Genomic DNA, 288,358 nt, shown 5'->3' on the forward strand with positions numbered 1-288,358 from the left:
ATCACGTACAATGTGGCCAAGCACCTCAAGTGGATTTTGGCTCCTCTAGTGGGTAACTCAGAACACCATGTGGAGAACACACAAGATTTTGTTAACAAGATCAAGGACCTGCAGCTGGAGGCAGATGAAACAATTGTGTCTTTTGATGTGACTTCGCTGTTCACCTGCATCCCCACCGCTGAGGCCGTCTCAGCTGTGAGGCAGAGACTGCTGGAGGCTGTGTCTCTACTTGAAAGGACCAAACTCACACCAGACCACATCTGCCAGCTCTTTGAGATCTGTCTTAACACCATGTATTTCCTGTTTAGGGGGAATTACTACAGGCAGATTCATGGCTGTGCAATGGGGTCTCCGGTATCCCCCATTGTGGCAAATCTGTACATGGAGCGAGTGGAGAAGACAGCCTGGACGTCTTTCACGGGCATCTCTCCCAGTCACTGGTTCAGATATGTTGATGACACATGGGTTAAAATCAAGCAACAGGAAGTTGAGGACTTTACAGAACACATCAACTCGGTGGACGCCAATAACAAGTTCACACGTGAGGATGCCAGAAACAACCATTTAGCCTTCTTGGACTGTGATGTTACGATTGGAGAGAACAGGCAGCTCCAGACAGGGGTTTACAGAAAACCAACTCACACTGACCAATATCTGCTCTTTGGCTCAAACCACCCCCTTGAACACAAGCTCTGGGTGATCAGGACGCTTCAACACAGAGCCCTACAGGTGCCCACAACTGCAGAGGGAAGGGCTAAAGAACAACAACTTGTCCGGAAAGCCCTCACAGTATGTGGGTACCCACGATGGTCCCTGGACAAAGTGCAGAAGTCCCAGAGAACAAAGAGACCAGATAGACAGGAGACGGAGACAAGAAGAAGAGGACTGTCTCTCCCTTATTTAGCAGGAGTAGGGGAAAAACTACAGAGGATCTTCAGACAGCACAAAATCCCAGTTTACTTTAAACCGGTTAACACCTTGAGACAGAAATTAGTTCACCCTAAGGACAGGATCCCTAGTTACAAACAGAGCAATGTAGTGTATTCTATCAGATGTCAGAAAAACTGTAACGAACACTACATAGGTGAGACTAAGCAACCTTTACACAAAAGGCTATACCAGCACCGCAGAGAGGGCGCCAGTGGACCTCAGTCTGCAGTTCATCTCCACCTTAAAGACACTAACCACACATTTGAGGACAAGGAAGTTAAAATATTAGCCAGAGAGAAGAAATGGTTTGAGAGAGGGGTCAAGGAGGCATTCTTTGTGAAACGTTTAAAACCTAGCCTTAACCAGGGAGGGGGTCTGAGACACGCTTTATCCCCTGTTTACAATGGGGTACTCAGGTCAAAGCAGTTTCAGTCTTTTGTTCATGGTAATGAGTCATTCATGTCATCAGCAGAGTCGTCAAGGGAGCCATCAGGAGAGGGACAGCTGCCCTGTCATTAAGAGGGTGTTAACTAGAGCACAATAGGTGCTAATTAGAGCTATTGTTTAGTCACCAGCCTATAGCAGTCTGCCTCTCAGTAGGAGGGGTCTGGTTAGGTTTAAAACACAAGCTTTTGTGACTTCTTGATTATTCTTCTCTACAAGAGTCAAGACAGAAGTCAGACCACCAGAGCAAGAATTTTAGCTGAGGAAGCTTCTGCGATTTGAAGCGAAACGTCCTCGCGTCAAGCAACCCAGTCCAGTCGAAGATTCAAGCTTCTCTACAATAATAATAATACATTTTATTTGTAATGCACTTTACATTCCATGGAATCTCAAAGTGCTACAGAGCAGAGACTAAAAACAAACAATGTACAGGGTCATAAACAATAAAATATAGTAATAAAACATAACTACACAATAAAATCAAACATTTTAAACATTTTAACATTTTTAACATTTTAAAAGGCCCTTTTAAATAAAAATGTCTTGAGGCCTTTTTTAAATGCCCCCACACTCTGTGGGGCCCTCAGGGTCTCTGGAAGGGCATTCCAGAGCTGTGGGGTGACTACCTGGAAGGCCCTGTTTCCCATGGTGGAGAGCTTGGATCTGGGCTGGTGCAAGCGGTAGGTGGACGTGGTGGAGCGGAGGGTTCTTGGGGCGGTGTGTGGTGTGAGGAGTTCACTAAGGTAGGCAGGGGCAGTTCCATGTATGCATTGGTGTGTAAGGAGACAGAGTTTGTACTGAATTCTTTGTTGAATGAGCAGCCAATGAAGGGATCTGAGGACTGGAGTGATGTGGTCATATTTGCGCCTCCTCGTCAGGACCTGGGCAGCACAGTTCTGAATGTGCTGCAGCTTTTGTAGACTTTTGCCGGGGATCCCGATGAGGAGGGCGTTGCAGTAGTCCAATCTGGAGGAGACAAAGGCATGGATCAACTTCTCTGGGTGGGTGTCTCCAGGTTGCTTTGAATCTCTCTTTCTGTTGGAACAGGCTGTTGGTGATCGTCAAGTCATGTGCAGAGCAGAACTCCAGCAGCAGGCGGCCATTGTCGTTACAGTTGCCTATGCCATGTTTCCCTAGCATGTCCTTCCATACATCAGAGTCGCGGCCCACTCTGGCGTTGAAATCTCCCATGATGAGGAGCTTGCCCTGGGTGTCGACGCGCTGTAGAAGGTTGTGCAGATCGCTATAGAAAGCCTCCTTAACTCCAATGTCGGCCTGCATGGTTGGGGTATACACACTAACAATAGTGGCAAAATCCTTGTTGTTGATGGGGAGCCGGAGTGACATGAGTCGGTCAGAATGTCCAACTGGCAAACTGTGTAACCTATGTGCTATGGCGCTCTTAATCATGAACCCAACCCCTGAGAGTCGACGATCTTCTTTAGCCTTCCCTGACCAGAACAGTGTGTAGCCTGTGCCTTCCTCGGTGAGTGACCCTTGGTCTGCAAAGCGCACCTCGCTGAGTGCAGCAGTGTCTATGTCAAGCCTTGCTAGCTCTTTGGCGACTAAGGCTGAGCGTCTTCGAGGACGATCGCTATTGTCTGAGTCCATCATTGTGCGTACATTCCAGCACAAAATTTTCAGGTTCTTTGTTTTTCTTTTTGCACCGCGTGTAGTGATGCCTGTTGGCAGCGGTGAGCTAACCGGGTCTAGTGAGACAAGCCATGTTTAGACCACCTTTTCTAGGTCTGTCTCCATGTGGAGCAAGCAGGGCTATCCCTAAACAGGGCTGCTTGGTCACCCAGGGCCCTGCCGGATGATGCTGTTGTCTCCGGTCAGCAATCAAACGACCATAGCTCCTGAGCGGCCTGCATGCAGGATCGAGACTGCAGCTCCCAGTGCCATCATGCACCTGCTGTTTTCACCTCTTCCCATCGCTGCAGGGCTTTCCTTCCCGCCTGCGCTCGTTGCTTAAAGTGGGGATCAGCTCACGCACACCAATTCCACTCTTTAGGCAAGGTGGCACTCCACAGTGGCACAGACAAGCTGAGATGGCTGTGGCAACCACCAGGCTGTAGGTTTTACATCAGAGTGACCTTCTCCTAGCCTCTGGCTAAAGAACCTTCCTCGGAGGCACGGGGGCAGTAACCCAGGGTGGGGGTTTAACATCAGGGTTTTCCTTCCCCTAGGTGGACCGCCTTAACAGGGCTAATGAATCCCATCTACCCACTGCTATAACCCAGTCAGCTGGGAGGCTCGTGATGGCGGGAGCACCTAGATCCCATATAGGTCATGGACCTACCACTGCCATAAAGTATGACAAGTAATGTACAACTAAATGTACTCAAGTATTGAAAGTAAAAGTACAAGTAAATGTTAATCAAAAACAGACTGTTTTTTTTTATATTGAAGTTTATCTAGGCTTGTAAATGACTGGTAGTATTAGTCAAAATACTTAAACTTGTGCACATCACACAAAAACACTTCAGAAACAAGGTTTCAAAACCTAAACGAGAGTAGGCTACTCACTAGGTGTTCAGAGGAAACAGTTATTTATTTCTATATGTATTTATTTATTTTCATTGTTACATGGTTTTATCTTTTCTTTTGTGTTTTGTTTCATTAGGTTCTTTTTGTCTCTTTCTCTAAAATTGTATTGTAACATTATTAGTCTATTATTATTGACTATTATTGTCTATTATGTAGACTATTATTGTTGTTCTGTAATATATGAATAAAAATAAATTAAAAAAATTACAATTTGACTCTTTTACGACCACGAACGCTGAGCCATTAATTATACAGAAAATAAATCAACACAAACGTGCTGATGTGAACAGCTTAATGCTAACTTTAACATTGAAAACGCCATAGACATGCTAACGCTTTAGCATCGTCATTTTTGTTATAAAATACATCTATCAACTGTTTCAGAAGACTATAACAGGTTGGTTTAACATAAAAATATTAACTATAACTCAGACATATGCTCTTCAGGGTTTTAGTGGGGAAAAATTAGGATAAAGTGAAACAAAACAATCCACGAATCATAGATTGAAGCACTGCTTCAACCTGCGAACCACTGCTTCGATTGGTTCAAGGTTCAAAACAAAGCCGCGCTGCAGAAAAGTTGATTACAGACCCGCTGCAGGTCTGTAATCAATGTAGAGAAATTATCATTTTCCTGACAAACACCCCCTAAGTGCGCAACTGCAAAAAAGCCTACCGGACATGCCTCATGACAAATCGGCCTGACTTCGTTGCAGTCACTAGTAATCAGTGGTGTCTCTGGGTGAAAACATGACTTTTTTTCGTGTGTGTGTGTTTTTTTTTGTTTGTTTGTTTTTTTTTGTAACGAGTAACGGCATGGCGAATAGAAAATGTATCGGAGTAGAAGTATCAATCAATCAATCAATTTTTTTTATATAGCGCCAAATCACAACAAACAGTTGCCCCAAGGCGCTTTATATTGTAAGGCAAGGCCATACAATAATTATGTAAAACCCCAACGGTCAAAACGACCCCCTGTGAGCAAGCACTTGGCTACAGTGGGAAGGAAAAACTCCCTTTTAACAGGAAGAAACCTCCAGCAGAACCAGGCTCAGGGAGGGGCAGTCTTCTGCTGGGACTGGTTGGGGCTGAGGGAGAGAACCAGGAAAAAGACATGCTGTGGAGGGGAGCAGAGATCGATCACTAATGATTAAATGCAGAGTGGTGCATACAGAGCAAAAGAGAAAGAAACAGTGCATCCTGGGAACCCCCCAGCAGTCTACGTCTATAGCAGCATAACTAAGGGATGGTTCAGGGTCACCTGATCCAGCCCTAACTATAAGCTTTAGCAAAAAGGAAAGTTTTAAGCCTAATCTTAAAAGTAGAGAGGGTGTCTGTCTCCCTGATCTGAATTGGGAGCTGGTTCCACAGGAGAGGAGCCTGAAAGCTGAAGGCTCTGCCTCCCATTCTACTCTTACAAACCCTAGGAACTACAAGTAAGCCTGCAGTCTGAGAGCGAAGCGCTCTATTGGGGTGATATGGTACTACGAGGTCCCTAAGATAAGATGGGACCTGATTATTCAAAACCTTATAAGTAAGAAGAAGAATTTTAAATTCTATTCTAGAATTAACAGGAAGCCAATGAAGAGAGGCCAATATGGGTGAGATATGCTCTCTCCTTCTAGTCCCCGTTAGTACTCTAGCTGCAGCATTTTGAATTAACTGAAGGCTTTTTAGGGAACTTTTAGGACAACCTGATAATAATGAATTACAATAGTCCAGCCTAGAGGAAATAAATGCATGAATTAGTTTTTCAGCATCACTCTGAGACAAGACCTTTCTGATTTTAGAGATATTGCGTAAATGCAAAAAAGCAGTCCTACATATTTGTTTAATATACGCTTTGAATGACATATCCTGATCAAAAATGACTCCAAGATTTCTCACAGTATTACAAGAGGTCAGGGTAATGCCATCCAGAGTAAGGATCTGGTTAGACACCATGTTTCTAAGATTTGTGGGGCCAAGTACAATAACTTCAGTTTTATCTGAGTTTAAAAGCAGGAAATTAGAGGTCATCCATGTCTTTATGTCTGTAAGACAATCCTGCAGTTTAGCTAAGTATGCAATTAAGGTCGGAAATGTAGTGAAGTAAAAGTGAAAGTAAGCTGAATTTAAAAAACTTAAGTAAAGTACAAAGTCTCCCAAAACGTACTTAAGTACAGTAGTGAATTATTTTTACTTTGTTACTATACAACACTGAACTTTACCAACTTTTAGAGCATGGCAACAGTGGTAAGGAAAACCTGATGATATTGAGGAAGAAACTTTAAAGCAGAGCAGACTCAAAGGGGTGACCCACTGCTTAGGACATTCTAACGGTTACAAGGTTTTGCATAGTTTTACAAAGCTGAAGAAACAGAAAATAGAAAAACAAACGGCATAATAATAAAAAGATGAGAAGTCCACACAGGCATCAGCACCACAGGCAAGGTTTGTCCATGCTGTCAGAGGGCTTGTCCCCGCAACACAGTCATGTTCAAATGCAGACTGTAGCATGCAGCACTCACCTCAGGTCTTCCACCTCACAGTCCGTCCCTTCAGTTTAGATCCATCTGTCGTTGGTACCCCGGACAGAGAGAAAAAGAGCAGAATCAGTCAGACGGAAAAAACTACACCAAAGGTATAATTCATCAGCAGTAAATTTACAGGAAAACAGAGAAATTACTAAGGTGATCGCTGGACTCTAGCCCTAAGATTTACTCACAGACCCAAAATTTAGATAAAGTTGAGGCCAAGACCTGTTCTGTTGCTAATAAAATGACTTTAAAATGATAGGACGCATAGTACCATATTATGCCAGTGTGCTGGCCATACGAGATGGAGAATAGATGTGTCTTAAGTCTAGACTTGAAAGTCTCCACAGAATCTGACTGTTTTATTGACGCAGGGAGATCATTCCACAAAACAGGTGTACGATAAGAGAAAGCTCTGTGGCCCACAGACTTTTTATTCACCCTAGGGACAGAAAGTAGTCCTGTGCCCTGAGAACGCCTAGCCCGGGCCGGTACATAGGGTTTAATTAGGTCAGCTAAGTAAGGAGGTGCTTGACCATGAATAATTTTATAGGTTAACAGCAGCAGAACCTTAAAATCTGACCTCACAGAGACAGCAAGCCAGTGAAGAGATGCCAAAATGGGTGTAATGTGGTCGAACTTTCTACTTCCTGTCAAGAGTCTGGCAGCTGCATTTTAAACCAGTTGGAGACCCCTAATGCTGAACTCACAGTCACTTTTTTAAATTATTATTATCAGTGGTGGGTACAGCTAACCAGAAAGTTAGCTTCTATAACCATTAATCCGATAACCGAAAAGTTATCTCTTATGACACTAAACCGATAAACTGCTAAAAAAAATGATCTTTATTACAGATAACCGATAACTTTTATTCGGACGCGGCCACATCGGATTACACTGTCGGCTTCTGATAAACCAGTTTCACTTTAAGCGCCACAGGAGCTTCTGGGTAAATTCAAGGATCACAAACACAAAAAGAATGCATGAAAAATGAATGAATAAAAAATAAAACCCCAAACACTGTCATCATCTTTCAAAAGCAGTTAAACAAATGATTAGAACTCACAGTTTCTCGGTATTATATACACCGTCATTCACAAACTAAAAGCTGCTGCTTTTTCACATGCTTTGAACCCTGCAGCTTAAACAACCGAAATACGTCCATTAATGCATTGATTGGCAGAGTAAAAGACACGTAGTAAATATAAATTATTACCTGTTATTTCAGTGGAATTCATTAAATTCTGAAGAAAATATTCCACATAAAGCCTCCTGATTATCCAAAACGGTGTGTAAACAGAGAAGTCCTTGCAGCTGCGCGGTGAGATCTCCTCTCTCCCATATATATATATATACACACACACACGAGGGCTGTCCATAAAGTATAGGTCCTTTTTATTTTTTTCAAAAACTATATGGATTTCATTCATATGTTTTTACGTCAGACATGCTTGAACCCTCGTGCGCATGTGTGAGTTTTTCCACGCCTGTGACGTCATTCGCCTGTGAGCACTCCTTGTGGGAGGAGTCGTCCAGCCCCTCGTCGGAATTCCTTTGTCTGAGAAGTTGCTGAGAGACTGGCGCTTTGTTTGATCAAAATTTTTTCTAAACCTGTGAGACACATCGAAGTGGACACGGTTCGAAAAATTAAGCTGGTTTTCGGTAAAAATTTTAACGGCTGATGAGAGATTTTGAGGTGATACTGTCGTTTTAAGGACTTCCCACGGAGCGAGACGTCGTGCAGCGCTCTCAGGCGCCGTCGTCAGCCTGTTTCAAGCTGAAAACCTCCACATTTCAGGCTCTATTGATCCAGGACGTCGTGAGAGAACAGAGAAATTTAAGAAGAAGTCGGTTTCAGCATTTTATCCGGATATTCCACTGTTAAAGGAGATTTTTTAATGAAAGACGTGCAGACGGGTCCGCGCGTCAGGATGCAGCCGGCGCGGTGCGGCGGCACAGGAAAAACACCTCCGTGTTGATAACCATTTGTAAAATCCAGGCGGCTTTTGATGGCTTTCAGTGGAGTGAGTATATGAGAAATTGTTTAACAGCTGGACATGTTCCAACTTGTCCTTAAGGCTTTCAACAGAGGTGTTTTTCCTGTGGCGGAGCATCGCGCGAGCCGACGCTGCAATCCGCCCGCACGTCTTTCATTAAAAAAATCTCCTTTAACAGTGGAATATCCGGATAAAATGCTGAAACCGACTTCTTCTGAAACTTCTCTGTTCTCTCACGACGTCCTGGATCAATAGAACCTGAAATGTGGAGGTTTTCAGCTTGAAACAGGCTGACGACAGCGCCTGAGAGCGCTGCGCGACGTCTCGCTCCATGGGAAGTCCTTAAAGCGACAGTATCACCTCAAAATCTCTCATCAGCCGTTAAAATTTTCACTGAAAACCAGCTTAATTTTTCGAACCGTGTCCACTTCGATGTGTCTCACAGGTTTAGAAAACATTTTGATCAAACAAAGCGCCAGTCTCTCAGCAACTTCTCAGACAAAGGAATTCCGACGAGGGGCTGGACGACTCCTCCCACAAGGAGTGCTCATGGGCGAATGACATCACCGACAGGCGTGGAAAAACTCACGCATGCGCACGAGGGTTCAAGCATGTCTCACGTAAAAACATATGAATGAAATCCATATAGTTTTTGAAAAAAATAAAAAGGACCTATACTTTATTGACAGACCTCATATATATATATATATATATATATATATATATATATATATATATTGTGTGTAGTGAGCGCCTTGTATGGCAGCACACTGACATCGGGGTGAATGTGAGGCATAATTGTAAAGTGCTTTGAGTATGTGATGCAGATGGAAAAGCGCAATATAAATGCAGTCCATTTACCATTTGACAAACTTCTCTCTTCCTCTCGATTTAATTTATTGGCTACAATATTTTTGCCCCTGGAGACTTGTAAACACAAACTGCAAGCCAGTTTAAAAGTGAGAACTCAGACATTTGGTTACCCAAGAAAAAGAGAGATTGTTTTGAAATGTAAGTGCATGGGGAGTGTGGCTTGGGTTCACCAGATAAGCGCCATGAGATGTGCGATATGACAGGGAGGCTGCAGCTGTACCCGTCTCGCGTGAACGGCGTCAGCAGCGAGTTTCTATCACTGATCGCTCATTGGCCAATATCTTTGAAGCAAATCGGCCACCATATTACCACTCGCATGTTCCGCTCCGGAAAGGTCTTTTCTGTTGACCTTTGACCAGGCGTCCGGAACTTTATTCTTTTGTGATTTAAAAAAAAAAATAAATCCCTTCATGTGCAGTTAAAAAACTACACAATTCACCAGTTCAAATCTGTGGACGAACATTTCTGTGAGTCTGATTGAAATGGAAAGTAATGAGCAATAATTTGAAGAGTTCTATCCCTTATTCCAGCATATAGGCAACAATAATAATGAAGCAGCAGGACCTTCGTGGCCGGGCCGATGGTGGGGGATCGAACCCACGCGGCTCGCACCAAAAGACCGTTCCTCTACCAGGTCAGCCAAAGGGGAACTCCCCGTTAGCCAAGCTAGCGGGAACGTCTTTTCAATTGGGACCCGGGACTTTCATCCTGCTACAATAATAATAAGTGGCTTGTGTGTAGCCACATGTTGAGTTTTGTGTTGGACAAACTATTTTAAGACATTTCTTAGGTCTACTTGTGCGTAGTTTTGGAGCTTTAGGCGTTGCTGTAATGTGTTTTATTACTAATATTAGGCTGAAGCTCACAGAGCTGTGTGTAATAAATATTAACATTGCAAAGGAAAACCAACTCTCTTCCAGGTCTGACATGCGAGGTCAAAGACCAAGAGGTGTAAACTGCAGTCTCAAGGCATCATGACTGACTGTGTGCAGCGAGAATGGTAAATGGACTGCATTTATATCACGCTTTTCCATCTGCATTAGACGCTCAATGGGCTTTACAATAATGCCTCACATTCACCCCAATGTCAGGGTGCTGCCATATACTTGAAATAACAAGTGTGGGGAAAAAAAGTCCACCTTGTAAAATGACTTGAAATTAATGACTCAAGTTGAATATTACACAAATGAAATGAAGAGGGTGTGGCTATAATAATTTGGTGGGAAAAGCCAGGTGCAGGTTGCATGTCTGCAGAGTCTGAAGTCTGGTTTGACTTTGTCTTTCAGTGTTTCCAGGGTTTCTGCCATCCAATAGATTAAAGGAAAAACGAAAGTGTGATGAATTAATTTGCATTTTACATATAGAAGATGGCAAAACTGTTGATTTTACCATCATTACAAATACAACAGACCTGGATGAATGTTTCAAGCACACGAGATCAAAAGACTCACAACCTTCAGTCTCGCCGTATGGAATGGGCGGAGTCTGTGGACAGATTGACTCAGACCGTCATGGTTGCTGTCATAGTTGCTGTGTACGTGTCACATTAAGTCTACAAACACTGTACGTGATTGCTGGAGTAAAGGAATACAACTTGTGTAATAATTGTGTGTGCAGTGTAGTCTGTCCACATTCTTAGGAGCTCTGAAAAAAGAGGGACTATGTCTGAAAATGGTCAATAAAAATGAAAAGCTAACAAACCAAACAACAAGCACAATGCTCCTTTTTTGATGTTTCTTCCATCTGCCTCTCATTATTTTTCTGATCTTCACAGCTCTGTGTATAACAAAGACAATAATAACATGAAGTATGACTACAATGTTCAATTGCATGATTAAATGAGGGAGCAGGTCCAAAAATAAAAACCCACCTCCCAGTGTTTTGCTAAAATGTACAATAAAATCTTGTTTTTGATGTTTAGCATCACAACATGCAAAGTAATTTGCTCCCAAATGGACAATCAGACTCATCGTCCTCGGATGCTGGTCCACCATGTCATCAGGATGGAGTTTGTCTTCAGTCGCTGCCACAGAGTAGTCATGGAGTGTGAAGGGTGACCTCTGTTTTGATGATGACCCATCACTGTACAGATTCTTGTTCTTTTTCTTCTTCTTTTGCAAAGGTTTAACTTTGAGGATGAAGGGCTGGTCACAAAACATATGAATGAAATCCATATAGTTTTTGAAAAAAATAAAAAGGACCGTTACTTTATTGACAGACCTCGTAATTCATGACAAACTCTTATCCAAATGTCTTTTTAAGTTCATAATATAAACTTGAAGGTTATGAAAAATGTATTAAGGCTAAGTAGGGATGCTTCGAATGTACTTCAGTGTGCTTACACTCTTAGAAAAAGCGTTAATCTAGGGAAAGTGACTAAATATTGTATAACTCATTGTGAATATCAATATACCTATGCAATATAGCTGTTTGCGAGCATAGGGCAAAGGAAACATGCTACTCATGCACTCATATTTACACTCTAAAATAACAACAGTGTTTGAACAGAAAGAAATGCTTTTTTATTAATTACAAGAAATCAATTTTGTTTTTATGGCCATATCTAGTATTATTGTTGTTGTTGTTGTTGTTGTTATCATTATTATTTTATGTTATTGGTATTAAGACGATTATCACCATATTTTTTTAACTGAAAACATTGAAAATACCTGGTTGGCAAACTTCCTAGATATGCACAAATATTTCATGAATATTTTTAATGAACTACTCTCTACAGCTTTCATGCTTGGAAGATCACAGTGACCTAATTTTATGTCTCAGAGGTAGAGGCCTGTTAAAGATCCCTACAGGCCTGAAATGAGTCCTGTACCTCTTTCCATTTTGAAACATACCACCCTGCTAATGTATAAGGATGTACAATGACGTATGACGCCGCATGACGGACGATACATGATCACATAAGCTCAGTATAGCTTTGCACTAGTTGCAGTAGCCATTCTCTACAGCTTAACAATGTCCAATCTTGATCACTGGCCCCCTACATAATAACCATATGATTGTACTGTCATATGAATAGCAAAATATACACTGTATTATAACCATGCAAACACCCTTTTAAAAAAAGCAGGATACAGGGCTAAAATCAAATGTCTCCCGCTTTGACATGACTTAATATAACCTAAAGAGTCCCTGGACAAAGTTTGGCGCTTTTGTAAAAAAGTGCACGATTCTATCCCTTAACTGCTGGACTACTGAACCCATACTAATTACAGTTAAACACAATCTAACCACTAGGGGCAGTGGAGAGCTACAGTCCAGTGCCCGGGGACCAACTCCAGATGGAGGCAACGAGATGTATAATTTAACTTCTAGTTCATTTGTAAGATTTCTCTAAAAATGGACACTTGAAAGAAAATACAGGGAGAAGGACCAACAGATTCAAACACTGAAGAAGTCTCTGGATCATCGGCAGAATGAACTGCACAATCTTGTAGATGAACTCTTTGACAAAGAAGAAATAATTGGCAAACAAAAGCTGGAACTGTCACATCAACACCAGCAAATCGAGGAGTTAAATAACAGCAGGGAGGCTCTGAAACAGGAGATACAGAGTCTCCGAGATCAGCTTGAGAGCAGACAGGAGGAGGAGATCTTCAGGAGAGTCCAAAATATTTAAAATGAATTCAAGAATTTGAGTGAATATGAAGAGCTCCCAGAGACTTCAGAGGATGAGGAATATGACACGAATACGGACTCTGTGGTGGCTGAACAACCATCCCAAAGCTGTTGGCACCGCTCTCCTCGTGGCCCGCAAACACCAAGCCAACACCAAGCCCGGGCTGCAGGACTCTTCACCATGGGCTTATTTGTCGGCCTGGTGATCGCCCGACTCTCCATAAGATCTTCATTTACTCTGTAATGTGCACAAATTAAACAAAAGTCCAATTATCGCTTGTTGAAGACGTCCAACCAGTATAATTGGCCTCATGCACGTCTTCATATGTTGTGCAACTGTATGAACGTTCACTAAAACTCACTGAATGGTTGAGTTGTGCTTATGAGGTCAATATGTGACATATCAATTAAAAACAAAATTACAATGTAATTATTTTCTGACATTGTCAAGGAGAAATAACTGGACTTTCATTTTGTTATTGTTTGAAAGACATCATTGTCAATCTTATGTCCAGAGGTTGACTAACTTACTATTTTGTCTATTTTGTTTTATGACCACTAAGGAGCAGCCAGGGTGTGTCACAGTGAGCATGTTCACACATCTCTAGTTGACATAAATTTACATTATAGATTATACTTGTGTGTTTTATTTTATACTCGAGCACATATCTTTAGTTTTGCTTTTGATCTGTTGACAGATTGTCATAATTGTGAAATAAAGGACAAAAGAGACATAAGTCCTGCTCACAGGCTGCTACCAGAGACAGGACACGTTCACATCTTCAGTCAAACTCCAGACATCTCCATGTCACTACATATTCAGTCCCTGACTGGTCATCGTGGCGCGACAAGACTAAAAAGTTCAGATTTTTCAATTTGGGGAGGAGGGCAACATGACGTGACGCGACGCAATATCGCGCCACAAACGTGCCAATCACTCAAAATAGCTTCACTCACGTCCATTGCGTCACGCTGCGCGGTTTGGTGCCAAAACGTGTGCTTACATAGGGATTACATGGCAACCTGTCGCTGCAGTCGCTTGTGTTGCGCCCGGTGTGAACGCGGCGTAAGACCAGAGTGACCTGCTACTCAAGTCGCTTCCTGTAGGTGTCGCAGTTTGACAAGCAAGACAGGAAACAAGCAGGACAGATGTCACATGTAATTCAATGGTGTCCAAAGACATTCCAGGAAGGGCCAAGAGGGTGCAGGTTTCTAATTCCAGCAGGCGATTTCACTGATGAATTCATCCCATCTGCTCAAAGTGATATTAATCAGTGAAATCATGTGGTGGAGTCAGTGGCTGCAGAGAAGGCTCCTTTTTTTGCTGAAATGTACAAAAATTATGTTTTTCAGACCTTGACTTTTGACCAAACTACTGCATAATCTAAATATATAGTGCAGATCACCAATTTAGGCTTCTTGGTTGTTGAAATATTTACATAATAATAACAACAACAACAACAACAATAATAGTAATTATTTTTTGACCATATTTTCCATGTTGTTGACCTCTGACCAAGCTTGTCCGAAATCTAATCACCTCTAGAAATCTTGGGAGATGACGACCATGAAGGATTTCAAGTTTTTAGAGGTGTAGGGGAAACCGGGGCACAGTGGATCAGAAATGTTGTTTTGAGGCAGCATAAACACATTATGCATAGGTTTAGGTCATTCTATTCTGGATTTAATACAGCAAGTTATTGTTCATAAGGCTGTTATTTATTTCTCCCCAAGTGTAGTTCACAGGTGTTTAAAATCGATTTTAAAATTTTTGCTTCACTGTGCCCTGAACACTAATTCACAGGTCACAGTGAATCAACTTAGAATATAATAAAGAAAAAACACATGATCACAAAGATTTCTTCAAAATTATTAAATATATTCTGATGCATATACAAACTATAATCCACCAAACAAGCTATGTAATGTGTGAGTGTCTTATATAGTGCTATAAGTCCTTTAGAAATAATTAAAAATACAACTGTCATCATTTCTGTCAAACTTGAAAGCAGTTGTTTAGATACCCAAATTATAGGAATAATTCTTGGAAAAATAAATGTATAAGCTTCAACAAGTAATATTTGTCATCCACTTGGTACTGGGCCTTAGTAAATCACTTTCTAGACTAATTCACTGTGCCCCGGATGCATGTGACACACATGAGTCATGTTATCAAATAGCTGATAGACTGGAGAAGACATGACACATGCTCATCAGTTGGACAAGGTAGTCTTCTAACTAATAACAATTTTTTTTGGGCCACCTTTCCTCTGTTGTGAGAAATAAATACAAAGACACTAACATCCACAAAATGTACTTTTGATAGGAAAAAACTGACTTCAATTGCCACTTAGTTTTACCCTTAATGTATCCAAAAACAAAGCACTAATTTATAAGTGGGATGTCTTTATGCATAAAAATATGGCATAACTCCTGCTAATATATATGTAGTTGTGCAGATATAGCTACTGACTCACTGTTCCCCGTGATTCACCGTGCACCGGTTTTCCCTACAATTATTTTATCAACGGTCATGTGAGGAAATGCCGTAATCCCGTTGTCTGAGCTCTTTCTGCTGACTGCTTGGTCCCGTTTCTGTGGGCTGATCTTGCACCATCAGGACGTGCTTTGAAGCTGAGGGACTTTTTAAACGTGGCCCATTAAATGCAGCAGTTCTGCGTGTGCGTGCAAGGTTGAAAAAAATGCCAAAGGTTTCTCTTTGACACCCCCCCCGCCCCCCCAAAAAATACCAGAAGGAGGTGGCTGCTTTAATTATATACACCCACACATTGATTATATACACCTGTGTGGACCACATGACTTCTAGAGATAAAAATAGGTTTACTATCTGTGACATCAGAAAAAAGTGACGGTGTGGATATTTTATTTATGATATTTTTTTCTGAAAAACAGGTACATTCAAATCTGAAAAATGTCATGGACTGAAAATATCAACTATTTTTTAAATACATATTGTTTCCTTCTTGAATGGTTAGTGTACTGTACGTACATTAGTAGTGTAGCACATTATTATTAAGCATTAAAGCAATTCCCACAGGGAGAAAATAATATAGTCTTACCTGTCCGTTTCTGTAAGATCATCTGAAAACGTATCCACCTTTACAAAATGACATCTGAAAATAATTGAATTTGTTGTCCTAGCTGAAAAACAGTCCATAATGGTTCGAGTCTCTGCTGTACCGATCCGGGACCGGCACAGTCATCTTACAGCTGTAATTTGTTCATTGCGTCTGTGGCTGATGGTTCGAGTTTCTGCTGTCAATGGATCCTCTTGTTCCACCGCAAGTCTCTTTGCACTGCAAGTTAAAAGACCCACAGCGCCTCATCTGCTCCTAACGTCTCCGCCTGCATGTGACGAAATTCCTATGATCTACAAAACAATAAAATAATGTGAAAATAGTCAGTTTTTCCTCTGTGTCAAATGGAGAAGCTGCAGACACCATGCGTACGTGCTCATCAATATAAGTGTTCCACCTGCCAATCAAAAGGATTCTGCCTGCAAGAATAACCACTCTGACACCGAAAACACGGTGCAGCTCCAACCGGAACCACTTGGTGGAAACGGGGCTGTCAGTAGACTGTAAAAATCCATAAATTAATCCATAAATTAATGGGGCTATTAAGATAATGGTTGCAGCACTGTTATCACTTCCTCCTTCTTCTCCGATGTTGGGATCAGCCAGGAAGTTTCCTAGTTTTTAATGGCACGCAGTTCAAAATCCGAATATTTCTCTCTCTCAAACTGTTGTTTAATTTTAGTCTTAAATACTCAAACAAAAAATTACATATTGTGTCACCTACACTTTAAATTGAGTTTTAGCATATCCGACAAGAAAACAAAAGACAACAAAAGGTTGAGTTGTTTAAATACTTGGGCCTGTGGTTTGATGGGACTTTATCGTGGACTGTACATATACAAACATGGTTGATAAATGTAAGAAGGTACCGAATGTGATGAGGTGTTTGTGTGGTGTGGACTTGGGGGCCGGCAGATCAGCACTGACAATATTTACTATACTGGTCTGATAAGGTCAGTGTTTGACTATGGCTGCATAGTGTATGGGTCAGCTTCTATGTCAGCTAGATGTGGTTCAAAATCAAGCCCTTCATATAACAAGGAAAACTACTCCAGTTTCAGCCATTCAGTTTCAAATGGGAGAGATGCCGTTACACCTTAGGAGAGACCAACTAGCTCGAGTGTATTGTGCAAACTTACGGGGACATGGTGCTAGCGATATGACCCAGTCAGTGTTATCAGCATGTCAAGAGAGAGAGACTGCTGCTATCAGAACCTTTGTTGGATAATCAAATGGAAGGTAGAGGAGATGAACCTAAACACGGTTATGATCTCCCCTACTGTAGTTTCCCAATTTCCATGGTTGTTTACAGATCCGCACATTGACTTAGGGCTACTGGAAGAATGGTGTGAGTGTATTGTGGACAACAGTAGAGTCATGAGTTTTCTGTGCGAGAAATACAGTGAGACTACTGTAGTCTATGTTGATGCATCTAAAACCACAGATAGGAGGGTCAGAGTAGCCTATGTCATTCCTAGGCTAAACATTGCGGTAGCAAAAAGAATTACTGATGACCTTGCTGTATACACAGCAGACTTATTGGCAATGTGGCTGGTACTGCACTGGGTGATTGATACTAAAATAATGAATGCAGTAATAGCATCAGACTCAAGTGTGTCATTATTCAGCCTTAAAAACATACAGTCTGAAACTAGACAAGATCTTGTATATGAGATAGTATACTTGACAAATAATCTCACAAACTCAGGAGCTTTCATGTCATTTATATGGGCCCCGGCTCATAATGGGGTCAGAGGAAATGAACTGGCTGATAAGTTTGCCAAGCAAGCAGCAGGAAAGTCCACCACTGACATCAGACACAATAAAGGAGAACTGAAAAGTATAGTCAAAGCTAAAGGCATTAGCAAGTGTCAACACCTATGGGATGCTGGACACACAGGGCGCTATTTCCATAGTATTCAGCATAATGTTGGCAGGGGGAGGTGCACACACAGACACAAAAGAGAGGAGGATGTGTTCTCGAGACTGAGGTTTGGTCACACCGCTCTAAATAGCTCACTGTTTAAGATCAATAAACATGTTGGGAGAACCTGCGATTGCAGTGACAGTCTAGAGATCATAGAGCATGTTCTTCTACAGTGTCCAAAGTACCAACATAATAGGCAATTTCTGTCCAGTCAGCTGCAGGGGAGACAGGTAGACCTCAGCTTACAGAACATACTTCAGCTAGGGTCTGGTGGGATCTGCTTCAAATGAGTATCTGAAGAATACAGGATTACTACACATGGTATGAGTCGAGTGCTGTGTGTGTGTGTGTGTGTGTGTTTTTTTGTAATTTGGTTTTGGGGACGTTAGCCTCCTGACCAAAACTGCAGTCCAGTTGGTGGTGGTAACGCCACCAACTGGTGGGATCAGCTTCAATTAGTTTTACAACTATCTGAAGAATGCAGGATTACTGCACAGGGTATAAGTCTGCTACCTATTTTATTCTCTCTCTCTTATTTTATTTTGGGAATGTTAGCCTCCTGATGGGCAGCACAGTGGCTTAGTGGTTAGCACTGTTGCCTCACGGCGAGAAGGTCATGGGTTCAATTCTCACTTGTGGCCTTTCTGTGTGAAGTTTGCATGTTCTCCCTGTATTTGCGTGGGTTTCCTCCGGGTGCTCCGGTTTCCTCCCACATCCAAAGACGTGGGTTAGGTGGGTTGGAATCTTAAAATTGTCCGTAGGTGTGCGTGTGGGTGTGACTGTGTTTGTCTGTTTGTGGTCCTGTGACAGACTGGCGCCCTGTCCTGGGAGTACCCCGCCTTGCACTCTATGACTACTGGGATAGGCTCCAGCCCCCCGCGACCCTTAATTGGACTAAGCGGTTGAAGATGAGTGTGTGAGTGTAGCCTCCTGACTTACACTCCAGTCCAGCTGGTGGCAGTAATGCTCCGTATAAGCTTGTTGCCAACCGCCATTAAACACAACGGCGGCGAGGAAGAAGACGAAGACGAAGGTGGTGGTGGTGGTTAGCTTTTGTTAAAAAGAGAGAGAACAGAAGAGATGCAACATCAAGGTGAGACGTCGTGTTACTGAAACATCACTTGTATAATAACATTAACAGCAACATGTATGTTGAAGTTCAATATTTTAAAGGTCGTTTGTTACAGCAGAAGTTGGCTAGCTGTTAGCCTGCTTTGACTTGGACGCAGACTTAGGACTCCATCGTTTCTTTTTGTTGATACTCCCATCGGTGTTTACAGCAGCCCTGTTGATTGCAGCCAGCCTTTTCTCACGCCTGCATTTCTCAGATGGTATAATATAGAGCTGCCGTTCGGATCTGAATATTTAACGTCTCATATACACTTGTGGATCTGATGGCTTAATCCTTTAATATTACGTTCAGTGATAAACTATTAAGGTCTGTTAACCTTAACAATCTGCGCATGCACACTGTGCTGTTTCTGGAGATTTAAAAAGATTTGGAGAGGAAAAAAGAAGCTACGCATCGATTCCTCGCAAGGAGGCGCAGCTGAGTGGAACGTGCACCAACGGTGTAAAAATACCAATTTGAGTAGGTATATTTTTGTACGTATCTTTAATTTATATGAGCGAAGCGGTGCAAAGCTCGCTCTATGGTAGATGGAGGCACAAACCGGAAATGGCACAAAAAAATCGGACAACATTGTCATAAAAAGCCACAAACCAGAAATGATGTGAGATGCTGAAGAGCTTCGCTCGTTCATGTGCATGAGATATCCACATTACGAGCAGAGTGCCTTGATTGGAGACACTCTCACGAGCGCCACTAGCTTAGCTTACGACAAGCTAAAAAATATACGCTCTCGTTTTGGCCGAACAACTTTCCACAGTTTCTGGAGTTTCTGTGTCAGTACGCGCCCGCGGCCGACATGTTTGATGAATTCCTGCGCAAAAAGTAGTTCCCAGGTAATTGTGATATATTCCTGTGAAATGAGTATATCAATTCGAAAATTTACTAGTTACTATTTACTAATAAAATTATAACGATAAGTTTTAAGAGTGGCTGTAATAAATATTTAAGAAATTTAAAATTTATGAGCACCTTCACCTTATAGGTACGGTCGGGCCTACGTCACTTCCGCGTAGTTACGGTCGCCATTTTGGGTCGCAGCTGAAAACGAACTGTACGCGCACTCAGTGGCGGTCCTAGCCTGTTTGGCGCCCTGGGCGAGCAACCCCACCAGCGCCCTCTGCCTGCTGTGTGGTGCATATATCTTTCTGCCATTGTCTGACTGACAGGTTTTAACCAGAGGATCCCCCACCATCACAGGCACAGTCAGAATTTCTTTTCAGTTTTTATTTGAAAAAATGTCGAAGAAACTTAAATATTACTATAAACATAACCAAAAAACAAACTGTAATACTGGGTAAGTTAAAAGTATAACACACAAATAAGAAAATAAATAATGTAGAAATAAATACAAAAAATAAATAAAATAAAAATATTACTGTAAACAAACATAACAAGACAAAAATAAACTGTAGTACTGTGTAAGTTAAAAGTATAAAATACAAATAAAAATAAATACTGTAGAAATAAAATAAAAATAAGGCATTTCTAAATAGCGCCAATATAAAACCATTTGAGAAATTATGTGTACAATGGCACTTTGATAAAGACATAAATCTCACTGCACAACTGGAGGAAGGTCTGAACTTTTTTATAGGACAATTTACAGTATTTCACATTTTGGGGAACAAAATGAATTGCACAACTGTTGTGTAAAGTCCTATCCTTCATTAATAATAATTCAATAAGAGATAATGATTCAATAAGAGACTACTAGCTACACTATTACTTTTCAAACAAGAAATACAAATTAAAATGTACAAATGAACATTGTAGAAAACCTATTTGCTGGTACTGTACTTTGAACAACAAGATATAGTTTAATGTGCACATCAACTGTCACCTAAATGTTGACCCTCCTTGCCTTCCTTGATGCAAAATCATCAATAATATCATATGAAATCTGATCAGCAACTGCATGGTTGATACTGATGACTGCCAGGCCACTGAGGCGTTCCTGAGACGTAGCTGACCTCAGATATGTTTTTATCAGTTTCAACTTTGAAAAGCTTGTCTCTTGACAGGAAGGGTAACTGCAATTCTAAGAGCAGTCCACAAATTTGGATAGATTTCTGAGAGGTCACTCTCATGGACAAAGTTTAGCAGCTGAAGAGCAGTCATAGACTTTCATGGCAAATCAGGCAAGTTCCTGAGTTCCCGTACAAGTTCTCTGCCATCCAAGTCTGAGTTCCCATTAAAATGCAGCGTTGTACTGAGGGCATTGCATTGTTCTTTGAGGTCTTGAAAGTTTTGGAAAATTTGTGAGCACGTCAAAATTCTCTCCCACATTTTGCAATGTGGCAAATCTTTCCTGAATGGCAGACACTGCATATGCAATGCAATAGAGTAATTACAGCAGGCTAACATAGCTTTTCTCAACTAATGTGATTAAGGGACTGTCATACTGACATGGAAAATGGCTAACAACTAAGACAAAAACAAACGAGTGTATACATATATTTCCAATTCATGAAATTCAGAGTAGGAGAAATTCTTGAGGCGTCTAAATATACATGGTCCAAACTACATCACAAAATGCTGTTTGTTTAGTTAAAGAAGGATTTCGATCTTCTAATATTTTCTGCTCTGCTGCTAACAAATATGTCGTCCTAAGCAGCTAAACGTAACCAGTTAGCATCTTATGTAAAAAGTCTATCTTGCAGCAGGTTACAGCCTACGTAACACATTTCACACAACAAGAAATAATACAGCTTCTGCTTACCTTTTATCTTTTACTCATTTCTGCTCTTCTTTTCTGTTTTTCCTAAACTACGCACCTGATAGCTTTGCCCTTTTCTTTTCCATCTTCCATAATACGCACTGAAGCGGAATAGGTTATCACCCCCGCCCATCCCCAGGGTTGCCAGATTGACAGTTGCCAGCACTAACACAACAAAACCTCCTCCAAACCTCCAGAACCTGTTACCTGTCTGTCAGACCATGGCAGAAATCTACATGCACCACACAGCAGGCAGAGGGCGCTCATTACCCACAAATGGAGTATAGCGGTAGGCACTGCTGCAGCGATTGCAATGCTTTTTGGGGGATCGGGGGTCAGTCATGCCGCCCCAGATAAGAAGCCGCCCTGGGCGGCTGCCCATATCGCCCATATCAGAAACCGCTTCTGCGCGCACTCACAACCATTGTTGACATAGTCGTTTTTACTGCTGTTTATTCGCAAAGGCCTGCCAATGTGGTCATGCCAAATGGCATAGGTACGGTTGGATATCCGGGTCCCTGATGTGCGCGCACATAGCAACACGCATAGTAACCAGCGAGCCGCTGAAAAAAACCCGCTGTCGCGCTCATTTCCTACTTGACGTCCATTGCGCTCGCATCATTCTGCCACATTTTTTTCTACTTAATATACCCCAGTTTTCACAGAGAATGCCACGATCGTGTGCTGCAGTAATAGTGCTTCAAAGGCTGTGGAATGCCACGGCCTCAGCCAAAGCAAAAATGTAAAGTGTCTCGACCAGCCACGCCCCAGGCCAATGAGGGCAAAGTCAAAAGCTTCATTTCGGCTCGCCTCCTGCAGCTGCCTTTCTTGGTGAACTTGCTACAGCAGTAACCTCACCCAGAGAGTTCCTGCCTCCAGCTGACCTGAGTGACCATGAGATCGCCTTGTCCAACGTCACATGATTACGTTAACATGGAACGTGGAATAGAATGAGGAGAGAAGCGGAATGTGGCACTTTGGGAGCTCGAAAAAAACACACTTTTTGATCTTTTAACTTTTCGGGGTTGGTACAGCCAACTGCAACACACAATTGTGGCATTCTCTGTGACAACTGGTGTATATTAAGTAGAAAAAGCTGCGGCAGAACGCTGTGAGCGCGATAGACGTCAAGTAGGAAATGAGCGTGACAGCGGTTTGTTTTCAGCGGGTCGCTGGTTACTATGTGCATTGCTATGTGCGCGTGCATCAGGGACCCGGATGTTCGACCGTACCTATTGCTCAAGCACATTGTAAACATTGACACGATGGAGTTTGATGCGGAAGAGTTCAGAACGATACAATCTGAATTGTTTGACCATTTACGTTTGGCGATGAAAGACTTGGGTGTTAACTTAGTGTTGAAGTCAGAACAAGAAGCTGCGCTGAAAGAGATCTATCTGGGAAGAGACACATTCTGTGTGTTGTTGCTCCAACGAGAGCGGCACACTGAGCAGGGTGGAGAAAGTAGTCCGTCGAGCTCAGTCTGTGGGTGCGAGCTATCCCACAATTCCATAATAGCAGAGATGTCGGTCCAATGAGAGCGGCACTCTGAGCAGGGTGGATTGAAGAGTGGCATCAACTCAAACATGGCGCCATTTTGGGTCTAACTGCGCAGAACTACTGAATGGACCATTTATGTTTTCATCATTTTTTAAAATAATTTAACCACATACAGCAACACATCCAGGTACAGGTGCCATCAAAATAAATATAAAACTAGTTAAGCTATTAAATTGACATAAACTTACAATTTATGATGAATTAATTTAAGGCCCAATTTATGCAGCTGCTGCTCTTTAATTCTGTGTCATGCAGTGACGTGCGTGACAGTTTTAAAGTTCTCCATCTCTAGATTATGCTTTTGCTTTTGCTACGTGGGTGTGTGTGAAGGAATAAAGCAGTCAACACAGGTTTAGGGTCTTTCTCACAACTTTTTTTTTTTGAGCGCTCTCACACACAGCCTTAACCACCTTGTCTCCCCCCCCTTTTTTTTCCTCTCGTCACTCCCTCTGCTTTGCCGCCTCAACGGCGCCCACTAAGTAGAATACCCAATAAAAGTGTCAATTTAGCATTACTGCAAACTTTTATGCCCACACAACACAAATATTTGTTTTATCATTGGCATATCCAATTTTCACTCTTACACATTGTTCCCCCTTACCAAAAGAAGCGTCTTCGCTTCAAAGTAGGTGACCTCAACCTAAGGCCTAATCTCAAATACAACAAGCACATACAAATGAGGGCAGTATAACAAGAACCGTAAAACCTTCAAGAACAACAGCTTTTTTTTTTTTTTTTTGCATAACCATGCTTGCACAGCCCGTGGTCCAGTTTATTCATCAGGTCTGTAACACTTTGGGGGACACACACAACGTCCAGACCTGGTTCTCACATCTGCCAAAGGCTGGCCAACAGGACACAGCTCACTGGCGGCTCCTACTGCAACATCTCCCTCTTGTGGGAAGGCAGAGCAGCAACAGTCAGGGTCTTAACTGGATTCATAGCGCAGTCTTGAGCGGATGGGCCCCAGTAAACATAGGGCCTGCTCACAGAGAGTGCAGTGAGTGGTGGGGGGGCCAGGACCGTCTACTGGCAGTGTCAGTCCTGAAGGTGAAGAGGACCTCATGCCAGCTGACCAGGCAGAGCAGTAAGGTTTCATGCAGTTGTAGTGAATGAATGACCTTAGGCTTAGCCCTTGGATCTCACTGGTCTAAAAGTTCATAGTCAAATCACGTCACTCATGCCTGAGCTGAAGCGTCGCAGCACTTTAAAAGGGTCGATACCACTTAGGTGAAAGCTTTTGTCTAGCAAAGGGCTGGCAGATCAACTCAAACTAAGTCACCTGGCTCATAGGCTGTGTGTTTCATGTGACGATCATAGTAGTGTTTTTGTTCTGCACCTGCTGCTTCAGTGTGATGAGCAACAGAGTGAAAAGCACTGCAAAGTCTCCTTAGAACCGAACTGGCGTATTTACCTGGTGTACCTGGGGTGGCTTTTGCTACTCCAGGGGTGTTTCTCAGGAGGAGATTAGCAGACAAACTGGCCTCCCTGCCATGGGGGAGGAAGAAAGGAGTGTGTTTGGTGGAGGAGTGAACCCTTGTGTTGTATGCAAATTGAACCTGCCGCAGGTGGTTATCCCATTCACCCCCTCTGGTGTAGAGATATTTTGCCAACTGGTCTTTTATGGTTCTATTTGCTCTTTCAACCATGCCATCTGACATATCAAGATCAGGACAAGCCCTTGTTTTGTGTATTCCCAGCTGGGAACACAGTTGTTAGATAAGATCTGAGTCGAACTGCCGACCTTGGTCACTGTGCAAGCTGTGAAGCACACCATGGTGGCTAATCAAATCAATTTTATTTATATAGCACCAAATCACAACAAACAGTTGCCCCAAGGCGCCTTATATTGTAAGGCAAGACCATACAATAATTACGGAAAAACCCCAATGGTCAAAACGACCCCCTGTGAGCAAGCACTTGGCAACAGTGGGAAGGAAAAACTCCCTTTTAACAGGAAGAAACCTCCAGCAGAACCAGGCTCAGGGAGGGGCAGTCTTCTGCTGGGACTGGTTGGGGCTGAGGGAGAGAACCAGGAAAAAGACATGCTGTGGAGGGGAGCAGAGATCAATCACTAATTATTAAATGCAGAGTGGTGCATACAGAGCAAAAAGAGAAAGAAACACTCAGTGTGATGTCATCTTCAAACAAACATTTAGCCACAGTAGTTGCTCATTGGTCAGGGAGTGCATACAGGTTAATATACTTTGTGAAATAGTCCATTATAACAAGTATGTACCGATTACCTCGGCATGTGAGTTTAGTCAGATCTGCTGCAATTTTTCAAAAGGTTTGGATGTGATTATGTTTTGCATAGGAGCTTGCTGTTTTGGTACCTGTGCTCGCCTAGCTTCACAGGCAGTGCATTCAAGACACCACTGGCTTATGTCACGTGACATATGGCCTGCAATGTCGTTTGTGCACTGAAATGGCCAGAGTGTGAATGGCCATGTAACGTTTGAAAAACTTCTCTCTGCAAGATAGTGGGGACTACAGTCTGCAAAACAGTGTCACCTGGTGGTGGTGTGATACTGCGACACAGGAGACCATCAACAAAAGTGAGTTTTGGAAACTCCCTCCAGTACTGTCTCATTTCAGGTGAGCCTGCCTTAATGTGTGAAAATGGTGGTCTACTGTCAGTTAACACCCAGTTCATTATTATTTGCAGATCCGGATCAGCTTTCTTAGCTTGAATGAGATGTTGCCTGTCCATGTTTAAAAGTGAAATGTCCACGTTGGCTGCTTGCTCTATAGCTGGTGTGCATATGCATGACTCTAGGTCTGTTTGAGTGTGAGTGGAAACACCTTTCACTTGAGCAGCTGCAACAATAGGGGTGGCATCCTCAGCTGGGAGAGGATGGCGAGACATGGAGTCAGCATTAGCATGTTTTTGCCTTGTCTCTATTCAAAAGTCCAGTCATCGAGATCCATCTCCAGAGTAGTGATGAGATGATGATACCTCAAGGAGTGTATTGACACACTACACAAACTGTGTCGGCACTGTATTGACACTGTGTTGGTCGCTCAGTAGTGACCCCTGCAGTAGTTATAAAATCATTGCAGGTAAATAAGATGGAAAAGCTAACGTGCTGCAAACGCAACATCAGCCTATGAAAAAACTAACCACCAGTCCTCTTGAAAATATGATCTCATCATTGCATAATTTCATGTGCTCAATTTGTGTGTTAGTGTAGCAGCTAAGAGAATATTTAGAGCAAAATTGTGCAAATGGTGATACAAGCACCAAAGTTGGCACAAATACTCCTTAGACATTACTCTTTTGAAAAAACTGATTGGCCACTTGAATTTTCAATAGGTGGCCAGGTAGGGGTCAATTGAAGTATTACACAGGGGTCAAAATTAAAAATGCTCAAATCATTTTGAAAACTACACCACATTATTTTTCTGATCGTAAAGATTCCAAAAAGGTATAGTTATCTATGACTGAATGATCAGGAGTTAAGGGGTAAAAACAGCAAAAATTTTGACAAAGGTCAGTTTTAGTTTGTACAGGGGTCAAAAGTTGCTCCAATTTTGGTAAAAAGTGATGCATACTATTAGTTGAGTTAACAGGGTTTTAAAAAGGAATAGTTTGGACCATGTGTCATGCATAGTTATTATGTTATGGGGTAACATATGTCACATTTCATAGAATCCAATGGATGTTGACCTTGTTTGACCTTTACTTTGGAGACCAAATATTCAACACAATCAAAACTATTCCATTTATTAATCCTATTAGCTCAACCAATAATTTGCATCACTTTTTACCAAAATTGAAGAAACTTTAAAGCCCCGTTTACACATAGACGGTAAACTCTCCCGGAAGTGTCCCGGCAGAGATTTTGCCCCCTCTGGGCCGTTTTAAGGATCAAACGGCGTTGTTAACGCCGGCACGCGGGGGTGTGGTTTGGTTCCGGCTTCATCGGGAATCGTCGAAAAAATTATTCAACATGTCGAATAATTCTGGGAGCGCTCCCGGAGAAGTGGCTTGACGATGGAGGCAACGCGAACAATGGCGTTTGATACTTTTTAATTGCTGTTTCATCCCGCCCCTTCCTGTAGTGCCGCAGTTTCAACTGCCGTTATCGGCGGCCGGCGGTGTATCCCTAACCAACGGCGTATAAAACGGCGATAGAGCCCACATCGGCGTACACAACGGCGTTTTAGCTGGCGACACAGCCAGACCAAACGGCGGCGCTAGTGTCGGATGTGTCCACCCCAAAGAGGACCAGCAAGGGAGGGCACCTCAAATCAAGGAAGAGGGTGTCAGACGCAGAGGAGCTACTGGGCAAAGTAAGTATCAAACATTCCTTCATTTCCTTCCTCCACTTGCCACCTGGGTTTCCGCTTGTTGCATTTTCAGTTCGATAATGCATTTTCCACTTTCCCTTTGTGGACACACACAAAAATAAACACCAACACACTCTCTCTCTCTCACAAACACACACAAATCTCTATATTATACTAATATTACTTTCTCGTTGTGTTATTACAGCTGTCTGACCACATGATGGGCGGAATGGAGTCCCTGGAGGCTGCCCATGCAAGAGTTGGGCCCCAGAACCCAGTGGACCAAAGGTCGCGGATGAGGTGGGCCGTCTTCAAGTCCTGGTACGAGCAGTCCTTAACCATGGACGACATACAGTTCCTGCATTTGGAGGCGGTGGTGAATGCTGAGCTGCAGAAGTTCCGCAGGTGGCAGGCGATGCAGCAGCTTCCACAGCCAACACCACCGGCGTCACCCATGGCACCCCACCCCCCACCCCCACTCACTGCACCACACCTGTACCTGCAGTACTACGCGAATCAAGGGGCCCCAACATACAGGTACTCCAGCCCTTCCAAGGGCTATTGGAACGCCGGACCACCACCCACCCACGGCCAGCAGCACCACTCCCAGTACCATACCCTCCACAATGTGGCGTCCACACACCGGCCCACACTGTCCCAACCCCAGCCCGGCACATCGAACCAGTCGGCTCTATCCACCAGCGCAGCGAATGACAGTATTAACATTCCCGTGTTTTCCACCTCCAGAGTGGAAAACATGTTGAGGGATATCGGCAAGGGGCTGAATCTCAGTTCCACTTCAGTGACATTTGTACACTTTTATTATTTGTTTATTGTTATTGTTTGTAAATTGTGATTGCTGTTTTTTGGGGGAGGGTTTTATGGGCTATTTGTAATGTTATTTGTAATTGCTTGTTTCTTGATTGTTTATTAAAATACTTTTGAAAACTTATTAAAGTATATGTAGTAATCATTGGTAAGAGATTGTGAAAAAATTGTTGGTGAAAAAGTATCATCCCAAGTGAAAAAGTAGAGGGGAAAAACATTCTGAAATGGTGTCATGCCCAGTGAAATACTGCAAAAAGTGTCATCCCAATCTCTCACACACACACACACACACACACACACACACACACACACACACACACACACACACACACACACACACACAACTCTCTCTCACACACACACACACACAACTGTGTGAAAGGTACATTGAACATACTGTATTTATATACTTTATTTACACATTATTAACATCACCATATAATGTGTAAACTAAATTGCAAAAATTACACAACATTCTCAAGGAAAAACAAACACTTGATGGGGCATTACTTGCGTTTCTTGTACGCCCACTTTCAAAGGACATGGTAAAGTAAAAAGGTTCAAAGGTAAAAGCTTGTGACAAAAATTGTTTGTGAAAAAGTGTCATCCCAAGTGAAAAAGCAGAGGGAAAAACATTCTGAAACGTCATGCCCAGTGAAATACTGTGAAAAGTGTCATCCCCATCCCATACACACACACAACTGTATGAAAGGTACATTGAACATACTATACTTTATTTACACATTATCAACAATCACCAGATAACGTGTGTAAACTAAATTGCAAAAATTACACAACATTCTCAAGGGAAAACAAAAAAAACACTTGCTGGGGCATTACTTGCGTTTCTTGTGCGCCCACTTTCAAAGGACATGGTAAAGGTAAAAGGTTCAAAGGTAAAAGATTGTGACAAAAATTGTTTGTGGAAAAAGTGTCATTCCAAGTGGAAAAAGTAGAGGGAAAAACATTCTGAAACGTTGTCATCCCCAGCGATATACTGCGAAAAGTGTCATCCCCATCTCACACACACACACACAGCTGTATGAAAAGTACATTGAACTTACTGTATTTACATGCTTTATTTAGACATTTTTAACATCACCAGATAACGTCTAAACTAAACTGCAATAACTAAACAACATTCACAAGAAAAACGAACCACTTGCTGGGGCAATATTTGCGTTTGTTGTGCGCCTACTTTAAAAGGACGTAATTATAAAGATGTGTTTTGCGACTACAACATCTGTACTGGACAACTTTATTAAATTCAACAGGAAGAAGGTACAGTTGCATTGGCATGCAGACATATATATACAATTTTTACTGGCATGCTGAAATTTAATGAGCAATACTTTAGATATGCAGTCCTGTACATATTTAAATCTTGTCCTGTTGCCATGGGACGCTGCCTACAGTGTTGCAGTACTGTACGAGGTACGCTCTAAGTTGTCTTGCCCTTGAAGCATTGTGACTGCCCATCCAAGACTAGGTACAACAGTGCTGCTGTGGATTCTCGCCAAGGCCCGTTGACTACATTGTGGGTCTCTGGATCCTCCCTGTCCAGCATGTCATTCTGCAGGGCAGGATACTGTGTGCGCATGAGGTTGTGAAGAATACAACAGGCAAGCACGATGGACTCCAGCTTATCGGGCTCTTGTGGCAGTGTGGTTAGGAGACATCGGAATCTGAAAACACAGAATTACAAATGATCTTCTGGCCCCAACCATGTGTACATTGCATTTAGCTTCTCTATATGTGAACTTACCGGCTAGTCAGGAAGCCGAAGGCATTCTCGACCACCCGCCGGGCCCTGGACAGCCTGTAGTTGTAGATCCTGTCTTCAATGGTGAGGATTCTGCTAGGCACCGGCTTCATTAGCCATGTCCTCAGTGGCAGTGCTTTATCACCCACAGTGTAGTAACCCACACGTCTGTCACCACCAGGCAGCGGAGAAGGAGGCGGAAGGCCAGTGGATCCATCTTCCATGCGCCGTTTCAGGTCTGTACCCTCGAAGATACCACCATCCGACCCGGATCCTGAAGCACCAACGTCCAGGGCCAGGAATTTGTAGTCAGCATCGACCAATGCCATCAGGACTATGGAGTGGAACCCCTTGTAGTTGTAGAAGAGGGAGCCGGCATTCTTAGGGCACTTCATGGCAGTGTGTTTTCCATCAATAGCTCCTATGCAGTGAGGTAGATCCCACTTGGATTCAAACCCCTGAGCTACCTGCAACCACGCTTCTGGAGTTTTAGGACAAGACACCAGTTCGCTGCTATACTCAGCTATGATGGCCTCACAGACTGACTGGATGAATTTGCAGATGGTGGAGGCGTGCATTTGAAAGTTATACATCAAGGACTTGTACGAATCGCCTGTTGCCAGGAAGCGGATGGTGACAGCCAATTTGACTCCAGGTTCCAGTGCTTTCCTCCAGAAGGTGTCTTGCTTCTCTATCCTAGGTGTGATCCTCTGCAGAATCTCGTGGAACATTGCAGGCTCCATTCTCATAAAGTTCTTGAATGCTGCAGTATTCTCCAGCTCAAGCTCCTTCATCAAATTGTCATAATGTCCCTGGTCCACCCTTCGTGCCAGCCAAGTTTTGACCCACCATCTCCTCTGCCTTCTCCTCGTCCTCCTCCTCCTCCTCTCCTCAGCTGCTGCCTGCCTATCCAGCTGATGCTGATTTATTAGCTCTCTGTATAATTGTACAATCTGGAGTACACCTCAACCATGTTCTAACATGGTGCCTGTTGCGTCATGCAAAACCTCAGCTTCATCTATGTCCATGGGCATGTCCATGTCGAAGTTGAAGTCCATGGTGCTCCTTCTACAGCTATGCTAGCAACTCCAGAATGATGAAAATGTGTGCAGAACCAGCTCATTATACAGGATACTCTGGGGGCGGAGCCTAAAATTCCAATGATCCTGGAGTGACGCGGGACTTTCCCTGTTTGCCTCTGTTGAAACCTGGGTAACAACCAGCGGTACACAGGGCATTATCGGCGGCAGCAGAATGCCGCCGTTCTCACCCGCGTCTTAACCTGCGATTGTAAGGGATAGAACTGGGTATTAACCCCCGTTGCCTGACGTGTGCTGGATGCTACGGCGTCAAAACGCCGCATTATTCGGCGGATTTAGCGGCGTTTTATCCGCGTATTTGCGGCTGGTACGGCGGGCAAGACGCCGGTGAAATGCGCCACCCCTTTCAACCGCGATAACAGCCGGAACTACCGCGAACGTCGGCCTGCGTACGACACGCCTACAAAACCGTCTCTGTGTAACCTAGGCTTAACTTTTGACCCCTGTACAAACTGAAACTGACCTTTGCCACCATTTTTGCTGTTTTTACCCCATAACTCCTGATCATTCAGTCATAAATAGTCCAAACTATACCTTTTTGCAATCTTTATGATCAGACAAATAATGTGGTGTAGTTTTCAAAATGATTTGAGCATTTTAATTTTGACCCCTGTGTAATTCTTAAGTTGACCCCTACCTGGCCACCTATTGAAAATTCAAGTGGACAGTCGTTTTTTTTCAAAAGAGTAATATCTAATGAGTATTTGTGCCAACTTTGGTGCTTGTATCATAGCACCATAGGTATTAAAGGCACTGCGCTGCGGTGGTTTGAATCATATTTATCTAATAGATTACAATTTGTTCATGTAAATGGGGAATCTTCTTCACAGACTAAGGTTAATTATGGAGTTCCACAAGGTTCTGTGCTAGGACCAATTTTATTCACTTTATACATGCTTCCCTTAGGCAGTATTATTAGACAGCATTGCTTAAATTTTCGTTGTTACGCAGATGATACTCAGCTTTATCTATCCATGAAGCCAGAGGACACACACCAATTAGCTAAACTGCAGGATTGTCTTACAGACATAAAGACATGGATGACCTCTAATTTCCTGCTTTTAAACTCAGATAAAACTGAAGTTATTGTACTTGGCCCCACAAATCTTAGAAACATGGTGTCTAACCAGATCCTTACTCTGGATGGCATTACCCTGACCTCTAGTAATACTGTGAGAAATCTTGGAGTCATTTTTGATCAGGATATGTCATTCAGTGCGCATATTAAACAAATATGTAGGACTGCTTTTTTTGCATTTACGCAATATCTCTAAAACTAGAAAGGTCTTGTCTCAGAGTGATGCTGAAAAACTAATTAATGCATTTATTTCCTCTAGGCTGGACTATTGTAATTCATTATTATCAGGTTGTCCTAAAAGTTCCCTGAAAAGCCTTCAGTTAATTCAAAATGCTGCAGCTAGAGTACTGACAGGGACTAGAAGGAGAGAGCATATCTCACCCATATTGGCCTCTCTTCATTGGCTTCCTGTTAATTCTAGAATAGAATGTAAAATTCTTCTTCTTACTTATAAGGTTTTGAATAATCAGGTCCCATCTTATCTTAGGGACCTCATAGTACCATATCACCCCAATAGAGCGCTTCGCTCTCAGACTGCAGGCTTACTTGTAGTTCCTAGGGTTTGTAAGAGTAGAATGGGAGGCAGAGCCTTCAGCTTTCAGGCTCCTCTCCTCTGGAACCAGCTCCCAATTCAGATCAGGGAGACAGACACCCTCTCTACTTTTAAGATTAGGCTTAAAACTTTCCTTTTTGCTAAAGCTTATAGTTAGGGCTGGATCAGGTGACCCTGAACCATCCCTTAGTTATGCTGCTATAGACTTAGACTGCTGGGGGGTTCCTATGATGCACTGAGTGTTTCTTTCTCTTTTTGCTCTGTATGCACCACTCTGCATTTAATCATTAGTGATTGATCTCTGCTCCCCTCCACAGCATGTCTTTTTCCTGGTTCTCTCCCTCAGCCCCAACCAGTCCCAGCAGAAGACTGCCCCTCCCTGAGCCTGGTTCTGCTGGAGGTTTCTTCCTGTTAAAAGGGAGTTTTTCCTTCCCACTGTCGCCAAGTGCTTGCTCACAGGGGGTCATTTTGACAGTTGGGGTTTTTCTGTAATTATTGTATGGCTTTACCTTGCAATATGAAGCGCCTTGGGGCAACTGTTTGTTGTGATTTGGCGCTATATAAATGAAATTGATTTGATTTGTATCACCATTTGCACGATTGTTTCAGTTATCTGCTGCACTATGTTGAGTTAAGCTGTTCATGAGAAGAGTTTAAAATTTCCTTAAAACCCTGTTTGTGTAAATGCTAAACTGAGTTGGTTTGTAAAATATAGCAAATTTGTCTGTAATAAAATTCAGAGATAAAATTTGTAACTTATGTATGGAAATTTGTTAACTTAAGTGTTAAAGCATACGAAATAAAAGACTAAAAATAGATTCATTTATGCATTTTTATTGAGGAACAAAGGTTTCTGAAGTGTCTTTGCTTCAAGGCGTTTTCTCCTCTTACAAATCAGTTCCCCTGCCTTAGAAAAAACTCTTTCACTGGGTACAGATGAAGATGGTGAGCATAAACATTTCAGTGCGAGTTGATAAAGGTGTGGATATGTTTTCTGGTTACTCTTCCAGTATTGTAAAGGAGTACAAACATATCCAGTTGATAAAATAACAGTAAACAATGCCCAAAGGAGAAAAAAATTTACCTTATTTGACGTCAAAAGATCAAAATTATTCCAGACTGGGGAAACGTCTTTGAACGATCCATGAAGTCAGTGGAACAAGGTGAGGGCAAGCAAAAATCCAACAGCAAAACTCCATCCATCAAATCCGCAACATGTCCATACAGTTTGTTTCCTTGTAAACACAATTTGGCACAGCACAGTCGAACGACACAGTTCCTGTATCGGTCACATGATTTTTTTTCTTAAAACGATAAACGCACCAATACGGGGTTTCACTCTTGTGTGCTCGGCACAGTGTTGACGCACCAGTGTTGTTCATCCCATCATTACTCCAATGTCGTAATGGATAGTTTTTATTTTTATTTGTTTTATTCTTTTACTTCTGTTTTTATTTATGTATTTGAATTTTTTATTCATTTTTAATTATTTATTCAATTTTATGTTGACTTGTTTTATGTAAGGCACCTTGAGACAACTTTTGCTGTGATTTGGCGCATTATAAGCTAATTAAATTAAAATTACTCCCGAGCCCACTTGGCTCTGCGACCTGTTGGATCACCATCCAGAGACATCTTTCTGAGGAAGAGCAGGGGTTTGTGATCTGTGATGATGCAAAAGGCATGGCCTCCCACATACTGGCGAAAGTGGCAGATGGACCATATGATCGCCCACAGTTCCCTATCATATGTAGGCCAATGTCTCTCTGTTTTTGTCAAAACATGACTGCCATAAGCAATAACATTTTCCATGCCTTCTGCATTGACTTGTGACAGAGCACATCCAGTGGTTGTGTTGGATGCATCTGTGAAGAGCAGAAACTCACGTGAGAAATCTGGGTAGGCAAGGATGGGTGTGTCACACAGAGCTTTGCGACGTTTCTCAAATGCCGTCTATTCAACTTCAGTCCATATGAATGTCTTTCCTTTCTGAGTGGGTGCATGCAGGGACTCTGACATCTTTGCAAACTGATAAATGAAGCGTTGATAGTAAGAGCCTAGCCCCAGAAATGCTCTGACTTCAGTTGAGTTTTTAGGTGTAGGCCAGTCTCTTACTTTTTCAATGTTTTTGGGGTCAGGTTTCAGTCTGTTAGATGAGACAACATGTCCCAGGAATGACACTTCCTGTTGTGTGAAGCTGCATTTTGAGGGTTTGAGTTTGAGGTTGGTGGCTCTGAGGCAGCCAAACACCTCTCTCAGATACTGAAGGTGGAGAGAGAAACTGGGGTTGTACACAATGTCATCAAGATATACTAGACATACGTATTTTCCAAGACAGACCTTGTAAAACCAGCTGCATGAGATGTTGAAAAGTGGGAGGTGCATTTACTAGACCCATAGACATCACACGAAACTGGTAGAGTCCTCTGCCTGTGGTGAAAGCTGTCCTTGCTTTGTCCTGCTCATCGAGTTGCACTTGCCAGTAACCTGATGAAAGATCCATCGTACTGAACATGGCTGAACCTCCAAGTGCATCCAAGGTGTCGTCGGTCCTGGGTAAAGGATGTCAGTCTTTAATAGTGACAGTGTTTAGGCCTCTGTAGTCGACACAAAACCGCCATGTACCATCTTTTTTTCTGATCATCATTACCCAGGGCTCGAAATAGTACATGCATGTGCTAGTTTGTGCACGTATTATTCAAGCGGTGCACGTAATTTTATACTCCAATAGCACTGGTGCAGGTAACTTTATCCAAGTTTTATCAACTATAAGCACCAGTAGAATGAACCAGTAAAGGAATAAATAAGGAAAAAAACAATTTCCAGTGTGGTGTCTTCGTCTTCCCTGCGTTTTTTGGCTGCAGCCACACTGTGCACTTTGATTTCTCTTCTAGTTTATATTTGTTCTTGTGCTGAGCTGCAGGTCTGCACTCTGAGTTCTGTTATAGTTTATCTTTTCTCCTTTGACCGCGCGTGCACGCGTATGAACCGTCAGTGAGTAAATGTGGAGATGTCTGGCGTTATAGTTGATGTGGACATGTGCTGTATCTGGCAATCAGTCTGTGACCAGGACTTATGTCCTTTTTTGTCCTTTATTTAACACATTTTTTTCTGTGCTCTTTTTTTTTGAATGTGTAGTTTTACTGCATTGTGTACACGGTATAAAAACAATCCTGTGTGATTTATACTTCAGGAACAATGGAACACAGACCGCAGGAATCATACATTGGCATCAGGTAACGTTGTCTTGTGAGGGTGTGGCTTCCAGTTATGTCGAGTAACGTCGCTTTGCTCTGACTTGTGCTGAAACCACTTAATTTCTGCATCGAGCACAGGACGCAAACAATTTGCATCCAATTTGCTTCGTCCTTTGCGTCCCTCGTGGTGTTGTGGTGTCGAGCTGCTTGTCTTGGCACTGAGTTGCTTCCACGTGGCGTCGTCATGACGACACATGATGCAACTGGGAGCAGCCCCAGTGTGAAAGGGGCTTTACGGGCCCAGAGAGGAAGAGTGTGACACATCAGAGAAGGAGTTTTAAGGTTGATATAAGACTGACTTTTGGTTGTGCAAGTAACTTTTTTTTGGTACAATTTTTTTTTGTTACTAGCACCAGTGCAAGTAGGTTAAAAAATGTATTTCGACCCCTGTTACTGGTGCGGACCGGGGCTGTGACTGACTTCAATCAGTCCTTTTTGTAACATCTCATCCACATGTGACTGAATCAATGTTTGCATTTTTGGTGAAGTGCGGTATGCACGTTTTCTGACCAGCGGTGCATTGTTTGTGTGGATTTTGTGCTTAACAATGTCTGTATTGCCAAAGTCTGTGATATTTTTGCTAAACACGTCCTGATAACATGAAAGCAAGTTCTGTAGTTCTCACCTCTCAGAAGCTGTTAGAGCTCCACACTTTACTTCTGTGTAGGCTCTCAGTTGTCCAAGTGGTTTCCATAGTAGAGAAGCTTGAATCTTCGACTGGACTGGGTTGCTTGACGCGATTTTGTGGGGAGTTCTTTCTTCAGGCACTGTCAAAACTCCTGCTTTTGTTTCTGGGTCTTTGAGCTTTGGGGAGGGGGGGGAGGGATCCTGACAGTGATCCACCCATCAGTCATCTGCACCAGTCATTTCCTTGGTGGACAGAACATCTTTTTGATCGTGCTTTCAGAAGATGTAGTCACGCAGGTGCCAGTGCTTTGAGCGAGGGTGTTGCCAGGTGCCTTTGAACTTGTGCTTTTGCCTGAAGATGGTGTTTGTGATTAGGGCTGCAGCTATCGATTATTTTAGTAATCGAGTATTTTGGCAATTAATCGGATAAAAAGTACTTTTGCGTTTTTAAACAACATCAGTAGTCCAGGGCTCTGCCTAAGCAATGGCACAATGTCTCTGTGCCAAAAAAAGAAGAGACGCACATCCAAGATGTGTTAAAAAAAAAAAAAAAAAGGCACACTGGATCAACTCCCATGCAAAAAGCTTTATTTGGACACAAATGGCAAAATAGCTATGCCAAAATCTTGATATTTTGCTGAAATGTTGATGGGATGTGGTTTCTGTCCCCCCCCCAACATGTAAAATTTAACCTTTTTTTTTTATTATTATTATTATTATTATTTTTAAGGTTGGTGGGCTGGATCCCTGTGGTTTTTGTTTGTTTGTTTGTTTGTTTGTATCCCTCTTTCTCTGCAATTCAGCAGATGCATTTCAGCTGGAGGTTGAACATGCAAGTGTCGCAGTCAGTTTTTTATTATTTTATTGAAGTTACAGTGTTTGTGAAGCGTTGTGTGTTGCCCAAAAAAGTGAAAATTAAAAAGCAAAACACTTGGTGCGAGTCTGAGCAAAACACATAAGAAAGAGTGAAATTTTGCTGAGAGGAGCTTTCAGAAACTGTTTGTCAGTGTAGCTGGGGATGGAGCTGTGACTCGCCCGCTGTGAGGAGAGTGCTGATCCCTACACGCGGGGTTGAGAGAGAGACAGCAGCCAGCCACTGGGCCAAGGCACTCCCCACATAGAGCGGACCGTGTGTGTGTGTGTTTAATAGACAAACACACAGCTTTGCTTTAAATGCACAGTTAGTCTATTTCAGATGATCAGTGGCATAATTTTACTCTGTGTGTCACGTTGGAAAGTGGTAGCTTTAGGCGCTAATTTGATTAGCATTTACACTGTTTATGGGCACGTTCTAGTCTTCTTCTGTTTTTTCTGGTGACGTTACAGCGCCACACACAGCCTTGGCATATGTACTACAGTGTTAAACGAAGCTTTGATGCACAGAATTTGCCTCAAACATTTTTGTAATCGAATTATTCAAGTTACTCAACTAATTGTTTCAGCCCTATTTATGATGATGAGATCGTGTTCAGCGTTCTTTGTGAGAGAAGTTTTACATGACAAAATAAACAGAACACAGAAACAAATTTTGACAGAAATTCGTATGCAAACGGAGGTTTTGCAGGACAGAGATGCCACGGGGGTGCCATCTTGGAAGTACTAATGTTACAATGTCAAAATAAAGGTTTAATGTCAAAATAAATTGGTTTTAGAAATTAATCCCCAAAAATTTCACAACATAGGATGCACATCATCGTGCCTTGTGCAAGTCATATCTGAAAGCTGTGGTCGATCTGACAAACGGAAAGAAATGTGAGCCACATTCCCACACAGACATTTCTTGCTTTCTAGGGTTTTTTTTCCCCAAGATTGATCTCTAAACTGTCTCAAACTCAGAGGACAGAGTATTCAAAGTTATTAAATGTGTTCACATAAAAACCTGATCACATTGGAAACTCTCCAATTTAAAAAATAAATAAATAAATAAATTATATATAGATTTACAGATATGTGTTTCAAGGGGTTTCTTGTGGCTGTTTTCTTGTTTCTGTTTTCAGATTTTCCAGAGTCTAAAGCTGCTTTTGAAGTTTTGTTTGGAGAGAAGAAACCCGAGACAACAGCTTCTCAGTCACTCAGATCTGCTTGTGAAAGCAGTCTTCTGCACCCTGGTTAGTTGCCCCAGTAACATGTCCTGTCAGTATGAACTACACACTGTGTACTGTACAGCAATTATTCAATGTATGAGGGATGTTGGAATAACAACTGGTGTTTGATGTCATTAGGACAATGTTCTCTCTGGTACAACATGTGATCTTATTGTTAGAGTGGTCTGCTCGTTTGTCCGGTGTATTATAAGACTGAAAATGACACTCTAGAACAGGGGTGAGCAATTAGTTTTCCCAAGGGGCCACATGAGTAACAGAAAATAATGTGGTGGGCCGGACCAATATACTGAACTCAGTTCTGTTTCATATTAATTGTATCTCCATAAAAAGCAGTATATTGTATCATTTTGACAAGTTGTGACAAAGATTAACTCCCCTTCACACATAGTACGAATACGTACAACTCCAGGGCGACTCACAGCGGTAGAGCTTGTATGAGCGCACCACGAAACATTGCGCCGATGAGCAGATGTGCACAGTGTTGGTGCGTTGGTTTGTGCACACGAGAACACAGTGCCAGCAGCTGAGCATTGTGTAACCACATCACACAGCTGCTGTGAAGAAAAAAATAAATAAAAAAATGTATACATGCTGCTACGGTTCCGTGCACATGGAAACACAGCAGCTTTTCAAAGCAGCTGCGCGATGTGGTTACACACTGTGGGGGGAAAAAAATTACATGCCACTCACGGAAATTGAACCCATGTCTTCCAAAAGCTCTGATTGCCAGTCAGTAAACTTTACCACTGGCCTACCATTGCTGTCCTGTAAAAGCTGTGGGAAACTGGCTGATATCAGAAAGGACATGGGTGTATTTAAAAAAAAAAACAAAAAAACGCCACACATATAAAAACACAGCATTTATCAAGCGGGCAGTACAAATATGATCTGTCTGTTCCTCTGCAGATGACCCATGCACACATTATCCATTCATGTCATGAATGAGAAGCAGTGTGCTCTGATCATGTCCACATCTGGCAGTGTCCAGCCGGCCCTGTGCGCGTCCTCCCTGACATGCATGTCTTGTGGAGGGCGCTCCGCAGGACTGACACCGCGTCATGTGGAACAGAGGTCACGTGGGTGACGTGACAGTCAGATCGCCCGCTGCATGTTATGATCTGATGGTTCATTTCAACCTGGGGGCAGTCTGTCAATGGGCTGCAGCGTGCGTGCGCTCACTGCAGCTCGTGGCCACAGCGATATGTTTTATTTACGTCCATGTGATGACAGCAAGCAGACACACGTGCATCACAGTGGGTGGTTGTTAGTCCATGCCTGTCCAAACACAGTATGTGTTGTCCAGCTGGGATCTCCAGAACAACAGATCTCCACAGCTGCTTCTGTCAGCAGCCACACCTCCTGTCAGTTTAGGGCGCACACCAAAGCCACACCCGTGGGGAACTTAGACAAATTTCACATCCACCTTGACAGTGATTGTCTGCAGACTATTTTCGTGATGATAGTATGAATGGCCACACATTTTTGTAAGTGCCATGTGAGCAGTGTTAGATGTTCGTGCGTGTCACCTGGAATTTGGCCAACACTTGCCACAAGAGGGTTCGATGGGCTCACACAGCGCACACTGTCTTTCGGCAGTGGTGGTGAGCGCAATAGATGTTGTAGCAACAGATGTTGTAGCAACAGATGTACAAGGCATTGGAAGCAGCTATGAATTTACACATTTGGCACACGATTCCTGCTTCATGCTTTATGTGCAAATTGACCAAATTCGCACTATGTGTGAAGGGGCCCTAAGCAATGAAAAAGTGTAGTCAGCTTGGTAAACACACCATCATTATATCATTTATTCTATTCAAATTTCCCAAAACAATAATGAACAAACCATTTTTTCCCAAAAAAGCAGCATTCAGTCAACTTCATACAAAATGTTACCATTCTGCTTTTAGTGTAACCACCTCATTTGCCATTTTTCAGTTCCTTTTTCACAGCCAAATCATAAGCTGTTCACCATCTACCTTTTTATAGAAACCCTTTTGCAATCACGTCCTAAGATTTACAGTGCATCCGAAAAGTATTCACAGCACTTCACTTTCCCCACATTTTATGTTACAGCCTTATTCCAAAATGGATTAAATAATTTTTTCCTCAAAAGTCTACTCACAACACCCCATAATGGCAGTGTGGGGAAAAAAGATTTTTAGATTTTTGCTAATTTATTAAAAATAAAAACCTAAGATATCACATATACATAAGTATTCACAGCCTTTGCCATGAAGCTCTAAATTGATTTCAGGTGCACCCTTTTTCCATGGATCATCCTTGACAAAATTAAATATTTGGGGTCAACTGTTCAAAGTCAGTCAATCAATCAATCAATTTTATTTATATAGCGCCAAATCACAACATATATTGTAAGGCAAGGCCATACAGTAATTACGTAAAACCCCAACGATCAAAACGACCCCCTGTGAGCAAGCACTTGGCAACAGTGGGAAGGAAAAACTCCCTTTTAACAGGAAGAAACCTCCAGCAGAACCAGGCTCAAGGAGGGGCAGTCTTCTGCTGGGACTGGTTGGGACTGAGGGAGAGAACCAGGAAAAAGACATGCTGTGGAGGGGAGCAGAGATCAATCACTAATGATTAAATGCAGAGTGGTGCATACAGAGCAAAAAGAGAAACACTCAGTGCATCATGGGAACCCCCCAGCAGTCTAAGTCTATAGCAGCATAACTAAGGGATGGTTCAGGGTCATCTGATCCAGCCCTAACTATAAGCTTTAGCAAAAAGGAAAGTTTTAAGCCTAATCTTAAAAGTAGAGAGGGTGTCTGTCTCCCTGATCTGAATTGGGAGCTGGTTCCACAGGAGAGGAGCCTGAAAGCTGAAGGCTCTGCCTCCCATTCTACTCTTACAAACCCTAGGAACTACAAGTAAGCCTGCAGTCTGAGAACGAAGCGCTCTATTGGGGTGATATGGTACTATGAGGTCCCTAAGATAAGATGGGACCTGATTATTCAAAACCTTATAAGTAAGAAGAAGAATTTTAAATTCTATTCTAGAATTAACAGGAAGCCAATGAAGAGAGGCCAATATGGGTGAGATATGCTCTCTCCTTCTAGTCCCTGTCAGTACTCTAGCTGCAGCATTTTGAATTAACTGAAGGCTTTTCAGGGAACTTTTAGGACAACCTGATAATAATGAATTACAGTAGTCCAGCCTAGAGGAAATAAATGCATGAATTAGTTTTTCAGCATTACTCTGAGACAAGACCTTTCTAATTTTAGAGATATTGCGTAAATGCAAAAAAGCAGTCCTACATATTTGTTTGATATGCGCATTGAAGAACATATCCTGATCAAAAATGACTCCAAGATTTCTCACAGTATTACTAGAGGTCAGGGTAATGCCATCCAGAGTAAGGATCTGGTTAGACACCATGTTTCTAAGATTTGTGGGGCCAAGTACAATAACTTCAGTTTTATCTGAGTTTAAAAGCAGGAAATTAGAGGTCATCCATGTCTTTATGTCTGTAAGACAATCCTGCAGTTTAGCTAATTGGTGTGTGTCCTCTGGCTTCATGGATAGATAAAGCTGGGTATCATCTGCGTAACAATGAAAATTTAAGCAATGCCGTCTAATAATACTGCCTAAGGGAAGCATGTATAAAGTGAATAAAATTGGTCCTAGCACAGAACCTTGTGGAACTCCATAATTAACCTGAGTCTGTGAAGAAGATTCCCCATTTACATGAACAAATTGTAATCTATTAGATAAATATGATTCAAACCACCGCAGCGCAGTGCCTTTAATACCTATGGCATGCTCTAATCTCTGTAATAAAATGTTATGGTCAACAGTATCAAAAGCAGCACTGAGGTCTAACAGAACAAGCACAGAGATGAGTCCACTGTCTGAGGCCATAAGAAGATCATTTGTAACCTTCACTAATGCTGTTTCTGTACTATGATGAATTCTAAAACCTGACTGAAACTCTTCAAATAGACCATTCCTCTGCAGATGATCAGTTAGCTGTTATGCAACTACCCTTTCAAGAATTTGTGAGAGAAAAGGAAGGTTGGAGATTGGCCTATAATTAGCTAAGATAGCTGGGTCAAGTGATGGCTTTTTAAGCAATCTCCATTCAAAGTAATGGAGAGTGTGGTAAAAAGGTGAAGAAGAGAGTGCAGGCAGGGTGGAGTGGGTGGAGAAAGGTGGCAGGAATGATGACCAAAGAATATCAGCAAGAGTGAAGGGGAAAGTTTACAAGACAGTAGTGAGACCAGCTATGTTGTACAGCTTAGAGACGGTGGCACTAACAAAAAGACAGGAAGCAAAGCTGGAGGTGGCAGAGCTGAAGATGTTGAGATTCTCTTTGGGAGTAACAAGAATGGACAAGATTAGGAATGAACATATCAGAGGGACAGCTCAGGTGGGACGATTTGGAGACAGTCAGAGAGGCATGATTGAGATTGTTTGGACATGTGCAGAGGAGAGACCCTGGTTAGAAGTCACTTCATATCATTCATAACCCCCACTCAAGATCCATACCAATTCACTTACAAAGCCAACAGGTCAACAGAGGAGGCTGTCACCACTTGCCCTCTGCACCACGCTGACCCACCTGGATCAAGAGGGTTACTACGCCCGTCTTTTCTTTGTCAATTATAGTTCAGCATTCAACACCTCCCCCATGACCTTGCGAGGAAACTGCTGAACCTCGGTCTACTTCATTCCACATGTCTTGGGATTAAGGTCTTTCTGTGGGATCGCTCACAGAGAGACAGGATACGCCCCCACATATCCATTTTTCTCAAACTCAGCACCGGTTCCCCTTAAGGCTGCATGCTGAGCCCACTGCTCTTCACTCTTTACACCTCTCACTGCACCCCTATCCACACCAGCAACACCTTCATTAAGTATGCGGATGACATCACATTAGCAGGCTGTATCACTGGAGGAGATGAGTCCACCTACTGTGTTGAGGTGGAACAGCTGATGGTGTGGTGTAGAGAAGAGTCCACCTAGATGACGAGGGACACTTGGTAAAGAAGGCACAGCAAAGACTCCACAGATTCCTCAGGAAAAATAACTCAAACCAGAGACTGCTCGTGTCTTTTTACCGCTCTATCATGGAGAACATCCTCACATACTACCCCTGACGTAACATGTGAACTTCTCCTCTGTGAGATCAATAAAGTTTATCTTTATATATGCAAGAAGTCATTACAGTGAAATGTCAGAAAGAGAGACAGAAAATAAAGTTTGCAGTCAGTGAATTAAATGTATTTTTATTCTAAATAAAAGTTGTAAAATAAATAGAAGTTCTAATCATGAGTGTCGTCAGTTCCCAAACACTTATTGAGTGTTGTTAGAAGGAAAGGAGATGTAACACAGTGGTAAACATACCACTATCCCAGCTTTTTTGAAATGTGTTACAGGCATCCATTTCAAAATGAGCAAATATTTATACAAAAGTTTATCAGTTTGAACATTAAATATCTTGTCTTTGTGGTCTATTCAATTGAATATAGGTTGAAGAGGATTTGCAAATCATTTCTAATCATCAATTCTAATTCTCGCCTGGAACCAGAAAATCACAGTAAAAAAGTACTCGTTTACATTCATTTTGTAGCACCAAGGGGGACATGCAATTTTGTCTGATCTCTGAAGAGGATGGGGCAAAAGGGACTTCTTGGAGGGGGGGGGGGGTGTTAGAAAAAAAGAGGGGAAAAATGGGAAGAGAGAAAATAAGAGGAGAAAAAAATGGATAATTCAGCTTAAATTCGAAGTATTTATTTCTCTATTATTGTTCTATAAAGTATTTATTGTGCTACTATTCCATTATTGTTACTATACTATAATTTTTGAATTAAATGACAACAAGTTGCACACTTGCCAGGATTTGCACCTGGAATCTTCCACCCAAAGGATGGCTGTGTTGCTGTTACACCACAAGAGTTTTTATTGTTTATTCTGCCTCAATTTACGTAAAAACAAACAAAAAAAGCAAAGTGTAACCTCTCCTTGATTCATACTTTTTCGCAAAGTTGGCTGCAGTCTTGTCATGCTCCTGAAGAGAACTGGCAGCAGTAACAATCTTCTGCCTGAGAAACATTTGCTAATATTCCATCACAAATGGACAATATTCGTACAACATGTAAAGCTTTGTCTTAGATATGGCAGATGGTATTTTCACACAGGAGTACAGGAAGCGGACATTTTTCCTAGAAACAGTTAACTCATCAAAAACTGCTCTTCCATAACCTAATGCACAATTAAAGTGGCTCCAAAATGAGCTATGGGTGAAGAAATTAGGACTTACCTGAGCAAAATTATGGCAGAAAAAGTGCTCCGCTCACTTCCACACTGGCGGCAGCCATTTGCAAAACACTGTACGCGAAATCTGACCTCTGGCGGAGGGCAACCTGATTGGTCTGTTGAGCAAGCTGAGCTGCTCAACAATGCTCAGTGATTGGTCTGTTGAGCACTCAGCTTGCTAATGTCGCTCAACCATTGGTCGACATAGGTACAGGGCTGCTCGACCACTTCAGAACACCAGGGGCTGTATGTGTTTCTCCAGGTAAAACTGGAGTTGCGTCAGGAAGGGCATCCTGTGTAAAACTTGTGAAAATACCAATTCGGATCTTGCTGTATCTGCTGTGGTGACCCTGCACAAAATGGAAGCAGCCGCAAGGACAACAACGTGGCCATCAGATGTGTATTTGTATTTGGTCAAAGTGTTAAATTTGGAGAGACATTCACTTATCTTGGCAGTGACATTGATATCTCTGGCTTCTCGCTGTTTGATAAGAGCCCGGGAAGAGATGCCGTTATGAGGTTGCCAGACAGAGGTGTTTGGCAATGCTGATGTCTTTACAGGAGAAAGACGCTTAAAGTGTTTAATATTCTGGTGCTTCCTGCCTTAGTGTATGGTTGGGAGACTTGGATGCTAACCTGTGACCTAAGGCGATGACTGAAATCTTTGGTACTAGGTCTCTTTGGAGGATCCTTGGGTACCACTGGATTGACTGTGTATCAAGTGAGCAGTTAATGGAGACTAAGTAGAGGAGTATCAAATGCATTGTGACCAACATCAACATTTGGTGTGTTTCTCTTTCCATGATCCAATGCATAGGTGCCTGACATTTGAAGACCCCAGTGGCTGGAGAAGTCCAGTGATACACACATGCATTTCTTAGCTGTGGCAGATGGATGGTTACTTTTGAGAGTTGGGAAATGGACCGGATGTCTGCTTAAATGGTTGCCATTCAAGTCCCAAGGTGGCTCTGTGGTGTTGTGGATGTGGTGAAGCATTGCATGTGCATGGTCTCATACTTGACTTGACTTAGTTATTCTTAAGCCTGTGAAAAATCAAGATCCATAATCGCCCATGATGGACATAGGAGAAATGCTCATTTTTCTCTTTCAAGTTACCACCACTTTGGTTTTATTTACCTTGCATACGTTAAGTGTGTAAACATTGAGTTACAAAAATTTACATATTAATTTGAATCACAATAACCTACATGACAAGGATAACATTTTAAACGGCACCACCATGTATGGTTTTCATCTGTCGTGGTGTGGCACATTGTGTTTGATATCGGTGACCTGACTAGATAATAGTGTGTTTGAAATTGTTTTTGTGGTTGCAAGTTAACTTTATATTGATTAGTTGTTGGTACTCTAGTTATGCTTCTGTAATTCCATGGATTTCATCAGTTCAGAGTTTTAAAAATTACTCTAGCCCTTCCATTGTTCAATACTTGCATAGACTTGGTGTTGGGTAGGGTTGTAGAGACCATCGGCTTAGGTACTTTTTATTGACAAGAAAGGTTTCCTGACCTAAATTCAGAGATGATACTATGGTCTCTGTAGTCAATGGATACTGCGATTGCAGCACTGGACAGGCTGAGTGAGGAATTTGAGTGTCTGGATCTGCAATTTTCTAGGATCCAGATTACAAATCCAGGCTTTTGGTGACTTCTTGGCCTAGTTAGTCATCAGAAATGTCTCTGTATGAGGTGAAAATGTAAAACATTTGGAGAGATTCACTTCTCACCAGTGACATTCATGTCTCTGGACCCTTGGTCATGGAGATTAAGATATGCAGTGGGATAAGAATCAAGCAGCTTGGTGATACCTGATGCTACTTCTACAACCCCAATTCCAATGAAGTTGGGACATTGTGTAAAATGTAAATAAAAACAGAATACAATGATTTGCAAATCCTCTTCAACCTATATTCAGCTGAATACACCACAAAGAAAAGATATTTAATGTTCAAACTGATAAAGTTTATTATTTTTGTGCAAATATTTGCTCATCTTGAAAAGGATGCCTGCAACACATTTCAAAAAAGCTGGGACAGTGGCAGCAAAAGACTGGGGAAGTTGATGATTGCTCAAAGAACACCTGTTTGGTACATTCCACAGGTGAACAGGTTAATTGAAAACAGGATAAAAGGAGCATGACCAAAAGGCTCAGCTGTTCACAAGCAAAGATGGGATGAGGATCACCATTTTGTGAACAACTGTGGAAAAAAAAAAGTCCAAAAGTTTAAGAACAATATTTCTCAATGTTCAATTGCAAGGAATTTAGGGTTTCCATCATCTACAGTTCATAATATAATCAGAAGATTCAGTGAATGTGGAGAAATTCTACACAAAAGCGGCAAGGCGGAAAACCAACATTGAATGCCCCTGACCTTCAATCCCTCAGGTGGCATTGCATTAAAAACCGACATCATTGTGTAAAGGATCTTACCGCGTGGGCTCAGGAACACTTCAGAAAATCATTGTCGGTTAGCACAGTTCGTCGCTGCATCTACAAGCGCAAGTTAAAACTCTGCCATGCAAAGTGAAAGCCATACATCAACAACATCCAGAAATGCTGGCGCCTTCTCTAGGCCCGAGCTCATTTGAAATGGACAGATGCAAAGTGGAAGAGTGTGCTGTGGTCTGATGAATCCACATTTCAAATTGTTTTTGGAAATCATGGACGTCATGTCCTCCGGACAAAAGAGAAAAAAGACCATCCAGATTGTTACTAGCGCAAAGTTCAAAAGCCAGCATCTGTGATGGTATGGGCAACTTACACATCTGTGATGGCACCATCAATACTAAAAGGTACATCCAGGCTTTGGAGCTACACATACTGACATCCAAGCAACATTTTCTTCAGGGACGTCCCTGCTTATTTCAACAAGACAATGCCAAGCCACATTCTGCACGTGGTACAACAGCGTGGCTTCGAAGTAAAATGGTACAGGTACTAGACTGGCCTGCCTGCCTGCAGTCCAGACCTGTTGTTGTGAAAGTGTAGTGACATGGACCCACAACAGGGGGCGCAAATGAACGGTCAATAGATGAGCCAAAAATTAACAATTAATGTTGTGAAGGAGCACAACGAACATACAGACAATCTCAGAATATGATTACAGTCAATCCACAAAGGTGATGTGTGGGCAGGCTCGAGGATAGAAGACGTCTGTCCTGAGAAGAGCCGGAACCACACGATTTCCGCCGCCACCGAACCTGGTGAATACTGGAGCCGCCAAGTCCCGAATTCCCAGGTGATCACCGTCCCTGACTGTCGGATCTGGTACTGCTGGCGAGAACAAAGACAGTCAAGTGTGGGTGTGTGTACCCCCCAGTAACAACAACGGTGGGAATGCCACCTCCACCTCTCACTCAATATGTTACAGAGTACCGCAGTGATTCCTCAGGGGAAAAGAGTGCTGTCCAGCACTCTCTCAACTTACACCGACAGAGGTACCGGTACTCCTGCAAACACTCACAATATACAGATATGTTGCAACACAAATGGCTGAGGATATTACCTCCAATGAAGTACGATATCTCGGCAACGAGGTGGAGATGACGTCTGGTCTTTATGGAGTGAGATGATGAGTAGATGGGTGACAGCTGTCAAGAGATAATGAGTGACAGCTGTCACCCCCGGCTGTGTCCGTGGCGGCAGCGCCCTCTCGTGCCTGAAGCCCGCACTTCAGGCAGGGCGCCCACTTGTGGTGGGCCAGCAGTACCTCCTCTTCTGGCGGCCCACACACAACACCTGTTGCCCATTGAACATGTGTGATGCATTATGAAGCGCAAAATACGACAATGGAGATCCCGAACTGTTGATCAAACAAGAATGGGAAAGAATTCCACCTACAAAGCTTCAACAATTAGTGTCCTCAGTTCCTAAATGCTTGAGTGTTGTTAGAAGGAAAGGTGATGTAACAAAGTGGTAAACATACCACTGTCCCAGCTTTTTTGAAACGTGATGCAGGCATCCATTTCAAAATGAGCAAATATTTGCACAAAAACAATAAAGTTTATCAGTTTGAACATTAAATATCTTGTCTTTGTGGTTTATTCAATTAAATATAGGTTGAAGAGGATTTGCAAATCATTGTATTCTGTTTTTATTTACATTTTACACAACGTCCCAACTTCATTGGAATTTGGGTTGTATCTGGTCATATATGACCGAAGTGGAAGTTGGCAAACTTTGACAGATATCAAACTTTTCTTCAGTCTGACAAAACATTAGTCATCAAATGTATAGTCTAGGACCAGTTAACGAATGCATGAAATTTGAACCAAGCAGTCCTGATGTACAGTTAAACCATATTGATTCAATCTACAATAACTTACTGTTATCAGGTCATTCACAGGTCTGTTCCTTCATCATTATTTTAATGACTGTTCCTGTTCAACATTCCTAATGATACTACTTTGTTCCCTTGCAGACATGCTACAACACTTGGCAAGTAAAGAAGAAATGCCCCCTGAACAACAGGAGTTGAGTGTTGACCAGAAGGATATTAAAGAGGAACAGAAAATCTGGATAAGTCAGGAAGGACAGCAGCTGGAGGAGGCTGTCATACATGTACCGATTATTGCTACTATTGTAAAGAGTGAAAATGGCCCAGAAAAATCACAGTCAACACAGATTTGTCAAAGCTCAGATTTTAACGGCTTCAAAAATGGTGAAGACAGTGAGACCTCTGTTAGTGATAGCAACTGCAACATTGTTCAGAAACCATTTATTTGCTCTAAATGTGGAAAAGTATGTATTCTTATGAAGAGAATTCAAACACACGAGAAATTACTTTGCTGTCTTGAGTGCCTTAAAAGGCAAAGACAAAAGTACATTCTGAACACACATATGAGAAACTGTACAGGAGAGAAATTGGTTGGCTCCTCTGAATGCCATCAAACATTTAAAGAAAAAACTCCCCTGAGCAAAGGCATGAAAAGTCATGCAGAAAAGAAACCATTTGGCTGTGGTCAGTGTAGTAAAAGATTTGGAGAGCAAGGCAATTTGAAAGCACACATGAGAATTCATAGAGGAGAGAAACAGTTTGTTTGTTCTGAATGTGACAAAAGATTTGGACAGAAAAGCAATCTGAAAACACACATGAAAATTCATACAGGCGAGAAACTATTTGACTGTTCTGATTGTGGTAAAAGATTTGGACAAAAAAGCAATCTGAATATACACATGAAAATTCACACAGGAGAGAAACCATTTCTCTGTTGTGCGTGTGGTAAAACATTTGCAGAAAAAGACCACATGATAACACACATGAGAATTCATACAGGAGAGAAACCATTTGTGTGTTCTGTGTGTGGTAAAAAATTTGGACAAAAAAGCAATTTGAAAACCCACATGAGCATTCATACAGGAGAGAAACAATTTGTCTGTTCTGAATGTGGTAAAAGATTTGGACAACACAGCAATTTGAACATACACATGAAAATTCATACGGGAGAGAAACCATTTGTTTGTTCAGTTTGTGGTAAACACTTTGGACGAAAACGCAGTCTTAACATACACATGAGAATTCATACAAGAGAAAAGCCATTTGTCTGTTCTGAATGTGGTAAAACATTTGGACAAAAAAGCAATCTGCAAACGCACATAAAAACTCATACAGGAGAAAAAGTATTTGACTGTTCTGAATGTGGTAAAAGATTTGGACAAAAAATCAATATGAACATACACATGAGAATTCATACGGGAGAGAAACTGTTTGTCTGTTCAGTGTGTGGCAATAGATTTGGTCAAAAACGCAATCTGTATAAACACATGGGTATTCATGCAGGAGAAAAACCATTTGGCTGCCCTGAGTGTGGTAAAAGATTTGGAGAAAGAGGCAGTTTGAAAACACACGTGAGAATTCATACAGGAGAGAAACCATTTGACTGTTGTTTGTGTGCCAAAAGATTTGGCCAGAAAAACAATCTGAAAACACACATGAGAATTCACACAGGAGAGAAATTAATTGTCTGTTCTGAGTGTGGCAAAGATTTTAGAGATAAAAGCAATTTGAACAAACATATGCGAATTCATACAGGAGAGAAGCCATTTGCCTGTTCTGTGTGTGGTAAAAGATTTAGAGAAAAGGGTAATCTGAACAGACACATGAGAATTCATGCAGGGGAGAAAGGAAATTCAAGGCAAATGAAATAAAAAAGGGAGAAACCATTTCACTGTCTTCAATAGTTTTGAGTATTGCTTGGGTTTTGTGTGATACCAGTTCCATGCTGGTGCACAGGACGGGAGCTTGCAGAAGAAGACATCACTCCCATCTCTGGATGGAGCCGCACCTCAAACAGAAAGGAAAAAAAAACAAAATCAGGCATCAGAAAGACAACAAATACAGTATAATTTGTCAGCATTAAGCAACAAGAAAAACAGAAGAAATGCTAAGGTGATTGCTGACCACTAGCACTAAGCTTCACTAAAAGACCCAGACTTGGTAAAAAGCATAGTAACATACTATGCCAGTATGCTAGCCATACAAAAGGCAAAATAAGTGCGTCTTAAGTCTGGATTTGAAAATCTCTACACAGTCTGTTTTATTGAGGCAAGGAGATCATTCCATACAGCAGGTGTACAATAAGAGAAAGCTCTGTGACCCGCAGACTTTTTGTTCACCCTAGGGACACAAAGTAGTCCTGCACCTTGAGAACACAGAGCCCGGGTCGGTACATAGGGTTTAAGTAGGTCAGCTAAGTAGGGAGGTGCTAGTCTGTGAATAATTTTATAGATTAATAACAGAACCTAATATAATCTGATCTCAGAGGGACAGGAAGCTTCAGTTTCATCATGCCTGTATAATCTGCAAAGAAGAGTGAATTTAGATACATATTCAGAGCTTTGTTTGGCAATGTGACCAAGAATGCTGTACATGCACTTCAGTTCTGAAGAATGTATTATTAAATAAAATGTATATATAATTTATATCAAAACCTTTAATAGTGTGTATACCATGATTTGTATTTATATTTAGCTGTGTGTCAGTCAACTGTGAAAAGATGATGCTGAAACCTTTGCCAGGATAAAATAATAAACATTACTTCTGTATGAAATGCACATCGATGCCATTGTCATCTGAAACATGATGGGGGAGAACTTGAAAACACACACAAAACAAAACAAAACACTGGGCCAACAGTAAAGGCTGCACCATACAGTGGGGAAAATAAGTATTTGACCCTCTGTCAGTTTTGCAGGTTTTCCCACCTACAAAGAATGGAGAGGTCTGTAATTTTTATCGTAGGTACACTTGAACTGTGAGAGACAGAATAAAAAAAAAAAAATCCAGTAAATCACATTGTATGATTTTTAAATAATTAATTTGCATTTTATTGCATAAAATAAGTATTTGACCCTCTAGAAAAACAGAGCTTAACAATTGGGACAGAAACATTTGTCTGCCATTACAGAGGTCAGACGTTTCCTGTAGTTCTTGACCAAGTTTTCACACACTGCAACAGGGATTTTGGTCCACTCCTCCATACAGATCTTTTCCAAATCTTTCAGGTTCGGAGTTTCAGCTCCGTCCAAAGATTTTCTATTGAGTTCAGGTCTGGAGAATGGCCAGGCCACTCCAGGACCTTGAAATGCTTCTTACGGAGCCCCTCCTTAGTTGCCCTGGCTGTGTGTTTGGGGTCATTGTCATGCTGGAAGACTCAGCCATGACCCATCTTCAGTGCTCTTACTGAGGGAAGGAGGTTGTTTGGCAAAATCTCGCAATACACAGGGCTGTGAAAACTCTGGGGATCCGCGGGATTCCCCGGATTCATCATCGGGAGGGGGGCGGGGGTGTTAGTGTTGTACTCTTTAATCGTGATCGTTACTGAGTTTTTAAAATGCTTATCGCAAAGCGTTTTTTTTTTTTTTTTACGACATCATGCAAGTTTTATAAGTCCGCGGACACTGATCTGTGTGTTACAGATACAGATCAGTTTCCTCGGATCCGCAGAGTTTTGAGGAGAATAAATGCCACTCAAAGCCTGGCTGTTGCGACAGCTGTCGTAAAGCGGGACTGGTTGGTTGCTGCGGTGACACTGTGTGGCTCCTCTGCGAAGCTTAGCTAAACGTAGCATGTGGACATTGCACACTTTTAGAACTTTCAAGTTTTTAAAAGAAGAATTTTGCAGCATGTCTGTGTCACGGAGCAACATCAGACAGAGCGAAGATGGCGAGAAAGACGGTTTGAAAAAGTCTGATAAGGACAAGAATCCGTGGAATGGTTGCTGGCTTCATGAACACACCTGAAAGATAAACGGGAAATTTTTTTCTCTCTGGAAAATAAACATTGTGCTGTTCAAACAGGATTTCAGAAAAGATTGTGCCTTTTTTCTTTCATTAATCTAGACTTTCTTTCATTGAAAAAAGACGTGGCTTTGAATGAATTTAGGCTACATGAATTTACACAACAATGTAAATTAGTTGTTATTAATGTGGACTTTTCATGGGAAAAAAGACATTACAGCTTTGAGTGGATTTACAGGAATTTACACAAGAATGTGTGGCTTTTTACTATAAGGTATGTTATTGATATTTTACCCTGATTTTTAAAATATTCTACAAGCTTTTGCTGTGGTTTTTGAAATACTTTAACAATTTTTTCAGTCTTCATGAATTTCATGTAGTTTAATTGTTCTGAGTTACTGCGCAATTTGTTTTACAATTAAAAGGAAAATCATACCAGGTCCTACTTCCATGTCATATTCTGTTATTTCAATATGATCATTGACAGTTCAAATGAAAGGTTGAATCTAGGATCATTTAAATATGCACTAATTTTGAGATTTCTTCCAGGAGATGTTGAAAATGTATCAGTAGATGAAAATTTAATTTGGTTTCTGGGGCCCCACAAGGCCCTAGACCCCGGCTCCTCGGGGGGCAGACCCCCTGCGAATTTTCATATGGCCCCCCAGACCCCCTGCGAATTTTCCTCGGATTTCACAATTTTCATTTCACAGCCCTGAATACATGACCCCATCCATCCTCCCTTCAATACGGTGCAGTCGTCCTGTCCCCTTTGCAGAAGAGCACCCCCAGAGTATGATGTTTCCACCCCCATGCTTCACGGTTGGGATGGTTTTCTTGGGGTTGTTCTTGTCCTATAAACATGGCAAGTGGAGTTGATTCCAAAAAGCTCTATTTTGGTCTCATCTGACCACATGACCTTCTCCCATGCCTCCTCTGGATCATCCAGATGGTCACTGGTGAACTTCAAACGGGCCTGGACATGTGCTGGCTTGAGCAGGGGGACCTTGCTGCCCTGCACGATTTTAAACTATGACAGCATTATGTGTTACTAATGTAATCTTTGTGACTGTGGTCCCAGCTCTCCTCAGGTCATTGACCAGGTCTTCCTGTGTAGTTCTGAGCTTTCTCAGAATCATCCGTATCCCACAAAGTGAGATCTTGCATGGAATCCCAGACCGAGGGAGATTGACAGCTATCTTGTGTTTCTTCCACTTTCTAATAAATAATCATAACAGTTGTTGTCTTCTATCAAGCTGCTTGCCTGTAGTCCTATAGTCCATCCCAGCCTTGTGCAGGTCTACAGTTTTGTTCCTGGTGTCCTTAAACAGCTCTGTGGTCTTGGCTATGGTGGACAGGTTGGAGTGTGATTGACTGAGTGTGTGAACAGGTGTCTTTTATACAGGTAACAAGTTCAAACAGGTGCAATTAATACAGGTAAAGAGTGCAGAATAAGAGGGCTTCTTAAAGAAAAATTAGCAGGTCTGTGAGAGCCAGAGTTCTTGCTGGTTGGTAGGGGGTCAAATACTTATTTTATGCAATAAAATGCAAATTAATTATTTAAAAATCATACAATGTGATTTTCTGTTTTTTTTTTTTTTTTTTTTTTTTAAAGATTCTGTCTCTCACAGTTGAAGTGTACCTACGATAAAAATTACAGACCTCTCCATCCTTTGTAGGTGGGAAAACCTGCAACACTGACAGGGGGTCAAATACTTATTTTCTCCACTGTAGATGAGCTCAGTGAAAGTGGCACTAATTCTCCTGTTATGATCACACGTATTAAGCCAGCTGTGTACATAACCACTTTTGTTTTCATAATTTTGCTTTTGTTGTCCTTATACAGTGTATCCAGGAAGTATTCACAGCACTTCACTTTGTCCCACATTTTATGTTACAGCCTTATTCCAAAATGGAGTAAATTCATTGTTCCCCCCAAGATTCTACTCAACACCCCATAATGACAATATGGGGACAAAAAGGTTTTTTTTTTTTTTTTTTTGCAAATTTATTAAAAATAAAAGCTAAGAAATCGTGTACATATGTATTCACACACTTTGCTCAATGATTTGTTGATGCACCTTTTGGCAGAAATTACAAGTCAAGTCTTCTTGAATATGATGCTGCAAGCTTGGCATACCTATCTTTGGGCAGTTTTGCCCATTCCTCTTTGCAGCACCTCTCAAGCTCCATCAGGTTGGATGGGGAGCGTCGGTGCACAGCCATTTTCAGAGCTCTCCAGAGATGTTCACTTGGATTCAGGTCTGGACTCTGGCTGGGCCACACAAGGTCATTCACAGGGTTGTCCTGAAGCCACTCCTTTGATTTCTTGGCTGTGTGCTTAGGGTCATTGTCCTGCTGAAAGATGAGCCATCGCCACGGCCTGAGAACAAGAGCGCTCTGGCAAAGGTTTTCATCCAGGATGTCTCTGTTCATTGCTGCAGTCATCTTTCTCTCAATCCTGACTAGTCTCCCAGTTCCTGCCTCTGAAAAATATCCCCACGGCATGATGGTGCCTGGTTTTTTCCAAACATGACCCCTGGCATTCACACCAAAGAGTTCAATATTTGTCTCATCAGACCAGAAAACTTGTTTCTCATGATCTGAGCGGCCTTCAGGTGCCTTTTGGCAAACTCCAGGCAGACTGGAGTTTGTGGTAAGAGGCAGTTTTACTAAGTAGCTTCTGTCTGGCCATGCTACCATACAGGCCTGAGTGGTGGATTGCTGCCGAGTTGCTTGTCCTTCTGTGTTTCGCTCTCCACAGAGGAATGCTGGAGCTCTGACAGAGTGACCATCGGGTTCTTGGTCACCTCCCAGACTAAAGCGTTCTGTCCCAATCACTCAGTTTAGATGGGTAGCCAGCGCTAGGAAATGTATTGGTGGATCTATACTCCTTCCACTTATGGATAATGGAGGCCACTGTGCTCACTGAGACCTTCAAAGCAGCAGATATGTTTCTGTACCCTTCCCAGATTTGTGCCTTGAGACAATCCTGTCTCAGAGGTGTATAGACGATTCCTTTGACTTCAAACTTGGTTTGTTCTCTGACATGCAGTCAACTGTGGGACCTTATATGTAGAAAAAGTATGTCCCATCAACTGAATTCACTCCAGATGGACTCCAGTTAAGGTGTAGAAAAATATCAAGGATGCTCAGTGGAAACAGGATTCACCTGAGCTTAATTTAACAGATGACTACCAAACCAAATCAGAAAAAGTTAGTGTGGTATGGAAAATGCAAAACAAATAACAAAAATTAAAAAATGATTCTTGAATTGATCTCTATTTCATTGCAAAAAGTATAAACTCAAGATATTTCATGTTTGTGTAGTCAACTTCATTTCTTAATGTTTCCATTCTACAACCCATTCAAAAAAGAGTTGTGATACTGAAGCATATTACCTCTTTGTAAAGTTGCCATTCCTTCTCACTTGAGACATTTTCGCATTGAGAATATCAAGCGAGGCTTCCGGTTTCCGCCACCACTGAGATGGCAGAGCACAGTCTCCTCCGACCTGAATACTAAAACATTTTGCTAACTAGAGAATAACCACAAAAATATACCAAAAAAATCAGATAGTGGCATAACAATGGAGATGAGGACGACAAGCTACAGAAGCAGGTGCTAATGCTAAAGATGGCGGACGGCAGAGAAGCACCGAAAGACCAAAGGTGAATATGGAACGGATTCTACAAGAAATACTAGAATTCCGAAAAGAGAACGGTCAGCAATTGGAGGATATAAAAGACGAGATTAAAAAGACAAATCAGAGGATTGAAGAAGCGGAGGAGCACATTGACAGCGCTGAAGCTAGGCTGCTAACAGTAGAGCAGGAGATAAACAGGTTAAAGATTCAACGGCAACATGAAGAGAAGCTGATCAACCAGGAGGAAAGAGCAAGAATGGAGAATATCCAACTGTACAATGTACAGAAAAATAAGGAGGGAAACTCGATGATAACTTTTATTGAGACACTTGGAGTAAAACTGGATTTCCCCCGACCATTGAACTACACATTGAAAGAGCACACAGAGCACTGGCCGCGAAACCCGCTGCTACAGACAGACCTCGATCGATTGTATTTAAATTTCATGGATATAAAGCAAAAGAAGTCCTTCACAGAGCATGGGAAAAGAAGGAAATTCTCCTAAATGATCAGAAAATATCTTTTGTTCACGACTACCCTTCAGCCGTCCTGAATAAGAGGAAGGAATACAACGAGGTGAAACGAATGTTAAAGGTGAAGAAGATTCACTTCCAGACGCCGTATCCTGCCAAACTGCGGGTCTTCTATGAGGATGGGATACAACTCTACCACATGATCAGCGAAGCCAAGAGAGACATGGAGGCCAGGGGTCTCCTGGTTAAAGCTGTCCCCCCCACCAGAGGACCCACTCAAGAAACTGAACCAGAAGCCCTGGCACACAGCGAGAGGAGGGCGAGTGGCGCACGTTGGAGGTTCAGCATGGAGCACCGACATCAGAGAAAAGCTGCAGATCTTTAGATGACAAATTTCCACTTAAATAGTGAAAATGCCCAAAAGGAAAAGAAAGAAACAGAAGAAGAGAGAAAAAAGAAAGAAAAGAAAAAAAAACATTCAGTTCAACTCAGCTCAAATTTTAAGACAAGACTGATCAGGAGTGAAATACGCTATAAATAATAGTGTATAAGTAATCCAGAGAAAGAATATACCTTCCTCAATAAGGGTAGGGAGACAAGTTTCTGACTTGTCCCTCCCCCCCTTCCCCAAATCTCCTCAAAATAAATAGATACTAAAATTAATCGGAGGTTGACAACAACCATTTAAATGCAATGGACGTTTTATGGCTTAAACTGCCAGGGAGGGCCCTCTACACCTGCAGGTGCCTAAAGAGGCCGTCCCTCCAAAGCCAGATACTCTGGCTATTTAAGGGATCACTTAACAAATTCCCTGTTTTTTTTTTGTTTTTTTTTGGTTTTTTTTGGGGGGGGGGGGTTTTGTTGTTGTTGTTTTTTTTTTTGCTAATGTGTTGTACTTGTTCAGCTTGTTTAATGTTAATAGCTGCCTTGTTTATGTATTCACTTGCTTGCTCTTAAGAGGGAAGATCTGTAGCATATACAGTAGTGTTCAGAATAATAGTAGTGCTATGTGACTAAAAAGATTAATCCAGGTTTTGAGTATATTTCTTATTGTTACATGGGAAACAAGGTACCAGTAGATTCTCACAAATCCAACAAGACCAAGCATTCATGATATGCACACTCTTAAGGCTATGAAATTGGGCTGTTAATAAAAAAAAGTAGAAAAGGGGGTGTTCACAATAATAGTAGCATCTGCTTTTGACGCTACAAACTCAAAATTATTATGTTCATACTGCTTTTTTAGCAATCCTGTGAATCACTAAACTAGCATTTAGTTGTATAACCACAGTTTTTCATGATTTCTCCACATCTGCAAGGCATTAATTTTGTTGGTTTAGAACCAAGATTTTGCTTGTTTACTAGTGTGCTTGGGGTCATTGTCTTGTTGAAACACCCATTTCAAGGGCATGTCCTCTTCAGCATAAGGCAACATAACCTTTTCAAGTATTTAGACATATCCAAACTGATCCATGATACCTGGTATGCAATATATAGGCCCAACACCATAGTAGGAGAAACATGCCCATATCATGATGCTTGCACCACCATGCTTCACTGTCTTCACTGTGAACTGTGGCTTGAATTCAGAGTTTGGGGGGTCGTCTCACAAACTGTCTGCAGCCCTTGGACCCAAAAAAAACAATTTTACTCTCATCAGTCCACAAAATATTCCTCCATTTCTCTTTAGGCCAGTTGATGTGTTCTTTGGCAAATTGTAACCTCTTCTGCACGTCTTTTATTTAACAGAGGGACTTTGCGGGGTATTCTTGCAAATAAATTAGCTTCACACAGGCGTCTTCTAACTGTCACAGCACTTACAGGTAACTCCAGACTGTCTTTGATCATCCTGGAGCTGATCAATGGGTGAGCCTTTGCCATTCTGGTTATTCTTCTATCCATTTTGATGGTCGTTTTCTGTTTTCTTCCACGCGTCTCTGGTTTTTTTGTCCATTTTAAAGCATTGGATATCATTGTAGATGAACAGCCTATAATTTTTTGCACCTGTATAAATTGTATAAGTTTTCCCCTCTCCAGTCTCCAATCAACTTTTTAATCAAACTATGCTGTTCTTCTGAACAATGTCTTGAATGTCCCATTTTCCTCAGGCTTTCAAAGAGAAAAGCATGTTCAACAGGTGCTGGCTTCATCCTTACATAGGGGACACCTGATTCACACCTGTTTGTTCCACAAAACTGACAAACTCACTGACTGAATGCCACACTACTATTATTGTGAACACCCCTTTTCTACTTTTTTTTTACTAATAGCCCAATTTCATAGCCTTAAGAGTGTGCATATCATGAATGATTGGTCTTGTTGGATTTGTGAGAATCTACTGAATCTACTGGTACCTTGTTTCCCATGTAACAATAAGAAATATACTCAAAACCTGGATTAATCTTTTTAGTCACACAGCGCTATTTTTCTGAACACTACTGTAGTTATGATATTCTGAGTTTGCCTAAAAAAGGAAATGGCTAATCAAAAACTCAAATTTGTTTCCTTCAACATGAGTGGAATATTGAGCACAGTGAAACGCAGTAAGATACTGTCGAAAATGAAAAAGAGAAGGCACAAATTGTGTATCTACAACAATCGCACTTAAATGATGCAGAACATGATAAATGAAGGAAAATGGGCTTCTCAAACCATTTCTTTTCATTATATAAAGCTAAGCACAAGAGAGGAGTTGCTATTTTACTTTCTAACAAACTGGCTTTTCAACAGACCCATGTTCAGAAAGATAAAGAAGGCAGATTTATCTTGGTTAGAGGTATACTAGCAGGAACAGATGTCACTTTACTGAATATATGCACCACACCACCACCCCACCGGAAGTAATTTTTTGTTCTACAAAAAAATCTTTGATAGGATAGTGAGTCAGTCAGATGGGGTTTTAATATGTAGGGGAGATTTAAACCTGCATTTACAACCAAAGCTAGATGTATCAAACCCCTCATATGCCTCTAAAGCAATAAGTAAGAAATTTGAAGAATTGATGAATGAAGTAGGATTAATTGACATATGGAGAGAAATGTTCCCTTCTGCTAGACAATACATTATTCCACCACCCATTCAGTATACACTAGAATTGACTACTTCATTATTTTAGCCCAAGACAAGTCAAGGATTGTGGAATCAATGGCACAATGGACCTAAGTGATCATGCCCCAATATATCTCACGCTCAATCTGGAAAGTTGCAGGAGGAATACAACATGGCGGTTTAAGTCCAGCCTCCTCAATGTCCCACTGTTCAAGAAGCAAATGGCAAATGAAATTCAAATGTACATAAAGGAAAATGCTAATGGGGAAACCTCACCACTTACGTATGTTATGGGATGCAGCAAAAGCTGTCCTACGGGGCAGAATCATGGCTATGTCCTCGCTCAAAAAAATTATGCCAAGGAAAACTGCTTGATCTACTAAAACAACTGGAAAGCTACCATGCACTAAATCAAGATTGAGATACACTGCAAAAAATAAAAAAAAGTTAGAAATGAAATTAATCTAATGTATACACAGGAAATCGAGAAGAAAATCCTCTTTACTAGACAAAAATATTATGAAAATGGTCCTAAATTCACAAAATTACTGGCTTGGAAACTGAAAAAGCAATATGCCAATAATATGATATACATAAAATATGAGATCTGGAAAAAATAGCATTGAAAGCAAACGAGCAAATTGAAGCAGCATTCGAATCATTCTACAAGCGGCTCTATTCTCAGACAGAGGCTCAAGGGGATCAAATAGACTCATTTCTGGAAACTCTAGATTTACCAGTCATGACAGAGGAACAAAACAAACCTCTAAGTACAGAAATAACCCCAAAAGAACTACTCGATGCAATGAACAGACTAAAAAGCAATAAATCACCAGGTAGTGATGGGTTTACAACCGAATGGTACAAGGCATTTAAGGTAGAACTTGTGCTTATATTGCTAACTGCATGTAACTGGGCACTGAAAAAAGCAGAGACCCCACCTTCTTGGAAAGAGGCCATTATTACCCTTATACATAAAGAGGGGAAAGACAAAACCGAGTGCGGGTCATATAGACCGATTTCGATAATGTTGATTACCGCATATACACATCGATAATGGCCAGAAGAATGGAACAAATGCTGCCCACCCTAATTCACGATGACCAGACAGGTTTTATAAGTGCACGGCTAACACAAGACAACATAAGACACACCCTACTCATTATGGACCACATTAAACAACATAAGATAAAGGCCTTAATTCTAAGTTTAGATGCAGAAAAAGCTTTTGATTCTGTCAGCTGGCAATACCTCTTTAAAGTCCTAATCAAATTTGGTTTTAATGAAATAATGGTAAATAGCATCAAAGCTATTTTTAACAACCCTACGGCAAGAATCAAAATAAATGGCTACCTATCCAAGCCACTCAAACTAGAGAGAGGAGTGAGACAGGGATGTGCCTGGTCTCCACTCCTCTTCGCCCTATTCCTAGAACCACTTGCCCAATACATTAGACAGAATGTTGAAATTAAGGGAATTCATATCAACAAAATAGAACATACAATAGCATGCTACATGGATGATGTCCTCCTTTACCTCAAAAACCCTGAAATGTCCCTGCCGGAGCTTTTGACATTTAAAAAAAAAACTCAGGTTCTATGTCAGGGTACAACCCCTGGCAAAAATTATGGAATCACCGGCCTCGGAGGATGTTCATTCAGTTGTTTAATTTTGTAGAAAAAAAGCAGATCACAGACATGACACAAAAATAAAGTCATTTCAAATGGCAACTTTCTGGCTTTAAGAAACACTATAAGAAATCAGGAAAAAAAATTGTGGCAGTCAGTAACGGTTACTTTTTTAGACCAAGCAGAGGGAAAAAAATATGGACTCACTCAATTCTGAGGAAAAAATTATGGAATCACCATGTAAATTTTCATCCCCAAAACTAACACCTGCATCAAATCAGATCTGCTCGTTAGTCTGCATCTAAAAAGGAGTGATCACACCTTGAAGAGCTGTTGCACCAAGTGGACTGACATGAATCATGGCTCCAACACGAGAGATGTCAATTGAAACAAAGGAGAGGATTATCAAACTCTTAAAAGAGGATAAATCATCACGCAATGTTGCAAAAGATGTTTGTTCACAGTCAGCTGTGACTAAACTCTGGACCAAATACAAACAGCATGGGAAGGTTGTTAAAGGCAAACATACTGGTAGACCAAGGAAGACATCAAAGCGTCGAGACAGAAAACTTAAAGCAATATGTCTCAAAAATCAAAAATGCACAACAAAACAAATGAGGAACGAATGGGAGGAAACTGGAGTCAACGTCTGTGACCAAACTGTAAGAAACCACCTAAAGGAAATGGGATTTACATACAGAAAAGCTAAACAAAAGCCATCATTAACACCTAAACAGAAAAAAACAAGGTTACAATGGGCTAAGGAAAAGCAATCATGGACTGTGGATGACTGGATGAAAGTCATATTCAGTGATGAATCTCGAATCTGCATTGGGCAAGGTGATGATGCTGGAACTTTTGTTTGGTGCCGTTCCAATGAGATTTCTAAAGATGACTGCCTGAAGAGAACATGTAAATTTCCACAGTCATTGATGATATGGGGCTGCATGTCAGGTAAAGGCACTGGGGAGATGGCTGTCATTACATCATCAATAAATGCACAAGTTTACATTGATATTTTGGACACTTTTCTTATCCCATCAATTGAAAGGATGTTTGGGGATGCTGAAATCATTTTTCAAGATGATAATGCATCTTGCCATAGAGCAAAAACTGTGAAAACATTCCTTGCAAAAAGACACATAGGGTCAATGTCATGCCCTGCAAATAGTCCGGATCTTAATCCAATTGAAAATCTTTGGTGGAAGTTGAAGAAAATGGTCCATGACAAGGCTCCAACCTGCAAAGCTGATCTGGCAACAGCAATCAGAGAAAGTTGGAGCCAGATTGATGAAGAGTACTGTTTGTCACTCATTAAGTCCATGCCTCAGAGACTGCAAGCTGTTATAAAAGCCAGAGGTGGTGCAACAAAATACTAGTGATGTGTTGGAGCGTTCTTTTGTTTTTCATGATTCCATAATTTATTCCTCAGAATTGAGTGATTCGATATTTTTTCCCTCTGCTTGGTCTAAAAAAGTAACCGTTACTGACTGCCACAACTTTTTTTTTTTCCTGATTTCTTATAGTGTTTCTTAAAGCCAGAAAGTTGCCATTTGAAATGACTTTAGTTTTGTGTCATGTCTGTGATCTGCTTTTTTTCTACAAAATTAAACAACTGAATGAACATCCTCCGAGGCCGGTGATTCCATAATTTTTGCCAGGGGTTGTATAAACTAAATGTCAATAAAACTGAAACTCTAGCATACAATTTCAGTCTATGTGAAAAATTAAAAGAAAAATATCATTTAAGATGGAAAATAGAATTCTTTAAATACCTGGGAGTAAACTTACATAAAGATTTGACAAAACTTTATGAGAAAAATTATGAACCTCTGCTTTGTAAGATCAAGGAGAACCTTAGGAGGTGGAATCTTTTACGCATCCTGAGTCTGAGTGCAAGAATTGAAACAATAAAAATTAATATATTACCGAGGTTCCTTTACCTATTTCAAATGCTACCAATCCTAATTACAAACAAAAAACAAAAACAAATTGGGGAATGGGATAAAATAATATCAAGATTCATATGGCAAGGGAAGAAACCCAGAATCCAATATAAAACATTACAGCTACCTAAACAGAAGGGGATGGGTCTACCATGCTTGGAAAAATATTGTCTCAGCACAGACGAGAGCGTTGCTCTGCTGGTGCAATCCCTCCTACGAGGCACAATGGAAAGGTATTGAGTGCTTTCTGATACCTGACTTACATATACAGGCCGTATTACCGGATAAAATCTACAACAGTACATAGACTTGAGAATCCATGGGTGAAATTCTCCCTCAAGATTTGGAGATCACTAATTAGAAAATATAAACTTGATGTGGAGGTTGGAATTTTAAGTTGGTGTGCCTATGATTCGGATTTTATACCAAATAAATTTGACGATAGAGTCAAAGCTTGGACTGAAAAAGGCATCACATCAATGTGCAGCATTATACAGAAGGATACTTTTATGAGTTTTCAAAGTCTAAAGGATAATTTCTCATTACAAAGACAAGACTTTTATAGATACCTCCAATTACGACATTATAATAATCAGAAAATAAAAAAAACAGGGATAGTAGAGAGGCCAGTAAACCATTTGTCCAATTATTTATTGATGCATACAAATCGAACATTGAGAGAGGGATTATCTCCCGACTGTATAAGAGTCTGCAGAATTTAGGAATTGATTCAACAAAATACATACAAGTGAAATGGGAAAGGGAAGGAAACATGACAATAACAGATAAAGAATGGAAAGACATCTACATATTTCAATGGAAAACTACAAAATCTCATACATGGAAGGAATTTTGCTGGAAAAATGTAGCCAGATACTTCATCACTCCACTCATGAAGGTGCATCAAAACAATGGTAACGCTCACTGCTGGTGAGGTTGTGGGTGTCAGACTGCCAATCATTATCATGTCTTTTGGGATTGTCCAAAAATACAAAATTATTGGAAAGATATACATAATGCAATACAGGAAGTTCTTAATACACAGATATAATTTGACTTCAAAACCATGTACTCATCCCACCAAAACTGATGGCTAAAGTAAGTATCTGATAGAGGTGTTGCTGGCAGCAGGGAAAAAATCTCCAACTAAGAGATGGATGTTGCAGACTGGACCTACTGTACAATTAATAATTGGATATATGTGACAATGGAAATATATATTTTGGAAAAGGTTACCTTTTCTTTGAATCTAAAGATGGACATATTTATGAAACACTGGAAAAGATGGGTGCAATTTATTAGACCCCGAAGACCAGATTTGGTCAAGATAGCAAATTAAGAGAACAGCAACCTCTTATCTCCTACACAGGATTTTTGTTTTTAAGTCTTCAACAGTATCTCAATGATTAACACAACGCAGATACTCTTTAAAAAGTTTTTCTGTGTATTCTTGACTGTTGTTTCATAACCCCTCTGGATGTAAAAAGTTCAACTGCACATGTCCTGCCCCCCCCCCCCCCTTCTTTCTCTCACCCTCTTTTATGGTGTTAAAACAAAAGGAAATGGACCAGCCATATGGCCGTTACATGGAGCTGTATATAAGAACTAAAGAGCGCACTCCCAATGCTGCACACTAAACGAAAACATCCCTTCATGGACAGCGACATGACGTCTCCTAACCGGGCAAAATATTGATGAAGTACCCGGATGTTAATGCATTTTCAATGGAGATTTGCGACTGAACACACTCAGAAAAATGCTTGGAAAATATGTGTTAAAATGCCATTTTGACCTGGCTATCGAGCCAGTAAAATTAAATTACATTAAATTATGTCAGGAATATTAAACTTACTGACACACACATTCCCAAATATTACTGTTGAAAGTTACACGGATCTGGTCTGTTCAAGCTGTTGAGCTGAGGCGTCCTGGTGCAGCTGCTGTGTCCAACACAGCGCGGCTCCTAAAGCCATTATATATATATACAGATATATCTATATATATGAGGTATCTTATAAAACTAACCGGCAGTTTTATAAAAAAAAAAAACTATATGGATTTGAATGACATGCGATTATACCAATCATGCTTGAACCCTCGTGCGCATGCGTGAGTTTTTTCACGCGTGTCGGTGACGTCATTTCCCTGTGGGCAGGCTTTGAGTGAGGACTGGTCCAGCCGTCTCGGCTGAATTCCTTTGTTTGAGACGCTGCTCGAGACGGCACGCGTTGCTTTATCAAACCTTTTTCTGGACCTGTGAGGGATATCCGAGTGGACACTATTCGAGAAATGCAGCTGGTTTTCGGTGAAAAGTTTAACGGCTGATGAGAGATTATGGGGTGTTTCTGTTGCTTTAAGGACTTCCCACGGAGCGGGACGTCGCGCAGTGCTCCCAGGCGACGTCGTGTGGCTGTTTCAAGCTGAAATCATCCTAATTTAAGGCTCTGTTGACCCAGGACGTCGTGAGAGAACAGAGAAGATTCAGAAGAGGCCGGCATGAGGAGTTTATGCGGACATTCCACTGTTAAAGGTCATTTTGTAATGAAAGAACGTGCGCGCAAATTCGCCGAGTCGTTTCCGTGATGACGCCGCAAATCTGTGTGCGTCGCGACAGGAAAAACACCTCCATGTTGAAAACCATTTGTAAAATTCAGGCGGCTTTTGATGGCTTTCAGCAAGTGAGTAACTGAGAAATTGTTTAACAGTTGGGCATGTTCCAACTTGCCAGTTAAGTTTTCCAACGGAGGTGTTTTTCCTGTAGCGACCCCCCGCGGTCGGGTGCGGCCCAACATGCGACTCTGCCCGCACGTTCTTTCATTACAAAATTACCTTTAACAGTGGAATGTCCGCATAAACTCCTCATGCCGACTTCTTCTGAAAGTTCTCTGTTCTCTGACGACTTACTGGGTGAACAGAGCCTGAAATGTGGAAGTTTTCAACTTGAAACAGCGAGACGCTGCCGCCTCGAAGCGCAGATCACCGTCAGGCACCGTGGGCTGTCCTTAAAGCGACACTACCAGACCATCAGCCGTTAAAATTTTCAACGAAAACCAGCTGAATTTATTGAATGGTGTCCACTCAGTTGTGCCTTACAGTTTTGAAAAATTTTTTATCAAACAAAGCAGCAGTCTCTGAGCCATTCCTAAACAATGAAAAAATCGACGAGAGGGTGGGCCACTCCTCACTCAAAGACTGCCCACAGGCGAATGACGTAACCGACAGGCGTGGAAAAAACTCTCGCATGCCCATGAGGGTTCAAGCATGTCTGATGTAATCACACGTGATTCAAATCCATATGGTTTTTGAAAAAAATAATAAGGTTGGATACTTTTCTAATAGACCTCGTGTATATATATATATCCACACACACACAATTATCCTTTATTGACCGAGTTTCATTCATGAAGTCAGTGGTGTGGGTACACATCTCTCTGTGTGGGTGTGACTGTGAGCGGCACAGCGCAGGTCATTATAATCTCAATATTTTAAGGTGCAAATTAAAAAAAAAAAAACAGTCTTGTCGAACAATTTTAATCACTAACGACAAGTATTTTAACTACACATTGGTCTAGCAGTGGAAAATATCAATTAGACATAAGTGAAGAGTTAATGGTCCGTGTCATCGGGTGACACAAATACGGCAGGAAACAAACAGCTGTATATCATCCAAATATCACAGACAAAGTGACAAGAATAACCAAAACCACTTACTTATGGAAGGAAATAATAATAATAATAATACATTTTATTTGTATTGCACCTTACATTTCAAAGAAATCTCAAAGTGCTACAGCAAGGATTTAAAAACAGATTTTAAAAACAGATTTTGTACAACCATTTCCAAAGATAAAATATCTAAAAGGCCTTTTGAAATAAAAATGTCTTTAGGCCTTTTTTAAAGACCTCCACACTTTGTGGGGCCCTCGGGGTCTCTGGGAGGGAGTTTCAGAACCGAGGGGCCACTGCCTGGAAGGCCCTGTCTCCCATGGTGGAGAGTCTGGTCCTGAGTTGGTGAAGGCAGTGTGAGGAGGTGGTGGAGCGGAGAGATCTTCAGGCGGTGTGTGGGGTGAGGAGTTCGCTGAGGTAGGCAGGGGAGGTTCCGTATATGCACTGATAAGTGAGGAGGCAGAGTTTGTACTCTATTCTGTATTTGATGGGCAGCCAGTGGAGGGATCTGAGGACAGGGGTGATGTGGTCAAACTTGCGCCTCCTCATCAGGACCCGGGCAGCACAGTTCTGGATGTGCTGCAGCTTTTGCAGGTTTTTACCAGGGGTCCCGACGAGGAGGGCATTGCAATAGTCCAACCTGGAGGAGACAAAAGCATGGACCAACCTCTCAGCATCCGGTTGGGAAAGGGAAGGGCGGAGTTTGGCTATGTTTTTGAGGTGATGGAAAGAGACTTTGCATAGGTGGCGGATGTGGGTGTCAAAGGTGAGATGTGGGTCAAATCTGACTCCAAGGTTGGTGACGGAGGTGGACAGGGGAATGTTGTGGCAGAGAATGGCAATACTGGTGAGGGAGGAGGACTGGGTTTGATGTGGGGTACCGATGAGGATGGCTTGAGTTTTGTCAGTGTTTAGTTTGAGAAAGTTATCAGTCATCCATGCCTCTATCTCCTCCAGGCAAGCCTGAAGGGCAGACGGCAGAGCTGAGGGGAGTGTGGAGGCCATTTTGATGTGTAACTGTGTGTCGTCTGCGTAGCAATGAAATGAAACCTTGTGTTTACGGATGATTTGACCAAGGGGGAGCATGTAGATGGTAAAAAGGGTTGGACCAAGGACGGACCCTTGTGGCACTCCACAGCTGACAGTATAGGTTTTGGATTTGGATTGTCCGAGTGTAACACATTCTGTCCTGTTCGTGAGATATGAGCGGAACCATTTGAGAGTTGTGACAGTGAGTCCTATTTCAGTGTTGAGGCTGTGGAGCAGGATGGTGTGGTCAATGGTGTCAAAAGCGGCTGATAGATCCAATAGGAGGAGGAGAGATGGTGAGCCCTGGTCCGCAGTCATGAGAAGGTCGTTCATGATGCGGACCAGGGCTGTTTCTGTGCTATGTGCTGAATGGAAACCAGACTGAAATATTTCATATAGGTTATGGGTGTGGAGGTGATCATGGAGTTGAACTGATACGACTTTTTCCAGGACTTTGGAAAGGAACGGCAGGTTTGAGATAGGGCAGTAATGAGCCAGGATTTTCGGGTCGAGTGAGGGTTTTTTGAGATGAGGACGAATGATGGCTGATTTGACAGCTGGAGGAACCTGACCGGATTTGAATGACTGGTTAATAATTTCTTTGATTAGAGGACTAATAGCTGTAATGTTTGATTTTAGTAGTGGTGTAGGGAGAGGATCCAATGAACAAGTAGATGTTTTCATGCATTTTATGATTCTCTCTACCTCTGTCAGATTTGTGTCCATGAAATTTGAAAAAGTGTGGAGTGGGTTGGAGATATTGAGTTTGAAGTGAGATGGTGTTGTAGCAGGGAGATGAGACCGAATTGTGGCTACCTTTGTTGTGAAAAAGTCCAAAAAAAGTTGATTGATGAAAATAACTGTTTTGTACCCGTGTAGTTTGAAATTTTATGAGAGAAGTATTGGGACCTGGCTGTGGTGAGTGCTCTAGAGTATTATTAAATATTGTCTCCCTTGTTCCTCCGTTTGTGGCTTTGCCAACATGCGCAGCTTTCCGGCGTATTCCACCTGTTTCTTGAATTTCTGTGCACGCAAATCACTAACTTGCCTGGAATTAAAATGGTGATCACGCCTCCTTGTCGGCACATGGCTCAGCGCTACTGTGCTCTCTAGTTCTTATATACAGCTCCATGGGCCGCTACAAACCTTTGGAACAAGAAATTCCATTGCAACTACAAGAAACTCGGATCTGTATAACATAATATGAGCGAAGTGTCGCACAGCGGCACAAAGCTCACTCATGGTACAGGGCGTCCTAAACAGGAAGTGCCAAAATTCAAGTCCAAGGTAAAACGAAATGTTCAAATTTCAAACACTTCTTGGATTGACAGACGAGATCCCAAAACGAGAACTCAGTGGCAAGCTCACACTCAAACAGGAAGTGCTGAATTCTCACTCACAATGAAACAGAAAATGTTCAAATGTCAAACACTTCCTGGCATGGGCGGAGTAGAGTGGAGGCCGGGGTTTTACTGGACTCCTCTGAAATCTGATTGGACACAGATGATTGACATGGCACACGGCACCATACGTCTTGTTGAAAGACCTGCATTTTCAAATCAGTAAGTCACATTAAGTGCTAGGTTCCTCCTGTCCAGTATTTTTGTGAAGGCTCTCAGTTATCCAGGTGGTTTCCATAGTAGAGAAGCTTGAATCTTCGACTCAACTGGGTTACTTGACGCGAGGACGTTTCGCTTCAAACTGCAGAAGCTTCTTCAGCTAAAATTCTTGCTCTGGTAGAGACACTCCGATCTTGTGTTCAAGGGGGTGGTTTGAGCCCCCTTGAACACAAGCTCGGGGTGATCAGGACTCTTTAACACAGAGCTCTACAGGTGCCCACAACTACAGAGGGAAGGACTAAAGAACAACATGTCCGGAAAGCCCTCACAGTATGTGGTTACCCACAATGGTCCCTGGACAAACAGGAGACGGAGACAACAAGAAGAGGAGTGTCTCTCCCTTATTTATCAGGAGTAGGGGAGAAACTACAAAGGATTTTCAGACAGCACAAAATCCCAGTTTACTTTAAACCTGTTAACACCTTGAGACAGAAATGAGTTCACCCTAAGGACAGGATCCCTAGTTACAAACAGAGCAATGTAGTGTATTCTATCAGATGTCAGGAAAACTGTAACGAACACTACATAGGTGAGACTAAGCAGTCGTTACAGAAGACTATACCAGCACCGCAGAGAGGGCGCCAGTGGACCTCAGTTTGCAGTTCATCTCCACCTTAAAGACACTAACCACACGTTTGAGGACAAGGAAGTTAAAATCTTAGCCAGAGAAAAGAAATGGTTTGAGAGAGGAGTGAAGAAGGCATTGTATGTGAAACAGTTGAAACCCAGCATGGGTGCAATTTGGTGTGGGATAGGGGGGACATGTCCCCCCCACCTTTTCAACCAGGGGGGACAGAATATGGTATGTCCCCCCACCTTCTGACATATATGTGTGTACTTGAAACATGCTATGCCAGTCTTATGTGCAAACCATGTCAGTCTTATGTGCAAAACCATGTCAGAATAGTATCTGTGTTTCTGCAAGTTTGTATTTTTAGCAGCATTGACTTATTTACAACACCTGTTTCTTGTTTGTCACATTTAGAATTTTCTGGGACTGCATTTGCCCAGATTTGAAACCAAAAATAGTTGCCTCTAGGGACTAGTGTCTACACATAAGTATCAATGGACCATATGCTAATTTACTGAATTCTGAAAGTTAGAAAAGGAAATCAGAAAAGCTATCTGGGACCTCAGAAAGCCCATCTGCAATTATTGCTTGATCTCCAAAATCAGTCTATGCAAGCGAAATTATGTTCAGTATGAGTGTTGTCATTAGTGCCACTTCGAAAATTAAATTCATGATAAGTAATTTACCCTAAACCTATGATCTGTTGTTTTTTCAAATTTATGCAAAAACAAATCTTGAAAAAAAAAAAACAGTATGCAATAGTTAATAATTATTAAGAGCCTGTTCTTTCATATTTATGAATACATTTTACCACATTGCAGTTGTTTTTTTTAAATGAAAACTCAACCTATCATTCTTTTTGAGTTCTACACATGTGGTGATACCTTATTTACACCAGGGTTTTAATAAAATCAATGCTGGCTATTCTCAGAATAAAGTACTTATATCAACAGTTTCAAATTGCATAAGTCAAATGGTGTCCACTTTATGGTCTTCTCAAAACATTAAAATTACTGTTCTGGATGCTCAGAATGCATCTGAGCTTATCTAGAAACCGTTGGCTTCTGAGGGCCTAAAGCAGCCCCCAGACCCCCAGCCTATGGGCTTCAGCCCTGCGGGCCTTGCACTTTGCCCCCCCCCCCCCCCCCTCCAATTTCTAGTTATAAATTGCACCCTTGAAACCCAGCCTTAACCAGGGAGGGGGTCTGAGACAGGCTTTGTCCCCTGTTTACAATGGGGTACTCAGGTCCAAGCAGTTTCAGTCTTTTGTTCATGGTAATGAGTCATTCACATCATCAGGAGAGTCGTCAGGAGATGCATCAGTCCCATTGTTAGGAGGGACAGCTGCCCTGTCATTAGGAGGGTGCTAACTAGAACATAATAGGTGCTAATTAGAGCAATTGTTTAATCACTAGCCAATAGCAGTCTGCCTCTCAGTAAGACGGGTCTGGTTAGGTTTAAAACTCCAGCTTTTGTGGCTTCTGTTATAACTCTCTACAAGAGTCAAGACAGAAGTCAGGCTACCAAAGCAAGAATTTTAGCTGAGGAAGCTTCTGCGATTTGAAGCGAAACGTCCTCGCGTCAAGCAACCCAGTCCAGTCGAAGATTCAAGCTTCTCTACTCCTGTCCAGTAGTTTGTGCTGTGTACCACAAAAATTTCTAATCCACCTTAGAAAAAAAAAATGTTTGCTTGATTTGAATTGAACACATCGTTTGAAATCACACCAAAGTTATATTGGTGAGTAAACGACTGTGTTTTATGTCAGAAATTAGGCCCAGGTTGTTAAAAGCAGCACTTCTCCTTTAATCAGGTTGCCATGTCTGTTAGCTGTTTAAGAGTGCAAACATGTTTAAACTAACAGAAAACAGCTGGTTTGTGTTGGCTTATTCGTGCAGCAGATAATCCTTTAAATGGTGATACAAGCATCAAATTCAGCACAAACACAGCTGGAACAAAGTTAATGGAACAACTTTAACTTTTGACCCGTTACAAACTGAAACTGACCTTTGTCACCATTCTCATCATTTATCATTATTATCACTTATGTTTCCATCTCCTGACTTGTCTAAAGAAAACTGGCAATAAAACTGATTATTATTTACAGGTTTTATCAAGTTTTAGAGATTTGCTTTCAGTTTGAGGAATTTTAGAAATTTTTATTCTTTATTTTTTGTTTTTCTTGAATTTAAAATGGCATAAACAAGTTAAAATGTGTGAAATTCCAAGTGTTCCAATACTTTTGGAGGGCACAGTATCCTAACCTTATGATGAGTGCAAAATGAGTGTGGTATTATTACTGTTTATTTAAGAATGTTTAATTTTCACTGTTGCTGCACTTTGTGTCAAATCATAGTCATATCGTACATCATATTGAAAATTCAAAAAAGGTATATCTTCTATTATACATTCCAAATCTAAGGTGGAACTCTACTAGTGTTTACTAAGGTACACCTAAATATCTTAAAAAAAAAAAAAAAAAAAAAAAGAGGGAGAGAGAGAGAGTAGAGCCACTTAGGTGCCTGGTCTTGAGAACCAGGGAGGGAAGGTTGAAAAGCTTTTTTATCCCATGGGAACTCTCCCTACCCACCTAAGCAAGTCAAGAATACGGACAGCATGTATATAAGTGACATTTACATGACAATTTATATGACAATGCTGAGATACGATAATTTGGCCATATTGTGCAGCCCTACTGTCAACTAGCTGAAAACATTGAATAACAATTTACATCTACATAAAAAAAAAAAATGCTTAAAGTGGCGGGGGGTAAGAGGGCTGTAATGGGGGGGGGGGGGGGTGTCAGCTGAAAAGCAAAAAAAGAAAAATGTGGGGGTATGGTCATGCTCATGCTCCCAAGAACCATTCTACTGAAAAAAGTCTGAAGGACCTAACGGACATGGTTAGATGCCGAGGAGCTTTTCCAGGCATGCGAGGGGCAAATAAAGAAAAATGCTTAAAAAGGTGAGTGGTCTGGGGAGGCGGATCTCCCCCAGAAGCTGAAAGGTTTTTTTCTATGCTAATGCTCTGCTGAAGCATTTACTCAAAATAAAGTCTGAAGGACCTAAATGACATGGTGAGATGCTGAGCTTCATTCATTCATGTCCGCGACATATGCATATTAGTTAAAAAAGTGTGGTTGTATTTGTATTTGGATATATTATAATATGTATTTCCAAATAAAAAGATAATTTCAAAGAGAATATCAAGCAGTGAAGCTTGTCAGGTGTTTTTTGTTTTTGTTTTGTTTTTTTGCAGGGGTTGGTGGTGGTGGTGGTGGTGGGGGGGTCCCATTCTGCAAATGTGTCTTAAGGAGTGCAACAGTATAGGGTATGTTGATGTTGCATTTTTCATTCCAAAATTATTCACATATTCTCCATTGGGAACAGGTCAGGATTCAAGGCAGGCCACTCCAGTATCCATATCCTGTGTGATGTGCAGAATGTAATTTTGCATTGTCTTGTTGAAAAATGCACAGACATCCCTGGAAAGATGTCATCTTGAATGTAGCATATGTTGCTCTAAAACAATGTACTTTTCTGCATTCATGCTGCTGTTACAGAAGTGTAAATTGCTTTACCAAGGACACTGACATGCCCTTGCCATGTCATGACATCCTGACCTTAGGACTTGTTGCTTATAACAGTGTAGATGAACCTTTTCGTCTTTGGTCCAGAGCACACAGTATCTATATATACGTACACACACTGACCAAAAATATAAATGCAACACTGTTGTTTCTGCTCCCATTTTTCATGAGCTGAACTCAGATGTGTAAAATATTCTCTATATACACAAAAGACCTATTTCTCTCAAATATTGTTCATTCAAAAGGCGATTCCTGTCGCCACACAAATCCAACCACACACGAGAATGTTTTTTGGCAGTTCTTGTTACTGAAAGAAACCTTGTCTCCCTAACCGGATAGAGTTGTGATGTCATCACGCGTGCGCTTAGGTGCTGTCTCGCGGGATCTTGAAAAAATTTTTTATACAAATGAAAAAAAATGACATTTTACAAAAGCACACTTATCTGTAAACACCAACACGTTACATTGATTCACTTGTGTTGGTTTTTACATAGAATGAATGAATCAACCAATCAGTATGAGCGGAGGCTTAGTTTACCCATAATCCCTTTGGTCATCTGTGCGTTAATGTTCAAATCTTCAGAATTAGTGCATTATTTTAAAATTAACAGATATGTGTTATATATCACTTTGCACATTGTAAGAGTTTACATTAATGTAGTTATTCTATCTGGAATAATTTTATTTATAAAGCAAAACAATTCAAATTTGTTTTCCATTTCAAGACCTCTGCCTCATCACTGGACCACTGTATCCTGTCAAGTTAAATGACGCTTCTCTACAGCAGAGGACAGAGTGCACAAAGACAGAAGCGCTGGCTCATTGGCTGTTTGGGTTTGTGATCGCCATTGGTTCTATTAGAAGCTTTGGAGGTGTTTAAACTCGAAATAAGCTTCTTAGTAGGTGAGAGCGTATTTGAGACAAAACTGAAAGTTTATCAGTTATCTGTAGCTTCCGATAAGTTTTTAGGCAGTTTATCGGTTTAGCGTTAAAAAAGATAACTTTTCAGTTAGCGGATTACCAGTTATACCAGCATATCACATACTTGCATCTGGTGTGATTGCCAGTCTATGAACAGGATTCAGTGTCTGTACCTGATGCACAATCAGTGGGTTACTGGAGTTTTTCTTCATCCTAACACTATAATAAATAAGTAAAATAAATTTGAAAAACCCAAGAAATGTTGGGCTTGTTTCTGTGATACCAGGACACAGCTGTTAAGTAAAGCAACTAACAGCACAGGGATAATAAAAACAAAATAGCTTTGCTTTCTCAAAAATGTGATAGTTTTATCTGGTGTGTTTTGTAGCTCAGCGAGGCGTTGTCTTCAGCATGTCACGTCTTTGAACAACATAAGAATACTTATTTAAGTAACGCAAGCCAATGCATGACTTCCCAATTGGAAAAGAGGGGTAAAGAACTACATTCACATGGTGCAATCTGAAACCTCACATCTCACAGAAAAGTCTGTCAGACCTCATTAGACATGGATTTATTAAAACCTGTGTATTTTGTGACTACTTACAATGTAAATTTCACAGTGACATTATGAAATTATTATGTGGACTATTTCATGTATGTATGAAGTTGTACTGCTTCCTGCCACTAGTAAAAGTTACCACTTTCGGCCACCTCAAAAAGGCCATGAATGGTTGAGCTGCAATTGTGGGTCTTAGAGCCACACATTTCTGTTTTTTCATTTATCTTGAATTTTCTCTCTTTTCTCTTGTTTTTTCATTTATCTTTGATGTCTTTTTAGTAGAATGCAATGGGCCCCAAACCTGGGGTCTAAAGTTGCACCCTAGGCTCTCTTTCATCTTTCTCTTTTGGTTTTTCATTTATCTTTGATGTCTTTTTAGTAGAATGCAATGGGCCCCAAACCTGGGGTCTAAAGTTGCACCCTAGGCTCTATAGTTATCCTAACCAGATCTGGCATTGTATCCGAGGGCTCTTTTCAAGATGGTGATCGTTCCCTTAATCGCAGACAACTGCACCTCATGTGCACTTGGGTGACCGGGGATTGCCTCAAGGTATTTCTTCAGGTTCTTCTTCATCACGCCTGTTGCTCCCACCACAACTGGGATGATATTGATGTCTTTCAATGACCATGTTGTTCTTAGGTCATTTTTCAGGTCTTGGTATTTCGAGATCTTTCCCCTTTCAGCTCGATTCAGGCCGTAATCATTGGGGACTGTTACATCAATGATTTTGGCTGTTTTCTCTTGCTTGTTCCAGATGACAATATCAGGTTTGATTGCACCTCCTTCAATGTGTCTTCCTGCTGGGATCTCTTTGTCGTAGAAGATCGTTACTTTTCCGTTGGATGAAACTGGTGTTGGCTCGTGCTCCCAGACATGTTCTTTGACTTCCATCTCCAGTTCCTTGCAGATCTTCCAGTGGAGATATTGACAGATCTTGTTATGACTGTTCTGTGTGTGGAAAAAAAAATTGGACAAAAAAACAATAGGGATGTACATATGAGAATTCATACAGGAGAGAAACCATTTGTGTGTGGCAAATGATTTGGACACAAAGGCAACCTGAATATACATATGAAAACATGAGGTGAGTCCAACACTCTCCACCCAGAGAGACACAGCTCAAAGGTGCACACAATCAGCAAACACTTCCTGGCTTAAATATATATCAGCTTCTCACCCTGCAGGCACGGAACAACTCAGTTCAAATCTCCACTGCAGCAGAAGCTGATTAGACAGTTAGCATAACGTGACAGCTCACTAACACAAGGTGTGAGGGACACCAAATCCACTGTCATTACTTCATAAATGTCACCAAAAACCAAATTACCTCAGGAAGTGTGCTGAAGAGCATGAGACCTCACCCAATCCTCCTTCACAGACTGTGGCGTCAAACCTGGAGCGGTCTCTGCGTCCGTGATGGTGAGATTGTTCTCCTGACGTCGATCTCACACGTCTGCTCACAAGGTCGAGTCTCTGGCAATCACACACTGTGCATTCAAGGTTTAAATGCAGCAATCTCTGATCAAGACAAAATACACCACAGCTGTGAGTCCTGATGACCTGCACGTGATAACAAGCCTCAGGTGTTCAGGGTGAGGTCCTAATGCTCAGCCACTCAGTCCTGAATGCATACCACTTGGTGGGAGAAACAGAAAACAAAAACCAAGCCAGCCAAACACCCCAGCCCACAACAGTACCCCACCCTCACGGGAAGCCTCCTGGCGACCACACGGACCTGGGCCAGAAAAAACAAAGCCCCCCTCCAGGGACCATGGCTGGAATGTTGGCTGGGAACAAAAAACACCTCCTGCAGCTTCAGTTTCAGCTCCTTGTGCTGATGATCCAGCTGGGAAAGGCCCGTCTCCAGGAGCTGTGTGTTACTGTGCTCTGACGACAGCGCCATCATCAGCTGCTCCACCTGCAATGTTAATTTCTTCATGCAGTCATTGATCATCTCAATGTTGAGCCTCTCCAGCTCTTCCCTCAGCTGGATAACGCACGCTTCCAGCCGACTCTTCTCTGTCAACAGGGAACTCCGTGCCGAGACCATCACTCTCATCCTGGAGCTCATCCTTTCCCACCCTGAGCCTGTCTGCAGCAGACTGCTGACACTCCAGTGCAGAGACATCCTTTGTTGACTTTAATGGTCTTGCCCTCTGTTTCATTCCTGTCGACTCTTGCTTTAGTTGTTCACTTTGCATAATTTTGGCCAGGAGTTCTTGAACCTGTGCACTCAGCCTTCTTCCGACTGTGTGTTAAAGTCTGCTTAGTCATAAAACAAAAAAAAGACAAACACAAACAACCATACCAACCCCCCCTCCCCAGAGGACCGTCCCATCAAACCCCGGGAAGAGGAGAAAAGAAAAAACACAACCCAAACTTAAGCTTGCAAACAAAAAAAAAACGCTAACACCCCCCCCGGACGACATGTAGGGACCAACACCCCCCAGAGGACATCCCGCCAGCTCCAGGAGTAATAACCACAGCCGAGGTCCCTCTGGGATCCAAAGTCACCCACGGGGACTCCCAGCGCCTCCCAGAGGACCATTCCATCAAACCCCAGGAGACGCCCCCCTCTCATGACTAACAGACCCAGCCCCGGCCGTCTATGGCTAGATGGACCCACCGCCCTTTCCCCCCCAGAGGACACAACAGTCACACCCTGAGGGCGGAAACTGGGGGAAAAAAAAACATACAAACAAAACAACAACCCCAACCCCACCCCCTCAGCGCAGTGGAAACTGGAAGTACGTCCAGTGTCACCAACCACGACTATACCCCAAAAGTCAACCGGGAGGAGTGGAACAGCGGTAATGGCGTACGGCACAAGACGGCGCCACCCCTCCGACTTTTAAACCAGCCACCAGCTGCGGGTATATTCCACTGCCCCAAACCTCAGCTACGCCGATGGCGTACGGCTCAAAGGTGCGCTGAAGCCGGAGGTGGAACAGGGAATCAACAAAAAAAAAACACCCCGAACCCCCCCCCCCCCCTCCCGGATGCAGAGGTTATCTGGGAAACGCCCAGCACAACCAAACTGCACCACCCCAGCAACGCCGACAACCTACGGCTCACACGGCTGGGGCCAGAGGAGAAGACAGGAAAGTTAAAAAAAAAAAAAAATACCCCAAATCCCCCCCCCCTCCCCTCCCGGGTGCAGAGGTTACCTGGGAAACGCCCAGCATAATCAAACTGCACCACTCCAGCAATGCCGACAACGTACGGCTCACACGGCTGGAGCCAGAGGAGAAGAGAGGGCACAACAAAAACAAAAAAAAAGAAAAAAGAAAAAACAACCCAATTACTCCCCCATCACCCCCCAGAGGACTGTCCCATCAAACCCTGGGAGGTGAAACCAAAAGAAATAAAAAAGAAAGACTAACAGACTAACATAAAGTCACCTGGGTCAAACTATGCTCCAGACAGCCTGCATTTTCAACTCCACCAGACCACAGACAGTGCTTTAAAACCCACAAAAACAACAAATTAACCCCTGATAAAAACACCTCATACTAAAACAAGAAACAAATAATAGACCAATAAAAAAAAAACTAACATTGGCCTACGTCATCAAGTGCAAAGAATGGAAAAACATTGTTTTCCATCCTTTGAACCTGAACGGTAATGTGACTCTGTCACCAACAGAGGGAGCCAAAGTGCCAAATAAGAAAATCCCCGTGGTAACAGAGTAAAAACCCATTCACACTGCTGTAAATAACAGCAGGTTATAACAAACAGCTTAAAGTGCAAACTAAAGACCACCGGGGCTGCTACAACAGGCGTCGGAGCCAGCTGCACGGGAGGAGACGGGGCTACAGCCATAACAGCGGGGTGCGACACGACCCAAGCTGTAAACGCGCACAACCCGGGCTGAGAGCACCCGCAACTGATCCCGGATCAACTCCAACATCTGCTGCAGCCTTCCCGGCAAAAATACCGTCTCTGCTTCCGCTGGTCCATTGTTAAATGGCCAGAGACTACTGTTATGTTTCGGACGCGGTCGGAGCACCGACCCAGCATTTGAAAGGACCCAGCATAAAATAAGCAGAGCACGGTTCAAAAGATAACAGAATTTAATAAACATAACAGTGAGCAGTGCTAAACAACCAAAAAGTCCGCGGTCTGGTGAGGTGGAAACATGGCGCGCTCTCAACAGCGCAAATGGTCCGGAGCCACAGCAGTTCGGACTCAGGGACCCCGCCGACACCCCCCAGGTGGCCGCGACAAACCAAGTCTGTGAAGAAAGAAAACATGAGGTGAGTCCAACTCCACACAGAGAGACACAACTCAAAGGTGCACGCAATCAGCAAACACTTCCTGGCTTAAATCTATACATCAGCTTCTTACCCTGCAGGCACGGAACAACTCAGTTCAAATCTCCACTGCAGCAGAAGCTGATTAGACAATTAGCATAACATGACAGCTCACTAACACAAGGTGTGAGGGACACCAAATCCACTGTCATTACTTCATAAATGTCACCAAAAACCGAATTACCTCAGGAAGTGTGCTGAAGAGCATGAGACCTCACCCAATCCTCCTTCACAGACTGTGGCGTCAAACCTGGAGCGGTCTCTGCATCCGTGATGGTGAGATTGTTCTCCTGACGTCGATCTCACACGTCTGCTCACAAGGTCGAGTCTCTGGCAATCACACACTGTGCATTGAAGGTTTAAATGCAGCAATCTCTGATCAAGACAAAATACACCACAGCTGTGAGTCCTGATGACCTGCACGTGATAACAAGCCTCAGGTGTTCAGGGTGAGGTCCTAATGCTCAGCCACTCAGTCATGAATGCATACCACCTGGTGGGAGAAACAGAAAACAAAAACCAAGCCAACCAAACACCCCAGCCCACAACAGAATGTTTTTCAACAGTCCTACATCTGTGGGTGCATTCACGCAGAGATGAGGAGGCAGTTTGGCCAATAAAGTCTCATCTTCCTGTGTCAACAACACAGATGTTGTTAAATTTCAATCGTCCAGATCTAATTCATGTATCACCGGTGTCGTCCAAGCACTTACAAACATGTATTTCCGATACAAGCCTGTGGATGGACTGAAATCCCACACCGACATTGCATCTGCTTCGTGCCAATCAGTCGCTTCAGCTATTTTAGCAATTCCTCCAAGGTCCTTCCAGGACTGAGTGTCTGCCGTTGTCAGTGAAATATGCGGCACAGCCTCAGGTTTTCCTCTGTACCATTTGTCTGCACTTTGGGTCAGCACTACACTACACACAGAGGTGGTTTTTCTGCCTATGTATAGGTGTGCTACTGTCTGTAATTCTGATGGAATTTGCAGAAATCTTGCTCCATACCTTTCATCCTTTTGTGGAGTGAATAGCATAGTTATGTGTAGATCTGTTGGTGACATCATTACTACGTGTTCTCTGTTTTCACAGGTCGTCAGACCTTCCTCCAATAATTGTTCAGTTTGTCTCAACTCCGACAGATGGAGTTATCTACAGTATTACAGTATACAGTATACAGTTATAATTCCATTTAGTTATGTACTTCAGATTTTCCGGATTGCGTTTGTGGATGTATTTTTCATCGCCCTGAAATAGGGGCTTATTTTCTGTGTATGTGTTTCCCATGTTGGTCACCTATTCCCCTTCACTCTGCAAAGTTCAGGTCAAGCTTCTACCCCGTGGGGCGGACCTTCCTTGGAATCCCCCTCTTTGTAGACTCGTTGGGAATATGTGAGTGTGGTGCATATGGACTTAAAATGCCCTACTTTGCAGATGACAGCTTCACTTTTGTCCCCTGATAAAATGGGATATCAAGCTGTCTGTGCTTCAGTCACTCACAGTCCCATTCTCTCACATTCATACCACAAACACACTTAGTTTCACTTTTGGAATATTCAATTAATTCGCGTCTCTCTAACTGCTTCTCCTGAATTTTATTTTTACTCCTCCTCTATTTCTTAGCCAGATGGGGACTCGAACCCCTCCGCCAAATGTGCCGGCAGGACCGGAGACTCTAACTCCCTCCCCCTCACTTTATTCCGGATGGGGACTCGAACCCCTCTGCCAAATGTGCCGGCAGGACCGGAGACTCTAACTCCCTCCCCCGCACTTTATTACCCACGTTAACGTATTTTATCCTCACAGGCAGGCAGGCAGTAAATACTACGGTGAGCGGAGGTGGACGTCTATGGTCACCGGCCCGATGGAGAATTCACTCCTCAGGACTTTCTTCAGTGCGCGCTGTCAGCGGTGCATCTCCCTCCGTTCGCTCGAGAAGATCTGTCGACGCCAGGAAAAACTGTTGGGTTTGCACCCTGTTTTAAAGAAATGAGAGGCACAGACACTGTAAAGAAACCAGTCAGAGAGAGACAAATATATTTTATGCTCTGCGCAGAGGAGGAGGGCGGGCAGTAGCAGCTTGTAAGTGCTCAGCTCCAAAGCTTTCCTAAAATCTCCTCCTCTGGCTCGGCTTTTTATTTAGTTCACCAACATGAGAAAAAACAAACAAGGACAGTCAGGGAGAGGTTACACATGAGTCATGTCTGCATGAGGGAGATAGCAAGGCAAGGTAGCGACTGGAACCTTCCATTCCTACAACATGAGCCTTGTGGCTTGTCAAAAACAGGATAAGGCACTTATGCAAAATGAAAAATAGTTTGCTCAATTATGAAGAATGCAGACAAGTTTTTCTTTTTAAATCATCCTCTTCTCACAAAGAGTAAAAGTACACGTAGTCATAAAAGGAAATAAATGATAATATAAGCATGAACTATAGAAAATCCTTGACACAGGCCTTTTCTAGCTCCTGATTAAGGCGTTCAGCTTGACCATTAGCTTGAGGGTGGTAACCTGAGGTGAGACTAGACGTGACCCAGAGAAGCCAGCAGAACTCCCTCCAGAAATGAGAAACAAACTGGGGACCCCGGTCAGAGACTATGTCTTGAGGCAAACCATGTAACTTAAAAACATGCACCAACAATGCTTCAGTGGTTTCCTTAGTGGATGGGAGTTTTGGCAATGGTACAAAATGGACCATTTTGGACAATCGATCTACCACAGTCATGATCACAGAGTTGCCTCTAGAGGGCGGTAAACCAGTCACAAAATCCACAGAGATATGAGTTCAAGGCTGAACCGGAATGGGTAAAGGCAAAAGAGCACCTGCGGGTGGATGCATGGAAGTTTTATGCATAGCACAGACGGGACAAGCATTCACATATTCTTTCACATCTGATAACATCTTTGGCCACCAAAACCTTTGAGCAAGTATGTACATTGTCCTTTGGGCGCTCGGGTGGCACGAAAAATGACTATTATGCCCCCATTGAATGACTTCCCCTCTAAGAGAGGTTGGAACAAATAACTTGCCATTAGGGCAATCTGGGGGGACGGGAGTATTCCCCAATACTGACCTAATTTTAGACTCGATACTCCAGGTTAAAGCTGACACGAAACATTTCTCAGGCAGAATTGGCTCAAGCGTGAGGGCGGAGTCATTTAAATGGGAGAGCGCGTTAGGCTTGCCATTCTTTGATCTCGGACGATAAGATAAAACGAAGTTAAACCGGCTGAAAAAGATGACCCACTGAGCCTGACACTCGTTTAGACGTTTACCGGTGCGGAGATACGCCAGGTTTTTAATGGTCTGTCCAGACCAAAAAAGGCAACTGTGCCCCCTCCAACCAGTGACGCCACTCCTCCAAGGCCACTTTCACCGCCAGCAGTTAGCAATCACCAATGCCACAGTTGCACTTGGCGGCAGTTGAGTTTCTAAGATAAAAAAGTCACAGGGGTGCAACTTGTTATCGCTGGACCCCATTTGAGAAAGCACTGCCCCAGTACCAATATCAGATGCATCGACTTCAACCACGAACTGCCAAGCGGGGTCAGGAAGGAGCAGCACGGGGGCTGTTGTGAAATGATTCTTTAGGTTCCGGAATGCTTCATCGCACTCAGGGGTTCACACAAACGGACGGAGCGAGGATGTGACATTATGTAATGGAGCTGCAATCGTACTGAAATTGCAGATGAATTTGCGATAAAAGTTGGCGAAACCCAGGAACCGTTGAACGTCCTTGCATTTCGGAACTGCCCATTCACGGACAGCGGCTACTTTAGCTTGATCCATTTGGATGTGTCCCTCAGAAATTACAAAACCCAAAAATGACATGGTGGAGCGATGGAATTCGCATTTTTTCTGTTTTGACAGAGATTATTTCATAACAGGGTCAGTAGAACGGAACGAACTTGTTGAATGTGCATGTCTACATCAGGGGAATAAATCAATATATTGTCAAGATAGACAAAAACGCACTTGTTGAGGAATTCACGCAGCACGTCATTCACGAGATTCTGGAAGACTGCGGGAGCATTAGTGAGACCAAACGGCATTACCAAATACTCATAATGGCTGGTGGGAGTATTAAAGGCAGTTTTCCATTCATCACTGGCGTGAATGCGAACCAGATGATAAGCGTTCCATAAATCCAACTTGGTAAAAATTTTCGCTCCCTCCAACAGTTCGAAAGCAGTGGAAATAAGTGGCAAGGGATACCAGTTTTTAACTGTGACATCAGTGAGACCTCGATAATCTATACAGGGGTGGAGTGATTTGTCTTTCTTCTCTACAAAGAAGAACCCCACCCTGGCGGGTGAGGATGAGGGACGAATCAAACCAGCTGCAAGTGATTCTTGAATATATGTGTTCATGGCCTTGTATTCTGGCACTGAAAGAGAAAACAACTTTCCCCGGGGGGGCGGCTCCTGGGAGTAGATCTATGGCACAATCATACGATGAAGAGGAAGTGATTTGGCCATTATTTTACTAAATACGTCTGCAAGATTATAGTAACATGCAGGAACCCCCTCTAGATCTAACTTATGTACACCAGATGTGCTGACAGGCTTAGTTAAACAGACATTATTACAAGCTGGTCCCCAGGACTCTATCCTCCCGAGAGACCAGTCCAGTCAGGGTTTATGGCGTTGCAATCAGGGGTGCCCCAGGATTACCGGGTGATTCATCTTGTTGAAAATATGGAAACTGATGTTTTCAGAATGATTATCGGGAATGGACATACAAACTGATTGCGTCCGGAACACTATTTGACCCAGCAGGCGACCATCCACCACATGAACCACCAGAGGGCATGATAGTTGGTACAAAGTAAGATGGAGGGACCTGGCAAGAGAAGATAGCATTAAATTACAATCGGCACCAGAATCAATAAATACTGGCCAGACCAGGTCGATGAATCAGACTTTAGTTCAGCATTTAACACATTCTGAGATGAGGGGACTAATGAGCTTTGACTCACCTGCGCTACCGCTCTTGGCCACACCGGGGCACCCCTGACCGGACAATGTAAAAGAACATGACCAGGTTGTCCACAGTAGACCCTCCACATGGCGGCGCTCCTCTTCATTGGTGAGGCGGGCCCGCCCCACTTGCATGGGCTCCTCGACGGAAGTGGAGGAGAGTAAGCCCGGATGACCGGAAGTAGATGGCCGGTCAGTCGTAGAAACGAGATGATGGCAATCACAACGAGGGTGGTCAGACAGGCAATGGTCGGTGCGGATAGCCAAAGCTATGAGATCGTCCAAGTCTGCAGGCAGGTCCACTGCAATGACCTGACTCCGGATGCTGTTGTTCAATCCCTGGAAGAACATGTTTTGGAGTGCTTTGGGGTTCCACTCTCTCTTCGTGGCCAGAATGCGGAAGTCGATCACGTAATCAGCCGCTCTGCGATTACCTTGCATCAGCTCACGTGCCGCTTCACGCCCAGGAGAGGAGTGCTGGAATACCTGCTGGAATGATTTGGTGAAGGCTGCCAGGGAGGAGCAAGATTGCGAATCTCGGCTCCATTCAGTCGTGGCCCACGCTGCCGCCCGACCGGTAAGGTGAGTGATGACGAATGCTATCTTTGACCATTCGGTCAGGAACATTGGCGCCATCAATTTAAAATGTAGTTCGTACTGAGTGATGAAGGGTTTGACAGCCCCTGACTCACCAGAAAAGTTGCTCCATCTGAGCACTCACTGACTCCATGAACGTGTCTTGTCATTTGGCCAGTGCACTGAGTATGGAGTTCAGAGCCGCAAGCTGGTCCTCCTGTTGCGCTAATTGCTGGCTGTGATGGCATACCACCCCCTGGAACGGGTCTACGTCCGCTGTGTCCATGGTTGGCCAGATCGATCTATCAGGCTCACTAGGTAGGACAGGCTGGACGCAAATGCAAAATACAGGAACACAGCTCAGTGGAGAAAAAAACGTTTACTGGGTGAACAGGCTGGGGTCGGTACACAGAAAGGCAGTCCAAGCAGAGCAACAGGATCAAAAACATCAGGCAAAAGGTGTTGTCGGAATACGAGCAGGTAGTCAAAAACCGATGAGGCAAACAAAGCAAGGCAAGAGTAGAAGAACTGAGCTGGAAAGAAGGCACTACGCGCATCGATCTGGTGAAGGACAGAGGCAAACAGTGAGACTTATAAAGCACCCAGGTGATTAACTGCAAACTCGGAACAGGTGTGTGGAGAAACTCCCAGAACCGGGGTGTGGCCAGACAAAGGAAGACACCCACCACCAAGAGCCAAGAGAAGAAAGCAAGAAACAACAGAACAGAGAAACCCCAAGCAGAAAGACAGAACAAGAGACAGAGCAAGAGACAGACAGAACACAAAAACAACCCACTAACCCAGGAACCTGACAAATCCCATGTGATAATCCAACTAGGAATCAGGATGTAGAGTTACATTGTCGGGAGGGGGGGATTAAAGTTTGCTTGAAAGGCTGCCTCTGACGAATATAGTGGGAAAGTTCACTGCAAACTTTTAAGCAAAGGTGTCCCTTGACTTTCAGCAAAGGTTCGCTGCATGTGTGCGCACATGCATGCAGGTAGGGGACAAAGGAAGACACCCACCCAGCCGGACAAAGGAAGACACCCACCAACAAGAGCCAAGAGAAGAAAGCAAGAAACAACAGGACAGGGAAAACCCAAGCAGAAAGATAGAACAAGAGACAGAGCAAGAGACAGACAGAACACAAAAACAACCCACTAACCCAGGAACCTGACAAATCCCATGTGATAATCCAACTAGGAATCAGGATGTAGAATTGCATTGTCGGGAGGTGGGGATTAAAGTTTGCTCGAAAGGCTGCCTCTGACGAATATAGTGGAAAAGCTCACTGCAAACTTTTAAGCAAAGGTGTCCCTTGACTTTCAGCAAAGGTTTGCTGCATGTGTGCGCATGTGCATGCAGGTAGCGGCTTATTATGAAAACACACACACACAGGTGGTCATTTCATGAAATCAAATTTTCAATTGACCAAAAATTGTTGTGTGTTGGGGGGGGGGGGGGGGGGGGTGGCTGGACATTTTGGTGTTCTTTTCTTTTCTTTGCTCTCCAGGTGGTATGCAAACTGATTTATTGTCTGTGGAGAAGGTGCTGGCAGAAGAGTCCTTCATCCTCATCAACATGATGTGCAGCACCTGTGTATGGTGCTCACGTGCAACCTTAAAGACTTTCAGCTGAAGCAGATAATGAGATGGCGTTCTGCATTTAAGTCATGTGTGATTCAAGCAGAATTGCCGGGAACTCGACCTTGTGATGTTCGTTTGTGAGACGCTGAGGACCGCGCCTGGGTTTGACACATCGTGCCTGTGAAGGAGGAAGGGTGAGGGACACATGCTGTCAGCACACATCAGAGGTGATTGATTATCTGAATAATTGTTAACAGTAACTTGGTATTTCGTTACGCAGTATATTTGAACTTTGATGAGAATTGTGCAGCTCGCTTCTCACTGCCGTGGCATGCGGACTGATGATCCTCCACCTGTTGTGAGAAGCTGCTCATTTACATAAAGCTTAAATTCAGACCTGAATGTGTTGCTGATAGTGTGTGCTTTTTGAAGGATATTAGTTGTAGCTGCTGACTTACCTCACTTTTTCTATCCTTCGCAGAGTCGGTTTGTCGTGTCCACCTGGGGGGTGTTTGGTGGTGAACGTGGGTCCAGAAGCGCCGGGCTTCGATCCTTTTGGGCGCTGGAGAGCGTGCCGTCCTTCACTCCGCCAGACCGACGCAGTTTTCATTTGTACACTTTTTTATGCACCAAAGGGTGGAAAAAATAAATTGTTTTGTTATTGGAACCGCTTTCTGGTTGTTTTAGCGCTGGGTTCCGTCAGACGCAGGTCCGCTCCTCAACCCACGTCGACACATAACAAAAATGAAGTAAAATTAGGTCTGATTAAGAAAATAAAAAATAAAAAAACTTTACCATGCCTTTCATTCTATTTGAAGGGTAATTTGTGAAAATTTCATCAAAATCTGAGTCGAGCTATCCAGACACCCCGCTTAATTTTCTCAAAGACAGCTTGTTAAATCAATTAAAATTTCATTTTTTTTTTTCTGGAAAAGCAAACATCATTATTTCAGAAAAGGGAATATGGTAAAATTGATAGCAAAGGCAGGCTTAAATATGATTGACTATGAAGCAATGCATGGAATGATAAAGTTAAAATAGGTTACAAATTTAAAAAAAGACTGAGAATGTCTCGTTCTTTCTCCCCTCTAAAATTTTTCAAAGGTGTGGTGGCATTAAGTTCCTATTAAGCTGTAATTTGTGTATCATTAAACAGTCAAAATTTCATCAGCAGGTTCTCTTATATTAGAAATTCGTCTACAATCATCATTTTACTCCACATAGTTCTATAATTTGGAATAATCAGTATAATTTGTTTTTACAAAAATACTTGTGTTACTGTGAATGGGTTGAGAAAGATATCTGGTCTGTATTACTTCTGTTGGATTAAAGTGGCATTTTTTAGAGTATGATGTATTTACCGAAAAATTTAATTTAGAATGTACTGAAAAGCAATACAGAGTGGTTATTAAGGCAATTCCACAAGGAATGTTAAATATGAACAAGGAATGCTTACACAGTAGTTCCACAATTACCTTTACTTGAATTGATGAACTCGACTTTTCTAGAGAAAAAAAAAATGTACAAACAAATTCTTAAGAAATACTCTCACTTTAAGGATATTTTCCCTTCCATTAAAAAGAAATAAATTATTAAAAGATTATCCTGAAGAGCAGAAGTTAAAAAGTCGATCCAGCTACGAGGGCTGTCAATAAAGTTACGGTCCTTTTTATTTTTTTCAAAAACTATATGGATTTCATTCATATGTTTTTACGTCAGACATGCTTGAACCCTCGTGCGCATGCGTGAGTTTTTCCACGCCTGTCGGTGACGTCATTCGCCTGTGAGCACTCCTTGTGGGAGGAGTCGTCCAGCCCCTCGTCGGAATTCCTTTGTCTGAGAAGTTGCTGAGAGACTGGCGCGTTGTTTGATCAGAATTTTTTCTAAACCTGTGAGACACATCGAAGTGGACACGGTTCGAAAAATTAAGCTGGTTTTCAGTGAAAATTTTAACAGCTGATGAGAGATTTTGAGGTGATTCTGTCGCTTTAAGGACTTTTCACGGTGTGAGACGTCGCGCTGCGCTCTCAGGCGGCGTCATCAGCCTGTTCAAGCTGAAAACCTCCACATTTCAGGCTCTATTGATCCAGGACGTCGTGAGAGAACAGAGAAGTTTCAGAAGAAGTCGGTTTCAGCATTTATCCGGATATTCCACTGTTAAAGGAGATTTTTTTAATGAAAGACGTGCGGACGGGTCCGCGCGTCGGGACGCAGCCGACGCGGTGCGGCGGCACAGGAAAAACACCTCCGTGTTGATAACCATTTGTAAAATCCAGGCGGCTTTTGATGGCTTTCAGTGGAGTGAGTATATGAGAAATTGTTTAACAGGCAGGACATGTTCCAACTTGTCCTTAAGGCTTTCAACAGAGGTGTTTTTCCTGTGGCGGAGCGTCGCGGCGGCTGCGTCCCGACGCGCGGACCCGTCCGCACGTCTTTCATTAAAAAAATCTCCTTTAACAGTGGAATATCCGGATAAAATGCTGAAACCGACTTCTTCTGAAACTTCTCTGTTCTCTCACGACGTCCTGGATCAACAGAGCCTGAAATGTGGATGTTTTCAGCTTGAACAGGCTGACGACGCCGCCTGAGAGCACTGAGCGACGTCTCGCACCGTGAAAAGTCCTTAAAGCGACAGAATCACCTCAAAATCTCTCATCAGCCGTTAAAATTTTCACTGAAAACCAGCTTAATTTTTCGAACCGTGTCCACTTCGATGTGTCTCACAGGTTTAGAAAAAATTTTGATCAAACAAAGCGCCAGTCTCTCAGCAACTTCTCAGACAAAGGAATTCCGACGAGGGGCTGGACGACTCCTCCCACAAGGAGTGCTCACAGGCGAATGACGTCACCGACAGGCGTGGAAAAACTCACGCACGCGCACGAGGGTTCAAGCATGTCTGACGTAAAAACATATGAATGAAATCCATATAGTTTTTGAAAAAAATAAAAAGGACCGTAACTTTATTGACAGCCCTCGTACGTCGCTCTTTACATTTCACCAAAAGCTAAAGAATGCCACTTTAAAACATTAGAGCATCTTTTTTTCTTTTCTTTTTTTTCCATCTGTACTCACACAAAACCCTTCTGGGAACATCTCCAAAACTGGTTGAATGAAAAAGAGTAAGGTCTTACCCAAAATTGAATTATATGATGTTAAATTTGGTGGTGTTATGTAAAAAATAAAATAAAAATAAAAAAAAGAAATACTATAAAGAGAAATAAAATATAATAGTATAATTTTGATGGCCAAACAATTTATTCATACAGTAGATGCAGATTTTATTTTATTTTATTTTATTTTAATTTTTTTTTTGGTCCAAGTCATTACTTAGTCTTCATGAATGAAGTTTTGACTTTTGAAAAATCATTGAAATATATAAAAGTCCAACAAGCCTTGACTGTTTTCCATTTTTTTATTTTGTATTTTTTTTGCACAATTTATTATTTGATATTTTGTGTTTTTTTTCTTTCTTTTTTTCTGTGTGCTCTTTTTTCCATGGCTACTTTGTGTGGATGGCAAATTGTTTCTTTTTTCCTAATTTGTTTGTTCCCTCAGTTTTTGTGGTATATGTATTGCAAATTGTGATTGTGATATGTGGCCCAATTTGTTGTGTTCTTAAAAAACCTTCTTTTTTCACACATGCACAGATGGAAATATACAAATTTGCTACAGGGGTTGATAGGGGGTCTGTGTTGTCTGCAAACATTTGCTTTTCAGTCACTTGGTACCCAATAATTTATATTCTTAATTTGTAGGTGGAATTTAAGCAGTTTCCTTCTTGAAGCTTCTCCAGGTGGAAATCAGCTGGTTTTTGCTGACATGATGGAATACATCCACTTACTCATAAATTTTTAACTTAAGTTGTCTGATTTTCATCAACCTGAAAACATTGAATTGAACTGAGAACATTGAGAACAACTTATAATAAATCTATAATAAATTTTGAAATTTCTGGAATGAATATGGGTTGTATTAAATAAGTAAAAGGACAGTGTAATATTTCAGGAAATGCTCATTGCTTATTATTTTCCAAATGTTTCAAGATACAGTTTCATTTCTTCATCAATCAAAACTCTCTATGTCACTAAATTGACCAACATGATGCCTTTGGGTAACGCCTAAGCCTGTGAAAACGTCAAGGTCGGCATCTTCTACCAGGATGTCAATTCTTTACTCCAAGGAACTCTCATGCATTGATAAGGTTAGGCATTGATAACTGCTCACATGATTAATGCATGACCAAAGACTGGGCTTATATCTAATGTTAATACAGCTGCTTAACTAGTAATTTAGCTGGTTTCATATTATAAACAGGACAACGTGTAGTAAACTGGTATGCAAGTAAGTCAATGAATGAATCTTAAACCGAACATTTATTTAATGACTTAATGAACTGAGTGGGCATGCAAGTAAATTAAGAAGAAACAAAATGCTCATTGTTAAGTGCAACTATTAACATAAAAAATAGCCAAATATAATGTTTCTAATTAACAATAATCAATGTGAATAAATGCTCCTGTACTTTCTGTATATTTTTCAGTGTACTATGAGAACTCATAATCAGTTCTAACAGGTTGAAACACAGACCTGGTTGATTTAAATGACCTGAAATCAAGTACTACACAACCTGTCATTATGGTTTGTTTATGGACATTTTTAACTTAAATGCACTAACAAAATGGTAGCAACTTTGATTACAGGATTTTACAGTCACTGCTGACAGCACAGGCCTTATACATCAGTATTTGCAGGTCATTTTCATGATAAAGGATACCATTTACATATGAAACAACAACAAAATCGAAGTAGAAAAAGCTTGAATCTTTGACTGGACTGGGTTGCTTGACGCGAGGACGTTTCGCTTCAAATCGCAGAAGCTTCCTCAGCTAAAATTCTTGCTCTGGTGGTCTGACTTCTGTCTTGACTCTTGTATTGAAGAATAATCAAGAAATCACAAAAGCTGGAGTTTTAAACCTAACCAGACCCCTCCTATCGAGAGGCAGACTGCTATAGGCCAGTGACTAAACAATAGCTCTAATTAGCACCTATTGTGCTCTAGTTAGCCCCCATCCTAATGACAGGGCAGCTGTCCCTCATAATGATGGGAGGGACCCTCTCCTGATGGCTCCCTTGATGACTCTGCTAATGACGTGAATGACTCATTACCATGAACAAAAGACTGAAACTGCTTTGACCTGAGTACCCCATTGTAAACAGGGGATAAAGTGTGTCTCAGACCCCCTCCCTGGTTAAGGCTGGGTTTCAGACGTTTCACAAAGAATGCCTCCTTGACCCCTCTCTCAAACCATTTCTTCTCTCTGGCTAATATTTTAACTTCCTTGTCCTCAAACATGTGGTTAGTGTCTTTAAGGTGGAGATGAAGAAAGAGGGACTCATTTGACAGGCAGACATACTACAGACTGTACCCTGGGGACGCCACTCCGTGCATCTATGGACTGCCCAAAATCCACAAACAGGACGTGTCACTCAGGCCTATTATATGTAGCACAGATTCCATCACGTACAATTTGGCCAAGCACCTCAAGTGGATTTTGGCTCCTCTAGTGGGTAACTCAGACCACCATGTGGAGAACACACAAGATTTTGTAAACAAGATCAAGGACCTGCAGCTGGAGGCAGATGAAACAATCGTGTCATTTGATGTGACTTCGTTGTTCACCTGCATCCCCACCGCTGAGGCCGTCGCAGCTGTGAGGCAGAGACTGCTGGAGGATGTGTCTCTACTTGAAAGGACCAAACTTACACCAGACCACATCTGCCAACTCTTGGAGATCTGTCTTAACACCACGTATTTCCTGTTTAGGGGGAATTACTACAGGCAGATTCATGGTTGTGCGATGTGGTCTCCGGTATCCCCCATTGTGGCCAATCTATACATGCAATCAAGCAACAGGAAGTTGAGGACTTTACAGAACACATCAACTCGGTGGACGCCAATATCAAGTTCACACGTGAGGATGCCAGAAACAACCATTTAGCCTTCTTGGACTGTGATGTTACGATTGGAGAGAACAGGCAGCTCCAGACAGGGGTTTACAGAAAACCAACTCACACTGACCAATATCTGCTCTTTGGCTCAAACCACCCCCTTGAACACAAGCTCGGGGTGATCAGGACGCTTCAACACAGAGCCCTACAGATGCCCACAACTGCAGAGGGAAGGGCTAAAGAACAACAACTTGTCCGGAAAGCCCTCACAGTATGTGGGTACCCACGATGGTCCCTGGACAAAGTGCAGAAGTCCCAGAGAACAAAAAAACCAGATAGACAGGAGACGGAGACAAGAAGAAGAGGAGTGTCTCTCCCTTATTTAGCAGGAGCAGGGTTAAAACTACAGAGGATCTTCAGACAGCACAAAATCCCAGTTTACTTTAAACCGGTTAACACCTTGAGACAGAAATTAGTTCACCCTAAGGACAGGATCCCTAGTTACAAACAGAGCAATGTAGTGTATTCTATCAGATGTCAGGAAAACTGTAACGAACACTACATAGGTGAGACTAAGCAACCTTTACACAAAAGGCTATACCAGCACCGCAGAGAGGGCAGCAGTGGACCTCAGTCTGCAGTTCATCTCCACCTTAAAGACACTAACCACACGTTTGAGGACAAGGAAGTTAAAATATTAGCCAGAGAGAAGAAATAGTTTGAGAGAGGGGTCAAGGAGGCATTCTTTGTGAAACGTCTGAAACCCAGCCTTAACCGGGGAGGGGGTCTGAGACACACTTTATCCCCTGTTTACAATGGGGTACTCAGGTCAAAGCAGTTTCAGTCTTTTGTTCATGGTAATGAGTCATTCACGTCATCAGCAGAGTCATCAAGGGAGCCATCAGGAGAGGGTCCCTCCCATCATTATGAGGGACAGCTGCCCTGTCATTAGGAGGGTGCTAACTAGAGCACAATAGGTGCTAATTAGAGCTATTGTTTAGTCACTGGCCTATAGCAGTCTGCCTCTCGATAGGAGGGGTCTGGTTAGGTTTAAAACTCCAGCTTTTGTGACTTCTTGATTATTTTTCTCTACAAGAGTCAAGACAGAAGTCAGACCACCAGAGCAAGAATTTTAGCTGAGGAAGCGAAACGTCCTTGCGTCAAGCAACCCAGTCCAGTCGAAGATTCAAGCTTTTTCTACTATGGAAACCACCTGGACAACTGAGAGCCTACACAGAAACAAAATCGAAGAGAACACCCTTGAATACATGTGACTTGAGTCTTAAATCATCAACATCGGCTAAGAAATAGGAGTTTAAAGACATTTAAATTTGAGCAATGAGATCGTATCGCTGTAGTTCCCAATTTTGCCACCAGCTGTCTATGTCTGCCATTACAGACAAAGACACTTATATACGTAGACGTCTCATAATTTGCAAAGTAAGCCAGCGTCGCCGCCATATTGGATGGGTCTCTTCACAATAGGCCCGCACCAGAGTCAACCGGAGTCAATGGAGAGTGAGCTGCTTACGGTTTAATAACCAGCGCAGTGCAGAAACCAAATCGCGTGGGATTACCTTTCATAAATAAAACTGAACAATAATTTTGGTTATTTTACTGTTTGTAATAGTATGTCATGTAAACGGTACTTTCGTGTAACATTATTACAGCAGGAACTGGTCCTCTCTTAGTTTCCATTCCATCCAACTACTATCGCAACTCAAGCAAATTTTCGTTAATGTGGAAAAAGGAAGAGTGTATTTGTCCGCTTTTCCATCCACCTGTTATGTGCTTTTGTTTCACAATTCTTTGGAATTGAGTGGTGTCTGTATTTCACAAAATAAAACTGCACCACATCGCATAATTAACTTCACTGAAGTACAGAGAGCCAGCACAGCACACAGTTCTTTTTCAAGGCTTTTAGCTCTCCAGCTGCAGTCAAAGCCTAACAAGATAGTTTAAGACCCAGGAATGACGTGGAACTTTTTTTTTCGTGGCCTTGAAAAAAAAGTTCATCTTTGGAAACAAATATTAAAGCAAAAAAATCCACACAACCTAAGCGCTCCCATGCAAAAAAAAACAAAAAAAACTATTATTATTTTTTATTTTATTGGGGTGTCTAATAAAAGTATTTTTATTTATTTATTTATTTGCATGGTAGTGCTTTGTGCGGCTTTTTGCTTTAATATTTGTCTCACCTTGATCCAGCACGCCGTTTTGCACATCTTGTGCGTGTCTTTTTGGTTCATCTTTGTAACAAAACCTGGTGAGCGAAGCAGAGGAAATTGAAGTGATGTTGTGTGTGTGTGTGTGTGTGTGTGTGTGTGTGTGTGTGTGTGTGTGTGTGTGTGTGTGTGTGTGTGTGTGTGTGTGTGTGTGTGTGTGTGTGTGTGTGTGTGAGAGAGAGAGAGAGAGAGAGAGAGAGAGAGAGAGAGAGAGAGAGAGAGGAGAGAGAGAGAGAGAGAGAGAGAGAGAGAGAAATAAATTCAAATGAACAATCCAAACTTGTTTCTTTACTAAATTATAAAATTAATTTATATATTTATCTATATGCCGTATATGTCTTTGTTAAAGTGCGTAAGTCTTTCAGCGGGAAAGTACGTATTTTTAATGCGGGACAGCATCCTGTATCGTAACTGAATCTATGCTGTTTCTAACAAACCAAAACAGTGGGAAAAAATGGGGAAAAATTCGGTGGAGTCACGAATTATTGTAGTTGGGTATACACCTTCCGCAGTACAGTCCATGAGGCGTCTACGTATATATGATTACAGAGAACGTCCAGGAAGAAATGTTTTGAGTGGCTGAGCCGTCTGAGCCAATCACTGTGCTTTTTGGTCGGAGGTGACATTTATTGTTGTCAAACATCTAAAAACGAACGTTTGATTGTCTTCATTTGTCCGAGTCCGTGGAATGGTGCATTTTAGCAGGTAACAGAACATTACAATAGCGAAAAGACAGTAATATCTGTTTGTGACTCATTAGCAGGATAGCTTAGCAGAACATTAGCAGCGAGGTGAGGTTTGACGTGGTTAGCATACCAGCTAAACAGATTCATGTTTTGTAAACCTTTTAGCTGTTAGTCATTTGCCCAGTTCTGAATCACTTTTTTTGAAAGTCCCGCTATACGGAGCCATAATGAAACTGAATATCCTTTATTGGGTATTTGGATGTTATCTAGCTGAAAAGTCTGGATGGGGTAGCCATTCTACTTAAAGTGTGAAGCCACATTATGGTGCAAATATTTGCCGGAAATGGATCACTTTGCCCGGTTCTGGATCACGACACTGTGTCACTTTGGGGGCATTCCTGGCATCTGGCTGGAGCCCTTCTAAGGCAGAATGATACACACTGTGCCTGAGAATGTGTTCTGAACACAAAATGATATAAATTATACTTAAAGCATAAATGTGCTGTGTTGCAAGAGCTCTCATAACAAGCGATCAACTTATTTCTCTGTAGTACTACACTGTATATAACTGGAAACAGCGTATATCCACCATTCAACCTTCATGAACAAATAATGCTTAATGATAATAATGCTAAGCTTTTAACTCAATGAAGTGGGTCAGGATAGCGCAAGATGCCCCAACTTGCTATCATTTCACACCTTATATTGTTAGAGATGGAGAGCAAAGGAGGGTTTTAAATGTGTGGAGGTGAGATTTCTCCCGAATTAAAAAGTAAAAGTTGCCAATTTCATGCCCATTCGTGATGTTGAGATGACCCCCAAAGTACACATGGCTCACAAGTACTGACACAAGGCTGCTTCAGTGATCCACAACCGGCAAATTTTCGCGTCAGAGATAAATGCGTGCAGCAATTAAACAGCAAGACATAACACATTGACATTTTCTACCCATGTAAGTATTTTCCCACTCTAGAACCAATGACACTGAATGGCTAACTCACCTTTGCTACTTTTTAGAGATCGTCACTTTCACACTTGCATGAATGAGTGAGTCAGAAAACGCGCGCACATCACGGAGAACGGATGTTTTGATTCCTCTGCTGATCACAAAGATGGCTGGATCTGGTCGAGCTTGTGGTTGTTTGTAGACAAAACATCAGTCTTTCCATTGGTACCAAGTATTAGCTTATTTGTGCCGATTACGAGAAACGGCAGCGCAAATACTACAGCAGTGATTCTGAACCGACAATGATCCAGAACTGGGCAAGTGACTGTACTAATATATTCACTGCAGTGGCTGTTGGGATGGTGTAGTGACACGGACCCACGACAGGGGGCGTTAATGAACAGACAATGGATAAGCCAAAAAGTAACAATTTAATGTTGTGAATTGCACAACGGAATACAGACAATAACAATAGAGGAGTCCAGGATGAAGCTCCTCTTCACCCAGGAGCGTTCTTCGGGTCCTTATCCCTCCCAGTCCACTAAGTACTGGAACCCCCGGCCCTTCCGACAGACGTCCAGCAGCCGGCGCACAGTCCAAGCCGGCTCCCCGTCAATGATCCGGGCAGAGGTACAGAGTGGAGCGGTATGGCAGGGTTTGAGGCGTGACACATGAAAGACCGGATGAATCCGCAGTGAAGCTGGCAGCTTCAGCTTCACTGCGGCTGGACTGAGGACTTTAGTGATGGTGAAGGGTCCTATGAATCTGTCTTTTAGTTTTTGGGATTCCACTTGCAGGGGGATGTCCTTTGTAGATAGCCAAACCGCCTGCCCGGGCTGATACGTAGGGGCCGGGGCACGCCGGCGGTCTGCATGGGCCTTAGCCCTCGTCTGGGATTTGAGCAAGGCAGAGCGGGCGGTACGCCACACCCGACGGCACTTCCTCAGATGGGCCTGGGCTGAGGGCTCCCCGACCTCTCCCTCCACTAGCGGAAACAATGGGGGTTGGTACCCCAAACATACCTCAAACGGGGAGAGGCCGGTGGCAGATGAAACTTGGCTATTATGAGCGTACTCGATCCAGGCCAGATGGTTGCTCCAGGCCGTCGGGTGCGCAGAGGTCACGCAGCGGAGGGCCTGCTCCAGTTCCTGGTTCGTCCGCTCTGCTTGCCCGTTCGTCTGGGGGTGGTACCCAGACGAGAGACTTACGGTGGCCCCCATTTCCCTGCAGAAACTCCTCCAGACCTGGGAGGAGAACTGAGGACGACGATCTGAGACAATGTCGGATGGAATCCCATGCAGACGCACGACGTGGTGGACCAGGAGGTCTGCAGTCTCCTGGGCCGTCGGGAGTTTCGGGAGGGCCACGAAGTGGGCCGCCTTGGAGAACTGGTCCACTATCGTGAGGATGGCAGTCATGCCCTGGGACGGCGGGAGGCCCGTGACGAAGTCCAGGCCGATGTGAGACCAGGGGCGATGAGGCACGAGCAGAGGCTGGAGGAGGCCTTGGGTCTTGTGGTGGTCGGCTTTGCCCCTGGCGCAGGTGGTGCAGGCCTGGACGTACTCCCGGACGTCGGCTTCCAGAGATGCCCACCAGAAGCGCTGCCGGACCACTGCCACGGTTCTTCGCACCCCCGGGTGGCAGGAGAGCTTGGAACCATGACAGAAGTCAAGGACTGCAGCCCTGGCCTCTGTTGGGACGTACATCTTGTTCTTCGGTCCACTCCCCGGGTCCGGGTTACGTGTCAGGGCCTCCCGGACGGTCTTCTCCACGTCCCAGGTGAAGGTGGCCACGACAGTGGACTCGGGGATGATGGTTTCTGTTGGGTCTGACAGCTCGGTCCTGACTTCCTCCTCGTGCACCCGGGACAGGGCGTCAGACCGTTGGTTCTTCATCCCGGGGCGGTATGTGATCTGAAAGTCAAAACGCCCGAAGAACAGTGACCAGCGGGCTTGCCTGGGCTTGGCGGTCCGAATGTACTCCAGGTTCCGATGGTCTGTGAAGACCGTGAATGGTACCGAAGCTCCCTCCAACAGGTGTCTCCACTCCTCCAGAGCCTCCTTCACCGCAAGAAGTTCCCGATTGCCGACGTCATAGTTCCTTTCAGCCGGGGTCAACCTGCGGGAAAAGCAGGCACGTGGGTGGAGAACCTTGTCGGACTCCCCGCTCTGGAATGGCACGGCTCCTATCCCTGAGTCAGAGGCATCCACTTCGACTATAAACTGGTGTTTTGGATTGGGCTGCACCAGGACTGGCGCAGTCGAGAACCGGCGTTTCAACTCCCTAAACACGGCTTCGCACCGATCCGACCAGGTGAAGGGGACTTTTGTGGAGGTCAGGGCTGTCAGGGGGCTAACTACCTGACTGTAGCCTTTGATGAACCTCCGGTAAAAATTAGCAAAACCGAGGAACTGCTGTAGTTTCCTATGGTTTGTTGGTTGGGGCCAATCTCTCACCACCGCAACCTTGGCTGGATCAGGGGCGACGGAGTTGGAGGAGATAATAAACCCCAGGAAGGACAAAGAAGTACGGTGGAACTCGCACTTCTCGCCCTTCACAAACAGCCGGTTCTCCAACAACCACTGCAGGATCTGACGTACATGCGTAACATCAATCAATCAATCAATCAATCAACTTTTTTTTTATATAGCGCCAAATCACAACAAACAGTTGCCCCAAGGCGCTCTATATTGTAAGGCAAGGCCATACAATAATTATGGAAAAACCCCAAAGGTCAAAACGACCCCCTATGAGCAAGCACTTGGCTACAGTGGGAAGGAAAAACTCCCTTTTAACAGGAAGAAACCTCCAGCAGAACCAGGCTCAGGGAGGGGCAGTCTTCTGCTGAGACTGGTTGGGGCTGAGGGAAAGAACCAGGAAAAAGACATGCTGTGGAGGGGGGCAGAGATCGATCACTAATGATTAAATGCAGAGTGATGCATACGGAGCAAAAGAGAAAGAAACAGTGCATCATGGGAACCCCCCCACAGTCTACGTCTAAAGCAGCATAACCAAGGGATGGTCCAGGGTCACCTGATCCAGCCCTAACTATAAGCCTTAGCGAAAAGGAAAGTTTTAAGCCTAATCTTAAAAGTAGAGAGCGTATCTGTCTCCCTGATCTGAATTGGGAGCTGGTTCCACAGGAGAGGAGCCTGAAAGCTGAAGGCTCTGCCTCCCATTCTACTCTTACAAACCCTAGGAACTACAAGTAAGCCTGCAGTCTGAGAGCGAAGCGCTCTAATGGGGTAATATGGTACTACGAGGTCCCTAAGATAAGATGGGACCTGATTATTCAAAACCTTATAAGTAAGAAGAAGAATTTTAAATTCTATTCTAGAATTAACAGGAAGCCAATGAAGAGAGGCCAACACGGGTGAGATATGCTCTCTCCTGCTAGTCCCCGTCAGTACTCTAGCTGCAGCATTCTGAACCAACTGAAGGCTTTTTAGGGAACTTTTAGGACAACCTGATAATAATGAATTACAATAGTCCAGCCTAGAGGAAATAAATGCATGAATTAGTTTTTCAGCATCACTCTGAGACAAGACCTTTCTGATTTTAGAGATATTGCGTAAATGCAAAAAGGCAGTCCTACATATTTGTTTAATATGCGCTTTGAATGACATATCCTGATCAAAAATGACTCCAAGATTTCTCACAGTATTACTAGAGGTCAGGGAAATGCCATCCAGAGTAAAGATCTGGTTAGACACCATGCTTCTAAGATTTGTGGGGCCAAGTACAATAACTTCAGTTTTATCTGAGTTTAAAAGCAGGAAATTAGATAGATGGATAGATAAAGCTGGGTATCATCTGCGTAACAATGAAAATTTAAGCAATACCGTCTAATAATACTGCCTAAGGGAAGCATGTATAAAGTGAATAAAATTGGTCCTAGCACAGAACCTTGTGGAACTCCATAATTAACTTTAGTCTGTGAAGAAGATTCCCCATTTACATGAACAAACTGTAATCTATTAGACAAATATGATTCAAACCACCGCAGCGCAGTGCCTTTAATACCTATGACATGCTCTAATCTCTGTAATAAAATTTTATGGTCAACAGTATCAAAAGCAGCACTGAGGTCCAACAGAACAAGCACAGAGATAAGTCCACTGTCCGAAGCCATAAGAAGATCATTTGTAACCTTCACTAATGCTGTTTCTGTACTATGATGAATTCTAAAACCTGACTGAAACTCTTCAAATAGACCATTCCTCTGCAGGTGATCAGTTAGCTGTTTTACAACTACCCTCTCAAGAATCTTTGAGAGAAAAGGAAGGTTGGAGATTGGCCTATAATTAGCTAAGATAGCTGGGTCAAGTGATGGCTTTTTAAGTAATGGTTTAATTACTGCCACCTTAAAAGCCTGTGGTACATAGCCAACTATCAAAGATAGATTGATCATATTTAAGATTGAAGCATTAAATAATGGTAGGACTTCCTTGAGCAGCCTGGCAGGAATGGGGTCTAATAAACATGTTGATGGTTTGGATGAAGTAACTAATGAAAATAACTCAGACAGAACAATCGGAGAGAAAGAGTCTAACCAAATACCGGCATCACTGAAAGCAGCCAAAGATAACGATACATCTTTGGGATGGTTATGAGTAATTTTTTCTCTAATAGTCAAAATTTTGTTAGCAAAGAAAGTCATGAAGTCATTACTAGTTAAAGTTAATGGAATACTCAGCTCAATAGAGCTCTGACTCTTTGTCAGCCTGGCTACAGTGCTGAAAAGAAACCTGGGGTTGTTCTTATTTTCTTCAATTAGTGATGAGTAGAAAGATGCCCTAGCTTTACGGAGGGCTTTTTTTTATAGAGCAACAAACTCTTTTTCCAGGCTAAGTGAAGATCTTCTAAATTAGTGAGACGCCATTTCCTCTCCAACTTACGGGTTATCTGCTTTAAGCTACGAGTTTGTGAGTTATACCACGGAGTCAGACACTTCTGATTTAAAGCTCTCTTTTTCAGAGGAGCTACAGCATCCAAAGTTGTCTTCAATGAGGATGTAAAACTATTGACGAGATACTCTAACTCCCTTACAGAGTTTAGGTAGCTACTCTGCTCTGTGTTGGTATATGACATTAAAGAACATAAAGAAGGAATCATATCCTTAAACCTAGTTACAGCGCTTTCTGAAAGACTTCTAGTGTAATGAAACTTATTCCCCACTGCAGGGTAGTCCATCAGGGTAAATGTAAATGTTATTAAAAAATGATCAGACAGAAGGGAGTTTTCAGGGAATACTGTTAAGTCTTCTATTTCCATACCATAAGTCTGAACAAGATCTAAGATATGATTAAAGTGGTGGGTGGACTCATTTACTTTTTGAGCAAAGCCAATAGAGTCTAATAATAGATTAAATGCAGTGTTGAGGCTGTCATTCTCAGCATCTGTGTGGATGTTAAAATCGCCCACTATAATTATCTTATCTGAGCTAAGCACTAAGTCAGACAGAAGGTCTGAAAATTCACAGAGAAACTCACAGTAACGACCAGGTGGACGACAGATAATAACAAATAAAACTGGTTTTTGGGACTTCCAATTTGGATGGACAAGACTAAGAGACAAGCTTTCAAATGAATTAAAGCTCTGTCTAGGTTTTTGATTAATTAATAAGCTGGAATGGAAGATTGCTGCTAATCCTCCGCCCCGGCCCGTGCTACGAGCATTCTGACAGTTAGTGTGACTCGGGGGTGTTGACTCATTTAAACTAACATATTCATCCTGCTGTAACCAGGTTTCTGTTAGGCAGAATAAATCAATACGTTGATCAATTATTATATCATTTACCAACAGGGACTTAGAAGAGAGAGACCTAATGTTTAATAGACCACATTTAACTGTTTTAGTCTGTGGTGCAGTTGAAGGTGCTATATTATTTTTTCTTTTTGAATTTTTATGCTTAAATAGATTTTTGCTGGTTATTGGTGGTCTGGGAGCAGGCACCGTCTCTACGGGGATGGGGTAATGAGGGGATGGCAGGGGGAGAGAAGCTGCAGAGAGGTGTGTAAGACCACAGCTCTGCCTCCTGGTCCCAACGCTGGACAGTCACAGTTTGGAGGATCCAAGAAAATTGGCCAGATTTCTAGAAATGAGAGCTGCTCCATCCAAAGTGGGATGGATGCCGTCTCTCCTAACAAGACCAGGTTTTCCCCAGAAGCTTTGCCAATTATCTATGAAGCCCACCTCATTTTTTGGACACCACTCAGACAGCCAGCAATTCAAGGAGAACATGCGGCTAAACATGTCACTCCCGGTCTGATTGGGGAGGGGCCCAGAGAAAACAACAGAGTCCGACATTGTTTTTGCAAAGTTACACACCGATTTAATGTTAATTTTAGTGACCTCCGATTGGCGTAACCGAGTGTCATTACTGCCGACGTGAATTACAATCTTACCAAATTTACGCTTAGCCTTAGCCAGCAATTTCAAATGTCCTTCGATGTCGCCTGCTCTGGCCCCCGGAAGACAATTGACAATGGTTGCTGGTGTCGCTAACTTCACATTTCTCAAAACAGAGTTGCCAATAACCAGAGTTTGATCCTCGGCGAGTGTATCGTCGAGTGGGGAAAAACGGTTAGAGATGTGAACGGGTTGACGGTGTACACGGGGCTTCTGTTTAGGGCTACGCTTCCTCCTCACAGTCACCCAGTCAGCCTGCTTTCCCGACTGCCCGGGATCTGCCAGGGGGGAACTAACGGCGGCTAAGCTACCTTGGTCCGCACTGACTACAGGGGCCTGGCTAGCTGTAGAATTTTCCACGGTGCGGAGCCGAGTCTCCAATTCGCCCAGCCTGGCCTCCAAAGCTACGAATAAGCTGCACTTATTACAAGTACCGTTACTGCTAAAGGAGGCCGAGGAATAACTAAACATTTCACACCCAGAGCAGAAAAGTACGGGAGAGACAGGAGAAGCCGCCATGCTAAATCGGCTAAGAGCTAGTAGCTACGCAACCTAGCGGATTCCTAAAAACACACAAAGTGAATAATGTGTAAATAATTTAGAGGTGATTCAGCAGAAGGAGTGCCTTAATTAAGGCACCAGACAGGCCATGAAGCAGCACAGGTAACGCACGACAACAGTGCTAAAAAAAAATAAATAAATAAAAACGAAAGCGTTAGCAAGCTAGTTAGCTTGCCAACGCTGATGAAAGTTAGCTGATAAAAGTGCTCCGTCGCGATGTTTCGACCGTTAGAGGTCTTCCTTAGGCGTTGGAGCACAGTGAAAAAGTAAAAAAAAGTAAAAAAGTCTTGAAAAAGACTGTTAGTTCAAAGTCCAAAGCAGCAGGTAGCAGTCTCTGTGTAAACAGTCCCAACAGAGAGCCAAAATTCTGATGCAACGTCCCAAAATCATTTAACATCAATGTGAACTATCTGCACCGAGTCTCAGGATCCGGGGAAAAGATGAGTATATCGTCTAGATATACGAAGACAAACCGATGCAGGAAGTCCCGCAAGATGTCATTAACCAAGGCATGGAACGTCGCGGGCACATTGGTGAGGCCGAACGGCATGACCAGGTACTCAAAGTGACCTAACGGGGTGTTAAATGCCGTCTTCCATTCATCTCCCTTCCGGATCCGAACCAGGTGGTACGCATTCCTAAGATCCAGTTTTGTGAAAATTTGGGCTCCATGCAGGGGCGTGAATACTGAATCCAACAGAGGCAAAGGGTATCGATTGCGAACCGTGATCTCGTTCAGCCCTCTGTAATCAATGCATGGACGGCGTTCGCCGTCTTTCTTGCCCACAAAAAAGAAACCTGCACCCATCGGGGAGGTGGAGTTCCAGATCAGCCCGGCAGCTAATGAGTCCCGGATGTAGGTCTCCATTGATTCTCGCTCAGGACGTGAGAGGTTGTACAGCCTGCTGGACAGGTACTCAACGCCCGGGATCAAATCAATGGCGCAATCGTACGGTCGGTGCGGGGGAAGAGTGAGTGCCAGATCTTTGCTGAAGACGTCAGCAAGATCATGGTACTCCTCCCGCACCGCCGTCAGATTGGGGGGAATCTTGACCTCCTCACTAGCCGTCACACCAGGCGGAACCGAGGATCCGAGACATTCCCGGTGGCAGGTTTCGCTCCACTGAGCCACAACCCCAGACGGCTAATCAATCCGTGGATTGTGCTTTATCATCCAAGGATAACCCAAAATCACACGGGAGGTAGAAGGTGTTACGTAAAACACAATCTCCTCCCTGTGATTACCAGACACCACCAATGTCACTGGCTGTGTCTGGTGTGTGATTAGTGGAAGAAGGGTGCCATCTAGTGCCCGTACCTTCAAAGGTGAAGGTAGAGCCACTAGAGGGAGCCCGACCACCCTTGCCCATCTGCTGTCCAGCAGATTCCCTTCCGACCCCGTGTCTACCAGTGCTTGGGCGTGAAGGGTCAGATCCCCACTCAGGATCGTAACTGGGATGCATGCTGATTTACGGGGTTTCCCCACATGCGTGTTATGGCCCACCCTTAGCCCAGTTTCTAAGGGCGGGCGTTGTCGTTTAACCGTTTGGGGCAGTTCCTCTGTAGATGCTCACTCGAGCCACAGAAAAAACACTCCCCACGGGCCAGCCTCCGTTGTCTGTTATTTGATTTAACTTTGGCCCTGCTCGTGTCCATAGCTTCGTCAGCAGGGGGAGTTGTTGCCACACGGGAGTCACGGGCTGTGGAGCGTGGGGAAGACGGCACCCTTTCAGACCCGGAAGGAAGAGGGATGGCTCGTGCCCGGCCACGCCCCCCACCCTGCTCCCGACGGTGTTCCTCTAGTCGGTTATCTAATCGTATAACCAGATCAACAAGCCCATCGAAATCCCGCGGTTCGTCCTTAGCCAGTAGATGCTCCTTCAGGACCGGAGACGGTCCATTTACGAAGGCGGCGCGGAGCGCAATGTTGTTCCAGCCGGACCTCGCTGCCGCGATGCAGAAGTCGACTGCGTACTCCGCTGCACTCCGACGCCCCTGTTTGATTGACAGCAGCAAGTTTGATGCAGATTCGCCTCTATGGGGGTGATCAAAAACCTGTTTGAACTCCCTCACAAACCCAGTATTGTCGTTAGGAGCCGTGAATTCTTCTCCCAGAGCGCCTTTGCCCAGGCGCGTGCCTCTCCTCAAAGCAAATTTATTATGTAAGCCACGCGGCTGGCGTCTGACACGGACATGACGGGATGCTGTGAAAAGACGAGCGAGCACTGCATTAAGAAGTCCGCGCACGTCTCGACACAGCCTCCGTACGGCTCTGGAGGGCTTATGTAAGCTTCAGGGGATGGTGGGGGGAGTTGTTGAATGACAAGCGGAATGTCTGTTTCAGGCCTCCGGTCAGCAGGAGGAGGTGCTGCAGCAGCGCCCTGAGCATGCGCTTCCACCTGGGCAGTGAGAGACTCCATCCTCTGATTGAGAATAACATTCTGCTCGGTGACTAAGTCCAACCGAGCAGTGAAAGCGGTTAAGATTTGCTGCAGCTCACCTAACACGCCTCCTGCTGATGCCTGTTCACCTCGCTCTTCCATTGGCTGTTTAAGCGATGGTTGACAACCCTCGGGATCCATGACGCTGGCCGAGAAATCCTGTTGGGAAGGTGTAGTGACACGGACCCACAACAGGGGGCGTTAATGAACGGACAGTGGATAAGCCAAAAAGTAACAATTTAATGTTGTGAATTGCACAACGGAATACAGACAATAACAATAGAGGAGTACAGTCAATCATACACAAGGTGACGTGTGGGCAGGCTCGAGGATAGAAGACGTCTGTCCAGAGAAGAGCCGGATCCCACACGGCTTCCACCGCCAGCGGATCTGAAAAACACCGGAGCCGCCAAGTCCCGAGTCCCAGGTGGCCACCGTCTCCAGCTGTCAGACCTGGTACTGCTGGTAGAAACAGAAACACTTAATGGTGGGTCTGTGAAGACACACCCAGTAATCTTTCCTTGATCAGTTCCTCCTTGATGGAGAACCTCCACCTGCAGAAAGATTCACCCGTGCAGCTCCTGTCAGTCACTTCCTTGGAAGGAGTGAGAGGCGAAGACGTCGCGCTCACACTATCCGCCAATCCAGCTTCAGACTGTAGCCACAGGAAAATGGCTGCACACAGAACAATGTTTAGTCACAGAAAAATCACCGCAGAGAAGGTTACCTTGAGTGGTAGCTGATTTCTCGGCGAGGAGGTGGAGTTGCAGTCCGGCCTTTATGGTGATGAGTTGGATGAGTGACAGCTGGTGCTGATAAGTGACAGCTGTCACTCCCAGCGGCTCCGACGCCCTCTCGTGCTTGAAGCCCGCACTCCAAGCAGGGCGCCATCTGGTGGTGGTGGGCCAGCAGTACCTCCTCTTCAGTGGCCCACACAACAGTGGCTCATGGTCGTAAAGTAGGAAGCCAAATGTAGTTTATATAGAAATATGGTAATATATTTATATTACAGTATAAGACCAAACACACACACACACACACCTACTATATACAAAACTAGAAGCACTCAGAGAGTGCAAACCTCCACCAATGCCATGGGGTCACTGAAGCCATAACATCTACACGCCGTGGAATCATTGAACCTAAAAAAGTCGAACAATGATGTTTGCTCAGTAGTAAAAAACGTTGAATCTGCTGTGACTGGATAACATGTATCCTTAACGCTTGGCATCACAGTTTATTGCAACTTGCACGTTTCCCAGTAGCTACTGTCATCTGAGCACTGATATTGATATTGCATGTGCTTATAGACAAAAACAAATAAGAGACAAAATTAAATTTATTATTCAACTAAACTGCAAATATTTGATTTTTTTTTAACATTTATGAAACACTTCTCTAAACAAGGCCATAGGGTCACTGACCCTAAAGAGATTCCCTCCTTGGCACAGTGATCTATTTCTTTTTGTCTCTTTCTCTAAAATTGTATATAATAATCATTAGATTATTAATATATAAACCAAAATAAATTTAAGAAATATTACAATTTGAAAACAAATGCACCCAAACGTGATGACAGCTGCAACTGCTTAATGCTAACTTTTAACATTGAAAATGCCATAGACATGCTAACGCATTAGCATCGGGATCCGGATCGTATCCGGATCACCACTAAAACTTAATCACTTGTTCCTCTTGTTATTTCCAACCACTCCACAAAATTTCATCAAAATCCATTCAAAACTTTTTGAGTTATCCTGCTGACAGACAGACAAACAAACAAACGCGACCGAAAACATAACCTCCTTGGCGGAGGTAAAAAAGTTGTTTCACCAATCTCACCTACCTGCTTTTTTGAAACACTGTTTTTGAAATACGGGTTAAAAAGTTTGCAATCAAACTACCAATTGTATAATTCCTTGTTCAATCATACACTGTGTGATTAGATCAGCTAATCATTGCTGTAACTCTAGTGTCATCTGTTTCAAACAAGGCAAAAATCAATGGAAAAATACCTAAAAATAAATAAATAAATAAAATAATATTCTGGGCTGTGGTCAGAATAGAAGAAATAACTTTGGCACCATTTTTTAAGTTACATTAAAATAATTGGTGCTTAGCTTCTGTTTTAATTTTAATAAAATTGAAATTAAGTTATTAAAAGTTACATATACAATCACATTATTTCAATTTTGTTTCTGATTAATTGTTCTGCCGCTTATCCAGGCCACAGTGGCAGTATACCATTCAGGTCATCTCATACTTTTCTATCCTCAACCAAGTCCTCTAACACTTCGTGACATATTCTGAGGTGTTCCCAAGCCAGCTGGGAGATATGGGCACTTTCACATTAAAGGGTACGCAGTGAAAAATGGGTATTTATAGTGACATTAATACCAATTAGTGACTAGATTGTTTATTTAATTTCAGTAATATTAGTTTCTTTTGCATCATGACCACACAGTGAATAATCATGACAATTATCTAAGCTCTGCCATGATTTGTTAAAAAGTTTTTAAAAGTATTTGTGAAATAACTGGAAGTATACCTGTTTTTTTGGGGGGGGGGGGGGGGGGGTAAATTTGCCTTTAAAAGTAAGTGTATTGCATTGTTACTAAATTTTGAAAGGCAGGACTATATTTTATATATCCTCCTGACTACCAGGAAAGTAGTCAGGAGGATATATCTGGTAGTCAGGAGGATATTTAGAAAAAAAAAACAATTTCAAGGTCACAGGGAGATATTCAAAATAATTTCATTGCCACCCTTGTTAGCGTGATATGTCAAGAACCAGTTGACCAATTTCATTCGTATTCAACATAAGGGTGAACTTGGGTGATCTCCTGACACCTGTCAGTTACGGTGGCCTTGGTTCAGTTTCAAGGTCACACCGAGATATTCTAGATATTGTCATTGCCACCCTTGTTTGCATGATATTTCAAGAACCACTTGACCAGTTTTATTCATATTTAGCATAAGGGTGTACTTGGGTGATTTCCCAACACTTTGTATTAATGATTTGTAGGTACGAGGGAGATATGTCATCTCCTGTTACTCTTGTTTAATTCAAATTCAAAAAGCTTCCTTTGTCTCCAAGGGGCAATTCAGACACCCAGAGCAGCAATATTACAAACAACAACAATAAATAAATAAAAAAGTTACAACAGTAAATAAATATCCACCATGTATACTAACTAATATGCTATTTTTAGCTATAAAAGTGACGTAACCTAAGGTGCTGCCTGAAAGTCACTCCACCTGTGTTTAGCTGCAGTCCACTTCCTGACTTACTCCAGGACACACAGTCAATCTGGGCTGTTTTTTTTTTTTTTTTGGCTCCAGATGTAATATGGCTTTGGCTTTCAAATCAAATTCTTGAATTTTGCAGTCAGCAAATGCCAAAAAAATTCCTGAAATTATATAATAGTTCATTTTGACAGTCTAAGTGCTGTTGTACAACTAGAGGGCACTCATTGATGTGTGATGAGAGTTTAATTGCACTGCAAGCTATAAATAAAAAATAATTGTATTCAAATTTATTACAATAAAAAAATCTTCAAAAATATATAATAATACATTTTTCCAATCTAAGTGTTGTAGTACAATCAGAGGGAGTTCATTGATGTGGGATGTGGGTTTGGTTGCACTTCAAGCTATAAATAAAAAGTTACTGAGATTTTATAAAAATATATTGGAATAAAAAAATCCCTGAAATCATATAATAGTACATTTTTTGAATCTAGGTGCTGTCATACAACCAGAGGGAGTTCATTGATGTGTGATTTGTTTGGTTGCACTACAAGTTATAAATAAGAAGTTACTGAGATTTCATTCAAATTTACGATGATAAACATCTTAAAAAATTATATAATTGTACATTTTTCCAATTTTACTGCTGTAGTACAACCAGAGCAATCTCATCGATGTGTGTTGTGAGTTTGGTGACACTACAAGCTATACATAAAAAGTTATTGAGATTAAGGATGCACTGATCCACAATTTTTCACTTCCGATCCGATCCCTGAATTTGGATATTTGCAGATGCCGATACTTTTTTGATCTGATACCAGAGCTCCGTTTGCTTTAATATTATATCATGATTATTGTTGATTTTATCCACGATGGATTCTATCTTTCATGGAGTTATGGGGTAAAAACAGCAAAAACAAAGGACAAAGGTGACAAAGGTCACCATTCTTACCATTCTCAATTGATAGAACATATTGCTAGCATAAAGATAGTTGCTAACATGCATAGTTTTAAGTATCTTTGCATTCCGCGAGGTTATCAAATCGAGCATTCTAAACGCGGAAGAAGTTGATGAAAAACTTGTTAAATTTTTATAAATTTTGTTGGCAGCATGCTGTGTATTGTGCATGCTGTATCTGTTAGCCTCTATTTACATGGACCCTAAAAAAAAGGCCCTTCAGTTGCTCCCTTTTACATGGGCCCCAAAATCTTAATAATCTTACTGACTGAGAATCTGAACAGCTAAAACACACACACCACATTCACTCACGCACTACATACCTTCTGTCCTGCAAGAATAAATTGCATATATGTGTATTAATGTTCATAATGGTTCTGCCAGTGTGGCATTTACCATTACTATATATGCAGACAGGGAGGGAGAAAAAATGAACAGCTAAAAACAGCTAAAAAATAACTCATGTATCTGCAGTCAAAAAAATTGAACAGCTAAAAACAGCTAAAAAATAACTCATGTATCTGCAGTCAAAATGACAATGGTGGTAGTAGGTAGTGGCTAGGGATGAGTATCGAGTTCTTTTCGAGAACTGTTAAGGAATGATTCAAGCCACCGACATCAATAGCCTTTTTGCTTAATGATTCCCTGATCAGTCCTTCAGTGCGGCCGTTGTTTTGGAGGGTGTTTATTGGGAAAACTATCATTTCTTTACTTTAATTACAGACCCTGCAGCGGGTCTGTAATCAATCGCTTCTGTAACGGCTCCAATTTGAAGCTTGAACCAATGAAGCAGTGCCCCGCCCTGCTGCTTTGTTGGTTCTTTGCTTCGCTGCTTTTCAAAAGCGGCAAGTCCGCTTGTTAACCCCTCTCAGAGCCATTTAAAGATGTCAATCATGAATCACTTTTGTGCGGATTAAAGTCGCTAACTGTGACTCTTGTCTTGTTGCAGGCAAGAAACGAGAATCATCCTCAGTTCTGGTCACACAGCTTCAAATGCTGCACCGCTCTCTGCCAAGTCACGTTAGAGTCCAGTCGGAATTAATAACTTCAAAGCGAATCGCCGTTTTAAATCAAATGACACCTCTTTCCAGATGTTGTAATACAAACAATAAACTACAATTGACCAAAACATTTTTTCCTCCCAAAATGAGACGTTCTGCGTTCTTTATGAATTACGTTGATAGTGACGTGCAGCACAGCTGGCTGAGCTCAGCGCAGAGATATGGAGTTACATTCATGCCATTAATCTCTGAAAGGAAATGCTTTTGAGAAAAGCTACAGATTTTGTTTATTTCTATTTGTGTCCAGAGATCAAGGCTCAACCATGTAGAGTTTAAGTCCAGAGATCAAGGATCCAGTGACCAATTTCATATTTATTTAAGACTCAATAAAATGTTGTTGACATAGAAAACCTGTAAAGCCTACTTTTAGAACACAGAAAATTCACAAGAGGTATTGATAAGGGACTCGATAAGGAATCGGATCAGTAAGTGGAATTGATGATGCCATCGATATCAATAAAATGTTATCAATACCCATCCCGAGTAGTGACACCTCTGACACAACCCCCCTCCCCCTTTGTTTTATGACTGTAAGTTAAATTACATTTTCTAAACAGAATGGGAGTTGGAGTTAAGCCCCCCAAACACACACACACACCACCGGATTTCTTATTAATAACCATATTTTAACTGAGTCACCAGTTACATACTCCAATGTTCCAATGTTTTTGAAACATTATAGAAATTAGTAAAATTGCTTGTCAAAGCTTCTGAATGAGTGAGTAACTTATAATTTGGCCTTCCTACCTGTCTTCTCGCATCTACTGGATCATAATGTAAACCGAAGTGACGTCTGGTGTTTCCAAGGCTGGTGCATCTTCGGCTCTTTTCGTATAAATTAGAAGCAATCATGGAAACAGCAGAGTCAAAGGAAACAGATTATTTAAGATACATCTTGATTGAATGAATCATTCTTATATATTTCACCAGATAAGCAATGCCGTACAAAGTATGCCAAAGAATACATGAAATAAGAAAAGTACATAATTCCCCAGCATTCCATGCTGTGAGATGATGCAATTTAATTTTTTATCTTCTTTTGCTTTCTTCTGCTTCCAGCTCGCTGTGGATTGAAGAACAAAGAATTCCGAGTGAGGAAAACATCAGATCTGCAGATTTCATCAGCTTTCAGTGTGCCTGTGTGTGAGGTTTTACTAATTTAATCAGTATCTGTTATGTAACGCCACATGAACTGTAGGTAATTTTTGTGCAAAGTGAGACTTTTAACCCTTTCAGGGTTTAACTAAATGTTTCAAATTTCTTTATGCTCATCCAACCCAAATGTTAGCTGAGCTTACAGTGCCTTGTAAGAGTACTCACTGTCTTGGGCTTTTACACACATTTTAATTTGTTTATGCCATTTCAAACACAAAAAGGAATTCTGGCTTTTCTATATTAAATTTTCAAAAATGATCCTCCTTAAACTCAAACTGAAATCACATCTCTACAATTTAATAAAATAAATAAAAATATCAAAGCCAAGAAGATGGGTTGCATAGGTAATGAACCCCTTAGAATCTTCTTCAGCTGCTTGGGTTAGGGGTTCAGATCAATCATTCCATCTCACCCCATCCTGTTGCATCTTCCTCTGTCACGCCAAACCGCCTGCATGTCCTCCCTCAGCATGTGAAATGAATTCCTCTTTGGTGTTGCTGCTTGCTCCTCTGCCTGGTGGCTCCATTCTCAGCATCCTTCTCAAACTATGTACCCTGGGTCCTTCCTCTGCATAGTCCAAACCATCTCAATCTCACCTTTTTTACTTTGTCTCCAAACTGTCCTACCTGTACTGTCTTCTGATATGTTCATCCCTAATCCTGTTTATCCTCATCACTCCAATAGTGCAGCAGGATAACTGAAATAATCATGCAAATGGTGATAAAGCATCAAATTCAGCATAACTACTCCTTAGACACTCCTCTTTTGAAAAACGATGGGTCAGTGTTATTTTGTACAGGGGTCAAAAGTTAAAGTTGCTCCAATTTGTGTTAAAAAGTGATGCAATTATTAGTTGAGTTAATAGGATTAATAAGTGGAATAGTGTTGACAGTGTCGAATGCTTGGTCTCCAAAGTAAGGTAAACAAGGTCTAACGTTTATTGGCTTCTGTGACATGTGACATACGAGGGCTGTCAATAAAGTAATGGTCCTTTTTATTTTTTCAAAACTATATGGATTTCATTTATATATTTTTACGTCAGACATGCTTGAACCCTTGTGCGCATGCGTGAGTTTTTCCACGCCTGTCGGTGACGTAATTCGCCTGTGAGCACGCCTTGTGGGAGTCGTCGTCCAACCCTCGTCGGAATTCCTTTGTCTGAGAAGTTGCTGAGAGACTGGCGCTTTGTTTGATCAAATTTTTTCTAAACCTGTGAGACACATCGAAGTGGACACGGTTCGAAAAATTAAGCTGGTTTTCCGTGAAAATTTTAACGGCTGATGAGAGATTTTGAGGTGATACTGTCGCTTTAAGGACTTCCCACGGAGCGAGACGTCGCGCAGCACTCCAGGCGCCGTCGTCAGCCTGTTTCAAGCTGGAAAACCTCCACATTTCAGGCTCTATTGATCCAGGACGTCGTGAGAGAACAGAGAAGTTTCAGAAGAAGTCGGTTTCAGTATTTTATCCGGATATTCCATGTTAAAGGAGATTTTTTAATGAAAGACGTGCGGACGGGTCCGTGCGTCGGGACGCAGCCGGCGCGGTGCGGCAGCACAGGAAAACACCTCTGTGTTGATACCATTTGTAAAATCCAGGCGGTTTTTGATGGCTTTCAGTGGAGTGAGTATATGAGAAATTGTTTAACAGCTGGACATGTTCCAACTTGTCCTTAAGGCTTCCAACAGAGGTGTTTTTCCTGTGGCGGCGCGTCGCGGTGGCTGCGAACCGACGCTGCAATCAATTCAAACAGTTTTCCAAGTTCCAACTGCAAGCTCCAATCTGGTAATTTGGCATTAGACTTTTTAATCCAAAATTGTAACCCTCAATTTTAACTAAGAGTTTGTGAATATAGGATTTTTATGTACAATTTTCTATTTTACCGATTCCACTATGAACTTTTTTACATACATTTCAGTGTTATTTTTAACTATGCATTTTAATACAGATTAATGAAATAAACACTTTAAAGATAAAAAGTGTTTATTTTAAAGTGATCTTTATGTATACACATTCACTTATGAAATAAAATGCCGTTATATCCATTATATTTCTGAATATAGCGAAATTAAAGTATAATAGTTGTCTAAATTGTCTTACAAAACATTATGTCCAACTAACATTTATCATGCTGAAAGTGGAGATTACAAACAAGCAAATGTTTTGTGAAGACATCTGCTAACTAACTCAGGTTTGGATGTCTTGAATCGATTTTAACTAGAATCTTGCAGTAATACAATATCCTGATCGTATTCACGATTATAGTTATTGAAGTAACAAATAAACCTAGACTTTTAGCTCAAACTTACCAACAATGGCCCTGCTTGCTCCCACTGCACGAATAGGTGTGTCCATCAGTGCAGCATGAACTTTGCAGGCAAAATCCCTGTACAATGCCTCCATCTAGTGACCCTTTAGGGACACTACACTAATAAAGAGGTAAAACAAGAGGGAACAGGTGACAGATTAAAGGAAAGAAGTTTAGTTATTCGTTTCTTATTTTCTTCTTTGGTTTGGCCACAACACCTGACCCGACTTTCCATTATCCCTTCTCTCCAGAAGCGCAATCTCCAGCACTGTCTCAACCTGGTTTGCATCTCACTCCATATCACTGTGTCATCAGCAACCTCATAGTCCATGGAGTATCTGTGTCTGATCTTGTCCGTCACCTGTCTATCACCATTTGCAAATAAGGGAAAGGATCCAAGGGCACAATCCCTTGCCATATGCCCCCCCAGTTTGAATGAATCTGACATTCCAACTGCACATCTCACTATTGTCACAGTGCTCTTGTATATCCTGCACCACCCTCACATGCTTCTTTGCCACTCCAGACTTCCTCATACCACAACTCTTCTCTTGGCACCCTGTCATACGCTTTCTCTAAATCCACAAACACAATGTAAGTCCTTCTGGCCTTCTCAATACTTATCCATCAGTTCTCTCAAAGCAATCATTGCATCTATCGTGCTCGTTCTTGGCATGAAATTGCATCTTCACCTTTTTTCTCAGCTTACCTTCTATGAGTCTTTCTTATAACTTCATGCTCTGGCTGATCAGCTGTATGCCTCTATAGTTGCTGCAGTTCTGCACATCACCCTTATTCTTTAAAACAGGAATCAGCATACTTCTTCTCCACTCCTCAGTCATCCTCTTTCTTCCAAGATTTTATTCAACAGTCTGGTTAGGAACTCCACTGCCATCTCTCCTAAACATTTCATGCCTCAAATGGAATGTCATGTGGACCACCTGCCTTTCCAGTCTTCATACTCTTCATAGCTGCTCTCACTTCATCCTTACTAATCTCTTGCACTTCCTGATTTACTCTCTCCACATCATTCAGCTTTTCTCTCATTTTTTTTTCATTCATTAGCTCCCCAAAATATTCCTTACACCTTCTCAACACATTCATCTCATTTGTTAGCACATTACCATCTGGATCCTTTATCGCCCTAACCTGCTGCACATCCTTTCTAGCTTGGGCCCTTTGTCTGGCCAGTCAGTACAAGTCCTTTTCTCCTTCCTAGTGTAACACATGTAAATCATCGGTTTTATTGCCAGTTTTCTTCAGACAAGTCAGGGGATGGATAAATTTACTTTTCCAGGTCACTGAATATGTCTTGTACTTCATTTACATCAGTCATTAAAAACACAAATAGTATGGTACTGTATGGTGTTTGTATTTATATTGACAGTTGTCTTCAGACAAGTCAGGGGATGGAATCATGTACACTTTCAAGTCACTGAATATGTCTTTTACTTTATTTACAACATGCCAAATACTTGCATCAAAATGATTTGTGCTTTATAACAACAAAAAGTGAAAGCTTGACCCCTGATCTTGACTGAGGCGTAAAAATTGTTCAGATGTAGCCAGAATTTGTCACTAGGCGCATCTTGTTTTGTGTTGTTGGATTTATTGTAGCCCAGAAACAGGTGGTTCCTCTGTTTTGTCACACACGCATCTCTCAGAACCTGCAGCTACTGCACGCAGTTTCCAAAAGATTTGTTGCAATGAAGCCCTATGGCAAATGTACTTCAGTAAAAAGTACATTACTCGCTCAAAAAATGACTCAAGTAAAGTATAAATACAGATTTGCATAAGGAAAGTGAAAAATACTCATTAACAGTGGCCAGCATCCAGCACCCCTTTAAAACAAGGGGTAAGGCAAAGGGGTGTGTCTCTAGCCCTAAGAATTGAGACACTCCTACGCCTTATGGGGGAAAAAAAAAAACTGCCCGTCTCAAACTGCCATCTTCACTGTTTGTCAACATGGCAACCGAAGCGCAGCTTGTTGCAGTAGCCTGTTTGCTCTTTTTATTTATTCGCCTTTCTGCGAAAATGCAAAGAAATAGAAAAAGTTGCAGATTTCTTCGACGCATCGCAATCATGTCGGAGAATTTTGTGGTATTAATAATCAATTTAATTAATTAGTAATTTATAATAATAATATAATTAATAATAATTAATAATATTAATAATGAATTAGTAATTAATTGTTAATAGTAATAATAATTAATCATTACTAATAGTAATAATATTGTTAATTGATTAATTATTAATTCATTAGTAATTAAAATAAATAAACTCTTGAAATATATCAGTCTGTGTGGAATGAATACAAGTTTCACTTTTTGAATGGAATTACTGAAATAAATCAACTTTTTCATGATATTTTAATTATATGACCAGCACCTGTATGTATCCGACCTTTTATTTTTTTCAAAAACCTGATGGATTTGAATCACGTGTGCTTGCATGAGCCAACCTGGGATTGGGCTGCACCAGGACTGGCGCAGTCGAGAACCGGCGTTTCAACCTCCCTAAACACGCTTCGCACCGATCGACCAGGTGAAGGGGACTTTTGTGGAGGTCAGGGCTGTCAGGGGGCTAACTACCTGACTGTAGCCTTTGATGAACCTCCGGTAAAAATTAGCAAAAACCGAGGACTGCTGTAGTTTCCTATGGTTGTTGGTTGGGCCAATCTCTCACCACCGCAACCTTGGCGGATCAGGGGCGACGAGTTGGAGGAGATAATAAACCCCAGGAAGGACAAAGAAGTACGGTGGGAACTCGCACTTCTCGCCCTTCACAAACAGCCGGTTCTCCACAACCACTGCAGGATCTGACGTACATGCGTAACATCAATCAATCAATCATCAATCAACTTTTTTTTTATATAGCGCCAAATCACAACAAACAGTTGCCCAAGGCGCTCTATATTGTAGGCAAGGCCATACAATATTATGGAAAACCCCAAAGGTCAAAACGACCCCCTATGAGCAAGCACTTGGCTACAGTGGGAAGGAAAAACTCCCTTTTAACAGGAAGAAACCTCCAGCAGAACCAGGCTCAGGGAGGGGCAGTCTTCTGCTGAGACTGGTTGGGGCTGAGGGAAAGAAACCAGGAAAAAGACATGCTGTGGAGGGGGCAAGATCGATCACTAATGATTAATGCAGAGTGATGCATACGGAGCAAAGAGAAAGAAACAGTGCATCATGGGAACCCCCCCACAGTCTACGTCTAAAGCAGCAAACCAAGGGATGGTCCAGGGTCACCTGATCCAGCCTAACTATAAGCCTTAGCGAAAAGGAAAGTTTTAAGCCTAATCTTAAAAGTAGAGAGCGTATCTGTCTCCCTGATCTGAATTGGGAGCTGGTTCCACAGGAGAGGAGCCTGAAAGCTGAAGGCTCTGCCTCCCATTCTACTCTTACAAACCTAGGAACTACAAGTAAGCCTGCAGTCTGAGAGCGAAGCGCTCTAATGGGGTATATGGTACTACGAGGTCCCTAATAAGATGGGACCTGATATTCAAAACCTTATAAGTAAGAAGAAGAATTTTAAATTCTATTCTAGAATTAACAGGAAGCCAATGAAGAGAGGCCAACACGGGTGAGATATGCTCTCTCCCTAGTCCCCGTCAGTACTCTAGCTGCAGCATTCTGAACCAACTGAAGGCTTTTAGGAACTTTTAGGACAACCTGATAATAATGAATTACAATAGTCCAGCCTAGAGGAAATAAATGCATGAATTAGTTTTTCAGCATCACTCTGAGACAAGACCTTTCTGATTTTAGAGATATTGCGTAAATGCAAAAAGGCAGTCCTACATATTTGTTTAATATGCGCTTTGAATGACATATCCTGATCAAAATGACTCCAAGATTTCTCACAGTATTACTAGAGGTCAGGAAATGCCATCCAGAGTAAAGATCTGGTTAGACACCATGCTCTAAGATTTGTGGGGCCAAGTACAATAACTTCAGTTTTATCTGAGTTTAAAAGCAGGAAATTAGATAGATGGATAGATAAAGCTGGGTATCATCTGCGTAACAATGAAAATTTAAGCAATACCGTCTAATAATACATACTGCCTAAGGGAAGCATGTATAAAGTGAATAAAATTGGTCCTAGCACAGAACCTTGTGGAACTCATAATTAACTTTAGTCTGTGAAGAAGATTCCCCATTTACATGAACAAACTGTAATCTATTAGACAAATATGATTCAAACCACCGCAGCGCAGTGCCTTTAATACCTATGACATGCTCTAATCTCTGTAATAAAATTTTATGGTCAACAGTATCAAAAGCACACTGAGGTCCAACAGAACAAGCACAGAGATAAGTCCACTGTCCGAAGCCATAAGAAGATCATTTGTAACCTTCACTAATGCTGTTTCTGTACTATGATGAATTCTAAAACCTGACTGAAACTCTTCAAATAGACCATTCCTCTGCAGGTGATCAGTTAGCTGTTTTACAACTACCCTCTCAAGAATCTTTGAGAGAAAAGGAAGGTTGGAGATTGGCCTATAATTAGCTAAGATAGCTGGGTCAAGTGATGGCTTTTTAAGTATGGTTTAATTACTGCCACCTTAAAAGCCTGTGGTACATAGCCAACTATCAAAGATAGATTGATCATATTTAAGATTGAAGCATTAAATAATGGTAGGACTCCCTTGAGCAGCCTGGCAGGAATGGGGTCTAATAAACATGTTGATGGTTTGGATGAAGTAACTAATGAAAATAACCGACAGAACATCGGAGAGAAAGAGTCTAACCAAATACCGGCATCACTGAAAGCAGCCAAATAACGATACATCTTTGGGATGGTTATGAGTAATTTTTTCTCTAATAGTCAAAATTTTGTTAGCAAAGAAAGTCATGAAGTCATTACTAGTTAAAGTTAATGGAATACTCAGCTCAATAGAGCTCTGACTCTTTGTCAGCCTGGCTACAGTGCTGAAAAGAAACCTGGGGTTGTTCTTATTTTCTTCAATTAGTGATGAGTAGAAAGATGCCCTAGCTTTACGGAGGGCTTTTTTTTATAGAGCAACAAACTCTTTTTCCAGGCTAAGTGAAGATCTTCTAAATTAGTGAGACGCCATTTCCTCTCCAACTTACGGGTTATCTGCTTTAAGCTACGAGTTTGTGAGTTATACCACGGAGTCAGACACTTCTGATTTAAGCTCTCTTTTTCAGAGGAGCTACAAGCATCCAAAGTTGTCTTCAATGAGGATGTAAAACTATGGACAGAGAATCCTCTAACTCCCTTACAGAGTTTAGGTAGCTACTCTGCTCTGTGTTGTTATATGACATTACAGAACATAAAGAAGAATCATATCCTTAAACCTAGTTACAGCGCTTTCTGAAAGACTTCTAGTGTAATGAAACTTATTCCCCACTGCAGGGTAGTCCATCAGGGTAAATGTAAATGTTAATTAAAAAATGATCACACAGAAGGGAGTTTTCAGGGAATACTGTTAAGTCTTCTATTTCCATACCATAAGTCGAAACAAGATCTAAGATATGATTAAAGTGGTGGGTGGACTATTTACTTTTTGAGCAAAGCCAATAGGAGTCTAATAATTAGATTAAATGCAGTGTTGAGGCTGTCATTCTCAGCATCTGTGTGGATGTTAAAATCGCCCACTATAATTATCTTTCTGAGCTAAGCACTAAGTCAGACAGAAGGTCTGAAAATTCACAGAGAAACTCACAGTAACGACCAGGTGGACGACAGATAATAACAAATAAAACTGGTTTTTGGGACTTCCAATTTGGATGGACAGACTAAGAGACAAGCTTTCAAATGAATTAAAGCTCTGTCTAGGTTTTTGATTAATTAATAGCTGGAATGGAAGATTGCATGCTAATCCTCCGCCCCGGCCCAGTGCTACGAGCATTCTGAACAGTTAGTGTGACTCGGGGGTGTTGACTCATTTAAACTAACATATTCATCCTGCTGTAACCAGGTTTCTGTTAGGCAGAATAAATCAATACGTTGATCAATTATTATATCATTTACCAACAGGGACTTAGAAGAGAGAGACCTAATGTTTAATAGACCACATTTAACTGTTTAGTCTTGTGGTGCAGTTTGAAGGTGCTATATTATTTTTCTTTTTGAATTTTTATGCTTAAATAGATTTTTGCTGGTTATTGGTGGTCTGGGAGCAGGCACCGTCTCTACGGGGATGGGGTAATGAGGGGATGGCAGGGGAGAGAGAAGCTTGCAGAGAGGGTGTGTAAGACTCACAGCTCTGCCTCCTGTCCCAACGCTGGACAGTCACAGTTTGGAGGGTCCAAAAAATTGGCCAGATTTCTAGAAATGAGAGCTGCTCCATCCAAAGTGGGATGGATGCCGTCTCTCCTAACAAGACCAGGTTTTCCCCAGAAGCTTTGCCAATTATCTATGAAGCCCACCTCATTTTTGGACACCACTCAGACAGCCAGCAATTCAAGGAGAACATGCGGCTAACATGTCACTCCCGGTCTGATTGGGGAGGGGCCCAGAGAAAACAACAGAGTCCGACATTGTTTTTGCAAAGTTACACACCGATTTAATGTTAATTTTAGTGACCTCCGATTGGCGTAACCGAGTGTCATTACTGCCGACGTGAATTACAATCTTACCAAATTTACGCTTAGCCTTAGCCAGCAATTTCAAATGTCCTTCGATGTCGCCTGCTCTGGCCCCCGGAAGACAATTGGACAATGGTTGCTGGTGTCGCTAACTTCACATTTCTCAAACAGAGTTGCCAATAACCAGAGTTTGATCCTCGGCGAGTTGTATCGTCGAGTGGGGAAAAACGGTTAGAGATGTGAACGGGTTGACGGTGTACACGGGGCTTCTGTTTAGGGCTACGCTTCCTCCTCACAGTCACCCAGTCAGCCTGCTTCCCGGCTGCCCGGGATCTGCCAGGGGGGAACTAACGGCGGCTAAGCTACCTTGGTCCGCACTGACTACAGGGGCCTGGCTAGCTGTAGAATTTTCCACGGTGCGGAGCCGAGTCTCCAATTCGCCCAGCCTGGCCTCCAAGCTACGATAAGCTGCACTTATTACAAGTACCGTTACTGCTAAAGGAGGCCGAGGAATAACTAAACATTTCACACCCAGAGCAGAAAAGTACGGGAGAGACAGAGAAAGCCGCCATGCTAAATCGGCTAAGAGCTAGTAGCTACGCAACCTAGCGGATTCCTAAAAACACACAAAGTGAATAATGTGTAAATAATTTAGAGGTGATTCAGCAGAAGGAGTGCCTTAATTAAGGCACCAGACAGGCCATGAAGCAGCACAGGTAACGCACGACAACAGTGCTAAAAAAAAATAAATAAATAAAAACGAAAGCGTTAGCAAGCTAGTTAGCTTGCCAACGCTGATGAAAGTTAGCTGATAAAGTGCTCCGTCGCGATGTTCGACCGTTAGAGGTCTTCCCTTAGGCGTTGGAGCACAGTGAAAAAGTAAAAAAAAAAGTAAAAAAGTCTTGAAAAAGACTGTTAGTTTCAAAGTCCAAAGCAGCAGGTAGCAGTCTCTGTGTAAACAGTCCCAACAGAGAGCCAAAATTCTGATGCAACGTCCCAAAATCATTTAACATCAATGTGAACTATCTGCACCGAGTCTCAGGATCCGGGAAAAGATGAGTATATCGTCTAGATATACGAAGACAAACCGATGCAGGAAGTCCCGCAAGATGTCATTAACCAAGGCATGGAACGTCGCGGGCACATTGGTGAGGCCGAACGGCATGACCAGGTACTCAAAGTGACCTAACGGGTGTTAAATGCCGTCTTCCATTCATCTCCCTTCCGGATCCGAACCAGGTGGTACGCATTCCTAAGATCCAGTTTGTGAAAATTTGGGCTCCATGCAGGGGCGTGAATACTGAATCCAACAGAGGCAAAGGGTATCGATTGCGAACCGTGATCTCGTTCAGCCCTCTGTAATCAATGCATGGACGGCGTTCGCCGTCTTTCTTGCCCACAAAAAAGAAACCTGCACCCATCGGGGAGGTGGAGTTCCAGATCAGCCCGGCAGCTAATGAGTCCCGGATGTAGGTCTCCATTGATTCGCTCAGGACGTGAGAGGTTGGACAGCCTGCTGGACAGGTACTCAACGCCCGGATCAATCAATGGCGCAATCGTACGGTCGGTGCGGGGGAAGAGTGAGTGCCGATCTTTGCTGAAGACGTCAGCAAGATCATGGTACTCCTCCCGCACCGCCGTCAGTTGGGGGGAATCTTAGACCTCCTCACTAGCCGTCACACCAGGCGGAAACCGAGGATCCGAAGACTATTCCCGGTGGCAGGTTTCGCTCCACTGGAGCCACAACCCCAGACGGCTAATCAATCCGTGGATTGTGCTTTATCATCCAAGGATAACCCAAAATCACACGGGAGGTAGAAGGTGTTACGTAAAACACAATCTCCTCCCTGTGATTACCAGACACCACCAATGTCACTGGCTGTGTCTGGTGTGTGGATTAGTGGAAGAAGGGTGCCATCTAGTGCCCGTACCTTCAAAGGGGAAGGTAGAGCCACTAGAGGGAGCCCGACCACCCTTGCCCATCTGCTGTCCAGCAGATTCCCTTCCGACCCCGTGTCTACCAGTGCTTGGGCGTGAAGGGTCAGATCCCCACTCAGGATCGTAACTGGGATGCATGCTGATTTACGGGGTTTCCCCACATGCGTGTTATGGCCCACCCTTAGCCCAGTTTCTAAGGGCGGGCGTTGTCGTTTAAACCGTTTGGGGCAGTTCCTCTGTAGATGCTCCCTCGAGCCACAGAAAAAAACACTCCCCACGGGCCAGCCTCCGTTGTCTGTTATTTGATTTAACTTTGGCCCTGCTCGTGTCCATAGCTTCGTCAGCAGGGGGAGTGTTTGCCACACGGGAGTCACGGGCTGTGGAGCGTGGGGAAGACGGCACCCTTTCAGACCCGGAAGGAAGAGGGATGGCTCGTGCCCGGCCACGCCCCCCACCCTGCTCCCGACGGTGTTCCTCTAGTCGGTTATCTAATCGTATAACCAGATCAACAAGCCATCGAAATCCCGCGGTTCGTCCTTAGCCAGTAGATGCTCCTTCAGGGACCGGAGACGGTCCATTTACGAAGGCGGCGCGGGAGCGCAATGTTGTTCCAGCCGGACCTCGCTGCCGCGATGCAGAAGTCGACTGCGTACTCCGCTGCACTCCGACGCCCCTGTTTGATTGACAGCAGCAAGTTTGATGCAGATTCGCCTCTATGGGGGTGATCAAAAACCTGTTTGAACTCCCTCACAAACCCAGTATTGTCGTTAGGAGCCGTGAATCTTCTCCCAGAGCGCCTTTGCCCAGGCGCGTGCCTCTCCTCAAAGCAAATTATTATGTAAGCCACGCGGCTGGCGTCTGACACGGACATGACGGGATGCTGTGAAAAGACGAGCGAGCACTGCATTAGAAGTCCGCGCACGTCTCGACACAGCCTCCGTACGGCTCTGGAGGGCTTATGTAAGCTTCAGGGGATGGTGGGGGGAGTTGTTTGAATGACAAGCGGAATGTCTGTTTCAGGCCCTCCGGTCAGCAGGAGGAGGTGCTGCAGCAGCGCCCTGAGCATGCGCTTCCACCTGGGCAGTGAGAGACTCCATCCTCTGATTGAGAATAACATTCTGCTCGGTGACTAAGTCCAACCGAGCAGTGAAAGCGGTTAAGATTTGCTGCAGCTCACCTAACACGCCTCCTGCTGATGCCTGTTCACCTCGCTCTTCCATTGGCTGTTTAAGCGATGGTTGACAACCCTCGGGATCCATGACGCTGGCCGAGAATCCTGTTGGGAAGGTGTAGTGACACGGACCCACAACAGGGGGCGTTAATGAACGGACAGTGGATAAGCCAAAAAGTAACAATTTAATGTTGTGAATTGCACAACGGAATACAGACAATAACAATAGAGGAGTACAGTCAATCATACACAAGGTGACGTGTGGGCAGGCTCGAGGATAGAAGACGTCTGTCCAGAGAAGAGCCGGATCCCACACGGCTTCCACCGCCAGCGGATCTGAAAAACACCGGAGCCGCCAAGTCCCGAGTCCCAGGTGGCCACCGTCTCCAGCTGTCAGACCTGGTACTGCTGGTAGAAACAGAAACACTTAATGGTGGGTCTGTGAAGACACACCCAGTAATCTTTCCTTGATCAGTTCCTCCTTGATGGAGAACCTCCACCTGCAGAAAGATTCACCCGTGCAGCTCCTGTCAGTCACTTCCTTGGAAGGAGTGAGAGGCGAAGACGTCGCGCTCACACTATCCGCCAATCCAGCTTCAGACTGTAGCCACAGGAAAATGGCTGCACACAGAACAATGTTTAGTCACAGAAAAATCACCGCAGAGAAGGTTACCTTGAGTGGTAGCTGATTTCTCGGCGAGGAGGTGGAGTTGCAGTCCGGCCTTTATGGTGATGAGTTGGATGAGTGACAGCTGGTGCTGATAAGTGACAGCTGTCACTCCCAGCGGCTCCGACGCCCTCTCGTGCTTGAAGCCCGCACTCCAAGCAGGGCGCCATCTGGTGGTGGTGGGCCAGCAGTACCTCCTCTTCAGTGGCCCACACAACAGTGGCTCATGGTCGTAAAGTAGGAAGCCAAATGTAGTTTATATAGAAATATGGTAATATATTTATATTACAGTATAAGACCAAACACACACACACACACACCTACTATATACAAAACTAGAAGCACTCAGAGAGTGCAAACCTCCACCAATGCCATGGGGTCACTGAAGCCATAACATCTACACGCCGTGGAATCATTGAACCTAAAAAAGTCGAACAATGATGTTTGCTCAGTAGTAAAAAACGTGAATCTGCTGTGACTGGATAACATGTATCCTTAACGCTTGGCATCACAGTTTATTGCAACTTGCACGTTTCCCAGTAGCTACTGTCATCTGAGCACTGATATTGATATTGCATGTGCTTATAGACAAAAACAAATAAGAGACAAAATTAAATTTATTATTCAACTAAACTGCAAATATTTGATTTTTTTTTAACATTTATGAAACACTTCTCTAACAAGGCCATAGGGTCACTGACCCTAAAGAGATTCCCTCCTTGGCACAGTGATCTATTTCTTTTTGTCTCTTTCTCTAAAATTGTATATAATAATCATTAGATTATTAATATATAAACCAAAATAAATTTAAGAAATATTACAATTTGAAAACAAATGCACCCAAACGTGATGACAGCTGCAACTGCTTAATGCTAACTTTTAACATTGAAAATGCCATAGACATGCTAACGCATTAGCATCGGGATCCGGATCGTATCCGGATCACCACTAAAACTTAATCACTTGTTCCTCTTGTTATTTCCAACCACTCCACAAAATTTCATCAAAATCCATTCAAAACTTTTTGAGTTATCCTGCTGACAGACAGACAAACAAACAAACGCGACCGAAAACATAACCTCCTTGGCGGAGGTAAAAAAGTTGTTTCACCAATCTCACCTACCTGCTTTTTTGAAACACTGTTTTTGAAATACGGGTTAAAAAGTTTGCAATCAAACTACCAATTGTATAATTCCTTGTTCAATCATACACTGTGTGATTAGATCAGCTAATCATTGCTGTAACTCTAGTGTCATCTGTTTCAAACAAGGCAAAAATCAATGGAAAAATACCTAAAAATAAATAAATAAATAAAATAATATTCTGGGCTGTGGTCAGAATAGAAGAAATAACTTTGGCACCATTTTTTAAGTTACATTAAAATAATTGGTGCTTAGCTTCTGTTTTAATTTTAATAAAATTGAAATTAAGTTATTAAAAGTTACATATACAATCACATTATTTCAATTTTGTTTCTGATTAATTGTTTCTGCCGCTTATCCAGGCCACAGTGGCAGTATACCATTCAGGTCATCTCATACTTTTCTATCCTCAACCAAGTCCTCTAACACTTCGTGACATATTCTGAGGTGTTCCCAAGCCAGCTGGGAGATATGGGCACTTTCACATTAAAGGGTACGCAGTGAAAAATGGGTATTTATAGTGACATTAATACCAATTAGTGACTAGATTGTTTATTTAATTTCAGTAATATTAGTTTCTTTTGCATCATGACCACACAGTGAATAATCATGACAATTATCTAAGCTCTGCCATGATTTGTTAAAAAGTTTTTAAAAGTATTTGTGAAATAACTGGAAGTATACCTGTTTTTTTGGGGGGGGGGGGGGGGGGGTAAATTTGCCTTTAAAAGTAAGTGTATTGCATTGTTACTAAATTTGAAAGGCAGGACTATATTTTATATATCCTCCTGACTACCAGGAAAGTAGTCAGGAGGATATATCTGGTAGTCAGGAGGATATTTAGAAAAAAAAAAACAATTTCAAGGTCACAGGGAGATATTCAAAATAATTTCATTGCCACCCTTGTTAGCGTGATATGTCAAGAACCAGTTGACCAATTTCATTCGTATTCAACATAAGGGTGAACTTGGGTGATCTCCTGACACCTGTCAGTTACGGTGGCCTTGGTTCAGTTTCAAGGTCACACCGAGATATTCTAGATATTGTCATTGCCACCCTTGTTTGCATGATATTTCAAGAACCACTTGACCAGTTTTATTCATATTTAGCATAAGGGTGTACTTGGGTGATTTCCCAACACTTTGTATTAATGATTTGTAGGTACGAGGGAGATATGTCATCTCCTGTTACTCTTGTTTAATTCAAATTCAAAAAGCTTCCTTTGTCTCCAAGGGGCAATTCAGACACCCAGAGCAGCAATATTACAAACAACAACAATAAATAAATAAAAAAGTTACAACAGTAAATAAATATCCACCATGTATACTAACTAATATGCTATTTTTAGCTATAAAAGTGACGTAACCTAAGGTGCTGCCTGAAAGTCACTCCACCTGTGTTTAGCTGCAGTCCACTTCCTGACTTACTCCAGGACACACAGTCAATCTGGGCTGTTTTTTTTTTTTTTTTTGGCTCCAGATGTAATATGGCTTTGGCTTTCAAATCAAATTCTTGAATTTTGCAGTCAGCAAATGCCAAAAAAATTCCTGAAATTATATAATAGTTCATTTTGACAGTCTAAGTGCTGTTGTACAACTAGAGGGCACTCATTGATGTGTGATGAGAGTTTAATTGCACTGCAAGCTATAAATAAAAAATAATTGTATTCAAATTTATTACAATAAAAAAATCTTCAAAAATATATAATAATACATTTTTCCAATCTAAGTGTTGTAGTACAATCAGAGGGAGTTCATTGATGTGGGATGTGGGTTTGGTTGCACTTCAAGCTATAAATAAAAAGTTACTGAGATTTTATAAAAATATATTGGAATAAAAAAATCCCTGAAATCATATAATAGTACATTTTTGAATCTAGGTGCTGTCATACAACCAGAGGGAGTTCATTGATGTGTGATTTGTTTGGTTGCACTACAAGTTATAAATAAGAAGTTACTGAGATTTCATTCAAATTTACGATGATAAACATCTTAAAAAATTATATAATTGTACATTTTTCCAATTTTACTGCTGTAGTACAACCAGAGCAATCTCATCGATGTGTGTTGTGAGTTTGGTGACACTACAAGCTATACATAAAAAGTTATTGAGATTAAGGATGCACTGATCCACAATTTTTCACTTCCGATCCGATCCCTGAATTTGGATATTTGCAGATGCCGATACTTTTTTGATCTGATACCAGAGCTCCGTTTGCTTTAATATTATTATCATGATTATTGTTGATTTTATCCACGATGGATTCTATCTTTCATGGAGTTATGGGGTAAAAACAGCAAAAACAAAGGACAAAGGTGACAAAGGTCACCATTCTTACCATTCTCAATTGATAGAACATATTGCTAGCATAAAGATAGTTGCTAACATGCATAGTTTTAAGTATCTTTGCATTCCGCGAGGTTATCAAATCGAGCATTCTAAACGCGGAAGAAGTTGATGAAAAACTTGTTAAATTTTTATAAATTTTGTTGGCAGCATGCTGTGTATTGTGCATGCTGTATCTGTTAGCCTCTATTTACATGGACCCTAAAAAAAAGGCCCTTCAGTTGCTCCCTTTTACATGGGCCCCAAAATCTTAATAATCTTACTGACTGAGAATCTGAACAGCTAAAAACACACACACCACATTCACTCACGCACTACATACCTTCTGTCCTGCAAGAATAAATTGCATATATGTGTATTAATGTTCATAAATGGTTCTGCCAGTGTGGCATTTACCATTACTATATATGCAGACAGGGAGGGAGAAAAAATGAACAGCTAAAAACAGCTAAAAAATAACTCATGTATCTGCAGTCAAAAAAATTGAACAGCTAAAAACAGCTAAAAAATAACTCATGTATCTGCAGTCAAAATGACAATGGTGGTAGTAGGTAGTGGCTAGGGATGAGTATCGAGTTCTTTTCGAGAACTGTTAAGGAATGATTCAAGCCACCGACATCAATAGCCTTTTTGCTTAATGATTCCCTGATCAGTCCTTCAGTGCGGCCGTTGTTTTGGAGGGTGTTTATTGGGAAAACTATCATTTCTTTACTTTAATTACAGACCCTGCAGCGGGTCTGTAATCAATCGCTTCTGTAACGGCTCCAATTTGAAGCTTGAACCAATGAAGCAGTGCCCCGCCCTGCTGCTTTGTTGGTTCTTTGCTTCGCTGCTTTTCAAAAGCGGCAAGTCCGCTTGTTAACCCCTCTCAGAGCCATTTAAAGATGTCAATCATGAATCACTTTTGTGCGGATTAAAGTCGCTAACTGTGACTCTTGTCTTGTTGCAGGCAAGAAACGAGAATCATCCTCAGTTCTGGTCACACAGCTTCAAATGCTGCACCGCTCTCTGCCAAGTCACGTTAGAGTCCAGTCGGAATTAATAACTTCAAAGCGAATCGCCGTTTTAAATCAAATGACACCTCTTTCCAGATGTTGTAATACAAACAATAAACTACAATTGACCAAAACATTTTTTCCTCCCAAAATGAGACGTTCTGCGTTCTTTATGAATTACGTTGATAGTGACGTGCAGCACAGCTGGCTGAGCTCAGCGCAGAGATATGGAGTTACATTCATGCCATTAATCTCTGAAAGGAAATGCTTTTGAGAAAAGCTACAGATTTTGTTTATTTCTATTTGTGTCCAGAGATCAAGGCTCAACCATGTAGAGTTTAAGTCCAGAGATCAAGGATCCAGTGACCAATTTCATATTTATTTAAGACTCAATAAAATGTTGTTGACATAGAAAACCTGTAAAGCCTACTTTTAGAACACAGAAAATTCACAAGAGGTATTGATAAGGGACTCGATAAGGAATCGGATCAGTAAGTGGAATTGATGATGCCATCGATATCAATAAAATGTTATCAATACCCATCCCGAGTAGTGACACCTCTGACACAACCCCCCTCCCCCTTTGTTTTATGACTGTAAGTTAAATTACATTTTCTAAACAGAATGGGAGTTGGAGTTAAGCCCCCCCAAACACACACACACACCACCGGATTTCTTATTAATAACCATATTTTAACTGAGTCACCAGTTTACATACTCCAATGTTCCAATGTTTTTGAAACATTATAGAAATTAGTAAAATTGCTTGTCAAAGCTTCTGAATGAGTGAGTAACTTATAATTTGGCCTTCCTACCTGTCTTCTCGCATCTACTGGATCATAATGTAAACCGAAGTGACGTCTGGTGTTTCCAAGGCTGGTGCATCTTCGGCTCTTTTCGTATAAATTAGAAGCAATCATGGAAACAGCAGAGTCAAAGGAAACAGATTATTTAAGATACATCTTGATTGAATGAATCATTCTTATATATTTCACCAGATAAGCAATGCCGTACAAAGTATGCCAAAAGAATACATGAAATAAGAAAAGTACATAATTCCCCAGCATTCCATGCTGTGAGATGATGCAATTTAATTTTTATCTTCTTTTGCTTTCTTCTGCTTCCAGCTCGCTGTGGATTGAAGAACAAAGAATTCCGAGTGAGGAAAACATCAGATCTGCAGATTTTCATCAGCTTTCAGTGTGCCTGTGTGTGAGGTTTGTACATAATTTAATCAGTATCTGTTTGTAACGCCACATGAACTGTAGGTAATTTTGTGCAAAGTGAGACTTTTAACCCTTTCAGGGTTTAACTAAATTGTTTCAATATTCTTTATGCTCATCCAACCAAATGTTAGCTGAGCTACAGTGCCTTGTAAGAGTACTCACTGTCTTGGGCTTTTACACACATTTTAATTTGTTTATGCCATTTCAAACACAAAAGGAATTCTGGCTTTTCTATATTAAATTTTCAAAAATGATCCTCCTTAAACTCAAACTGAAATCACATCTCTACAATTTAATAAAATAAATAAAAATATCAAAGCCAAGAAGATGGGTTGCATAGGTAATGAACCCCTTAGAATCTTCTTCAGCTGCTTGGGTTAGGGGTTCAGATCAATCATTTCCATCTCACCCCATCCTGTGCATCTTCCTCTGTCACGCCAACCGCCTGCATGTCCTCCCTCAGCATGTGAATGAATCTCCTCTTTGGTGTTGCTCTTCTCCTCCTGCCTGGTGGCTCCATTCTCAGCATCCTTCTCAACTATGTACCCTGGGTCCTTCCTCTGCATATGTCCAAACCATCTCAATCTCACCTTTTTTACTTTGTCTCCAAACTGTCCTACCTGTACTGTCCTTCTGATATGTTCATCCCTAATCCTGTTTATCCTCATCACTCCCAATAGTGCAGCAGATAACTGAAATAATCATGCAAATGGTGATAAAAGCATCAAATTCAGCATAACTACTCCTTAGACACTCCTCTTTTGAAAAAACGATGGGTCAGTGTTATTTTGTACAGGGGTCAAAAGTTAAAGTTGCTCCAATTTTGGTAAAAAGTGATGCAAATTATTAGTTGAGTTAATAGGATTAATAAGTGGAATAGTGTTGACAGTGTCGAATGCTTGGTCTCCAAAGTAAGGTAAACAAGGTCTACGTTTATTGGCTTCTGTGACATGTGACATACGAGGGCTGTCAATAAAGTAATGGTCCTTTTTATTTTTTCAAAAACTATATGGATTTCATTTATATATTTTTACGTCAGACATGCTTGAACCCTCGTGCGCATGCGTGAGTTTTTCCACGCCTGTCGGTGACGTCATTCGCCTGTGAGCACTCCTTGTGGGAGGAGTCGTCCAACCCCTCGTCGGAATTCCTTTGTCTGAGAAGTTGCTGAGAGACTGGCGCTTTGTTTGATCAAAATTTTTTCTAAACCTGTGAGACACATCGAAGTGGACACGGTTCGAAAAATTAAGCTGGTTTTCCGTGAAAATTTTAACGGCTGATGAGAGATTTTGAGGTGATACTGTCGCTTTAAGGACTTCCCACGGAGCGAGACGTCGCGCAGCACTCCCAGGCGCCGTCGTCAGCCTGTTTCAAGCTGAAAACCTCCACATTTCAGGCTCTATTGATCCAGGACGTCGTGAGAGAACAGAGAAGTTTCAGAAGAAGTCGGTTTCAGTATTTTATCCGGATATTCCACTGTTAAAGGAGATTTTTTTAATGAAAGACGTGCGGACGGGTCCGTGCGTCGGGACGCAGCCGGCGCGGTGCGGCAGCACAGGAAAAACACCTCTGTGTTGATAACCATTTGTAAAATCCAGGCGGTTTTTGATGGCTTTCAGTGGAGTGAGTATATGAGAAATTGTTTAACAGCTGGACATGTTCCAACTTGTCCTTAAGGCTTCCAACAGAGGTGTTTTTCCTGTGGCGGAGCGTCGCGGTGGCTGCGAACCGACGCTGCAATCAATCAACAGTTTTCCAAGTTCCAACTGCAAGCTCCAATCTGTAATTTGGCATTAGACTTTTTAATCCAAAATTGTAACCCTCAATTTTAACTAAGAGTTTTTGAATATATGATTTTATGTACAATTTTCTATTTTACGATTCCACTATGAACTTTTTACATACATTTCAGTGTTATTTTTAACTATGCATTTTAAATACAGATTAATGAAATAAACACTTTAAAGATAAAAAGTGTTTATTTTAAAGTGATCTTTATGTATACACTTCACTTATGAAATAAAATGCCGTTATATCCATTTATTTCTGAATATAGCGAAATTAAAGTATAATATTTGTCTAAATTGTCTTACAAACATTATGTCCAACTAAACATTTCTCATGCTGAAGTGGAGATTACAAACAAGCAAATGTTTTGTGAAGAAATCTGCTAACTAACTCAGGTTTGGATGTCTTGAATCGATTTTAACTAGAATCTTGCAGTAATACAAATATCCTGATCGTATTCACGATTATAGTTATTGAAGTAACAAATAAACTAGAACTTTTAGCTCAAACTTACCAACAATGGCCCTGCTTGCTCCCACTGCACTGAATAGGTGTGTCATCAGTGCAGCATGAACGTTGCAGGCCAAATCCCTGTACAATGCCTCCATCTAGTGACCATTTAGGGACACTACACTAAATAAAGAGGTAAAACAAGAGGAACAGGTGAAGATTAAAGAAAGAGGTTTAGTTATTCTTTTCTTATTTTTCTTCTTTGGTTTGGCCACAACACCTACCGACTTTCATTTCCCTTCTCTCCAGAGCGCATCTCCAGCCTAGTCTCAACCTGGTTTTGTCTCTCACTCCATATCACTGTGTCATCAGCAAACATCATAGTCCATGGAGACTCTTGTCTGATCTTGTCCGTCAACCTGTCTATCACCATTGCAAATAAGAAAGGACTCAAGGGCCAATCCTTGACATAATCCCACCCCCAGTTTGAATGAATCTGACATTCCAACTGCACATCTCACTATTGTCACAGTGCTCTTGTATATATCCTGCACCACCCTCACATGCTTCTTTGCCACTCCAGACTTCCTCATACAATACCACAACTCTTCTCTTGGCACCCTGTCATACGCTTTCTCTAAATCCACAAACACAATGTAAGTCCTTCTGGCCTTCTCAATACTTATCCATCAGTTCTCTCAAAGCAATCATTGCATCTATCGTGCTCGTTCTTGGCATGAAATTGCATCTTCACCTTTTTTCTCAGCTTACCTTCTATGAGTCTTTCTTATAACTTCATGCTCTGGCTGATCAGCTGTATGCCTCTATAGTTGCTGCAGTTCTGCACATCACCCTTATTCTTTAAAACAGGAATCAGCATACTTCTTCTCCACTCCTCAGTCATCCTCTTTCTTCCAAGATTTTATTCAACAGTCTGGTTAGGAACTCCACTGCCATCTCTCCTAAACATTTCATGCCTCAAATGGAATGTCATGTGGACCACCTGCCTTTCCAGTCTTCATACTCTTCATAGCTGCTCTCACTTCATCCTTACTAATCTCTTGCACTTCCTGATTTACTCTCTCCACATCATTCAGCTTTTCTCTCATTTTTTTTTCATTCATTAGCTCCCCAAAATATTCCTTACACCTTCTCAACACATTCATCTCATTTGTTAGCACATTACCATCTGGATCCTTTATCGCCCTAACCTGCTGCACATCCTTTCTAGCTTGGGCCCTTTGTCTGGCCAGTCAGTACAAGTCCTTTTCTCCTTCCTAGTGTAACACATGTAAATCATCGGTTTTATTGCCAGTTTTCTTCAGACAAGTCAGGGGATGGATAAATTTACTTTTCCAGGTCACTGAATATGTCTTGTACTTCATTTACATCAGTCATTAAAAACACAAATAGTATGGTACTGTATGGTGTTTGTATTTATATTGACAGTTGTCTTCAGACAAGTCAGGGGATGGAATCATGTACACTTTCAAGTCACTGAATATGTCTTTTACTTTATTTACAACATGCCAAATACTTGCATCAAAATGATTTGTGCTTTATAACAACAAAAAGTGAAAGCTTGACCCCTGATCTTGACTGAGGCGTAAAAATTGTTCAGATGTAGCCAGAATTTGTCACTAGGCGCATCTTGTTTTGTGTTGTTGGATTTATTGTAGCCCAGAAACAGGTGGTTCCTCTGTTTTGTCACACACGCATCTCTCAGAACCTGCAGCTACTGCACGCAGTTTCCAAAAGATTTGTTGCAATGAAGCCCTATGGCAAATGTACTTCAGTAAAAAGTACATTACTCGCTCAAAAAATGACTCAAGTAAAAGTATAAATACAGATTTGCATAAGGAAAGTGAAAAATACTCATTAACAGTGGCCAGCATCCAGCACCCCTTTAAAACAAGGGGTAAGGCAAAGGGGTGTGTCTCTAGCCCTAAGAATTGAGACACTCCTACGCCTTATGGGGGAAAAAAAAAAACTGCCCGTCTCAAACTGCCATCTTCACTGTTTGTCAACATGGCAACCGAAGCGCAGCTTGTTGCAGTAGCCTGTTTGCTCTTTTTATTTATTCGCCTTTCTGCGAAAATGCAAAGAAATAGAAAAAGTTGCAGATTTCTTCGACGCATCGCAATCATGTCGGAGAATTTTGTGGTATTAATAATCAATTTAATTAATTAGTAATTTATAATAATAATATAATTAATAATAATAATTAATAATATTAATAATGAATTAGTAATTAATTGTTAATAGTAATAATAATTAATCATTACTAATAGTAATAATATTGTTAATTGATTAATTATTAATTCATTAGTAATTAAAATAAATAAACTCTTGAAATATATCAGTCTGTGTGGAATGAATACAAGTTTCACTTTTTGAATGGAATTACTGAAATAAATCAACTTTTTCATGATATTTTAATTATATGACCAGCACCTGTATGTATCCGACCTTTTTATTTTTTTCAAAAACCTGATGGATTTGAATCACGTGTGCTTGCATGAGCCAACCTTGAACCTTTGTGCGCATGCGTGAGTTTTTTCACGCCTGTCAGTTGCGTCATTTGCTTGTAAGCAGCCTTTGTGTGTGGATGGTTGTAGTCTCTCGTCATTTTTTCTTTGCAAGGAAAATGGCGGAACGACTGGAGCAGCGCGACTGCATCAAATTTTTCCACAAAGTGGGCGACAGCCAGGTGGAAACCATTCGGATTATTCAGACGGCTTTCGGTGACAATCCTCTGGACATCACACAGATTAAGGAGCGGTAAAACCGGTTTAAAGACAGCCGCACAATGGTGGAGAGCGCGCCACGCTCCGGGCGGCCATCAACATGCTGAAATGACCGGATCATTCCAAAGTGAACGCTGTGGTGATGTGGGACCGTCGTGTGACTATCCAAGAAATTGCGGAAGAGGTGGACATCAGCACTTTTTCGGCACATTCCACTGTAACAGAAGATTTTGCCGTGAAAAGAGTGGCGGCGAAATTCATCGGCACGAAGCTAATGGCGCAGCAAAAGCGCCACCGTGTTGAAGTCTCACAGGACATGTTGTGACATGTCCAGCTCCTCCACAATTTCTGGGATAGTCACACGACTGAAAAGCCACCCAAAGCCGTGTAAATCTTCCGAATGGTGGACGAGCTGGACATGTCACAACATGTCCTGTGAGGCTTCAACATGGTGGCGCTTTTGCTGCGCCATCAGCTTTGTGCCGATGAATTTCGCCGCCACTCTTCATGGCAAAATCTTCTGTCACAGTGGAACGTGCCGAAAAAGTGCTGATGTCCACCTCTTCCACAATTTCTCAGATAGTCACACGACGGTCCCGCATCACCACAGCGTTCACTTTGGAAATGATCTGGTAATTTCAACATGTTGATGGCCGACCGGAGCGCGGCTCGCTCTCCACCGTTGTGCGGCCGTCTTTAAACTGGTTGTACCGCTCCTTAATCTGTGTGATGGCCAGAGGATCGTCACCGAAAACCGTCTGAATAATCCGAATGGTTTCCACCTGACTGTCGCCCAGTATCTGGCAAAATTTGATGCAGTCACGCTGCTCCAGTCGTTCCACCATTTCCTTGCAAAGAAAAAAAGGATGAGAGACTACACCCATCCTCACACAAAGGCTGCTTACAAGCAAATGACACAACCGACAGGCGTGAAAAAACTCATGCATGCACACAAAGGTTCAAGGTTGGCTCATGCAAGCACATGTGATTCAAATCCATCAGGTTTTTGAAAAAAATAAAAAGGTCGGATACTTTTCTAACAGACCTCGTATGTTATGGGATGCATCTAGTTCTGTTAACCTTATATTTCTTTTTCAAATTCTCCCATTTTTTGCATCCAGCCCTATTTCCTTTAGAAATTTCCTTGACAAAAATAATAGCAGTCTATTAGGGCATCAGGTTATGTGTTACACATATACATGTGTGTGTATATATTTTCCAAACTCCCATTGGTGAAACTTCTCATTTTCTGCCCGAAAGCTTATTAGGAGACGAGTGTGCTCAGGGCTCCCTGTTTGTTTGCAAAATACACACGTGTTACAGACCTTGAAATCCAACAGCAGGGATCAATATTATCCGGAGATTTATGAACATACAAATTAACATGCTTATCTTTTATCATGATTTTCTCCGTTGTGAGATATAAAAGTGTCTTAACGCCTCAGCACGAGCGAAGTTATGATATTCAGTCACAACGACAATATATGCAACTTGCATCTAGCAGCATACACGTTGCTGTCATAGGCAATTGCCTGTAAAGTTTTTTGGCAGGTTCTAACTTTATAATTTGTAATGAAAGCTGCTTACAATTTGTGCGACTCTTTCGGCGCCATGTTTGTTTCTTTGGAGACAGCGGTAAGCTCCTCCTACCCCTCCAAACGGAGTGTGCATCCAGATTCATTCCATTTGAAGGGGTTTGTAGCCCTCTGCCTACCCCTCTGCCTTGCTCAAAAAAGAGAATTGAGATACCCCTCTGTCTCTCATGCCCACGCAAAACGGAGGGGAAGGGGAAGGGCCAAGGGGTAGAATTGAGATTATGTCCTGTCAGTATAGCAGCTCGAGCCAATCGCAGTATTCATAGGATGTAAGGCAGGGTAAACCCTGGACAGGATGCCAGTCTACCGCAGGGCTTCAACTCTGCAATTAAAGGTAATAGTTTCCACAACAAGGACAGATCTTTATTGTTCATTTCAACTTCACGGTGTTGTACAGATGTAAAATTACAAAACTATCATGGTCTAAAGACTTATGGACTTGAGTTGAAAATGACAAAACCATGCATTTACTATATCTCCCAAATTGCAGTCAAAGCCTTTTCCACAATAATCACAATATGACTTTATCATCTATTTGATAAACATGACATGTTTAGCCGCATGTTCTCCTTGAATTGCTGGCTGTCTGAGTGGTGTCCAAAAAATGAGGTGGGCTTCATAGATAATTGGCAAAGCTTCTGGGGAAAACCTGGTCTTGTTAGGAGAGACGGCATCCATCCCACTTTGGATGGAGCAGCTCTCATTTCTAGAAATCTGGCCAATTTTCTTAAATCCTCCAAACCATGACTATCCAGGGTTGGGACCAGGAAGCAGAGTTGTAGTCTTACACATCTCTCTGCAGCTTCTCTCCCCCTGCCATCCCCTCATTACCCCATCCCCATAGAGACGGTGCCTGCTCCCAGACCACCAATAACCAGCAAAAATCTATTTAAGCATAAAAATTCAAAAAGAAAAAATAATATAGCACCTTCAACTGCACCACAGACTAAAACAGTTAAATGTGGTCTATTAAACATTAGGTCTCTCTCTTCTAAGTCCCTGTTAGTAAATGATATAATAATTGATCAACATATTGATTTATTCTGCCTTACAGAAACCTGGTTACAGCAGGATGAATATGTTAGTTTAAATGAGTCAACACCCCCGAGTCACACTAACTGCCAGAACGCTCGTAGCACGGGCCGAGGCGGAGGATTAGCAGCAATCTTCCATTCCAGCTTATTAATTAATCAAAAACCCAGACAGAGCTTTAATTCATTTGAAAGCTTGACTCTTAGTCTTGTCCATCCAATTTGGAAGTCCCAAAAACCAGTTTTATTTGTTGTTATCTATCGTCCTCCTGGTCGTTAGTGTGAGTTTCTCTGTGAATTTTCAGAACTTTTGTCTGACTTAGTGCTTAGCTCAGATAAGATAATTATAGTGGGCAATTTTAACATCCACACAGATGCTGAGAATGACAGCCTCAGCACTGCATTTAATCTATTATTAGACTCAATTGGCTTTGCTCAAAATGTAAATGAGTCCACCCACCACTTTAATCATATCTTAGATCTTGTTCTGACTTATGGTATGGAAATTGAAGACTTAACAGTATTCCCTGAAAACTCCCTTCTGTCTGATCATTTCTTAATAACATTTACATTTACTCTGATGGACTACCCAGCAGTGGGGAATAAGTTTCATTACACTAGAAGTCTTTCAGAAAGCGCTGTAACTAGGTTTAAGGATATGTTTCCTTCTTTATGTTCTCTAATGCCATATACCAACACAGTGCAGAGTAGCTACCTAAACTCTGTAAGTGAGATAGAGTATCTCGTCAATAGTTTTACATCCTCATTGAAGACAACTTTGGATGCTGTAGCTCCTCTGAAAAAGAGAGCTTTAAATCAGAAGTGCCTGACTCCATGGTATAACTCACAAACTCGCAGCTTAAAGCAGATAACCCGTAAGTTGGAGAGGAAATGGCGTCTCACTAATTTAGAAGATCTTCACTTAGCCTGGAAAAAGAGTCTGTTGCTCTATAAAAAAGCCCTCCGTAAAGCTAGGACATCTTACTACTCATCACTAATTGAAGAAAATAAGAACAACCCCAGGTTTCTTTTCAGCACTGTAGCCAAGCTGACAAAGAGTCAGAGCTCTTTTGAGCCGAGTATTCCTTTAACTTTAACTAGTAATGACTTCATGACTTTCTTTGCTAAGAAAATTTTAACTATTAGAGAAAAAATTACTCATAACCATCCCAAAGACGTATCGTTATCTTTGGCTGCTTTCAGTGATGCCGGTATTTGGTTAGACTCTTTCTCTCAGATTGTTCTGAGTTATTTTCATTACTTACTTCATCCAAACCATCAACATGTCTATTAGACCCCATTCCTACCAGGCTGCTCAAGGAAGCCCTACCATTATTTAATGCTTCGATCTTAAATATGATCAATCTGTCTTTATTAGTTGGCTATGTACCACAGGCTTTTAAGGTGGCAGTAATTGAACCATTACTTAAAAAGCCATCACTTGACCCAGCTATCTTAGCTAATTATAGGCCAATCTCCAACCTTCCTTTTCTCTCAAAAATTCTTGAAAGGGTAGTTGTAAAACAGCTAACTGATCATCTGCAGAGGAATGGTCTATTTGAAGAGTTTCAGTCAGGTTTTAGAATTCATCATAGTACAGAAACAGCATTAGTGAAGGTTACAAATGATCTTCTTATGGCCTCAGACAGTGGACTCATCTCTGTGCTTGTTCTGTTAGACCTCAGTGCTACTTTTGATACTGTTGACCATAAAATTTTATTACAGAGATTAGAGCACGCCATAGGTATTAAAGGCACTGTGCTGCGGTGGTTTGAATCATATTTATCTAATAGATTACAATTTGTTCATGTAAATGGGGAATCTTCTTCACAGACTAAGGTTAATTATGGAGTTCCACAAGGTTCTGTGCTAGGACCAATTTTATTCACTTTATACATGCTTCCCTTAGGCAGTATTATTAGACGGCGTTGCTTAAATTTTTATTGTTACGCAGATGATACCCAGCTTTATCTATCCATGGAACCAGAGGACACACACCAATTAGCTAAACTGCAGGATTGTCTTACAGACATAAGGACATGGATGACCTCTAATTTCCTGCTTTTAAACTCAGATAAAACTGAAGTTATTGTACTTGGCCCCACAAATCTTATCAGGATATGTCATTCAAAGCGCATATTAAACAAATATGTAAGACTGCTTTTTTGCATTTACGCAATATCTCTAAAATTAGAAAGGTCTTGTCTCAGAGTGATGCTGAAAAACTAATTCATGCATTTATTTCCTCTAGGCTGGACTATTGTAATTCATTATCAGGTTGTCCTAAAAGTTCCCTGAAAAGCCTTCAGTTAATTCAGAATGCTGCAGCTAGAGTACTGACAGGGACTAGAAGGAGAGAGCATATCTCACCCATATTGGCCTCTCTTCATTGGCTTCCTGTTAATTCTAGAATAGAATTTAAAATTCTTCTTCTTACTTATAAGGTTTTGAATAATCAGGTCCCTTCTTATCTTAGGGACCTCATAGTACCATATCACCCCAATAGAGCGCTTCGCTCTCAGACTGCAGGCTTGCTTGTAGTTCCTAGGGTTTGTAAGAGTAGAATGGGAGGCAGAGCCTTCAGCTTTCAGGCTCCTGTCCTGTGGAACCAGCTCCCAATTCGGATCAGGGAGACAGACACCCTCTCTACTTTTAAGATTAGGCTTAAAACTTTCCTTTTTGCTAAAGCTTATAGTTAGGGCTGGATCAGGTGACCCTGAACCATCCCTTAGTTATGCTGCTATAGACTTAGACTGCTGGGGGGTTCCCATAATGCACTGAGTGTTTCTTTCTCTTTTTGCTCTGTATGCACCACTCTGCATTTAATCATTAGTGATTGATCTCTGCTCCCCTCCACAGCATGTCTTTTTCCTGGTTCTCTCCCTCAGCCCCAACCAGTCCCAGCAGAAGACTGCCCGTCCCTGAGCCTGGTTCTGCTGGAGGTTTCTTCCTGTTAAAAGGGAGTTTTTCCTTCCCACTGTCGCCAAGTGCTTGCTCACAGGGGGTCGTTTTGACCATTGGGGTTTTTACGTAATTATTGTATGGCCTTGCCTTACAATATAAAGCGCCTTGGGGCAACTGTTTGTTGTGATTTGGTGCTATATAAATAAAATTGATTGATTGATTGATATTTATCAAGTATAGCTTTGTAATATAATAGATGTTGGGACTTCATATTAAAAATGAAGCAGCAGTACAAATGACAGGAGCTGACAGACTGACTGCTCTCAGCTCTGATTACTTATGTAACTTCTGTTCTGTTGTATACTAACTAAATGAAAGTTGTGTGAGAGCAAGCATGTAGGCATCATGGAAAAGGAAAAAAAAACTTCCTTGGGTGTTTTTTTGTTTTGTTTTTTTTCTGACTGTAGGAGGAAACGTCAAGCAGACCGGACTCAGAGAGATGACTGCTTTAGCCATAATAACAAGCAAAAACATGAAATAAACAAAGCACAAAAAAGGCAAACATGCAAAACAGATCATGATGGAACTCAGCATTCCGGTAATTGAGTGACATGAGTGTCATCAACATCAGTTCCATCAGTGCAATGAGGTCAGGTCACGCTCACCACTCTTCTGCCTCATCTTTATTGTGATGCTGTTCTTCATGTTAATATTTTGATTACTTAATTTGCAGACATGCTGGACCTGGTAAAAAAAGAAGAAATCCTTCCTGAACAAAAGGAGTTGAATCTGAGTGTTGACCAGAAGGGCATTAAAGAGGAACAAGAGGAACTCTGCACAAATCAGGAGAGACAACTACTTGACCAGCTGGAACAGGCTGCTGTCACTACGATACCCTTTACAGCTGTTCCTGTGAAGGCAGAAAATGAAGAAAAGCCATTGACATCACAGGGTCATCAAACCTCAGGTTTTAACTGCCTAAACAACAGTGATACTTCTGTTGGCAATAGCAGGTGTAATGATGCTAGGAAGCAGTTTAATTGCTCTGAATGTGGAAAAGCATTTGGTTATGTGAGCAACTCAAAGCAACGCAAGAGAATTCAAGCAAGTGAGAATATCTTTAGATGTCTTGAGTGTAATAAAAGGTGCACACACATAGGTAATATGAAGACACACTCAACCAGTGATACAGGAAAAAAACTATTTGGCTGCTCCGTATGTGGTAAAAGATTTGGGCAAAAGGGCAATCTGTATACACACATGAAAATTCATACAGGTGAAAAACCATTTGTCTGTTTTGAATGTGGTAAAATATTTGGACAGAAAAGTTCACTGAACAGACACATGCAGAGTCATACAGGAGAGAAATCATTTGTCTGTTGTCAATGTGGTAAAAGATTTGGGCAAAAAAGCAGTGTGAAAACACACATGAGAATTCATACAGGAGAAAGACCATTTGTCTGTTCTGAGTGTGGTAAAATATTTGGACAAAAAAGCTGTCTGAAATCACATATGAGGATTCATACAGGAGAGAAACCATTTGTATGTTTTCAGTGTGGCAAAAGATTTGGGCAAAAAAGCTGTCTCAAAACACATATGAGAAGTCATACAGGAGAGAAACCATTCATCTGTTCTGAGTGTGGTAAAATACTTGGACAAAAAAGCGCTCTGAACAGACACATGAGAATTCACACAGGAGAGAGACCATTCATCTGTTCAGAGTGTGGTAAACGTTTTGGGCAAAAAAGCTGTCTGAGCAGACACATGAGAATTCATAAGGGAAAGAAACCATTTGTCTGTTCAGAGTGTGGTGAAAGTTTTGGACAAAAAAGATGTATGTATACCCATATGAAAATTCATACAGGAAAGAAAATAGATGGCTGTTCTGATTGTGGTAAAACATTTGGGCGAAAAAGTGATCTGAACAGACATATGAGAATTCATAGAGGAGAGTAACAAACTAAACTACACCACTGTAAATTGGACCATTGAAGAGAAGAAAAAGATCTTTTACTGCTTCGCTTACTCAAGGCATGAGAAGTGGTGCAGAAGGAAAAAGGCAGTAATTGAGGAGAGGATAAAAAGCGGATTTACCAACTGAAAAAGTAATGATTTGTCTGTTCGGAGCGTGGTTAAAGATTAGTGTGACATACCAACACAACACAAGAGTTTCTAGAGTAGCGATATTATTTGGTTGTTTTTAGCATGGTGAAATATATAGAGGAAGAAAATCAAGTTTAATTCATCAATTTATACATGAGAAAAAAATTGTTCTCAGTGGAGTAAATGAAATATGAATGAAATAGAAGTGTTACAACAGAAATCATTTAATTGTTGTTCATGTGGTACAACATTTGGAGGAAAAAAGCAAGCTCAACACATGCCAATTCATACAGGAAAAAAATACATTTATTTTCACTGTGTTTAAAGATTTTGGCAGGGAAAAAAAATGGAGTGTTCGTACAGGAGAATACATTTTTCTGTTCTGAGTGTGGTAAAATCTATGGGAAAAAGCTGTTTCAAACATGAGGAATTAAATAGGAGAAGAACCATTCGTCTGTTGTGAGTGTTGTAATAGATTTGAATGAAAAGCTAATAGAACATATGAGAATTCATCCAGGTGTGAAGCCATTTGGTTGTTCTTCATGCCCTAAAATATCTGGAAAAAAATCTTGTTCAACACCTGTCAAGTCATACATGAGAAAAATCATTTGCCTCTCTGACCTACATATGCAATTTGACCACCAATGGCCTTTTTGAGATGGCTTTAAATTGTGACAAAAAGCAGTCCAACGCTGCATGTTCCTAAAATGAACATGCAGGGTTGAAAATGACAGGACCCTTGTCTTATCTGTTGTTTTACTTGGGGTCAACACAGCAGCTCCAAGGTGGATCTGCATGTTGATGTGGCACAAATTTTCACTGTATGTCGTTCCTGATGCAACTCCACATTACATGGAGAATGAGTAGGGGTGGCCTTGAACAGAGAACCTTCCACACTAGAAACAAGCACATTTAACCACTTGTCCACCACCCCTAATGTGATCCATATATGTTAATTTAATAATATCCTGGAAATGCATGTTGTAAGTAATCATGAAATGCACAAATGTTGTGATTGCCCAGATTAATTTTCAGAATACCATGGCTTGAGCTTATTTAGAACTGTGCTGTCAGTGCATTTATCCAAGTGTTTCTTTGAAATGATGAGAGCCCACAGGTTTGTGTGATCATGGTTGAATATGCTTGTAAGAAACTAAACACACAAATGGTGATTTTGCCTTATGAAGATATTTCACACAATAAAATTTGTGTTGACCTTCAGTGTCTTTTATATTTTATTTTATCAGTACCACATTACACAAGAGGTTGAGCTCACTCATAAATATGGGTGTCTGCTTAGTGACTCTGTCTCACAGATGTTTTGAATCCAGTCCTGACAGAATGCAAAGTTTCATGACATACACTCATTGTTCTGCATGTCTCTTAACAAATGTACTGTTGCATGCATGAGCACTTTGTAAGATACTTTTAAAATGACATGTTTCTGACAAGTTCAGGTTTTAAAATGTGCTTAAATCAGTCTGTTGATACAGTAAGAAAATAGTCTTAAACCCTTCACTGAGACCCCTTTGGAAGCTCCAAAAAAGCAACACAAAATGCAATAACTTATTTTATGTATCTTGCATATAATCTGGTAAAGTTCATGTGTTTGACAAACATTTGTATCATCAGTCATGACCTAATATGATATAAAGTGGTCATAAACAACTAAATTCACATCTGGATTTTAATCAATACTATTTTTTTCTTCATTTTGATAAAATTAGTCATTTCTTTAGGTTTGATGACAAACACTCATGTGGCCCCTCCTCAGAGGAAGAGGTAATAACTGCTGTTAAAATTTATTTTAATCACCTTTATCACGCTACGCTGTAGGGTGTTAGAGGGAAGGATGGAAGTCATGTGATCAACCCTGAGTGCACTGCATCTCATAAAGTACATGATGGATTTGAACAGATTTTGTGGGGAAGTGGTGCTTTGTGTCAGGAAAGACTCGCATTTTGGCTGTGAGCTGTATTTGCTTTAAGATACATATTTAATTTCTGTTTGATTTATTCACCTTTTTGCCTTATGATGTCACAAATTGCTGATTGAGGAGAAAATATGTTTTGAAAGAATATGGTTGAAGCACCGGTTGTGCCTTGTGGAGGTTTGTGTTCGACTTAGTGCCATAGTTTACTCTGCTCCTTTGTTTGGCTTTGGATCTTTTATTGTGACTTATTGTTCAAACGTTGATCTGAGTGCTCTAAATGTTTGAACTTGACCAACATATTGGCACCGTTTTGGGACACATAGATGACTGTTCACGCAAGGATTTGTTTTTTTTGTGACTAATGCGCTGTGACAAATTAGTCTCCAGACTTTGAGGATCCCTGGCCTTGAGAAGTTATGTTAATTTGAGAAGTGATAGCCAATTTTAATGGTAAAATAAAGAAACACACCAACAATCAAGTTTATTTGTAGTAAGGTGTTTTTTCTTTTTTGTCTGTCACAACGTGTTTTTTCCAACACAGCAAATGAACAAAGGACGAGGCCACAAAGAGAGAGAGAAAAATTGTACATAACAAAAGTGAAGGCATTCTTTAACATTACTTCCTGTGAAAAACAGTTTATTGTCTTTGTGAGTTGAGATCAGAAACAGCCAAATGATCCCCAGGCTGAAGACATTCCTCTGGAGGGAAAACAGTCGGGCAATTTGACCTTCAGGCTTGATAAGCCTGTAATGTGGTTTGAGCAGTGAAAAACACTTTTAACAGTTCCACTTGAACAACCAAATCCCAATTATGAATTAAGAATATTCACTGGCCTCTGAAATCTTCAGCTTCAACTACAAGGCACGCATCTGCTCCAACATGTCATCCAATTTGCGTCTGAGTTCAAGAGTCATTGCATTCTGAGAATGCACTGCCTTGCCAACCTCGTTAATCATGACGGACAAACGAGGGGCCGTGGTTCTTGATGCCGCCGTCTTGCCAATTTTCCGGTAGATCAGGGCAGCACATAAGCCAAAACGTACCAGCCCCGCTACCGTGAGACCAAAAATGAATAAATCCTCGATGTCCTCAACGGAGAAGGGCGCCAAGCATGCAAAACGCCAAGACCCCCAGGAGTTGAGAACATAGCCTGCAGGATACATTCCATCTGGGCAGGTAGGATCCCCTGGTCCTGACCTTCTTGTCGAAAATATGATATTGATCAGCTGGTCTCTGATCAGAGACCAGCTGATCAATTCCATGGTTAATCCAATAGTAGTCCAATAGATCTGATATCCAATATAATTTGAGGAATTCACAGTCTGGTGAAGTAGGGACTTGAAGGTTAAAGCAGAGAACAGAGATAAGGGAGAGTGGAGGAGATGCGATCACCCTCGTCGGAGTCCCAAGATGATTATACGCCTCTTGTTTTTGCATTTTAAATTGGTTTATATTTTTAATTCATTTTAAATGTAAACATTAGCATTTTCGATCAACAGCTTCTCAATATCTTTAAACACAGTATCTTCTTCCACCGCTTAGTCCAATTAAGGGTCGCGGTAAACACAGTATCTCTGGTTTGAATATCCCATCTTTTTATTTTGAAAACAGGAAGTTGGTGCTCGACGTAGCCGTCTACAATCACCGCTTGTTTACTGTAACGTCTGCAATACGTGCGCACTTGAAATGTTGGAGTGGCTTGCTCAGAGTCGCTCTGGCGAACAGGACGTTTACCCGCAGTAAAGAAGAGAGTAAACCGAAGCGGATGTCTGTCGAATATCTGTCGATTATCCAACGTAAAACTAACTAACTTCACCTCGGTCATTTGGGAGAGTGTATAAGCTTAATACTGCTTATATGTTGTTCAAATTCAGCCAGAAGTCCGTGTAAATTCCCTTTAAATACTCTACATTTATGAAGATGGAATTTACCAAACAATATTAAAACGTTGATAATGTATTCGATGATCTCTCCCACGTTTTATTTCTACAGCATCTGTGATAACGTCATGTTGTGCAAATTATATTCAAATTAGATGATGACGTTATTAGCGACTTCTGGCGACTTTTAGGACAGCCAATAGCTACTTTTCTTACTGAGGAGTTGGCAACACTGGTTGAGATCGGCATAGCCTTCTACTAGTGATGGAAATTTCGAGGCCTCATGAACCAATGAGCCACTTCAACACAACTGGCTGAAAATTGACACACTGCTTCGAGGCGTTTGATACAGTTTGAAGGGTGACATCTGCTGGACATCTGCTGGATTGTTTTGAGAATTACCCTGAGCGAGTGCTGTGACAAATGCTTGCAGTAATTCATGACTGATGTGGTTTGTCCTTGAAAAATACTAATAAAAAATGTCATCTTCATTATTGTGTCTTTCTTAATGTAATAAATAGTCCCTACAGATGCACACATACTGGTTATGAAAGCCTTTATTGTAGACTATATGTAGATTCATCAGTCCTCAAACAATATTTGGATGGAATGTGACGGGAAAAGTGAGAAAGGCATGTGCTTCTGCAACTTGTGCTTATGATACTGTAATTTGTAAATTAGAATAGAGGGGATAGGAGACGGTGATTGTGCAACTATCAGCAATTTTTATTCAAAAAAAGAATAATTTCAACAGTGCTGGGCTTTAATCAGCTCCTCTTCTGCCTCACCACCTCTCCAGCTTTGGAGAAGACCCGCTCGCCAAAATCACAGCTCCTCAGTCACTCAGCTCAGTCTCTGATCTACCTATGAATATATAGTCTAACCTATAACCTGTGTTGATGTACTGTGTGGATAAATGTTGTATATGAATGGATGCCTGTTGTGTGTGGTGTGTGTCTGTCTATGTTAGGTCCTATGTGTATGTAGCTAACTATACTAAATGAACTCTAAACTAGACCTAAATATAAACTAATGCTGTCCCTGTCACGTAGTAATTGGCAATAACACTGTCGTTAGCAGTCTCCTCCTCTCACAAACCCAGTTTGTGGCGCGATTCAGATCTCATTTAAATACTTGGCGGGTCGTATTGACACGCCCAGATTATTCGACTTTCCCGCGAAGCTCGACACGTGGTGTGACGTAAGGAGGCCTCGCTCGCAGTGGTCACGTGATGGGGGCGTGCTCGAAATGCTGCTCACCGACACTTCTGGTTCACAAAGCTCGATGCTGTGTCGAGCAGCCTGACTCGAGCTTAACATCACTACCTTCTACTGTCAAATCTCTGAAAATTTATTTTATTCTCATCATATGCTGGAGTCCGTGGAATGGCTCATTTTCACAGGTAACAGAGTATATATTGGGGGAAAAACAGTAATGATGTTTACGGATTATTAACAGGCTAGTTTAGCAGGACGTTAGCAGCGCGGCTAGTTCCCTACGTGGTTAGCGTCATACCAGGTAAACAGATGAAAGCTAATTTTCTTCCTGTTTTGTAAAATATTTATTGTTACTAATATGTTCACTGCGGTGGCTCATGGCCGTAAAATATGCAGCCAGTCGTTTAATCGATATGGCCCGCAGACTCCCAGCAGCTTTTTTAAAAATAAACTTTATTCAACATTTACAACTTGCGCTTCATTTCTCCTGCATGATCCAGAGAGGAATATTTAAAATATATTTATTATGTTATAACATATTAAATGTTGTTTGAAATTACAATTGGATGCGATATTCTGTGCATTTTAGACAATACAGAATGCGTGTGCATGGTATGCTTTTAGTTATTAAATGTTTTTAAGTTTTATTAATGTAAATTACATATGAAAAATAGCTTTATGTGACATTTTAAACTATGTCACTGAATATTGTGAATGTTATGGGTTTAAAACCATGATTATATTTTGTTGTTACCAGTCTATGGTTACAACAGTATTATGCATTCAATTATATGTGTGTACTGTAGTAAGCCAGTGGTAAGGTATAAACTGAACTAAAAAAAAAAGTAGGTGAGTAATGCACTCTCAGATTGTCACTGTGCTGATTGTAGAACAATCTCAGAATATAACACCTGTCTACACTGCAATATTTGGCTGTCAATGATAAAAGATACGCGTCATGAAAGAAATGTAGCATTATCTTTGGTTGTGGCTCTGAAACTGTCTGAACTAACAGAAAACTAACTGAAAGTTAGAAACGTTATGACTCACACCTAGAAATGCAGCATGAAAGGAGCCTGTCCATCATGTTTTAGTTTGTTTATTTTTCCCCTGTGACAGAAAAGAGGATGTGAGGTGTGAATCAGATCCAAGTGCTTCAGCCCAGTCCTTTCATACCCCAGTATGTACCTTTGCTTATGTTTTCTATCCTTACATAGAGCCGAATTTACATTTTGAAGTGATGGTCTTAAACACTTTCTTATCTACCTATGGTTATGATGATTGATGTACTGTGCATCCAGAAATTATTCACAGTGATCACTTTTTCCACATTTTTCTATGTTACAGCCTTATTCCAAAATGGATGAAATTAAATTTTTTCCCCTCAAAATTCTACACACAATACCCCATAATGACGATGTGAAAAAAGTTTTTTTTTTTTTGTGGGGTTTTTTGTTGTTGTTTGTTTGTTTTATTTTTGCAAATTTATTATAAATTTTAAAAACTAAGAAGTTACGTGTACATAAGTATTCACAGCCTTTGCCCTGAAGCTCAAAATTGAGCTCAGGTGCACCCTGTTTCCACTGATAGCCACTTCGTTGAAACAAGACTGTTGCTACAGGAAACTTTGAGGATCTGAAAGTGATGTAATTTCTCGCTCCCGCACATAACACTGACCAGAACGGCCAAGCACACCATTGTTGTTACCATTTCAGTCATACCATCATCAACAATTCTTGTAACCAATGAAGTTATGTCTGACATTTCAACATGCTTGATGGTATTAGATGTAGAAGCTCAGCAAAAATACTTCACCAAGCTGAGGTGTGGTAAGGGACTGACAACTCTTTGATCCAAACAAAATTCCAAAGGATAAATGGAGCCTCACAAGCTGATCGAGTTTAGAATAGTGACAAATCTACACATATCTTATGAGTGCAACTTACTACAGCCCAATGTCGATGAGAAATTACAAACGCTTCAGGCCTGCTTTATTATTAAAAAATTAAATAATATTTTGGGTATGCATTTGGCTACTGTATGCTGAAAGCAGACATGTGGCTAATGGCGTGCATCATTCATTATAAATTAAATGCAAATTGCTATTAGTATGGGGCTTTTCCAGGAATCAACACACTATGTGCTTGCTCATGGGGTTGATAAAGTTAGAGCTTATCAGTGTGAAGCACCTGGAGGCAGCTTTGTTGGGATTTGTTGCTATATGAATAAATTGAATTTAGTTGAATTGACTATGCAAAATAAACTCCAATGTTACTCTTCTCTTGACAGCCGTCAACCATTCAGTAAGCTTCAGCAGTCCCAAATGTTGAAGTTCATTGTCTGACTGCTTGATGCTTACTCCAGAAAGGACCAAGTTCTGTTTGAATCCCATGTTAAAATGTCCAACTTTAAAACAGAAACATGTTTACAGCCTGGGTCAAATAATGGGTTTGGTCTTTATAGTTAGTTTAACATGACATGACAAATGTGGGGTGTATTTTTTTTTTATTAACTCCTTAGTTTAAGACATTTTAAGCCATAAAGTTATGCATAATTAGGCTGTGGTTGATTTGAGTGACAGCTAGTGTGCTGTGAGCAGTGTTCATACCGCTGCTCGCTCAGAGGCTGTTTGCTGTGATTGGCTATATGTCGTTTTGAGCATTTTATGACAAATGTCAGTAATAATATGGTTTGCTGTGTGACAAAATGTCCTAATGAATCATCTAAGATGTCTGTTCACCAGTATTTGCCTAGAATGAAATTATCATATGTAATATGGTATGCTAATGGAATTAACACTTTCAGCAGCTATCAGTAGCTTCATGACATTAGGTCCAGTTAATCCATAATTACTGTTTTCATCATTCTTAATGCCCACACCAAAGCAAACCATTTTGAGAATCGCTGGCCAAAAATATGATTTCCTAAACATAATAGCCAAGGTTAGCCTGTTAGCTTAGCTTGGGTTTGAACTGTAAATCGGGGGGTATTGTTGCTACGTGTCCCACTCAGGTAAAACACAGTCTCACCCATACTCCACTTCTTTATACAAATATGGGGTAGTAGTGATGTGAGGGTTTGTTCAATATAAATACATTCTACTGCTAAAATCACAGCATTTGGAAGGAATTCCTGTAACATATGTCACAGATGTCTCAAATGAGCTGTGTCTGGCTTTAATTAGGCTTTTCAGAAGATGATCTCAATGAGCACCTTCATAGAATTGTAGGCCTTTGGAGATGTTAAACATCAAACATATGAAAATGTAAAAGATACCAGTAGATAAAAAGTGATTTTGTACTGTAATAATCTCATTTGATCAAAGACCAGGGGTCGAAATACATTTTTAACCTACTTGCACTGGTGGTAGTAACAAAAACATTATTTGCACCAAAAAAAAGTTACTTGCACAACCAAAAGTCAGCCCTATATCAACCTTAAAACTCCTCTGATGTGTCAAACTCTTCCTCTCTGGAGAGAGTTTGAGTTGAGAGCAGCACCAGCAGTAGCAGTAGCGACAGTTTTTTTTGTTTGTTTGTTTTTTTCACGTGTGCGCGTGAATGAATTATTTTATTTATTAACTACACAAATGTATAATAAAACAAATGGTGACTGGTTTATAACATATGGAACCCAGGAGAGGTCACTTAAAGTGATGTCTTTTTTCTGGCCATGATAATTTGTGCGCACGTTTTCCTGGCCGTGATCATTCGTGTGCAAGTTTTAATGGCTGTGATAATTTGTGTGCACATTTTCCTTTAATCGAGCCCTTGAATTAATAAAACGTGCGCATGTTTTCCTTTAATCGAGCCCTTGAATTAATAAAACGAGTACACGTTTTCCTTTCGTTCAAAATGATATGACCTGAATTGTCATCCTCCACAATTATGACAGAGTTTGAGGGGGAGAGAGAGCGAGGAACTATGGAGCCCTGGAAGTGTTGTCGCAAAATGTTTTGCATGTGGAGAGAATGTGCGCACGTTTTATTATATTGTGTGCACATTTTAAGCATCGTTTGAGTGAAACAAGGACACGATCTACTTAAACGTGGCCACAATTTGTAAAACGTGCACTCAACATTGTCTTGACACATAAATGTTGGCTATTAGTCAACAAACCAGGAGACAGTGTAATACATTTCCCCATTAGAAATGGATCTGGTCAGAGTGTATCATCATGGTTTGGGTGCACAAGGACATATCGAGAACTCCAGCTGCCCAGCATGGCATCATCTGGAGTTTAAGCACATTAAAAAGGATGCTGAGGGTGAAGCGTCTCCCCGTCGTGAGGTCATATTATGAAAGGAAAACGTGCGCATGTTTTATTAATTTCAGGGCTCAATTAAAGGAAAACATGCACACAAATTATCATGGCCAGGAAAACGTGCGCACGTTTTATTAATTTGGGAGCACGTTTTATTAATTCGTGGGCTCAATTAAAGGAAAATGTGTGCACAGATTATCATGGCCAGAAAAAAATATCACTTTAAGTGACCTCTCCCGGGTTCCGCAAGGAACCGCAGCGGCAGCCAGTTTTTTTTTTCACGTGCGTGAGGGAACTAATTGTCCGTAAAGATAATTTTATTAACTACACAGACGTATAATAAAACAAATGGTGACTAGTTTATAACACAATGATGAGAGAGTTTGAGGGCAGAGAGAGAGGGAACCGCAGCCAGCCAGTTTTTTTTTTCTGTTCTCTGTTTACATGTGCGCGTGCAAACACAACAAATAGAGCACAGCAACTCGCTTTGTGTGAGAGTCATAAAACGCAGGAAAGACGAAGACAACACACTGGAAATTTTTTTCTTATTTATTTCCTTTATTGGTTCATTCTACTGGTGCTTATAGTTGATAAAACTTGGATAAAGTTACTTGCACCAGTGCTAGTGGAGTATAAAATTATGTGCACTACTCGAATAATACATGCACAAACTAGCACATGCACGTACTATTTCGAGCCCTGAACCCTGAAGACCAATTTAATTTTTCATATCTCCTCCTTGAACGTAAAAAGGTAGATTGTTTTGTGTGTGTGTGTGTGTATATGTATGTATACTCAACAAAAATATAAACGCAACACTTTTGGTTTTGCTCCCATTTTGTATGAGATGAACTCAAAGATCTAAAACTTTTTCCACATACACAATATCACCATTTCCCTCAAATATTGTTCACAAACCAGTCTAAATCTGTGATAGTGAGCACTTCTCCTTTGCTGAGATAATCCATCCCACCTCACAGGTGTGCCATACCAAGATGCTGATTAGACACCATGATTAGTGCACAGGTGTGCCTTAGACTGCCCACAATAAAAGGCCACTCTGAAAGGTGCAGTTTTGTTTCATTGGGGGGGGATACCAGTCAGTATCTGGTATGACCACCATTTGCCTCATGTAGTGCAACACATCTCCTTTGCATCATCTGTGAAGCGAACACCTCTCCAACGTGCCAAATGCCAGCGAATGTGAGCATTTGCCCACTCAAGTCGGATACAACGACGAACTGGAGTCAGGTCGAGACCCCGATGAGGACGACGAGCATGCAGATGAGCTTCCCTGAGACGGTTTCTGACAGTTTGTGCAGAAATTCTTTGGTTATGCAAACGAATTGTTTCAGCAGCTGTCCGAGTGGCTGGTCTCAGACGATCTTGGAGGTGAACATGCTGGATGTGGAGGTCCTGGGCTGGTGTGGTTACACGTGGTCTGCGGTTGTGAGGCTGGTTGGATGTACTGCCAAATTCTCTGAAACACCTTTGGAGACGGCTTATGGTAGAGACATGAACATTCAATACACGAGCAACAGCTCTGGTTGACATTCCTGCTGTCAGCATGCCAATTGCACGCTCCCTCAAATCTTGCGACATCTGTGACATTGTGCTGTGTGATAAAACTGCACCTTTCAGAGTGGCCTTTTATTGTGGGCAGTCTAAGGCACACCTGTGCACTAATCATGGTGTCTAATCAGCATCTTGATATGGCACACTTGTGAGGTGGGATGGATTATCTCAGCAAAGGCGAAGTGCTCACTATCACAGATTTAGACTAGTTTGTGAACAATATTTGAGGGAAATGGTGATATTGTGTATGTGGAAAAAGTTTTAGATCTTTGAGTTCATCTCATACAAAATAGGAGCAAAACCAAAAGTGTTGCGTTTATATTTTTGTTGAGTTATATGTATATGTGTGTGTATATATATATATATATATATATATATATATATATATATATATATATATATATATATATATACACAACAAAAATATAAACGCAACACTTTTGGTTTTGCTCCCATTTTGTATGAGATGAACTCAAAGATCTAAAACTTTTTCCACATACACAATATCACCATTTCCCTCAAATATTGTTCACAAACCAGTCTAAATCTGTGATAGTGAGCACTTCTCCTTTGCTGAGATAATCCATCCCACCTCACAGGTGTGCCATATCAAGATGTCCACAATAAAAGGCCACTCTGAAAGGTGCAGTTTTGTTTTATTGGGGGGGATACCAGTCAGTATCTGGTGTGACCACCATTTGCCTCATGCAGTGCAACACATCTCCTTCGCATAGAGTTAATCAGGTTGTCAATTGTGGCCTGTGGAATGTTGGTCCACTCCTCTTCAATGGCTGTGTGAAGTTGCTGGATATTGGCAGGAACTGGTACACGCTGACGTATACGCCGGTCCAGAGCATCCTAAACATGCTCAATGGGTGACATGTCCGGTGAGTATGCCGGCCATGCAAGAACTGGGACATTTTCAGCTTCCAAGAATTGTGTACAGATCCTTGCAACATGGGGCCGTGCATTATCCTGCAACATGAGGTGATGTTCTTGGATGGCACAACAATGGGCCTCAGGATCTCGTCACGGTATCTCTGTGCATTCAAAATGCCATCAATAAAATGCACCTGTGTTCTTTGTCCATAACAGATGCCTACCCATACCATAACCCCACCGCCACCATGGGCCACTCGATCCACAACATTGACATCAGAAAACCGCTCACCCACACGACGCCACACATGCTGTCTGCCATCTGCCCTGGACAGTGTGAACCGGGATTCATCTGTGAAGAGAACACCTCTCCAACGTGCCAAATGCCAGTGAATGTGAGCATTTGCCCACTCAAGTTGGTTACGACGACGAACTGGAGTCAGGTCGAGACCCCGATGAGGACGACGAGCATGCAGATGAGCTTCCCTGAGACGGTTTCTGACATTTTGTGCAGAAATTCTTTGGTTATGCAAACTGATTGTTTCAGCAGCTGTCCGAGTGGCTGGTCTCAGACGATCTTGGAGGTGAACATGCTGGATGTGGAGGTCCTGGGCTGGTGTGGTTACACGTGGTCTGTGGTTGTGAGGCTGGTTGGATGTATTGCCAAATTCTCTGAAACGCTTTTGGAGACGGCTTATGGTAGAGAAATGAACATTCAATACACGAGCAACAGCTCTGGTTGACATTCCTGCTATCAGCATGCCAATTGCACGCTCCCTCAAATCTTGCGACATCTGTGGCATTGTGCTGTGTGATAAAACTGCACCTTTCAGAGTGGCCTTTTATTGTGGGCAGTCTAAGGCACACCTGTGCACTAATCATGGTGTCTAATCAGCATCTTGATATGGCACACCTGTGAGGTGGGATGGATTATCTCAGCAAAGGAGAAGTGCTCACTATCACAGATTTAGACTGGTTTGTGAACAATATTTGAGGGAAATGGTGATATTGTGTATGTGGAAAAAGTTTTAGATCTTTGAGTTCATCTCATACAAAATGGGAGCAAAACCAAAAGTGTTGCATTTATATTTTTGTTGTGTGTGTGTGTGTGTGTGTATATATATATATATATATATATATATATATATATATATATATATATATATATATATATATATATATATACACACACACACACACTGGCGTCAGTATCAGCCTAAGATTTTCACAATATTGGCATATCAAATATTGTCAAAAATCCAGTCTTGTGCATCCCTAACTTATATTTGCAGGAATTAAAGTTCTCCATCACTACATTGGATTTCCATCAATTGGACTGCCAAAAGGCGTGTTCGCACTGACTGTTTCTACGCAAAATCAAGGCTGGACGCAAGCTATAAAATGTACTGTGCTCAAAAATCGATTTTTAGAATGTCTGTTTTGTTTTGGTTTTTGTATGTATGATTTTAAATCAATCTTTTTTTTTAAAAAATTAACTACTTTACTCAAATTACATCCTTAGTTCCAAATTCTGGCCTCATGGATTAAAAAAAGTAAGTCCCTTCGGCTGCTCCCTTTTTTGCATTTGGGTCGCCACAGCAAATCCGAGGTGAATCTGCATGTTGCGTTGGCACAAGTTTTATGCCGGATGCCCTTCCTGATGCAACTCCACATTACATGGAGAAGTGTGGCAGGGGTAGAATTTGAACCAGGATCCTGCCACACTGAAACCAAGTGCACTAACCATTTGGCCACCACCCTTGCGGCCTCATGGCTTAAAAAAAAAAAAAATTCATACATTTTGCACACAACGTATCTTTTTGCGTACAACATTTGAATATATCAGGTTTGTTTTTCTAAATGCTATTACCTACTCAGTGCAAAGGGAGTATATACTTTATCCTTCTGCGCCTCTGTTAAATGTTACCGGTAATATACAACGTAATCATCTTCTGGCATTTGCATATCACCATAACATTTGTGCATGTGTGCCTCAGTAGCTACACAGCTTCACACTCCCAGGGTGTGCAAACACCAATGATATTGGTCACCCCTACCATTTTAACCTTTTCAGATGAGTTTCAGGAAGATCATTTTAGCAATTTTAATTTTTTTTTGTATTTTAAATTAAACAAATTCAAATGTGTGACATACCAAGTGTTCCAATACTTTTGGAGGGCACTGTAATAGTACATAAGTGGGTGGGTGCATTTCATTTAACTGAATATCAGATGACAGTGTTTGCTAAATACAATAGAGGGAAGCCTGCATGGCCCATTGTGTTTGCTGACTACAGTATCTAAATAGCTGGGTTCTGAGAAGCTTCCTCCATTTTTTTCAGCAGCTTCAGTGAGGATATAGAACTGTTGGTGTTAATATTATTACCATTTTTATTGTTGTGTTTACTTAAAATTAAAAGACACGAATGTAAATAGATCCAAAAAGGATTAATTTCCTGCATTTTGGAATAAGACTGAAACATAAAATTATGAAAAAGTGAAGCGCTGTGAATACTTTCCAGATGTATTGTAACCCCAGACATTGAAGGGCTCTGATTGCTTGTGGCAGAGCAGGTAGTGGCAAGCAGTACTCTAGGGCCGGTTTGAGAACCACTTATATAGTCAGCAACACAACTCAACATTCCCTAATTTTATTGACAGAGGCAGAAGTAGCAGCCAGCTAAGATTATGCAGCTATTTAGGAGGAAAACAAAAAACCTATTGCCTCAAATAACAAGTTATCTTAGTGTTCAGAGGAGCTGCCTGAACCCTGCCCACAATGAAACGCCACTGTAGACAACAGATGAGAAGACAAATAGTAACCAGAAATAACAGCTGTTGTTTTGGTTTATGTATTGTGGGGTGGGGGAGACATTATGGGCCGGATTTACTAAGATCCCAGATAATGAGTGCTGACTTGTGTGGGCAATCCAAACTTTTACACATTTGAGTGAAGATAATTCTGAGGGCAATTTACTAAGAGTAAATGTGCAACTGATACAGGGTTCTAGCTACAGCATTTTCACCCGGCTCTCGGGTTCAAATTAGTAGTGCCACCAAGCACAGATTTTCCAAAAAATGAATTGAAATGTTGCTGAAAATGTACCAATTTGATCGTATTTCAAGCTTATAGAAGCATAGTTTTGCTTTATTTTGCAATTTAACCAAATAATTAAAGAAATAAGAAATATAGTTCTCATTTTCTTCGTATGAAATCAACCGCAAACAGCAGAGATCACCACCAGTGAGTAACTTCAGCATTCTGTGAAGCCATAGCACTGAAGGCAGCTCAGAGGACAGCGTCTCTTGCTGCTCTGAGCTGAAAGGGTGAAAAAACTCCCATCAAAATCTTTCATTAAATAATCCAGTTACTTCTGTGTCTGTAGATGCTGACACATTCAGAAATTTGTGGTTTATTTTATAGTTTTAAAGGCTTTGTGTTTCCAAAATACTGTGTTTGCTCGGTGAGAGCGAGGGGAGAGAGAGAGGAAGAGGAGGAGGGCTGTCCCAAGTGTGTTTCACGGTTCAAAACATTCTTGGGGCCGTTGAGATGGGACATCTGATGGCAGTCTTTGTGCAGTTTGTGCGCCATCTGATTGCAATCTACATATTCTGACGGCGTCATAACAGCTTTTGAAACGATCTGATTGTGGTTAATTGAACTCTGAGATGGATTGGTCAGTGCAAAGCCTGCCAGCATGTCCTGCACGTATGTCCACCTCCACTGGACCCCGGCCAGGGAGGGCAAAGGAAATGTTGATATATAATAACGTATGTGGCACGCATTCATCATGTTCAGTGGATGTGAACAGCGCACAATCAAACTGAAAGCACCGTGTGCCACTGCAGGTCAATGCGCCGCACAGTGCACGCCGCAGGAGATCTGAACAGGCTGTTATATCCATAATAGACCTTACAGTACTTCCCATAGTCTACATAAATAATGTGAAATATTGTGCCCATCATATCTGTGACACCACCAGCAGGTGCACCCCACCCCTGTTTCATGCGCATTAATATGCCATTGCATGCATCAGAGGCTTGGAGCTGAATAGATCTCACCGCTGTAAAAAAAAACATATTATTACTTGATCGCCATCTGACTCTGTACGAGGTATGACATGGCCTGGTTCCTGCACATTCTTCCTATGTGTGATGGGGTCTTAGAAACTACAAACTGTTTACAAGCCTCAGTGTAACAGAAAAGTGTGGGGAAAAACTAATTCAGGAACTTTTTCATCCAACCCAGACAATCAGTTCAGTCCAGGTTCAGCTTTTGTTCAAACCAGAAAATTAGGAGTTGTATAGTTAAAAAAGTAAAAAATGTAATCCCACTCAAAAATGTTGAAAAAGAAAAAGAAGAAAAAAAAAAAACTAAAACTGTCTTGACAGAAAAACTGCATGCTTCACTGGATTAAAGGTGTGTCATTTTTGACAAGGAGAGCAAATGTTATGTCAATCAAATACTGTTTTTATATATATCCATCCATCCATCCATTTTCTTCCGCTTTATCCGGAGTCGGGTCGCGGGGGCAGCAGTTCAAGCAAAGCCGCCCAGACCTTCCGATCCACACACACCTCCCCCAGCTCCTCCGGGGGAACCCCAAGGACTTCCCAAGCCAGCCGAGAGATGTAGTCCCTCCAGCGTGTCCTGGGTCTTCCCCGGGGCCTCCTCCCAGTGGGACATGCCCGGAACACCTCTACAGCGAGGCGTCCAGGGGGCATCCAGAAAAGATGCCCGAGCCACCTCAACTGACTCCTTTCGACGTGGAGGAGCAGCGGCTCGACTCCGAGCTCCTCCCGAGTGACCGAGCTCCTCACCCTATCTCTAAGGGAGCGCCCAGCCACCCTGCGGAGGAAACTCATCTCGGCCGCTTGTACTTGCGATCTCGTTCTTTCAGTCATGAGCCAAATCTCATGACCATAGGTGAGGATCGGAACGTAGATCGATCAGTAAATCGAGAGCTTTGCACCCCTACTCAGCTCTCTCTTCACCACGACGGTCCGATACAGCGACCGCATCACTGCAGATGCTGCACTGATCCGTCTATTGATCTCACGCTCCATCCGACCCTCACTCGTGAACAAGACCCCGAGATACTTAAACTCCTCCACTTGAGGCAAGGACACTCCACCGACCTGAAGAGGGCAAAGCACCTTTTTCCGGTCGAGAACCATGGCCTCGGATTTGGAGGTGCTGATTTTCATCCCGGACGCTTCACACTCGGCTGCAAACCGCCCCAGTGCACGCTGAAGGTCCTGATTTGACGAAGCCAACACAACCACATCGTCCGCAAACAGCAGAGTGGAGATTCTGTGATTCCCAAACCAGACCCCCTCTACACCCTGGCTGTGCCTAGAAATTCTGTCCATAAAAATAATGAACAGAACCGGTGACAAAGGGCAGCCCTGGCGGAGGCCAACGTGCACTGGAAACAGGTTTGACTTACTACCGGCAATGCAAACCAAGCTCCTGCTGCGGTCGTACAGTGACCGGATAGCCCTTAGCAAAGGACCCCGGACCCCGTACTCCCGGAGCACTCCCCACAGGGTGCCCCAAGGGACATGGTCGAACGCCTTCTCCAGATCCACAAAACACATGTGGACTGGTTGAGCGAACTCCCATGAACCCTCAAGCACCCGATGGAGCGTGTAGAGCTGGTCCAGTGTGCCGCGACCAGGACGAAAACCACACTGCTCCGAGGTTCGACCATCGGTCGAATTCTCCTCTCCAGTACTCTGGAATAGACCTTGCCAGGGAGGCTGAGGAGTGTAATTCCCCCTATAGTTGGAACACACCCTCCGGTCCCCCTTCTTAAACAGAGGGACCACCACCCCGGTCTGCCAGTCCAGAGGCACTGTCCCCGATCGCCACGCGATGTTGCTGAGGCGTGTCAGCCAAGACAGCCCCACAACATCCAGAGACTTAAGGTACTCAGGATGGATTTCATCCACCCCAGGAGACTTGCCACCGAGGAGCTTTCTAACCACCTTGGTGACTTCGGCCTGGGTAATGGATGAGTCCGCCTCTGAGTCCCCAGTCTCTGCTTCCTCTTCGGAAGACGTGACATGGGATTGAGGAGATCCTCGAAGTACTCCTTCCACTGTCCGACAACATCCCCAGTCAGGGTCAACAGCTCCCCACCCGCACCGTAAGCAGTGCTGGTGGAGAGCTGCTTCCGCTTCCTGAGGCGTAGGACGGTTTGCCAGAATCTTTTCGAGGCCGACCGATAGTCCTGCTCCATAGCCTCCCCGAACTCCTCCCAGACCCAAATTTTTGCCTCTGCGACCGCATGGGCTGCGGCACGCTTGTCCTGCTGGTACCTGTCAGCTGCCTCTGGGGTCCCACCTACCAACAAAGATAAGTAGAACTCCTTCAGCTTGACGGCATCCCTTACTTCCGGTGTCCACCACCGGGTTCGGGGATTGCCGCCGCGACAGCCACCAGAGACCTTGTGACCACAGCTACGAGCAGCCGCATCGACAGTAGAGGTGGAGAACATGGTCCACTCAGACTCCATGTCTCCAACCTCCCCTGGGATCTGGGAGAAGCTCTCCCAGAGGTGGGAGTTGAAGATCTCGCTGACAGAGGGTTCCGCTAGTCGTTCCCAGCAGACCCTCACGATACGTTTGGGCCTGCCAGGTCTGACCGGCTTCCTACCCTCCCAGCGGATCCAACTCACCACCAGGTGGTGATCAGTTGACAGCTCTGCCCCTCTCTTCACTCGAGTGTCCGAGACACGTGGCCGAAGGTCAGATGATACGACAACAAAGTCGATCATCGACCTCCGGCTCAGGGTGTCCTGGTGCCACGTGCACTTATGGACACCCTTGTGCTCGAACATGGTGTTTGTGATGGACAAACTGTGACTAGCACAGAAGTCCAACAACTGAACACCACTCGGGTTCAGATCGGGGAGGCCGTGCTTCCCGATCACCCCCCTCCAGGTCTCACTGTCGCCGCCCACGTGGGCGTTGAAATCCCCCAGGAGAACAATGGAGTCCCCAGTCGGAGCGCTATCTAGTACCCCTCCCAGGGTACACTGCTGCTCGGCCCGTAGGCCGAGACAACAGTGAGAGACCTGTCCCCGATCCGAAGGGTGAACGGGTGAACCCTCTCGTTCACCCGTGTGAACTCCAACACTTGGCGACTGAGCTGGGGAGCAATAAGCAATGCGACCCCAGCTCTCCGCCTCTCCCCGTGGGCGATGCCAGAAAAATGAAGCGTCCAGCCCCTCTCCAGAAGTTGGGTACCAGAGTCCTATAATATAGAAAAATTTTTTTTTTTTCAATTATGAATGAATTAATGAATGAATGAATTTTTATTTGGCACGCACACACACATACTTAAAAGAATCTCTCATAAAACAAATAAAAGAAAACAAAAAGGCATAAACAATTTCCCAGTTTTGAGCGGCCGAAAGGGTGTAGGCTGAAGCAAAAGCTTAAAAATGCCCAGCCCATTCACCAGTTGCTATAGAGGGTTTTCAATTACGTGACCGATTTGCTGCGGCACAGTTACTGTCTCCATTTTGGATTACTATGCGGCTGGCGTGTGAAAGACAATAGAGAGAATGAAAGGTTATTACAAGGCTTTAAACCCTCAAGATAAAGCTGTTTATCGTGATCGATGTGTAGCAGTTGGTTCAATGGCTCCGTATGTTATACCGGATAGTGAATTTAATGATGATGTAACAAAGTGGCCGGCAGTTTCACAGCGTAAGCTTACCGTATTTTCCGGACTATAAGTCGCACCAGCCACCAACGTTGAAATTTTTATTTTTCTATGGTAGTCAGAAGTCGCAGGAACAGTCACACAAGCCTTGAGTGCCCTCTCGTGAGCTGCATTTTACCTACAGATATGTTTGTATTTTGTGGACCACATTGCGAGCCGAACCATGCAGCACCTACCTGCGCAGCTCATGACCACCCAGCGGTGTCGATCCAGCTCCTTCCAAGTGCAGACGCTAATCCTCCGCCGTCGCTCAGTGCTCCCATGCAGCTCTCAGCGTCAACTCTGCTCACACTGATATCCAAGGGTTGAAGCTGTTTTGTTAGCCGTCCCGGAATAAACACCATGTTCGTCTGCTTCAAATGCTTTTCACAATCTTCGACGCCAGCTCCTTCCAAGTGCACACACTAATCCTCCGCCGTCGCTCACCCAGTGCTCCCACGCAGCTCTCAGCGTCAACTTAAACACTCTACTCACACTGATATCCAAGGGTTGAAGCTGTTTTGTTCGCCATGCCGGAATAACAGCAAGCACCGTGTTCGTCAGCTTCACACGCTGTGGGTGAGGTGAGGAATACGCGACCAACGTTCTGTTCTCTGATTGGTTATCGCGACCAGTGTGACTTATAGGACGGCCGCCATACTACAGTGTCCATGATGCATTGCATTTCCTTTTCCGGTGGCCATTTTAAAACATAGATGACTCTGTCACGTAAAATTGTTTTGTTACAGTAAATTATTTGATATCCTACCGGTATATTTTTCATTTATAAGTCGCACCGGAGTATAGGTCGCACCCCGGCCAAAACATGTAAAAAAAAGTGCGACTTATAGTCCGGAAAATACGGTAATATGGCCAGAACCAAGCAGACTGCTCGTAAATCCACCGGAGGAAAAGCTCAGAGGAAGCAGCTGCCTACCAAAGCTGCCCGTATGAGCGTTCCAGCTACCGGCGGTGTGAAGAAGCCGTTACACGCTGACAGAGGTACTGGATGTGACATCTGGACAGCAGAAGGAATACAAGGAAGGACACTTGGTGGTTAGAAGATGTCCAGGAAAGCGTAAGGAGAAAGAGATTGGCGAAAACAATTGGGATAGTCGGAGAGATGAAGAAAGTAGACAGGAGTACAAGGAGATGGGCATAAGGCGAAAACAGAAATGGTAAAAGCTAAGGCCCCTTCACACATAGAGTGAATATATACAACTCAGGGTGACACCTGTCGGAGCAGCTCGTACAACCCCAATTCCAATGAAGTTGAGTCGTTATGTGAAATGTAAAGAAAAACAGAATACGATGATTTGCAAATCCTCTTCAACCTAAATTCAGTTGAATACACCACAAAGACAAGATATTTATTGTTCAAACTGATAGGCTTTTTTGTTTTTGTGCAAATATTTTCTCATTCTGAAATGGATGCCTACAACACATTTCAAAAAAAGTTGGGATGGGGCAACAAAAGACTGGGAAAGTTGATGAATGCTCAAAGAACACCTAATTGGAAACAGGTGTGTGTCATGATTGGGTATAAAAGGAGCATCCCCAAAAGGCTCAGCCGTTCACAAGCAAAGATGGGGCAAGGATCACCACGTTGTGAACAGCTGTGTGGAAAAAATAGTCCAACAGTTTAAGAACAATGTTTCTCAATGTTCAATTGCAAGGAATTTAGGGATTCCATCATCTACAGTCCATAATATAATCAGAAGTTTCAGAGAATCTGGAGAACTTTCTACACGTAGGCGGCAAGGCTGAGTAGGATGTTGTAGGGTGATCGGGAAGGGCGGATAGGGGTCACACACGCACATCACATTCACTCACGCATTATATACCTTCTGTCCTGCAAGAATAAATTGCATATATGTGTATTAATGTTCATAAATGGTTCTGCCAGTGTGGCATTTTCCATTACTATATATGCAGACAGGGGGGGAAAAAAACAAAACAAAAAAAACATTGAATGCCCGTGACCTTCGATCCGTCAGGCAGCATTGCGTTAAAAGCCAACATTGTGTAAAGGATCTTACCGTGTGAGCTCAGGAACACTTCAGAAAACCGTTGTTAGTTAACACACTTCGTCGCTACATCTACAAGTGCAAGTTAAAACTCTACCATGCAAAGTGAAAGCCATGTATCAACAACATCCAGAAACACCGCCGCCTTCTCTGGGCCTGAGCTCATTTGAAATGGACAGATGCAAAGTGGAAAAGTGTGCTGTGGTCTGATGAGTCCACATTTCAAATAGTTTTTGGAAATCATGGACATCGTGTTCTCCAAACAAAAAATGAAAAAGACCATCCAGATTGGTACCAGCGCAAAGTTCAAAAGCCGGCATCTGTGATGGTATGGGGGTGTGTTAGTGCCCATGGCATGGGCAACTTACACATCTGTGATGGCACCATCAATGCTGAAAGGTACTTTTAGGTTTTGGAGCAACACATGCTGCCATCCAAGCAACGTCTTTTTCAGGGATGTCCCTGCTTCTTTCAGCAAGGCAATGCCAAGCCACATTCTGCACGTGTTACAACAGTGTGGCTTTGTAGTAAAAGAGTGCGGGTACTAGACTGGCCTGCCTGCAGTCCAGACCTGTCACCCATTGAAAATGTGTGGTACATTATGAAGCGAAAAATACGACAATGGAGACCCCAGACTTTTGAACAACTGAAGTCGTACATCAAGCAGGAATGGGAAAGAATTCCACCTACAAAGCTTCAACAATTAGTGTCCTCAGTTCCCAAAGGCTTATTGAGTGTTGTTAGAAGGAAAGGTGATGTAACACAGTGGTAAACATACCACTGTCCCAGCTTTTTTGAAACATGTTGTCTGATGACTGTTGTTTTGTTAATAGTGCGAATGGCCACACATTTTCTAAGTGCCAAACGAGCAGTGTTAGATGTTTGTGTGTGTCACCTGGAATTTGGCCAACACATGCCCCAGAGGGGTCGATGGGCTTGCACAGGGCATACTCTCTTTCAGCTGCTGGTGTGCACAAATAGATGTAGCAACAGGTGTACAAGGCAGCTACGATTTTACACATTTTGCCCACGATTCCTGCTTCATGCGCACTTTATGCACAAATCAACCAAATTCGCACTATGTGTGAAAGGGCCCTTAGGAAAAGGCATATAGTGAGCTGTACAAGAATTTGAATAGTAAGGAAGGAGAAAAGAACTTGTATTGATTGGCCAGACAAAGGGACAGAGCTGGAAAGGATTTGCAGCAGGTTAGGGTGGTAAAAGATGATAGTGTGCCGACAAGCAAGGAGAGTGTGTTGACAATATTTTGAGGGGATGAAAAATGAAGAAAATGAGAGACAGAAAAGGCTGTGTGATGTGGAGAGCGTAAATCTGAAAGTGCAAGAGATTAGTTAGGATGAAGTGAGGGCAGCTGTGAAAAGGACTGTAAAAAAACCTGGCTCTAAGCACATACAAAAAATTTGTAAAAACCTTGTAACTGTTAGAATAACCTAAGCAATGGGTCACCTCTCTGAGTCTGGTCTGCTTGATGTTTCTTCCTCAACATCATCAAAGGGAGTTTTTCCTTACCACTGTTGCCTGTGTGCTTGCTCTAGGGGTTGGTAAGGCTAAGGCGGGCTTACACTGTTCTAGTTTTGGCCCTTTCTCAGCCGATTTTTCACTCGTGCGAGAATTTTTTGGATCGCGGCGAGTTTCAGCTTAATCTTGCATCCTGCATCGTGCAGTCTACATGGAGTAACGAGCTGCGTTTAACATCTCACGACCACCTCCCAATCGGGAATCGTATGGTCAGATGAAAATCAAACCTGTTTGATATTTTGGTCGGCCGTCGTCACTCGTGAGGGTTCCGCGCTGTTGAAGCAGTGCTACAAGCGTCTACGCGCTGATTACCTCACGCACTGTGCATGTGCAAACACCGGAGAGAGCAAACAGTGATCTCCTGTAAAGTCTTGTGTTTTTTTGTGTTCCCTCGCAATAACCTAATATCATATTAAAGTTCATGCCTATCAGCATGCACAATGAGTGGAATCAGGTGGGGGAGACTGAACGTATATGCGCGCGTGCACACACACAGCAGACAACAGGATTTACGACAGATGAGGGAGTAAGTTGCTACACCTTACACAGCTGTAAGACTCCGTATGAAATATAGTTTATTTATACAACAGTGTAAGTAGCAACACCTGTTATGAATGTTTGTTTTCTTTTTTTACCGTCCTCTCGTGAATCATGTTGCTGTCTGCTGTATGTGCGTGCACGCTTATACGTTCAGTCTCCCCCCACCTGATTTCACTCACTGTGTGCGCTGATAGGCATAAAATAATTTTTTTTAAAGAAGAAAAAAAAGCTTCCGACGTGTGGTTTTTGAACGTACAATGTGAGCAGTCAGATCGCATCAGAGCATCGGGCCATACAGTGTGAGACCATGAATCGTGCGCTCTGAACTTTTAACCCCTGCGGTTTTGTTGCACAGTTTGAGCTGGAGCCAAGTACAACGATTGAAAATATCGTACAGTGTATGCCCAGCCTTAGACCTTACTTCTATGAAGCGCCTTCAGGCAGCTTTGTTGTGAGAAATTGAAAATTGATTAAGAGTGGAAAGGCAGTTGGTCCAAATGACATTCCAGCAGAAGCTTGGAAATGTCTAGGAAAGATAGCAGTGGAGGTTCTAACCAAATGGTTTAATAGTAGTAGAAGCTAGGCTTAGAAAACTGGTGAAGATCTGTGAGCAGCAATAAGGTTTTATGCCGATAGAGCACTACAGATGCAGTGTTTGCTCTGAGAGTACAGATGAAGTATAGAGAAGACCAGAAGGAGTTACATTGTGTGTTTGTGGATTTAGAGAAAGCTTATGACTAGGGATGGGGCCAATCTGATCTAATATTGGTATTGGCTTCCGATACCAACGTAATTCACAGATCAGAACTTTTCGATAAAACCTGAAGTTTTTTCCGAACCAGGACCCATATGTGTACGTGCTGAAAGTCGTGCTGGCTGTTCTCTGCTCTGCTCGCCTGGCTGCAGTGTGCAGGGGAGGGGGAAAGGAGTCCCTTCCCGCAGTTTGCAGCCAGAGCACTAATGCTGGTCTTATTGCTGACCAACTTTTCATCACAACAGGGGGGAAGGGTCCAACAATTTACCCAGACTGAGTATGTGAAATATGAGTAAATTAAGTACTTTTATTTATTTATTTATTGGTGGCTTTGTGGCATTTTAGAAATACGCATGTTTCAGCATTCTAAAGAGCTAATGAGAGAGAGAGAGAGAGAGAGAATTTTTGCTATTATTTTAACCCCATATCTCCTGTTCATATTTATTTACTGTAGAATATTAACTGTATGTACATTTTCTTAATTTTTTCTCTGTGTAATACTTGCTTTGACAATGTAAACATATGTTTTCCTATGTCAGAAAACCACCATTGAAATTGAAAATTGAGAGGGAGAGAGGTGGAGAGAGACCAAAGGGGGGGAGACAAAGACAGACAGAGACAAAGAGAATTGAAAATTGAATTGCGAGAGGGAGAGAGAGAATTGAAATTTGAATTGAGAGATGGACAAACAGAGGGAGAGAAACAGACAAAGATCTTTTCTCTAGACAGTCTTTTCTCCAAGACCTGCCATTTTTCATCAATCAAGATTTGATTGATTAGTTTTATTTTTCACATGAGAGCCCCAAAAATTGTGTATGAGTACATGTACTGTTTTGAGGAAGGAGTGCATTTCTGCATTTCCGAAATGCCATAATCAATCAATCAATCAATTTTTTTATATAGCGCCAAATCACAACAAACAGTTGCCCCAAGGCGCTTTATATTGTAAGGCAAGGCCATACAATAATTATGTAAAACCCCAACGGTCAAAACGACCCCCTGTGAGCAAGCACTTGGCTACAGTGGGAAGGAAAAACTCCCTTTTAACAGGAAGAAACCTCCAGCAGAACCAGGCTCAGGGAGGGGCAGTCTTCTGCTGGGACTGGTTGGGGCTGAGGGAGAGAACCAGGAAAAAGACATGCTGTGGAGGGGAGCAGAGATCGATCACTAATGATTAAATGCAGAGTGGTGCATACAGAGCAAAAAGAGAAAGAAACAGTGCATCATGGGAACCCCCCAGCAGTCTACGTCTATAGCAGCATAACTAAGGGATGGTTCAGGGTCACCTGATCCAGCCCTAACTATAAGCTTTAGCAAAAAGGAAAGTTTTAAGCCTAATCTTAAAAGTAGAGAGGGTGTCTGTCTCCCTGATCTGAATTGGGAGCTGGTTCCACAGGAGAGGAGCCTGAAAGCTGAAGGCTCTGCCTCCCATTCTACTCTTAAAAACCCTAGGAACTACAAGTAAGCCTGCAGTCTGAGAGCGAAGCGCTCTATTGGGGTGATATGGTACTACGAGGTCCCTAAGATAAGATGGGACCTGATTATTCAAAACCTTATAAGTAAGAAGAAGAATTTTAAATTCTATTCTAGAATTAACAGGAAGCCAATGAAGAGAGGCCAATATGGGTGAGATATGCTCTCTCCTTCTAGTCCCCGTCAGTACTCTAGCTGCAGCATTTTGAATTAACTGAAGGCTTTTTAGGGAACTTTTAGGACAACCTGATAATAATGAATTACAATAGTCCAGCCTAGAGGAAATAAATGCATGAATTAGTTTTTCAGCATCACTCTGAGACAAGACCTTTCTGATTTTAGAGATATTGCGTAAATGCAAAAAGGCAGTCCTACATATTTGTTTAATATGCGCTTTGAATGACATATCCTGATCAAAAATGACTCCAAGATTTCTCACAGTATTACTAGAGGTCAGGGTAATGCCATCCAGAGTAAGGATCTGGTTAGACACCATGTTTCTAAGATTTGTGGGGCCAAGTACAATAACTTCAGTTTTATCTGAGTTTAAAAGCAGGAAATTAGAGGTCATCCATGTCTTTATGTCTGTAAGACAATCCTGCAGTTTAGCTAATTGGTGTGTGTCCTCTGGCTTCATGGATAGATAAAGCTGGGTATCATCTGCGTAACAATGAAAATTTAAGCAATACCGTCTAATAATACTGCCTAAGGGAAGCATGTATAAAGTGAATAAAATTGGTCCTAGCACAGAACCTTGTGGAACTCCATAATTAACTTTAGTCTGTGAAGAAGATTCCCCATTTACATGAACAAATTGTAATCTATTAGACAAATATGATTCAAACCACCGCAGCGCAGTGCCTTTAATACCTATGGCATGCTCTAATCTCTGTAATAAAATTTTATGGTCAACAGTATCAAAAGCAGCACTGAGGTCTAACAGAACAAGCACAGAGATGAGTCCACTGTCCGAGGCCATAAGAAGATCATTTGTAACCTTCACTAATGCTGTTTCTGTACTATGATGAATTCTAAAACCTGACTGAAACTCTTCAAATAGACCATTCCTCTGCAGATGATCAGTTAGCTGTTTTACAACTACCCTTTCAAGAATTTTTGAGAGAAAAGGAAGGTTGGAGATTGGCCTATAATTAGCTAAGATAGCTGGGTCAAGTGATGGCTTTTTAAGTAATGGTTTAATTACTGCCACCTTAAAAGCCTGTGGTACATAGCCAACTAACAAAGATAGATTGATCATATTTAAGATCGAAGCATTAAATAATGGTAGGGCTTCCTTGAGCAGCCTGGTAGGAATGGGGTCTAATAAACATGTTGATGGTTTGGATGAAGTAACTAATGAGAATAACTCAGACAGAACAATCGGAGAGAAAGAGTCTAACCAAATACCAGCATCACTGAAAGCAGCCAAAGATAACGATACGTCTTTGGGATGGTTATGAGTAATTTTATCTCTAATAGTTAAAATTTTGTTAGCAAAGAAAGTCATGAAGTCATTACTAGTTAAAGTTAATGGAATACTCAGCTCAATAGAGCTCTGACTCTTTGTCAGCCTGGCTACAGTGCTGAAAAGAAACCTGGGGTTGTTCTTATTTTCTTCAATTAGTGATGAGTAGAAAGATGTCCTACCTTTACGGAGGGCTTTTTTATAGAGCAACAGACTCTTTTTCCAGGCTAAGTGAAGATCTTCTAAATTAGTGAGACGCCATTTCCTCTCCAACTTACGGGTTATCTGCTTTAAGCTACGAGTTTGTGAGTTATACCACGGAGTCAGACACTTCTGATTTAAAGCTCTCTTTTTCAGAGGAGCTACAGCATCCAAAGTTGTCTTCAATGAGGATGTAAAACTATTGACGAGATACTCTATCTCCCTTACAGAGTTTAGGTAGCTACTCTGCACTGTGTTGGTATATGGCATTAGAGAACATAAAGAAGAAACCATCAAAAATAAATAAAAGTACTTAATTCTTTAACCAAAACATCAAATCTTGGCTTGCATCTTAGATGTACCTTCTGGTAAATTGTAGCTGACTTTCAGGTCTTCTTTTTAAGAAAATCTTCCTCTATACCACTTTATCATGAAGCTTTATAACTGGGAATTCAAAATATCCTCCTATAAAATCATCAATAATGACAATAATAATATTAAACCAAACAGAGCTCTGGTATCAGAATAGTATCTGTATCGGCAGATATCCAAATTCAGGCATCGGGATCGGATCGGAAGTGAAAAAATGTGGATCAGTGCATACCTACTTATGGCAGGGCGCTAAGAAGAGTTGTGGTGTTGTATGAGGAAGTCTAGCGTGGCACAGAAGTAGGTGCTAAACTGACAATTTGTGCTGTTTTGCACATTTGACAGATACGGTCCAATTGTGCACTGTTGGTAACTCAGCAGGTGTATTTAGAGTGCAATGGCAAAAGGGTATAAGCATTCTGAAATCAGTTCCTCTCACACTTTTAGGAAACTTGATACAAGTCCTTGTTATAGGTTGGTAATGCGCATATTTTCATATTGTTCAAGTTGGGCCCATTTTACTAGAGTTATGGCCCTTGCCTTGATTAACAAATCTAGACTCTGTAAGTTTCATAAGTGGGTGACTGCATTCTGAAATCATCTCCTCACATTTTTAGTAGGAATTTCATGTAACAGTACAAATCGTGGTTATAGGTTGGTAATACGCATTATTTTCATATTCCAGTTGGGATCATTTTCCAGATTTATGGCCCTTCATTAACAAAGATAGCTTCTGCCAATTTCATGCTTAGGTGCCTGCATTCTGAAATCAACTGCTCTCACATTTTTAGTAGGAATTTCATGTAACTTTGCACAATTCCTTAAAATGTTATCAGAATGTAGCAAGCACTTGTACCAAATCAGCTTTTGCCAGCGGGGGGATATTGTGTTCTGAGCATTCTTGTTTACACATGCAAGACAGCTCTGCGGTTGGATGCTTGTAGCTCTTCAGCAGCAGGAGGTGGTCGTGAGATGTTAAAGCTTGTTACTCCACTACATGATGCAGGACACGCGATTAACATGAAACTCAGTGCAAAAAATTCTCACACGAATGAAAAATCATCTGAAAAATGGCCAAAACACGCACAGTGTAAAGCCAACATTTATGTGTCAAGATAAGGCTTGTCAGAACTGACCAGTTGTTAACCTTGTCCTTTGTTTTATCTATGTTTTTATTATTTATTATTGCATTTTAACCTGTGAAGTGCTTTGTGACTTATGTCTGTGAAAGGCACTATATAAATAAATTTACTTACTTATTTACTAATATTGAGTGCACATTTTACAACATCATAAAACGTGCGCACATCATCAAACGTGCGCACGGCACTAATAAAACGTGCGCACATTCTCTCCACATGCAAAACATTTTGCGATTACACTTCCAGGGCTCCGTAAAAATGCCTGTTTTTACAAATAAAAATTAAATATTTTACAAAAGCACATTTATCTTTAAACCAACATACGTCACATTAACATGTTGGTTTACATAATGAATGACTGAACCAATCAGTGTTTAGCAGAGGCACTTTTACCCAGAATGCTTTGCGGTCTGTGTTTGTTCCAAAACCTCAGAATTAGTGCATTATTCAACATTAAAAGATATGTTATATTTTAACTTTGTACAAATGACAGAATTGACATTAATGGAGTTATTCTATCAGTATTTTCACAAAACCATAAGTTAGTATGACTTTATTTTTCAAGACCTCCGCCTGACCGGAGCATTATGATTAGTAGAGAGCTGATTTTGTGGGTGCTCTCAGGATTTTTCTCTGCAGCTTCCTACAGGGGGCAGCATGGTCAAACATGGAAATACTGGCTCATTCTTTGTGTCTTTGTCGCTTTTGATGCTTTCAAAAGCGATCGTGTTAAAAGTAAATTTCAGCTTCTTAGTAATTGCAAATGTACCAGAGACAATACTCGAATTTATCGGTTATCGATTATCTGTAACTTCAGATATATTTTTGGGTGGTTTATCGGTTTATCTTTATCAAAGATAACTTTTCAGTTATCTGATCATCTGTTATCGAAGTTAATTTTTTGGTTATCTGTGCCCACCACTGTATATATTCCATCAGTCCAATAGCTGTCAGGTCACATTCACTATTGTGCTGCTTTGCCTTTATTGTGATGCTCTTCTTCTTACCATTGATGATTTCTTTTTTTTTTTCCTTTTCTTTTCTTTGTTTCATTCCTTCCTGCTGAAGAAATGCTCCCTGGACAGCAGGAGTTAAATCTGCATGTTGACCAGAAGGACATTAAATATGAACAAGAGAAACTCTGGAGAAGTCAGGAGGAAGAGCAGCTTCACCAACTGGATGAGGATGATGTCACAAAGTTGCCTTTCATTGTTGTCTCAGTAAAGACAGAAAATGAAGAAAAACCACCGACATCACAGGGTTGTCAAAGCTTGTGTTTTGACAACAGTGATAATTGTGATAGCAACAGCAGGTGTAACGCTGCTAAGAAACTGTTTAATTGCACTAAATGTGGAAAAGCATTTGGTAATGTGAATTGTTTAAGCCAACTAAAGAGAATTGAAGCAAGTGATAGACTCTTTACCTGCCCAGAGTGTGACAAAAGGGAGAGGCAAAAGGGAAATCTGAATACACACATGAGAAGTCATACATTTGTCTGTTCTGAGTGTGGTAAAAAGTTTGGACAAAAAAACAATTTGAACAGACATGCAAGAATTCACACAGGGGAGAAACTATTTGACTGTTCTGAGTGTAGTAAAATATTTACACAAAAAAACGTTCTAATCAGACACACAAAAATTCATACAGGTGAGAGACCATTTGTCTGTTATGAGTGTGGTAAAAGATTTGGAGAAAAAGGCAAGCTTAAGACACATATTAAAATTCATACAGGAGAGAAGCCACATGCCTGTTCTAAGTGTAGTAAAAGATTTGGAGAAAAAAACGATCTGAAGAGACACATGAGAATTCATACAGGAGAGAAACCTTTTTGCTGTACTGAGTGTGGCAAAAGATATAGACAAAAAACTGATCTAAATACACACATGACAATTCATACAGGAAAGAAACTATTTGGGTGTTCCGAGTGTGATAAAAGATTTGCACAAAAATGCCACCAGAATGCACACATGAGAATTCATACAGGTGATAGACCATTTGTCTGTACTGAGTGTGGTAAACGATTTGGAAAAAACAGCAGGCTTAAGCAACACATGAAAATTCACACAGGAGAGAAACCATTTGTCTGTTCAGAGTGTGGTAAAAGATTTGGAGAAAAGAGCTCTTTGACCAGACACTTGAGAATTCATACAGGAGAGAAACCATTTGTCTGTCCCGAGTGTGGTAAACGATTTGGAGTACAACACCATGTGGATGCACACATGAGAATTCACACGGGGGATAAACCATTTGGCTGTAATGAGTGTGGCAAAAGATTTAGACAGAAAAGCTCTGTGAAAACACACATGACAATTCACACAGGAGAGAAACAGTTTGCCTGTTTTGCATGTGGTGCAAAATTTGGACGAAAAAGCAGTCTGAACAAACATATGAGAATTCACACAGGATAGGTGTGCAGAACAGGGAAAGACAGGACAGAAAAATACAGCAAAGGAGAACAAAAACATTGAATGAACAGATGGAAACAGCACAAAAGGGCTGGCCGATTCCAAGAATAACTCAAAAAGGAATACATACAGTAGACAAAGAAGGGTCTATACGGTGGCTTACAAATGGAGAACTTGGTTTCGAAGGAGAAAGAATTATAGTTGTGGCACAAGATCAGGGACTTCTAACAAAAGGCTTCCAAAAAAAGGCACGAATTTCACAAAATGATCAAAGCCGATTCTGTCATTCAGCTGTTGAGAGTGTAAACCACCTAATACCAGCATGTCAGATCCTCACGGCAGACGGACATTATGCAAGCCGGCACAACAAGATCTGTAAATATCTACACTGGGAAGTATGCAAGGAACTGGAGGTGGAAGTAGAGGGAAATGTCTGGGAGCATGAGCCAGCCCCAGTCTCATCCAACAGAAAAGTGACTATCTTCTACGAAAAAGAGATCCCAGCAGGAAGACATATCAAAGGAGGTGCAGTAAAACATGATAATGTCATCTGGAACAAGCAAGAGAAGACAGCAAAAATTATTGATGTGACAGTCCCCGATGGCTATGGCCTCAATAGAGCTGAAAGAAAGAAAATCACAAAATACCAAGACCTTAAAAATGTACGAACAACGTGGTCATTGAAAGAAATAGATATCATACCAGTTGTGGGAGCAACAGGGCTTATGAAGAAGAAACTGAAGAAATACCTCGAGGCAATCCCTTGTCACCCAAGTGCCCATGAGGTGCAGATATGCGCAGTTACAGGAGCAGTCACCATCTTCAAGAGAGCCCTTGGATACAATGCCAGTAGTGATTAGGATGCAACTGTAGACCCCAGGTTTGGGGCCCATTGCACTCTGTACGAAAGAAATCAAAGATAGGTCACCATCTTGAAGCAAGCCCTCAGATACAATGCCAGTAATGTTTAAGGTCCAACTATAGGCTCTGGGTTTGCGGCCCATTGCACGCTATTAAAAGGAAATTGAAGACAAATAAAAGAGAAAAATAAGTTGGCTCTAAGACTGACAAATGCAGCTCACCACCCATGGCCTCTTTGAGGTGGCTAAAAGATGTCCATGTGCACATGTACTATATGTTTATAAAATGGCCCATATATTAATTTATTATTCACCAGAAATACATGTTGGAAGTAATCATGCAGTAATGCTTTAACAAACTACACAAGTTCAAGGTACAGATAAGCATGATTAGAGTTTGGAGCTCTACTGTCAATGCATTATTGAGATCCATGTATTTCTTTTTGGCAGGTTTCTGGAAAATCTCATTTGATTGCAGTCGTCAAAGATAAGCAAAAACAGGTTTGAATGACAATTTTAAGTAAGGTTGTAAAAGTGTGAACTAATCCTTTAAAGACACAGAAATGAGTTTCTTGTCAAGATGTTTTGATGAATAAAATTTCTGTTGACCTTCACAGTGTTCTCATTTTTGCAGTGTGTTGTCAAATTTTCCATATTTTGTATTTGATCATTTGCTTTGTAAGCATTACATAATACGTTTTCTACAACTGAACACAGCATTCCTTGTCTTATCATTTGGCTAACCATAAAATGTTAGTGTTTATCCTTTGTCTTAAAAATGTTAGCCAGACAACCTACTGTTTGGTTTATTTCTGTTATGATTATTAATTCCTATGGCCGTAAAGGCTCTGTGGTTACCTTTTGGTTCTGCACTTCTGGTGAACTCCACAAATTAGTCAGAGCTCATCTCCTGTCTCAAAAGGTTAGCATCTGTTTAAACCCATGTTCACTTCTAACTCATCACCCAGTCATACACTCTATTAACCTCCAACCCATTCTTTATATACTTTTCTTTTAGAATGACGCCAGCACCTTTTTTCCTCTCACCGACACCATGCAGCTTGAACCCACCTCCGATTTTCCTGGCTTTACTTCCCTCAAGCACTCCTCAAATTTGCCTTTGTGTTGTACAACCCCAATTCCAATGAAGTTGGGACATTGTGTAAAATGTAAATAAAAACAGAATACAATGATTTGTAAATCCTCTTCAACCTATATTCAAGTGATACATCACAAAGACAAGATATTTAATGTTCGAACTGATAAACTTTATTGTTTTTGTGCAAATATTTGCTCATTTTGAAATGGATGCCTGCAACACGTTTCAAAAAAGTTGGGACAGTGGTATGTTTACCACTGTTACATCACCTTTCCTTCGACAAACACTCAATAAGCGTTTGGGAACTGAGGGCACTAACTGTTGAAGCTTTGTAGGTGGAATTCTTTCCCATTCTTGCTTGATGTACGACTTCATTTGTTCAACAGTCCAGTGTCTCCGTTGTCGTATTTTGCGCTTCATAATGCGCCACGCATTTTCAATGGGTGACAGGTCTGGACTGTAGGCAGGCCAGTCTAGTACCCGCACTCTTTTACTACGAAGCCACGCTGTTGTAATGTGCAGAATGTGGCTTGGCATTGTCTTGCTGAAATAAGCAGGGACATCCCTGAAAAAGACGTTGCTTGGATGGCAGCATGTGTTGCTCCAAAACCTGAATGTACCTTTCAGCATTGATGGTGCCATTACAGATGTGTAAGTTGCCCATACCATGGGCACTAACACACCCCCATACCATCACAGATACTGGCTTTTGAACATTGCGCTGGTAACAATCTTGATGGTTGTTTTCCTCGTTTGTCTGGAGGACATGACGTCGATGATTTCCAAAAACAATTTGAAATGTGGACTCATCAGACCACAGCACACTTTTCCACTTTGCATCTGTCCATTTCATATGAGCTCGGGCCCAGAGAAGGCGGCAGTGTTTCTAGATGTTGTTGATGTATGGCTTTCGCTTTGCATGGTAGAGTTTTAACTTGCACTTGTAGATGTAATGACGAACTGTGTTAACTGACAATGGTTTTCTGAAGTGTTCCTGAGCCCACGCGGTAAGATCCTTTACACAATAATGTTGGTTTTTAATGCAGTGCCGCCTGACGGATCGAAGGTCAGGGGCATTCAGTGCTGGTTTTCGGCCTTGTTGCTTACGTGTAGTAGGTTCTCCAGAGTCTCTGAATCTTCTGATTATATTATGCACTGTAGATGATGGAATCCTGAAATTCCTTGCAATTGAACATTGAGAAACATTGTTCTTAAACTGTTGGACTATTTTTTCATGCAGTTCACAAAGTGGTGATCCTTGCCCCATCTTTGCTTGTGAACAGCTGAGCCTTTTGGATATTGTCCTTTTATAGCAATCACCTCTTTCCAATTAACCTGTTCACCTGTGGAATGTTCCAAACAGGTGTTCTTTGAGCATTCACTTTTTTGAAATGTTGCAGGCACTAGGTGATAGTCTAGTGGTTAAAGTGTTGGGCTTGAGTCCAGAGGATCATGGGTTCAAATCCCCGCCTGACTGGAAAATCACTAAGGGCCCTTGGGCAAGGCCTTTAATCCCCTATTGCTCCCGGTGTGTAGTGAGCGCCTTGTATGGCAGCACCCTGACATCGGGGTGAATGTGAGGCATTATTGTAAAGCGCTTTGAGCGTCTGATACAGATGGAAAAGCGCTATATAAATGCAGTCCATTTACCATTTACCATCCATTTCAAAATGAGCAAATATTTACACAAAAACAAAAAAGTCTATCAGTTTGAACATTAAATATCTTGTCTTTGTGTTGTATTCAATTAAATATAGGTTGAAGAGGATTTGCAAACCATTGCATTCTGTTTTTACTTACATTTCACACAACATCCCAACTTCATTGGATTTGGGGTTGTAGTGTAATTTTTACCAAAGAAAAATTGTGCTAATAACTAACATGACGATATGCAAATCCTAAAAGATTGTAGAAGATGACTATACTGATAACATTTAACAGATGTTTAGAATGATAAAATATATACTCTTTTGCACAGACTAGGTTATAACTTTTAGAAGAACACTCAAATATTCAAATATTGTGTGCAAAATGTATGTTTAATTTTTTTAAATTAAAACCATGAGGCCAGAATTTGGAATTAAGGGCATAATTTGAGTAAAGCACTTATTTATTTATTTTTTTAATGATCAATGATTTAAAATCATACATACTGATGGAAAGTTATGATAACTTGTTTGTTTTTTTTTTTTTTTTAAGTAAATTTCTGAATTTATTTTCCAAGAAGTATCTCACTACCAGGGTTCTGCAAATTTCCCAGTACTGCAAATTTACACCGGCTCTTGGGTTCAAATTGGCTGTCCCGCCCTGCACAGATTCTCCAAAAAATGAACTGATATGTTGCTGGAAAATGTACCAATTCGATCATATTTCAAGCTTATAGAGTTGTACTTTTGTTTCATTTTGCAGTTTCAACCAAATAATTAAAGAAATAAGAAATATATGTCAGGTTTCGGCCCCAGTCTGGCCCAGTCATGTTTTGTCCCCTATTGTTTTTATCTGGTCGTTATATTTTAGTTATTAATCTGGTCTCATCATACTTTGGTTTTGATTATTCTGCTCCAGTGTGTAATACTTTTGTCAGTGGTTTTATTTTCTATTTCAGGTATTTCCTGTTTATCTTACTTTAGTCATGTGTCTAGTTTCAGTCCTACCTTGTATATTCATTAATTATAATTCATAATTTATTCATTAAAGACAATTAGAGGTTATAATGTTTTTTGTTTTAAGTAATGCTATCCCACTCAAACATGTTGGAAAAAACTGTCATGGCAGAAAAACTGCCTGCTTCACGGGATTAAAAAGATACAGTGTGTCATTTTTGAAGAGAGCAAATGCTATATTCGTTGCAATTGTAATGACAATATATCTATCTATCTACCTATCTACCTACCTACCTAGCTTTAAGAAGGTACTTTTAAACAACTGAGCACAGCTAAAACACTTAAGCCCCCAACATACATTGCAAAAATGTGCAGGAACCAGGCCAAAATGGCAAATACTGTGATAATTAGAGTCGGGAGGAAAAGAGGCATAATCAGCCATGTCAGAATGCATCCAGATTACCTCGTCCACACCTGCACGCGCGTGTGTGCCACTGGACACCTTTGCTGAAAGTTTGCAGCAGTGTCACACCATGCATCAGACACAGCCTTTCCAGTGAACTTTAATGTTGTTTTTTTTCTTTTTTGCTCACTTCAGGAGCACAACGCTAGTCTGTGCATTGTGATGTCAGTTGGATTATCACATGGGATTTAATTTTTGCATGGTTATTTGCAGCACACAGCCACCTGGTGAGAGGCTTTTCACCACAGGCTATGGTTTGGTTCATGTGCGCTGTCCTGGTTCCATGTTGGAGGTGAGTTTCATGTTTAATAATCTTGTCATAGCCTGGGATACAGTACCATGTCACACCTCCTACAGAGTTTAGATGGTAAGCAGGTAATAATATGTGTATTACAGCTGTGAGATCCATTCAGCTCCATGCCTGATGTGCGCTATGACACATTACTGTGCATGAGACCACGGAGAGGCGCAGTGGCACACAGTACTTTCAGGTTGATTGCGCGCTGTTCACACCCACTGTACATGATGAATGCCTGCCACATACATGTTATTACATATCAACATTTCCTTTGCCCTCTCTGGCCGGGGTCCAGTGGAGGTGGACATCAGTGACACAACACGTCGCCAGGGTTTGCTGTGACCGATCGATCTCAGAGCCGATCAACTGTGATCAGCTCTTTCAGATGCTGTTTTGATGCCGTCAGAAAATGCAGACTGCAATCAGATGATGCAAAAACTGCATATAGACCGCTGTCAGATATGCGTTGCATCTTGATGGCACCAAGAGTGTTTTGAACATGTGCAACACACTCAGGACAGCTGAGCGAATGGGACCAAATATGTAGATGCTCATAGACTGCCGTCCGTTGGTCTTCAGACCGCACCTCAATATTTCCCGATTGTGGCTGGATGTGTCATTCTGACGCGATTGGCCTTAATCAGCATATGTGTGATGGGGGTATTAGACTCTCATCTGTTGATCAAGAATTCTGCCCTGAGTCTCCACGACAGTCTCATTAAAAAACTCATTCATTTTTTTAATTAAACATTAGAATCTATTTAATAATATTAAACAACCCAGGACTTGAGATAAAAAAGTAATGTACAAAAACTTTTAAAAAATGTCTACTCGTTTTTTTCCCAATTGCATTTATGATCTCTACACCATTAATGTCAAATTTCAGTTCTTGTTTGATTGTCCTGGAGCCTCTCAGAGTACTGCCAATCTTAGCCAGTGGATTACAATATTGCATTCCAGTAGTTTCTTCTCAGGCAATTTCATTGTCAGTTCAGCAATGGAGTGTACAGCTTCTTTGCCAATTCCCCCATATATCGTGTGAAAACCAAAGGGCTGAAGCAGCCATGCTCAGTTTCTATCACTCGCTGATTATATTGTCATTTCTTCTCATTGTCTTTTCTTGTGAAGGCTGTGTCCAGTTTCTGGTTCAGTTGGCATTTTGCATATGGGTTAAAAACCCTAATGCTGCATTTACACATAACGATGACAAGTCACAAATGCCACAAAGTATACGAGGTCTGTCAATAAAGTAACGGTCCTTTTTATTTTTTTCAAAAACTATATGGATTTCATTCATATGTTTTTACGTCAGACTTGCTTGAACCCTTGTGCGCATGTGTGAGTTTTTCCACGCCTGTCGGTTACGTCATTCGCCTGTGAGCACGCCTTGGGAAGGAGTGGTCCCGCCCCCTCTTCGGATTTTCATTGTCTGGAAATGGCGGAATGAAAAATACTTTTTTTCCATCAGAATTTTTTCAGAAGCTGTTAGAGACTGGCACCTGGAAACCATTCGAAAAATTTATCTGGCTTTCGGTGAAGATTTTACGGGCTTCACGGAGAATAAGGACTGTTACTACAGCTTTAAGGACCCCTTTAAGGACGCTCGGCGCACTGCGCTCCGAGCTGCGATGACGCGGCACAAGCCACTGGACCATTTCTAAACGGATGGCTCTGTGGATACAAGACCGTCGTGTGCTCTTTCTCTGGTTATCACAAGAGCTGGACATCAGACATTTTCCGGCAGATTTCACTTTTAACAAGAGATTTTGTCATGGAAAGCTGTGCGGAGGCTTTGCGCGTCACGACCGATTTGCTGATGGAGCGACACAAAGGAACACCTCCGTTTCGACATGTCATGGGACAAGTTAGGACATGCCTATCTCGGCTTTCAATGCTTACCAGTCCAGTAAGTATCAGAGAAATTGTGGAGAGCTGGGCATGTCCTAACTTGTCCCATCTGCTTCTTGCATCAAGCCATCACCAGCCTTGACACTGCTGCAACCTGTTACCATTCGTTACCATTAATGGCACGGTCCTGGAGAATTATCTGGAACCATTACGCATGGTCAAGAATAATGTTCTGCACTGTTGTGCATAACAGTGCATCATTACGTTCTGTCACGTTGTGAATGAGGCAAATTGTCTCCACGCACACGCCCATATTCATCTATCAGCTGCTGAACAATTCAGATCGCTCCAGTTTGCTCTTCAAAATTCACAACAGAAGAACTTTGTGACTGCATGCTTAGTTGGGCTCTGTGCCATGGAGTGGCACAGAGAGGAGGAGGAGACGGAGAGAGCCAGATGTGTGGCTCCACGCGGCTCTCGTCTCATTTGTTTTCCCAAACACCAGGCACAGCAGCAGCAGGTGTAACACCTGCAAGAGCGTGCTGATGAGAATTGGAACAAAACTTTTAGCCGCCTTCACGTCACTGTCCTTCTTCAGCATACTGCAGCAATGAAACTGAATGCAGTGCAGCAGGGTTTAATTGTGTGCACGTCAGAGAAGAACGCTGTCACGCTCTAAGGATCACCACTAATCAAGACGGATCAACACGCTCATTTGCGACCTCCACAACATGAGGCGAAATGAGGATGGTGTGTAACATTCGTGGAAGATTTTTTTGACAGCCAAAAACATGCTCCACAAAAATCACGAATATCACGCACCAACACGCACTATTAAGAAACCCATTCAGATGCGTTAAGTCACATTAAGAATGTCAGGAATGTGCCGAGAATAACACAGATATGACATTCGTAATGCGTCCTGCCTATGTGTAAACGCAGCATAACATCAGAAAAGCATGTTGGCCCCTTTGCCAAAATCTGCATGCACTGACATCCAAATGAGCTTTATTAGAAGAATTGGCACTGCTGGTTAAAACATCTTTCAAGGTCTGAAGGTGTGGTTCAACCTCAACATCATGGCATACATCCTTGAGAAGAGTTGCAAAAAGGTCTCGTACATCGTCATGCATCCTGCCTCAGACTGAGGCGATGGTTCATCTTTCAGCAGGACAATGGCTCTACGCAAATAGCCAAGATATCAAAGGAGTGCTTCAGAACAACTCTGTGAATGTCCTTGTTTGACCCAGCCAGAGTCCAAACCTGAATCTGATTGAACATCTCTGGAAAGATCTTAAAATAGCTGTGCACCAATGTTCCTCATCCAACCTGATGGAGTTTGAGAGGTGCTGCAAAGAGGATGTTATGATCTGGCCTTTTAGGGCCATCTGTCATTAGTCTGGACTCATTTCCTCCTCTGTGCTTTGAACTTCAGTGTTGTTTTTTTCATGTCATGTCAGGTTACCATGCCCAGGTTATTACTGGTTTTGTTTCATTTATCTTCTGTGTAGTATTTGCTGCTCATGTATATAGTTTTGCTTTATTATTTATTGTTTGCTTTTACTCTTGGTCCCTTATGTTGCTTTAGTCTTAGTTTAATTCTGTTTATCACATTAATTGTATAATGCCTTAGTCACAGGTTTTGGTTATTATTTATCTTCAACTGTTTCTTCTGATTATGTTTCATTTGTCACTTATTGCTCATCAGTTAGTTCTTTTTATTTATTGCACTATTCTGTAGTCACTGGTTTTGTTTATCTGCGGTTTGACCAATAGTTTGTTTTGCCACTTGGTTATCTTTCATTTCTTCCTTCAGCCATGATTAGTTTCCATTCTAGTTTTGTTTTTATTTTGATGATTCACTTTTCAGTTCATATGTTCATGCTAGTTCATTCCTGGTCATAGTTGTATTGTATTCTGTCCATGGTTTATGTTATTGCCTCATCTTCGTTCATTGCTCCTGCACCAGCACTTGTGTCTTTGTCTCTCAGTATGACTCTTTCTGCTCTGTGTTTTCATCCACTTCCGCTCTTGCACCTGCTCACGTGTCTTTGTCTCTTTCATCACTCCACTCTTGTGTTTTCCTGCCTGTGCACAATCTTTGTCTTCTCCGGTCACACCCCCTTCCAGAACTTTCACTGACACCTGCATCTTGTTCCACTAATTACACTACCAGTTATTTAAGCCATCACAGTCTCACAGCTCACTGCCAGATTCTTGAATGTATTTCACTTTCCAGCCCTCACATCTTGCCTCGTTTTGTCTTGTGTTCAGCCTGCTGGTATTAGACCTTGTTTTGTGTTCGACCACATTTTTGTCTCTGCCTTTGATTGCCACCACGCTGTGTATTTTGACCTCAGCCTGTTTGTTCAACCAAGCCTCAGCCTTACGCTTGTCTGTACCTTTGCTTTGCTGCTGGACCACCTGTGTACCAAATCCCTGCTTGATTTATTATATTAAACCTTTTTCTTACCCCAGTCTGCAAGTCAGAGTCTTTGCATTTGTGTCCACTCGGTTTGTGCCATACCTGACTGAGGAATGGGCAAAGCTGCCCAATGATAGGTGCACCAAGCTTGTGGCATCATATTCAAGAAGATTTGAGGCTGTAATTGCTGCCATAGGTGCTTTAACAAAGTATTGAGCAAAAGGTATAAATACTTATGTGGATGTGATTTCTTAGTTTTTTATTTTTATTTTTTATTTTGTTGTCAATATGGGGTGTTGTGAGTAGAATTTAAGGGGAAAATGAATTTATCCATTTTGGAATAAAGCTGTAACATAAAATGTGGACAAAGTGAAGCACTATGAATACTTTCCAGATGTACTTGCTGGCTTTTTAATGTAATATTTAGTATTAAATGCTCTAGCTCAGGGGTTTTGAAAGTGGGAGAGTGAGCTCCCCCTCAAAGAACAAATGAATAGCTGCACCCCCCACGACACATACACAATTTCAACATTTTTGTGTGTTTCTTTTTATTCTTTTACACATCTTAAACACATTTTAAAAGCTTGAAGCAATTTGCTTCCATCGGTAGGCAATGTCTTTATTAACCCCTCTCAAAGCCATTTAAAGATGTCAATCGTGAGTCAGCTTTGTGTGGATTAACGAACTGGGAGTCTTGTCTTGTTGCGGGCAAGAAACTAGAATTGTCCTCCGTTCCATACCGGAGTTTTATGCAATGGTTCTCTGGCATGAGCACCAGCCGGTGTGAGGAGCTTAGCCCAAAGTTGTCCATCGGGTAAAGGAAATAATAACAATAATAATAATTATATCCTCTGTTTTGTGGGACTAAGTGCACAGCTCCAAATTTCAGTCTGAATTAATAACTTCAGAACGAATGGCCGTTTTAAATCAAATGACACCTCTTTCCTTTTTCCAAACGTTATAATACAAACTAACTACAACCAACCAAACACGTTTTTCCCCCCAAAATGAGACATTGTTATGATTTGCCCCTGCTCCGTCTGTGGTCATTACAATTTTCTGCTAGTTTGTCTTTTTTGAGTTCTTTTGTCTGTTTTTTTTTATCATCTGTTTATTTTGCTTTGTCACAGCTGCTTGTTTTCTGTTCATCACTCTTCACCCACATCTTGAGTTTCATTCTGGTTTAGTTCAGTCTTTGATCCATTGTCTTTGATTTTTGTTCAGCATTGCTTTTGTCACAGCTTGTTTTCTGTTCATCACACTTCTGTCACATGTTGAGTTCTGTTATTTAGTTTTGATCCACTATTTTTGATTATTTCATGATTGCTTATGTCACTAGTTTGATTTGTCAGGTTTATCACATTAGTCTTCGGTTGTATTATTTATGTCAGTTCTGTAGTTCCGGTCCTTTGATTTTCTTCATGCCTGCTTTTCTATTTTTTTGTCTAGTATGAATCTTTTCTTGTCAAGTGTCCATGCATCCTTTGTCCATTAGTTCTTCTTGGTCTTGTTATTTTAGTATTGTTAGTTTATGGTTATTAGTTATGTTCATGTTGTGTCTACACTCCCCATCTCTGTTCAATCAATCAATCAATCAATTTATTTATATAGCGCCAAATCACAACAAACAGTTGCCCCAAGGCGCTTTATATTGTAAGGCAAGGCCATACAATAATTACGTAAAAACCCCAATGGTCAAAACGACCCCCTGTGAGCAAGCACTTGGCGACAGTGGGAAGGAAAAACTCCCTTTTAACAGGAAGAAACCTCCAGCAGAACCAGGCTCAGGGAGGGGCAGTCTTCTGCTGGGACTGGTTGGGGCTGAGGGAGAGAACCAGGAAAAAGACATGCTGTGGAGGGGAGCAGAGATCAATCACTAATGATTAAATGCAGAGTGGTACATACAGAGCAAAAAGAGAAAGAAACACTCAGTGCATTATGGGAACCCCCCCAGCAGTCTAAGTCTATAGCAGCATAACTAAGGGATGGTTCAGGGTCACCTGATCCAGCCCTAACTATAAGCTTTAGCAAAAAGGAAAGTTTTAAGCCTAATCTTAAAAGTAGAGAGGGTGTCTGCCTCCCATTCTACTCTTACAAACCCTAGGAACTACAAGTAAGCCTGCAGTCTGAGAGCGAAGCGCTCTATTGGGGTGATATGGTACTATGAGGTCCCTAAGATAAGAAGGGACCTGATTATTCAAAACCTTATAAGTAAGAAGAAGAATTTTAAATTCTATTCTAGAATTAACAGGAAGCCAATGAAGAGAGGCCAATATGGGTGAGATATGCTCTCTCCTTCTAGTCCCCGTCAGTACTCTAGCTGCAGCATTTTGAATTAACTGAAGGCTTTTCAGGGAACTTTTAGGACAACCTGATAATAATGAATTACAATAGTCCAGCCTAGAGGAAATAAATGTATGAATTAGTTTTTCAGCATCACTCTGAGACACGACCTTTCTAATTTTAGAGATACTGCGTAAATGCAAAAAAGCAGTCTTACATATTTGTTTAATATGCGCTTTGAATGACATATCCTGATCAAAAATGACTCCAAGATTTCTCACAGTATTATTAGAGGTCAGGGTAATGCCACCCAGAGTAAGGATCTGGTTAGACACCATGTTTCTAAGATTTGTGGGACCAAGTACAATAACTTCAGTTTTAATAATACTGCCTAAGGGAAGCATGTATAAAGTGAATAAAATTGGTCCTAGCACAGAACCTTGTGGAACTCCATAATTAACCTTAGTCTGTGAAGAAGATTCCCCATTTACATGAACAAATTGTAATCTATTAGATAAATATGATTCAAACCACCGCAGCGCAGTGCCTTTAATACCTATGGCATGCTCTAATCTCTGTAATAAAATTTTATGGTCAACAGTATCAAAAGCAGCACTGAGGTCTAACAGAACAAGCACAGAGATGAGTCCACTGTCTGAGGCCATAAGAAGATCATTTGTAACCTTCACTAATGCTGTTTCTGTACTATGATGAATTCTAAAACCTGACTGAAACTCTTCAAATAGACCATTCCTCTGCAGATGATCAGTTAGCTGTTTTACAACTACCCTTTCAAGAATTTTTGAGAGAAAGGGAAGGTTGGAGATTGGCCTATAATTAGCTAAGATAGCTGGGTCAAGTGATGGCTTTTTAAGTAATGGTTTAATTACTGCCACCTTAAAAGCCTGTGGTATATAGCCAACTAATAAAGATAGATTGATCATATTTAAGATCGAAGCATTAAATAATGGTAGGGCTTCCTTGAGCAGCCTGGTAGGAATGGGGTCTAATAGACATGTTGATGGTTTGGATGAAGTAACTAATGAAAATAACTCAGACAGAACAACCTGAGAGAAAGAGTCTAACCAAATACCGGCATCACTGAAAGCAGCCAAAGATAACGATACGTCTTTGGGATGGTTATGAGTAATTTTGTCTCTAATAGTTAAAATTTTATTAGCAAAGAAAGTCATGAAGTCATTACTAGCTAAAGTTAAAGGAATACTCGGCTCAATAGAGCTCTGACTCTTTGTCAGCCTGGCTACAGTGCTGAAAAGAAACCTGGGGTTGTTCTTATTTTCTTCAATTAGTGATGAGTAGTAAGATGTCCTAGCTTTACGGAGGGCTTTTTTATAGAGCAACAGACTCTTTTTCCAGGCTAAGTGAAGATCTTCTAAATTAGTGAGACGCCATTTCCTCTCCAACTTACGGGTTATCTGCTTTAAGCTGCGAGTTTGTGAGTTATACCACGGAGTCAGGCACTTCTGATTTAAAGCTCTCTTTTTCAGAGGAGCTACAGCATCCAAAGTTGTCTTCAATGAGGATGTAAAACTATTGATGAGATACTCTATCTCACTTACAGAGTTTAGGTAGCTACTCTGCACTGTGTTGGTATATGGCATTAGGGAACATAAAGAAGGAAACATATCCTTAAACCTAGTTACAGCGCTTTCTGAAAGACTTCTAGTGTAATGAAACTTATTCCCCACTGCTGGGTAGTCCATCAGAGTAAATGTAAATGTTATTAAGAAATGATCAGACAGAAGGGAGTTTTCAGGGAATACTGTTAAGTCTTCAATTTCTATACCATAAGTCAGAACAAGATCTAAGATATGATTAAAGTGGTGGGTGGACTCATTTACATTTTGAGCAAAGCCAATTGAGTCTAATAATAGATTAAATGCAGTGTTGAGGCTGTCATTCTCAGCATCTGTGTGGATGTTAAAATCGCCCACTATAATTATCTTATCTGAGCTAAGCACTAAGTCAGACAAAAGTTCTGAAAATTCACAGAGAAACTCACAGTAACGACCAGGAGGACGATAGATAACAACAAATAAAACTGTTTTTTGGGACTTCCAATTTGGATGGACAAGACTAAGAGTCAAGCTTTCAAATGAATTAAAGCTCTGTCTGGGTTTATGATTAATTAATAAGCTGGAATGGAAGATTGCTGCTAATCCTCCGCCTCGGCCCGTGCTACGAGCATTCTGGCAGTTGGTGTGACTCGGGGGTGTTGACTCATTTAAACTAACATATTCATCCTGCTGTAACCAGGTTTCTGTAAGGCAGAATAAATCAATATGTTAATCAATTATTATATCATTTACTAACAGGGACTTAGAAGAGAGAGACCTAATGTTTAATAGACCACATTTAACTGTTTTAGTCTGTGGTGCAGTTGAAGGTGCTATATTATTTTTTCTTTTTGAATTTTTATGCTTAAATAGATTTTTGCTGGTTATTGGTGGTCTGGGAGCAGGCACCGTCTCTACGGGGATGGGGTAATGAGGGGATGGCAGGGGGAGAGAAGCTGCAGAGAGGTGTGTAAGACTACAGCTCTGCTTCCTGGTCCCAACCCTGGATAGTCACGGTTTGGAGGATTTAAGAAAATTGGCCAGATTTCTAGAAATGAGAGCTGCTCCATCCAAAGTGGGATGGATGCTGTCTCTCCTAACAAGACCAGGTTTTCCCCAGAAGCTTTGCCAATTATCTATGAAGCCCACCTCATTTTTTGGACACCACTCAGACAGCCAGCAATTCAAGGAGAACATGCGGCTAAACATGTCACGCCCGGTCCGATTGGGGAGGGGCCCAGAGAAAACTACAGAGTCCGACATTGTTTTTGCAAAGTTACACACCGATTCAGTGTTAATTTTAGTGACCTCCGATTGGCGTAACCAGGTGTCATTACTGCCGACGTGAATTACAATCTTACCAAATTTACGCTTAGCCTTAGCCAGCAGTTTCAAATTTCCTTCAATGTCGCCTGCTCTGGCCCTCGGAAGACAATTGACTATGGTTGCTGGTGTCGCTAACTTCACATTTCTCAAAACAGAGTCGCCAATAACCAGAGTTTGTTCCTCGGCGGGTGTGTCGCAGAGTGGGGAAAAACGGTTAGAAATGTGAACGGGTTGGCTGTTCACATATAATCACGCCTAGTTTCATTTGTGTCACTCTCCCTCTGATCCCTGCACTCTCTTGTCCTGCACTTCCTCATCTCTGTTGGCAACACCCCGTTTTGTCTGCCATCTTGTCACTGCACTCTCTTGCCTCACAATGTCTCATCTTTGTTTGTCCACACCCTCCTCCTGCCTACTCACCACACCTGCTCCATATCACTTCCTAATTAAACCACTGTGCATTTAAGCCCTGCTACTTTTCATGTCTCTTGCTTGTTCTTTAATGTTCTGTCTCCGGTCCAGCTCACACATCCTAGTTCCTAGCCAGAGTTCTTTGTTGCCGACCGTGCCTGTTTTTTTTACCTTGCCTTTGTCTCAGCCCTTGTGACTCTGTTTGCCGTGCTTAGACCTCAGCCTGTATTTTTGTCAACGCCCTTGCTTTACACCTGCCTGTACCTCCGCCTTGCTGACTGCCTTTTTGTGTACCAGACCCACTGCTTGTATTTTTGATAAAGCCTTTTATATCCTTCCACCTGCTTGTGAGTCTGCATTGTGCCTCCTGCTGTGCCCAGCTCCCCTGAGAATCATGACAGACATCCTTCGTTTCTTATGAATTACATCCTGACATGCAGTGTAACCAGCTGTAAGAGCTCAGCTCAGTCTATGGAGTTACATTTGTGTCAGTAATATCTGAAAGGAAATGCTTTTGACATAAACTACAGATTTTATTTATTTATTTTTCTGTCCAGAGATCTAGGATCCATCATGTACAGATTTTATTTCCAGAGATCCATTATGGACACCAAGGATCCAGTGACCATGTACAGATTTTATTTATTTTTATTTATGTCCAGAAATCAAGGATCCACTGACCAATTTCATATTTGGGTGATTCTTTAACTACGGGCACTATTGGCCTTGTAAATGTAATTTCCATCACACCATTGCCTTACAATATAAAGCACCTTGGGGCAACTGTTTGTTGTGATTTGGCGCTATATACATGTGCTCTGATGTCACTGTTTATCTCCATAGAAACTACCCAAACAGTCTTTCATACAAACTGTTTAAAGGGACATTACAGTGTTGTGGTGGAAATTACGGCAATAGTGTGGGACAACTACATTTTGTTTAAAAAAAATCACAACAGTTGTATGACATTGAATACCCCAATTATGTTTTGATTATTTTACTGATATTTTATTCAGAGATATTTTAAAACATTAAAAAAAACGTTTTTTTACCATTCATTTTTATCATTGAAGATCAAAAGTCTGGGTGTGGGACAAGCACAAAACGGCAATATTTGCATATAATGATGCTGAAAAAAGGTGAAAAAGTCATCATAGACTACTAGAACAAATTTCTTAAAACAATTTCATTGTAAAGATAACTATAAAAGTGTGAAATTTCCCCTTTTTTCTGTTTTTCATACAATATGATCAAAGGACATAATAAGTGCCCGTAGTCTAAGAATCACCCATTTATTTACTTTATTAAGACTCAATAAAATGTTGTTGACATAGAAAACCTGTAAAGCCTACTTTTAATACACAGAAAATTCACAAGAGGTATTCATAAGGAAATCGATAAAGAATCGGATCAATAAGCAAAATTGATAATGGCATTGATATCAATAAAATCTTGTCAATACCCATCATTAATCATATCACATCGTATCGCATTGTGAGGAATTGAATCGCCATCAAATACATGTCAAATTGCATTGAATCAGGAACAGGGGTGAATCGTATCACATTGTATCGTCAGTATCGTCATGTATTGCTATATGTATTGTATTGCTGGTAGTGTATGGTAGTGTATAATCATTGTCAGTGGTGAGATTCACATGCCAAATACAGAAGACACAAGACAAAATCAGAGCATATTTTTTTCGGGCACCGTGCTGCCCGAAAAAAATATCTCAAAATATTAAATTAAGAAGAAAAAAAAAAACCTTCTGAAAAGCACATTCATTTATATATGCAGTACTTGATTGGGGGGGGGGGGGGCAGCACGGTGGCTTAGTGGTTAGCACTGTTGCCTCACAGCAAGAAGGTCATGGGTTCAATTCCCGCCTTTCTGTGTGGAGTTTGCATGTTGTCCTCATGTTTGCGTGGGTGTCCTCTGGGTGCTCTGGTTTCCTCCCACATCCAAAGACATGCGGGTTAGGTGGATTGGAATCTTTAAATTGTCCTTAGGTGTGCGAGTGGTTGTAAATGTGTTTGTTTGTCTGTTTGTGGTCCTTTGACAGACTGACGTCCTGTCCAGGGGTTTGGATTATTGTAAGTCTTTTCACCTGTCTGAATAAGAAGGAGTTGGCCCGCCTGCAGGTTGTGCTAAATTCTGCTGCGCGCCTGCTTACCCGCACCCGCAGGAGGGACCATATTACTCCTATCCTTAATACTTTGCATTGGCTGCCTGTCTCCTACAGGATTCATTACAAAATCCTGTTATTGACTTTTAGAGCTCTGCATGGACAGGCACCGGTGTACATCAGGGACCTGATCCAGCCTTATGCTTCCTCCAGGAGCCTCAGGTCGTCCAATCAGAACCTGTTGATGGTTCCTCGGACCCGTATTAAAACTCGTGGGGACAGATCTTTTAAAGCAGTGGCGCCTAGCCTCTGGAATGAGCTTCCCTGTGCCCTTCGTTCTCTGGATTGTATAGATACTTTTAGAAGGCAACTAAAGACGCATTTCTTTAAATTAGCTTTTTAGCCTAATATTGTATTTTATTGTTTTTGTATGTTATTTTTAGATTATTTTTGTATGCCATGTGCAGCGCTTTGTGACCCTGGTCTGTGAAAGGCACTTTGTAAATAAAGCTTACTTACTTACTTACTTACTTACTTACCCCGCCTCACACTCTATGGCTGCTGGGATAGGCTCCTGCCCCCTGCGACCCGTAATTGGACTAAGTGGTTGAAGATGTGTGTGTGTGTGTGTGTGTGTGTACTTGATTGGGGCTCCATTCGCATGAATTACTGCATCAAAGAGACATGGCAAAAAGGCAATCAGCTTGCAGCACTGCTGAGGTTTTATGGAAACCCAAATAGCATCTCCATAAATCTTGTCAGCAGATGCTAACATAAATGCTCTGAAATGTCCTGGTAGATGGCTGTGTTGACTTTGAACTTGGTATAACACAGTGAGCCAACACCAGCAGATGACTTGACACCCCAAATCATCACTGACTGGAAACTTGACACTGGATTCTGTGCTTCTCCACTCTTCCTTCACACTCTGGGGCCTTGAATTCTAAATGCAAAATTTACATTAATGTGAAAAGAGGACTTTGGACCACTGAACGTCAGTCCAGTTCTTTTTCTCCTCAGTCCAGGTAAGACATTGCTTCTGACATTGTCTCTGGTTCAGGTGTGACTTGACACTGGGAATGCACTTCCTGGACACTTGTTGCACTGACACCAGCCTCAATCCACTCCTTGTGAAACTCCCTCCTTTTCTGAATCAGCTTTGCTTGACAACCTTCTCAAGGTTGCAGTCATTCCTGTTGCTTCTCCTTCCAGTCAGCTATCTATGAATAGTTGTGATGCAGCACTCTGAACAGCCAGCCAGCCCTTTCAGCAATGATATTCTGTATCTTACCCTCCCTGTGGAGGGTGTCAGTGAGTGTTTTCTGGACACCTGTCAAGTCAGCAATCTTACCCATAATTGTGGTTGTGTGGACTGATTACTAAACCAGACTGAGAGACTCACACACCCACATACATACACACCGGCGACAGGGGGAAGTGATATTTATCCTATATAAATAGTGACTGGGCTGCATGGTGGATTAGTGGTTGGCAATGTTGCCTCACAGTAAGAAGGTCATGGGGTCACTTTCCAACTGGTCCTTTCTGTGTGGAGTTTGCATGCTCTCCCTGTGTTCATGTGGGTTCCCTCTGGCTGCTCCGACTTCCTCCCACCTCCAAAAACATGCATGTTAGGTGGATTGTAAACTTGAAATTGACCATAGATGGGTGTGAATGTGTTTGTCTGTCTACTTATGTGTGGCCCTGTGATAGACTGGCCTCCTGTCCAGGGTGTACCCTGTCTCACGCCCTATGACTGCTGGGATAGTCTCTTGTGTTTTGTTGTGCTGTGGCGGTGCTCTCTCTCTCCCTTTGCTCATTGTCTTGTCAGTGGAGCTAATTACTGGGTACACCTGTGGCAGCTAGAACACCTGCATCTAATTATCCCTGCAATATTTTAACCTTTGCTCTTCACTCCACCCTTGCCAGAGTCTTACAGCTCTTCATGCAGCAACCCAGCCTCAGAGTAGTAACTGTACAGGCTTCAGGTTTTTCCTAGCTTAGCTACTTTTGTATCTCTCAATAATTCTCTCTGTTTTTGTCCTCAGTTCCCTGCCACCTTCAGCTCCACTGGTTCCACCTGGCCCTGGCTTCTCACCTCCTGGCTTCCATCCTGATGATCAGTGTCTCCTCCTCTTCTCATGAGTCTGTGAGTGCTCCTGCAATCCACCACCAACAATCATTTCAATAACGTTGATGTCATCTTAATATGCTCTCTTTGCATTTGATTCCACCTTATTTTTTCCCTAAACCTGACAGGCTCCAGTCCCCTGTGACCCTTAATTGGAGTAAGTGGGTATAGAAAATGGATGGATGGATGGATGAATAAAGAGTGATTTACTCCCTCATGTCACCATTGGTAAAACAGAACTAAAATCAGTCCAGCAGTTCATCTACCTGGGGTGCACTATTTCATCGAATGCCAAGATCAACAAGGAGATCGATAACAGACTTGCCAAAGCAAATGGAGCATTTGGCAGATTATACAAAAGGGTCTGGAACAATAGACACCTGAAAAAGGGCACAGAGCCATTGTTCTCACCACACTACTCTATTGCTCTGAATTGTAGGTCATTTATCGCCACCACCTGCGACTTCTCGAGTGCTTCCATCAGCGCTGTCTCTGCTTTGTCCTCAAACTCTACTGGAGTGACTTTGTCACCAATGTCGAAGTTCTAGAGCAGGCAGGAATTTTATTACTGTGGAACCAACAGCACAAACAGTGGTGTAAAAGACAAGAAGCAGGGAGTTAAGAGAGCAAACTTCACTTTCCCCTACAACGAAAAGAACAGGATGAGATCATTTGCTGTTTTGCAGTTGGGAATCTCACGACATCTCGTGGTCCGTGACTCACGCGAGAGGTCAGTTTCAGCAGAGTTCCGGTTCAGGGCACAATGTAAACAAACCACATGAAGTATGAACAACAAGATAACATCAGGGCATGGCAGAAGTCCATCACAGGTGCTTCACCTACTCCAGATAACCTTCTCAACTTGGAAGAATGTGTCATCATTATAACCACTTGTGAACTCGCTGGATCAGCGTTATCCACATCCTTGCTAGTCATTGTTTACATGCCCTGTGAGACACCGAAACTCTGCTGGCACCATGGTGTATTCTGGGAAGTGCAGAGGGCCGCCAGGGGGATTATGGGAAGTGTTAAAGTACCGAATGACTCATGGCAATTCCCATTGTAAATAATGGTGAAATGACATTCTCGCATGTTTACATAATACAAACACAATAACAACATTAAAAACCTAGATAATATATTCACGAGAGTTTTAGGCACAATATACAAAGAATTTTACCTTGCGATGTTGATATGCCATTGTGTGTGTGTGGTGGTTAAATTGCAGCATTATCATAGTGTCCTGTAGCAGTTTGCCATGTTGTTGACATCTCGCAGTGCTACCACCTCTCTGAGATTTGTGCGAGAATTGAAACCTGAGTACTGCGAATAGATACATATTTTCCTAATCTTTGTTCCTGGTGGTATGGCCAAAGCAGATTGTCACCTGTCTGAGTCTGGTCTCCTTAAAGCTTCTTCCTACAATCAAAAAGCATCTGACTGTGTTTTTTTTCCCCTTTCCTCACTCCCCCTGCCAGTTTGCTTGCTCAGGTGATGAGTAAAGTTAGACCTTACACTTGTGGGGCAACTTACATTGTGACTTGGTGCTATATAAATAAACTGTATTGAAACTCAATTGACAATTTAAAAAAAGAATATGCATAAAATGTTTTTTTTTTCTGAAGTGCTTTCAAATAGGTTTACATTTAGGCTACTAAAAATGTAGTTGAACCACTACATTTTGGGGTTTGGAGGCACGTGGCCCGAGTCCATCCCTCAGCTACATTCCCTTAAAAAAAATTTGGCCATTAAAACATTTGTCATTTTCAGCCTCAATCCTGAAGTAACTATTGTGTCGTAGTGTGCAATTAAACCGACTGTATTTGTAGCAGTTTAATGGGTGTTATAATAGTAGTTAGGATGATTAAATGGCTTGCTGGGCCTTGGTGATGGAATGCACTCTGTTCAATGCCCCACTGGTTGCTTCTGCTGGTTGGGCTCTTTTCTGCAGCATGTGGTGGTTGTTGATTTGCTTTGCTTTTTCAATTAAACTGACTGTTACAGAGAATACTGAAAACGTTAAACCAGGTTTGCATGCCTGTCTATATGTGCTCTGAGTGCCGCTCTAGTTTCTATCATGAACATGGATGCTCCAGACTACTTATTTTCTGCAGATTAACAGTCGGAACCCGTTTTCTGTTCTGGGTAATGCAAAATCAACACGACAGGAACGTGACCAAATAGAAGTGTTTTGATTGGTTGATGTGTCTGAGCCAATCAGTTTGCTGCTTGCACGGAGGCGGCAGTCTGCTTTGTGACATTCACAGTTCTTAAACATTTGAAGATAAACATTTTATTTTCGTCATTTGCTCGTTTCCGTGGAGCGTGTCATTTTATCAGGTAACAGAGTATATTTGTATATTGTTGAAAAGACAGTAAAAGATGTTTAGGACTCATTAACACGTTTACTTTAGCGTGGCGTTAGCAGCGGGCCTAGTTTTGACGCGGTTAGCATACCAGCTAAACAGATGAAAGCTAATTTTATTTAAGTGTTGTAAATGTATTAACTGTTACTAATATATTCACTGCAGTGGCTCATGGCAGCAAATTCGGCAGTCAAATGTGGGTTAAACAAGGCAGTAGTTATTACGAGTTATTTTCTAGCGCTCCTCGGAAGAAGACGGCGCTCTGAGCATCAACATTTTGCAGATCTCCCTAGTTGGTCTCTGAAAAGTCACTTATTTGATGCACAAAATTTAGTGTAAGACTTTGTAAAGACAGAAAGCATTCCAATGCTGTTCTGTCAAGAGTTAGGGCTTCTAATCTCATCAATAGTTGTTTTGGGTGTAATATAAGCATAAATGAAAATTACCCATTCCGCCAATTACCAGTTGTTCCGGTTCCCTTGTGCCTATAGTTCCAGCGATTAGTAACTCCCCTCCGCTACTGTATGCAACTCTGTGCATTGCTGCCCTACTGCAACATGCCTCCACAATTGTGCGCTACCCTACGCCAGTCTGGCAAAAAATCCTTTTAGGTTTTTTTTTATCAGTACATACCTGCATTATTAGGTTTGATTCATCCTGCTGGACTCTGTTGAACTTTGCTGGCAGTGAGGTTTCTAAACCATGGTGGAAGAACAAGCGAGCCGAGCTTCCCCCTAGCATGCAGCATACGCAGCCATTCCTGTGTGGGTGATTCTTTAACTACGGGCACTATTGGCCTTGTAAATGTAATTTCCACCACACCATTGCCTTACAATATAAAGTGCCTTGGGGCAACTGTTTGTTGTGATTTGGTGCTATATCCATGTGCTCTGTCACTGTTTATCTCCATAGAAACTACCCAAACAATCTTTCATACAAACTGTTAAAAGGGACATTACAGTATTGTGGTGGAAATTACGGCAACAGTGTGGGACAACTACATTTTGTTTAAAAAAAATCACAACAGTTGTATGACATTGAATACCCCAATTATGTTTTGATTATTTTACTGATATTTTATTCAGAGATATTTTAAAACATTAGAAAAATGTTTCTTTACCATTCATTTTTATCATTGAAGATCAAAAGTCTGGGTGTGGGACAAGCACAAAACGGCAATATTTGCATATAATGATGCTGAAAAAAGGTGATAAAGTCATCATAGACTACTAGAACAAATTTCTTAACACACTTTCATTGTAAAGATAACTATAAAAGTGTGAAATTTCCCCTTTTTTCTGTTTTTCATACAATATGATCAAAGGACATAAGTGCCCGTGGTCTAAGAATCACCTGTGTACGAGATACGTGACATAATTTGGTATTTTGCAGTTGTGAATCTCGTGCCATCTGGCAGTCCATAACTCGCGCGAGAGGTCGGTTTCAGCAGAGTTCCAGTGTCAAGAGCTCAGCACTCGGTGTAAACACATCTCGTGAAGTATGGACAATAAGACAACATCGGGACACAGCAGAAGTCCATCACAGGTGCTACACCTCCTCTAGATAACCCTCTCAACTTGGAAGAGCGTTTAATCATTATAATCGCCCATAAATTTGCTAAAATAACACATCCACATCCTTGCTTTGCCATTGTTTACATGTGCTGTGAGACAGCGGAACTCTGCTGGCACCGCGATGCGTTCTGGGAAGCACAGGCAGCCGCCATTGGCATTATGGGAAACACGGAAACACCAAATGCAACTCTGCGCAAGCCTGGTGTGAAAGGATTTAAAACTGCACTTCAGTCATCATCTATCTCAGGGACAGATCTCTGAAGCTTTTGTACAACATTCATTTCCACATAAATTCAGCATTACTTCATAATAAAAGACGGGGGACCAATCAGACCGCCACACCAGTGTGTCTGAGTCTGACTGTCTAATCCCAAACCGATGAAAGGGAATAATGTGATTATTAACCATTAGATGACAAAGTAAAACCTCTTAAATCATTCCAACATCCGTTTTAAGCAGAAACTAGGTGATAATCAGTTAATCGCAGCTGATGCTTTTGTGGTATGTCTGTCATGCAGGGACATTGTACAGAGGGACGATGGCAAGAAAGACTATCTCAAAAAGTTAGATAAGGATAATGAAATCTGGAATCTGTGGAATTGGTGTTGGCTTGAATTTAGGGCTGTGCAATTAACTGAATTTCGATCGCGATATCCATATTTGTATCAAACGATCTCCAAACTCCTATAATCGAGTGAAACGATTTAAGGGCCTTTCATCAGGCCAATCCGTCAACGTGTCCCAAGACGCATGACGTCAGATGCGTCGCTTCGGAAGTGGCAAGGGGGCGGGATTGCTACATCACACTCTGGCTGTTTCCACAACCTGAAAAAAGTTCAGAGATCGCCTTCTTGAATTTGCGTTGCCTGAACCACAAAAAAGCTTTAAAAAACAGTAGTAGAACGATTCTCCCATCACCCTGCTGGGAGAAGCTTTTTTCAGCTACTTTTCGGAGTGACGCCGACCGAGGGAGGACTGACGACTTGGTGGGATATCGATCGAACCGCGACAGCTAGCCAATCTGCACAGAGAAGCCGGCCTTCAGGCATCATTCCTGGGCAGAGCGAGGCAGGCAGCCGGGGTGATGGAGCAGACCCATTCAGTCCGAAATCTCCCACTTTTTGGATATATGTGAAGTCCCAGTTTGCCCAACGAAGTTTAGTTCTGCAGCTTTATTGAGGTGAGAATAATGTAAAAATAAAACGTGACGTTTACTGAACTGCTGTGAAAGTTTAATGATCGGCTAACATTAGCTTAGCCTTTTAGCACAGTTGATCTGAGTAAAAGTAAGTCCCTTCGGCTGCTCCCTTGTTTGCACTCGGGGTTGCCACAGCAAATCCAAGGTGGATCTGCTTGTTGATTTGGCACAGGTTTTGCGCCGGATGCCCTTCCTGACGAACTCCACATTACATGGAGAAATGTGGCAGGGGTGGGATTTGAACCCAGAACCTTCTGAACTGAAACCAAGCGCATTAACCACTTGGCCACCACCCCTGCAGCACAGTTGATCTGAGTGAATGCTTTAATTTGTAAATAGTTCAGTCTTTTTTATTTTTACCAAATAAAGCTACAGCTTTTTTCAGATACCACAAAAGCTTAACTTTAAATAACTTATTTTTCGGGCGTTTTTTTCCATCGTTTTCCCCCGTTTTCCCCCCTTTTTTTATATAAACTGTTCAGTGTTTCTTTATATTTAAAGAAATATTTTTATTTATCCTAATCAGGAACATTTGCTGCGCAGACAACCAAACTTACATTGATGAGCTGAACACCACATCCAGTTGAAAGAAACAGCACCAGAGTTCAAAACTGCAGAAGAGACCTTCATCTGGTCCCGAGAATTCAGCAGAACATCACCTGCTTCTAAATAAAAGGCTCTTTCAACAGCAACTATTTTATTATTTTTAAAAAAGCTGTTTCATTTTATATTTTAACAATAAATGAACGGATAAATTTCTCCAAAAGGAGATAAGGAGACATGGTCAAGGGAATGATGAAAAAAACACAAACTAATGAACATAAATTGAAACAAAAACAATGCAGCCGCACTATGTCCTAGTAGCACAAGTCAGGGAGATGCCCAAAGACACTGACCAACTGGTCAGTAACAACAGGGAAGGGAGAGGAAAACAGAAAAATAATATATAATATGATATTTTTAATATTTATTTTATTCATTTTATGTTTTATACAGGTAAGGTACAGTACATTTTCAATTTGGAGGTTTTACGCACATTGTCTAAATTTTTTTTTTTTTTAAGAGAGAGAAATGCTGAATAAATGCATTGTGTAACTAAAAAAAAAATCATTTGAATAATTGTGTAAATAATTTCAATATTTACCTAAATAATCATGATACTGATTTTTTTTTTTTTTTTTTTTCCCCCCCATAATTGAGCAGCCCTACTTGAATTGAAAGTTGCCAGTGAATATCTTCATGAACACCTCTGAAAGCTAACCGGAAAAAGCATGCTGCATCTTGTGCCATCAAGATATTAAGCACAATAAGATTTTTTTTTTTTTTTTTTCTTCACTGAAAAATATACATTGTGCTGTTCAAACAGAATTTCACAGAAGAATATAAATGACTTTATTAATGTAGACTTTTTTCATAACAAAAATGTGGCTTTTACTGATTTCACACAAGGATATTACTTTTTTTTATTAATGCAGATTTTCTTTCATTGGAAAAAGACATTGTGGCTTTTAATAGATTTCACATAAGAATATGTGACTTTTTTTTTTTGCTGTAAAGTATGTTATTAATATTTTCCCATGATTTAAAAAAATATTCTACAAGCTTTAGCTGTGGTGTTTGAAATGCTTTAAGTGTCTTTTCAGTCTACATAAATTTCACTCTTCTCACTCACTTTTATCTTCAGCTGCTTATCCAGCTGAATACCTCTGACTGGGGTATTCCAAGGAATTCCCAGGCCAGTGTGGAGATAGAATGTCTCCACCTAGTCCTAGGTTTTCCCTGGGGTCTCCTCCTTGATGGATGTGCCTGGAACACTTCCCTAGGGAGGTGCCTAGGGGGCATCCTTACAAGATGCCCGAACCACCTCAGCTGGCTCCTTTCAACGTGAAGGAGCAGCACCTCTACTCAGAGCTCCCCACATATGGCCGCACTCACCCTGTCTCTAAGGGAGACACCAGCCTTCATGAATTTCATGTAGTTTATTTGTTTTGCGTTAATGCATAATTTGGTTTACAGTTAAAAGGATAATCATTCCAGGTCATCCAGGTCCTACTTCCATGTCATACTCTGTTATTTCAGCATTATCATTGACATTTCAAATGAAACGTTGAATATAGGATCGTTTAAATATGCTGCCTTTGAGCTTTATCTTCCAGGAGATGATGAAAATGTAATGTTAGATACAAAAATTTAATTTGGCTTATGGGGCCTGGCGGGCCCCAGACACCCAGCTCTTGGGGGGTGGCACGGCCCCCCCACACTCCCTGCAAATTTTCCTCGGATTTCATTTCACAGCCTTGCTCAACTGAAGTCCAGAAATCGCCCACAGTCACTGACTCAGATTTGGCTTTTAAAAAATTATGTTGGTGCCTTTACATGTACAACCCCAATTCCAGTGACGTTGAGATGTGTAAAATGTAAATAAAAACAGAATAGTACAATGATTTGCAAATCCTCTTCAACCTACATTCAATTGAATACACCACAAAGACAAGATATTTAATGTTCAAACTGATAAACTTTATTTTTTTTTTTTTATTGTTTTTGTGCAGATATTTGGTCATTTTGAAATGGATGCCTGCAACATGTTTCAAAAAAGCTGGGACAGTGGTATGTTTACCACTGTGTTACATCGCCTTTCCTTCTAACAACACTCAGTAAACATTTGACCCTAATTGTTGAAGCTTTGTAGGTGGAATTCTTTCCCATTCTTGCTTGATGTACGACTTCAGTTGTTCAACAGTCTGGGGTCTCTGTTGTCGTATTTTGTGCTTCATAATGCGCCACACATTTTCAATGGGCACAGGTGTGGACTGCAGACAGGCCAGTCTAGTACCAGCACTCTTTTACTATGAAGCCACACTGTTGTAACACGTGCAGAATGTGGCTTGGCATTGTCTTGCTGAAATGAGCAGGAACGTTCCTGAAAAGACGTTCCTTGGATGATAGTATGTGTGGCTCCAAAACCTGGATTTACCTTTCAGCATTGATGGTACCATTACAGATGTGTAGGTTGCCCATGCCATGGGCACTAACACACCCCCATACCATCACAGATGCTGGCTTTTGAACTTTGCACTGGTAACAATCTGGATGATCTTTTTCCGCTTTTGTCCAGAGGACCTGACCGCCATGATTTCCAAAAACAATCTGAAATATGGACTCATCAGACCAAAGCACACTTTTCCATTTCGCTTCTGTCTATTTAAAATGAGCTTGGGCCCAGAGAAGGCGGTGGCGTTTCTGGATGTTGTTGATGTTGTATGGCTTTCGCTTTGCATGGTAGAGTTTTAACTTGCACTTTGTAGATGTAGTGACAAACTGTGTTAACTGACAATGGTTTTCTGAAGTGTTCCTGAGCCCACGCGGTAAGATCCTTTACACAATAATGTTGGTTTTTAATGCAGTGCCACCTGAGGGATCGAAGGTCATGGGCATTCAATGTTGTTTTCGGCCTTGCCGCTTACGTGTAGAAAGTTCTCCAGATTCTCTGACTCTTCTGATTATATTGTGGACTGTAGATGATGGAATCCTTAAAGTCCTTGCAGTTGAACGTTATTTCCACACAGTTGTTCATAAAGTGGTGATTCTCGCCCCATCTTTGCTTGTGAAGGGCTGAGCCTTTTGGGGATGCTCCTTTTATACCCAATCATGACACTCACAATTAGTGTTTTTAACCCTCTGGGGTCGACGGCATCGTATACGACGGCTAAGTCCAAGCTTTACTAAATTATAAATAACTTTTTCATGATATGAGATAGAAACTTAATTATTTGCTGAAAAGTTAACTCTGCAGACTTTCGAGCCAGCCAACGGCCATCTTTGTACTCTTCATAGAAGCTGTGTGATGACGTGCGCAATGTGAGTGTCCAATCGGAATTGGTTCAGTCACATGGTTTTCCAAAATCCAATCGTAGGGCAGATTTACCTCACGTGAAAAGCCAAAGATCGTTTTCAGAAGTGATATGTTACTAGTTGGCCTGTTTGAATAGCCCCCTGGCTGCTCCAATGAGTACATACTATTAGTACATACTCAGTGTTCCCTGCGCCATTATTCACAGTGATCAGTGAAAGCAGGAGCACATGGAGAGCCTCTGATGACAATCTCACATGTTCAAACAGAGTGTGTAACTATCAGGACTGCTCCACTAGTTTGCATGTGAATGTTACTGGATAACTCTGTTGCTTTCGCTGCGTAAAGCACTGTTTGCCATATCAATGGACAACAAAACGCATAGACCATTTTGTATATATTGTCCAAAATGTGCATTTGTGTTTATTGTTTGAACCTTTTTGTTGTTCAGTCTTTCACACAAGACCTCAAATTACCTTTATAAAGTGTCAAAACAGTTGTTTATTATAGTTTGCTGTGTGTTTTGAATAAATGTGCGAGGAAAATTATTTTTCGCTTTATTTTTCCTTGCCTATTTTTGATTGTAAACCTTTATTACACTTATAAAACACAACAAAAACATATATATTCTGAAAGCACAGGTTGTCCTGAAAAAAAAAAGAGACATAAAACTTGATTGTGGGATGCAGGGAGAGCTGTTAACAGCAATAATAAAACATTTATGCCAGGCGAGTGAACTGTCCAAAAAATGCCCTCGGACCTCAGAGGGTTAAACATCAATAGTCCAGGGCTCTCCCTAAGCAATGGCACAATGTCGCTGTACCAAAGTCTTGACATTTTGCTGAAACGGCAATGGGATGTGGCTTTCTGTTTTGTTTTTCCCCAACTTGTAAATTGTAACCATTTTTGAAAAATTTTTTTTTTTTTTTTTAAGGTTGCTGGACTGATTCCCTGCATGATTTTTATTTTTTATCCCTTCTTTCTTCGATTCAGCAGATGCCTTTCAGTTGGAGGTTGAACATGCAAGCCTCCCAGTCACTTTTTTTTATTCTGTTTAAGTGACCGTGTTTGTGAAGCGTTGTGCGTAGCCAAAAAAAAAAAGAAAAAAAAAGAGAAAATTAAAACACTCAGTGTGAGTCTGAGCAAAACACAGAAGAAAGAGTGGACTTTTGCTGAGAGGATTTTCTTTCAGAGACTATCAGTGTGACTGGGTACAGAGCCGTGACTCGCCCGGTGTGAGGGGAGTGCTGAGACCCTCACACCGGGCAGAGAGAGACAGCAGCCGGCTGCCGGGCGAACAGCAAGCTTTGACTGTGTGTACCCGGCCGAGCGAAGTGCAGCCAGGGGAACAAATCGTGTGTTCTTTAAAAATGGGGTAACACACTGCTTTGCTTTAAATGCGCAGTAAGTCTATTTCAGATCATGCTGGACCGTCTTTCACTTAAAAGGCTTTATTTTACTCTGTATCATGTTGGAAAGCTGTAGCTTTTGACTGAATTGATTGTTACATGGCTTATTCTGTAGTCGTCTTCTGTTTTTTTTCTGGGGACATTACAGTGCCACACACAGGCCTGGCATATGTACTACAATGTTAAATGGAGCTTCTGGGAATTGGCATTAAGCCCACCAAATAATGAAGGATGAATAACGAGCCACCCAGCAGGTTTTTTTTTTTTTGGCTATGAGAGAATTTATTCAACTATCGTGGGAGAATGGCGGCTCTGAGAGGCTCTTAGAGGCAGTATCTTCAGTTAACGAGGCTCATCTCTGAGTGTGGCGCTAACTTCAAGATGTTCAAAATTTAGCTCCAACAGCTAGGGGCAGTTTGTATACAAGTTACTACGATAACTAACAAGGCTTATGGAGGCATGTCTATGGTCCGGACAAGGTTGCTAAAAGCCTATTATCTGAGCGCCTGGCAGCTACGCGGGACCTGACAGGCTATTTTTGGAGTAGCTCAGCCCTCTTGCGCACACAATTCCACCTGCTCTGTGTGCCGGAGGCTGTATAGAAAATAATTATTTTGTAGCGGATTAATCATTTTCTGTGAAACCTTCGATATTGAAAACTTGGCTTCTGGAATCACAGAAGACAAACGTTTCATCTGGACGCTTTTTTTCCCCACTCTGTCCTGCTCCATGATGAACGTATTTTGGAACAAGTTAAAGGTAACTATTTTGAATGTTTTTATAGCTTGATAAAACAGTTGCATGTTCATTCCTAGCTGTAAAAGTTTCTGTGGTAGATTTAATATGTTGTTAATGGAACAGATTGAGCATCGCTGTGTGTGCTCACTGACACAATGACTCGTGCGCAAAATGAGCATTTAGGCACAACGCCAGCTTGCAAAAGCGTGATTTTTGCAGTCAGTAATGGACGAACACAAAGTTAAAAGTTGGATCACAGTGTCAAAGTGGCTGTGTTTAAAGCTGCAGAAGAAATAACGCCAGTGAAGTAGTGTTAATTTCATCAGACGAAACGAGACGAAATATGTTCATCAACAACCCTTTTTCCCATGTATAATGGGCCTTTCACCCTGAAAGCGTCAGAAGCATCAAAAATCGGGCTAAAGCATTATTTTCATTGAGACACATTGCTTTTTAGACGCGTCAGAAGTGTTGTGTCAAAAGCCGAGCTAAAACGATGCTTCTGACGAGAGCGCGCATTGCCGGTTGTCGGCAGGCTGACGCGGTCAAAGTTCAATCCAATCCACCTTTCGACACATTGAGCTGTGACGTAGCTTTGCACTGTCCAATAGGAGCGACGCGTTGGGCCAAAGCACGGAAGACTAGTGGCAGAAACCACTGATCTCTACAAAACGGATCGGTGCAGAAACCACTGATCTGTACAAAAACAGAAACGTGTCATAGGACTGTTCATTTATAGAGCAGTTTTCTGAAGAAAAATCCTTGGAAATGTTTTTTTGTTGTTTGTTACCTCAGAATTTCTGATTAGTTACAAAAAAAGTTTAGAACACTTGCAATTAAAATAGCTAAATAAATCAATAAATGGTTCTTTAGAAACCTTACATCTGTAAATTAAAATCACCTGTTATTTAAGATTAGATAATTTGTTGTTTAACATAAGGAACCTTGGACATTTATTTTTAGACAAATAAAATAACATGGAAACTTGTACATTTTTTAAAGTCTGGTAGATTATTTATATCTCATTTCAACCAGAAAAACAGACACTGTAAATAAATACAAATGTTTATTATAAATGCAACAGGAAATGATTTAACAATGACTGCAGTGTGATTGTAAAATGGTATTTCTGTGACATAAACCTCATGATGAATTTTTTTAATGGTCATTTCAACTTGTAATTTCGCCAAAATATGTAATTGCCTTTAATATTGTAATCAGGACAGAGTCATTTCTAAAATGTGAATTTGTGCAATAAGTGGAGAGCTTCTACCTATGATAATGTCTTTGGACTTTGATTTGTGGACATTTTTAATGATCTGTTCATTTATTGTTAAAGGGTGATTCTTTAACTACGGGCACTATTGGCCTTGTAAATGTAATTTCCACCACACCATTGCCTTAGAATATAAAGCGCCTTGGGGCAATGGTTTGTTGTGATTTGGCGCTATATACATGTGCTCTGATGTCACTGTTTATCTCCATAGAAACTACCCAAACAGTCTTTCATACAAACTGTTTAAAGGGACATTACAGTGTTGTGGTGGAAATTACGGCAATAGTGTGGGACAACTACATTTTGTTAAAAAAAATCACAACAGTTGTATGACATTGAATACCCCAGTTATGTTTTGATTATTTTACTGATATTTTATTCAGAGATATTTTAAAACATTAGAAAAAAAAATGTTTCTTTGCCATTCATTTTTATCATTGAAGATCAAAAGTCTGGGTGTGGGACAAGCGCAAAACGGCAATATTTGCATATAATGATGCTGAAAAAAGGTGAAAAAGTCATCATAGACTACTAGAACAAATTTCTTAACACACTTTCATTGTAAAGATAACTATAAAAAGTGTGAAATTTCCCCTTTTTTCTGTTTTTCATACAATATGATCAAAGCCATAATAAGTGCCCGTAGTCTAAGAATCACCCTAAAATATAAAATGAAACAGCTTTTTAAAAAAATAATAAAATAGTTGCTGTTGAAAGAGCCTTTTATTTAGAAGCAGGTGATGTTATACTGGATTCTCGGGACCAGATGAAGGTCTGTTCTGCAGCTTTGAACTCTGGTGGTGTTGCTGAAAACACTTTTGTCCTATTTTGAAGAGCAGAGATGTTTTCTTTCGACTGGACTTCATGGTGTTCAGCTCATCAATGGAAGTTTGGTTGTCTGCACAGCAAATGTTCCTGATTGGGACAAAAAATATTTCTTTAAATATAAAGAAACACTAAACAGTTTATATATATATTTAAAAAAAAAAAAGATGGAAAAAAAATGCCCGGAAAAAAAAAGTTATTTAAAGGTGAAATTTGTGGTCCCCGAAAAAAGCTGTAGCTTTATTTGGTAAAAATAAGAAAGACTGAACCATCTAGAAATTAAAGCGTTCACTCAGATCAACTGTGCTAAAAAGCTAAGCAAACGTTAGCTGATCAATAAACCTTCACAGCAGTGCAGAAACATCACATTTTACTTTTATTTTATTCTCACCTCGATAAAGCTGCAGAACTAAACTCCGTTGGGCAAATTGGGACTTTGCATATATCCAAAAAGTGGGAGATCTTGGACTGAATGGGTCTACTCCATTACCCCGGCTGCCTGCCTCGGTCTGCTCAGGAATGATGCCTGAAGGCCGGCTTCTCCGTACAAGTCGTCAGTCGTCCCTCGGTTGGCATCACTCTGAAAAGTAGCTGAAAAAACCTCTCCCAGCAGGGTGATCGGAGAATCGTTCTGCTGTTTTTTTAAAGCTTTTTTGTTGTTCAGGCGACCCAAATTCAAGATGACGATCGCTGAACTTTTTCAGGTTGTGGCAACAGCCAGAGTGTGACGTAACAATCTCGGCCCCCTTGCCGCTTCCGAAGTGAAGCGTCTGACGTGACACGTTGGAAACGCATCCAACGGATTGGGAAGCTTTGGCCTGAAGTATTTAGTGTGACAGGCCCATAAGACGAGACGATGACGAGACAGCACCAATGTTCTAAAAACACTGACTAAAACTGTGTAAATGTGTGTTATTGTTGACGAATAAAAACAAGACGAAAATGTTTTTGTTTTCATCTACTACACAAGAAGAAAAGCAACATCCAGTCCAGCTGTCATGTGTTTGTGCCAGCAGTTCTTGTACTGTACTGTCGGCTACGTTACGTTTTAGTTTAACATATTATGGACCTGCGGGTTCTGATTAGAAGCACCGCATCGACAATTATAGATGTCAGTCGTGACTAGGGATGGGTATTAATAAGATTCTATCGATTCTGCTTATCGATCCGATTCTTTATCGATTCCTTTATCGATGCCTCTTGTGAATTTTCTGTGTACTAAAAGTAGGCTTTACAGGTTTTCTATGTATTTTATTGAGTCTTAAAGTAAATATGAAATTGGTCACTGGATCCTTGATCTCTGGACATAAATAAAAAACAAAATCTGTAGTTTTTGTCAAAAGCATTTCCTTTCAGACATTTTGGCATGAATGTTTCTTCATACCTCTGAGCTGAGCTCACCCGGTTGCTGCACGTCAGCGCAGAATGTCTCATTTTGGGAGGAAAAAAACATTTTCGATTGCAGTTTGTTTGTATTACGTTTGGAAAGAGGTGTCATTTGATTTAAATGGCGTTTTGCTTTGAAGTTGTTAATTCCGAATGGACTCTATTGTTCTAGCTTGACTCTGCAGAGAGCTGCACAGTGACTACGTTTACATGCCGTTAATATTCAGGTTAAGGTAAATATTCTGGTTTCTGAATCATTAGGAATAACCCGTTTACATGCTTAAGCAGACAGTTACTCCTGTATACATGGTCACTGGTATCATTTGGAATATCTCCATCTAAACAGCGACGCATGGACAACGTCCAGATGCGCGGAGAACGTCATGACACAAATATGCGTCATTTCTGTTTCTTCTTCCTCTTTCTTCCATCAGTAAAATACATTATATTCATGTCTTTCACGATACTAATGAAGTATTCGGTTTCCTCCTCGCTCCAAAAGTGTGGCGCTGTGCTGCCGCGTCTGGATTTCGCCATACTTGTTTACCTCTGCTTCTGTGGTGACCGGTGGGTTGTGTGCACCGCATACAAGTAGCTGCCGTACTTAAAAGACCAAGATTCCTTGTGGATAGGACATGCGCAGAACACAAAATAATGTTCCTTTCTTTGGGGATATTCCGATGCATGTTTATATGACCTGATATCCGGGTTAGAAAAGGAGTAACCCAGCGGTTATATTCGGGTTTTTAAAAACCGGAATATGAGCATATTCGGGTTTTTGCGGGTGTTTATATGGCTGTGCGCAACCAGGTTATTGCTAATATTCTGGTTGAAAGTGGTGAAAAACAAAAAAAGCTAAAATTGTGTCTAAAATTGTATTGTAGCATTATTAGTTATTATTAGTATTATTATTAGTATTATTATTACTATTGTTGTTGCTATTATTATTATTATTAATATATAAACAAAAATAAATTTAAAAAATATTACAATTTGTAATACATTTGACTTTTTTATGACAACAAACGCTGAGCCGTTATTATACAGAAAACAAATGCACACAAATGTGCTGATAGGTGCAACAGCTTAATGCTAACTTTAACATTGAAAATGTCATAGACATGCTAACGGGTTAGCATCGGTCCCGTTTTTAAGTTATAAAATACATCTATTAACTGTTTCAGAAGACCATAACAGGTCAGGTTAACATAAAAAAGGTAAATATTACTCAGACATATGCCCTTTAGGGATTTAGCAGGGGAAAATTAAGATAAACCGAAATAAAACAATGAATCAACAAAGCAGTAGATCGAAGCACTGCTTCGATTGGTTCAAAGCAAAGCCGCGCTGCAGAAAAGTTTACAGACCCGCTGCAGGGTCTGTAATCAGTGTAGAGAAATTATCATTTTCCTGACAAACACCCCCAAAAACAACGGCCACTCTGAAGGACCGATAAGGGAATCGTTAAGCAAAAAGGTTATTGATGTCAGTGGATTGAATCATTTCTTAATGATACGCGAAAGGAACCGGTTCTCGATACTCAACCCTAGTCGTGACTCACCTTTTCTACTGACTAAAGTCTCTAAACCATGGGTTAAAGTTCTTCGTCACCACGACAGATTTCCGTCATTTGGAAAATGTAACCATATACGCGTGCGCACATGGTGTCATGTGTGTTTTGGGGCCGAAATATGATGCTCTCACTGTCAAAGCAACATCCCACTTAGCTAATCAAAGCAGCAGAAATGTCTGTGTGGGGAGGAAGGGACTGTGTGAATTTTCACTCCTCTCCGCCCTGTTTACTGCTTGCCATGAGCCATGGTCCTTCTCCCTGTCTTTGTGCGAACATTGGACCTTCCCCAAGTTGAGCAGGGTGTGGCTTTGCTTTGAACCAATGAAGCATTGCTTCGATCTGCTGCTTTGTTGGTTCTTTGTTTTATTTTGCCTTATCTTAATTTTCCCGCGTGTTACAAGCCTGGCTCAAAAGCCTCAACAAAAAACAGGACCACACGGAAGCACAAATCTTTAAAACCCTTAGTAGGGAAACTTTAATATAAAATAAAAAGATAAAACAAACAGAAACAAACAACGAGGGCGTGGCGCGGCGAACCGGGACCAGACGCAGCTGCTTCCCAAACTACGATCCAGAGGAGGGAGGAGGAGAGGAAGGGAGGAAGAAAGGAGAGACCAACCCTCCTTTTATACTCCCCAGCAGGAAGCCCAGTCAGCGCGTTCCAGGTGGCCGAGACCTCAAGACACACAGACATATTAGTAGGGATGGGTATTGATAAAGTTTTATCGGTATCGATGCCATTATTGATTCTGCTTATCGATCCGATTCCTTATTGATACCTTTGTACTAAAAGTAAGCTTTACAGGTTTTCTATGTATTTCCTTGAGTCTTAAGTAAATAAATATGAAATTAGTCACTATATCCTTGATCTCTGGACATAAATAAAAATAAACAAAACTGTTTCGCTTTGAAGTTATTAATTCAGACTGAATTCTATTGTTCTATCTTGACTCGGCAGAGAGCGTGCAACGTTTGGAGCTGTGTGAACAGAACGGAGGACGATTCTCATTTCTTTCTCGCAACAAGACAGGAGTCCCAGTTAGTAACTTTAATCCGCACAAAAGTGAATCACAACTCATATTCAGGGATGAAAGTGGTGAAAAACAAAAAAAGCTGAAACCCAAAATTATCCCCCAACACCACCTGCACAAAAATGTTTGAATTCTAGAAGCTCTGAAATGCAATCTGGGACTATTCCAGACAATAAACTGGAGTGAGTGCTGAATCCATTTAGGTGAGAAAAAAAAAATACAACTTATTCAAATTCATTCCAGTAGTATTCTGCTCTTACTAGGATGCAGCAGTTTTCTAGTTTGGCAGATAGTTCTGGAGGAAATCACTGAAGAAATTAACAAACTGAAAATATGGTTTGACCGAAACAAACTGTCATTAAACTTAAATAAGACAGGGATGAAATGGAGGTACAAGAGTCACTCGGTGTTCACAGGAAACACGTATTTATTTCTGTATGTATTTATTTATTTGTTAGTTGCTATTATATATTTTCTGTTGTGTTTCTATTCAGGTTATTTGTGTCTCTTTCTCTAAAATTGTATATAATAATCATTAGATTATTAATATATAAGCAAAAATAAATTTAAGGAACAATTTGAAAACAAATGCACCCAAACGTGATGACAAGGAAGGTGGGTCTCACATATAACTTCTTTGGTAAATGGACTGCATTTATATAGCGCTTTTCCATCTGAATCAGACGCTCAAAGCGCTTTACAATTATGCCTCACATTCACCCCGATGTCAGGGTGCTGCCATACAAGGCGCTCACTACACACCGGGAGCAATAGGGGATTAAAGGCCACACAGGTGTCACATTTGTTTTGATAAGTTGACAGACATAGTGATATGTGCATGCATGCGGTTTGTTGATAGAACATGTCAATATTACAATATTACGCGCCATGTCACCCATAGCACAACAGTACAGTCATAAGTCATAATTTGTCTTATTTCATGAAAATATCTTATTAAAGATCACATATTACACTGCCTTTAAAATACTTTTGTGACATCTTGCTGTAATATGTTGTCAGTGGTTGAGATAGTTGCTGTAGGCATCTAAAAATGCTCGTAATCGGGTGAAAGCTGATGGAAATCTCTTTGTGGTGTGTCGGTGATGTATGTATGTGCAAAATAAAACAAAACACTACTCCAGGTATGTGCTGGCGAACTGCTTGGTAGTCCCTCCTCCTTTTCCATCAGCAGGGGATACCAGGTGGAATGAATCTGCTGAGCAATTTGTGTGCGCCCGGTATGTTTAAAATGATGGACCTGTCACTGTTGGGCATTGGGGCCGCAGCGCTTGTAGCGATCGTAGCGCAAGAAAATTCATCTCTATAAAACCAGCGTGACTGTGCAGAGACTATTCCTTTCTACGAACGCTTGAAAGACAGCTGGTAAGCGCCATATTACCCTGTGACTGTGAAACTTACCTGAGTAGTGTGGTGCGTTCAGTAACGTTCTGGAAACACGGACTCTAAAAGACTGGTTTGATTGAATTGTTTGCTATGCATTGTGCAAGTTGGGGTTAAAACAAGACAGTTAAAAGCTACATTACATAAAAGCTACAGAGTCTGTTTGCCTAAAATTAGAATAAAATGGTAAAAGTCCAATAAAATGTAGTTTGTAGAAATGTAAGACTATTTACATATACCAAGCAAGTTTTAATTTAGCTAAAAATGTACAGTTTAAAATCTCTCACCAAAAGTATAAATCTATTTACTTAGCTAAAAACAAAGCAAAAAATGCTGTTTGGCTAAAACAAATGTATTACATTTATTAATTTAGTCAAATAATGAACTGTTTGAAATCTCTTGGCTAAAACACGTGATGTTACCTTGGCTAAAATCATAAATATAAAAATGTACTTAAAAACTTTTGTATAGATAAAAATTGATTTAAACTTTTTGCTTTACCTGCTAAACCTTTAAACCTTCTGCTGAAAGTTATGTGTTCAACGTGTCCTACAATTCCTATGGCTTATAAATAGTAGCTGAAATCTTTCACAAAAAAATAGTTAGTCTTACTACTGGCTAAAATGCTAAAAATCTTTGACTATAAAAATACTGTTAAGATCTTCAGAATCAGCTTTATTTGTCATTGTAATTTGCATTACAATGAGATTTGAGTGCAACTCCAAAAAGGTGCTTTCCGTGGCGCAAGTAATTTTTAGCCAATATAAAAGATAGTGAAATTTAACAGTAAATTATTCAGAGTATATGTACAACTAATATAAACATAAGGTAAACTAAGTAAGGATTAAACAACAAGAAGCTGTGCATTATACGGTTTGAATGCACGACACGGAGTCTAAAACCACAACGCGAAGCAGAGTGGTGTTACTCTGCGTCATTCATGTCATTTATGCTCTCCACTACTGACTTCTTTGGGACTGGAATGATGGTGGAGGATTTGAGGCAGAGTGGAATGATGGCCTGCGCCAGGGACAGGTTGAAGATGCAGGTGAAAACTCCAGCCAGTTGGTCAGCACACGCTTTGAGTACCTTGCCAGGTACGCTATCGGGGCCGGCCGCCTTCCTGGAGTTCACCGCCTTCAGCACGTCTCACTTCGTGTTCCTGAAGTGTTAGCATGCTAGTGCTGGAGGGTGGTGGGTGTGGAGTTGCTGCTGGTCTGTCTGCTTTGAAGCGGGCAAAGAAGCGGTTCAGCTCCTCTGCCAGTGAGGCGTCAAACCTAGTATTTCCTGGGTTGCTGCTTCTGTAGTTGGTTATATGATTTATTCCCTGCCACATCCTTCTGGGGTCATTTATAGCGAAGTGGTCCTCTGTCTTTTCCTTGTAGGCGGTCTTGGCCTCTCTGTTGCCTCTTTTCAGATCGGACCTGGCCGCGTTGTACAGCTTAAAGGTGGTTTTGCGGCTTTTTAATAGGGACTGGACTGCACTGTTCATCCAGGGCTTCTGGTTTGGAAAACCCCTGACCCTTTGTATTGTTGCTGGTGACTTCATCCAAGCGTGTTTAAAGACTGTGCTCCCTACATTTGTCCAATACGTGAAATGTGCCACCAGAGGGGAAAATACTTTGGACCATGTCGACTTAAACATAATACACGCGTACAAAGTCACTCCCCTCCCCCATCTTGCTGGATCTGACCATCTCTGCCTGTCCCTCACCCCACTGCCGAGGCGAACCAAGCCACAATGAAAGACAATCCAAACCTGCCCTGAGGGAGCGCTCTCCCAGCTACAGGACTGCTTCTCACGGACTGTATGGGATTTATTTTCCAGCCACAACCTGCAGGAGTACACTGACACCGTACTCTCTTACGTTAAAAACTGTTGACACTGTCACCATCAACAAGACTGTCTTCAAGAATATAATAATATTAAATCTATTTGGTTAAAAATGCTGTCATAAAAATATTTTGATTTAAAAGACAGGAATATTATTTGTAATATTATGATCAATGTGTTTATTTTCATGTAAAATAAGTAAAAGTAAGTCCCTTCGGCTGCTCCCTTGTTTGCACTTGGGGTCGCCACAGCAAATCCAAGGTGGATCTGCATGTTGAATTGGCACAAGTTTTACGCCGGATGCCCTTCCTGACGCAACTCCACATTACATGGAGAAATGTGGCACGGGTGGGATTTGAACCCGGAACCTTCTGAACTGAAACCAAACGCATTAACCACTTGGCCACCACCCCTGCTATTTTCATGTAAAATAAGTAATTTTGTATTTTTGTTCTCTTTTTGAGGTTTTTCACCTAACCGCCCGTTCGACATGGAACAATAATAAATGTAAAATCAAACTCTATGGCTGCTCATTGAGTGAAATCCAGTTGAAATTCAATGTAGAAGGTTTATCCTTTTCAAGTGGGGAATTGCACAAATTAAGTCAGAACACAACTTGACAAGGTGTTTTTGATGAGAATATAACATCATAACTTAGTTACAAGCTCAAAGGTTGATGTTGCGTGATAAAGGCCTTTTAATAATAACTCAAAGAAATAATGGCAAAACTCACATGTAAGTAAAAAAAACAAAAAACTATTAATCGACCGATAATCGATTACTAAAATAATCTTTAGTTGCAGCCCGAGTTTGTTTTAGAAGTGAAAGCATTTTATCGATTAAATGGGAACAAGCCAGTTTTGAGTTTCTCAGTGTGCATGCGTTTTCAAAATGGGTGACAGTGTTATTTTGTGCACAGCAGAACGTTAATTGCTTTAGGCCCTAATTTTGTATTTTTGACTGTACAGCCAGCAACACAGCACCCTTTTGGCGCATTTACCGGAATAGAACCGATCATAATACTACAGAAGACAAAGAATTTTTACTTGACAGTTTGAAGTGAGTTTTCTTTGTTTCAGAGGGCAATAAATTCACCAGAATATACAAAATTTGACTTGCTCTTTTAAAAAATTGCTGGGGGAGATCCCCCAGACCCCCTATAATCAATACTGTGTTTTTGCTTCACAGTTTGAAGTGAGTTTTCTTTGTTTCAGAGGGCTTCATACCTATTAAAATTCACCAGAATACACAAAATTTTTCTTCAAATAATCGCTGACACACCCGTGCATAGCTCATTATTCAAGGCTTGTTATTCAGTGGGACCAAGGCTTTAGAATTTTACCTTTAAAAATCCAAACGTTTCCCCAGACACCCCTCGGGGACACTGCATCTTCACCACAGTTTGCTTGTTTTTCCGCCCACTGCACACTTCTATGTATATAAATAAACACATACGGTCAAAGTTTCTCCTTCACCTAACCTACGTGGAAGTGTGAGGTAGCCGGAGCATCTGGAAGGAACCTGCAGAGAGAACATGCAAATTCCACACAGATAGGACCAGATGGGACATGTTTCCAATGCCTTTTTGCTGTGAGGCACCAGTGCTAACCACTAAGCTACACTACTGTCCAACAGGCAGGTTTATTTATTTATTTATTTATTTATTTTTTCCAATGGAAAGATGTCACGTTTGTGTAACACATGGCACAGAACTATACCAAGCCTATGCAAACAAACTGTTGTGTTTCACACACATTTTATGTCAAGTTAGCTTAGCCCTTAACATTAGTCTTCTTGCTGGCGTATTTGGCCATCTTGGATTGTTTTGTTCAAATGAATAAACAACATACACTGAACAAAAATATAAACGCAGCACTTCTGTTTTTGCTCCCATTTTCATGACCTAAACTCAAAGATCTGAAACATTTTCTATCTACACAAAATACCTATTTCTCTCAAATATTGTTCACAAATCTGTCTAAATGTGTTAGTGAGCACTTCTCCTTTGCCGTGATAATCCATCCCACCTCACAGGTGTGGCATATCAAGATCCTGATTAGACACCATGATGATTGCACGGGTGTGCCTTAGGCTGGCCACACTAAAAGGTCACTCTGAAATGTTCAGAATTTTCATTCTTTTTTCACAGTAGATAATAGTTGGTCATCTAGTAATGAATGTGGGTAACATATCTGTAATCACTTTAGTTTTTGGGTTCTCTGTGTGTAGTCTTCAGTCACTCTGTGCATTAATCAGTCCATGGTTATGCTCTTGATTACATATAATTATTGGTTAGCCTTTACTCAGAGGTGTGATGGATTGATTTGCTTAATATTTCCAGAAACGCAGTGAGTTCTGTTTAGAACTCATTAATTTTCTATTAGGGGTTGACCAATTATCAGCCAGGCCAATATTCAGTATTTTTACGGATATCTGTATCGGCCATTTATAGCGGCTGTTATGACGTTTATGTCTCTCAGCACTGGATGTAGTGACTCACTGGTTGCCAAGTTCCACCAGGAGTCCCCCTGGCTACCACACTAAGCACTGTGCCACCCCATGCACAAGCCTGCAAAGACCCACCATACAAGGTGGCCAAACCCCATAGGGTGGCACACTCATTATTTAATGTGCAATATTAGAGCTCTACATGGCCAGGCGCCTCCCTATATCTGTGACCTTATCCAGCCTTATGCCCCTGCCAGGGCTTTGAGTTCTGTGGACCAAAATCTGTTGATGGTTCCTCGCACCCATTTTGCAACCAGAGGAGAGCGATCCTTCCAGGCTGTTGCTCCCAGGCTTTGGAATGGTCTCCCGCTCTCTCTGCGCTCACTGGACTCTGTCGATACTTTTAAAAGCCAACTTAAGACTTTCTTTTTTACTCAAGCGTTTGCTTAGCTTTTGGGCTGCTCTGCTATCCTATGTTATGTTTTATGTTTTTATGTCTCGGCCATTGTCTGATGTTTTGTGTGGTGTACTGTGCTTTTATGTTGTGAAGCATCTTGTGGCTCTTGTCTGTGAAAGGTGCTATATAAATAAAATTTACTTACTTACTTACTAATATCTGTGCAAACATAATGCTTCCCTGCTAATCTTCAAGCACACTGAGTCCAACATGAGTTCCTCTAGCTACCATACTATGCACCAAAATGACAAAGGAACTTCCTGGAAACAGAATTGGCACTTGTGGCGTCCTCTGGTTTGTGCAGCAGTTCCTGTAGCAGCTCTGAAGTAATGTTTGAGGTGACATGGTGTTGAGATGGAGTTGCACCTGGTTTCAGTGGTAGAAACATTACCATGGAGTGCTAATACAACCCCTGGCAATAATTATGGAATCACCGGCCTCGGAGGATGTTCATTCAGTTGTTTAATTTTGTAGAAAAAAAAGCAGATCACAGACATGACACAAAACTAAAGTCATTTCAAATGGCAACTTTCTGGCTTTAAGAAACACTATAAGAAATCAGGAAAAAAAAATTGTGGCAGTCAGTAACGGTTACTTTTTAGACCAAGCAGAGGGAAAAAAATATCAACTCACTCAATTCTGAGGAATAAATTATGGAATCACTCTGTAAATTTTCATCCCCAAAACTAACACCTGCATCAAATCAGATCTGCTCGTTAGTCTGCATCTAAAAAGGAGTGATCACACCTTGGAGAGCTGTTGCACCAAGTAGACTGACATGAATCATTGTATGTGTTGAGTGTATATATATATATATATATATATATATATATATATATATAAGAAATTACCATTCAATATTAACATTTTGTTACACAGTACGTATATTGGATTTTATTTTTGATTGGAAAAATTATGCACAGTGCAAGCTTTGCATTTTGTATCACCAGTTATCCGTCTTCATGATTGAGTGGTATAGAGGAGGATTTTCTTAAAGAAGACCTGAAAGTTTAGCTACAAATTGCCAGAAGGTACATCTGAGATGCAAGCCTGGATTTGATCTGTTTTGGTGAAAGAAAATCCTCTGCTCTACTGCACTATGAAGCTAAGAGTAGTAATGCAAAATGCAAAGCTTGCACTGTGCACAATTTCTCCAATCACAGCCACATAAGCCCATAACTTCTCCTGGGTTGTCTGGGTGTCTTGGTGGCTTTCTTCGCTCTTCTCCTTCTTGCATAGTCACTCAGTTTTTGAGAACTGTCTACTCCATGCAGATTTAGCATCGAGTGCCATATTGTTTGTATGTCTTTGTAATTGACGTAAATAAAGTCCGAAACATATTCAGTGGCAGCTTTACCATCAGAGAGACTCGTCCACAACTATCACAAAAGACTCCAAGCTGTCAGTGATGTTAAAGCGGGCAGTCCACAGTATTAAGAACAGGGGTATGTAAACTTTTGATCAGGGTCATTTGGGTAGTTTGTGTTGTCATTATGATTTAAAAAGAATAAACCTGGTTGTTTGCAATAAATGGCTTCACCCAACCACTAACTGTGAGTGGGGAAAAAAAAAAAAAGTTTTGGGTTATCATTCATATTCTCTGAAAAATGGCCAAAAAACAAAAATTCCGCCAGGGTATGTAAACTTTTGAGCTCAACTGTATATCATGGATTTTCTTATGGCTGTTTTCTTCTTGGTTCTGTTTTCAGATTTTTCCACTGTCTAAAGCTGCTTTTGGAGTTTTGTTGAGGGAGAACAAACCAGAGACAACAGCTCCTCAGCTCACTCACGTCTGCTTCTGAAAACAGTCTTCTGCACCCTGGTTAGTTGCCTCTGGAACATTACATCTTGTCGTTATTAACCACACACTGTGCAGCAGCTCCTCAGTATGTGAGTGATGTGGAATATAGGCTAGCGTGTGCTGTCAGTAGGGACCATGTGTTCCACAAAAGTACAACGCGATTAGATTTTGAAGTGGTGTGCTTCTTAGTCTCGTATTTTTCTTTCTGTACACCATCACATTGGAGTTAAAATGAAACAAGATGTGCTTGTAGTTTTGACTTTCAGCTTTAATTCAAAGAGTTTATTAAAAATAGCACATTTATTTATTTATTTATTCATTCATTCAATGTTTTACCAGGTAAGTCACTTGAGAACACATAAAGCATATGCGTACCAATTACCCATATCATTTTACCCGTGCACACCTTGGAGTTTCAGTCAGCATATACCGACTGTATTAAAAATGCTGGCATACGATGGTGAATGTTTGAGTTCAATGGTACGAATATTTCATGAGGTGAAAGGTGCAACGTACCATTCAACAAGGCGAACTTGAACGGTACATTCCAGCTTTCACTGAATTAAATATTCGTTCCATTGACATTATTTGTTTTATATGGGGAGGTGATGGGCTAGTGGTTAAGCGTTGGGCTTCAGACCAGAGGATCCTCCCACAGGGTTCAAGTCCCAGCCAGATTAGAAAAATCACTGAGGACCCTTGGGCAAAGTCCTTAATTCCAGAGTTGCTCCCGGTGTGTAGTGAGCGCCTTGCATGGCAGCACCCTGACATTGGTGTGTGAATGGATGAATGTGAGGCATAATTGTAAAGTCCTCTGAGCATCTGATGCAGATGGAAAAATGCTATATAAATGCAATCCATTTACCATTTGCAGTTGTGTTCAAAAGTTTACATACCCTGGCAGAATTTTTGCTTTTTTGGCCATTTTTAAGAGAATATGAATGACAACACAAAAACTTTTTTTTTTTTTCACTCATGGTTAGTGGTTGGGTGAAGCCATTTATTGTCAGACAACTGTGTTTCCTCTTTTTAAATCAAAATGACGAGAGAACTACCCAAATGACCCTGATCAAAAGTTTACATAACCCTGTTCTTAATACTGTGTATTGCCCCCTTTAACATCAACCACAGCTTGGAGTCTTTCGTGGTAGTTTTGGACGAGGCTCTCTGATGGTAAAGCTGCCACTTAATGTCTTGGACTTTATTTACCTTAATTACAAAGAAATACAAACAGTATGGCACTTAATGGTAAATCTGCATGGAGTAGACATTTCCTATAAAGTGAGTGACTGTGCAAGGAGGAGAAGAGTTAGGAAAGCCACCAAGACACGCAGATAATGCAGGAGAAGTTATGGGCTTATGTGGCTGTGATTGGAGAAATTGTGCACAGTGCAAGCTTTGCATTTTGCATCAATACTCTTAGCTTCATAGTGGAGTAGAGCAGAGAAGGATTTTCTTTCACCAAAACAGATCAAATCCAGGCTTGCATCTCAGCTGTACCTTCTGGCAATTTGTATCTAAACTTTCAGGTCTTTTTTTTAAGAAAATCCTCCTCTATACAACTTCATCATGAAGATGGACAACTGGAGATACGACGCCTTAACCACTGGTCTAGTGGTTAAGGCGTTGGGCTTGAGACCAGAAGATCCTCGGTTCAAATCCCAGCCTGACTGGAAAATCACTATTGGCCCTTGGGCAAGGTCTTTAATCCCCTATTGCTCCCGGTGTGTAGTGAGCGCCTTGTATGGCAGCACCCTCACATTGGGGTGAATGTGAGGCATTATTTGTAAAGCGCTTTGAGTGTCTTATGCAGATGGAAAAGCGCTATATAAATGCAGTCCATTTACGGTGATACACGTCATGATAGACCGAGCCCCTCAAAACATTTTGGGCATGTTGAAAATTTTCAATGTATGTCTCATACATCCCACACACGTGGCATATAGGTTATGCGATTGTTGACACATGTTTCTTGTATTTACTCATAAGTTGAAATACATTCATTAATGTTGTCCATTGATTGACTGAAAGCTGCAGTCCTCATGCGAACAGACTGTTTCAGTGGAGGAAATATAAAGTCTTAATCTTACCTGTTCGCTTCAGTCGGTTTCATCATCACAGCCTGACAAACGTATCCACATAAAGCCTCCTGATTTTGGAAAATGACCTCTGAAAATACTTTAATTACTTTAAACAAGTCCCTCTGTGTTTTTTCTGGTCCGGGTGTGACTCTCAGTCGGCACTTTGAGCCACAACGCGCCTCATTCATTATTGTGTCAGTGTTCACCACATGCATCAGTCAATTCTGTTTACACGCAGTGAAATTAAATCCCATGATCAACAAAGAAAGAAAGTAAAATCATGTTAAAATGACTCTGTTTTACCCCTGTGTGGAGCGGAGATGCTGCAAGACGTGCTCGTCAGTATTTAACTGTTCCACATGCCAAACAAAGGGTTCTGCCTGCGATGGAAATGCAAACCAAGCCAGACTTGACCATTCTGGCACGTATAATACCATGCAGCACTGACCCGAACCACTCAGTGGAAATGGGGCTGTCAGTATACGGCGGTATGGCACAGAGGACCAAGCGATAAGGCATTGCAGGTGTTCTTTTGCCCCATTCTTCCTGCAACAATTACGGGGTTGTTGTCATTTTTGTTTTAATGTTCTGTACTGGGTACAGGACAGAGCAGACAGGCCAGTCTGTTATCCATAGGCCTGTTATCTTCTTCTTTCGGCTGCTCCCATTCGGGTCATCATAGCAGATCAGTCATTTGCATCATCCTCTGCATCTTCCTCTGTCACACCAATCACCTGTATGTTCTCACTTACCACATCCATAAACCTTCTCTTTGGCCTCCCTCTTCTCCTCCTACTTGGTGGCTCCATCCTCAGTATCCTTCTCTCTATATACCATGGGTCCCTCCCCTGTACATGTCTAAACCATCTCAATCTCACCTCTCTGACTTTGTCTCCAAACAGTCCCACCTGAGCTGTCCCTGTGATATGTTCATTTCTAATCCTGTCCATCCTCGTTACTCACAAAGAGAATCGCAACATCTTCAGCTCTGCCACCTCCAGCTTTGCTTCCTGTCTTTTTGTTAGTGTCACTGTCTCTAAGCCGTACAACACAGCTGGTCTCACTACTGTCTTGTAACCTTTCCCCTTCACTGTTGCTCATATTCTTTGGTCACATATCACTCCTGCCACTTTTATTCACTCACTCCACCCTGCCTGCACTATTTTCTTCACCTCTCTGTCACAGTCTCTATTCCTTTGAACAATTGACCCCAAGTATTTAAACACATCTTCTTTCACCATTTCTACTCCTTGTAACCGCACTATTCCACTGGGCTCCCTCTCATTCGCACACATGTACTCAGTCTTGCCCCTGCTGACTTTCATTCCTCTTCTCTCCAGAACACATCTCCACCTTTCCAGGCTAGACTCAACTTGCTCTCTACTCTCACTACAGACCACAGTGTCACCTGCAAACACCATAGTCCATGGAGACTCCTGTCTGTTGTCATTCGTCAACCTGTGAGAGCTAATCCTTGGTGTAATCCCACCTCCAGAGCGAATCTGTCATTCCTACTGTGGATCTCACAGCTGTCACACTATCCTTGCACATATCCTGCACTACCCTCAAATACTTCTCTGCCACTCTAGACTTCCTTATATAACACCACAACTCTTCTCTTGGCACCCTGTCATAAGCTTTCTCTAAATCCAAAAATGCAGTGTAACTTCTGGCCTTCTCTATAGTTCTCCATCAGTACTCTCAGAGCAAACATTGTATCTGTAGTGTACTTTCTCTGTATGAAGCCATATTGCTGCTCACAGATCTTCACCTGTTTTCTAAGCCTAGTTTCTACTACTCTCCCATAACTTCATGCTGTGGCTGGCTGCTCAACTTAATGTCTCTGTAGTTACTGCAACTCTGCACATCACCCTTCTTCTTAAAAATCAGAATCGGCACACTTCTTCTCCACTCCTCAGTCATCTTCTCACTTTACAAGATTTTATTTAACAATGTGGTTAGAAACTCCACTGCCATGTCTCCTAAACATTTCCATGCCTCCACTGGACCAACTGCTTTTCCGCTCTTCATAGCTGCCCTCACTTCATCTTTACTAATCTCTTGCACTTCCTGACTCTCTCCACATCATCCAGACGTTTTTCTTTTTTCCTATTTTGATCGACTCCTCAACACACTCTTCTCATTTGTCATTTGTATCCTTTATCACTCTACCCTGCTGCAGATCCTTTCCAGCTCTGTCCCTTTATCTGGCCAAGCTGTACAAGTCCTTTTTTCCTTCCTTCCTATTCAAGTTCTTGTACAGCTTGCTCTATGCATTTTCCTTAGCTTTTGCCACTTCTCTGTTTGCCTTACATTGCATCGCCTTGTACTCGTGTCTCCTTTCTTCATTTCTCCAACTATCGCAGTTCTTTTTTTCAACTTTCTCCTTATGCTTTCCTGAAAATCGGCATTCCACTACCAACTCTCCTTGTCTTACTTGCACTGTCCAGATGTCGCACCCAGTACCTTCTGAGGTCTCTCTCACCACATCTATAGTACTTTTCCAGTTGTCCAAAATTGTTTCCCCTCCATCCAGTGCCTGTCTCACCTGCTCACTCAATTTCAAACAAGTCTTTCTCCTTCAGCTTCCACCATCTCATCCTTTGTTGAGCTCTGACTCTCTTCCTCTTCACCTCTAAAGTCATCCCCACTAGGCCTGTCACAAGAACAAATTTTGCCAGATGATACATTGCCTCAGAAAATAACATGATAAATGATACTATCACAGTATTATTGTTGATACCATTTTATGCCACTGAGTCTAGTGGCATAACCGTGGTTAAGATAAAAGTTTCAATATATAAATCAGAATTAGAATCAGAAAAATCTTTAGTGTCATTACATGTGTGCAACAAAATTTAAAAGCAACTCCACAATGGCAGAAATAACACTCACCCATTTAAGAGTAACAAATTAAGACATTGCTATATTGCACACGCACAATAGACATGGACTACAATTAATTCAGGGCTCTTACTGCCCAAGGGAACAAACTGTTCAGTCTGTTTGTGTGCCCATTTAAAGCCCTATAGCACCTCCCAGAGGGCATAAGGGTGAACAATGAATGAGCCGGATGAGATGGATCTGTATTATCCCTCTTGCCCGATGCAAGGATCTTGTTTTGTAACTATCTATGAGAGGCGGGAGACCACACTTAATATTTTGAGCAGACTTAACTACTTTGTCCAGCGCCTTCTTGTCAGACACAGAGCAGCTGCTCAGCCACACCAGCATGAGTCAAAATGCCCTCAATGGAGCTTTTGTAAAAGGACAGAAGCAATGGCTGGGGCAGACTGAATCTCCTCAGGGTCCTTAAAAAGTACAGTCGCTGCTGTGCTTTTATGACTAGGGATGTGATGTTCAATGTCCATGTCAGTTTCTGTGAAATTAAAGAACCCAAGAATTTAAAGTGACTCACTCTCTCCACCATGTCCCCCAGTATATACAGTGGGGTGGATCATCATCCCACCTCTTTCTAAAGTCCAGAACTAATTCCTTAGTTTTGGAGGAGTTTAGTGCCAAGTTGTTCAGTACGCACCACTCAATGAGTTTAAAGACATCCTCCCTTTAAGCAGCCTCGTTGCCATGCTGTATTAGGCCAACCACAGTAGTATCTGCAAATTTAATAATGATGTTATTGTTTGGATGGGTGAGCCTGCAGTCATAATTAGGGTTGGGTATCGAGAACCGGTTCTTTTCGGGTATTGTTAAGAAATGATTCGATCCACAATATCAATAGTCTTTTTGCTTAACGATTATTATTTGCTTAACCCTTATTGGTCCTTCAGAGCAGCCATTGTTTTTGAGGGTGTTTGTTGGGAAAATGATCATTTCTCTACATTGATTTTAGACCCTACAGCGGCTCTGTAATCAACCGCTTCTGCAGCATGACTCCACTTTGAAGCGTGAACCAATGAAGCAATGCTTCGATCCACTAGCTCGTTGGTTTTTTGATTCGCTGCTATTCAGATACGGCAAGTTCGCTTCTTAACCCCTCTCAAAGCCATTAAAATATGTCAACCGTGAGCCACTTTTGTGTGGATTGAAGTCACTAACTGGGACGCTTGTCGTCTTGCAGTCAAGAAATGCGAATCGTCCTCCAGTCCGTTGACACAGCTCCAAACACTGCGCGGCTCTCTGCAAAGACCGAGTCCGGTCGGAATTAATAACTTCAAAACGAGTTCTTAATTAATAATAATAATACTAATAATAAATATTATTAATTAATTAATTATAAATTAATTAGTAATTAAAATAAACACTTGAAATATATCAGTCTGTGTGGAAGTCTGTCATTTCCTTGACAAAAATAATAGCAGTCTATTGGGACATCAGGTTGTGTGTTATACATATACACGTGTCTGTATATATTTTCCAACTTACTCCCATTGGTCTTTAGCTGACTGCTTAGAACGTAGAAACTTCTCATTTTCTGCCCAAAAGCGAATCAGGAGACGAGTGTGCTCAGGGCTCCGTTTGTTTATAAAATACACACGTGTTACAGACCTTGAAATCCAACAGCAGGGATTGCTATTATCCAACGATTTATGAACATACAAATTAACGTGCTTATCCTTTATCATGTTTTTCTCCATTGTGAGATATAAAAGTGTGTTATTGTTGCGATCGTGTGTATATGCATTATAACGACTCAGCACACGAGCGAAGTTACGATATTTTTCAGAATGACAATATACGCAACATGCATCCAGCAGCATACACGTTGCTGTCATAGGCAATTGCCTGTAAAGTTTTTTTGCAAGTTACAATTTTCTAAACTGTAATTTGTAATGAAAGTCACTTACATTTGTGCAACTATTTCAGTGCCATGTTTGCTTCTTTGGAGACAGCGGTAAACTCCTCCTACCCCCTAAATGGAGTGTGCATATAGATTCCCTCCGTTTGAAGGGGTTTGTAGCCCTCCGCCTACCCATCCGCCTTGCTGCAAAAAGAGAATTGGGATACCCCTCTGTCTCTCGTGCCCGCGCAAAACGGAGGGGAAGGGGTAAGGGGAAGGGCTGAGGGGGTAGAATTGAGATTCAGCCTAAATATGTTATAAACTTGAAATCGTAGTTATTTCTCTTTTGCCAACTTACAGAATTGTCATGGAATTTTCATTTAAACTATGCTTGCACTTAGGGTTGGGTATCGAAAACTGGTTCCAGTTATGAAATGATTCGATCCACCGACATCAATAGCCTTTTTGCTTAACAATTCCCTTATCGGTCCTTCACTTCACATTATGCTGGAGCGCTGTTATTTTGTAGGTTGTTTATTGGGAAATTGATCATTTCTCTACGTTGAAGCAGACCTGTTGCTTCTGCAGCGGGTCTGCTTGAAGCAACGAAGCAGCGGTGCGACCAGCTGCTTTGCTGGTTCTCTGCTTCGCTGCTTTTCAGAAGCACCAGGTGTCCAATTTCTTAACTCCTCTCAAAGCCATTTAAAGATGTCAATCGTGAGTCACCTTTGTGCGGATTAAAGTCACTAACTGGGACTTCTGTCTTGTTGTGGACAAGAAACAAGTGCGAGCTGAACCAAGAGATACCCCGGTAATCTCCAATATTGAAAATATGAAATCACGCTATAGTTTAAACGATACCTTTGATTTATGCTTCATACACCCCCCCCAGTCCGACAGAGTATTTCACCTCCCTGCAAGAGAGACTATAATGCAGCAGCAGTAGGCCTATATTCATGTTTTTTCCACTTTACATCAATAGATACAGAACAGTATCACACTGATTGAGTCCAACATCATCTACACACCAGGGCTTCTATGTAGCATAGTAGATGTGTGCTGATAGCCTACATATACCTTGGCCAGTACTTGTCCACATGCTTACACCATTGAGATTAAACAGTGCTAACTGACCTACATTTCCTTTCATTTCAATACAGGATTTTATCACTCTTTAATGGAGTTCCTTGGGGAGCTTGTCATTTATAGTTACATATATGTGCTTTACTTACCTCAATCCATAAGAGAATAACTAGGGAAATGGAATGAAATTTCAATCACTTGTTCATTGTTTTGAAACAAGATGGTGACCTTTTTTTTATAGAAAAAGGCTGCCACCTATTACCCATTCTAAGGACTTCATCCATTAGGTATCAAAGGGTTGTGGTATCATCTCTGTTGGTGGCAATTACCAGAAAAAAGGTCCAATTTTGGGGGTGTCTCGAGTAGCCAATGCAACACAGAACCTTGCAACAGAAGTTGGTTTCATGCGATACCTTCAATGTTTAACCAATCCTTTATTTTGGGACTCTCTTAGGAGGGTCTGGCACCCCCAATGCAGAGGACAAAATGTCAGGCAATGGTCAATCTAAATATTGTATGATATACATATTCATTTGGTGCAGCCTTTTTTGTGCTACTTTTGAAGTTTAATCTAACACAATCTTACCATTGCCGGAAAAAGGGTTCATTTTTGGGGGTGTCTGGCAGGGCCAATGCAGCAGAAATTTTGTCTGGTGTTGCTCATTATACTTTAAGTACATAAGTGGTACCTTGAATGTTTAACCAAGCCCAAATTTTGGGACCCCTTTAGGGGTGTCTGGCACCACCTTGCAGAGGACAAAATGTCTGGCTGTTTCAATGACTGTACTATGCCGGTTCAGACTACATTGGTATTTTGTGGTACCTCCTTCGTTTGATCCAGCGCATTTTTTTTGACCCCCTATTTGGGGTCATAGGGGTCATTCGCAGCAGGGCGTCCCCGGCAGACATTCATTTCTGCATGTCATATAACACATAGTACAAGATCCTGACCTCGGATATTGGTACCTCGTTCGTTTGACCACAATGCTCTGGGCTGCTGCTCTAAAGAATCGGCCTCCCTTCCGATCTTGTTTTGTGGGACTGCACAGCTCCAAACACTGCACGGCGCTCTGCCAACTAAAGATGGATTTCGGTTGGAATTAACATCAAATGAATCACCGTTTTAAAACAAATGACACCTCTCTCCAAACGTTGTAATACAGATGACAAACTACAATCGACCAAAGCTGTTTTTTTTCTCCCAAAATGAGACGTCCTCCGTTCTTTATGAATTACATTGATGTTGACGTGCAGCCGGCTGCAAGAGCTCAGCTCAGAGGCTATGGAGTTACGTTTGTCTCATTAATACCTGAAAGGAAATACTTTTGACAAAAACTACAGATTTTGTTTATTTTGGTTTATATCCAGAGTTTTTTTCCCATTTCAACTCTATTGTGTTGGTGTAGAGACAAGGTTACAAAATGTGTCACTGTCCAAATACATATGGACCTGACTGTTTTCCTAGTTATCAATACTAATTCAGCTCAAGAACTGGAAAGTATGTTTTAGCATACTTATTTAGCAACTCGATACATCAAACAAATTTTCCATTTCTCCATGATGTAGCATGTTAATATTAAGTCCTCACTTCCCCCCAGGATTTTGGAATAGAGTGATAATCTGATGGCATTGAATGGGCATTGTCTTCTAACAAGCCACATTGAAATTTAAGCATTTGTGAGTATTTGTGTTACATATGCAGGGTTGTAGAGAAGCTTGAAGAAGGACGTTTCGCTTCAAATCGCAGAAGCTTCCTCAGCTAAAATTCTTGCTCTGGAAGTCTGACTTCTGTTTGACTCTTGTAGAGACGAATGAACAGAAGCCAACAAAAGCTGGAGTTTTAAACCTAACCAGACCCCTCCTACTGAGAGGCAGACTGCTATAGGCTAGTGACTAAACAATAGCTCTAATTAGCAACTGTTGTGCTCTAGTTAGCACTCTCCTAATGACAGGGCAGCTGTCCCTCCTAATGATGGGATGGATGCCTTTCTTGATGACTCCCTTGATGACTCTCCTGATGATGTGAATGACTCATTACCATGAACAAAAGACTGAAACTCCTTTGACCTGAGTACCCCATTGTAAACAGGGGATAAAGCATGTCTCAGACCCCCTCCCCGGTTAAGGCTGGGTTTCAAACGTTTCACAAAGAATGCCTCCTTGACCCCTCTCTCAAACCATTTCTTCTCTCTGGCTAATATTTTAACTTCCTGGTCATTGGTCAGTGTGAGTTGGTTTTCACACTGACCAATATCTGCTCTTTGGCTCAAACCACCCCCTTGAACACAAGCTCGGGGTGATCAGGAACACTTCAAATACAGAGCCCTACAGATGCCCACAACTGCAGAGGGAAGGGCTAAAGAACAACAACGTGTCCGGAAAGCCCTCACAGTATGTGGGTACCCACGATGGTCCCTGGACAAAGTGTAGAAGTCCCAGAGAACAAAGAGACCAGATAGACAGGAGACGGAGACAAAAAGAAGAGTGTCTCTCCCTTATTTAGCAGGAGTAGGGGAAAAACTACAGAGGATCTTCAGACAGCACAAAATCCCAGTTAACTTTAAACCGATTAACACCTTGAGACAGAATGTAGTTCACCCTAAGGACATGATCCTTAGTTACAAACAGAGCAATGTAGTGTATTCTATCAGATGTCAGGAAAACTGTAACGAACACTACATAGGTGAGACTAAGCAACCTTTACACAAAAGACTATACCAGCACCGCAGAGAGGGTGCAAGTGGACCTCAGTCTGCAGTTTCATCTCCACCTTAAAGACACTAACCACACGTTGAGGACAAGGAAGTTAAAATATTGTGCGGTTGTGCTGGGACACTTGGGGAAGGCACAGAAGGTTGCCACTACCAACTTGTGTTGTATCCAAAATAAGGAGTACTTTTCCATCACCATCATCTGACTACACTGGCTTCCAGTTTCCTCCTCTGGAGTGAGGGGTTGGGCTCATCAGTGGTACCTGGTCCGCGTGGCAGCATCAGCCTCAGCTTTGTCCGTTCACGTTGGCTGCTCAGTGGAGGAGGATCATTGGTGGGGATTTCTGGTCGGTTTGGTGTTTTGCAGATCTGAAGAACCTTTTTTGCTGTTGCTCATATAGACTGAATAAAATGTTTTTTTAACAAATTGTAAAACACTTCTCATTTGAATGAAACAATGTTAAACTTATGTGAAATTGTATTTTTATTAATTTCATCATGCTATATAGAAATATACAAATAACAATTTGTTTTGTTTGTTTTTTTCCATTTTCCACATATCACATGTTGGATATGTGGCCAACTTTCTCACTGTGAATCCTTCTCTTTTCCACTAAGGAAAGTATATTCTGAACCGTGGTCTCTTGCTTTGCTTTTGTTGTCTCCCTGCATTTTCATTAAAATGAAGGTTTGCCACCAAACTCCTAAAACAAAAGTTAAAACAAAATTAATAAAAAAATAGCTTATATACATAACAAAATGCTGTTTGAAAATTAGGCGGTTATTGAGATAACATAGACAACTTACCTGCAAAGCTGACCCTGATATGAGAAGGAGACTAAATCATGAGTGGCATCGGCTGACTGTGTTCACATGAACCACTGAGGGAAAAAAAAAAAAAAAAAACAGAACATTGACATTTTTGTGTTTTCCAAATATACATATGCATGTAAACTGAACAGCCTGTTTTTGTTCAGACGTCTGTTCGTTCAAAGTAGATTAGATGTGATAAAATTTATGATTACAGATGTTCTGTATGTGTATTTTAGACAGGAAAGTCTCCATTTAGCATAAACATTTTTCTACAATATTATGCCTGATAAAAGTTGACAACAGATATAGAAGTAAAATTTACTTTTATTTAGAAATCTTTTTTCCCATCCCATTTGGGTCTACAGCTTTTCAGATAAAGATTTGCAATCATTTGCTTTGAATAAAAAGTGAAGAATTAGCAATCACAAGAAACTGACTTATAAATGATTAAATATATATACAGAATGTATAGAAACTTCATTTTCAGTGATTTTTAGAACAAACTCCTGAATTTAAGCACGCTGTGCTGCTCAGATAATTTTTTCATACACAAACACACCGTGCCAGGAATAAATTATCATTTATAAGCAAAGGTGGTGAGTGCACAAAGTATTCAGCAGCTTATATCGTCCTCCACAGCGCTGCTGCTGTCAACTGACAGCTGCGCTTCATCCTCTTTGTGTCGTGTTCGGTTGGAACATACACGGTTTTGAGCCGCTGATTATTTACACCGTTAATATCTTCAGAAACTTCCTCATCTTCTTCAAAAACAATCTATGTCACTTAAATCTTTGCTATAATCGTGCACTATGCCTTCGCTGTCCGTGTCTGCCGTGTTGGTAAACAGAGCTGCGCTGCGACACATTTACTCGAATGACGTCACATCCATCGCAGCGAAAAAGTAGGTCAACTCGGAGGCGGTAAATTCAAACTCTGAGTAACTAAATGTCTAAATCCTTGTGAAGTGTAATTTTATGATTTAAAAAAAAAAAAGATGTGATTGCTTTTGGTTGGGGTCATTGTCTTGTTGAAACACCCATTTCAAGGACATGTCCTCTTCAGCATAAGGCAACATGACCTCTTCAAGTTATTTTGACATATCCAAACTGATCCATGATACCTGGTATGCGATAAATAGGCCCAACACCATAGTAGGTGTTGGGCCTATCATGATGCTTGCCCATATCATGATGCTTGCACCACCATGCTTCACTGTCTTCACTGTGAACTGTGGCTTGAATTCAGAGTTTGGGGGTCGTCTCACAAACTGTCTGCGGCCCTTGGACCCAAAAAGAACAATTTTACTCTCATCAGTCCACAAAATATTCCTCCATTTCTCTTTAGGCCAGTTGATGTGTTCTTTGGCAAATTGTAACCTCTTCGACACATGTCTTTTATTTAACAGAGGGACTTTGCGGGAGATTCTTGCAAATAAATTAGCTTCACACATGCGTCTTCTGTCACAGCACTTACAGGTAACTCCAGACTGTCTTTGATCATCCTGGAGCTGATCAATGGGTGAGCCTTTGCCATTCTGGTTATTCTTCTATCCATTTTGATGGTTGTTTTCCATTTTCTTCCATGCGTCTCTGGTTTTTTGTCCATTTTAAAGCATTGGAGATCATTGTAGATGAACAGCCTATACTTTTTTGCACCTGCGTATGTTTTCCTCTCTCACGTCAACTTTTTAATCAAACTACGCTGTTCTTCTGAACAATGTCTTGGACCTCCCATTTTCCTTTGCATTTCAAAGAGAAAAGCATGTTCAACAGGTGCTGGCTTCATCCTTAAATAGGGGACACCTGATTCACACCTGTTTGTTCCACAAAATCGACAAACTCACTGATTGAATGCCACCCTAGTATTATTGTGAACACCCCCTTTTCTAGTTTTTTATTAATAGCCCAATTTCATAGCCTTAAGAGTGTGCATATCATGAATGCTTGGTCTTGTTGGATTTGTGAGAATCTACTGAATCTACCTGTACCTTGTTTCCCATGTAACAATAAGAAATATACTCAAAACCTGGATTAATCTTTTTAGTCACACAGCACTACTATTATTCTGAACACTACTGTAAAAACGTCATGGCGTGGCAGGGACCCTTTAAAAACCAACATCATTGTGTAAAGGATTTTACAGCGTGGGCTTAGGAACAATTCAGAAAACCATTGTCAGTTAACACAGTTTGTCACTACATCTACAAGTGCAAGTTAAAACTCTACCATGCAAAGCGAAAGCCATACATCAACATCCAGAAACCCCGCCGCCTTCTCTGGGCCTGAGCTCATTTGAAATGGACAGACGCAAAGTGGATAAGTGTGCTGTAGTCTGATGAGTCCACATTTCAGATTGTTTTTGGAGATCATGGATGTCATGTCCTCCGGACAAAAGAGGAAAAAGACCATCCAGATTGTTACCAGCGCAAAGTTCAAAAGCCAGCATCTGTGATGGTATGGGGGTGTGTTAGTGCCCATGGCATGGGCAGCTTACACATCTGTGATGGCACAATAAATGTTGAAAGGTACATTCAGGTTTTGGAGCAACACATGCTGCCATCCAAGCAACGTCTTTTTCAGGAACCTTCCTGCTCATTTCAGCAAGACAATGCCAAGCCACATTCCGCAGCGTGGCTTCATACAAGAGTGTGGGTACTAGACTGGCCTGCCTGCAGTCCAGACCTGTTGCCCATTGAAAATGTGTGGTGCATTATAAAGTGCAAAATACAACAACGGAGACCCCTGACTGTTGAACAACTGAATTCATACATCAAGGAAGAATGGGAAAGAATTCCACCTACAAAGCTTCAACAATTAGTGTCCTCAGTTCCCAAACACTTACTGAGTGTTGTTAGAAGGAAAGGTGATGTAACACAGTGGTAAACATACCACTGTCCCCCTGAGGCTGTGTGGGCTGAAGATGATCGTTGATTAAAATTACTTTGCTGCTTTTGTCTGCTGTTCACACTTTTCCTCCTCCCTCTCTCTCTCTCCTCTCCTTTCTCGCTGGCTATGCAGGCAGAAGGAGCGCTTTTTATTGTAAGACTTTGAGGGGTCCCCCCCACTGTGAGATGCTGTGTTCTCTCATTCTAAGCTGCAGCGCTGTTCTGCTCGGCTCTCTGCTGGCAGGGGAGGGGAGAGCAGTCAGTTCAGCTCATACACAGCCTGGCTGGATTAGAAAACTACCTGAGAGCAGGGAACAGTATAATGGCACAGCGGCATTGTTCCATTGTTTGGTGAGAACCCTGCATATGTTACAGAAGTCTACAGTAGTAGTGGTGGCCAAGTGGTTAGTGTGTTTGGTTTCAGTGCGGAAGGTTTTCGGTTCAAACCCCACCCTTGTCATGTTTCTCCATGTAATTTGGAGTTGCTTCAGGAAGGGGAGGCAGATACTCTTTCAGGGCTGTACAGTGCGAGCGTTTCGCTTGCATATTGCGCCTAAAATTTGATTGTGCGAGGAAAAAAAATAAAACGGGCGCACGTGTGCGAGAATGTATTTCAACCCTTTCTTTCGCATTTTGCTCCTAAAATAAATACAGTGGTCCCTCGCTAACGAGGTTCACCTTTCGCGGCCCATCGAGCCGTCCTGCTGTCATTTGAACGTTCAAATTTGGATAAGACAGCTGATTAAAACGGTGGCCGTCTTGTTCAAAGCCATCTAAAATGCGCAGTTTACCGGAGGAGATGTGTGTGTGTGTGTGTGTGTGTGTGTGTGTGTGTGTGTGTGTGTGTGTGTGCGCGGAGTCAACTCGCTGCTGACTGCGAACGGAGGCACGAGACGTTACAATCTGCTGAGAACCATCAGTGCACGTGACACAGCGAGCGCGGAGCAGGGAGACGATTTTAACCCGAGTGAACATAAAAAAAAAACTAAAAAAAAAACTATTCTTTTCTTTTCTCTGCTCTTTCTCTACCGGTGTTTTTCTGACGACACCGTCCTGTTCACACCATGTGCGCGTCATATACTGAATTTATGAGATCATGAGATGAAATAAACGGTCAAATATCCTTAAAAAATGAGAATACGAGGTCTGTCCATAAAGTATCGTACCTTTTTATTTTTTAAACTATATGGATTTCATTCATATGTTTTCACGTCAGTCAAGCTTGAACCCTTTTGCGCATGCGTGAGTTTTTCCACGCCTGTCGGTGACGTCATTTGCCTGTGAACACGCCTTGTGGAAGGAGTGGTCCCGCCCCGTTGTCGGATTTTCATTGTCTGGAAATGGCGGAATGATTTGGGGTTTTTTTTTCCATCAGAATTTTTTCAGAAGCTGTTAGAGACTGGCACCTGGAAACCATTCAAAAAATTTATCTGGCTTTCGGTGAAAATTTTACGGGCTTAACAGAGAATAAGGACTATTACTACAGCTTTAAGAATGGCCCACAATGGCGCTCGGCGCGCCGCGCTCCGAGCCACGACGACAGGCACGAACCACCGGATCATTTCTAAATGGATGGCTGTGTGGAGCTGGGACCGTCGTGTGCACTTTCTCTGGTTATCACAAGAGCTGGACATCATCCATTTTCTGGCAGATTTCACTTTTAACAAGAGATTTTGTCGTGGAAAGCCGTGCGGAGGCTTTGTGCGTCACGACCGATTAGCTGTTGGAGCGAGACAAAGAACGCCTCCGTTTCTGCATGCCAGAGGACAAGTTCGGACATGCCCAGCTCTCCATAATTTCTCTTATAACTCACTAGACTGGTAAGCATTGAAAGCCGAGATAGGCATGTCCGAACTTGTCCTCTGGCACGCCGAAACGGAGGTGTTCCTTTGTCTCGCTTCCCAAGTGAATCGGTCGTGACGCGTGAAGCCTCCGTGCGGCTTTCAATGACAAAAACTCTTGTTAAAAGTGAAATGTGCCGGAAAATGTCTGATGTCCAGCTCTTGTGATAACCAGAGAAAGAGCACACGATGGTCTCGTATCCACAGAGCCATCCATTTAGAAATGGTCCGGTGGCTTGTGCCGCGTCGTCGCAGCTCGGTGCGCCGAGCGTCCTTAAAGGGGTCCTTAAAGCTGTACTAACAGACCTTATTCTCTGTGAAGCCCGTAAAATTTTCACCGAAAGCCAGATAAATTTTTCGAATGGTTTCCAGGTGCCAGTCTCTAACCGCTTCTGAAAAAATTCTGATGGAAAAAACCCCAAATCATTCCGCCATTTCCAGACAATGAAAATCCGACGAGGGGGTGGGACCACTCCTTCCACAAGGCGTGCTCACAGGCGAATGACGTCACCGACAGGCGTGGAAAAACTCACGCATGCGCACGAGGGTTCAAGCTTGTCTGACGTGAAAACATATGAATCAAATCCATATAGTTTAAAAAAAAAAAAAAAAGGTACGATACTTTATGGACAGACCTCGTATATGAATGAACTGAGGAAAAATTACGCAAACACTGGATAAAAAAATAAAATCCTGCTGCAGTGATGTTCAGAGGCACAGATCACAAAAAGCAGGTGAGAACTCTGAACTTTAACAGCTGCTATTTTCCAAATTTATTTGTTCAATCTTAAGTGATGAGGAGAAATAAATGACTTCATCACACTAAATGAACTGGAGTCAGAATAAAAATACAAGCTGCTGATTTTTGTTATTTTCCAAAGTTATTATAAGCTGCAGCTATATGTTTTATTAATTTCAAAGTGAGTTCCCTCTTATTTTATTCTGATTTATTTATACAAAAAATATGGGGAGTCAGATCAGCCTGCAGTGTTCTGTTCAGTTTATATCAGTTTTCCTGCACATGTCCAGGTATTTCTTCCTCTTTATAAGAGTTTGGTGTTTGCATTTGCGCCACAAAGTTTTAAAACACAATAAAATGTTCACACTTTTCTTTAAAGCAGTTCTGTAATTTCAGAAATGCAACAGAAACAACTACAAATCAGAAAAAGTTGGGACTATAAGTAAAATGAAAATAAAAATGTTGCAGAGTTGTCTTGGTGGCTTCCCTCACTTGTCTCCTTCCAGCATGGACATTTAGTTTTTTTGAACTGCCTACCTGACAGATTTACTATAAAGTACCACACTGTTTGTATTTCGGAATGATTGATGTAAATGAAGTCTAAGAAATAGTCACTGATTTGCAAATGTTCATGTTTTCATCTCAACTTTTCTCTGAAAATGCTGCAGACCTTAATTTAGGAAATTCTGTATGATCCGACTAGTCGACTAATTGCAAAACTAATCGTTGACTAGTCGACTATCAAAATAGTCGTTTGTGGCAGCCCTATTTTCAAACCATCTCCTGAGATTTTCGAAAAAGGGGGTAGTTTTTCCGCAAACCCCAGTAAAAAATAAAATTATAAAAAAATATCATGCAAAAAAGCCCATGATAGGGGGGTGATTGTCTGAAGGTTTTGGTCTGAAGGGGGTATATTTTCAACATGGGGAACAAGCATAGGTACCCCCTTGAATTGGAGAGTGGGGGGGCCGGGATTTTTCTACTCAGGTTTGAACTTTGAGAGTGTTTACACACGAGAGAAAAGTGAGAAAATGTTCATGCCTGATTGAGAAAAGTGTATAAAGTGTGTAGTGAGGGGTTTTACAGCTTTAAAACATCTATAATAATTGTACAAAATAACGCTGGCCACGTCGCGGATTTTGCCTATCGCGGGCTATTTTTAGAACGTAACTCCCACGACAAACGAGGGACCACTGTATATCCCATAGAGAAAACCATTCCCACATCTGTTCAAATCGACAAGTGTGTGTGTGTGAGAGAGAGAGAGTGTGTGTGCTGTGGACCATTGGTTGAATGTAGCTAAGCGTAGCAGGCGACCTGAGTATAAAAAGTGGGACGGGGATGTTATGTGTGTGTGAGGGTTTAAAATAATACAAGAAATACACAGCAAAAAGTAATGAAATGGACAAAAGCAATGATGTAAATAATGATAGAAAAGGAAGTAAAAAACAATTAAATAAATACATTAGAATCATATAAAATGTGCATGTGTGTGTAGAAAAGGTACTCTGTACAGTATGTGTCTTTGCGTTAATAATAAAATTGTATCAAGAAATTTCAGTGCTCCTAAATTTTTATCTGTGCTCCTAAATTTTTTCCATTTAGGAGCACCTGTGCTCCTAGTGAAAAAGCTAAGTGTACAGCCCTGTCCTTGGCTCTGCTGTTGCCACCCCAAGTGAAAACAAGGGAGCATGTTACCGAAGTCTAAAACGAGCAGTGTCATAAACTTCAAACGCATGAAAATGTAAAAGGTAGATAAATGGATTTGTACTATACAAGCCCTTTTAATAAAACCTAACTTGATCAACAGTTTAATCTGTAGTATTTCACAGTATGTTTGCATCAGTGTAATAACTTACTGCTGTCTTTTCCCTGTCACCATTTTTGCTGTTTTATGATAAATGTATTGAATGTTCATTTAATTGCTTTCTTGCAGACATGCTGTAGGCGTTGGTGAGTAAAGAAGAAAGGCTCACTGAACAGCAGGAGATGAGTGTTGACCAGAAGGATGTTAAAGAGGAACAAGAGGGATATTTCACAAATCAAGAGAAACAGCAGCTTCACAGACTGGAGGCATCTGAAACCATTGAGTTACCTTTCAACACTGTCCCTGTGAAGATTGAAAATGATGAAGAAAAACCACAGTTATCACCGATGACTCAAATATCAGGTTTCAACAGTATGGAAAACAGTGATGCATCTGTTAGCAATAGCAGGTGTAACATTACTAGAAAACAATTTAATTGCGTCAAATGTGGAAAAGCATTTGGTCAGATGGACTATGCAAAGCAGCATGAGCGAATTCATGCAAGTGTGACTACCTTTTACTGTGTGGATTGTGATAAAAAGTTGAGGCAAAAGGGCAATCTGAACATACGCATAAGAAGTCAGACAGGAAAGAATGAAAGCAAGAAAATGATTGGCTGTTCTGGATGTGGTAAAAAATCTGGAGAAAAAAGCAAATTCAACACAGATAAGAGAATTCATGAAGGAGAGAGGCCACTGCAGTGTTGTGATTGCAGTGAAAGATTCGGACAGGACAACCTTAACACAGACACAAGAAGGTATACAGAGAAGAAACCATTTGGCTGTTCTGAGTGTGACAAAAAATTTGAAGAAAAGGGCCGTCTTTACAGACACATGAAGATTCATACAGGCGAAAAACCATTTGGATGTTTTCAGTGTGGTAAGCGATTTGGACAGACAAACCATTTGAAAATGCATATGAGAATTCATACAGGAGAAAAACTATTTGAATGTTCTGAATGTGATAAAAGATTTGGTCAAAAGGGTGATCTGAACAGACACATGAGAATTCATACAGGGGAGAAACCATTTGGATGTTCTGAATGTGATGAAAGATTTGGACGAAAAAGCTGTCTCAATACACACATGATAATTCATACAGGACATAAACAGTTCGTCTGTGCTGAGTGTGGTAAAGATTTGGAGAAAAATCCAGCCTTAAAAGACACATCAGAATTCATACAGGAGAGAAGCCATTTAGCTGTTCTGAGTGTGGCAAAACATTTGGAGAAGAAGGCAATCTGCACAAACACTTGAGAATTCATACAGGAGACAAGCCATTTGGCTGTTCTGAATGTGGTAAAAGATTTAGGGAAAAAAGCTTCTTCATCACACATATGAGGATTCATACCAGAGAGAAACCGTTTAGCTGTTTTGAGTGTAATAAAAGCTTTGGACAGAAAAGCCATCTGAACACACACATGAGAATTCATACCAGAGAGAAACGATTTGGCTGTTTTGAGTGTAATAAAAGATTTGGACAAAAAAGCCATCTGAATGCACATATGAGAATTCATACAGAAGAGAAACGATTTGGCTATGAGACCTACAATTCCATCACTACTCATGGTTTTTTTGAGGTGACCATAGGTGCAGATGGATGTCCATCAGATGAATTATTTGTTCCTTCATAGCCCATGTATTTTTGCTGTCAATGTTTAACACACATTAGCTGTATTCACCTTTTGCATTTTGGTGCTTCACTGAGCCCAAGGGCTGCACTCTTTCATTTGACTGATACTACACTGTTTTCAGTGCAGCATTCTGTGTAGCACTTTCTGTACCAAGGCAAACCACAGTGCAGCTCAGTGCAACATTGTTACGGGATGTTGCCAAAAGAATATATATTATAAAATGTGTGTGTAATGTGTGTGTCACAGTTGGTTTCTATGTGTTTCGACATCATGGGTCGATACCAGTCCATACAGGAGGTTTAATTTGTGAGTAGCACAGAGCTGCCGTCAGACACACTACTACTGAGACACAAAGTAGAAGTGTAAACTTTCCTCTTCATTAAACATTTATGAATTGGATTACCATGTACAGTCGAACTCGCCTAAAACGTTGTGTTTACTGAATATTCAGAGTCACTGGACAAAGGCAAAAGTCCCAATGCATATGGTTTTCCATGTAATAAATACCATATATAACACATTTTGTATAACAGATTTGAATGAATGAGTTTTGTTCAGCACGTACATAAATAAATACCAATATAAAATCTCTTGCTAAGATAACAAATCAAAAAACAAAAAATAATTACAATAACTCAAACGATTTCCTAATTGGGTGCGGCCAAAAGGGCATGGGCTGCTGCAAAAGCTTATAAACACCCACCCCGTATGCCAGTTACTATACACATTTAGATACACTCAAAACAAGGTAACAATCAGAAAATAACATAACTGAACAGAACAATCAATAATATGTGCAAATAAACAAAAAAGAACCACATAACAATTAGCCTAATATACTATAGTAAGAAATTGCATTGTTTTTATAAAGCCTTTTACAGAAATACAATGACTTTTAACAGTAGTTCGACTCTTTCTGCTTTCAAATATCAATGTTCCTCGCTCTTTTTCGCTCACATCGGGAAAAACATCCCATCCCACGGCAATGTATTTCCATTAAAATAAAAAACCCTCGCATGTACCGGACAGAGCACTCTGAACTGCCCACTAACGGGGGTACAGAATGAATTTCAGCACTGAGACTCGCCAATTTGGAATGTGGGTACCATATTTACGTGATTAAAAGACCGTGCATTTATTTTTTTTCAAACCATGCTCAGACCCTGCACCTAAAAGAGGCAGGGCATAATTCAAGGCCAGCGATTATTAACAAAATGCTACTTTTTGCTTGTACTGTAAAGTATCACACATATTCCTGGGTGTGATGAACCAAAGAGCTTTAGATCAGAGCCCTCTGCCGACTGCGAACCTTACACATGCTAAACGACTGAGACCACAAGGGCTGTGATTTCTCATTTTTACATTTTCATTCCTTCCTGTCCCGTCATATTTTAAAAGTACCTAATTACTTTTTGATCATGGATCAAATATGTTTGGCAGAAAAGTCCGCAAATAAAACCAGTTTTACAACAAGGAGTCAGAAAAAGATGCTCAAATGACTCGCAATTCATGGAGATAAATTGTACGTACTATATCGTTGGTTTGGAGGTTGATGATTGCATAAAGAAGTAGAGCTCGTTGAAGGACAAATGTATCCAGAATAAGCCGCTGTTCCTTCTGCAAATTGCATAAAGACTCTACTGAGAACTTTAAAGGGTCACGCTCACGTCAACGTTATTGCATGGCCACAGAGTTGCAGAAGCATAAATCAGGGTTTAAGATTTTAAGGTACTATTCTGCAGCGTACTTAGGAAAAAATTGGACTTTGTCCATTTTATGCATATAATGGATTTAGATTATAAAGGACAAAATTTGCTGGTCCACTTTAATCCGTTATGTGAGTTTTATTGTATTCTGCGTGCAGTCTATGCACTGAACCGTCACAGCCATACTGTATGGGTCAGTACAAATACATGTATTGCGATGCACAGTGGTGTGGTAGCTTTCAGGACATTTGCGGTAACTGTCATAGGACTTGTGGGCAACGTTGAACAGAGTCTAATTGAACTATGTGAAGTCTGTCAGAAACAGTGACAGACTTCACAATAAACAGCCTTTATTGTGCATACAACGAAATCTGTCCTCTGGATTTAACCATCCTAATTACAGTTACACACAATCCAATCACTAGGAGCAGTGGGCAGCTACAGTCTAGCACATGGGGACCAACTCCAGAGACACTGCCTTGGTCAGGAACAGACCCTAAATTATCTTTTTGATAGGGGGTGGGGGACCAGATCACCCGGAGGAAACCCACACAGACACAGGGCTAACATGCAAACTCCACACAAAATGGGAGGGGAGTGATCCCACACCCTTTATCCTGTGAGGCAACAGCGCTAACCATTACATCACCGTGCCACCACTGTGCGTGTCAATACTAGGCCAGTTGAATCATCTCAGCATCCACCTTCCTGTTTGGGAATTGATAAAGGGATTACTTTCCTTGCCACTGATGGATTCACACGACCAGATTACGTGATGATGCAAGCCCGTGCTACACCAGAGGCTGGATTCCATTCGACTGGTTATGCTGGGTATCGGTTACTGTCCACTGCATGGGCTGGGCATGGCCTAAAGGTGCAGCACTGAGACAGCCCAGTCGAATATGAATATTGACATAACTTCCCAGGTGCATTTAAGACAGTTTAATTTTTTTAATCAGTCAGTCACATTTCTTATCTTCTTTTATTAATCAAATGTCTTCTGTTGTCTATTAAGAGTTTATTTTGCCAACTTGTACCCTAACTTTCATTCGCTATTCAGGCAGTTTGCTGTTTGCCTCAGTACCTTCACATATTTAAAATGTAAACATTTCAAGTTGGGCATTTTGAGTCTTAACATTGTCAAACTACTCTCAACATGCACAGTTTTGTGTTTTTTTTGGGGGGGGAGGCAAGCTTTTGCCATCATTCCCACCCTCAGACTTATTTTAATATGGGATGCAAAACTTTATGGGTGCTTCTGCAACTATAGTCACTTTTGACATGCACAAAAATCCTAATTTTAATTTTCATTATGGTGGGTAAAACTAACATATACATAAAATTGCATATAGCTACAAAGAATTAAATATGGGAGGTATTTATTTATGGGCAGCATGATGGGTTAGTGGCTAGTCCTATTGCCTCACAGCAAGAAGGTCATGGGATTGATTGCCACCTGTGGGCTGCTGTGTGGAATTTGCATGTTCTCCCTGTGTTTGCATGGGTTCCCTCCGGGTGCTCTGGCTTCCTCCCACATCCAAAGACATGCAGGTTAGGTGGATTGGAAACTTTAAATTGTGTGCAGGTGTGAATGTGTTTTGTGTGTGTCTATGTGGCCCTGCGACAGACTGGCATCCTATCCAGGGTGTACCCTGCCTCCCGCCCTGTGATTGCTGGGGTAGGTTCCAGTTCCCCCCTCCCCCTTTACCCTTAATTGGAGTAAGCGGTTGAAAATGAGTGAGTTGTTTGTTTATTTTTTATTGTTTTCATCATTTTCTTACCAGATGTATTTACCACAGCATAAACACTACATTAATACATTTGAATACATTATTTTACTATATTTACAATCACTTTCTTCCAGCTCCATTCAGCACATTAAATACAGACATAAAAGAATAATAAATTGTGTATTTTATGGTTTTCAAATTTCTGGCTGTAACCATAGACGGCAGTTGTCTCCACACAGTGCTTTTCCATCCGGATGTAGTCTTCATATCTCATGGGGCATTTTCTCATTTATTCTCTGCATCTCTGCAATTTTATTGAAATTGATTAATATAGAGTTGCAAATGTGACATTTATGTTTTATTATATTAGCAATATACTGTTATATACCCTAATTCACTGGCCACCATACAAATTCTACAAACATGAGATTCAGTTTTGATTGCCTGTCAGTGAAGTATTAATTTAACAATTTTAAAATTACTGAAGTTATAGTCTATCAGGAGTAGATTAGAAAAACCTTTCAAAAGTAATGTATGGATTTGGTAAACAAAGTAGAATTACCTTTCTTACAGGATCAACAAAAGCTTCACAAATAGAATCTTTCTGAAATGTAATTCATAGTAGAATTTGGTATTGGATCACAGCTCATTTTGAATTTGTCTCTGCTACAACACCTAAAGCTGCTTCAGTCATGATTTGGTGCCTTAATGAAATTTACTAACATTAAAAAAATAAAATGGCAGCAAGTACCATCTACTAAGATAACTTTTTCTCTCAGCAATTAATATACATGAGTTAAACGGTAATATGAATTTTTTTTTTAAAGTGTAGTTCAAAATAGACAAATACAAAGTAAGGACACACCATTACTTAAGACGAAAAGCTTTTTTTTTTTTCCTTTTTGGGATTTTAAGTAAAAAGGTCAGCACATGAACACACTTAATTGCTACCCTTTCCATGTAAACTAGATTTGCTGGGGTTGGGGCTAAAAAAACGACTGGCTTTTAAGTGTTGCGGTAAGGATTCAGAAGGGACAGGTGACTTTAGATGAAAAAAAAAAATCAGAAATAATGAGGGTGAAATGGATTTCAGTGTAGTGTAAAATGTTGTGGATGTGAAATATTTTGATTTGAAATACTGTTATTGTAATGTAACTACAGTACCTATTTCAAATTTGAGACCACAGTTGAGGGACATGAACAAAAAGGGTGTTTGGACTCCAAAAATACATCTTAATATTTTATCAGATCCCTTTTTTAAATATGCTTATTTTGTGTCACGATGTGTCATGACACTATATATTTATAAACCATCAGATGGCATATTTTAAAATAAATCCAAAATTTCACTGCTGGGACTTAAATATACCTGTAGTTGTTGGAAAAAAAAAAACTTAATTAAAAGAAAAGACAAGATATTTATTTCCTACAGATAATACTGGCTGTTAAAAATAATTGGTATAGATATATTTAGTTTAACAAAATACAGGTGGATAATATTCCACAAATTTGTGATAGTACACTTTTATTAAATATAGCAAGAGTCAGTTTCCCTTTCGTTTACAGTTTTGTAATGTTAAAAAAGTCTGACTTATTCTGTTCATAGAGTTGGCATCTTTTTTTTCCCTGGAATAAAACTGACCAACATTCACCATTAAAAGGGGGGAAAAAAAACCCTGCACCAATTGGTGATTAAAAAGGTGACTTACGCAAGCAGTGGAAAGCAGTATATCTACATGAAATCTGTTACCAAAAATGTAAGTAGTTATGAAAGGTACAAATGTTTATGGTTCAGATAAATGTGGTTTGAGTTTATTTAGAGAGTTATTGTCAGTGTTGTATTTATATCCATGTTTATAGGTTTCTGGAAAATGGGATTTTCCCTCAATTGCTAAAATTGATAAAAAGTTTTCACTGCAACACACCAGAGTTGGTGTTGACAAAATGAGACCTCATGCATTTGATGGTTTTTCTGAGCTCATGAAACGGCAGTGTGTCTTCAAAAGAGGGGAAGAATCTGCTTTGTGTCATGTGGTTATGGTTTTAATACACCACAAGTGTCTGCCTGCGGGTAGGGCTTCAAAAAGTTTTTGACCAGCATGGAAGGGCTCAGAGAGGAGAATTCGACCGATGGTCGAACCTCGGATTCAGGAGGAGAAGGAGAAGGCGTTCGACCGTGCCCCTTGGGGCACCCTGTGGGGAGTGCTCCAGGAGTACGGGGTCCGGGGTCCTTTGCTAAGGGCTATCCGGTCCCTGTACGACCACAGCAGTAGCTTGGTTTGCATTGCCGGTAGTAAGTCAAACCTGTTTCCAGTGCACGTTGGCCTCCGCCAGGGCTGCCCTTTGTCACCGGTTCTGTTCATTATTTTTATGGACAGAATTTGTAGGCGCAGCCAGGGTGTAGAGGGGGTCTGGTTTGGGAACCACAGAATCTCGTCTCTGCTGTTTGCGGATGATGTGGTTCTGTTGGCTTCGTCAAATCAGGACCTTCAGCGTGCACTGGGGCGGTTTGCAGCCGAGTGTGAAGCGTCCGGGATGAAAATCAGCACCTCCAAATTTGAAGCCATGGTTCTCGACCGGAAAAAGGTGCTTTGCCCTCTTCAGGTCGGTGGAGTGTCCTTGCCTCAAGTGGAGGAGTTTAAGTATCTCGGGGTCTTGTTCACGAGTGAGGGACGGATGGAGCGTGAGATCGATAGACGGATCGGTGCAGCATCTGCAGTGATGCGGTCGCTGTATCGGACCGTCGTGGTGAAGAGAGAGCTGAGTAGGGGGGCAAAGCTCTCGATTTACCGATTGATCTACGTTCTGATCCTCACCATGGTCATGAGATTTGGCTCATGACCGAAAGAACAAGATCGCGAGTACAAGCGGCCGAGATGAGTTTCCTCCGCAGGGTGCCTGGGCACTCCCTTAGAGATAGGGTGAGGAGCTCGGTCACTCGGGAGGAGCTCGGAGTCGATCCGCTGCTCCTCCATGTCGAAAGGAGTCAGTTGAGGTGGCTCGGCATCTTTTCTGGATGCCCCCTGGACGCCTCGCTGGAGAGGTGTTCCGGGCACATCCCATTGGGAGGAGGCCCCGGGGAAGACCCAGGACACGCTGGAGGGACTACATCTCTCGGCTGCCTTGGGAACGCCTTGGGGTTCCCCCGGAGGAGCTGGGGGAGGTGTGTGTGGATTGGGAGGTCTGGGCAGCTTTGCTTGAGCTGCTGCCCCCGCGACCCGACTCCGGATAAAGCAGAAGAAAATGGATGGATGGACGGATGGTTTATTTTATAGGTTTCTGGAAAATGGGATTTTCCCACAATTGCTAAAATTGATAAAAAGTTTTCACTGCAACCCACCAGAGTTGGTGTTGACAAAATGAGACCTCATGCATTTGATGGTTTTTCTGAGCTCATGAAACGGCAGTGTGTCTTCAAAAGAGGGGAAGAATTCTGCTTTGTGTCATGTGGTTATGGTCTTAATACACCACAAGTGTCTGCCTGCGGGTAGGGCTTCAAAAAGTTTTTGACCAGCATGGAAGGGATCAGAGTTGTTTTTTTAGTAACAGCTTTTATGCTGCTGTTATTATCAATAAAGACAACACTGTAGTTAAGAGGATTTTTCCTGAAATTGGGTTTGGTGGGTCAGGCTAGGTCCACAAGTTGAAGGTTATGCTTTGCTTGACTTTGAACTTGATGACACATTGCCTCTGGAACCAAAGTTTATTGGTATCTTAAAATATTTCCAATGTGTTTATTAACTGGAATAAGGAAGAAGTTGTCCAGAATTGGAGTGATTTTTGATTTAAATATGGATAAGGGCTAGTGTATTTATTGATAAAATTAAAACCAGGGAAGTCTCAGCAGTCCAGTGAATTAAATTGATTCTTTGGATTAATTTTTTCTTCAGAATCTTATTCTATTAACTTTTGCAGGGATGAGAATTTTCCGCGGATTTCAGAGTTTTTCTGGGCCATTTCTGAGATCAGTGTAAATCCGTTGAGAAAAATTTCGGAGGGGTGGTGCAGCGTGGGCCATCCTCGCGAGTAAAATCTTTCCTGATATGCATGGGAACCAACTGAAACTGCAAACTAAAACGTGCAACGTCATTGATTACTTTTTCTTCAACAGTGAACTTTCAGCCAATCAGAATGTCTGTAAAATCTGAAGTCACTGAAAGTACCCGGACATGGACATTTTGAGTTTCGGCAAGTTTTATCTGTCGAGCTAAAACTTAAACATGGCCAAAATAACTGAGAAAGGAAGAAGACAGTGTTAAAGACATCAATATTGGTGTAAAAAATAGGTTCAAGTGGGCATGTTTGGCCCGGGAGGCGGACGTGGACAAAGGCAAGACTTGGTGAATTTGTCCACAAGGTTGAGCTTCCTGGTAAAGCCCTCTGCACGTTATGTTTGGATTTCATCAACAAAACCTTGGAGGAACACTGCAAGACAAGGAAACATGTCACCAAAGTTAAACAGACTAATGCCCAGCTCCAGAAGAGCGCAGAAGAGGCACAGCGAGCCCCAAAGCCCACACAGCACTTGTACCGTTAAGGTAGAGTGCTGAGCTCCTGTCACCGGTCAGTGACCGAACATCCAGTGCTCAGGTGCGTGTCCAATAATTCTACTAATGCAATTAAAATGTGTTTACAATCACTGAAAGTTTTAAGTGTGGCATAGTTATTTATACTGTGCACGTACTGAAGTGAAATTCAGGGCTACAAAACCAGCATTTGTATACAGATTTTTGCCAAAAAAAAATGGCCACTTTCCATTTATTTCGTCATAAATAACCACTAACTTAAAAAAATGAAGTGGATATTTTGCTGGATACAGCAAACGCGCACCTAGCTCTATTTGACCGGATCTCCTCGCTGATTGGCTAGTTCATATGACATCATCGAAGAGTTTATTTCAACATGGTGGCGCCTACGTCATTGAGTGTTGGTGCCAATTTTTCATCTTTTAATGTCGCTTTGAGTGCCAAAACGTTGTAGGGATTTTATGCCGTTTTGGGTGCCATAAAGTTGTTTGAATCGGAACAGAAAATCACCTACTGGCGGAGGGATTCTCGGATGCTAAAAGCAGCTCAAAAACATGGCATAGCTGTGCCCGAAATTATTTCCACTGGCCGTTTTGGGTGCCATAAAGTTGTTTGAATTGGAACAGAAAATCACCAACTGGCAGAGGGATTCTATGCCGTTTTGGGTGCTATCGCTAAAAGTAGCTCAGAAACGTGGCATAGCCGTACCCGAAATTATTTCCATCGGCGCTTTTCGCTACATGGTGGAAATACTTTCGGACACGGTGGAAATAATTTTTGCAGTCTTGGTAATTTTCTGTGTCCGGCGGGGATGAAAAACAAAACCTGCAAATTCAAGACAGAATGAAAACGAAAATACACGTGTCCACGTCGGCACCTCTTTTTGTGTCTTTCTCAGTGTCATGTTTGCAAAACCTTCGATCAATCCACCTCTGAAAATAGTGAATGGTAAAATATGCCAATTTTCAATAATGAAAATCACCAATATTGAGCTACTACCATGAATGTGAAATAAGGAGATCTTAAACTCCGTATGCAAAATAACTGCCTAAAACAACGTATTTTATGGCTTTATTTTGACACGAAACGTGCTTTTCTTAAAACGTGACCCTATGGGGAAAACAAAACCCGTGTCAAATAACGGCAGTCTGCATGCTTATTGTTACATTGCTGCCACCTGCTGCATCAGTCCGTTATAGCAGGACTAAATCTCTGAGTCCAGTGTCTTTCAAGAAAAAAGCATACACTTCCCCTCTCACTTGACCTTATGGCTAAAATACTTCCTACAGAAACTTCTTTCATGCTTTACAAGTGATTTCCTTCAGTTTGTACTCTTTAATAAAGCATTCAAAAATGACAAAATGTATTTTGCCTGCATGCTGAAATTATCCTGCATCAGTTTTATTTTTATTTTTTTATTTTCGTGAATTTCATAGACTGCGGTACAGATGGTGCTCAGGATGTGTGCTTTTTAGTGATACTATGCTGTATGTGCCTGTGGGGTTTTCCTGGTGACTGACATAAGTAGTTGGGGTGCAAACTCACATCGTGTTATTTAGGAATTTATTATGGGGCAATAATTTGAAGCACACATTTTACATGTAATTATTAATAATAAAAAAAAATCACTGTTTTATACCACAAATGTTGTTTTAGTAAAGTAAGTCAAAAGCAAATCCAAGGTGGATGTGCATGTTGAATTGGCACAGGTTTTACGCTGGATGTCCTTCCTGACGCAACTCCACATTACATGGAGAAATGTGGCAGGGGTGGGATTTGAACCCAGAACCTTCTGCACTGAAACCAAGTGCACTTGGCCACCTCTTAAAATAATTTACAGATACTTGCATGAAGTTTCAGTATATTTCAGAGCTCATTGCAGGTTAAAGGAGGACACTTGAAGAAGTTCAGTGATATCTGTCCAGTGCTATGGCATTTATAGTAAGTACGAGGTCTCTTAGATAATAAACCGACCCTTTTATTTTTTTTTTTAACTATATGGATTTGAATGACATGCGATTACACCAATCATGCTTGAACCCTCATGCGCATGCATGAGTTTTTTCACGCGTGTCGGTGACGTCATTTCCCTGTGGGCATGCATTGAGTGAGATGTGGTCCCGCCCTCTCGGCTGAATTCCTTTGTTTCACACGCTGCTCGAGACGGCGTGCGTTGCTTTATCAAAATTTTTTCTGGACCTGTGAGGAATATCGAGTGGACACTATTCGAGAAATTAAGCTGGTTTTCTGTGAAAAGTTTAACGGCTGATGAGAGATTATGGGGTGTTTCTGTCGGTGTAAGGACTTCCCACGGAGCGGGACGTCCTGCAGCGCTTCCAGGCGCTGTCGTCGGCCTGTTTCGAGCTGAAAACATCCTAATTTAAGGCTTAATTCACCCAGGACGTCGTGAGAGAACAGAGAAGATTCAGAAGAGGCCGGTATGAGGAATTTATGCGGACATTCCACTGTTTAAGGACATTTTTTTAATGAAAGACGTACGCGCAAATTCGCCGAGTCGTTTCCGTGACGACTCGGCAAATCTGTGTGCGCCGCGACAGGAAAAACACCTCCGTGTTGAAAACCATTTGTAGAATTCATGCGGCTTTTAATGGCTTTCAACAAGTGAGTAACTGAGAAATTGTGTAACAGCTTGGGCATGTTCCAACTTGCCCGTTAAGATTTCCAACGGAGGTGTTTTTCCTGCTGCGACCCCTCGCGGTCGGGTCCAGCCCGACATGCGACTCTGCCCGCACGTTCTTTCATTACAAAATGACCGTTAACAATGGAATGTCCGAATAAACTCCTCATGCCGACTTCTTCTGAAAGTTCTCTGTTCTCTGACGACTTACCTTGCGTCAACAGAGCCTGAAATGTGGAAGTTTTCAACTTGAAACGGCGAGACGCTGCCGCCTCGAAGCGCAGATCGCCGTCAGGGCGCCGTGGACCGTCTTTAAAGCGACACTACCAGACCAAAATCTCTCATCAGCCGTTAAAATTTTTACCGAAAACCAGCTGAATTTATTGAATGGTGTCCACTCAGTTGTGCCTTACAGTTTTGAAAAATTTTTATCAAACAAAGCAACAGTCTCTGAGCCATTCCTAAACAATGAAAAAAATCGACGAGCGGGTGGACGACTCCTCACTCAAAGACTGCCCACAGGCGAATGACGTAACCGACAGGCGTGAAAAAACTCTCGCATGCCCACGAGGGTTCAAGCATGTCTGATGTAATTACACGTGATTCAAATCCATATGGTTTTTGAAAAAAATAATAAGGTCGGATACTTTTCTAATAGACCTCGTACATATGCTGTAGACCATGTAGAAGGTCTACATGGACAGATTCTTTTATTCCAGTAAGACTTCCACATACCCCAACATATAAAAAAACATAAAATGGAAATTCATGAAATTAGATCTCTCTAGCCCCGAAATGCTTCTAAAATGCTAAAAACGTGTGCCCCTGGAACCCGCTGGGGGCCTACAGCAGTCCTTGGGCCCCTGCTGATTTTCAGAGAGATTTTTTTTTTTTTTTCCTTTGCCCATTCTCATCCCTGCATTTAAAAAATTAAATCAGTTAAATTAATTAATTAAAATTTTATTAAATTAACATTTAAGATAATTAAGCAACACTGTGTAGACCGCTACAGATATTGTGCCAGTTTTCTGTTAGTTGCACAGTGGATTAGTGGTCTGGAGTGGCAGAGAAGTATGTTAGGGTAGTGCAGGACATGTACAAGAATAGTGTGACAGCGGTGAGATGCGCAGTCGGAATGACAGACTCATTCAAAGTGGAGGTGGGATTACACCAAGGATCAGCTCTGAGTCCTTTCTTGTTTGCAGTGGTGATGGACAGGTTGACGGATGAGATCAGACAGGAGTCCCCATGGCCTATGATATTTGCAGATGACATTGTGATCTGTAGTGAGAGTAGAGAGCAAGTTGAGTCTAGTCTGGAGAAGTGGAGATATGCTTTGGAGAGAAGGGGAATGAAAGTCAGTAGAAGCAAGACTGAGTACATGTGTGTGAATGAGAGAGAGCCCAGTGGAATAGTGCAGTTACAAGGAGTAGAAGTGGTGAAAGTAGATAAGTTTAAATATTTGGGGTCAACTGTTCAAAGTAATGGAGAGTGTAGTAGAGAGGTGAAGAAGAGAGTGCAGGCAGGGTGGAGTGGGTGGAGAAAGGTGGCAGGAGTGATTTGTGACCGAAGAATATCAGCAAGGGTGAAGGGGAAAGTTTACAAAACAGTAGTGAGACCAGCTATGCTGTATGGTTTAGAGACAGTGGCACTAACAAAAAGACAGGAGGCAGAGCTGGAGGTGGCAGAGCTGAAGATGTTGAGATTCTCTTTGGGAGTGACAAGAATGGACAAGATTAGGAACGAACATATCAGAGGGACAGCTCAGATGAGACCGTTTGGAGACAAAGTCAGAGAGGCGAGATTGAGATGGTTTGGACATGTGCAGAGGAGGGACCCAGGGTATATAGGGAGAAGGATGCTGAGGATGGAGCCACCAGGCAGGAGGAGAAGAGGGAGACCAAAGAGGAGGTTCATGGATGTGCTGAGAGAGGACATGCAGGTGGTTGGTGTGACAGAGGAAGATACAGAGGACAGGGTGAGATGGAAACGATTGATCTGCTGTGGCGACCCCTAACGGGAACAGCCGAAAGACAGAGAAGAAGACTGTTGCCTTACAGCAAGAAGCTCATGGGATTGATTCCCCCTGTGGCCTTTGTTTGGTGTTTGTTGTGTGGGTTTCCTCCCACATCCAAAGCCATACTGTTAAGTGAATTGGAAACTTTATAATTCTCCAGGTCTCCCTTGCAAAGGGGATCGCCATCTCAATGGGACTAACCTGGTTAAATAAAGATTAAACCAAATATTTGGAAGTGTCAAATTCATTACTTTACAGATTAAATTTATCACCCAGTTTTAATTTCATCAAATGAAGTAGGTGACACTGTAAAAGCTATAACAACAAAGCATCCTATACTGTTTAACAGAGTTTGTATGTTAAAAATCGGTTTATGTTTTGACCTATTTTTAAAATGTAACATTTGTATTTATAATTAATGAATTGGTTTGAACATTATTGGAATCTTTTCATTGACAGTGTGTCAATGTTAAAGGTCTTAGTTTTTAAATTTCGTGATATTTCTGTTATTTGTGTGATCTATTTTAAATTGTATTAAGTAGAATTTTAAATTGTGACCAAGAAAATACTTGTCAATCATTTTCAGTTATTGATTTTTCATAATTTTTCAAATCTAATATAAAGATATGTGCAATATAATTATTAATCAAATGCATAAAGAAGCCAAATGAGGTGTGAATTATCCCCTGAAACTCAGCTTTCCGTCTATTATGACAATCACTGGTTTTATTACTCTGCAAGTTGTGAAATGCTGAAGAGGGGCATGTTATTTGGGCAGCTACAGTATGTTGAGAGGATTAACTTTTGGAGAGGATCAGTCAAAGTCAACAGAAACATGGTGGGGAAAACATAGTTTATGCTATATCTCTGCAACCGATAGGGCAAGGGAGATGTGATCTAAAGTTTATATTGATCCACAACTTGTTTGTAAATTCATTGGGAAAAAGTAACGTGTCATGATGAAGTCACAAGGGAGTCATGTTTATTCAGAGCATGCAGGGTTCTGCAGATTTCGTCATTGGGGGAGTAGTGTTGTACTCTGCCAAAGGTCTGTAATTGTGATTGTCACCAATGATGCCAGTAATGTGTTACTCTCATCTGACCGCTTTTTTCAGTAACGAGTAATCTAATGCGCTAATCTTTCCAAATCAATAATTAAAGTTACTTCTCCGTGTCACTGTGCATTATTATTTTTGTGTTGTGGGCCGATTGCAGCTTTAAAACAGGTGTCCCGATGAGATGCATGGGGGAGCTCAGCGTTTGGTTGAACTGCCCACTTCCCCACTTTCAGCAAGCTGCTGCACAGAGCCGTATCCGGGGACAGTTGTCTCTCAAAGCATGGTGATGGTCAGAGCTATGGGTTTTACCAGCCCATTTTACAAAGACATTTTTATCCTTTTTTTTTTCTTTAAAACTCTGTGCCGCTCTGTGTGTGTCCTCGCTAAAAACAGCTGATCTGCGAAACACATATAATGCTTTTTTTTTTCCAGCCAAATGCACCTACAGTCTCTTTCTGAGGACGACATGATGTAAAAACGCTCATAAAATTTTCTTACCTGTCAATCTGGTCGTGTTTTCGCCATAAATTAAACGCTATCCATGCAAGCCAGGGGCGAATCCATGCGGGAAGAAGGAGGGTGGGGAGCTCCTCACAACAGCCCTAGATTAGAGGTCCACTTTTGAAGACATATTTTCATACTATTGTTACTACTAATACTACGGAAGCATATTGCATTCACTGGATAAAAAAATTTGACCACTGATCTCGTAATTACGAGATCCTCATCTCGTAATTACTAGAAAAGATCTCGTAATTACAACATTAGGATCTCGTAATTACGAGAACAGATCGCTTCCGTACTTCCAGTCCCTCGGTAAAGACAAGCGTGAGAATGCCCGAGTCATAATCGAAAATCGGACAATTTGTAACCTCCGACACTGCACTGTGATCTACACCATGGCGCGCACAAAGTGTGGATTTCCCACTAAACTGTTGCTGGATGAATGAAACTCCTCCAGCGAGGCGAGGCACAGCTCGGGCACACAGACTGGCATGTGCCTGGGTGGGAGTGAGCCCTGCTGTTTCCCTCAGTGGTTGGTGGGTCTGTGTGAGTGAAAGCTGGAAGTCACCCCGTGCTCCTCCCTGGACATTCATCCGGGAGCACTTCAGGGTAAAAATCCACACTTTGTGTTTGATTATAGTGTGTTATCATCGGCTGAGCTCAGCTTGCGTCTTTACTGAGGGACTGGAAGTATGGAAGTATATACATAAAACAATTTAGACACCTGATCTTTTCTAATAATTATGAGATCCTGATCTCGTAATTATGAGATCAGATCTCGTAATTATGAGATCTTTTCTTGTAATTATGAGCTCTTTTCTCATAATTAGGAGATCAGGATCTCGTAATTACAAGATCAGTGGTCAAATTTTTTTTTTTTTTATCCAGTGAATGCAATATGCTTCCGTGTAATCTAACTTAGTTACTTTTAAAATTGAGTTATCAGAAAAGTACCTAAGTTACTTTTCAAGGAGTAATCAGTTTATCCCAGTGGAGAAAAACAGTCAAACCTTTTTTCTTATTTTGTGGTGTATAACAACAGCCAGCATCCTTATTGCTGCATTGCTGCCACCTGCTGCATCAGTCCATTATAGCAGTACTAAATCCTCTCGATGAGCCCAGTGTCTTTCAAGTACCTAAAAAGCCAATACTTTCCACTCACTTGACCTTATGGCTAAAATACTTCTGACAGAAACTTCTTTCAGGCCTTACAATTGATTTCCTTCAGTTTTTACTCTTTAATAGATAAACCATTCAAATATGACAATACATTTTGCTTGGATGCTGAAATCGTATTGATTCTAAAGGTGGACGTTCTTGTGAGTCAGAATCCGGCCAGATCCGTCATTGACAATGCCAGAAATTTATGGCAAAAGATAATTTCATCCCTGAAATACTTCTCAGTCGATTTCAGCGAGCTGATTGGGGAAAACAAGAGTTTTTACCCCTGAATTAAAAATTTCAGAAGTTAAAAACAGAACTATTTCAGGGATGAAATCATCTTTTGCCACAAATTTCTGGCAACGTCAGTGACAAATCTGACACACAAGAAGTTCTTGAATTTCTTGATGTACAACCCCAGTTCCAATGAAGTTGGGACATTGTGTGAAATGTAAATAAAAATGGAATACAATGATTTGCAAATCCTCTTCTACCTATATTCAATTGAATACACCACAAAGACAAGCTATCTAATATTCAAACTGATAGACTTTTTTGTTTTTGTGCAAATATTTGCTCCTTTGATGCCTGCAACACGTTTCAAAAAAGCTGGAACAGGGGTAACAAAAGACTGGCAAAGTTGATAAATGCTCAAAGAACACCTGTTTGGAACATTCCACAGGTGAACAGGTTAATTGGAAACAGGTGAGTGCCATGATTGGGTATAAAAGGAGCATCCCCAAAAGGCTCAGTCGTTCACAAGCAAAGATGGGGGTGAGGATCACAACTTTGTGAACAACTGCATAAAAAAAATAGTCCAACAGTTTAAGAACAATGTTTCTCAATGTTCAATTGCAAGGAATTTAGGGATTCCATCATCTACAGTCCATAATATAATCAGAAGATTCAGAGTATCCTGAGAACTTTCTACATGTAAGCGGCAATGCCGAAAATCAACACTGAATGCCTGTGACCTTTGATCCCTCAGGTGGCAAAACACCAACATCATTGTGTAAAGGATCTTACCGCGTGGGCTCAGGAACACTTCAGAAAACCATTGTCAGTTAACACAGTTCATCGCTACATCTACACGTGCAAGTTAAAACTCTACCATGCAAAGCAAAAGCCATACATCAACAACATCCAGAAATGCCGCCTGCTCTAGGCCCGAGCTCATTTGAAATGGACAGACGCAAAGTGGAAAACTGTTCTGTGGTCTGATGAGTCCACATTTCAAATTGTTTTTGGAACTCATGGACATTGTGTCCTCCGGACAAAAGAGGAAAAAGACCATCCAGATTGGTACCAGCGCAAAGTTCAAAAGCCAGCATCTGTGATGGTATGGGGGTGTGTTAGTGCCCATGGCATGGGCAACTTACACATCTGTGATGGCACCATCAATGCTGAAAGGTTCATCCAGGTTTTGGAGCAACACATGCTGCCATCCAAGCAACGTCTTTTTCAGGGACGTCCCTGCTTATTTCAGCAAGACAATGCCAAGCCACATTCTGCACGTGTTACAACAGTGTGGCTTCATAGTAAAAGAGTGTGGGTACTAGACTGGCCTGCCTGCAATCCAGACCTGTCGCCCATTGAAAATGTGTGGCGCATTATGAAGCGCAAAATACAACAACCGAGACCCCGAACTGTTGAACAACTGAAGTCGTACATCAGGCAAGAATGGGAAAGAATTCCACCGACAAAGCTTCAACAATTAGTGTCCTCAGTTCCCAAACGCTTATTGTGTTGTTAGAAGGAAAGGTGATGTAACACAGTGGTAAACATACCACTGTCCCAGCTTTCAAAATGAGCAAATATTTGCACAAAACCAATAATGTTTATCAGTTTGAACATTAAATATCTTGTCTTTTTGGTGTATTTAATTGAATATAGGTTGAAGAGGATTTAAAAATCATTGTATTCTGTTTTTGTTTACACAATGTCCCAACTTCATTGGAATTGGGGTTGTATCTATCAAACACTAAATTCCTGTCAGTGTCTGTCAAAGCTACAATAAAGTCCTGAATGATGCACTAAATCGGCCTCAGGGGCTATATTTCAGTGAATAATTGACTCCTGCACTCATTGGTAGAACAGTTGTTGGATTTTTGTCCCAAATGTTTGTCTGCAGGTGATACTTAAAAAATTGACAAGAAGCATCAGATGCCGCTCCTTGTTAGTATAGTGGTTTGTATCTCTGCTTGTAACGCAGAATACCAGGGTTGGTTTCCCTGACAGGGAGAAGCTGCATTAGTTTTTTGTTGTTGTTTTTTTTGTTGTTGTTTTTTTATCTTGTCAGTGTGACTTAAACATATGAGAGAAATAAATATTTTATACCTATTTTGAATTCAAGTCCAGTGATTTTGGTGATGAAAGCCACTAAGCGGGTCACTGGGAGCTATTTGAAAATCCTTGGAAACAAGGAGTTTGGGAAATCACCACTGACCATGAAAATCTTAAACAAAAACCAATGGTGTCAGAAGTGGGAGTCAAAATCACGCCTCCTATAGAGACTGCAACCTGAAGGCAGCGCCTTGGGCCGCTCAGCCATTCTGACTCTTAATGTGCTAAATTTATGTATGTTGCAGTTACACATTTTTTTTAAATTCAAGGGTAAAAAGTCTTGTTGAGTTTCCCTAATCATGTGGCTGAAATAGACAGAACTATTTCAGGGATGAAATCATCTTTTGCCACAAATTTCTTGCAACGTCAATGACAGATCTTGCCGGATCCTGACTGTGTGTGTGTGTGTGTGTGTGTGTGTGTGTGTGTGTGTGTGTGTGTGTGTGTGTGTGTGTGTGTGTGTGTGAGAAGAGTGAGAAGAGTGAAAGGTATTTTCCAGCAAAACATTGCTGACCCAGAAAACTTAAACCTAGTTGTCACATGTCAGAAGTGGAATTTGAACCCACGTCTCCTACAAATTCTACAAACTTAATGCAGCGCCTTAGACTGCTCCGCCATTCTGACAATGTATGTGCACATTCCAGGGATGGATTACTTAGCGGTTTGTTTGATGTTTGAACATAATGCTGTTTGTGTACAGATGAAAGAAAACCAGAATGATAAGTTCTTGAATTTCTTGATGTATCCAACAATCACTTAATTCCTCTCAGTGTCTGTCAAAGCTACAATAAAGTCCTGAATGATGCACTAAGTCAGCATCAGAGGCTATGTTTCAGTGAATAAATGACTCCCGCGCTCATTGGCCGTTGTTGAGAACCGTTGTTGAGCTGGTGTCCCAAATGTTTGTCTGCAGTTGACGCTTAAAAAAAAATGGACAAGAATCATGCAGACGCAGTTCCTTGTTAGTATCGTGGCTAGTATCTCTGCTCGTCATGCAGAAAACTGGGGTTTGATTCCCCGACAGGAAGAAGGTGCATTACTGTTTTTTAAAAATGTTGTCAGTATGACTTAAACATATGTGAGAAATAAATATTTTATACCTATTTTGAATTCAGGTCCAGTGATTTTAGTGATGAAAGCCTCTCATCAGGTCACTAGGGACTATTTCAGAGATAATTCATTACCTCAAGTTTCTCACAAAATCCGTTCAGAATGCAGACACATGACAAATTTGACTTTGACTCACTGAGAAACAAGGGTTTTTGGGTAATCATCACTGACCCTGAAAATCTTAAGAACCAAGCACAGGGGTGTCAGAAGTGGGATTTGAACCCAGGCCTCCTTTTGAAACTGCAACCTGAATGCAGCACCTTGGACTGCTCAGCCATTCTGCTCAGCCATTCTGACTCTTAACATGGTGAATTCATGTATGTGGCAGTTATGGATCACTTTGCAGTTAACATGCTGTTGCTGCATGGTGCTGTTTGTGTGCAAATGAATGAAAACCAAAATCATGAAATGAACAACATCAAATGTTGTCACACAATCAGTTCTTTGCCTCTAACTTTATTCAGTTACTGTGTTTTGTCCAACAATCCACAGTGTTCGCTCCACAGCCTCAGAGTGACTTATTAACTCAAAGCACAATGTCGGCATCATGATATGGAAACCTCAGTGCTGCTTTTGATACTGTTGACCATAAAATTTTATTACAGAGATTAGAGCATGCCATAGGTATTAAAGGCACTGCGCTGCGGTGGTTTGAATCATATTTATCTAATAGATTACAATTTGTTCATGTAAATGGGGAATCTTCTTCACAGACTAACGTTAATTATGGAGTTCCACAAGGTTCTGTGGTAGGACCAATTTTATTCACTTTATACATGCTTCCCTTAGGCAGTATTATTAGACGGCATTGCTTAAATTTTCATTGTTACGCAGATGATACCCAGCTTTATCTATCCATGAAGCCAGAGGACACACACCAATTAGCTAAACTGCAGGATTGTCTTACAGACATAAGGACATGGATGACCTCTAATGTCCTGCTTTTAAACTCAGATAAAACTGAAGTTATTGTACTTGGCCCCACAAATCTTAGAAACATGGTGTCTAACAGATCCTTACTCTGGATGGCATTACCCTGACCTCTAGTAATACTGTGAGAAATCTTGGAGTCATTTTTGATCAGGATATGTCATTCAAAGCGCATATTAAACAAATATGTAAGACTGCTTTTTTGCATTTACGCAATATCTCTAAAATTAGAAAGGTCTTGTCTCAGAGTGATGCTGAAAAACTAATTCATGCATTTATTTCCTCTAGGCTGGACTATTGTAATTCATTATTATCAGGTTGTCCTAAAAGTTCCCTGAAAAGCCTTCAGTTAATTCAAAATGCTCCAGCTAGAGTACTGATGGGGACTAGAAGGAGAGAGCATATCTCACCCATATTGGCCTCTCTTCATTGGCTTCCTGTTAATTCTAGAATAGAATTTAAAATTCTTCTTCTTACTTATAAGGTTTTGAATAATCAGGTCCCTTCTTATCTTAGGGACCTCATAGTACCATATCACCCCAATAGAGCTCTTCGCTCTCAGACTGCAGGCTTACTTGTAGTTCCTAGGGATGTAAGAGTAGAATGGGAGGCAGAGCCTTCAGCTTTCAGGCTCCTCTCCTGTGGAACCAGCTCCCAATTCGGATCAGAGAGACAGACACCCTCTCTACTTTTAAGATTAGGCTTAAAACTTTCCTTTTTGCTAAAGCTTATAGTTAGGGCTGGATCAGGTGACCCTGAACCATCCCTTAGTTATGCTGCTATAGACTTAGACTGCTGGGGGGTTCCCATAATGCACTGAGTGTTTCTTTCTCTTTTTGCTCTGTATGCACCACTCTGCATTTAATCATTAGTGATTGATCTCTGCTCCCCTCCACAGCATGTCTTTTTCCTGGTTCTCTCCCTCAGCCCCAACCAGTCCCAGCAGAAGACTGCCCCTCCCTGAGCCTGGTTCTGCTGGAGGTTTCTTCCTGTTAAAAGGGAGTTTTTCCTTCCCACTGTCGCCAAGTGCTTGCTCACAGGGGGGTCGTTTTGACCATTGGGGTTTTTACGTAATTATTGTATGGCCTTGCCTTACAATATAAAGCGCCTTGGGGCAACTGTTTGTTGTGATTTGGCGCTATATAAATAAAATTGATTGAATTGATTGATATGTGTCTGAAAGCAAAGGATCGCTATATGATGCGTGACACAGTAACTGTGCTATAGTACATGACATGTAGATGTCATCAAAGCAAAAACTGCACAAAACAGCTTCAGATCATCCATCCATCCATTTTCTTCCGCTTTTTCCAGAGTCGGGTCGCGGGGGCAGCAGCTCAAGCAAAGCCGCCCAGACCTCCCGATCCACACACACCTCCCCCAGCTCCTCTGGGGGAACCCCAAGGCGTTCCCAAGGCAGCCGAGAGATGTAGTCCCTCCAGCGTGTCCATAAAGACTTAAATGAGACGACTGCAAACGGCAATAACAATCACTGAATGTCAGTGTCTGTCAATCCACAACAAAGTGCAGAAAGATGCACAAAGTGGACCTCAAATGCTCTGTTTCAGCAAATATCTTCTGTGCTGAATGGTCGTGCCTTTGACGGGCAGGTGGCCAAAATGTTTGTCCACAGGTGACGCTTATATGTAAATAAATAAATGCGAAGAAGCATGTAAAGTCACCTTGTAGTTAGTATCTTTGGCGGACGTAATAATAACTGTGCTTTCTACGCTGATACATAGATTTCAAGGAAATGTAGCATAGCGCAGGTTCTGTCAGCAACACTCAGGTTTTAGCTTCCCTCACAGTTGTTAACTAATTAACATCTGCATCTCTAATCAGAAGCAGCTGCTTGTAATTGAGTCAGTAAAGCCATTTAAAGATCTATGAATAAATGTTCAGGCAGCACAGTGACTTAGTGGTTAGCACTGTTGCCTTCCAGCAAGAAGGTCCTGGGGTCACGCCCCACATGTCAAGTTTGCATGTTCTCCCCATGTTTTCATGGGGAGAACGCACATCCAAAAACATGCGTGTTAGGTGAATTGGAAACCTTAAATTGACTCTAGGATGTGTGTCTATATGTCACCTTGTGACAAATTGGCATGGATGAACTATGGCTGCTGGGATAGACTCCAGCCCCCCCATGACCCGTAATTGGAATCACTGTTCAGTCTCGTGTCTCCTGAGACTTGATGGTAGAAATGTAAAGGCAGGAGACTTTGTATGTTGTCTTACATGACTAGAAATAATTTCTCAAGCTTTTTTCTTCTTGCTTTGTGTTTGTTGTAATTTGGGGAGAAGCTTTGGCACCAATGGGCCTAAAGATGTCATCTTATGCTTTGTGTGTCCTTCAGAAAGTTACCTTACATTAAAAAGAAAACTCCCACAATTGTTGCGATCCTCCGCTTCAGCATGTCGTTTTCTTGTATTTTGGAGCACTGCATTCCTGCAAGAGGAGCTACGATTGCAAACAAACAATGAACAATGGTATCAATCATCAGGGCTTGTGAGATCTGAATGTACTCTTAAGGAATAAAACCATTATCATTTTGAAGGCCGAGACAGTTATCAGTGCTGCATTAAAGTGTAGGTGACACCAAAAAATGTGCACAAATAATCACTAAAAATGATGAAATGTTGATATTTTAAAAAATCCTGAACAATAAAAGTCGAAGGTAAGTGCATGGGTGAAGGACAAACAACAGCTGTCTGAAGCCTGCACACTATTTCAGCCTTCAGCTGTGCCCATATTGTTGCTACGTCGTCACCAGAACGGAACCTGCTGATTCAAGCCCAAATCAAGTGAAAACACAGTAAGGTGGAGCTGTTTTCGGACAATTTTTTTTTTCTAGTCTGGAGCTTTTTTTTTTAGTAAGTAAGTAAGTAAACTTTTTTTATATAGCGCTTTTCACAGACGGGTCACAAAGCGCTTTACAAGGTAAAACAATAAAATATACAGTAAAACACTCAGTACTAAAGATATTGGCCATGAAAAGCCTGTTTAAAAAGTAGAGTCTTTAGTTGCTTTTTGAACATCTCAACAGAGTCCAGGGATCGCAGGGACGGAGGGAGTTCGTTCCAGAGACGAGGCGCTACGGCTTTAAAAGATCGGTCTCCTCGAGTTTTAAAGGAGGTTCGAGGAACCATCAACAGGTTCTGACCTAAAGATCTGAGGCTGCGGGCTGAGGTGTAAGGCTGAATCAAGTCAGCAATGTAATCAGGAGCCTGACCATGTAGTGCTCTGAAAGTCAAACCAAGATTTTAAAATTAATTCTGGAGGCAACAGGGAGCCAGTGGAGGGATTCCAAGATAGGCGTGATGTGGGCTCTCCTGTTGGTGCGGGTCAGAAGCCTCGCAGCGGAGTTCTGGACATACTGCAACCGATTTATTTCTTACCCAGGCAAGTGAACAGGCTGTTGCAATAGTCCAACCGCGTGGAGAAAAAGGCATGGATGATTTCCTCTAATTCTTTCTGTGACACCAATTGTTTAAGTTTGGCAATATTTCGCAGGTGAAAGAAGCAGTTCTTCACAAGCTTGCTTGCGTGTTGAGCAAGAGACATTCCTTCATCAAAAATAACGCCAAGGTTTCTAAGGCTTGTTTTTGCCGTTAAGCCCAAGTCACCAAGGAGGCTCCTGATAACAGGAATAGCACTGTCAGGGGCAACAATAAGTGTCTCAGTTTTTTCAGAGTTCAGTTGCAGACGGTTTCCATTAAGCCACTTCTTCACCTGTGACAGGCAGTCAAATAAAGAGTTCAATTTGTGGACTTCTGAAATCTTAAAGGAACAGTACAGTTGTAAGTCGTCCGCAAACAGGTGGTAGGAAATATCCCTGAAGTCCTGAATCAACTGGCCGAGGGGAAGGACATACAATTGAAACAGCAGTGGCCCCAAAACAGAACCTTGCGGAACACAACCTTTTTTTTTTCAGTCCAGCCTGGGGACACAGCCTTATGGTTTTGAGACTTATTTAGATGACAATGAGGGAGACTAAACCTTGGAGGAAAACCTTTAGTCTGACAACAGTTGGAAAGGGTAAATTTCAAACGGTTTAATTTTAGTCTTAAATAATCAACAACAAAAACTTTACATATAGTGTCACCTACACCTGTTCTGTTTTGTGTCAAAGTGCCCTTGCACAAAGCACTAGACCCCAAATTGTATCTGACATAAAAGTCAAAACCTTGCATGGAAGAAGCACTTGGCTTCTATAAGTGAGACAGAACATGAGGCATAATGAAAACTATGTGCAGCGCCTGTTCACAGCAGACACTGGTACAGTAAGCAGGGGCACCGCCATAGATTTGGGGCTCCATGAAGAGATATCACATTGCACCCAACCAACATGGGTCATGTCACCCTTGAAAATATCACACTTCAGACTTCATGCAGCATTCCCTGTTTTAAAGCCATCTTTTACCGTTTCAATGCAATTTTAATGGTAAAATGATCTTATCATGGACTCGCATCACTTTAACGTCCTCTCTTTGCTGCTTTCTGTCATTTTTTCAGTCCTCATTGTTAGCATTGGTACTTGCCAACACCGTCTTTCACGTCTTCCTCTGCTTCCTCCACTTCCACTCTCCTCCCTGGAAAAAGGTCAAATGGATGCGAGGGGAGAATTGTATTTGCATTTTATGGATTCATTCTGACATTATTTGTTCAGCCTATGCTGGTACAGTCACTGTGAATTATCACATTCTTAAGAAATGCAATATTGATGAGGCTTTGAATACAGTGTCAGTAACATCAGACAGTTATTGATGGGATCCGAGCAGCGTTCTGCTCCTCACTTCAGCTTTTATTTCAGGATACTGTGAACGATTCAGGTACGCAGTGCATCACAGCATGGCCACGATTACAGGGCTGGAGAAAAACCTCTTAGCTTACATGAAGCTTGAAGAAAATGTCCATAATAGTTAAAAAAAAATTATGCAGTTTGTTACAAGGGCAGTGAAGTATTGCTCAAGTATTTTAGTGTCATCTTGCACAAACCAGTTAACATTAAGCAGTGCTTCTCTGCAAATTTCTGCTGTAAATAATAAGAGCTGATGCACCTACAACATGCATAGACTTAAATATAAAAAGGTGAAAAAACAACTGCATAATGTATGTCATAATGAGCTGTTGTGATGCAACTTTTTAAAAATTTACAATAAAAAAAAAATCTTCGCAAAATTGTCAGAGCAGGTTATATACTCATTCATCTTCATAAATTTTTGCTAAACTAATGGATTGGGCAGGTGTTTTTTTTTCCACAGAGTCAAATCTGTCAGTCTTCTTTAAAGTTATCATTTTGCACAAAACCCATTTTTATTTAATCATGGACAGACACTGTGATGTGATTCCAAATAATGGGGTTTCTCACAGTCAGGTCTACAGAAAAAAATAATCGGAGCCGGATTGTCCTCGATCCAGGACTTATACTGGTCCAGGACCAGGAAGCGAGCTGGTAACATGTCTGCAGACCCCTCACACCCTGGACACACTATTTAAACTCCTCTCCTCTGGTCGATGTTACAGAGCTCCATACGTCAAAACAACCAGAGACATGAACAGTTTCTTGATGAACAACTTAACCTGCCAAAAAAACTCACTAATTGATATACCTCCTGTACTAATCTGTTTGTCTGTTTCTCCTTTGCACACTTTTCTATTGTGCATTTAATTTGCACATTTTGTATCGTGAATTATTCAGTGTTGTATATTTATACATACTTGTAAGGAGAGAGTGCAGCTCAAACTAGAGTCAACATCCTTGTATTCTTGTAGATACTTGGTGAATAAAGGATATTCTGATTCTGATTCTAAAGATGTAAATTTTCCACATAATACATAACAGTACCTTACCAAATATGTTATACTGCTTACACTTTAATGTGATACCAGTATGTTGCCCACGGGGATCCATGGGCTCTAGAAGCGTGGTAATAAATTAAGCAAAGTTTCTATAATGAGTTGGAATAACATGTGAGTCCAGAATGTTGACAACAGTTTTTAGAGGAAGAACTCAATCCTTTTATTTCCTGTTAATTGCGTTTTTTAATGTTAAATTACTCTCAATGTATTTTTAAATTGTTTAGGTTCTTGTTATCATATGCACACATTATTATTATTAATAATAATAATAATTACTGTGGCGGTAATGGAACAATAAGTTTGTCACTGTCATTAAAATCCAACAAAGGCAACTGTTGGTGCATGACAGTCTTCTGTCCGGGAGTTTGTGGTCTCCTGTTCCTTTGTGCAGCTGAAAATGCCCAGGGTTGACCTTGCACTGCTTGGACATAGGGCAGAGAATAATAATGGCATCATAGTCAATGCATTTTATGAGCACATAATAAAGACATATCAAGAGCATGCTTTTTTTTTTTTTTTTTTTTTAAGTGAGGGGTTGAAAAATCCTGAAACAAGTACTACTGGAGCAGCTTTTGTAGTCCAGGGCTGGAATACTGAGTTATACAAGAGAACATCAGATTTTTTAATGTTTACAGTGGAGCTGTTGGCTTTTTTTTTATGGCAGTCCAGTGGGCATCACAGATTTCCCATCATAAAGTGTTGGTGTGCAGTGGCTCTCTATCAGCTATCAGTAGTATTGGGACAGGATCATCCAGGAGTTGGCAAGAACTTGTATATGACATTCTTTTGGTGATTAGGGATATAGCAAGGAAAGGAATGGAGGTAACACTGATATGGGTTCCAGCACATGTGGGTATCTCAACAAATGAGAAGGTGGAGAGGTTGGCCAAAAAAGCTGTGGCAAAGGAAAACATAGACATCAATGTCAATCTTTCTAAAGCAGAGGGTAAGTGTATCATATGGAGAGAAATTTGCTTGCAATGGCAAAAGTGCTGGGAACAGGAGACTAAGGGTAGGCAACGGCTAATAGAGTGACAAATCCAGGGAATAGTTATGGAAGAAAAGGCTGGACAAGAAAGGAGGAAGTCATCACTAGACTGAGAATTAGGCATACATTCTTTAATAGTATTCTCTATTTAGCGAAACACCAAGATGGCCTATGTTTGGAGTGTCACCAGCCAGAGACAGTGGAGCATGTCCTTGTGCACTGTGAGAAATATTCCAGGGAAAGGCAAGCGCTTCTGTCAGAATTTTTAAAAAACCTGAAAGTCACTGGACTCGAGAGGATTTAGTACAACTGTAATGGACTGATGCAGCAGGTGGCAGCAATGCACCAAACAGGATGCCGGCTGCCGGTAAATGCCGAAGAAGAAGAAGCAATCCAACGAAGAAGAACTCTTCTGTTTGCTTCCGTGGCTAAAGCTAGTTAGTTGGAGATGCTGGAAACTCTTCTCTGAGCAGATCAAACTTCGCTGTGATCCTCCAATATGTTTTTTGAAGAGCTCCAGAAGGACAAAGGTCGACAGAAACCGGAAGAAGAAGAAAAAGCGAAGTTAGTGCGAAAAGCAACAGCTGAGATTGAGATATTTGAGTTGGTAGACATAAACACCGCACAGCAGCAAGAAGAAACGTGGATTTAAAGAAGAGAAGAAACTAGTCAACGTGCTGGATGCTGTTTTCAAGGCCGAAGTTCGCTGATCCAGAGCAGGTTTGTCTACTAAACTTTATTTCAGACCAACTCCACCACATCCAAATGATAGCTGTTAGTTTGTGTTGAAGTTCTTATTATAGACTGGACATCACCAAGTATCAGGAAAAATAAATAAGACAAGCTGTGCTTTATGGTGATAAATGGACAGTTTAGCTTGTTGATGGGCTGATGAAGCCAACCAGTCGATACTATTGATTAGTTTTTCATTATTTTATACACAAAAATGGAACTATGCACACATTTCATAAAATCTGAAGCTCATATATCAACTTCATGACTTCAAACTGCTGAACTCTGGCCACAACACCGTGGTTTCACTCAAAGGTTGTAAACCTATTAAACCTCCCAGGTTCTTATTGTAATAAATGAACTGCATTTATATCATCCTTTTCTATTTGCATCAGATTCTCAAAGCGCTTTACAAATACTGCCTCACATTTACCCTGATGTGAGGGTGCTGCCATACAAGGTACTCACTACATACCGGGAGCAACTAGGGGATAGGGCCCTTAATGAGATTTCAGGCTGAGATTTGAACAGAGAATCCTCCGGTCTTGAGCCCAATGCGTTAACCACTAGACCATCACCTGCCCCATAATAATAATAATCTTTTTCACACTCTCGTCTGGGTCTTGTGCACGAGGTCAAAGAGCAAGATGTGTAAACTGCAGTCTTGAGGCATCATGACTGACTTTGTGTGCAGCGAGAATGACAGAGACTTTGACTATTTTTCCCATTGGAATGTTGATTCCTTGAAAGATTTTTGTGAAAACGTGATATTGGTGTCCAAGGGAGAAAACTGAAACTTATGCTGCGCATGACCTGAAAATTCAGGTTTTGCTTGACTTGACCCACTGCCAACCCCAACAATGACTATTTGTAAACATAGAATCAGCTTATCATTTTCACTTTGCAGACCTCTATAAATCTTGTGCACTATGTTTGTATTTCCGAGTGTGAAATAATTTATTTGTGAAGAATAAAATAAAATTAATCATGGATCTGGTTGGTGAATGGCAGTTGAATGGTGTCTCTAGTAAATAATCAAGAATTAACTCCTGGCCCATATCCCTGCATGTTTTTTGTCATTTATTAAGCTTATAGGCACATATACCCGTGATTTGGATCAGTGAATAATGAGCATAAGTGGGATAAAACGCACTGCTTTGTATCATAACAGAGCAAGATGACAGATTACGCTGCCGTTTTAAAAGATGACAACGGCAAATCATTCCCCGACCCGATATCCAAACTTGGGTCTGGCTGGCTGGACATAAGAGTGGCATGACTCGATGGCAGTGCCACACATTTAACCTGTGCGCTGCCGCACAAAGCGACCCACTGGATGCAGCGCTGTGTGCTGCTGCACGCTGCATTAAAAATTATTTCGTAGCGGATTAATCATTTGCTCTCGGAGATTGGCTTATAAAACCATCTCTAATTGCTCCAGAAGCACAGAGGAATTTTCTCCAGCAGCTTTTCATGTGCACTTCATGGGCTGGAGAAAGTGTTTGGATAATCTCAAAGGTAATTATTTATAATATTTATATTATAATGGCTTGGTAAAACAGTTGCATTTTCATCTGTAAAATTATGTTTATTATGGATTTAGACAGTTGAATTATGGCAGCTGATAGTGTTGATAATACCACACATACAAGTGAGTTATTGTACATTCTGAGAGTGGAAGAGTTCTTGGACATGTGAGCCGCTGCAGACATGTTGTTATTGGACATTTAAGGATCATAAAACAGAGAACTGATGAGACACAGTGAGAGAGGGAGGGGACAGTTATGTTAAAAAGGGAGGAGTTATAGAGTCTATAGATTTGAGGCTACATGACATCATCAGTTGTCTGTTGTTGCTCGATGTGAGCAGTATATGTGATTGGCTGCTGCATTTTATTGCTGTAGGATTTTTCTTAGGCCTTCAGCTGTTTTTCTGCTCATGAATGTAGCTGTCCTGTTGAATGTACTGTACTGTATTCAGGGCTCTCCCTAAGCAATGGAAATGTGGTGCAGCGCTGTCATGCCGATTTTCATGTTTAGGATGTTCACTCTCTCTTTTCTCTGAAAATTTTACTTAAATTTGAGAGGTCGAAATACATATTTTAACCTAATTGCACTGGTGCTAGTAACAAAAATTACTTGCACCAAAAAAAAGTTACTTGCACAGCTAAAAGTCAGTCTTATATCAACCTTAAAACTCCTCTGATGTGTCAGAGAGGAGAGTGGCAGCAGCGGCAGACAGTTTTTTTCACGTGCGCGTGCGAACGAATCGTCCATGAAGATTATTTTATTTATTAACTACACAGATGTATAATAAAACAAATGGTGACTGGTTTATAACACAATGACAGAGTTTAAGGGGAGAGAGAGTGAGGAACCGCAGTGGCAGCCAGTTTTTTTTTTTTTTTCCTTTTCCTCCTGCAGCTCCAGTTATTTGCTGCAGCTCCTGCAGCAAATAATGAAACTCCCCAAATTGGGAACATCTCATGAGGATGTTGTGAACCCAGGGACGGCGCCGCTGCTGACGTTTGTCAGCTTTCCACAACAAATAGAGCATAGCAACTCGCTCCATGTGTGAGAGTCATAAAACGCAGAGAAGACGAAGACAACACACTGGAAATTGTTTTTTTTTTTTTCCTCATTTATTCCTTTATTGGTTCATTCTACTGGTGCTTATAGTTGATAAAACTTTGAACTTTGTTACTTGCACCAGTGCTAGTGCAGTGTAAAATTACATGCACCACTCGAATAATACATGCACAAACTAGCACATGCACGTACTAATTCGACCCCTGACTTGATTGAAATTTCTCAGTTTTCAGCCACACAGCATGATTTGTCTTGTCTCCATTGATTTCCTGTGTAAAGCCCCTTTCATACCGGGCCTGCGTAGAGTTGCATTGTGCAGTCCGTCCATGAGGACTGGACAGTGGACATGTCCTCTCGCTGGTGATCTGTCCGTGACCAGGGGTTGTTGGGCTTTATTTAATATGACACAATCGTGAGAGAACTTGAGGACATGAAAGTGCCGCGTAGCTGCAGCTGGCAATCAATCAATTCAATCAATCAATTTTTTTTTTTTTATATAGCGCCAAATCACAACAAACAGTTGCCCCAAGGCGCTTTATATTGTAAGGCAAGGCCATACAATAATGATGTAAAACCCCAACGGTCAAAACGACCCCCTGTGAGCAAGCACTTGGCTACAGTGGGAAGGAAAAACTCCCTTTTAACAGGAAGAAACCTCCAGCAATCAAGCGCCCAATCCATCTGTGAGTGGATGTGGACTGGCAAGCCATCCGTAAGGAGTTATACTGGACGTGGACATGTCCTCACGCTGGCAATCGGTCTGTGAGCAGGAGTTAATGGACTTTATTTATGTGCCACTTGAGGTGAAAGTGCAGCGGAGCTGCAGCCGGTGATCGCGAGCGATCCGTCCATTGAGTGGATGTGGACGTGTCCCTACCTCTTCTTCTTCTGTGATTTTGAAGCTTCACTGCCAGCAAAGTCCAGCAGGATGAATAAAATCTAGCAATCCAGGTATGTACTGATAAAAAAGATAAAAAGATTTTTCACATTGGTGTAGGGTTGTCTACAATTGCGGAGGCTTGGTGTACAGTAGTGCAGTGTTGTGTAGAATTACATACAGTAGTGGAGTGTTGTGTAGACTTGCATGGATCACTCTGTCCAGTGCTCTACGCCAAAAGTCTAAGAAAAAATTAAACGTTTAATTTTTTGTGTCCCTCAGCATATTGCCATATAGGGCTGCATAAGCTTGGCATAGTAGGTAAGAAGCATTACGCAACTCTACTTTGGCCTGGTGGGGAGGGGGAAGAAAAAAGCTCACAGTGAATAAAGACATTTTCATCAAGAAAACAACTCAAAGTTAATTTATTAATGTATGAAAGTCTAAAAAAGCACTCATTATACAAATACAACAAAATATGAGCAAAAGCAATACTTGCATGGAAGTTTATTTATTTATTTATTTTCCAAGTTTTGGGCAACCAAGCTCCTTTCTTCAGACGATGCATGTGAAGTTCCAGGAAATGGCTTCCATTGGTATTTAAAAAGGAAAAGTGCTACAGCTTCTCCTCCTTTGGGGGGGAAAAAATATTCTCTGGTCTCTTATGGACATTAATATCACCTCTTTCTCTCTCTCTGATCAGCAGGTTGCAACATGTATGTAAGGAAAATGTGCATATCTGGCGATCTCTTGGATCAGGGTTGGTGTCTCCTGCTTTAGGACGTCTGTCCCAGCACAGTGACATTTTGGTGTTGTCTCACACTTGTGACTGGTCAGTCTGGGCAGCAGAGCAGCAGCAGATGAATGAATTGACCTGTTTTTAGTCTTTCGTCCAATTGGTTGTTGACTTTCTTTCTTTTGTGTGTTTTAAAGACTTTCTACAAACATGTCTGAAGTCCAGCAGCTGAGGGACATGTTGAAACTACAGCTAACACCTGCTGATGAAGGAATGATCGCAGACCAGGAAGAAGAAATGTGTCATTTAAAAGAAGAGAACAAAAGAGGTAAAGGGCTGGATGCTGTTTTTAACCCTCCAGATTTCTTCTACTGAACAGGTTTGTTCACTCAGCTTTGCTTGTGTTAGACCCTGTCACTCATAGCAAGAATGTGCAGTAATCAGGCAGAACCAGCCGAAACAGAAAAAAAAAAAACCCAAACCTCGAGGCGCAGTTGGGAGGGACAGACAGTCGGATAGCCATGTCGGACCACCAGACAACCATGTGGGATGTGGGCGGATCCCATCTAGACTGTGTCTGCACATGATGGATGCGTTCCACTTACATGTTGCATATTAACGTATCCTTTGCGCTCCCTGAACGGGATCCAGTGGAGGTGCACGTACATGGCACAAGCAGGATCTGATGCACCTGATCCATGTTGGGGTTCCCTGAGCGCAATCATATTGTTCTGACTGATGTTATGACACCATATGAATATGTAGATTGTAGTGGGGTTGTGCTCAGACTGCACAGAGACTGCTGTTGGATGGGTGTCTGCCTGGTCTGCGCCATGAGTGTGTTGCATGTATAAAACATTTGAAGCAGCCATGTGAATTGGCCTGCCCATGTAGACTGCTCTGAGACTGCTGTCTGCTGTTTTCAGACTGCACCTCGACACTTATCGGATATGGGCTGATTCGTGATTCTGACGCCATTTGGCCTCATTTGTGCTATGTATGAAGGGGGGTCTTTCTCATCGGATATTCTCCAGTCATTCTGTCAATACTTATGCAACAGGATGAGGGGGATTTTGATGAAAGATACATGTAAAATTTCTCCATTCTGTAAAATCTCTGGATAATTTCTTACTGAAGGAAAGTGACGTCACCCCCTCAAAGTTTCTACTCCCTTTGTCCAAGATCAGCAGGGACTTTGAATTTAGAAATAATTAAAGGTAAGTGAAAGGATTCTGGTGGTAGTGATTTGTGTATTCTGGCACGTAGAGGTTTTTGTTTTTTCGTATTTTGATCCAACACTTGGCACTAAAAGGTCAACATCAGTAACCTGTTGTACACGGGTAAGAGCAGATGAAAAGTAATTATCTTTGCTCCCAGAATTTATTCATCACTGCAGTATTAATTCAAATCAACATGACTTCAATGAATGCTGTCCATTCGGCTGCTCCCGTTTTGTGTTCGGAGTCACCACAGTGGATACAGCCAGAGCCACACAGATAGTTCGCACAAGTTTTACGACAGATGCCCTTCCTGACGCAACTGCAGTTTTACCTGGAGAAACACATACAGCTGCTGGTGTTCCAAAGAGGTCTTCCATCCAAGTACTAACCAGGTGCCACACTGCTTAGCTTCTGAGATCTGATGGGATCAGGCTGACACAGAGCAGATCGGCTGCAACATGACTTCAATGAATAAAATCCATTATTTTCTAATGATGGCAGTTGAACATCTGTTGTCCATCTTAAAACATGCCCAGATCTGCAGAGAGGATGTGAAAAGACCTTGTTCCTGTGGAGGTGGGGCGCCACAGGTAACGTTACATTTCCATGCAGATCTGACGCTTTTTTAACATACGGTGTATACTGATTTTGAGCGGTTTGCTCTGGTCTAAATGCACGTCATATTTCGTCACTGTCTGTGCACACCCGAAATGAGATAGAGACACCTGCTGTTTCTGTTGTGTTTCTGGATTTCTGAGTTGAGGTTCGATCCCCTGTTCTGAGCACACAGGTGCTGTGGGCTGTGTGATCATGTTCTCAGCTGATTCCTCTGGATGCAGCACTCAGTTTTTGGTTGTGTACAAAAGCGCAGTGTTGCACAGACTTGCATGCAGTAACGCTGTGCTGCGCAGACCTGCTTAAAACTGTCCAGCGCTCTACGCCGAAGAAAATTAAACATGTTTAATTTCTTCTGTCCCACGCGTGTAGCCCTCAACATACTGCTGCGTAGGGAGAAAAAACTCAACATAGAGCTGCTAAAAGTGGGCGTAGAGCTGCTCATCTCAGCGTAGACGATATGCCACAATGAGCAGCTCCACGAATACGCCAATGTGAAAGGGGCTTTAGAAGCAGCTCCACAATTTATTCATCAACCTCCGTCAAAGCCATTTAAAGATGTCAATCATGATTAACGGGTTTCTTGTCTGTTGTTGCGGGCAAGAAGGAGAATCGTCCGCTGTTTAATTCACACAGGCTGCTTTGTGTGATTTTTGCATTTTGAAGAGCCTGTTTATCTCCATGAATGGAGAGGGGGTAATGGGGGAGGCGGTGTTGGTGGGTTGGCACTGTTGGTTGTCATTGGGGATGGTGATAAGACTGTCCCATTGTCTTTCAAATCTGTAGTAAAAATCATTCAATAAGCGAAGTGCGTAATGCATCTGCGTATGCATGGTCAAACGGGCAAAAAATTCCAACTACCAAACTCAGACCACTCCCATTGAATTTCGTATATAGTAGCATTAGCGGGCTGTAGAAGTTGAGGCTTACAGGGATTGTTTCAAAGGCTTTAAACCTTAAGCAACGCATACAATAATGACAGGTGTGCATTGTGCTGTTTTCAAATGCTCAAACGGAATTTATAGGCTTGAAAGTTGGCTGAAAACACATGATTGCAAGGCTCCGTCGAGTCCACACAAAGACGCAAAGAAGAAGAAATGTGGTTGTAAACCTCCGTTCATTCTACACAATTTCCCCACAGAAAAGAAAGATCTAGATGGACGTAAAAGACGGACTAAAATTGTAAGTTTCTTGCACACATTTATTTTGTCAATATCCTGAAACTGTGCTGAATTATTATATGGCTGATGACAGCGTTTTCGTGCATCAGCTTATGACTGTAATGTCGCATCACAAATGTGCCGCGACATTACAATAATATTGACATGTTCTATAAACAAACTGCATGCATGCACATATTGTATGTCTGTCAACTTATCAAAACAAACGTGACACCAAAGAAGTTATATGTGAGACCCACCTTCCTTGTAGTCATTACGAAGCCAGCGGAGTAGCAATTTCTCATCCCTGCTTAGCAAATATTCTGCAATATCCACAGTTTCAGACTCTGGACTTCATCTAACCATCCATCAGTTGCCTTCAAGGGGTCAGAAATTTGTTTGTCTCCAACTATCAACAAGGACTGGTCATTTTCGACAGCAGCTCTCTGTTCCTCCTTTGTCGGCACCAACGGTAGTTCTGTAACGATGCAGCACATGCAAGCACAGCCAGCTCTTCTTTCCGTTTCTGTCCACTGCCGTATGTAGTCCTGGTTGTAACAGGCAATCCGCGGAGCTTACAAAAACGCTTTAAATCGTCAACTTTTTGGTTGAAATGATCCAAATCACAGCACTCCTCACTGCTTTCCGCCATCATAGCTTGTGGATTGGTAGTCAAAAATTTTAGCGTACTCATAATGCACCGCACGGCCTGACGTGCACTTCGCTTATTGATTTGCTAACGAGGGTCCTTGGCAGACAGGGGGAGGTTTGGTTTGTAGTTAGTGATCTGTCTGAAGCCCCTTTCACACTGGGCCTGCTTCGAGTTGCATATGTTGCGTATTTAATAACGCAGGAATGCCTGTGTCAGTTGCATGCAGCAGGGGGTGAGAAGCTTAAGGAGGTGAGAGCATGGAGGAGCTGCAGCCAGACTGTAATGAGCAGGTGTGCACTCTCATTTCTCTTCTAGTTTATATTTCTATTTGTGCAGTGCTACAGGTGTGCGCTCTGATTTCTGTTAAAGTTTATCATTCTTCCTGTGACTGCGAAGCTGCAGTCGGCATCCGTCTGTGAGTGGACATGGAGATGTCCTCCATGAGGACATAACTGGATGTGTACATGTCCTGTCACTGGCAATCTGTCTGTGAGCTGGACGAACTTTATTTAACACAATAATGAGTAGGGTTGTATATCCGGAACCCATTCTTTTCAAGAATTGTTAAGAAATTATTCGATCCACAGACATCAATAGCCTTTTTGCTTAATGATTCCCTTATCAGTCCTTTAGAGCGACCGTTGTTTTTGAGGGTGTTTGTCGGGAAAATGATGATTTCTTTACATTGATTGCAGACCCTGCAGCAGGTCTGTAATCAACCACTTCTGCTGCATGGCTCTACTTTGAAGCTTGAAGCAATGAAGCAGTGCTCTGACCCATTGCTTCATTGGTTCTTTGCTTTGCTGCTTTTCAGAAGTGACATATCCGCTTCTTAACTTCTCTCAAAGCCATTAAAATATGTCAGTCGTGAGTCACTTTTGTTCGGATTAAAGTCACTAACTGGGACTCCTGTCTTGTTGCGAGAAAGAAATGAGAACCATCCTCCGTTACGTTCGCACAGCTCCAAACACTGCGCTGCTCTCTGCCGAGTCAAGTTAGACTACAGCCGGATTTAATAACTTCAAAGTGAATTGCCGTTTAAATCAAATGACACCTCTGTCCAAATGTTGTAATACAAACAAAACTGCATTGACGTGCAGCAGCTGGATGAGTTCAGCTCAGAGGTATGGAGTGACATTCATGCCAAAATGTCTGAAAGGAAAGGCTTTTGACAAAAACTACAGATTTTGTTTATTTCTATTTATGTCCAGAGATCAAGGATCCACCATGTACAGTTTATTCAAGTCCAGAGATCAAGGAACCAGTGGAACATCAAGGAACATATTTTCTCCTCCAAACATTCTTAAAACCTTTGATAAGACAAACAGAGTCAAGAAACACCAGTGAGACAGAAAGTCAAATTTTACGCGCGGAGTGCGGCCAGGCTGTACACCAAAGCTACACTAAAGTCTGGCCTGCGCTTCGCTCTTTTTATTAGTGAATCCCTCATCACATCATAAAACTTGTCCTAAGGGGGGGGGGGGGGGACAACGCGAGACAAGTTTCTTCCCGTAACATAAACACATACGTCAATAAGCGCAGCTGTAAGGAAAAACAGTTTCTTTCTTTACTCTTATCGTCGGAGGTCAGCACATCTCGTTCGTCTGTTGCAGTTATCAGCTGTTCTGCATCTGCCTGGAACACTAAGCATCACATCACAATCAGTCAAAATTCAACCTTCAGTTCTTTTACTCCCAGTCGTTAGCGGCTACGAAAACAAGTTGTGTAATAATAATAATAAGTACATCCAGCTCCAACAAGGTTGAATAACACGTACATTCTCGGGTTTAAGTGCAAACAGCACAACACCGTTCTCATCAGAAAGAAGACAAAAGGTACAAATGTTTAACAGTGATAACATATATATATATAAAATCCTTAACATTTCCCACCTGTTTATCACCTGTTAAACATACAGTAGGCATCACCCAGCTTAGTTAGTTAGTTTATTAACTTAATCTATTCTGTCCACGTTTTTATTAATTGAACACCACCAACAGATGGAAGATTTGAATCCAGCTGCTATTTGATCAACCAGTTTATACTCGTCAGGCACTCCTCTGGGGACTCCTATTGCGTCAATATATGTTGGATTTCCTACTCCTTTCCAATCTCTTTTTACTCTATGTCTGGCTATGCCTTTCTGCCAATCCTCAGGAATAAGAGAGGCTGCATATGTTGTAACATCTTCAGGGGTCATGGGTAACAATAATGATATTAATGCACAATAACCTGACACATTTCGTGGCAGTCTGTCAAAGATTCTGTTATCACCACACCACCACCATACATCACTCCTACCGACTGGTATAAATGAACCGTTTTTCTGTATTATTCGACTACACCACTTGTCTTATTACTTTTTCAGCTAAAGCTTCATAGGCTAAGAGTGTGTTAACTCATCACGTCAACAGTTCAAGCTTGAACTGGAGTTGTGAGCTTTTCAATATCATCATAATTCTCAGTACAGTCATTACAGTTTTCTCCACTAAGGTCTGACTGTTTCAATGCTTGATATTTTGGCATAGTTTGTTGGAAGGCCAGATTACACTGTACAAATGTATTTGACACCATTTTGCCAACCATTGTTTTGATATAAGGGATCACACAACACATGCAAAGTCCAATCAGAATTAGGACTATAATAACTGGTGTCACCATTTTCAATAGTAACTGCCAACATGGTCCTGAAGTCAACCAGGACCAGGGATTCCACCGGTTCACGGCTAGGGTGTCTTTATGCATTGCATCACGAAGTTTATTCAGCTCTTCCAATGCGTCCTGCATATCCACTGAATGAATGGAGTCTGGGATGAAAGTACAGCATGTTGTGTTCAGCAGAACACAAACTCCTCCCTGTGAACCAGTAAGCAAGTCTAAAACCATGCGATTTTGCATCACCATGGTACGTAAAGCATCTATTTCAGTGTTTTGAGCTGCTACTTTTTTTTTTTTTTTTAGTTACATTCATGAACAGACCCAATCGATAATTCAGAGTTTCAATCATTAATGAATTTTTTCCCACTCCTATCCAGGGGAACAATGAATGTGCTATTTTATCTCCTACAGACCACAATTTTTTGGTCCTTTAGTACATCCGAGCCCCACATGTGATTATGTGGTAACACATCTGGGTATATCAATCTCCTCCGTCTGGTGCTGCCATTCTTCTCTGTGGAGGTCCTACCACATATGTATGGTCAGTCACCTGGGTAGGTGCACACACACCACCCCAATTTGGTGGGAGACTCATGTACAGTCTGGAACCATAAAGCCAATAGATGTCATCATACACCGGAATACCATTTACAGGTGGTAGCAAAAACTTACTAACATAAGCACATGATTCATCCGTTCCCCATGGACAGGAGCCTGTATAATTACATCCCCGTCCAATGTGATGAAGATAAGTACCATCCACATATTATGTTTTGGTTAGGCTTAAATTATTTGATAAAACATACGTTTGGGTACACAGACGTTTCTTAATTTTACCTACATTTTTATTCCCTGTCCCGTAAAAGCAAATTGGGAATGGCCGTTGTGATGACAATTTAACGTGATGATATTTTTGCGTTTCCCTTCAGTCTAGTCAATGGAGCAGCACTTGGGCACGCTTGTACGTCCTCTGTTGAAATCCCTATCATATAAGTGGTTGCACTGAGGCAAGTGGTGTTACATCTTATCAGATTTGCTGAGAATTGCTGCCCCCGAAATACAGTTTGATTATGCATCCGTATGATAAGACATTCTGTCACCCTAGCAGGGTACGGTTTAGCCGTCAGAGCTGGGTGTGTTGAGGATATAGGTATTTGCGAACAAACATAACAATTAGTAACGTAATTCCATAGCCAATAAATGAACATATCTGTACCACATATTAGTATGGTATATATGAGGGTGTCCATCTGTCTCATTCACATTATGAATAAACCTCTTCTGACGTTGCTTGCGTTGTTCTCTGGCTTGGTCCACAGTGAGCTGCAATTCTTGGGTCAACCACCAGGCCAGGAATCCGAGGAGCACGAAACACACTAAGATCACAACGCAACCGGCTGCCCTACCAACAGTCCGGCAGCGGCGGCGCTGAGCACGCCGCTCCGGGGTCTGCTGTAGTTCAGTCATGATTGCTAGGATACAGTGTTGTTAACCACCTCACCTAATAGTGCAAGGATCTCCCTGCTTCACTGGCATTGAGACAATCTATTGCTAATTAAATAGACTCCCTTTGTAGCCAGACTTCCCCTTCCACTGTGGAGGCCGCCAACACACGCTGTATCTTACAGTGATGTATCCACGTTGATCTCTCCGCTATCTTTACTGCAGTTGGTGTTGTTAACAGCACTTGGTATAGACCTTCCCAACGAGGACTGGACTCTGATGAACACCCAGTCTCCTGGCTAGACTACTGGAAGGCCGTCCTGTGGAAGATCAAAATTATTCGGCAGTAAATGTGTTTAAGTTATCTCTTTCTGTGTTAATGTCTTTTTCATAAAATTTGCTAATGTTTGTTCCTCATCTGCTGTTTTAGTATCCATGTCAAAATTGGTAGACGATATGGTCGTCCATAAAGTATCTCAAATGGTGTTAACCCTGATGGTGTTGGTGTTATTCTCATATACAATTTTACTAGGTCCAACATTCAATCCAGGTTCGTTTTGTCTCTTCTATACATTTCCTTAATCTTATTTTTATTGTGCCCTTTGTCCTTTCCACTAATCCGGCACTGTGTGGATGATAAGCACAATGATTTTTGAGATTGACCTGTAGCGCTTCTCCTACGTATTGCACTATTGTATTAACAAAATGCGCTCCATTATCTGAATAGACTGTTTCTGGTATTCCAAATCATGGAATGATGTCTTTGCACAATGCCTTAGCCACTGTAAGTGCACCTGCATGTTTTGTAGGGAACAATTCTACCCATTTTGAGAAGGCATCAATTATGACTAAACAAAATTCCTTCCCTTCATGTTTACTCAGCTGTATATAATCCATATGAATCACTTGAAAGGGATATTGTGGTGTTGGAAATTTGCCTCTTTGGGGTCTCAAATTGCCTTGTGAGTTGTGTTTTGCACATGTCATGCATGCTCTACAATGCTGTTTTGCATATGCATCGAACCCATAAAGACAAAAAATAGATTGCAATTGCGATATCATACCCCCTGATGAGACATGCGTCACGCCATGGCTCATAATAGCTGCCCATTTAAACATATTTTTTGGCAATATGGGCTTCTTTTGTGGTCATATCCGGAGGGGTGTCATATAGGAGAAAAATAGAAAGAGCTGTTGCCGCCTTTGCGGTTTTGTCAGCAACGTCATTTCCTTTTGAAACACTGTCAGAGCCTTTGGTGTGAGCCGCACATTTGCATATAGCAATTTGGTTAGGCAATTTCACAGCTTTCATTAGTGCAGTTAGGAGAGTGGCATGAGTCACTGGCTTTCCAGATGATGTCACCATTCCACGCTCTTCCCACAGTTTTGCAAACACATGCACTGTGCTAAAAGCGTACTGGCTGTCTGTATAAATTGTTACAGCCGTACCTTTAAACAGATAGCAAGCTGCAGTTAAAGCAACTAATTCAGCTGCTTGTGCTGAAAATGAGGATGGCAATGAAGCAGAATCCAATACTTCTGAATTTGTGACAACAGCATATCCAGATTGTGTTTGTCCATAAGCGTTTTTAGTGGAAGAACCATCCACATACGCAATTGTACTGTTTGGAATGGGTGTGTCCTGGAGGTCTGGGCGTGCTTTCGTCTACATCAAGACAATTGTGCGGCTCACCATCCTCAGGTAAGGGTATCAATGTGGATGGATTCAATGTTGTACAGCGCTCTACCGTAAGATGTGGTTGTGATAATAGCAAGGACATACACGAAAGATGTCTTGCTGGGGACAAAAGGCTCATGTTTGTCTGCAACAGAAGTGCAGAGACTGTATGTGGAACTTTCAGTGTCAACTGATGGAATAGAACAACATTACTGCTACTTTGAACAGCCATAGAGGCTGCAACAACAGCCTGTACTCATGGTGGTAAAGCACTTGCTACTGCATCCAATTTAGATGAGTAGTAGGCAACTGGCCTCAATTTTGAGCCATACACTTAAACCAAAACACTAGTCATGAACTTATTCTTACAATCAACTGTTTGAATGAATGGTTTACTATAATCTGGTAGTGCCAAAACTGTGGATGACACTAATGTTTGTTTTACTTTTACAAAGGCTTCCTCAGCATCTTTGTTCCATACCAACACGGTTGACATTGAAATATCATCCTTGTACATCAAATCAGAAAGTGGACTAGTCAATTCTGCATAGCAGGGAATCCATGCCCTGCAGTAATTAGTCAGTCCAAGAAATGACATCATCTGCTTTTTGGTTTGTGGTTTTGGAGCGTGCAAAATTGCTTCCTTCCTGTCAGACAGGATAGTACGCCCTGTGGCTGATAATTCATGTCCTAAATATTTTACTTTATCCCTACACAACTGAACTTTGTTTTTACTCACTTTGTGGCCATTGTCAAATAAGAAACATAATAATGCTACTGTGTCAGTTATGCAGTTTTCTCGTGTGTCAGAGGCAATCAGAATGTCATCAACATACACTAACAGTTGGCTATCTGCCGGTGGAACAAAATTGGCTAAACATGCTGACATGACTTGAGAATAAATAGTTGGGCTCTCTGCGTAACCCTGCGGTAATCTGGTAAATGTATATCGTTGTCCTTTAAAGGTAAAAGCAAACCAGAATTGACTATCTGGGTGTACTGGTACAGAAAAAAAAAAAAAAAATGCATTACTGATATCTATTACAGAAAAACAACTAGAATTTAATCTCAATGAGCTTAACAGTGTGTGCGGATCTGGTACACATGGTGCTCTTTTAATCACAGCAGCATTTACTGCCTGCAGATCTTGAATCATTCTCCACCCCACTGAGGGCGGAGCCTTTTTTTTTACAGGAAATATGGGTGTGTTACATGGTGAATCTGGACATGGCACTATTACTCCTGCTGTTAATAAATCCTCTATTACTGGCCTGATTCCGTCAATTGCATCAGGTTTCAATGGATACTGTCTTACACATGGTCTGTATTCTGTTTTGGTCTTATAACTACAGGTTGTGCATTTTTTATCAGTCCTACGTCTGAAGGACCTGTTGTCCACAATCCTGATGGTACAGAAGAGAGAAGATCATCCTCTTCAGGACTCAACTGAAACACTCAGGATTGTGAAGTGGACACATCAATGTGTGTTCCAGCTGTCAGCACCAATGAGACATTAACTGGCACTTTATACAATTTAGTTGATGGACTGAACTCCGTTCGTGGTCCAACTCTGCTCCAATCAGTGGCTGACAAAGCTGTTATGACTGTCAGTCCCAATTCTTGCCATTCTGTCAAATATGGTTTACAAAGTGACACATGTAATGGCATACCTGTGAATCTCAATTTTAAAACATCTTCAGTGGCACCTGTTACTGTTATGACAGCTGTTGAGTTGCCATCATGAATCAAATCGGTCATTGTCAGCTTCACAGGTGAAATATTTTTCAATTTGTTTTCATACACTGGTGTTCCTGGCAATATGCCACTATGGACCCTAAATACACTCTCAAATCTGCATCTAAACTCTATCCATGGTTCTCCTTCTTTCTGAGTTGTCCTGGTAATTTCAGTATAATTTATCTTTGGTCCTAACACACCTTTTGCTCGTGTAATCATAGCTTCCACTCTTGTTTCTAAGACTAGATCATCATGTGTCCGTGGTACGCCTTGTTGGTCTGCAGGATTCCAGTCTCCGCGTACCTGACTCCATTTAGGGCCACATGCTTTCATCCACACCTGTTGGACTTCAGGTCCATTAAGGTGGTAAGAACTTCTAATGTTTTCTATATCCTGCATAAATCCCTCAATATCGACATGTGGCGATGGTATCATGTCGACTGCTGCTTTGATATCATCAGCATTCCATGTTCGATATACGAGCATGGTTGATCGATATCCTGCTGTTCCTGCACGAGGATTTGGTACTTCTATCATAGGATAGGCACCTCCCTGGTCACTGTGTTCCACCATGGGAGGGGCTGTAGGCACTTTCGCTTGACTGCGTGTTTGTGGTTTTTCTGGTTTTTCACTTTTTACCTTAGGTTTTACTGCCAAATCATACTGTGGTGGCGGTACATCGTCATCCTCTGGTAGAGGAGATAAGGGTGTTGTTGTCACCGACGATCCAGCCGGCGGTGGTTGTTGAGGCTGTTCTGGTTCTCTGTGCTGAATTATCACATCTTCTTCTGCCTTACCTACAGCTTTCTTTTTCCTTGCTTTCTCTAATCGTCGCTTCTCTGCTCCCTTCTGTCTGTTCTCTGCTTCCTCCTCCCAAAATGCCACTAAATCTGCCCCTACTTTCTGCATCTTTTTCTCATCACCTTTATGTTGCTGTTCTAACTCCTTCTTTAGCTTCTGTATACTGATCAGGTTCAGTCGTCCGTCAAAGTCATGTTTATTTATCCAGGTCTCCAATTTCTTTGTTGTTTTTGGATTTTTTGCTTCCATAAATTTCCAGTCGTCAGTTGATAAATTTCCCTTATTTATAGACGTCTTACCCCCCATTTTTATTATCCCTTGTTATAATTTGGACTTCAGACGGGGGCACACCTAGGGTGTTCTAAATCTGAAGTTTTCACACTTTCTTTGGACGTGACAATTAATTTGCCGTCGTGTGGTTGATTCCTTTCACCTCCCCGTAGGAAGCGGAATCACTTGCCTCTGCTTCCACACACACGGTTGTCACTAACGTTGTCCAAAGTATTACACTTTCACACAGTTATTTACACTTACACAAAACACTATTTACACATAGAAACACTTTTAATAATCGTACGCGTATTCTTATGTCAGGGGAGCTCGCCCTCCCGTGAAATTTAACTAATGTCCTGCATTAGGGGACTCCGCCGTCCCTGCCAAATTTAACTGCTTTTTTTACAGTGCACGTATTTCTACCCGGGATTTCCTTTACGTATTAAAACAGAGGAGTCCGTATCCTCCTTCCGGAATTTAACTACGTGCGTCCCTCGCAACCGTAGAGGAGTCCGCCCTCCTTACAGAGTTTAACTGTGTTTCATTAACAGACGATTCTGTATCATCGCTTGCGGAATTTAACTGTTTATGTGATCTGATCACCACTCACTCAGTACTGTTTACAAAGAAATTTTACTCACTGACTCGACTTCCTGTCTGTCTTCTTCGGGAAAATCTCGTCAACCAGACGATGCCAACGGTGGTCGACAATTGCAGACACGATCAATCGATCGGACCTTGGCCAAGGATTTACGTCTGGACTTGACGACCTCCGCTGGACACCTCCGGTATTGTTGAGATCCCGGACTGAGCCCCCAGTCAATGTTGGGTATTTTCTCCTCCAAACATTCTTAAAACCTTTGATAAGACAAACAGAGTCAAGAAACACCAGTGAGACAGAAAGTCAAATTTTACGCGCGGAGTGCGGCCAGGCTATACACCAAGGCTACACTAAAGTCTGGCCTGCGCTTCGCTCTTTTTATTAGTGAATCCCTCATCACATCATAAAACTTGTCCTAAGGGGGGGGGGGGGACAACGCGAGACAAGTTTCTTCCCGTAACATAAACACATACGTCAATAAGCGCAGCTGTAAGGAAAAACAGTTTCTTTCTTTACTCTTATCGTCGGAGGTCAGCACATCTCGTTCGTCTGTTGCAGTTATCAGCTGTTCTGCATCTGCCTGGAACACTAAGCATCACATCACAATCAGTCAAAATTCAACCTTCAGTTCTTTTACTCCCAGTCGTTAGCGGCTACGAAAACAAGTTGTGTAATAATAATAATAAGTACATCCAGCTCCAACAAGGTTGAATAACACGTACATTCTCGGGTTTAAGTGCAAACAGCACAACACCGTTCTCATCAGAAAGAAGACAAAAGGTACAAATGTTTAACAGTGATAACATATATATATATATAAAATCCTTAACAAATTTCATATTTATTTACTTTTAAAACTCAATAAAATGTTGATGACATAGAAAACCTGTAAAGCCTACTTTTAGTACACAGAAAATTCACGAGAGGTATCGATAAGGAATCAGATCGATAAGTGGAATCGATAATGGCATCGGTATTGATAAGATACCCATCCCTAATCATGAGAGAACTTGAGGAGGTGACCACGAGGAGCTGCAGCCAGGCTGCAATGAGCATTTTTTTCTTTGCTTTTTGAGCGGTATAGTTTTACTGCATTGTGTACGCAGTATTAAAAGTTTGACAACAATCTTGCCTGATTCATAGCTCGGCACAGCAGGAATCATTAATTGGCATCGGGTAGGGTTATACTGTACGGGTGTGCCATCCAGTCACATTAACTACCGTTAAATTGCCTCAGCATGCGAGAAAACTACTTCCTTTCTGCGTCCTATGCTCAACGCTGAAAAAAATTAAACGTTTAATTATTCTTGTTAAATTTTTTACGTCCGTTTTGCATCGCCCTTTGTGTTCCTCACGGTATTGTGGCATTAGATTGCATCAACTTGCCATCGTCATGACGCAACTTGAAGCAGGCCCGGTATGAAAGGGGCTTGAGACTTTTCCAGGCAGAGGTGGAGTCACTGGCTGAAAACTCATGCTGGAGTTTCTCAGAGTATAGCCATTTAGCTTCCCTGACCGCATTCCCAAATGTGTACTTAGGACTCTTTAAACTTGACCTTGCCCCCTCTCTTGAAAGCCTCCTCTTTTTGCTTCCTCAACTTTTTGAGTTTAGGACTGAACCAGGGTTTGTCATTGTTATATCTCACCATGGTTCGTGATGGAATGCAGCAGTCCTCACAGAAGCTGATATATGAAGTCACAGCATCTGTGTACTCATCCAGACTGTTGTTGGCAGTCTTGAACACATCCCAGTCTGTTTTTTCTAAACATGCCTGTAGATCCTCCACAGCCTCACTGCTGCAATATTTCTGTGTCCTCACTACAGGTTTGCAGTTGAAAAGTTAATTTATTCTTAATGCAAAAGAAAATCTGTAAGCAGATTTCTACTTGTGCTGTTGCTTTAAAAGTTTAAACTTTTAACTATATTTCCTGAAAACAGAACATATTTAAAATTTAGCACATTAGCTCAAAATTGGAATAACAAACATGGTAAAATATAGAATTCTAAAGTTCCCTCTGACATATGAGCATGTAATCAATAAGAATGTGTAGAAAGAATGTGACCTTTTGATCCCTTAGAATAGGTCAAGGTTAGCCATCTTTGAACTTGTCCAAGGTCTGTGTCCTAGCAATGCTCCCTGTGAATTTGAAGACTGGCAGTAATTGGAATGGATTTATGTTAAGCACAGACAGATGCACAGATGGGCAGATGGATGAAAAGTCTTTGCAGTACCTGATGGCCATATTTTGGCCTCAGGTAAAAATGAACTGTGTTTATATAGCTGTAGCTGATTTAAATCATTTGCAGTTTAAACTTTGACCAGACACAGCAGGAACAAAATGAGCAAGTTGAATTATTAAGATCTAAAATTGTAAGTGGCCTCACCAGTGGGTCACCAACATAATTAACAATTTCAATATTTAGTACTTATTTGGATCAAATGGCCGGATCAAAAAGGTAATGAATTGAATATTAAGATTTATTCATCTTTAATATTGAAATGTCCTTATCGGGACCAAGGTAAGTTACGCCTCATTAGTAAAGCAATATTTAACTGGAATATTTAATTGCCTCAAAATTACCGTCTATTTTAAGCATAGGTACTTTAATTTAAATGTTAATTATTAATCAATCAGTGATCATTAATCAGTGTCGAATCTGAAGGTCATCCTTTCTACCATACGATTGACCAACACCGTTTGTACCTGAACACAATAAAACCACTGCAGGGATATTTACATACATTTATATACAAGAGATGAACAGGTTGCTGGTATTTTGATATGAACAGTGATTAAATAATTATATTATGGACACATTTTTTTACTCAGGAGATGTTGAAAATTAAAGTGAAAAGTTTAAGGAATTAAGTGAATAAATCTGACTTGCAATTTAGTGATGAATTTTGGGTTGCCAATAATTATTATTAAGAAAACTGTCAAACAAATCTGAATGAAGCCACTTTGTACACGTAACAAAGCCCTGCTGAGCCTTTGATAGGTCACTTAGCTGGTCCATTGAAGATGATGATCCAAACAACTTTGATCATTGATGGGCCTGTTTGGGCCTGAGAGCTTGCCTGGTTCTGGGGTTGAACCTCTGGTTTTCCCCAGTGATACCAGACGTGGTTTTGGCTTGGTTCCCCCGGCAGGACAGACCAGTGGTTCTGCAGGTCCATCATTTGGTTCCAGTTGACCCAAAGATGATGGTTTAGGGCCCGGTTTCATAAAGCAGTCTAATCTCTAATCTAAACTCACTTAGTCGATTCATCGTTTGACATTAGTCGTTGCACAAAGTGCTTAGTCAGTTAAAGTTTCATGTTACCCGACTAACGTTTTTAGCCTGGTTCAGAGGAGGCTAATCTTATTTTAGTCGACAAAACTTCATTGTCTTACCTCAAAAAAGGCAGCCATCATC

The 288,358-nt window shown here is 41.6% G+C and overlaps 3 protein-coding genes and 2 long non-coding RNA genes across 8 annotated transcripts; 4 read left to right on the plus strand and 1 right to left on the minus strand.

Moving 5' to 3' along the window:
• Nucleotides 1-2,240: 2,240 nt before the first annotated feature.
• Nucleotides 2,241-21,026, minus strand: LOC117521642. The gene is made up of 3 exons (XR_004564012.1): nucleotides 21,016-21,026; nucleotides 11,639-11,647; nucleotides 2,241-2,369 (listed from the first exon to the last, which is right to left on the minus strand). It is a non-coding gene; the product is annotated as an uncharacterized LOC117521642 (long non-coding RNA).
• On the plus strand, nucleotides 18,974-240,235 carry LOC117521616 (gastrula zinc finger protein XlCGF57.1-like). 3 transcript variants are annotated; one of them, XM_034182951.1, is made up of 3 exons: nucleotides 18,974-19,064; nucleotides 38,875-38,985; nucleotides 49,697-51,586. In XM_034182951.1, exons 1-3 carry the CDS (start codon nucleotides 19,052-19,054, stop codon nucleotides 51,421-51,423), a joined length of 1,851 nt encoding a protein of 616 aa, XP_034038842.1. In that variant the 5' UTR covers nucleotides 18,974-19,051; the 3' UTR covers nucleotides 51,424-51,586. The 3 variants fall into 3 exon arrangements, with proteins under 3 accessions (XP_034038842.1, XP_034038844.1, XP_034038843.1); XM_034182952.1 differs by lacking the exons at nucleotides 18,974-19,064; nucleotides 38,875-38,985; nucleotides 49,697-51,586 and adding exons at nucleotides 197,323-197,438; nucleotides 220,177-220,289; nucleotides 239,095-240,235; XM_034182953.1 differs by lacking the exons at nucleotides 18,974-19,064; nucleotides 49,697-51,586 and adding an exon at nucleotides 239,095-240,235 and having other exon boundaries at nucleotides 38,939-38,985.
• On the plus strand, nucleotides 131,015-148,166 carry LOC117521632. Its single transcript, XR_004564002.1, has 3 exons — nucleotides 131,015-131,025; nucleotides 146,843-146,848; nucleotides 148,040-148,166. It is a non-coding gene; the product is annotated as an uncharacterized LOC117521632 (long non-coding RNA).
• LOC117521622 (gastrula zinc finger protein XlCGF52.1-like) lies at nucleotides 131,554-144,268 on the plus strand. Of its 2 annotated transcripts, XM_034182958.1 has the most exons (3): nucleotides 131,554-131,646; nucleotides 142,638-142,819; nucleotides 142,904-144,268. In XM_034182958.1, exon 3 carries the CDS (start codon nucleotides 142,906-142,908, stop codon nucleotides 144,124-144,126), a length of 1,221 nt encoding a protein of 406 aa, XP_034038849.1. In that variant the 5' UTR covers nucleotides 131,554-131,646; nucleotides 142,638-142,819; nucleotides 142,904-142,905; the 3' UTR covers nucleotides 144,127-144,268. The 2 variants fall into 2 exon arrangements, with proteins under 2 accessions (XP_034038849.1, XP_034038850.1); XM_034182959.1 differs by lacking the exon at nucleotides 142,638-142,819.
• LOC117521621 (gastrula zinc finger protein XlCGF57.1-like) lies at nucleotides 149,352-176,247 on the plus strand. Its single transcript, XM_034182957.1, has 3 exons — nucleotides 149,352-149,489; nucleotides 150,424-150,484; nucleotides 174,313-176,247. Exon 3 carries the CDS (start codon nucleotides 174,315-174,317, stop codon nucleotides 175,650-175,652), a length of 1,338 nt encoding a protein of 445 aa, XP_034038848.1. The 5' UTR covers nucleotides 149,352-149,489; nucleotides 150,424-150,484; nucleotides 174,313-174,314; the 3' UTR covers nucleotides 175,653-176,247.
• Nucleotides 240,236-288,358: the final 48,123 nt, after the last annotated feature.

Source organism: Thalassophryne amazonica, chromosome 12, assembly GCF_902500255.1.
Source record: "Thalassophryne amazonica chromosome 12, fThaAma1.1, whole genome shotgun sequence".
NCBI lineage: Eukaryota > Metazoa > Chordata > Actinopteri > Batrachoidiformes > Batrachoididae > Thalassophryne > Thalassophryne amazonica.

Bases quoted from the DNA above. Each gene is read 5' to 3' on its own strand.
- LOC117521616 (XM_034182951.1), top strand. The intron at 38,986-49,696 runs GTTAGTTGCCCC...GTTCCCTTGCAG, and splicing joins AAGCAGTCTTCTGCACCCTG to ACATGCTACAACACTTGGCA.
- LOC117521622 (XM_034182958.1), top strand. From the start codon at position 142,906: ATGCTGGACCTGGTAAAAAAAGAAGAAATCCTTCCTGAACAAAAGGAG.
- LOC117521621 (XM_034182957.1), top strand. From the start codon at position 174,315: ATGCTCCCTGGACAGCAGGAGTTAAATCTGCATGTTGACCAGAAGGAC.